The sequence below is a fragment of the Oculina patagonica genome, chromosome 2 (genome assembly GCF_052425735.1).
Source record: "Oculina patagonica isolate OP01 chromosome 2, crgOcupat, whole genome shotgun sequence".
NCBI lineage: Eukaryota > Metazoa > Cnidaria > Anthozoa > Scleractinia > Oculinidae > Oculina > Oculina patagonica.
This window is the reverse complement of record NC_135759.1, coordinates 11150313-11438670: the sequence shown is the minus strand read 5'-3', so window position 1 is coordinate 11438670 and position 288358 is coordinate 11150313. Positions and strand designations below refer to the sequence as shown.

At 38.5% G+C, this 288358-nt stretch overlaps 13 protein-coding genes and 3 pseudogenes across 32 annotated transcripts; 7 read left to right on the top strand and 9 right to left on the bottom strand.

The window, feature by feature from the left end:
• The first annotated feature begins 8180 nt into the window (after positions 1-8180).
• Positions 8181-9150, top strand: LOC144642428 (uncharacterized; annotated as a pseudogene).
• Positions 9151-41276: 32126 nt separating this feature from the next.
• LOC144639205 (uncharacterized) lies at positions 41277-68848 on the bottom strand. 3 transcript variants are annotated; one of them, XM_078498487.1, is made up of 13 exons: positions 68532-68848; positions 66739-66797; positions 65871-66013; positions 65524-65623; positions 65232-65343; positions 64542-64597; positions 48081-48664; positions 47748-47814; positions 47131-47188; positions 45670-45719; positions 43806-43869; positions 43149-43205; positions 41277-42983 (listed from the first exon to the last, which is right to left on the bottom strand). In XM_078498487.1, the coding sequence occupies exons 3-13, from the start codon at positions 65986-65988 to the stop codon at positions 42888-42890; spliced, it is 1362 nt and encodes a 453-aa protein (XP_078354613.1). In that variant the 5' UTR covers positions 65989-66013; positions 66739-66797; positions 68532-68848; the 3' UTR covers positions 41277-42887. The 3 variants fall into 3 exon arrangements, with proteins under 3 accessions (XP_078354613.1, XP_078354611.1, XP_078354618.1); XM_078498485.1 differs by lacking the exon at positions 66739-66797 and having other exon boundaries at positions 68532-68846; XM_078498492.1 differs by lacking the exon at positions 66739-66797 and having other exon boundaries at positions 48111-48664; positions 68532-68845.
• Positions 68849-72069: 3221 nt separating this feature from the next.
• LOC144638707 (uncharacterized) lies at positions 72070-105094 on the bottom strand. Its single transcript, XM_078497931.1, has 24 exons — positions 105032-105094; positions 103155-103328; positions 102778-102877; positions 101293-101404; positions 100972-101027; positions 99944-100503; positions 99526-99592; positions 98921-98978; positions 97426-97475; positions 90627-90690; positions 90385-90441; positions 90115-90225; positions 85958-86093; positions 83633-84559; positions 82353-82583; positions 80459-81799; positions 79607-79756; positions 77942-78035; positions 77582-77648; positions 76839-76888; positions 76262-76301; positions 74360-74423; positions 73788-73844; positions 72070-72181 (listed from the first exon to the last, which is right to left on the bottom strand). The coding sequence occupies exons 2-23, from the start codon at positions 103276-103278 to the stop codon at positions 73819-73821; spliced, it is 4485 nt and encodes a 1494-aa protein (XP_078354057.1). The 5' UTR covers positions 103279-103328; positions 105032-105094; the 3' UTR covers positions 72070-72181; positions 73788-73818.
• Positions 105095-106502: 1408 nt separating this feature from the next.
• LOC144639341 (uncharacterized) lies at positions 106503-118200 on the bottom strand. Its single transcript, XM_078498670.1, has 12 exons — positions 117765-118200; positions 115733-115883; positions 114691-114790; positions 113360-113471; positions 112877-112932; positions 112126-112499; positions 111742-111814; positions 110615-110675; positions 109860-109918; positions 109665-109728; positions 108600-108656; positions 106503-108057 (listed from the first exon to the last, which is right to left on the bottom strand). The coding sequence occupies exons 2-12, from the start codon at positions 115860-115862 to the stop codon at positions 107935-107937; spliced, it is 1209 nt and encodes a 402-aa protein (XP_078354796.1). The 5' UTR covers positions 115863-115883; positions 117765-118200; the 3' UTR covers positions 106503-107934.
• A 3185-nt stretch (positions 118201-121385) lies between these two features.
• LOC144639778 (uncharacterized) lies at positions 121386-125890 on the top strand. Its single transcript, XM_078499075.1, has 5 exons — positions 121386-121502; positions 122383-122487; positions 124036-124211; positions 125095-125193; positions 125726-125890. Exons 1-5 carry the CDS (start codon positions 121454-121456, stop codon positions 125828-125830), a joined length of 534 nt encoding a protein of 177 aa, XP_078355201.1. The 5' UTR covers positions 121386-121453; the 3' UTR covers positions 125831-125890.
• A 2424-nt stretch (positions 125891-128314) lies between these two features.
• LOC144639324 (uncharacterized) lies at positions 128315-131367 on the bottom strand. Its single transcript, XM_078498645.1, has 3 exons — positions 130782-131367; positions 129367-130144; positions 128315-129109 (listed from the first exon to the last, which is right to left on the bottom strand). The coding sequence occupies exons 2-3, from the start codon at positions 130103-130105 to the stop codon at positions 128616-128618; spliced, it is 1233 nt and encodes a 410-aa protein (XP_078354771.1). The 5' UTR covers positions 130106-130144; positions 130782-131367; the 3' UTR covers positions 128315-128615.
• Positions 131368-132430: 1063 nt separating this feature from the next.
• Positions 132431-143132, bottom strand: LOC144643040 (uncharacterized). Of its 2 annotated transcripts, none has more exons than XM_078502161.1 (12): positions 142318-143132; positions 140948-141221; positions 140437-140536; positions 139930-140044; positions 139233-139294; positions 138128-138633; positions 137116-137221; positions 136336-136378; positions 135687-135742; positions 134317-134380; positions 133953-134009; positions 132431-133656 (listed from the first exon to the last, which is right to left on the bottom strand). In XM_078502161.1, exons 2-12 carry the CDS (start codon positions 141156-141158, stop codon positions 133534-133536), a joined length of 1443 nt encoding a protein of 480 aa, XP_078358287.1. In that variant the 5' UTR covers positions 141159-141221; positions 142318-143132; the 3' UTR covers positions 132431-133533. The 2 variants fall into 2 exon arrangements, with proteins under 2 accessions (XP_078358287.1, XP_078358288.1); XM_078502162.1 differs by having other exon boundaries at positions 137125-137221; positions 142318-143129.
• A 6389-nt stretch (positions 143133-149521) lies between these two features.
• LOC144638654 (uncharacterized) lies at positions 149522-188654 on the top strand. 4 transcript variants are annotated; one of them, XM_078497881.1, is made up of 22 exons: positions 149522-149779; positions 152951-153084; positions 153347-153424; positions 153720-153807; positions 154491-154588; positions 155265-155367; positions 155717-155840; positions 157056-157114; positions 157599-157714; positions 157954-158027; positions 161146-161244; positions 162176-162290; positions 162924-163028; positions 166932-166983; positions 173867-173964; positions 174477-174722; positions 175157-175280; positions 177857-178018; positions 180260-180331; positions 180993-181157; positions 181662-184836; positions 185456-188654. In XM_078497881.1, the coding sequence occupies exons 1-22, from the start codon at positions 149752-149754 to the stop codon at positions 186006-186008; spliced, it is 5868 nt and encodes a 1955-aa protein (XP_078354007.1). In that variant the 5' UTR covers positions 149522-149751; the 3' UTR covers positions 186009-188654. The 4 variants fall into 4 exon arrangements, with proteins under 4 accessions (XP_078354007.1, XP_078354000.1, XP_078354015.1 ...); XM_078497874.1 differs by having other exon boundaries at positions 181581-184836; XM_078497889.1 differs by lacking the exons at positions 149522-149779; positions 152951-153084; positions 153347-153424; ... (2 more) ...; positions 155265-155367; positions 157056-157114 and having other exon boundaries at positions 155442-155840; positions 181581-184836.
• Positions 188655-188774: 120 nt separating this feature from the next.
• LOC144639072 (uncharacterized) lies at positions 188775-197926 on the bottom strand. 3 transcript variants are annotated; one of them, XR_013568060.1, is made up of 7 exons: positions 196512-196847; positions 195571-195709; positions 194558-194942; positions 192953-193158; positions 192107-192511; positions 189455-189893; positions 188775-189424 (listed from the first exon to the last, which is right to left on the bottom strand). XR_013568060.1 is itself a non-coding variant. In XM_078498342.1 (7 exons), exons 2-7 carry the CDS (start codon positions 196545-196547, stop codon positions 189613-189615), a joined length of 1452 nt encoding a protein of 483 aa, XP_078354468.1. In that variant the 5' UTR covers positions 196548-196586; positions 197847-197926; the 3' UTR covers positions 188775-189612. The 3 variants fall into 3 exon arrangements, 2 of the variants coding, with proteins under 2 accessions (XP_078354468.1, XP_078354459.1); XM_078498342.1 differs by adding an exon at positions 197847-197926 and having other exon boundaries at positions 188775-189893; positions 196512-196586; XM_078498333.1 differs by having other exon boundaries at positions 188775-189893.
• Positions 197927-199213: 1287 nt separating this feature from the next.
• Positions 199214-201254, top strand: LOC144641789 (uncharacterized; annotated as a pseudogene).
• A 640-nt stretch (positions 201255-201894) lies between these two features.
• On the bottom strand, positions 201895-203301 carry LOC144641788 (uncharacterized; annotated as a pseudogene).
• A 1509-nt stretch (positions 203302-204810) lies between these two features.
• On the top strand, positions 204811-221169 carry LOC144639114 (gamma-aminobutyric acid receptor subunit beta-2-like). The gene is made up of 10 exons (XM_078498367.1): positions 204811-204983; positions 205091-205195; positions 211750-211868; positions 212308-212375; positions 213841-214058; positions 214935-215017; positions 217287-217433; positions 218009-218376; positions 218982-219029; positions 219508-221169. Exons 2-10 carry the CDS (start codon positions 205104-205106, stop codon positions 219862-219864), a joined length of 1500 nt encoding a protein of 499 aa, XP_078354493.1. The 5' UTR covers positions 204811-204983; positions 205091-205103; the 3' UTR covers positions 219865-221169.
• On the bottom strand, positions 220943-241832 carry LOC144639255 (gamma-aminobutyric acid receptor subunit beta-3-like). Of its 5 annotated transcripts, XM_078498581.1 has the most exons (12): positions 241808-241832; positions 241188-241299; positions 241034-241091; positions 232213-232322; positions 230685-230791; positions 230057-230124; positions 229769-229986; positions 228859-228941; positions 226667-226804; positions 225900-226114; positions 225430-225588; positions 220943-223492 (listed from the first exon to the last, which is right to left on the bottom strand). In XM_078498581.1, exons 4-12 carry the CDS (start codon positions 232290-232292, stop codon positions 223223-223225), a joined length of 1338 nt encoding a protein of 445 aa, XP_078354707.1. In that variant the 5' UTR covers positions 232293-232322; positions 241034-241091; positions 241188-241299; positions 241808-241832; the 3' UTR covers positions 220943-223222. The 5 variants fall into 5 exon arrangements, with proteins under 5 accessions (XP_078354707.1, XP_078354710.1, XP_078354697.1 ...); XM_078498584.1 differs by lacking the exons at positions 241188-241299; positions 241808-241832 and having other exon boundaries at positions 241034-241100; XM_078498571.1 differs by lacking the exons at positions 241034-241091; positions 241188-241299; positions 241808-241832 and adding an exon at positions 238785-239463.
• Positions 237425-253718, top strand: LOC144639221 (gamma-aminobutyric acid receptor subunit beta-2-like). 6 transcript variants are annotated; one of them, XM_078498528.1, is made up of 9 exons: positions 237463-237491; positions 242543-242606; positions 247506-247595; positions 248376-248550; positions 249343-249560; positions 249874-249956; positions 250453-250590; positions 250702-251090; positions 251838-253718. In XM_078498528.1, exons 3-9 carry the CDS (start codon positions 247522-247524, stop codon positions 252114-252116), a joined length of 1356 nt encoding a protein of 451 aa, XP_078354654.1. In that variant the 5' UTR covers positions 237463-237491; positions 242543-242606; positions 247506-247521; the 3' UTR covers positions 252117-253718. The 6 variants fall into 6 exon arrangements, with proteins under 6 accessions (XP_078354662.1, XP_078354654.1, XP_078354647.1 ...); XM_078498536.1 differs by lacking the exon at positions 242543-242606 and having other exon boundaries at positions 237425-237491; XM_078498521.1 differs by lacking the exons at positions 237463-237491; positions 242543-242606 and adding an exon at positions 244082-244464.
• Positions 253380-264625, bottom strand: LOC144639288 (gamma-aminobutyric acid receptor subunit alpha-2-like). 3 transcript variants are annotated; one of them, XM_078498595.1, is made up of 11 exons: positions 264504-264625; positions 263071-263083; positions 262867-262953; positions 261110-261210; positions 259821-259888; positions 258671-258888; positions 257908-257990; positions 257075-257206; positions 256530-256744; positions 255626-255787; positions 253380-255447 (listed from the first exon to the last, which is right to left on the bottom strand). In XM_078498595.1, exons 3-11 carry the CDS (start codon positions 262941-262943, stop codon positions 255250-255252), a joined length of 1254 nt encoding a protein of 417 aa, XP_078354721.1. In that variant the 5' UTR covers positions 262944-262953; positions 263071-263083; positions 264504-264625; the 3' UTR covers positions 253380-255249. The 3 variants fall into 3 exon arrangements, with proteins under 3 accessions (XP_078354721.1, XP_078354714.1, XP_078354729.1); XM_078498588.1 differs by lacking the exon at positions 263071-263083; XM_078498603.1 differs by lacking the exons at positions 261110-261210; positions 262867-262953; positions 263071-263083; positions 264504-264625 and adding an exon at positions 260908-260935.
• A 17681-nt stretch (positions 264626-282306) lies between these two features.
• LOC144642151 (uncharacterized) lies at positions 282307-282930 on the top strand. The gene has a single exon (XM_078501142.1). It carries the CDS (start codon positions 282307-282309, stop codon positions 282928-282930), a length of 624 nt encoding a protein of 207 aa, XP_078357268.1.
• The last annotated feature ends 5428 nt before the right edge of the window (positions 282931-288358 follow it).

The following is a 288358-nucleotide window of genomic DNA, read 5'->3' as shown; positions in this document are numbered from 1 at the left end:
CTCTTTGCGTTCTGAGGTTGATCAGCAGATTAAGAACATAGAACAGTAGGGTATCATTAAGCCTTCTAATTCTCCCTATTCTGCACCTATTTTGTTTGTGCCGAAAGCAGATGGCTCATACCGTTTCTGTGCCAACTTTCATGCTCTGAATGATGCTACCATCACAGAAATCTTTCCTCTGCCTTCTGTTCGTGAATGCTTGGATTTCTTCATGGCTTCAATTTTTTCACTACTCTTGACCTGTACAGTGGTTATTGGCAGATCCCGATTGCTAAGGGACATCGCCACTAGACTGCATTCTTGACTGAATCTAGCCATTGGCAGTATTGTGTTAAGCCCTTCAGTGTTAAACGCCCCAGCTGTTTTTGCATGCCTCATGGCAGATATTATGAATGGCTTGCAGTGAAACGGAATTGCTGTCTACCTAAATGATATCGTCATCGGTGGCAACAAATTTTTAAAAGAAGTTTTAAAATGACTATATGGAGCTGGTTTGACTGTTAAGTCAAACAAGGTATCCTTCTGCCAAAGAAAGCTCCTATTCCTACCATCAAATCTAACCCAACGGGATCGAGCCTGACCATGCCAAATTGAGTGTTTTTCGTAATTGGCCATGCCCCCAAAATGCCAAAGAACTACAAGCATTCGTTGGACTCTGCAACTACTATGCTGATTTCATACGTAACAGGTTGTTGGAACATGTTTTGTCTGAGGATAAGCTTTGAAACATGTTTTTCAGCAATGAGGGCTTCCCAAACCTCTTAAAATCCTGGTCTGCTCATCATGATTAGGTCGTTAACTCCTATATCCTCAAATCTCTAACTCTTTAAAGCAGAATCAGGGTCACTGATCCATACATGAAGAGATCAAATAAGTACAGACCAGCTTGCTCATACCTTTAACTCTTTTGAATAAACTGGATCGATAACCATTCCATATGAAAAGATCAAAGTACATACCAGCTTGTCCATTGAAAATTAAGTTAGAGTGAGGGTCAGTGCACGCGAGGGTTGGCTCAATTGATCAATTAAGTTTGACAATTGTAATTTGGGTCATCCCAAGAAATCAGTTCAACATGGCCAGTCAGTCGGATTGACTATGCAGCAACTCTAGATATTCAAATGTGGAAATTTTCATGTGTGAGACCAAATGTTCTACCAATAATTCTGCTCGCCATGCATGCGCAAATTGCCCATTATCAAGATGGGGAGCAAAAGAAGAAAGTTCTGGCTCTGACAGCTTCTAGAAAGACCAAACCATTTGCTAAGGCCAATGATGACTATTTAAATAATTGGCTTCTTGATCTCATATAAAGAGCTGCTTGTCAGGAGCCAGTAGAGAGTGATGGTGAAAAAGATGACAAAAGCGATGAGAAAGTAGATAAAAAGAACTTTCTTATTATGGACAACGAATTAAGTCTTCAACTGTGTATGCATCTCTGAAGGGGTAGGTACATTTCGCTGACCCCCAGTCCATGGACCACCACGATGAACTATCAATGCTAAATGGACCACCTTCATGGACTGTCAAATGGACTACCCATACTGACTACGTGATAAACTACCCTGAAAAAATATAAGGAAATATTTCCCATTGGTTGTTTGTTTTGATCAACTCAATGTGATTCGCCATCTTGTTTGCAGGCGCAATTGTTCGTCATGATGGCTGGCAGGTTGGATGGTGATAAATATATTTGAATTTTTAACAGTTTCCATCTGTCTTTTGAATAAACTTTGGAAGCCAAGAACATGCAAATTCAAAACCGTATTTTTCCTTTTAAGGTTTTATTTCCTTTTACTGAGGTTTTTGTGTACTGACATTATTCTGTCTCTTATTTACTTATATTTTGGATTCCAAGGATACAACAAAACTCTGATACTGGCTGGAAAGCCATACCAGAATTTTTGCTGAGCCAAGTTTGTGGCCTTTCCTTTTTATCACAATGCCGGTATGACTTAAAGTTACTCCAGTTACACAACCTACCTCCTTTTTATTGCTCGGTACTGAAGTACTGGCAAGTCTACAGATCAGATCTTATTGATGACAGTACACAGATCCATAATGAAATTATTTGGAACAATAGTAATATAGTAATAGACAAAAGAACAATCTTCTTCAAACACTGGTTTCAAAACGGAATCTTACACCGGCACGACCTTCTTGATGTTGACTCTACTTTTTTATCCATTGACAAATTTCAGCAAAAACTTTTGATGGATGTTCCCTTTGCGCCGCCGCTAGTTGGTGGCGCAAACTTAAATTGACAGATCCCCCCAACCATAATCCAGTTGACATGCTTGAACCCCCCACCCAAAATATCACTACTCACTCTGCTTACGCAGCCATCCTAGACCATTTCTTCCAACCACCTACAGCTGAGACTAAAATTTTACGTTATGGCTTTACTAAAGAAAGCCTGAAAAATGTCTATATGATGCCGTTCTTAACAACGTGAGAAGTTAAATTACAAATGTTCCAGTATGAAATTATACAAAACATCCTTCCAACGAGAATATTCCTGTTTCATGCGAGTTTGTCTGAGTCCAATCTCTGCCGCGCTTGCCAGGCTGTGCCAGAAACGCTTCCGCACATGCTCTTCCTGTGTAATGTAGTCTCCGCCTTCTGGAATGCTTTCAAAATTTGGTGGTGTGAAAAAACTAATCAGACTTTTGAACTCAATAAACGTAATATACTATACAACACTAAGTACAAAGATCTCCTAAATTACGCTACACTTGTCGCTAAATACTTTATATTCTGCTGCTTTCAAGACGAATCTAATATAAATTTTGACAGCTTTCCCCCTTTCTTAGGTATCAGGATTGATACCCTTAGGCAAATTGCCATTAAAAATAAACAACTCGAAGAATTTAATAAGCAGTGGAAGAATTTCCTTTAACTTTCAAGTATTTACGTTTAGATATCCTTAAATCTCGGTTTTTTTGTGTGTTTTTCTTTGTTGTTTTTTTTTTCTTTTCCTTTTAGCCGATACATTAATGTATATTTAAAATTACCGCTTTTTAATCGTTTCCTATGTTGTATCATTTTTTCCTTGTTATATGTGTATGCAAGTTTATTTTTGCTAACATTGATGTTATTTAAAACCGTTATATACTTTGTTTGTATTATTTTGAGTGTCAATAAAGTATTAATTAACAAAATATATTCTTCATACATATTTAACGTCACCACGAAAGTACAATGTATGGAGGACAAAACGTGAGTCTTTTGAAGGTCACGAAGGGTGCAAGATGGTAACACTGGAAAGTCTTGAAAGGCTGTTTATTATACTCCTCCTCGTGAACTGTAGGAAGGATAACCCTGAGTTGATTTCTTCACGGATGCCTTACTCTATTTCAAGAGACTGGAAATTTTTTTATTGACCTGGATTCGATCCTTAGGCAACAGGGAAGATGTCTTCTGTGATGATAATGGAACATGGATGATGAAAGGAAATAGGAAGAAGTTGTACTGTGTTACAAAGAACTTAGAAGGTCAAGTTTCTTTATTGTGTAAATCAGGTTTTTATCAGAAGCAGATATATCAGCGAGAAGACGCCTGTATAATTGCAACTCCTGCCCTCCTGCCCACTGTTACAATTGAATAAGGAAAATCAATCGAGAGATGGTTTTCTTTGGCATTAGTTCATATTACTGGGAATGGAAGGCAAGAAACTTTAAAGTTGCTCCTCATGACAATCACAAACCTAAATCTTCAGCACCACCATATGTGAAGACAAAAGAAAGCACAAAACAGTGCCTTGTACAAAACCTATCAGAGAAGATAGTGAATCCTAAACGTGCACGTTTCAAGACCATAAAGGATAGCAGTGGGGTTTGTGGTGCAGAAAGTGTGAGTTCTCTGACAAGAAATGTTTGGCAACTTAAAAGCAGCATCAAAAGGTAACAATGATCCATTAATGGCAGTGCTCCTGAAGAATTCTTTTTCAGGATTCATTTGTGAAGTGGCTTGCAATGATCTGCCAACAGTGATCCTTTTTCAAAGACTAGCAGGTAGATGACATTGTGCGTTTCTGCTGCCACAAGAAACCCAATAGGGTTCAGAGCTTGGAATGGACATCACTTTCCAATTAGGGACATTTTATCTGCTTGTAACCACTTTCAAAACCCCATGCTTACTGCGAAAGGTACCGGTCACCCCTCCCCCTCTTTTCTTGGGCCAGTTATGGTCTGCATGAATCTACATATCTATCATTCCTCCACTGTTTATTAGGGACTTTAAGATACCTGGACGGCTGACCTCGAGGACGGTGCGAGGAAGGAAGAATTTTGCGAGGAGGACTGGGCGGATGTCGACGTTCTTGGCGGGAACTTCCAATGTTAAGAGCTGGCGTGTGTGAACGGAGGACGGCTTCGTTAGTGGATCAATAATTCCTTAGCCCAAAACATGCCAAGAAAAACATTTGGCGCTTCTAGCCCAAAGTCGGGGACCAGAAAGCACTATTTTCATTCACAGGGTACAAATTCCAAGTGAAATTTTTGTAGAAACACAGGCAAGAAAGTTCATAATTTCACGCACGTGGCTTCGCCATCAGCGTTTATGCAAAGTACAGCAAATATATTCGCAATCGCAAATGAAACTTGACTTCTTAACTTTTTATCAGTACCAAACCAAGAATACCATAAAGGACCACCTAACACAGTAACAGAATTAAAAAAAATAATAAGATTTTTAAAGGAAATCATACAAAAAGCACTCCCGTTCACTGGAGGACGGCAAAACTCTACTTCTCACGTCCTCAACAACAGCTGGACGGAGCATGGACGGCAATGTGCGTGGAGCGGGCATGCGCAATATAGTCTACACGCGAAAAATTACTTCCGGTCAGCCGTCCTCGAGGTCAGCCGTCCAGGTATCTTAAAGTCCCTATTGAGAGCTGTACTGTACCTGGGCTTGGTTACTTTCTTCGCACAACTGGAACAAACAACAAGTCTGCTATGCGTAATGCCATTGCAGCAGGTTTTCCTCAGTCTCACCTGCTACTATGTTACTTGCATAGCAAGAAAAACTTCAAAGAGAAGCTAAGGCGTCTGGGGCTTTCTCAAGCCCTAGGTGGTGAGATTATTGACGATATTTGTGTCAAAGGAACTGAACTTGTGTGGTCCAACTCCAAGAAGGAATTTGACATGAGGGTGCAAGTTTTAATGCAAGACTGGGACACGCTGGAGTCATCAGAGCGCAAAGAGCCAGAGTTTGTTGAGTACTTCAGTAAGTTTAAATTGGAGGAAATGAGAGAAAGAAAAGGGACTTTAAGATAACTGGAAGGCTGACCTTGAGGACAGTGCAAGGACGGTAGAATTTCAGCAGGGGGACTGGGCTGATGTCAACGTTCTTGGTGGGAACTTTCAAAGTTAAGACTTAAATGCGTTTGTGGATCAACAGTCCTAAATATGCGAAGTAAAACATTTGGCGCTTCTAGCCCAAAGTCCAGGACCAGAAAGCACTATTTTCATTCACAAGGTATAAATTCCATGTGAAATTTTTGTAGAAACACAACCAAGAAAGTTGTTTCACCATCAGCGTTTATGTGAAGCACAGCAAATATATTTGCAACCGCAAAAAAAACTAACTTCGTAACTTTTTATCAGTACGAAACCAAGAATACCATAAAAGGACCACCTTACAAAGTAACAGAATTTAAAAATGAGATTTTTAAATGAAGTCATACAAAAAGCATTCACGTTCACTGGTGGACAGCAAAACTCTACTTCTCACGTACTCGAAAACAGCTGGACGGCAATGTGTGTGGAGTGGGCATGCACAATATAGGCTACATGAGAAAAATTACTTCCAAGTCGCTAATGGCCATATATGTTGTACACAAGCTGGAGCTAGGGGAAGAGCCATACTTGCAGACTTTTTTAGAAGTCATGAATTCCACGTTAAAGAGTTGGATCGATTTCAAAGCGTCACAGGAAATGGAAGATGGAAGGTTCAGACTTTCCGATAAGTGGGAAGTATCTGATGAGTGTAAACAGCACAAGCCCAGAGGACAAGCAGATTTCAAAGCTATGCCCAGACCCACATACCTACAAGCAATGCAAAAGCTTTAGGTTAACACCATCCTCGTTAAGTTCTTCCTCCACTGTAGGGTCAGTTGCCAGGCCAAGCAGTGTTGTTGACCTAGGAAGACCTAGGAAAACTAGAGGGTTAGTTTTCCCAGGAAGAACTTAACAGCATTTCAGAAAAGGCGAGGGCCGTTATTATGTAAAAGAATTTACTGATCAAATTTGTAGCCTTGCTAGGAAAGCCTGATGCAAATTTGTTATTTCACATGTAATAATTATGTATAATATTTGTTTACTTCGTTTTAATTTTTGATTCAGAGAATGATGTGCAAAAAGGAACTTGAGAATGTCAACACTTACTTTGGAAAAGAATATGGTAAAGAATGCGAGGTGACACCAAAGTCAGGTTTAAGAGCTGTGGTACCATTCAATTCAACATGGCCATTGTACAAATCCCTAAAGTGCCTTATGGACCACATCGCTCACAAAGAAACCACTTCAAACCTGGTAGCTGATGTGGATACCATCAATTATTCTGATGACAGTAGTTTGTCTCTTCGTATTCCACACAAAAAAGTCCAGGCAGCTGAGACCATTGCAGAGCAATTTCCAACATTTGTTAGTGGAGCTGCAGGCTTCTTTAAGAAGGGGAGGATAACTGACAAAGAACTGCATGACCAAATAATAGGCTAGTTTCGAATTACGCTCGACTGATCCTAAACAAAAAAGTGATGTCGAGGTTGAGGGGAATAAAACAAAACAAAATTCAAATTATTCTCCTGAACCTCTACTTTATTCCTTTGTTTGTAATCAGTGGAGCGTAATTGGAAACTAGCCTATTGCGCAGAAATTAAGAAAGTTGCCAGAAGGAGAATACAATTAATCCCTTAAACTTGAGACTCGCGTAATAATCAGAAGTTAGATACAACAAGAACGAGTGCTTACTTTAAATACTCACAGTCTGAGTGGCACCCAGCAATTCAACCAAACATGAGCTGAAAAGAGTTAAGATACCGTAAAACTCCGGTTATAAGCCCCCCCGGTTATAGGCCCATTTACCTGGAAACAAAAAAGTATAACCGATTATAAGCCCCCCTCTGTCGGATGACAGTACTGAACAGGGCTAAATGTTGATTTATTACGCGTTTTAGCTTAAAAACGTATTTTGATCAACACTCCCATGACTCGTTTCGAAACGGTTTTTTTATCCCGCTTATAAGCCCTCCCGGATATAAGCCCCTCCGCTTATAAGACCACACAAAACCCCTTACGAAGTTGTATAAGCCCAGGGCTTATAACCGGAATTTTACGGTATGTTGTTTAACTACTCCATTCACAATGTTCAATGTTAATATTAAGCTGCTGTATAGTGGTTAAATTTCTTTTCAAATGTGGCAAGTGGCTACACTTTAAACACTAGGGAGCTTGAAATGATGCCTTTTGCAAGGTGCCGCTGGTGGGTAATGTTATAGTCCTGTGTTGCTGTCTTGCAGAAATTTGAATTAATGATTCCAAATGAAACACAACGGCATTTTCCTGCTGTTTCTGATTAGTTTGTTTTCTTCTTTTCGCGATTAAGTAAAAGCTGGATTGTTCAAACCAAATTGTTATATACCTAGACTTTCACTCAACAAAACGAGCACTGTGATTTGTTGATTCTAGGTCACATGCCCCTGATCAAAATCAACTGTATCCTGACCGGGATACAATTGCGCAGTTGGTGCCCGCGCACCGAATACAACAGCACGTGATCAGTGCATGACTAACTTAAAAATGGCATGATCTTTAGCACGTGCTCACGTCAGCTTGATTGATGGGGGCGGCCCTAAGAACACTGCCAGTTTTCAGTTTCAACCAGCGATGATCGGAACCCAGTGAGGCTAAAAGAAAACACTTTCTTGATTATCAGAGGAAGAAATACAGAACTTTGTTGCAGGTAAAGATTCTGAAAATATGAGAAAAGCACCTAAATATAAGAACACTGTTGTTACATTCCTAACATACTGGAACGAAGTTGAACCAGAAGATAAGCAGGTAAAAATTACAGAACCGCAAGAAAAAATTCCAAAGAAACAACTGAATGAGCTTCTGGCGAATTTCTGGCCGAATGCAAAGAAACAGAACGGAGACAGCTACAAAAAGTGTGCTACAATGGGAATATGATTTGGTCTTCGAAGACACTTCCTCCCAAAAAGAGAATTTGACATAATAAGTGATGGCAAATTCTCTAAGTCAAATCAAATTTTTGAGGCGGCAATGGCTGAGTTGAAGCAGCAAGTATTTGGCAAAGTTGATCACCACATTTGAGGGCCACTGGTTTTTCAGTTTTTTACACCTTCTATAAATAAAGTTGATTATTATTTATTATTATCCCAATATCAAAGGAAGATCTAGAAAAGATACAGACCTCCTACAATCCATCTTCTTCAGGTCATAAATCCCTCCAACAAGTGGTGTGGTTTAATATTATGTTCCACCTCCGCGGCAGAGAAAATCTCTGACTCCTCACAAAAGAATCGTTTGCTGTGCAGGTTGTCAGCGCAGCTGGGAAGACGTTTGTTTATCAAGTTGTTGATTTACTGAACAAAAACCACAGGGCAAACGATCAACCAGATGATTCTCCAGGGGAAGGACGTATGTGTGAAAGACCTGAGAGCCCCTACCCTCCAGTTAAAACTTTTGAACTGTATCTATCTAAGCTAAATCCAGTACTGTCATGCTTGTGGCAAAGGCCACGAGCGACGCAACATTTTAGCCATTCTGATGAAGTCTGGTATTGCTACGTGCCCCTCAGAAAAATATGCTAGGAACTTTCATGAGTTTAATTTCTAAAGAGCTGAAACTCTCACAAAAGTATACTAATCAATGTATTAGGGCAACGGCCGTGTCACTCTTGGATGAGTGCAATTTTGAGGCTCGCCACATAATGCCTGTTTTGGGACACAAGTCTGAGAGCAGCATTCGCTCTTATTCCAGACGTCTTTGGGAAGTTTAGCAGAAAGAAATCTCCCATGCTCCCAGTAGTGCCTGTTCTGTTGAAAATGTTGAATCATGTAGCGCTGCAATTGTGCTGCAAGTGAAAATTCTCTTGGCAGAAACACAGTGCCAAACTCCTCTGTGACTATGCAGAATTTTGCATCTCAGAGCCAGGAGACTGTAAACTTTAACGCAGGCCTGAGTATTTTCAGGAGCAAATGTTACCATCAATTTTTACAATTCCAAATGATTTTGTATTTGTTATCGAGGTTATGTATGTATGTTATGTTATGCATGTATCTTAAACCCTTTTGCCTATCCTTGCTGATGTGGAGACTGTTTGTCATTTTGCATAACCGTTTAATGAGCTTTCCATCATAACAAACCACAGGATGGACTTAATTTATGGCCAGTGGCATCATCTTCTTTCAAGATATAATCACGATTTGCTTCCCCCCCCCCCCAAGCTTCTTCAGTTCGCTTGTCTTACAACAGGCAGGAATTGCACGAGAAAACTAGTGGGAATTCGTAGATGGAACTGTATGTCCAGTTTGTAGGTCTATCAGAAACCATTTATACAACAACCATAAACGAGTTCACTCCATCAAGTTTCAGGCTGTCACTTTACCTAGACCCTACCTAATGGATTGGTGGCGAACCAATTTGGCCCAGTTGAGGCAAGACGTCGTGACAGTTGTATGCTAGCTGCCTCAGGATTTTTGCAAGGCCTGCAAAGGTTTTCCAACTGCCCTGTAACAGGACTCTATTTTAGTGTGTATGGAGACCCCTGACCATTCCGATACGAGCACACCACCAAAGGCCCTACAAGGGCTTAGTCTTGACCCCAGCTCAACAAGATTTTAACACTTTGATGAGCACAGTATGCTCTTTTGTGGAGTGCATATTTGAGGACATTGTGAAATTATCTTAAATTCTTTAAAAAGAACCTTTAAATCGGTTTAAATGCTGTAGGAAAAATGTACATGTAACGTGTGCATTAACACAGAATGCAGGAAGCATTTTATACATGTATGGCTCTGTCGCATCAGAGTATTTTTTTCTTAATCCCCCTTCGGAAGAGGAATTCTTTATTTGATGCAATGTTCTTAAGATGCACTTGCAATTCTCTATTCTAAGTATGTGTAGTATGTCAGGTCTGATGTCAGGTTTTTTGTTTTGGCGGGGAAAACTTGTCCAAACATTGAGTCGGCTATGGCTTTCAAATTCCCATCCTTTGGTAATCTCTGTCCTCAAAAAACCTCTTATTTTTAGACTTTTCTAAATAAGTTTTCCTAGCAAACTTGGAGGAGATTGGAAGAGGTAGTTTTGATCCTGCTGTTGTTAAGTAGAGAAATTTCAGTATTCTTAAAGAAATCTGTAAAGTGCCAGGCACTCACGCGAAAAAGGACTGGACGCTATATGACGTCTCGTGACGTAAGCAGAAAACCATGTGCTCATGTTATGTGCTCTAGCGAGCGAGCGAACGAGTAGAAAATGTAGTTAAAGAGCTGAGTTTATGCTGATAAATACACGGGAAAAACTTATACAGTGTGTGGATTTCCTGTGTAACATTCTGGGGGCCTGTCCAGGAGGATTTTTCCGAAGGAAGTTCGTGGATTTACCCGTATTTATGGACGATTTGTGACTTTGTGCGAAGACTTTGTGTGGACCGCCGCCATTACAATTTCAAGCAAATATTGGACTGTTTTGGAAGGCTTTCGGCGAACAGGATGCGACGGATTGTATTTAAAGGACATTGGGTGTGAGTAGCTCGTTGCAAGATAGTGGAGCTTAGCTTTGAGGCGGGTGATAAGGTAGGAACGCTGTTTTATTGGATTTTGTGGGTTTGTTGTCGTGTTGTGTACAAGTTAAGCCAAAATGGCGGAGGAAAAACTGATTCTCTTGGATCGAAAAATTTTGTCATTGGACTTGAGTGTGTTATGTGAATTTGCTGTTCATTTACAATTGGAGAAGTCGGCAATAGAGGGCAAGGGGAAATTAAGTGTTATTCGGGCTATTAGACGCAAAATTGAGGATTCAGTCGAGCCTTTGAGTAGTGATGACCAAATTGAGTATGTGGATGGGTTAATGGCTCACTTGGGGCCTCCGCCACTTGAGGGATTGGAGAGTCAGTATGGGAAAGAAGAAGTAGAAGCAAAAGGTAGTCTAAAGCAACTCAAAAAAGAACTGGATGACTTAGAATCGAAGCAAAAGTTAGTTGAAGAGAAACTGACCATGATGCAGAAAGAAAAGCGTACTGACCCAGTTAAGAGTGAAGATACAATCAAGGTTCCCTTGAAGGGTGTCGAACAAAGCATATTCCGTCGAGACTTCAAAATCCAAGGAGTGGTGGGTGACCCCGGTCACAAAGACAAGTTAGGTTATCAAGCATTTATCTCAAAAATAGATGCAGGGCTTTCTAAGGGATATGAAGATAAAGACGTTGTTAGTGCCGTGATTCGTGCTGTACAGCCAGGCTTGCAGTTAAGAAGTTACTTAGAAAACATGACTGAGCTCACCTTGCCAAAGCTGCGTAAAATTCTTCGGTTCCATTTTCATGAAAAAATGCAACAGAACTTTATCAGCTTCTAACAAACATTGCCCAGCAGCCCAATGAAGATCCTCAATCATTTTTGATGAGAGCACTCACTATAAGGCAAAAGATTATCAGTGCTTCAAAAGAATCGGACAGTGGTATCAAGTATGATGCCTCCTCAGTGCAGAGTCTGTTTCTTCATGCCTTGGAGACGGGTTTGGCTGACGAAACTATTCATGCAAAAATAAGGCCACTCACACAAGACCCCAAAGTTGCAGACGAGGATCTCATAGGAGCCATGAGCCTAGCCATTTCTGCGGAGACAGAACGAAGTAACAAGTTCAATCCTAAGGGAAAATCTGCCAAGGTGTTTGCAGTGGAAGGTGCAGCTGAAGCAAATGGAAAGAAAGAGCAACAGAAGGACCAGATTTTAGAAACCTTGAAAGCTGTACAAGCAGACCTAGCCGCAGTGCAGTCTGAGGTTAAAACACTCCGCGAAACAGCAAACAATCAGAAAGCAGACACAACCAGACCAAGTCATGCCGGAAATGGAACGTCTGTCGGGGCCAGCACACGTGGTTGCCAAGGATGTAGGAGGAAGAGAGAAGGTGACCGATGCCCACATTGCTATCTTTGTGGTGGCTCGTATCATATCGCACGGTACTGTCACACCCGTTACAGAAGTCATCCGGGAAATGGACAGAGGCTACCCCCGCGGGACAGGGAGTAGCCACGCCAGAGAGAGAGAAGTCCCACCAGTGTAGTGGTTGCCTGAGATTTGATTGCAACAATGAGTTACTGCAGTGTTCAGCTTGCCAATCTGTTCGTTATTGTTCTGTGCATTGCCAGAAGGCTCATTGGCCAAAACATAAGGTGTTATGTAAAGCAATCAAGGAACTTTCTGCGAAAGAAGCTTGCAAAGAAAAGGGGTTGGGAGACACCCAAGATGAGAATGTGTATGCAAGTCACCTCACTCCCAGACAACAGGAGCGCATAGCCAAGCTGGCGGGGAGAAAATGTTCAGTGCAGTGCTACATGAATGACAAACCTGTAGATGTTTTATGGGACACAGGAGCCCAAGTGTCTATTGTGTCAGAAGATTTTCTTAAGAGTCAGTTATCGGTAGTCCAAATAATGGATATTGAACAGTTACTTGGTGCAGATGGTTCTATAAGCTTGCAAGCAGCAAATGGGACTGACATCCCATACTGTGGATGGGTAGAGATTGTTGTAAGGTTAACAAACGAGAACGAGGCAGAGATAACAGTTCCATTCTTAGTAACAAAGGAGAACATTGAGCAGCCCATCATTGGTTTTAATGTTATAGAGTTAATGGTCAAGAATACTGGAGCGAATGATGGTGACAAGTTGCTAGGAAGGATGACGGAAAGCTTTAGACTGAGTAAAGGTGGTGACATGCAAGCATTGATAAGCCTGATTCGTACTACTAACTCTGATGACTTTTGTGTGGTTAAATCAACTAAGAAGGCACATGTTCTCCCTGCAGGACAGACCGTTCACCTACCTTGTCGTGCCAATACTGGACCAATACACAGCAAGACACCTGTCATTTTTGAACCAGACGAGTTAGCTACCTGGCCAATAGGATTGGCATATATGAATCCCTGACCACTGTAAAGAAAGGGAATGCTACCATCCTACCAATCACTGTGACCAACAGCACAAACCATGACATCACCCTACCTGGAAGAGTGGTCCTGGGACGCCTTCAGCTTGTTCGTTCAGTGACTCCTGTTGAAGTCAGATTTAAGGATCCAGAGACACTGACCCCAAGTGAAGAACCGCCCGGTGAACAGTACACACAGACTGAGCAAAGTGAGAGTGATTTGTCTTGGTTACCAGAGGTTGATTTGAGTGGACTGACAGCAGAGGAAAAGAAGCAAGCCAAGCGGTTGTTGTTTGAGGAAGCAGAAGCATTTTCGAGGAGTGATGATGACGTTGGCTGTATCTCTGAATTAGAAATGGATATTAAACTTACTAGTGACCAGCCAGTTCAGAAGAATTACCTTTCTATACCTCGTCCACTCTACTCTGAAGTTAAAGGCTACATCGAGGACTTGCTTAACCGTGGTTTCATTCGGAAGTCTACATCGCCATTCTCAAGCAGTGTTGTCTGTGTCCGAAAAAAAGATGGTGGAATGAGACTATGCGTAAATTACAGGGAAATGAAAAAGAAGACAGTGCCAGATCGTCATCCGATTCCCTGCATCCAGGAAGCTTTAGACAGCTTGGGGGGAAAGTCCTGGTTTAGTGTTTTGGATCAAGGGAAAGCCTATCATCAGGGGTTCATTGGGAAGCAAAGTCAACCACTGACAGCCTTCGTGACACCCTGGGGGCTATACGAATGGGTGCGGATACCCTTCGGACTCATGAACGCACCAGCAAATTTTCAAAGATTTATGGAGAATTGCCTTGGAGAGCTTCGCGGTGACATGTGTATCCCTTACTTGGATGATGTGATAGTATTCTCAGAGACATTTTCTGAACATATTGAACATCTTCGCAAAGTTCTCCGTCGTTTGAGAAGCTATGGAGTGAAGTTAAAACCTAGAAAGTGCGAACTGTTTAAACGGGAAGTATCGTTCCTTGGAAGAGTTATCTCGCAAGATGGGTACCGAATCGATCTCAAAGCCACGAGCGCAGTGACTGCTATGAAGAATTTAAGACCAAGAACTGTTGGAGAGGTCAGAAGACTCCTAGGTCTAGTTGGTGTGTATCGTCGTCATATCAAAAACTTTGCACAAACAGCAAAACCTATTTATGATCTCCTTAATCAGGACGTATTGAAGAAAAAGAGTACTGCCTCGACTAGACAGAGTCACAAGCAGTGTAGTGGACAGTTACCATCTTCGTCGCCAGTTGAGTGGGAAACCAGGCAACAGTCAGCATTGGAGGTCCTGCTTGATAATATAACGTCACCCCCTCTAATGGCATACCCAGATTATGATGCACCATTCATCGTACACACCGATGCATCCCAGGATGGCTTAGGCGCTGTTTTGTACCAGAAACAGAATGGTTCCACACGAGTCATCGCCTACGCATCAAGGACGCTTACGCCATCTGAACGTAACTATCACATGCATTCGGGCAAGTTGGAGTTCTTAGCCTTAAAATGGGCAGTAACAGAACAGTTCGGGGACTACCTCTATTATGCTCCTGAATTTGTGGTATACACGGACAACAATCCCTTAACTAACGTACTAACATCTGCCAAGTTGAATGCTACAGGATTGAGGTGGGTCGAAGAGCTGGCGGACTTCAACTTTGAAATACGATATAATAGACCAGGCAGGTTGAACACTGATGCTGACAGTCTTTCCAGGATACCCGCTGACTTCAAGACCTACATGGACAGTTGTACCGAGAGAGTAGCTCCTGAAAACTTGCAAGCCTCGATTTCTGCGATCCAGACATTGTCAAATGGGGACTCAATTTGGTTGACAGCTCTGACTGATAAAGAAGGGGAACTCCATCAGGTTGACAATCTATCAAGGACAGCTTGTAATCAAGTAAGAGTGGTGGATGTGGTGAAAGCGCAGAAAGAAGATCCCCACATTGGGCGTGTCTTTAAATTCATCAAAGCAAACCAGCGACTAACGGTTGCAGAGAAATACAAAGAACCCCCTTTGGTTCGTAAGCTCCTGAATGAGTGGCAGAAACTTCATCTAAACAAGAAGAGCGGTATCCTCTATCGCAACCAGCAAATAGTTCTTCCACAGAAATTTCGGCAGACAGTTTACCGTGAACTTCACGAGGAAATGGGCCATCTTGGTGTTGAGAGGGTGCTAGCTTTAGCCCGTGAGAGATTTTATTGGCCACACATGAGGAGAGACATAGAAAACTTCATCCATCACACATGTCACTGTTTAAAACAAAGACGCCCAAATCTACCAACAAGAGAACCATTGCAGCCAATCATCACAACGGCTCCTCTTCAAATGCTTTCCATTGACTTTGTACATCTAGAGCGGAGCTCAGGAACACACATGTACAATAGGAGTTATGGCACAAACCGTGACAACTCGCTCGGCTCGCCCAGGCTCGCCTCGCTCCTTGTCACAATTTGTGTCCATAACTCCTATTGTACATGTGTGCGCGGAACGCAAGACGCCTTTCTTACCCCTCTTGCGCCACGAGTTGCAAAAAAGGCGTTGGCGGCACCTCTAACGGCCCGCAGCAACAGAGAGCGCCACCTGTGTGCTAGATTTATTTTTCAATTAAACAAATATTTTCTTTGGTATATACAACAGATGGCTGCCGCAAGATATTCGTCAGAGGTTTTGCAAGCTATGATGGAGGAAAACCTCCGTGAATTTCAAAGAAACCCCCAAAGAAATTTAACTTTTTCTTTCAAATGGCAATGCCTTTTCCCTAGTTCATTGCATGCATTTACCTTTTAACTCCATTCCCTGCCATGGACGTATAAATACATCTTGGAACAAAACATTGCTATCATTGTTTGGTCTTTGCAAAAACAGACAAAAACTTTGTGTGGTCCTCAAGAAGCACTTAAGTGTCATAATCTGCAAGATTCGAACTTTGGCCGGCCACCGTACCTCACCGATTTCGCTGAAATTTGGCATGCAGTCTTGTTTTAGGGTCCTAACTACCGAATGGATATTAAAAAGTTTCAATTCTTTTTATTTTGGAAAATATCGAGAAGGCCGATTTGAAGCGTCCGTGACGGCCCGCCAACATGGCGGATCGAAGGTGTTCTTGTTACTTCGACACTGAACCTGCCGTCACAGTTTCTCGATCATACTTGGTACAGTTATAAAGAACTATCTTTCTTCTTTCAATTCATCAAAATAGATTCGGCAAATGTTGAGTTTGAATGATCAACGACCAAGAAGTTCGAAGGTATGTTAACGATGTTTTGAACAGCCTCAAATTTACTGCAAAATGAAAGGCTTATAACTCCACTGTTATCTCGATTTAGAACTAGCCATTTACCATGAACAAAGCTTGTTCATTGGTGAATTGATGCCATTAATAAAAAAATTGGGGAAATGTAACAGTCTAGAATAAAAAATTATAGAACCTCTAGTAAATTAGCCATTTCAGCGCCATTTCAGCGGATCAGCTCATTTAACAGCAAATAATCGGGAGAAGCATGAAAGGGTTGCAGTCGTTTATAATAGGCAGTTTTCATGTATTCTTTGCTTATCTTAAACAAATACATGATCTTTGCCAAAGATATGGCGATTTTTGAGCGTACGATCGTTTTTCCAAATTTTTATATCGGCAACTTTGTTGTCGAGATTATACGCTGTTGTTATTCAATATTCATTTCACAAGAACTTCTGTTGCTCGCATTTTCCAAATCACTGTTTAAGAAATTGCCCATTCCGTAACAGAGTCATTCTTATTTTTTCTTTAAAAATTACTAGGAATGCAAGAATGTCATAGAACGGTTTTATACTAGTGAAAATACCTGTCAGACATAACTTCAACTGTTCGTGTTATCTGGCTGTTTTCACAAATATGCAAATTAAGGAATTCTTTAAGTGCCTATCTTTAACTATTTCACGCTTAAAGATTCCTCTAAATCTTTTCGCCTACCTTTTGGCCAAACGAAGTTTTGTGTCTCCAGGCAGAATGCGCGTTATCAGCAATGAAAGTCGAAGAGATACAGAAGCTCGAGTAAAATTCAAACTGCTGTGAAATGAACATCGTTTGAGCTTGACGTGTATTTATAGATTGCGCTCCGTTAATTAAGTTTATTCATTTGGCGATCAGATAAAAAGCAATGAATGATCAGAGTTAAAAAAGTCAATTTCTAAGCACGAGAGACACGGATATTTGTTTCAGAAGCATTTATGCATAGAAATACCGGTTTATTATTGACTGACGCGGTTAAAAAATACTCGGCTTCCAGCGGTAAATCTGCATTTATAATAGCTGGGAGTTTGGGGTGTCTTTTTTGGTGTTGTTGTTGTAGGGGGGGGGGGAGGGGGTGGAAGTGGTGCCTCCGTATCCTCTTTAGATCTCTGACACAGTGGTATGAATGTTGAACTAAAGAGCTCATCTGGTAATAAGCATAATGTGAGCTGATTTTGAAATAAACATGACTTTACGTTTGTGTCATCAGTAACTATAGCGTTCGAAAAAGGCGTGGCTTACTCGCGGCAAGAACAACGTAATAACAGTGAAGCTAACACATTTTCCTCATTGAATTGAAATGAATGTCGAATCAATTCTTTTTAAGGCAAGTTAAAAGATACAAATGTTTTTCGTCCAGATTTTTACAAAACGAGAGCAGGTGAGTACTTGGCTGTTTTTGTTATCTCGGACTTTTTAATCGGGCGTGGCCGATTTATAGTTTACCCTTTGGTCGTCCTAGACGATAGTCTCCTGTCGGCTAGAAATGACGGGGAGAGCCTGGGCCAATCGGTTTCATTTCAGTTTTGACAGTAAATCGTTGTAGGAACACTGGGTCGACTTTTGGGCTAATCTGCAATCTGGTTCTCTTCTTTGCTTCGGCGGGAGGACAGAGAAAAAAGCTTAAGGGGTAAAGTACTAATAATCACCATTGTGAAACTGTAGTTGCTTTGACAAGTTGAAGCTATTTTTGTAAATAAAAGGGGTAACGTCATTCATGTCACGCAATGTTTTTGTGGGAAACTTTGAAACTAGCGCTTTGCTGGTTTCTACAAATAGCAGTGTGATCTGGCGGTACATTTTTTTGAGGCGGACTCCACTTTAAAACTATTTTTTATATATTTAGCAAGAAGTACCGTCGCTTGCATCTAAGCGTGAACACGAGCCGCCGAAACATGATCTAATTGGGTATCAAACATGGCATGTTTCGTCATGAAACATTGAAGTTTAGCAGACCGTAACGGCAAGTTTCACGCTCAAAATGCTCACCATAAACACTGAGAACAGGCGAAACTTTGCACCAGAAGTGATTCAAGTGAACCTGCAAATGCATATCGACAAAGATCAGGATCAATTTGTCGAAGGAAGTCTTGATATCCAATCTTTCCGCCATTTCGACTGTTTCGAAACCGGAATGTGTTGAAGTTTCGGCGCGAAAGTTGCCGTTACGGTCTGCTAAACTTCAATCGTTTGATGACCAATCATGCCACGTTTGATACCCAATTAGATCATGTTTCGGCGGCACGTGTTCACGCTTAGATGCAAGCGACGGTATGTCGATTTTCATTTCCGCACAGTTGGGCGTCAAAGTCGCCTGTCACAAAGAGTAGAATGTTTGCAGAACATGGTTTGGATATATTTTAGATTTGACTAGTGACGTTAGTAAGACACTTCTCAAGACGTCAGCAAAACATTGGCAATGTACAGTATTGGTGTGAACTTGAATGGAATTTTTTACGAGATCAGTAAAGCTATCGAATGAAAAGATGACTTGAAAATGAAAACTTCGAATAATTATAATTAAATACCAATTGAATTTTAGATGAAAAATTCCGGAAGTGACATCTGTGTTCAAAATAGGAATTTTTGTACAACTTAAAGTTCCGAAAAAAAAGACCACATGTTTTGTAAAAATCACAGACAAACATGATCAGGAAAACAAAACAGGCCAATGGGTTTTATTCACGAAAATACAACTTTCTTAAGAAAGAGTTTGTAAACAAGACAATGGAATCGAATTACATTTCAGACGAAATTTGCATACATTTGAACTTGCAAAAAAAAAGTATCTCTGCCGAGACATAATAGCGAGACCTTACATTAATAACTATTGTATTCTGATCTGATTGTTATTTTTTATGCATTTAAAACTATTTGAAAGTGGTTCTCATCGATGAAAACAAAACGGTTTTTCATTCACTACTTGAAGTATTTATCGACGTGAAAACATTCGCTTAATCAAATTACATTCTGCACGAAATATTTTGTATCCATTTGTCCCGAAACTTTGAGGAAATTGAAATCTTTGTGGACAGTACTGCATAAAAGCAGTTCATAGAATTGAATAAAAAGATAAGAACCATATTGATAAAGGAAATTTTAAAACTTTATTTTGGCTCATTTTGACGAAATTCAGGATTTTCAAAGACTGCCAGTAAACGGCTGTATCGTGTCTGTCTCTAACGATTTTGCTACGGTTTCGAACGAGCTAATTTTTCAACATGATATCATGGTAGCGGGCAGAAGTCGGTTCGTTCTGAATTTTTCAATACGGTATACAAGTTATAGGTCAATATACAGACCCTCTGTACAGTAAAAAACGTTTTGGGAACAAACCATTGTGAACTTATTTTCTATGTTGATCAGTAAAAATCCTTAGTACGACATGGGGTTTGTTATCAAGTTCGTTAGTACGTTAATACTGCAAGGTGTATAACCTCAGAGAATTATTATCAAGTGTGTTTTGTTTTATTAGCGGTTTAGACTCTAAGGTCTTGGTATGGGAGATCAAAATTAAGGCAAATTTCTGTTATTATCTGATTGCTTGGCACAGATTAGTACGATACTGAATTGGTTAGGAAATCTAAACAAACATTAAATTGAATGAGAGTAGAAAGGGAGGGACAGGTGGGGGTGAAAGGCTAAGGAGATGGAAAGGGAGGGAGAATTAAAATCCATGCTTGGTTATATCACGCAACCTTTGACTTCTGTTGTTTTCTCACAAGAACAAAACATAAGGTGGGGTTCTACCTGAATTTGAATGGAACTTTAAGAGATTTAAAGAAGGGATTGAAGAAAAGAATGGAAACACCTCCAAACAGTTGACCCCCTCGCAAGAGCACTCCGGGTTGTCAGGAGACTGTTTGGTGTCCGTCCACCAATTTTTAACTTCAAATTCAAATTTTAAAATCACATTAAATCTCCAATATTTCTTATTTGTCTAAATTTTACTAATCCTTTGAGAAAAACTATCGCCTCCCAGACATCCCCCAAAATCGTCCAAAAATTAACAAATTACTGCAAAACAAATATAAATGGGATAAGTAAAGCTTTTTTGGATTCCTTGAAACGCGCCTAAAATGGTTTTCAGTGTTTTCCAGCCCTTATACTTTGGGTTAGTACTACTATTCTTCACCAGTTGCTATTACAGTAATGGTATGAAACAAATACCTAATCATTGGTCAATAAGTTGTGATCATTTTCTTGACAAAAGTAGTTACCTGATTAGGAGTTGTATACTGTTCCATTAAAGTGTAAGGGCTGGAAAATACTGAAATGCGTCAGCCACCTAAAGCGTTGGAAAAATTGGTCTTCAGGTAAAAACCCCGCCTTTATTAAGTATTGCGAAAAGGCTGCACTTTGCTAAGTGTTACAAATTTATATTTTCTAGACGTCTAGTTCAATCGTTTATTTGTATTGTGCGAAATATATTTTTGTAAATTGAGACCATTATGTCATTAAGTAGTAATGCAATCTTGAAAACATTCCAGATTTTCATTATTAAATAGAAACACGAAAAATTCAAATTTGGGAAAACAAGCCTGTCAAAATGACGTTGCCATGGTGATTTCAAGTTACTGGCACAATAACTAATCCTACCAAATTATTGCGAGATAAATTTTAGATAAACGCGCAAAGTGTAGCAGCGTTTGGTTGAATCTTGAAAAAGTTATAAGCATCCAAAGTCAGCGCGGGCCTCAAAAGCCCCCCCCCCCCGGCCTGAATAGGTTTAAGTGACTGTTTTTCCAGTGAATTTTACTGTACTGTACCCTGCCTTTCAAGTCAAAACAGATAGCTAATTATTAAGCGCCCGATTTTAAGCTTGTCAAGCTTCTTGTTTTTATTACAGTCGAACCTCTCCATAAGGACACCTCTCTAATACGGCCGTCTCTATTACGGACAACCTCCGATGCCCCGACAAAATTCTCATTTATTTTCTTTAAAAAAATCTCCATTCGTTCGAAGAAGGCGTGGCTGAATCGGGGCAAGGACAGCGCAATAACAGTGGAGCTAACGCATTTTCCTCGTTGAGCTGAAATGAGTGTCAAATCAATTCTTTTTAGGGCAAGTTAAAAGAAACAAATGTTATGTTTTTCGTCCGGATTTTTATAAAAACAGAGAGGGTGAGCAGTGTTTTTGTTATCTCGGAGTTTTTAATTATTTCCAATTGAATGCTTTCTTTACAATTTATCACCCTCCCCGAGGGATAAGTTGGAGTTCTTCAGTCAAATATAAATTAATGAAAATTTGATTATTTGATACAATGTTTTGAAACAACGTGATGCGTCATGACTTACATGTCCTTATCCCCGACCTAGGTGAAGAAAGGGACTATGAGAGTACAGAGGCTTTCCGAAGAACTTAACGCAATATCCCCCCAAAGCTCGAACCGGGATTTAAAAATCTCAAAAAGGTGTTAATATGAATTGTAAATCCACTCATAGCGGTCTGGCCTTACTAAAAACCCGGAGAGAGAAAAAGACAGTGGCCAGATAAATGAAAGCTGCTCGAGATGGCGCTGTTGAGCAGATTCTGTAAAATTCCCCTTATAATCCTTTTCTCTCATAAGCTCTCCCAATTAAAGGCCCATATATTTCTTCCGCACCCCCCGCACCCCACCCACGGATATAGGACCTACCACATTTAAAAGCCCACACTTCTTACCAAACTGTACAACTCCAGGGCTTATACAAGCGGATTTTTGCACTTTCTTACACGGTTGGGAAGCGTGATGGCCTAATAATGGCCACTGCGCTGGACTCTGGACCAAACAGTCCTGGATAGAGCTTTTGGGGGACAATGCGTTAAGTTCTTTGGAAAGCCTCTCGACTCCCATAGACCCTTTCTTCACCCAGATGTAAAAATGATTACCAGCCAATCTTTAGCTCTTCGGGAAGGGAGGTAACCCTGCGATGGACTAGCATCCCATCCGGGTGGAGTAAAAAATACTCGTAGTCGCTTCACGTTGCGGAAACCGGAATAAGCTCTGGCCTGATGGGCGAGTAGGCTCGTAACCTACCTATTGAGAGACCTGGCGGAGAACTACATAAATGGACCGGGCGGCCATAAGTTTTTTATCGTGAATTGAGGCGGGGCGCTCCCACATTGAGGGGTGGCATGGCATGACGAATGGTAATCGATAACCCATTTCCCGAACTGGGTGAAAGGGTTATTGTTTTATCAACAACTGACGTTTCATTAATTTATATTTGACCGATGAACTTCAACTTATTCCTAGGGGAGGGTGTTAAATTGCAAAGTAAGCATTCAATTGGAAATATAGTTGAACCTCTCTAACATGCACAGAAAGGACAGAGCAAAGTGTCCGTATTAGAGAGGAGTTCGTATTATAGAGATCACCACTATGACGTCCATTTGACTTTATTGACAGCTGAAAGTATTTAGTTACTCGAAATGTTCTGCAACGTAATGCTGCAGGTAAAAAAATTAACACTTAACAAAAATCGGAAATGGTCTAAGATGAATTAAGCGTTACGTTGTTGATTTTGGAATCATAAACAGGAAATTGCATTACGAAAACAAAATGTCATCACCTGATCACCGAAGTGTCCGTAATAAAGAGGTTAAGTTATATGAATTTGTTCCCTGAGGCCGAGATTTAGTGTCCATTGTCCGAATAAGAGAGGTTCCGTATTATGGAGATTTTTTTAAAGAAAATAAATGAGAATTTTGTCGGGGCATCGGAGGTTGTCCGTAATAGAGACGGCCGTATTAGAGAGGTGTTCTTATGGAGAGTCCGAGATAAAAAGTCCGAGATAACAAAAACAGCCAAGTACTCACCTGCTCTCTTTTTGTAAAAATCTGGACGAAAAACATTTTGTTTCTTTTAACTTGTCCTAAAAAGAATTGATTCGACATTTATTTCAATTCAATGTGGAAAATGTGTTAGCTTCACTGTTATTGCGCTGCTCTTACGGCGACTCAGCCACGCCTTCTTCGAACGCCATAATTACTGATGACACAAACGTAAAGTCATGTTTATTTCAAAATCAGCTCACATTATGCTTATTACCAGATGAGCTCTTTTTTTCCAAACTCAGGCAACTGTGTCAAAGAACAAAAGAGGATACGGAGGCACCACTTTCACCCCCCCCCCCCCCCCCCCCCACCAAAACAACAACACCAAAAAACACCCCAAACTCCCAGCTTTTATAAATGCAGATTTACCGCTGGAAGCCGAGTATTTTTTAACCGCGTCAGTCAATAATAAACCGGTATTTCTATGCATAAATGCTTCTGAAACAAATATCCGTGTCTCTCGTGCTTAGAAATTGACTTTTTTAACTCTGATCATTCATTGCTTTTTATCTGATCGCCAAATGAATAAACTTAATTAACGGAGCGCAATCTATAAATACACGTCAAGCTCAAACGATGTTCATTTCACAGCAGTTTGAATTTTACTCGAGCTTCTGTATCTCTTCGACTTTCATTGCTGATAACGCGCATTCTGCCTGGAGACACAAAACTTCGTTTGGCCAAAAGGTAGGCGAAAAGATTTAGAGGAATCTTTAAGCGTGAAATAGTTAAAGATAGGCACTTAAAGAATTCCTTAATTTGCATATTTGTGAAAACAGCCAGATAACACGAACAGTTGAAGTTATGTCTGACAGGTATTTTCACTAGTATAAAACCGTTCTATGACATTCTTGCATTCCTAGTAATTTTTAAAGAAAAAATAAGAATGACTCTGTTACGGAATGGGCAATTTCTTAAACAGTGATTTGGAAAATGCGAGCAACAGAAGTTCTTGTGAAATGAATATTGAATAACAACAGCGTATAATCTCGACAACAAAGTTGCCGATATAAAAATTTGGAAAAACGATCGTACGCTCAAAAATCGCCATATCTTTGGCAAAGATCATGTATTTGTTTAAGATAAGCAAAGAATACATGAAAACTGCCTATTATAAACGACTGCAACCCTTTCATGCTTCTCCCGATTATTTGCTGTTAAATGAGCTGATCCGCTGAAATGGCGCTGAAATGGCTAATTTACTAGAGGTTCTATAATTTTTTATTCTAGACTGTTACATTTCCCCAATTTTTTTATTAATGGCATCAATTCACCAATGAACAAGCTTTGTTCATGGTAAATGGCTAGTTCTAAATCGAGATAACAGTGGAGTTATAAGCCTTTCATTTTGCAGTAAATTTGAGGCTGTTCAAAACATCGTTAACATACCTTCGAACTTCTTGGTCGTTGATCATTCAAACTCAACATTTGCCGAATCTATTTTGATGAATTGAAAGAAGAAAGATAGTTCTTTATAACTGTACCAAGTATGATCGAGAAACTGTGACGGCAGGTTCAGTGTCGAAGTAACAAGAACACCTTCGATCCGCCATGTTGGCGGGCCGTCACGGACGCTTCAAATCGGCCTTCTCGATATTTTCCAAAATAAAAAGAATTGAAACTTTTTAATATCCATTCGGTAGTTAGGACCCTAAAATAAGACTGCATGCCAAATTTCAGCGAAATCGGTGAGGTACGGTGGCCGCGAACCTTTAAAAAAGCTCGAAAATTATGAAGTATTACACTTAATTGTTACTGCATAGATGAGCGATCTTGGAATCAGGGGAGATATATGGCTGTGGATAAAACACTATCTTACAGATCGAAGACAGTTTGTCAGGATCAACGGATGTGACTCGGACACACAATCTATATCACACGGAGTACCGCAGGGGTCAGTTCTGGGACCCACATTATTCTCACTCTTCACGAACGACCTACAGGAATTCACTGGTACCACACCCAAGCAAATGCAAGGCAATGATAATGCATAGGCAACCATTTATTGGACCCATTCAAGCTTTGAATCTTGGTGACAGCATCATAAACTGGACAACCTCAGAACGACTGTTAGGGGTACAAGTGGACAACAAGATGTCCTGGTCTGATCACGCTGCAAACGTAGCGAAGTCCTTTGCGTCCAAACTAAGTTTACTCCGACGTATGCGTTTTCTTCCCCGGGAGCAACTAGAGGACTTCTATACGAGGGTCATATTGCCATCGGTCACGTACGGTCTAGTGCTCTGGGGATCGTGCAATAAGACACACCTCAGTAACCTGGAAAAACTACACACAAGGGCTGGCCGCATCGTATATGGACTACCATGGGACACCAGCACTGAAGATGTCCCAACACGTACACGATGGGACAGTTTGGAAGAAGTATATAAGAAACGACTGTCGGAGTTCGTTTTCAAATGTATAAAAGGCCACATCGCCACAGAATTCACGGATCTGTTTGTACAGAAGAACTCGAGCCGCGAAAGCAGAAGAAATGGAGACATCATTCTCCCAAGAGCAGAAACGAACATGACTAGGAACTCCATAAAGTACCGGGGAGCAATTGCGTGGAACAGTCTACCCAGCAAGAAATCGACCGACCTTTTAAACAAATTCAAGCAATTATTAACCAAATTTGACTTTACTAAAATGAATTTCGATTCCACCGCAAACATAAAGTTAACAGTTACGAATATTATTAATAAGTTAAACTCTGAAATTCAATGAAGCATGCATATAATGTAAATATATATATATAGATAAACGAAGTTTATAGTTTAGATATTTTAAGGATGTATATAAATTTTATTCTGTAATTAACTAATTTAAGTACACGACCCCACCAGCTCTGCTGATTAATTTATCGTGTTTAAATAAAGTGATTCATTCAAAAAAAAGTGGCCGATGGTTGATCTCTTAGAATGCAAGTTTTCTGCTGCCTATGTTCCTGGAAAGAACATAACTGTGGACGAGGGACTTGTTAAATTCAATGGCAGGTTGTCTTTTAAGCAGTACATGCCTGTGAAACCCGACAAATTCGGAATCAAAGTTTGGCTGCTGGCAGATGCTGAAACTTATTATGTTCCACGGCTTCAAGTTTACTTGGGAAAGGACCAGACAAACATCGACTTGTTCAGATGGAGAGGTTTGGGGCATTATGTAGTTTGGACTCTTGGCGAACCCTTTTTAGATGCCCATAGACATTTCTTCTTTGACAATTTCTTCACTTCTGCTGATCTTATGCTGTCATTGCACACCAGAAACACTTACGCATGCAGTACAGCATGCACAAACAGACGCGACTTCCCGGCTGATCTCAAGCGGACAAAACTTGTTCATGATGAGGTCAGAACTCGCCAGAGTGGAAACCTAGTGACCACAATGTGGAGAGATGAGCGTGTGGTTTCGATAATGTCGACGAATACTGCTCCACAACCCGAAATCACAGCTGTAGAATCAGCATGTAGGAGGAAGAAGAAAGCAAGCTGTCCCGCCCAAAGTGAAGAAGAAGCCGGATGTAGTGGAAGTTTATAACGCTTGCATGAATGGAGTGGAAGTAAACGACCAATACAGGAGCTACTATCCACCTGGAACACTTCACGAAAATGGTGGAGTACCTGCTTTGGTTTTTGGTAAACCTATCCATGGGCAATGCCTATATTCTCGGAAGATAGCGGGCAAGAAGAAGCGAGGCCAACTCGACTTTCGGTGAGAACTTGCGAAAATGCTTATTGCCTGTTACACAGGCTACAAGCGTTCTTCGAAACGTGCTGTCAAAACAATAACAAGAGAGGAAAATTTAGCGGGACATTATCTAGGAAAACTAGAAGGCAGGAAAAAAGCATGTGCAATGTGCACTAAGAGTGGAAGGAAGCGCCCTCAAGGCCACACCTTCAAGACTTCCTACACTTGTGAACAGTGCGGAGTTGCTTTGTGCAAGAAAATGCGTGGAGAACAATCTTGTCTCTCGGAATGGCATAGCGGAAATTTACAGTAAAACAGAAACAATTTTTTACTTCTTTTCAGTGAACTATTTTGTTCTGCTGAGAAAATCTGTTGCAAACTCATTTTTCCTTTGCGCACTGACCATTGTTTGTAGACAACAGAGAAAAACTTTGCTCTTGTTTATTCAATTTATTGTTCATACAGTTGAAGTTAATGAAAGTATCTTGTATATAGTTTTTCTAAGGCATAAAGAAGTTGAAAATTACAGTTCTTATCACTGAGGTACCTTGTATGGCCCGTAAAAACTAAAACAATGTGGGATGCTATGTGACGTATCGTGACATTCGTAATGGCGCACAAATTCAAATTTGACTTGTGCAAAAGAACTCACATATCTCTCTTTACTGGCAAAATATTAGCTATAACTTTGCAGGATTCTGTACTGTCCTTTCAAAAAGGCCTCTCTCATAACCTGAAAGGAATTAACTGCTGCATTAAGTTGTTCACTACTTTTATAGTGAGTGCTGTGTAGTAGCCATATCACAAATTGCTATGTCACTTAAGTGATTGCCATGTTTTAGAATTTTTTTGAAGAAAACTATAACTAAAATTATACACGCTTTGTTACATTAAGCGCAGAAGTTCAATATAGGCCATCAAAAATCTCCTATTTCTGAAAAGTGGCTGCCTGGCTGGGGGGGGGGGGGTTAACTTACTCCCGTGTTTATGCACCTATCAATGTAAATCCCGCGGGGGGGGGGGGGGGAGTGCGTGCAAAGGCACGGGATTTGACAACAAGAACGATCCCCTCTGCCGGGCATTTGACTGCGAGTCGCGTCCCTGGGGTTGGGACATTTGACTTTGACCGGGAAGCGCCTGGATCCAATCTTCAGACGCGGTTACCAAGTTTTTCCTTCTCGTGGCTTTGGAAATCATATGCTTCATTGCAAGGTACGTTTCTGAGTTTTTCATTGGCATTTATCTGCCACTTTTAACGCCATCTAGTCATAAAATAGCGATTTTAAGAATATTTTTACTTTCAAGTACATATTGGAGTAGGAATCCTGAGGGAAATCTAAGACGTCCGTGACCTTTTATTGTTTTCAATATGAATACCGAAACGGGTCACTGATCTTTATATTACAGATGAATGAACACATTTATTTACTTATTTACCATATGAGTCTTCGCTCAATAATGAGCATTTATTAAATATAAATATTCTTTTATACTAGAATAGAACGACACGGGGAACGTTTTGCACGTTTTTAATAATATTGTGATTCAATGGTAAAAACATTGCCTATCGGCTTTTTAAGTGTTCATGTCACAAAATGTACAGTATAAAATGTCTTGATCTGTCTAGCCTCAATTTCATTATTTCAGTGAACCATCAAGAATGCCGTTATTCAAAATAAGAGATGCAAGTGGGGAGAGTAAATTTGTTATTGCAGCGAGTTCTTTGGAGGAATTGAAAATTAAAGGTATTTATGTTGATTCTGTATATAAAATAGTTCAGTTTCAAATGTTTTGTTGCATCAGAACACGCCTATATGTGTGTGTCTTTAATAAATAACTGTTTTCTGTTGGTATGTGAAAAATTGTTTCTTACGTTTAAGAACAATGTTGAAGCACTTGTTTGGTTTTTGTTTTGTAGGACAGGCTAAACTATCTTTAAAGTGTACTGCTGAAAAAGTAATTGTATGCCTTGAAGATGAATCAGTTGTTGAGGATGAAGATGTATTCAAAGAAATGCCAAGTAACACTTCCATGGTCTTGCTCTGTGAGAAAAACACATTCACTTCACAAGGAAGCAGCTCAGATTCTAGAACAAGTTCTTCACAACAACAGAGGATAACATTTGAAGGGGCAACCCTTGGTTTAAGACCACCAACTGAAGAGGTATTTATTAATACAATCTTCTTAGACATTTCATATCAAAATGTTGTGAAAACCTTTTAATAATTTAGTTGATATTTTTCAGAATATTGTTCTTCGACCTGGTCAGTTTCAAATAAGAAAACTGCTATAAAATTATTGGCTGAAATTTCTGGTTTATGATAATAATTATCTTAAATTGATCTCAAATTGGTTGTAATTTTAACATTGTGTTCGTTTTGTACAAGGAGATGACTGACAATCATGCCGAAGATGAGTCAACCATCAAAGAAAAGGCTAAGATCTACCAGCATCCAAAGAAAGAGTATGAGGTGGCAGTCAATGATGCTGCAGCCATCCTAGCATTGCAGGAGCCTGTACTTCTTTTTCAAAGAGGTAAACCTGTTATTCTTTTAATTAGAGTACTGAGAGTGGGTGCTAGTAAAGATGTGTCTGAGACACTGTAGCCTGTGGTTTAACTTGCCCTATCAGGCAACCAAACATTTTGTGACAGTCACTCTACTTGGTCCGTGTGAATGTCACTTCTGGACTAGATCTTTCTACCAGCTGCAGTCTAGAGAGCAAGCAATGTTGTTGTTTTACTTTTTATTGTTCAATGACCATGTAATATTTGTTTTTGAATCAAGACATTTCCATGTAAGTTATGATGATGAAATTAAGTTCCAAACTTATATTTTTGGCTATAGAGAAAGTATTGTGTATTGCATACTTTACATGCCTGCCTAAATGCAAGTATGTATAAAGACATTAATGTTAATCTCAAAGAACAGTAAGGCAAAGGCAACAGGATAATAATTCTTTTTGATTGGCTACCAGCATGCTACACATATAAATTTCAGCTCACTAAAATGGGCGATTTTTTTTGTAGGTCAGCTTTATGAGAGAGCCAGAAAGAAAGTAAGAGAAAGTAGATTCCAATTCAGAAAAGGATATTCAAGGTCTAAAAGTGAAAAGCGTAGTAATGGTAATAATGGCACTGAAAGTAGCAGTGATGAAAGCGTGAAGAGAGTGAAAGTTGATAAAGAAGAACGCGAAAGAGAAATGCTAAATATTAAACAAATGTTTGCCAGTGTTGAAGACCAAATTCGAATCAAACAAAAATACGCATTGATAAAGCAAAAACAGTCAAAGATTTCAAGCTATGTGATCGGCTGTCAGAAAATGTAAGGTCTCTTTTGTGTGAGAAGCATGAGTTTGAAAAGCAGTTGGCAATATTCCAGAAGATGGAAGCCATCTCTCATTGGTATTACAATCGATCATACAAGAAGGCAGGGGCACCTGAAAAGGTAAAGGCTGCTCGATCAGGTCCTGGCTTGATAGAATTGTTCATGAAGAAAAATGAGAGTAAAAGTGATCAAAGCAAGCAAGGAATGAAACCCAGCAATGACCTACAAGACCTAAGCAATCAGCATGAAAGTGAAAAAAGTAGACAAGGCACAGAAACAATTGCTGAGTCCACCGCCTTATCTCAAGACCTTCAGTGCACAGAAGGTGACCTTGAATCAGTTGGTGGTGACACAGACATATTGTCTGAAACATCGAGTCCAGATGGAAATTTTTAGACATTCCCTCTTCCATAGGAAGAGGGGATGATCAGCTAATTAAAATTTACATGGAACAGAGCAAACGTTCTTTATCAACGCATGACGCCCTCAAAAATAACATTTACATTTCAAAATTTGAGGGAATGACTTTAGCTGAATATGTACATACACGGACACTTGTATGTGAACGTTGTCACAAGAAGCCTTGCCATGGTTGTTACAGGATTTTAAAGGTGGCCAAAGAAGTGACGAGTAAAGGTTTTGTTAAGGTCAGAGATGCATTCGAATTGTGTAGTCCAGGTGTAAAATACTCCTCTTTTCAAGCTAGACGAATGTTATTGCAAATGCCACTTGCCGTTATTGGAGTTGGAACACTTAAAGAAGAAACATTTTGTCTATATCTCGTTGAAAAATGCAAACCGCCTAACTTGTTTATTATGCAGACCCTAATTAAGGAAGCAACCCTGCACAAATCAAGTACTCAGAAAATGACACAAGACGAAATGAAGAAACTGCTGGCCTTAGCTGAATCGGAAAGTGAAAGAAAGCGATTGAAATATGCAGTGGTCAAGTCAGCTGGAATGTCAAATACAAAAGCAAAAAGGGTGTATGGTGTTAGTGGTGTGAGTGATACAAAGCAGAAAGTAGAACAAGCTACGGAAGATGCTTGTGCTATCAGGGAAGCCATAGAAAACATTGCCAAGGTTAAAGACAAAGCTGTTTTACAATCCATGGGAGTTCGTGACGATAGCGATAGTGATGAAGCTGAAACAATGAATACTGAGAGTGAGACAGACACTGGAGATGATGTCACAGAAGACCAGCCATTACAAGCTCACTAAAAAGACAAAACTGATGGAGGTTTTCCACACCAGTTCCAATTGAAAGATTTTGTCAATGAAGAGGAGACATACAAGCATACAACGGATACTGGAGCAGTATTTATGAACTCACACCAGCTGCATGATGTCCTTCTAAGATGTGATTTGAACTGGTTTTACTTTGTTAGAGTATTAAAGGATATTTTAAATGTTACTGCTGCTGCCTTAAACCAGCTTCTCCTAGATTTTAGTGGCCAGCTACACTTAGTGGGATTCTCAGATGAAGAAGAACAAATAATTGAACAATCACGACAAGAATTCTTGAGCAATGAACGCTTGTGCTGGAATAGTGAAGGCTCCAGTGCTGTATAAGAAAAATGCAGCACAGCATTTCTGTGACCTCCAAATGATTGAAAAACAGGAGGAAATCAGACCAGCATGTTAAACCAGCTTCTCCTAGATTTTAGTGGCCAGCTACACTTAGTGGGATTCTCAGATGAAGAAGAACAAATAATTGAACAATCACGACAAGAATTCTTGAGCAATGAACGCTTGTGCTGGAATAGTGAAGGCTCCAGTGCTGTATAAGAAAAATGCAGCACAGCATTTCTGTGACCTCCAAATGATTGAAAAACAGGAGGAAATCAGACCAGCATGTTAAACCAGCTTCTCCTAGATTTTAGTGGCCAGCTACACTTAGTGGGATTCTCAGATGAAGAAGAACAAATAATTGAACAATCACGACAAGCATTCTTGAGCAATGAACGCTTGATGGAAAACACTCGAGAAAATAATGCTGATGTCGAAGTAAGATCAGACTCAGAATCCAGTGAAGCGGAAATATGGGCCATGGGAGTTGAAAGCCCAATCGATGAAAGAGGAAAACTTCTTATCAAGAAAAGAAGAGCTGCTATACGACGTTATTCCGTAAGAGAAATAAAGAAAAGATTGGCAGAAAAGCGTCTATTAAAGAGAAGAAGAAGCAAGAAAGTTGGCAAAATTATTTCAGAATGCCCAGGTGTAGGAGAAGCTATTGAGGACTTTGTGAAGCAATGTGGTGCAGGTGCAGATGCTTGGAGAAGGACGGGTGCATTAACGTTCGATGGGAATCGTAAAGTAAAGAAGAAGGCAACATTCAGACGCATTAAATAACATTTAGAAGGAAAGTATGGTCGGAGCATCTCATATGGCAGTGTTGTTCAGTTGTGTTGTGCACGTAACAAGAGGTGAAGGTCAGCTGCTCGATATCATGGACTTGCAAATGTGGTTAGTAAGCGTGCTAGAAAGGGCTTTAACATTCGTTACAACCCTGACCAGCACTGGAGCTCATCACTATATTCTGCCCTTGATAAACTCCAGTACAAGGATGGAATGGATCTAATATCACAAATATTGGGCGAGATGATCAAGCAGGGTTTCGACTCGACACAATGGCCACGCACAAGCTCCATGCTACGCTTTGTGTAAAAGGCAGTGAACATTGTACAACAAGAAGTGATTATGTGAACAAATACCCCTCTACGCTTCAGACTACATCGTATAATTTTCCATCTACTGGGACAACTGGCGAGATTTGTGCTGGAATAGTGAAGGCTCCAGTGCTCTATACGAAAAATGCAGCACAGCATTTCTGTGACCTCCAAATGATTGAAAAACAGGAGGAAATCAGACCAGCATTTATCAATCCGATTACTAATGAAAGAAAGGAAGTTGAGTGTGCCAGAGTAGATGGTAGTTACGATGAAGGACCATCCCACTTGGAAGTCGAATATTGGTGGACCGTTAGGCACTTAAATACAGAGAGCAGGATGGAGTTAGTAACATCAAGGAATAGTGGGGCAAGTTATTAAAACAGAGTTGAACTCCAGAACGGCTGTTTGGCCCTTGCACATGCAAATTTGTTTATTCCCTCAACATTGAATGGCTCATGCCTAAATAGTAGTGGAAAGGTTGACGAGAAGCTACTGTCTGAGAACTTGAATTCTGCTATCGATGTCTACATTTCTAGGGTTGACAAAGCACCTTGTGCTGGAACAGAGATTCATCTCCATCGAGGAGCAGACAGTGCTGACTATCAGGAACAAAATGAGCTACTAAAAGATTTTTTAAAGGGAAGCAAAGCTGTCAAAGAAAAGTTGAAGAAGGATCATCCTGATGACTATGCACACTTTAAACAGATCTGGGATGTGAGGGAAAGTCATTTGCGGAAAGACCTCCCTTTGAAATATATATTTTGTCTTAGTTGCTGTTATCATGAAGGCTGTGTTCACCCAAAGTGCAAGGAAGTTAATCCATCTGAGGAAACATCCTGGTATTCTGGAGGTCCCCCTTTATCCTTCATACCTATTCTAACTGCTGACCCCAAACGGTGTTATGGTCGTCAAAACTGTGACGAGTGCCAAGGACTTTTCTCGGGCCATTACCTTAAAGTTGAAGACCTGTGGCAACATGTTTCCAACGGTGGCAAAGTCCAAGCTGAAACCCCATCTAAAATCATTTTGAGGGAATTTAACAGACACCATGTAATACCAGAAGAGGGCAGGTTGTCAGAAATAGCACAAGAAGTACTGTTATCGTATGAGGAGGTCAAAATGGGGTTTGATCATTTGAGTAACATTCATCAAAACAGGAAAAGAGGAGTGCCAGAACAAGAAAAGCAAAGTCCAAGTCTCAGTCAAAGACTGTGCGTGCAAAACGTAAGGAGCAGCAACCCACAGAGCAATTAGTGACAACTCAGCCACAAGAAGTTTGCAGTTCATGCCTTGCCGAAGAGCCCCCTGGAGAACAAGATATTGATTGGATTGCCTGCGATAGCTGCGCTGACTGGTTCCATGCGATTTGTGTTGGCCTTTGTAATGAGAACGTGCCAGATCAGTGGCAGTGTTCAAGCTGTGTAGAGTCGTGGGAGTGAGTCGTATGGGCTGTGGGGTGCAAAACGTAAGGAGCAGCAACCCACAGAGCAATTAGTGACAACTCAGCCACAAGAAGTTTGCAGTGCATGCCTTGCTGAAGAGCCCCCTGGAGAACAAGATATTGATTGGATTGGCCGCGATAGCTGCGCTGACTGGTTCCATGTGATTTGTGTTGGCCCTTGCAACAAGAAAGTGCCAAATCAGTGGCAGTGTTCAAGCTGTGTGGAGTCGTGGGAGCAGGGTTTTTAATATGAGCCAAACAGAACTACGATGAACTATCGATGCTTAGATTTGTGAAAAGGACAATGAACATTCTACAAGTATGTTTACTCATCCAAGCCATCATGTTAATTTACTCATTCCCAGAACAGTAAAGTAAACATTGTATTTAATAAGGAGCTAGGTCATTCTGAACCTTTTTTCTGCTATTTTGAAGTTTCACATTCAATTTTAACCCATATTGAAGTGAATAGTATGACCTAGCTCCTCTATTAAATGTAGATGTATTAAGTTGTATAATTTTTTGGTTATATTGTTTTTTATATGCAGTCCTGGAGTATTTTTTTATATAAAAACCAAGGATAATTTATTTCATGCAGTTGTCTCCCCACAAAATCCATGTCTAATGTGCTTTATGTAATGGACATTCTACAAGCATTTTTTTATAATAATATCCTGGCCATTTCATTTTCACTTTTTTGGGCTGCTAAAACTGATTTTTTGATGTTACATTGGATTTTAGCCCATGAATTTTTTTAATAGAATGACCTAGTAGCTCACATGTTAAATGTACAGTGTGCTGTAGATATAAGTTGCGTTTTTGGTTATATTGTTTTGTGTAGGTTTTTGAGTTTATAAGTAAACATAATTTGTCATCACTGCACTATTTACTTGAGGAACAGATGACTTAAATTTAAGTTTCAAAGGGTGAAGCCATTCATGTTTAAATCTATAAAAATTATTTTTAAAAAGCACTGGTGCTTTAAGGCTGGTTTTCACTGGAAACATAAGTATAAACACAAGCAACATACATGTATGCTACTTGTATGTTATAATACTGGTGCTTTAATATGCTGATGACATTAGTGGAAACCAGCCTTTATTGACATTGTTTTGTTAAAGATGTAAATTAAATACATTTATAGGATATTATATAGTGGCTTTGTTGGGAAAGCAGCAAGGGAGAATTAAAAATGACATTGACAGTTTACCATCACGTTTTAATACTTTAAATCAAGTTATTTATCTAAAGACTATGAGGAATTTCTTTATCATTTGAAGGTTGGATTGACAGAAAATAAAGGTATGTAGAAAGTACTTGTTAGTTTGATTTAGAATTCTGCCCCTGGGTGGGTCTTCTTAGGTACATTTGAACAAAATATTTTTCCCACCCTCGGGAACTTGACTGCAATTTTTACTTTTCTGTCAAATCCCCACCCCTGGCCCGCACTCCCCCCCCCCCCCCCCCCCCGCGGGATTTACATTGATAGGTGCATTACATCAGCTGCGCGTCTACTGGCAACGTCGCGCCACTTTCCAACGACACAAGCTGACTTTAAACTACCTCAGTTGGAATAAAATACAATAAAAGAACTCACTTACTCGTTCTCGGTGTCAAGGCACATTCAAAAAGTCTGAGAAATTCATTATGCTGCATCGCAGGCATGTATTGTAAACACCTTCAAAAGAACATGGGCTAAACTGCAGAATACCCCGCAACTAAAGCTGTTCCGCGTAGCCACCGAAAATGGCTACGCGAACCGTCCGATCAAACGCTAGTACTGGGAGCGAAAGTAGTAAGAATAATTTTCTCACTCGTCAACGTGTTTTTAATCGCTGACTAAATTTTTGTCGGGTGTATTTCGCGGTGAGTTCCACTCTGGTTTGCTTGCGGTTAGTTCCACTTTAGTTTGCTTGCGGTTAGTTCCACTTTAGTTTGCTTGCGGTTAGTTCCACTTCGGTTTGCTTGCGGTTAGTTCTACTTTAGTTTGCTTGCGGTTAGTTCCACTTCGGTTTGCTTGCGGTTAGTTCTACTGTTGTTCAGTGCTTGCGGTTAGTTCCACTCCGGTTTGCTTGCGGTTAGTTCCACTCTGGTTTGCTTGCGGTTAGCTCTTATTTGTTTGTAAGGGAAGCACACTAAAACTAACTAAAGCCCTTTGTTCGAAGGTCGAAAGCTATTGCCGTTCAACAACATTCATTTTATACGAAACAGGACGAGGTAAGATTTTGACAATTATCGATTCACTGTGTTATTAACTTTGTAGTTTCTCGTTGTTCGTAACAATTTTGAAACACAAACAGTTTTAATTGCTTGATGGCATAGACAAACGTTCGTGAGTGAATTTCGGGTGTTATGAATAAATTTTGACTGCGTAGACGCGTAGACGCGTAGATGCGTAGCCACTTTCCTTGTAAACTTCGAGAGCTATGAATAAATTTCGACTGCGTAGACGCGTAGACGCGTAGCCACTTTCCTAGTAAACTTCGAGAGCTATGAATAAATTTCGACTGCGTAGACGCGTAGACGCGTAGCCACTTTCCTAGCAAACTTCGAGAGCTATGAATAAATTTCGACTGCGTAGACGCGTAGCCACTTTCCTAGTAAACTTTGAGAGCTATGAATAAATTCTGTCGGCGTATACGCGTAGCCGAGTAGCTTGAGATGCGGGGTATTCTGCAGTTGCTCCAGAACATGCAAGCAAAACTTAGTCGAGAAATCGTTACCCGGCTTACAAACAACGGTTTTAATTTGCCCCATTGAAAGAAAGCAGCATATATATTAAATGAAACCGCCTCAAAAGAAAGGCTATTAAGACAAAGGATCCATTTATTTGGAACCAATTTCGAATGGTTAAAAATCAAGTGAATTGGGAAATTAACAGCGCTAAAAAAGCGTATTATGAAAATGCCTTCAACAATTTGTTGTGGGGATCAAAGGAAAACATGGAAAACAATCAATGAACTGACCTCACGAAAATCCAATAAAACTGTTAAATAATTAATGAAATGGAGTATAGTGGGGTAAATTCTGAAGATCAAACAGATATAGCAGAAATGGTAAACTCCTTTTTCACAGAAGTTGGGCCAAGCCTTAGTGGAGACGTAACAGAAGTTGATAAATCCTTCGACGAATTTCTTACCGCAACTGATAAAAATTTTGTTTTTGAAAAAACAACACCTACACGTGTTTTTGCACTACTATCAAAGCTTTGTAGGTCAAAGGCAACAGGATTAGATAATATTTCAGCGAAACTTCTAAGGGAATGTCCTGACTTACTGGCGGAATCTCTCACTCATATATTTAATCAATCCCTAATGACGGGTATCTTTCCCGATGAGTGGAAATCTGCCAGAGTTACTCCATTGTATAAAAATTCTGGGAAGCGTTCTGATCCGACGAATTATCGGCCAATATCAGTAATTCCAGTTGTGGCCAAAGTCTTTGAACGGATAATTTACGATCAACTTTATCATTATTTAACAAAAAACAACTTTCTCTCGTGCCATCAATCTGGTTTTCGGTCTCTGCATTCCACGCTCACCGCACTTATCGAAGCTACAGATAGCTGGGCCTTGGATATAGACCGTGGTCTTGTTAATGCCGTAGTCTTTTTAGATCTCAAAAAGGCATTTGATACAGTAGATCACGATATTTTGTTGCGAAAATTGCAATACTATGGGATTTGTTGGACCAGTCATCAATGGTTTGCTTCTTATTTAGATAATCCAACACAGATTTGTCATATTAATTCTTGTAAGTCAACTCCGAAATGTCTAAGATGTGGTGTTCCCCAGGGAACAATTTTGGGACCTCTTATGTTTTTGATATATATTAATGACTTACCACACTGTCTGACATACAGTATTCGGAACCCAGAATGTACGCAGATAATACTAGCCTAACACTTGCTAGCACTGACATCGAGCATATAAATTATCGCCTTAATCACGACCTGAGAAATGTGTACGAATGGCTGTCTGCTAACAAGCTTACTCTAAATATGACGAAAACTGAGTTTATGCTTATTGCATCAAGGCAGAAGTTATCACAATTTACGGAAAGTCCCTCTCTTACTATAAATGAGAACGCAATAGAACAAGTAACCTCCGCTAAATCCCTCGGAGTTTATGTTGATCAAAATATAAACTGGGAGTGTCATATTGAAAACATTTCTAAGAAGATAGCTTGTGCCATTGGTGCAATTAAACGAATTCGGCATCTCACTCCATTTAATATTTTAATCAAAGTTTATAATAGCCTTATTCAACCACAATTTGATTATTGCAACGTAGTGTGGGGAAGCTGTAACAAGGGCCTTGCTGAAAAACTGCAAAGGCTTCAAAACCGCGCAGCTCGTACCCTAATGTCTGCGAGCTATGATAGTAATTTAGATGATTTGTTCCGGACACTGGGGTGGCGAAGACTCTATTATCAAAGATTGGAACAAAAGTCTATCCTAATATATAAAACATTACATGGTATGACTCCTGATTATCTGAGATCAAGATTCGTATATCGTGACGATGTTAGTGCTTATCGTTTAAGGAATACCGAAAACAAATTAGTTCTTCCACAACCTCGAACTGATTATCTCAAAAAAAGTTTTTCGTACAGCGGAGCTCAGTTGTGGAACAACTTACCTGTAGACCTAAGACAAGCATCTTCACTGGCCGATTTCAAATCTAAATTAAGTCGGCACAGTTTAAAGTAATATCTAAATTTTAAGTAAATTTTAGACACGGCCTCCATGAAAAGCAGACTTTTCTTTTGTTATTTTGAATTTGTTGTTATTAAATTTTTGTAGTTAGTTAGATAGGTAGATAGTCCAGTAACTTAATTGACTGATGGAAAAACCGTGTATAAATAAAGTTATCTTATCTTATCTTATCTTATCTTAACTGACCTGTAGGGTTATATACTGCACCGAAGGAATTTGAGTTGTCATACGACCATGAACACATGTGGCTCGCTCGTCGGTTGTGTTTGGGTCTTGTATTGGCTCAGTTGTTTGTCGTGCATTCGCACGGCTGTTAAAAATTCCATCAACACGATCTCATTAACATGCAATCACTTCTTTTTCTAAGCCCGCAGAGTAAAACGTAGTCTTCGTTGCCTTCTGTGGTCTTAGCTTCTGTGAAACGAAGTTTGCAACCTGACTTCTCTCGTACAGCAAATGATGCACCCAGGCCTCGCACAGCAGTGGGACTCGCAGGACTGGGACAATCGAGCGCCTTTTAGGAACCTCGATCCCAGAGGCCCATGTCAAAACGGACTTTACTCCAAAGAGTCCGCGGTTTTGGTGGGGGGGGGGGGGGGGGGATGGAGGGGCAAGACAGGAACAGAAGCGGTTTTTTCGCGTTTTTCCAAAGCTTCGCCTTTTATGTTACGATCACGAGAGAAGACTCGCCAGCTTCGTGAGGAAATAACATTATTAGCTTATTTTATATGCCCCTCGCTTGCCACCTCTTCAAGTTATTATTGTTCTGTCCAGGGTTATTACATTTGACTTAACAACATTTCCTTTTTGCCTCGCATTGAGTAGGTGAAAACGCTCAACTATTCGAAAAAACAACAACCAAGTTCGACAGTTTACAGCTGAAAACGGATCAACTAATAGTGAAATAGTAGATGTTGATAATCTTTGCCAGACAAACTTTCGAAAGCTAGCATTTTTTTTCTTGCAAGCGCATTCAAACTTGGCAAGGTTACCAATACGTTGTAAAATTTTTCATTTTAATGACTCCTTTTCTTGAGCTAATTAACGAAAGATAACCGTAGATAATTTATCGTACTCGTTACCAGGGATGCATGCCACGTTTCTGCAATGGACTAGTTGTGATTGTGCAGTCTCCCACTCATTGTAGGGCTTGTTTGCATTTTATGTCATCGTGGTGTGTTAAGGGACTTCTGATGTTCATTTTACAACAGAAAGCTTACGTCTTGTTATGACTGTTATGTTCCTACACGTGCCTGAAATTTGAAACGTAAGAAACAAAATTCTTATCGGCTACTAAACGGAATAAGTTTATCTGAATACCTTGCAATTCGAAAATAAGCCCCAAAATCTCACACAAACAAATCCTTTGGAAATCCGATTATAAGCCCCCATTGTATAGTTTTATTTTATACGACCTTTTTAGATAAGGCTCGTTTTGTTTTGAGCGTTTTACGATGTTGTAGTCTTGTTGGAACCTTTAAACATTTCAGATACTAAAAAAAAAAATAATAATAATTTTTGAAAGGCAAATTTCCATGCGAAGTTTAGCCCTCCCGTTTAGCCCCCCCCCCGTATATAAACCCTCCCCTAATAAAGCCCACCTGAACAAATATATAAAGACCAGAACTTAATTTCTGAGTTTTAGGATAAATAGAATTTCACAAGAAGCCCGGGATTTGTTTCTGAATAATACATGTGCTGAAAACTTTGTAATAAATTGTTCTGAACAAGGTCTATTGCGATACTAGTGTGTTATCAGTAGACCTCAGTACCAAGAGAGGATTCGTTCCCTCTTAATGTCAGTATTAGATGCACTAGCCACGATTTTGGTGTTGTCAACCTCGTCCCCGGGGCGCTTCATGTAAGAACTCTCGGTTCCGAAATTTCAGTTATATAAACGAGCTCAGGGGTGTTGACTCTATTGGCCAGATCAAGCTGTAAATCCGTCAGTGTCTAACCTTTTTTCACTTTTACTTTTTTGTAGGTAATACTGTGATACTTATGTTTGTATTTTTCACCATGTTAATTAAAAAAAGGATATGATATATATTTGTGTCCTCCAAGAAGAATGCTAGAGTTGTATATCCTTACCATAAAACCAACGCTCATTGATTATTTTTGTCAAGCTAAGACCTAGGTCTGTTGGTGACGAAGAAGAGTCACTCTGGAAGGTACAGCTGTAGCGTACATTTTATATTTCATCGCTTTGCTTAGAATACACGATAAGTTACAGTTCAAATTCACAGTTGTTATTATTATTATTTGTAAAACACGCGATCTGATGGACGAAATCACGCAATCTATTTAGTTAAAAGAGGAATCCAGAGGCCCGTTTATCGAAAGCCCGGAAACTTTTCGGGCCCACAAAGCCATCTTTAGTTATCTGCATCTTTAAAACAGACTAGTGTATAGTCCTGAAAAATTGTATGATGAGAACCAGTGTTAATATATAAAAAATATGTGAATAATACAGCTCTACATGTATGGTTGAGATTGAAAACTTTTCGGGTCCTTCGAGAAACGAGCCCCAGGGTTTTTATCTGGACCCGTTGAATCGTCACTACAGATCGCCCACGTGCAAGGTTATTTCTATAAGCCTTTTTCTGGCCTTCACTGTGCTTGAAAAGATCTTCTTGACCAAGCTTGTTCAGTCCAGGTGTAGAAATAGTAGTGGACCATATGGTCTTGAAACAGCTTTAAGCTCCTACAGCTTTTTACAATTATCCAATTTATTATTAGCTCGTTGCAGTTGCATGGCAAAAATAAAGGAAGTACTTCCTCTATTTTTTAACAATTATTCACCGAAGAGGAGGTGAATAGTGGTGGATATTTACCGAGGTGCGAAGCGGCGCGGTTAATATCCATCACTATAATTGTTTTAGTATATACCTCACATTTGAATAACTAGTAGACTAAAACAGCACTCACGGTAAACAAAGTGACACTCAAAGGCAGTTTTTCCTCTGTAGCTGCTCGGAGGTGAATAGTACTTTGCTAATCACCTCTGAGTTAACCAATCAGTGCGTGGGTAAAGCACTTTTCGCCTGGATGGTGTACACTACTGTGTAATAATATTGTAGACAAAGCTGTATAGCAATCCTGTATTTGTTACTCTATTGAGAAAACGTACAATGCTAACATCGTTGTCATCGTCATAGCCATCGCCATCGCCATTGTCATCATTATTAATTATTAACATAATTTACCATTCCGGAAAAAAATTATGATTCAGTTTCACGACCAAATTACCCTGTTTCGATCGTTTCAAGGACGATGTATTAAACAATTTATTTATTTAGACCAGAGTGAACAGGTCTTTTGTAGGGCCCTATTACAGCCATTGTTACTGTTAAAATGACATGGGTGTCATAAATGGAAAGAGTGTGATGAAATAACTCATGTCTCCAATTTGAGACCACCGATTTTTAAGTGTGAGATTTTCTGGTGTTTGTTAAAAGAGTTCTGGAGTGGCAAGGTTTTGTTTTAACACGCTCCTTTGCGCTGAATCCGCCTCGTACCACCACTGCTTTATGATTGAGAAGGTCACGTGACAAGGTCTTGCGAATGGCTTTTTACAGCCGAGGGATTTTGCCCACTTTCACAGGTAGCAATGCCATCACGTTAAAGTTGGTTTGTTTATGGTCGAAACATGTTGTATTCGTCAGTTACCTTCGAAAATAGTTGCTCAGGAAAACGATTGGAAACGGGTTATCCTTGGTACCGAGTATAATACTCAGGTATATGTCATTTCTACCCGGCGCAAAAATATATTATTTTCTCACGCTATCTATAAGGCAGATAAGACTCGTAGTAATTCTCCAATAGGTCTACTATCTTACGAAATCTTCTCCCGCCAGAGCTGAGAGCATATCCTTGTTTCTGAAAACAAAACAAGTAGTTCAGAAGATCAGATCAAACTAGTGTGGACGGAGATAAAACAAATAAACAACTGCAGGAACCGTGGAACAAATTAAATAAAGAAATAGGAAAAAACAAGTGAGCAGCAATCCAAGTAACACAAACAAACATCCGTAGCGCTTTTACCTCTTCATAAAATATCTGGTGGTGTATTACTCCATCTTCGGTACACACAGACAAGGCCTGCATGGTAGTAAGAAAAAAAATATAAGAAGTATTGCATAGCGATAATGGAGTAACTACAGAATACTCGGTCACTTCAAAGATGTTCCCTTCTTCTTCCAAAAAAATCAAATAAAAAAAATCAAATTTTATTTACATACACGTGACACTTAAGAGTACATACAGTTCTCGTTAGAATGTCTAGGTGTGTAAATGTAAATAATCTATAAAAAATACATTTAAAAATCTCTGAAACGTTAAAAATTATCATCGATATTTACAATTAATATTTACAAGTAATAATTTAAAATATATAATGATTTAAATGTCGCAAATTGCAGGTACTAAAGATACTAATCTTAAAGCCATATAGGCTTAAGAGATCGCTTGAAAGATACAATGTCATGCGATTCTCTTACTATCAGGGGCAACGCATTCCACAGATTGCAGGCCATAAATGCGAAAGATCTATGCATCCATTCCATATTGAAGAAAGGGAGTTCCAGCCTTGTGCTAAGCCCACGAAAATTATTCGGAACATTCTTAAAATTAAAACCTTGGATTCAAAACACCTTGGATACAGCTTCTAGTTTTGCTTTATAATAATAAGGTAATTCTTACCAGTCCTGACTGGGCCTTCTGACTGTTACGCAAAATGTAAACTCCGTACTTATTCTGCAGCGCCCTACATAAACAAACAAACAAACAAACAGGCGAAGTTAGCACCTTGATTGAATTATTTGGCTTCACATCAGTTAACATATATAGAACAAAGAAAAAAATGAAGTGGGAGAAAAAGCTGAGCAAATAATCCTCTTTCAGACCAAAATATACGACCCTCCCTTAACCTTTTTCAGTTTAGACCTGACATGAAAATAACATAATAGCACAACTCAAGAAAAGCGCGCGCTCTGATTGATTATTTTAGCATCTACTATTTGCCCATGGGTGTACACTGACGTATGCCTTCAACCTGAGCGCGCGCGCTCTACTTCGAGAGTTTTTTTTACATATTTTCTCGATTTTTCTGTTAATTTGAAAAGTTAAACATAAGAAATCCATCCCTCCACGATGCTGAAAGAGGTTTAGGCATAAAGCTTGTCTGAAATAATTCAAAAGTTTTTTGTTTTAGGTTTTCGTCAGCGCTTACACGAGCACTTCACACATTAGTTTAAATGAGCGTCCGCACTTTTACCTTTTAAAAATTTTAATAAATCGCCTAAACGTTGTGCTATAAAACAAATGGTAAACGCAATAGCGTACACTATTGAGTTATGGATGTACTTGGGAGGTTGTAAGCACTCAAGATATAGAGTCGCACTTGGCCTCTTCCTTCGTGCTTAGCAAACTCCCATAACTCAATAGTGTAAGCTATGGCGTTTACCATTTGTTAAACAGTCATAAAATAAGCTTATTCAAAAACAGTATCCTTAACTGCTGACAAGATTGCACAAACCATCCCTATTTCAGAACGAAATCTCTACTTCATTTCAAAACAGAACGGCCGCGGCTAGATATCTTAACCCTTTGACCCAAGCACATGCCTATACGATTTATGTAAGAGAGCACTCCCAGGTAATATGAGAACTACTAACTGATCTTCAAAAACTCATTAATAATTCATAAGCCCATTAACCTATCAACTGGTCAATAATACGTCACGTGGATCGACTTTATACTGATAAAACCTCTTCCTTATTAGTATGCGGTGTTTTATCAGATATAAAGTCACTGCACGTGATTTATGAATATTAATTAACAATACATCAACTAAAACAACAAATGGTGGTGAATATTTAATGTTCTTTACACACGCAGTACATTTACTTTTGTACAAAATTAATAGTACAGTTGTTAAATACAGATCCAGAAAAATTCTGTACCTTTCACCATTCTCTTTGCACACTTCTTCGGCAAATTTAATCTGCCAAAAGTTCAATGACTCAGCCGTCGTACTGGTTATGTCGGTGTCCAAGCATTGCACTTTAGAGTTGTCAGTTCTGAAGGCGCAAGGCTCGATTGCTGGACTTCGGTTTTTCCTACCATTCTGCCATTCTCGAAAAATTTTCAAGGACCACTTTGTCGCTGCCTGTGTTGACTTTGGGGTAGCACTTTCTAATAATTTCCTCTCTTCCTCGGCATTTTTAGGCTTCCGAAAAGCCCTGGAAGTGGACGCCATGTCCTCTTCGTTCAGTTCAAAACACGTGTGAGATTTGATTTTCTTGCATACTTATTTTCTACGTAATATTTTTTTCGTATGCTAATTTCCAACGCCACAGAGGCATCGATGATATGAACTCTATTGGGACACGCTTATTTAGGAATGTCTTTGAAGCCGTTCAATAAACTCGCAGATCGTGCTTCATCAAGTCTAAAACACTCGGCTGCGCCTCGTGTTTTAAACTTGATAAAGCGCTCCTGCTTGTTTATTAAACATTACATAATCATTCTTTTTTGAAAGGAAGAGAAATGCTAATATACATACGATTCAGCTTCCGTTCTATCCATGTCGTGTCTGAAAGTCGAGGAAACCACCTGCGAGATTACGAAGTAGTATGGTAATACTTCACAAATATTCCCTTATTTTAAGAAAATCAGACTTCAATTATTTGAAGTCCTTGTTATTTTCATAACAAATTTCGCATAACTTTCTTCAGTTTAACTATCTTTAAATATTATTTGAGGTGGTTTTCAAACACAATAATTTGTTGCTCCCTTAAACGGTTAACCAGTCATCATTGTTGGGACGATCTTTTACTGAGTGGGAATGGAATCTCATGAAAATTGTTTGAACTCGGGAGTATCAGAATTTCGGATAGTGTGAACGTGGGGTGAGAGTGTTTGGTACAAAAACTTAGAACAAACACCTCTTAACAGTATCCAACAACTATTGGCACTTTACAAACGGCTTATTCACGACGCAAACAAAACTGACAAACGGACCGCAATCAGAACGACCAAATTTGGCTAACAACAGACGGGTGGAAGCTGACTAAATTCTGTTGACATACTTCACGTGATTCTTATAGGCAATAACACCACAGCTGAACTGACCAATCAGCTTAACGGACCAGACATATCACACCATCGACCTACAACAACTTTTCACTTGACTTGAAAGATGATTTCTGATTAGGTTGTCGAAACGTCAGTCACCAACAACAGCTCTTTTTAGAAGTACTCTCACCCGGACGATCAAACTGTGCGATCCAATAGGGTCTCTAGCTTTACGCTATAAACGGAACTATAAAGAAACCTGCAGCACTGCATGCAAGTGTCCTGCGTTTGTTGGAAAATTAATGATTCTTGTTCCCACGCTCGCATAACATACTGTATTTCCCTAGATAAGAATGTGGTAACTGAACAAAGGTGTGGCTTTCATCCGGGTGCAGATGTTGGCAAATCTGATGGTATATTTTATTCCAAACCAAAACCATTGGGTTATGATAATGATAATGTATTTATATAGCGCGTTATTAGACTGCCAGTGTTCGTATTTTCTCCGCCTGCTCTCAACAGAATAGCCTGGTGATAGTACAATCAATGCCTTTTTTGCCGTTGTTTAACTGGAGCCCTGGTACATAGACTCAGGGGCAAATACATAGTTTGAAATACTTCATCTCTATAGTCCTTTTCTTTACACTGTGAAATAAGCAATGAGTGCCATCAAGCTACAATTACAGCCGATATCTTTCAACTTGCTACTCTGGAGAAGCAAGCCGTCAAGATATCCCATAAGGACACCATCGCCAGGTAATAAGAGCAGCACAAAGAAGTAGAAACACAAAGAGACGGCCATTATACCTTCTAAAATAAAAACGACTCAATTTTGAAGTGGTGCTTTATCATGCGTTCTTGAAGGGCGAAAGGTGATCTTTTTCTTTTTTGAGTTGTAAGTTTTTGTGTAAGATTTCGTAAATGGCAGTACATCACAAATCTTCCTTACCGAAGGGGTAGCCATTTCTCTATGTTTTTCTTTAAAACTAAGTCCGTCCGGGGCACCTCTATACGAACAAACAAAACAACATTGTACATAATGAAGATGAAGTATTCAACATGACACGAGCATGGGACAAAGAAAAAAAATCTGAATCCCCGACGGGAATCGAACCCATGGCCTCTCAGATACCGGTTGGGCGATCGAACCAACTGAGCTACGAGAGAGTCGTTGTGAGCTGGGCCATTTACTAGGTTGATATGTGACACGCGTCCTGCATACTGCTAGGATCAGCAATGTCGAAATCATCAAGTTTGTAGTAAATAATAAAGATGGTATATTTTTTAGCTCCGTAATAAATAATGAAGATAAAGTATTTAACATGACACGAGCATGGGACAAAGAAAAAATCTGAGTCCCCGACGGGAATCGAACCCATGGCCTCCCAGATACCGGTTGGGCGATCTAACCAACTGTGCTACGAGAGACTCGTTGTGAGCTGACCCTTTTCCTAGGTTGATATGTTTTTATACTTCTTATAGTTTAAGGAAGTTGTTAATAACATTTTGATTCTACCACATAGATAGTAGCAATAATACAAAATAGAAAACAAAAGTCTTGCTTACCTCCCACGAGGTTTCCGAGGAGTAGAAACACCAGCTGGCGAAGTGGGTCTTGACGAAGTCGGAAGGTCTAAAAAAAATTTAAAAAGTTTGATATCCCGACTATCATATCGTGTTTTTAGTGACTGTTCGATTTATTGTTTTTAATATCAGTTTCTCGTTTACTTGCCAAAGACAGGTATTAGCAGGAAAGCGAAAGTGTTGGTACAAAAAAATCTAGAAAGCGGATAAGCTGTTTGGTTTCTGTAGTAATGCCGTGACAAAGCATATCTCCCCTTTTGATACAGCAATGAAAATAATGATGTTGTCTAAAACCGTGACCTGGTACCGTATTACCTCCTTCTTCAACAAAAGATAAATGCCCGCCTGCAAGTTGCTTCATTACATCATCAAATCCAGGCATTTTTAAACATGTTTCCGAGGAGCTTCTTGGAAGTCTACTCGGTGATGGTGTCGCTATGGGACGTCCATGGGGTGCCTTTGGAACTGGGCAAGGCAATGTTGCTGACTCTTTCGGTTTAGGTTCGTACTGTCGCCCTGGAACTAACGCACGTCGAAGTGACAGTGCTGGCTGTGTTGTTTTATGTTCGTTAAGTGGCCTTGAAGCTGAGGAATGTGGGCGAAGCTGTACTGGCGGCACTTTAGGTCTAGGGTGTATTGGTGGCTTTATGATTTTGGGTTCGTTGTGTGACTCTGAAACTGAGGGACCTGGTCTAGATTTTGGTGCTCGAACTAACGGAAGTGTTGGCGATGTTGGCACTGTTGTTGACGTCGTGGAAGAGTAAGGCGGCGGATTAACATTAACATAAATTGGTTCAGGCTCTGGACGGGGAGCAGGGGGGCGTTGACAGGGATTTCTTTCGGGGGCCCGCGGAGCTGCAAGATCATCGTATTCTTGAGACTCTTGAGTTCTATCTACCCTGTTGATAAATGTGACACACATTTGGTAAATTCGTCATGAGTGTAAATTCGGCATGAGTGCATGAGTTCGCTTAATCTTGTTGATAAGTAAGACGTTTTTGATTAAGCACAGCCTTAGTGATTTTGAAAATAATTGTACTTCCATCTGCAGACACATCTTAATAACTTTTTAAACACGGGATTCGTTTGAAAGCAATGGCTTTTCGTCTTATTTCTTCGTAGTAATGAGAGCGCTAAGTTCAATCAGTTTAGTTAACCCAGTTATGGATTTAGGTGTTATTCTTTACAGCAGTAAATTTATCAAGTAAAGGAGTTTGACTGTAGAGACAAGGTATCGGGATAGGTTGCACTGACTTTGTTGTCTTCTTAGTTTTCAATAAACAAATTAAACGCTTTTTCGGCTCTACGGATGACTACTATACCATTTAATAATTTAAATCATATAGTAAATAATAAAGATGGTAGATTTTAAGCTCGGTGATAAATAAATAAAGATGGTAGATTTTAAGCTCGGTGATAAATAGTTAAGAAATTATTCTACATGACACGAGCGTGGGACAAAGAAAAAAAAACTGAGTCCCCGACGGGAATCGAACCCATGGCCTCCCAGATACCGGTTGGGCGCTCTAACCAACTGAGCTACGTGAGACAGCGTGAGACTCGCTGTGAGCTAGGCCATTTACTAGGTTGATATGTGACACGCGTCCTGCATACTGCTAGGATCAGCAATGTCGAAATCATCAAATTTGTAGTAAATAATAAAGATGGTAGATTTTAAGAAGAAATTTCTACTCAGACCGAGCGGGCAGTGGTACAAAATGTAAAATCAAAATTCTTGATGTGTTGCCCAAAGAAAGCCTATGGTAGGCCTAGAAACGTGGTGGGATTTTTTCTTCAAATATTTCTTGATCCGGTCAAAAACTTACAAAACGGTTATGACACCCCGTGTCTTCTAAAACACACAGAATAAACATGACTCATACCGTGTCGTAAACTTCGCAAGTTGGGTCATTCGCATTAAACGAAACCCCGTTTTGAGCCTAGAAATGTACTATTGAAGTGTTTATAAGTCATTTGAGTCCAAACTTTCTTTTCTAATTTAATTTTCAAGGTCACGACGAGCCGCTGAAAATCACTAAAATTCGGTTGCTCGAAATTCTTAATTTGGCGCTCTTTTTCGAGAGACAATTTCCCTACCCGGTAAAACTCCAAATTACTTGAAACTCAGATATTTTGAAAGGGGAAATGCCGTTCTAAAACCTGGTGTAAAAATTTATTTCGGGCTCTCTATAAGCGCTGAGTGTAAACGCTCTCAAAATACTTATAATTACAAAATTACTTGTCACTGAAATGTAAACAATAGCCAGTACATTCTTCCGACCAGACAGTCCAAAACGTCTTCTTTTTAGTCTTCCCTCTTGTTTCTAATGCTTTTTAGATGTAATCTTCATCAGAAGCTCCCTGTTAAGATCATCTTGAACACTATATCTTCCAAATAACGAATATAAGGCGAATTTCGAATTCTATCGCGATCTTCATCGAATATTCCCAAGCGTGCCGTCGACAACTTCAGCACATCTCCGTGTTGACATTCAACTTTAAAACTGCTCTCAGGTCTGCCATCACATTCCCATCTCCTGTTAAACAGCTGTCGAATAAATATACCCTTCTTGTGTCAACCCTTTGATTTCTCGACCGAAATGCTGGCCCGTTGTCAGTTGTTGTTCATGGTCGGCCGTTAAACATCAACCAGACAACTGTTGTGCTCCGTTCATTACATGTTGACAAAGTTGCTTGTCACGCAATCCCTTCCGCAATAGTCATGAAAAAAATTAATCGAATATACGGTTTGTTTTCAAGCCCATTCTAAAGGTAATTGATTTTGAAACATAATTTTAAGTGAAAGTGCCTTTTCTGTTTTCATTCCTTCTGGTAACATCTTATTTGCCGGTACTTCAACATACCCGGGAACATAGAGAGAAAGGTCCATGAGTAGTCAGGGTGGACCAGTAAGTAGTTTTATCGAAGCAATACTTTTACCAAAACCTTTCAAGCGCCGAACGTTTAAATTTCAAATGCATCAAGTTCCGCTATTAAAGTGAATTTGAAATCCAAATTTTCTCCTCGGGAAGCATGCCCCCATACCTCCACGGAACCCCCCCCCCCCCCCCCTAAGTTTACTCACTTCAGGGTTCGAATTTCAGCCCACCACTCAAATTCTTCCTGCGCGGTCCCTGATATGAGATTTCTATGCGAGAAAGTACGAAGGAAGGAAGTTGTAAATCTTTCTCCGGCCGTGAACGTGAAGACTGCATTAGACGATCGCGTGCGTCATTATAAATACATTGCTCCCGGCCGAAAATATGTGAATTTAAAACTTTAAACTTTCTTGATATAAGCTGCATGCTAAATACTGGTTTAAAGGAAGTAAAACGTACAAGATTGTGGGTGATAAGAATTCAAAACACTGGCAATAATACGCGACTTTTCTCACAGACAAGCGGAAGGCCAGTTTTTGCTTTGTTTGTCTTCATAAAACAAATAGCACAGATGCCAAAGATAATATAATTTTTTTTATTTTTACTTTAAAACTTAAGGTTTATAAGTCCAGTTTACTTTGATAGGATCCCTGAAGTCTTAAAGTGCATTATCTCTCTTTCTGAAGAGATCATCAATATGCTGCAATTTTTGCCGCGAATTGTTTGTTTACTGAGGTACATAAGTTTTTCTCTGAAGTCGAGTCTCGTGTTTCATAGCCGGCGTTTTTACCCGATATAAAATCTATTTCCACGCACGCAATAAAAGTTACTGATGTTATCTAACCATATGATGAGCCTGGACTTTTTTTGAAGTTTTTTTTTTTCGCACAAAAACGAGCTGCATACATCTCTGTGAATGATGTTACAGGAGACTATGAGAAAAGTGAAATGAACCAACACACTTTTCTCAGAGTTATGATTCGTTCCTGTTGTTGTTGTTTTTTTATGTAAGCCCTTTTTCCCCTTTATTTTAACCCTGTAAATCAGTTAATTTTCGTTTTTACAGTGCATAAAACAAATATCGAGTATTTTCAATATTTCTAATCAACGGGTACTACGTTTTGTTGTCCAATTAAAGGAACACACAAAACCGGTCAACAAAACTTCAAACTAAAAGGCTCGGAAACAGTAAGCGCGCGTTCAAAATGTACTAATTGCAACAGTGGCAAACTTGTTGAAACTTTAACACGCAGAAACGTTTAAGAGCATTTTAAGTATCAGCGAGCGAAATAAAAAAACAAAGTTGCTTGTCGGCCTTAAAAAATGCACAAAGGCTATTTCGTTAAGTAACAAAATATTTACAGAGCCGTAATCTAATTAGCCTGCATTTAGTGGCTTCAGTTGAACATTTCCCACGGTTTGATAATCGATAAATCTGCAGTAGTTGTTAATGGAGGTCATTTGCTCCTTTCAGAAACTAGTTGGAGGTGCTTGCGCCTCCGACAAACGATACGAACGAGAAGTCGTTGTTCCGGTATTGTCATGTGAACGAGATATTTCGGGGCACACTCGCAGTGTTGAGATCAGGGATGTGTACTCTGAAGTTGACCTTATTTTAGCACGTGCATCCATATTCTCGCTTCCGTGCGACATTTCATCGTGGACTATTTGTCCAGCTCATCGCTCTTCTTTGGGAATTGGCTGGCGTAGAGGGGCTAATCGATGCCGAGTACCACCAGGCCTTTCTGAGCATGCCTTAAAAGGGAAAACGAGAAAAGCAGACCGTGGAATAGGCAAGGCTGAGTCCAAAGCTATATTACAGCATACCGGTGTATTTGTTCCAGTGGGCTCTGGTAAGTAACCTCTTACAGTGTTTCCTCTGTTTGTTTCAACTAGTTTTAAATTTTGGCACCTCGTTGTTACTTATTTTCGCGGGACTAAATTTTCGCGATTTCCGCGATTTTCAAAAATACGCGAAATTAAAGGCCCGCGAAAATTTAAAATTAATACTTTTTAGCATAACAAATCGCCCAAATTGTTTTTATCGATATGTGACTTATGAGACTGATTTAGTTGACAGTTATCTGGTGTATCTGATTGATCTTTGTATAGGTATATGCTGTGACTGCAGGCCCGTTATTGACGTCACTGAGACGACACCAGTAGAAGTTTCAGGTACTCCGAGCGTGGCGGTAATCAAATTCCCCCTGATATTGGTTTAACATGGGTTTATATCCCTTTAACGTTCAAGGGGGTTTACTTCCCAGTCCTGTCTCAGCTTAATCTGCTGAAAGTTTAGCCTGATCTTCAGAAACTTGCCACATGATTCTTGCTTTAGAATTTCGAATAGTATTTGATAGCACCATCTTTCATTCAGTTTCCATAGATAATTTTTATAATTGCGTGCGATTGCGTTCTTTTTACATGAATATAACTCGTACGGATCTTCAACTCTCCCAAGGAATTATTAACCAAAGTATAAGTTCAATAGCTGTGTGTTTTATTTTTGTTTAAGGTGCATGTGTCTGAAGGCTCTACAGTGGCAGATCACTGTCGAATATTTGCTCTAAGCGATCCAAAGGAGCCGGCCTTCCAAGCCCAGTGCGACCACGACCACCAGGACTCTTGTGATCGCTGCGACCAACTTACATCAGCTCTTTTCGAGATAGAGGCAGCGCTTACCGCCCAGGCAGACAACTTGCCATCCAACGTAAATGAAGAGCTTGCATTCATCATTAAGCGAGCAAAAACAAATATCCTTGCATGGAAGGCTCACATACTGCGTTCAATTCACCAAGACGCTGCGAGGATTGATGCCCTTGGTTCGCTTGACGAGACGTCAGCATTCATTGTCCAGGACTGGGCCATGAAATATTTGCCAAGGAAATACCGCGAAAGCCAAAGTGATTGATTTGGCAAACGCGATATTTCTTGGCATATCAGTGTGGCCTTCAGAAAGATTAGCGACCAGATTGAGATGCTGTCTTTCGTTCACGTCTTTCAGCCTTGTGACCAGGATAACTGTGCTGTCCTCGCAGTAATGGAAGATGTCATCAGGCAGCTGAAAACTACCATGCCAGGCCTGGAGACAGTCAGCTACCGCCAAGATAATGCTGGCTGTTACCACTGTGGACCCGTCATCCTCTGCACAAGCACAGTGGGGGCGGAGCTTGGTGTAAAGATCAAACGGCTTGATTACTCCGATCCCCAGGGTGGTAAAGGATCATTTGACCGCAAGACGGCCACTATCAAATTACATATGCATATTCATCTAAATGAAGGACACGATATCGAAACCCCAGCACAGATGTGTGATGCGATCCAATCGTCCGGTGGGGTACCATCAGTGAGTGTCACCCTCTGTGACTCTGTCACTAACCCCCCAATGGGTACATACAAGATTGATGGTGTGAGCCTCCTTTCGAATATTATAGAGTATTCCAGTGAGGGGATTCGTGTGTGGAGAGCATATGGCGTGGGTCCAGGAAGACTGATATTGCAGAACTCCGAGGCCCCGTTATCCGACGGCCTACCATCCATAGTAGTTAACCAGGCGCACCCCAGCGTATTCTCTTCCACCGCAAAAAGGGAGACAACTACTGGAAATCGAAGTAGCATCCACGCTACTGGCGACAAGGCAGAAACTGACAAAGAGCATTCGACACCAGGCGGAACTCTGTTTACATGTCCAGAGGAGGGATGTACACAGACATTCTTGAGACACTCCACCATGATGCAACACTTGGACTGCGGCACACACAAGCGCGTTCTTGAGAACGAATCGCTCTTTGACAAAGCTGCCCGGGAGTATGCGCAACAACTGGGGGGACAAGCCTTACTGGTGCCAGTAGTCACTACGGTCACAACACGAGCAGATCAGGCAAACAGGCAAGCAATGGGTTGGGCACTCAAGTCAAGTGCGTCACGAAGGACACGGTTCACCCCAGAGTAGAAGTCATATCTAACAACAAAGTTTAAACTTGGAGAGCAGACCGGAAATAAGGCAAACCCTGCAGCTGTTCCACGATCAATGATGTTTGCTAAGGATGAGAACGGAAAAAGATTGTTTTCCAGGGATGACTTCCTGACCGCAAAACAAATCGCAGGCTTCTTCTCACGCCTTGCCTCAAAGAAAGCCTTAGCAGATGATGAGGATCAAGTTGATATCGAGATTGCTGCACATGAGGCCTGTCTAGAAGAGAATGTAAATCAGGCTGTGAGTGAGACTGCCCTAAAACACCCAGTTGTTTACGATGCTTATAATCTGTGTGATATGGCATCTCAAAAGAAGCTAAGTAGCTTTTCTATTGCAGTGTTGAAAGATATTTGCACTTCGTTTGACATCGACACCTCAGATGTGTTAATCAATTGCAAAAAGCCATACATCGACAAGTTAAACTCTCTTTGCTAGGAATGCGCGTGTCAACAGTGAGGAGTAACTGTAACTTGAACAACATTTTCTATGAATAGTATTTGGAACAGCAAGGAGTTGTGCTGACATAAGAAAAAATAGGGCCCCAATGGGTCCATGTGTTTTGCTGCTAGAGCAAAGTCTTAGGGAACATGTTGATGAAAGACAAGTGAGTCGAGATTGAAATCCAACGTCTTTTATTGTCTGTCACTTGTGTGCAGGTTAATAATTGCACTATATTGTAGTCACTTTGTGTTAATTCAATCCTGATAATTTTACTGATCAAAATTCAGAAATTATAAATAATCGCACGCGCACCGGCGTACAACAACAGAAAGACGGCGTTGAACGTAACGCAAAGTTCATTTTGAAAGCGAAAGTTTACAAATAATTATTATCATTCGTCAGTCATCCCTTCACGCATGAACACTCGTCGAATTTCAGTGTCTTCACAACAAGATCGGAAGATCGATAAGGACCAATTGTTGATTCTGCGAAAGTTCGTTTTCTTAAAGTTTTAGAAATTTGTGAAGTTGGAGGATTCACTGAGGACTGCGTAGCCGAAGATGCAGTGGCTCGCTGGACATCAAATTCTATTTTTCACGGCGTTTAATTAATCTTCACAAAATAAACATGTGGCGCCAGCGTGGCAGTCAAAAATTCATTTTTCAAAAAACTTTCCCTTTCCAGCTATTTTAGCGGGGCTTATACTATAGTACCTACCTGTCAGTCGTAGAAAAGCTGAAATTTAAGGATGAACTGTTTATTAAATGAAGACCGTATTATTTTTTAATAACTAGTAAACAAACTGGTCGCCACGCATTTAAACACGAACTGACGAATGTTGCATCTGATGCAGTGAATCTGGTGAATGAGAACTTCCTTTAATATTTCTTTGTTTTCGACGGTGTGAACCACTGAATAAGTTTCTTTCCCATTGTGATGTTACTAGTATTAATTCGTTTCTAGCTGTCTTTTATATAGCTCGAATACAGCTACAATTAGCGGTGCAGCCTACCACCAGCTGTCTTTGCGTGACAAGTTACACGTTCATACATTTTATTTTAAAATATGAAGTTCAGAGTTAATACAGTACTAGTATGCTGTAGACAGTGTAGACAAGGTGAGGGTAAGTTTATTTTCAAAGCGAAAGTTTACAAACTGTGCACTAACCGGTCCTTTGGAGAAAATATTTATGACCTTCGGCGAGGTTCCAAGTCTTCGCTCTTTTCGTAAATGATGAAAACTGCAGAATAATTTTCTCATAAAACTGGAGTGGTCGCGCCACAGTTTGTTTTCTTTCCCAATGCGATATACTTTTAAATCGGTTTTCTGTTTTCCAACGTGTCCAACGTGGTTTGCGTTCGAATACTTTGGCCCGTAACTTCGAATGCGATCAGCGCTACGGTTCATTGGTTTCGATTTTGTTTGTTCATGGATTTGATTGACATCGGTAGTTCAGATTTCTCCTCTGTTACGGCACTTACACCTTACGTACCTTACGGCACAAACTTCAGCTCTCAATGTGTTTTGCTTGCAGCCATTGCGGCTGCAGCAAAACACAAAAATTAGACCAAGTATAAGTAGCACTAGTACGCGTTTAATAACGAGTTTCGATTAAAAAGGTGGTGTCTTCCGTTTGGTTTGCTTAAAAACTGCTCAATTCAGGCCTGAAAATTTTATTTGTTGCAAAGAGGCAGCATAATACTCAGTAATTGATGTTCGGTTAACATCCCCTGGACGTGTGCCGCCCTTTGAGATTTTTTTCGTAAATTTGAAAAGAGGAATTTCTTCATGATACTGGAACTTTCTGTTCATTTACCCATTGCAAAAATTTTCGGATATATCTGTCACCTATGTGTGTCAAGGACTTTTGATCTTGCCATGGAAACGTCATAATTATAGCCAAAATATTCATTTTCGTCATTTTTATTTATTTTTCCAGCTTTTGAGCATAATAACTTGATTAGCTAACCAAACTATGTCAATTTTAGCAGGCTGAGGTAAATATAACAACACTTTCAACGCCCTAAAACAATTAGAGTCGTCTAAAACACCTGGCATGGACGGGCTTACGAAGGAATTTTATCTCGCGTTTTGGGATGTGTTAAATGCCGAACTAATTAAATGCCTCAACAGCGCCTTTGACGATGGAACATTGAGCACCTCCCAACAACAGGTAGTGATTACACTGTTAGAGAAACCAGGCAAAGACAAAAGACTTTTATCTTCTTGGCGCCCAATTAGTCTTATTAATGTAGATACCAAAATTTGCAGCAAGGTGCTAAGTAACCGAATGAGCAAAGTCTTAACAAAACTTGTCGACGCCGACCAGGCGGCGTTTATCAAAGGTAGAAATATCGAGGACTCTATTCGTCTCATCGACGACATTATGGATTTCACAATGAAAAACGATGAATCGGTTATACTTTTCGCAGCCGACTTCGAGAAAGCTTTCGATAGTATTGAACATAATTTTATTCTTGCGTCTCTGACGCATTTCGGTTTCGGCGATGACTTCATAAAATGGATCAGTGCATTACTCCGCGGAAACCGCGCGTGTGTACTGAACAATGGCTTCGCGACAAATCTTTTCAACATTGCAAGAGGAACCAAACAAGGGGACCCAATCTCTCCCTACCTTTTTATTCTTGTGATAGAAGTCCTAGCGTCATTAATTCGCCAGAATAGGCAGATTGAAGGAATTTGGATCGGCGAGAAACAAAATAAGCTCGAGCTATTCGCCGACGATAGCACATTTTTTCTGAAAGACATAGTTTCCCTTAATGTGGTTCTAAAATCAATCCAGGAATTTTATTCATTCTCCTCTCTTAAGATAAACACCACTAAATCCGAAGCTGGCTGGATAGGCAGCAGTAAACTAGATGTGCAGCCTACCGACGATGATGGCATAAAATGGATCGATCTTTACGAGAGAGGCATAAAAATTCTGGGTATTACCTTTTCGTATAACGACACCTTTTTTCGAGAGCAAAATCTAGATCGAATTTTCGAAAGCTTTAAAACAGTTCTAAACATCTGGAAAATGCGTAGTCTGACGCTCTTTGGTAAATCGACAATAATTAAATCGCTTGCTCTGCCTAAATTGTTGTATGTATGTTCCAAGATTTTTGTACCAGACTACTTCATAAGCAAAGTCAAAAACGTAATAACAGACTTTATTTGGAACGGTTAAAAGCCAAAAATCAAATACGACACCTTAATAGGTAATTACGATAACGGAGGAATTAGTTTACCCGACTTTGAGTCACAAATCAAAGCAAACAGAGTCAAATGGGCTCTTAACCTCCTAGACGAAAACTATGTTAAAGCCTGGAAGAGTTTCCCTATGCAGCATTTAGCGTCTATAGGAGGAACGAAGGCGATAGGAACAAACTTCGATAAGGAAAGGATTCCGAAAGGTCTGTCGTATTTCTACAAGAGTGTTTTAGTCAGCTGGGCTGAATACTATGACGAAGAAGTCGTTACCCCGGAACACATCGCAAATCAAGTACTCTGGAATAATAAATATATCAAAGTAAACAAAAAATCGGTCTTTTTTCCCCCAACTGGCTTCAAGAGGTATCTTCAGGGTTAAAGACTTATATAACGAAAGGAACGAAATTAACTGGGAAACTGCTTATGCGATGGGCGTTGAGCCCCGTCACTTCATATTCTGGGCCAGTATCACTAGCGCAATTCCCCAAGGCTGGAAAACGCTAATGAAGGACGCCGACGCTTTTGAGGATCACGATTCCTCAAACCCCGGTAGAAATGACACTGCTTCCAAAATAACATCAAAAGACGTATACCTCTCGTTTGTTCAATCAAAATTTAAAAAACCTACTGCCCAATCTCATTTCCTGAAACGGGTCGATGGCCAAATTGACTGGGAATCCGTCTATCGTAGAATATATAACATGTCTATTGATCCTTACACAAGATGTTTTCAATATAAAATCCTTAACAATTGCCTTTATTTAAACAGGGACCTATTCCGCTTCAAGATCATCGAATCTCCTATTTGTTCCTTCTGTTCTATTTATTCAGAAACAATCGATCACCTTTTTGTCCATTGTGAGCACTCTAAATCCCTGTATAGGGACATAAGAATCTGGACTAAATCTGCCGGAATTGTTTTGCCAGAATTGAATATCTCAAATATTATATTAGGTATAGACTCTGAAAAGAACAGCGCTATAATTAACAATTATTCTTTGAAATCGAGGTGAATAGTGGTAGAATATTCACCGAGCCGCGGAGCGGCGAGGTGAATATTCTGCCGCTATTCACCGAGATTTCAAAGAATAATTGTTTTAGTATATACACACGAAGTGATCTCAACAACAAGCGATCTCAAAGTTTTCAGAAGGAAACCATTTAAAGTCGATTTAATTGACCTCTCAATTCATGCGTGGAAAACGTACATATAAGCGGCACTAACCGACATGCGCGAAACAGTTTACAGAATCTTCAAACATGGCAAATCTAGTTAATCTTCGATAAAATCCTCGTCACAATCTAGCAAAATGGTCCTTTAACACCACTCAAACCTGCAATCTGATCAAAAACCTGCTTGCAAAACATTTTGACCGTTGAATCAAAGCTTTTGAAGTTCACTTGAATTGAAAATTGAAGGAGCAGTTGGCAAAGGATCCACCTGAAAGTTTGGATTATAAGCTTACTGAATGTCTGCAGAACTGTTGTGAAAACTGGATGTTTTCTTGCACAAAGAATCCTGAATATTTGTGGAGGATCTTGGTTGAATAACACTTGATGTTGCTGCCGATAAATCTGCGGTATTCATTTCTGCCGATGCCGGGGTAAGAGCGACTTGACGGTAAGCAATTGTTTATCGTTTTAGTACTCGAGTTGTGTGGACATTGTGCTGCAAATTGCGAAATATGTAGTCTTCTCTTACTTTGAAAACCATCAGGCCATATTTCTTAGCCTTTTTTTGTCTTTTCTGGTTCAGCATCTTCTTGCATTCTTAGTATTTGCGATTCAGAAACGCCGGCAAAACGCGAGTTTACGCCGGCCATTTTGTTTCAGTTTGGATCAAGCATTATTCACTCCGTAGGGAGTGAATAATGCTCATTAGCCCGAGATAGCGAACCAATCAGATTGCTTGAAACACCAAGATCACTGAGTGTGTATATACTAATAAACCTTATTCTTACAGTGTTCAAACTTTTAATATATAAGTCTAGATCTGGCCAAATGCCAAGTGTACAACGTTTCATAAATGAACTCAACTTTTATGAAAAAATAGAAAGAAATATTGCCAGGAAACGAGATAAGCTTGCGTGTCATTTTAAGAAATGGTCTAATCTAGTATCTATTTTGTGAGATATTTAAACCCCTTATCTTTCCTTTATAAAAGCTTCCTGTATAAGTAGCGTAGAGACCACTCTTTGTTGTTTGTTTTGTATGGCACAAACTTGTAATGTAGTTTATGTAGATTAGGTTAATTTGATTTTAGTTATCGTAATTGTAATCGAATGTAATATTATGTAATTCAGTTGAATGTGATTTATTCATTTATTTATCTATTTATTTATTTTTGTATTGTATAACTGATTTTTTTTATGTTGTTTGTAATTTATAATTGTGCAATCAATAAAAAAAAAAAATAAAAAATAAAAAAAAAAAAAAAAACACTTTCGGTAGTCCAGTCCCTGAACTCTCTCTTCCGCGCACCCCCTCTCCTCACCCCCTCCCCCCCCCCCCCCCGTATCACGGTTCGGGTGGAAATTTGCTTCAACGTTCGAGGGATAACAATTATGCAGAATGTAAACTTTTTAACTTCACGTGCCTGTATAGTAAGGTGTAATTAATTATCAAGTGATGTAATAAACTAGCAAGTTTTATCTGTTTAATGAGAGCTATATCAATAAACTTTCTCTGTTTGACCACACATTAAGATGGATCGACGTATCCTGTGACATAACAGACATAATACTCGAAAATACACTGAGATTGTGATATATGTATGTAATATGTTATTCAGGTACGTTAAACAAAATCTTTCTGGGGTGTTGAACAGACGAATACCGAAGAATATTAATTAATATATTTTTTTTCCATTTATGGAAATCAAGCAACGAAAACCTGACGAGTGACCATAACAAAGCCGTTGCGTGACATGCAAATTCAGTTAAGATCGGAGGTCAACGGTTTCTGAATGGACCATGTTGAACAGCAATCGAGTATTTTAGTTCAGAAAGAAAAGCGTTGACACAAGAAGGTTTTATTATGGACTGCCGTTTAACAGGTGATGTGGATGAGACGGCAGATCTGAGAATTCCGAGAGAATCGTACAAAGCTGTAAAGTTGAATGTCAACACGGAGATGTAATTTCGCTGTCTCCACGCTTTCGCACAGGAGTCTAAATATGCCTTTTACTCGATACTTTGGATAATATCGCATTGAAGATGAGTCAAACAGGAACATTTTGCGGTGTTTTACATCCAAAAATCCGAGAAATACAAGCCGGAACATTGGATTCAAGACGTTTTTGATTTGCTGGTCGAAAGCATGTTGCTGTTAATTACAGTAAAGTGACAGGTAATGTTGTGTTTATCCGTATTTTGAGAGCTTTCGGACGCAGCGCTTATAATCAAAGATCTCTTCGAGATATCGACTTTTTTTGCACGGAGTTAGTATGAGTAGAAGGTTTATGCTGGGCATTGTTGTTCGAACATATCATAGAAGAATTCAAACGTCTTTCAGTTCAAGCATTTTTTTTATTTTCGCGGAGAAAATGCTGTATTTGTCAGTCGCGACGGCTGGGTGCTTTGCGACTCATATACTTTGGCTTGGTTAAAAAGGCGGAGGGAAGGCTCATTTTTCCGTTGAGCGAGAAAAATAACGCCTGATCGCAGGTTAGGTTACGCACGACAGAGTTACCTTTTGTCTCGTCACGCAATCTTAACCCCACATTGAGAAGTAAATTTTCGTCTGAATATAACCAAAAGCCGCTTCTCCTCGCGTTATTCTTTACCTTACGGCTACACATGCCATTTCTAACGACTACATTTCCAGTAAAACCGTTGCTGTTTATTTTTCTAATGGCGATGCATTAACTTCTGAACAGAAGAAACGTTTAGCGTTTACTGCTTCCACTGGAAGTAATTTCACAACAGGCTACAAAAACACTTGTAAATATCACTTAACACATTTAATGATGTTGCAATTAGCGAAGCGCACTAATGACGTCACAGAATTTGACCCCCGGTGTGAGTCAGACAAAATTCGGACAAACAAACCGCTCTCTGTAAGAACAATGTATGGTTGGCGGGCACTTCGGAGGCATATTTAGCGATTGTTTCACAAAACCCAGGCACAAAACCATGGCCAGATTGGCTCGGAATTCGAGAGAAAGCCTTACCTGTGCAACGTAGAAAGCTTAAACCGTGGTTTGAAACAAAAGGTTTGTCAAACAGAGCGATTATTCAATAAATGTGTATTGTAAAATGTTTTACTCTCAGTTATTCAATGGATTATAAAGGCCCGATTTGCTGCCGGGATTTGCTGAAAGAAAACATTTATTTTTATGAGAAATGCAAAACGTTTACACTGTTCTTAGTGGCACATTTTGCAACACAACAGAGCTAACCTCAGATTTATGCCACCACAAAATGACACAAAGAAGCGCTCGTCCGATCGGTCTCCTTGCCTGACCCGAATATTTAAAGAGGTCAATTTCGTTACACAATTGTCGCGTATTTAATATAGACTGATCGAGCTCGGCAGCTGTAGCTGCAGTCTGTAATAGTAATGGGGATAAATTTAAATTATTAAAATCAAACCCTGCCGTCAATTCCATTAGAAAGGCGTTTGAATAGCATAATATTTTCGCCCACTATCTATCATGTGTCAAAATGAGATCGGATGGCCGGCGATCAGTGCCGTCAAATTCGGGAAGAATTCTGAATTTCTTGCAACCGACGATCTTTCCGGGGCCTAAATGAAGCGAACATACAAGTGCTATCCTTCGCAATTATATAATTCGATAGTAATTCGCTATCCGCCGCTTAAATTTCTCGGCAGCCTGAATAATTTTGCAGCCGGGGAATCAAGGTGTCATTGCCTGATCTTCGACTAATAAATTCAATTTTGGATACCTTCAATCTGTTTTTCACTTACTAAAGAAAAAATGTTTGGAATCTATCATTTTTCGAGCCTTTCGAGAATCTCGGCCTCAAATTGTGCCTTTCTCGCCCTTTTTTGTCAAGAATGCGTCCCCTCCATACAAATCCTTTGCCGAAACTAAAATTGTTGTCCGACTCACGCGGGGGGTATCATGCGGCGAAATCTATTTTTAGTAATAGTGCGCTTCGCTAGATGATGTTGCAATTCTAAATTGTGCAACTCAGCAGAAATAATCAATTGTCACGAAGTGAGTTCCCTTTGGTTAACTATTAGCATCGTTTTAGTGTGTGAAAGAATTGTACGAGTACAAATTTGCGTTGTTAATCGTTTTAGGTTAAATTAATATTAGCGCCTAAAGACTTGTACCATGACAAATTGCGTTCTTAATCGTTTTAAACTTCGCTGCCTTCGAGCGCTGAACCCCTTACATTCTTAATTGGTTATGTGACGTAAGATTTTTGATTGTTATATAACGTTTGTAAATTTGACAAGTCACGTTTTTTCTACAAGAACGGAAGTGCTGAAGCTGAAGAACGGAAGTGCTGAAGCACAACTATAGAGTGACACTTTATTCTCTTGAGAAATTAAAACAGTCCCTTGAGAGTTAACAAGAATGCGATCCCTTCCGGTTCAGATTTTACCCAATGTAAACGCTATTCTCCTACTTTTTGCTTGTAAACAAGCAAAAAAAGTCGCAAAAAGCCCTAAACAAATTTTTACATCAGGTTTTAGAACAGCATTTCCCCTTTTAAAATATCTGAGTTTCAAGTAATTTGCAGTTTTACCGGGTAGGGAAATTGTCTCTCGAAAAAGAGCGCCAAATTAAGAATTTCGAGCAACCGAATTTTAGTAATTTTCAGCGGCACGCCGTGACCTTGAAAATTAACTTAAAAAAGAAAACTTGGACTCAAATGACTTATAAACGCTTCAAAAGTACATTTCTAGGCTCAAAAACGGGGTTTTATTTAATGCGAATGATCCAGAGCGAAGTTTACGAGACGGTATGAGTCATGTTTACATTTTGTGTTTTTGAAGACTCGTGGGGTCCATACGGTTTTGTAATTTTTTGACCGGCTTAAAGAATATTTGAAGAAAAAAATCCCACCACGATTCTAGGCCTACCATAGGCTTTCTTTGGGCGAAATAGTATGAATTGTGATTTTTAATTTTTGTGCCACTAATTCTCATTTTGGCGCGGTCTGAGTAGAAATTCCTTCTTAAGCTCGGTGATAAATAGTGAAGAAATTATTCTACATGACACGAGCGTGGGACAAAGAAAAAAAAAATCTGAGTCCCCGACGGAAATCGAACCCATAAAGCTGTTTGACTTACTGTGCTAAAACAGGCCAATAGATGTCCTTTTCTTCTGTTATGACCTCTTCCCATTTCTATTGACAGAACAGAAAAATAAGTTCAATGATCGTTTCTCTAAAGCAAAATTCTTATCCCTTTCTTCAGAATGACTTCAAGTTCAGGAGCCATCATTGGGATGGAAATCATGAGTCCAAAGCGGGTTTGGTAATGTTTGTACCTCCTGTCAGAACAAAAACTAAATTGATTTTTCATTAAACTAAGTTTGTAAATTCGTAAGTCCTCTTCCCTATTGTTTTTTTATATATTAATCACCTGCTTTTTTATACTTTTTATAACATTAATTGTATGGGGAGCTAACTTGAAAACCTACCGGTTCATTTAGCTCCCCAGCTTCCATACTTAATTAACTACAAATTCCTGTAATACCTTATTTCTATTTTATTAAGAATATGAACAAAACTGTAAACTTTAATATGAGCTAAATAAATCATTATTATTATTATTATTATTATCACTATTATTATTATTATTATTATTATTATTATTATTATTATTATTATTATTATTATTATTATTATTATTGCTGCCATATTTAGAAAGTGCGACAGGGATAACACTGCTCGAGCCAAACGTGGAAGTAGAGCATACTGGAAACTGTTACAATATAACAGTGCCAATATTGCTAAGCCCAGTACAGCACAGACTTACCTTTAGATCAAGCGCCGAATCTACAGCAAAGTAGAGAGTTTTCCCTCCATAAGACTCGTGTATCAGTTTAAATGCCCACCTATATTTGTTGACTTCCTGGGCATCACAGACTCTGCAGACACGACAGGAAAAATAATAGCTAAAACTCGGAGGAAATATAGACCATAACTTTTAGATGGGCCTGCCTTGGCCGCTCGGGATTGGCCTGATTCTCCCGCAAATTAACGATTTTCTCAGACACTTAAATAAAGTTTATAATTATTGTGATGAATGAAAGAACGTTTACAATTACCTGTATTCTTTGAGTAGAATTTTCTCGCAAAAGTTATTATCTTCAGAATCTTCATATAAGTAAAGGTAACCCGTATATAGGATCATAAAACGCCGGGACCCTACCAAAGAAAAGAAGAATTAATGTATATTTGCAATCCTGTTTGTTTGATTGTACGCGTGTGAGTTGAAGATTCACACATAGAGAATTAATGCTACTACTATTTACTATGATATCAAACATCTCGTCCACAGATTCAAACTCTAACTCAGACTTTAGAATGAAAAACTGTCTGAGAAAACTGAAAAATATACTTGTTCAAAAATATGAAAATTATTTTGTAACCACTGCTATGGGAATATACTTACAGCCTCTCAAGATTTTGTTCAATCCTGTTGTTTTCCTGACCCAGCCGTGACAGCTATAGGCATGTTTAAGCAAATCCTGAGCAGAAATGTTTGCAAACGACTCAACAGCTTCAGCCATTTAACAACTTGATTGGGTCTTCTGCCTAATAATTAAATCATGTTCTTGTCACTATTGCTGACCCTTTTCACGTGTGCGTGTGCCGTTAGATAACACGAGATATCGATCTACTTGATGTGAAAATGCGTAAAATGCATGTTAATTCATTAACTCCTATTGACTAACTAATACCCTGAAAATCCAACGCCGATCTTGTATACGACGTATTCAAAACTATGCTTAGAATAAATCCTGATCACAAAAGATTCCGCACTGTCCATCGCGTAGGAAAGTCCAACACATAACAGCACTGCTCCTTCTCGCCCGCGTTTCATTATTGTAACCATCCTCGTCAGAGAAAACAGAGACACGGTGTTGGCCATTAAAAGACGACTAAAAAGTTCCTGAAAATGCAAAAACGCCCACATTTTTCAAGATTATGCAAAAGCAATCCAAGATGGAATGAAAGGTTTAAGCCAATGTATTCTGTATTTATAAACCGATCCCTTTCAGTAACAACAATGAAATATTGTATTTCAAAAGCTTAGAGCTAGGATCGTCAGATCTACAATAACTTAAACAAGTAAACTGTTATCTGCATTCTGCAACGTAAAGAAAAGGCCGCTTGATGTATCGGAACACAGAACACTCTTTTGAAGAAAATTTCCGATGTGATATTGTTACACTGTGGAAAGGTGCAGAGAACCCGGGAGATAATCACAACAGACACAGCAAAATGAAATGCACTGTCCAACAAGACATGGAACTTACGGTAGAAGTTGTTTCCGGGTACTCCAACTGTACTGTAGGACCAAATATAAATACGATAACTGAAAATCAAAATTTTGAGAAAGAAACTTCGAGTAAGACATAGCACTCCAGGTGAGCGCCCTATGTATGTGAAACATTTCCGGGTTTTCCAGTGGTGGTGTAGGTCGTTTTGCATATGCTTCATTAACTGAGTTGTAAGATATAAATATACTAGTGGTAACCACAGGTTAAAAAGTGCGGGCCTTGACGCACATAGACAAGGTGCTGGTAGGCAGTGCCGATAAATTAATGACTGAAATGATAAAATGGACAAAAGACAATTATTCTGAGTAACGCGTCAAGCAAGGATTTTTGCGGTGCAGTGTGATTTTTCTCAGTCGGTAAACTCGCTATGTTGTAAGTGTTATTACGAATTTCTCGACAATAACCGTTGTTGGAATCATTCGCTTTCCCGTAATTTATCTGTGTCGATAAATAAATGATAAAATGGACAAAAGACAATTATTCCGAGTAACGGGAATGCATGTTTATAATTTTGCTTATTGCCGCGAACCGATCAAAGTTATCTTTTGATTGTCGATTTGGGAATTGTAATCGAGCACACGGTGTGAACTGATCGGGATGTGAATTTTTCTCAGTCGGTAAACTCGCAATGTTGTCAGTGTTATAACGAGTTTCTCGACAATAAGCAACACATAGCGCCTTCCATGTGACAGAAGGTTTAGATCTTATGTGACAAGCTGTTGAGAGATAAAACTTATTTTTCGCATTCGTTCTTGGAGAACAGATTTTTCTCTTCCGGTGTTACGACAAACTGTCGTGATTGACACATTTTCGCATTCCGATCGTGCTTAGTGGAAGAACAAAAATTTTCAACTTCCGCTTCTCTATTCGGTTTATAAACGTGGCGCGCACGCGTAAAACGCAATCCGCTGGTCACTGTCAAGATTAGGGTTGCGGGCCTCTCTTGGGCCCGCAATTACGTCTTCCTTTTTCGACAATTTCTTAAGTTGTATTTGACAACCAGCGAATAGCCTGTGTAGCAACCAACGAAATTTTCTAAACAGAGAAACCATTTAAAAACGAAGCGAAAGTGAAACCGAAAATATTTGTCCTCATTTAACCTTACACTTATTATTAATTCAAAATAAACAAAATTGTGCAATCTTAGCATGTTCACGTCAGACTAACTAATTTCACCTTATGTCTGTGAGCTTTATTCGGCATTTCTTTACTTCTACACAAGTTATTACTATCAAAACTTGGGAACTGTACTAATTTCAAACTGTCATTCGGTTGTTCTCTATCAAAGGCGAACGAACCGAACGTAAAGATAAAAAATTTGTTGGCGTCCGATCTATTCAAAATGGCGCCGGCTTATTTGCAACCAGGAAGTTGCACTGCTGGTTAACCGTTTAAGTGGGCAACACATATCGTTTACTGTCGACGACCAAGGGTATTATATAGAACTCTTGGATATACGTTTTGGTCGGCTATACACAGAAGGTAAAACCAGGATATACAGTGAAATGAAGAAATAAATATTACAATGAATATTACGAGTCTGTAAACTGCAGTCTGGAGTACTAAATAGTCTGATCGTGAAGAAAGTTAAGGCGATGTTTAGCTATGATTGGCCATGTTTCACACCAGTGAAATAAAACAAATATAAAAAGATAAAATCGATAACCGGCATTTGGAAAGGACAATCAGTACAGTCTTGAACATTCCAGCCTGTTAACAATTTGTAACGTACAACAAGTCAACAAGTCCTACAGTTATAATGTCCTTACCGGTTTGGTCATAAGTACCGCTTGCAACCGCGACGCGTAATCAGTTCGGCTTTGAATATTGGCTACAGCGACGTCCACTGGCGGTCGGAGTAAATCATTATCAAATAACAAACACTGTAAACGCATAAAAACCTCTTTCTATTTTTAAATTGGTGGTAATTTGGTTTGATTACAGCATAAATTTTTTAGGTCACTGAACGTAGCCGTCAAAATTGATTGATCTAAAGTTAGCAGTGCAAAACCCCCTCAGTGAACTACAATTGTATCGAAACTGAAATGGCAGCGGGGCACATAAAAATTACTGAAGACAGGAAACAGTAAAGGAATTCAAAGGTTTGCATCATTATGCATAAATCTTTTTGGTTTCGATGCCGTGACAAAGGCTAAAGCAGTTCGTGCTGTTGCCATTCTGCCTTGTTGGATAAACATTCAATAAACCTGACCACCCATTGAGTGATTATCTGAGACATGCATTTTGCTGAGTCATTCAGTCAGTGGTAGCATACCCAAGTAATTACACGTGATTACAATTGAACATTTATAGAAGTTTCAAGAATGCCTTACCTGGTAGACCTAGGACAGAGGCTCTTAGGGTATAAGCTCCCCTTCTTCCTTTATTTTAACATGAAAAGCTACCACTTCACCTCCACACCACCCTATTAAATCGGACAATTCCGTAAAAGCTAATCTTCACTAAGGGTCTGTTTATATGGAGGAGAGTTGTGCCTGGTAAGAGGGCTACCCTCTCCCCGAGCTATCTTTTGCCGAGCATTTATATGAAAAAGTTGTCCCTGTTGACCGAGCCATAACTTGTCTGCCTTTTTTTAAATATGGAACGCTGAAACATCGACCACGACCATTTTTTGGACAAATTTACCGCCGACTTCGATTTCAATGTATCTCCAATTTTGTTTTGGTCGACTGCAGCGTTTGCGCATGCTCCGTATGTGTCAACTTGTCCCTGGTAGGCGAGGCAAAAATAACCAAACTGTTTATATGGAAAAAAAAGTTGGCTCGCTCCCCAGGGTCACCCTCCCTTCAAAGCGAGTGACCCTCCACCCAGGGTCACCCTGCCCCCCGAGCCAACTTTGCAATTTCTCATGTAAACGGTTCGCAGCAGTTTATAAAGAAACGTATGAAAAGCTCTCTCACCCGGGGTGGCTCGGTATGGAGGGTTACCCTCCTACCAGGGACAACTCTCCTCCATATAAACAGGCCCTAAAACAGAAGAAGCCCTGTGGCTTTATAGAGTCTTTATAAACCGTCTCATTAGCGTTATTACCTTTTTGCGTTATATTGAAGCGTGACAACCGATTACGATAGATAGATACTTCGCCGACAATAAGGTCAAACGGCTGCTTTGATCATGATTTGTTTGCACCGCTGTTTTCTTTCTTACGCTAAAACGCATGAAATTATGAAATTACTTGCCTCTATTGTTTATACCTTACCAGTCCTTTCCAACTGTCCGGTTCTATTTTGCTTCGTGGTCTAAGCGAGGATTTCTTATTGAGTTTACACTTAACAATTATGCATGGTAATTAAAATCCCTCTTCCCCATATCATCTAAGCAATTGTAGGTGGCTGATGAGTGATGAGCCGTAATAAACAGAATGAGTGACGTAGAAATCCCTTACTAGAGAAACTAATTATTGTAATCCCTCCGTCCCATGCCCCTTCTCCGATCCTGGAAATTCTAAGTGGCTGATGAAAGATGACCCGTTCTAAGTCAATCAGAATGCGTGACCTTCAATACCCTTCCTACAAAAAACCTCACCAAAAGTACAAGACGGACGTCGACAGCTAGCGATTTGGGCCCGTCTAACAATGAAATCTCTCATAGAAATTTCGTGCGACTGTGTAGCGATAATTTTAAATTGTAAATAATGCACCAGATGAAAAAGAATTGATTCCATACGTTTCGGTGTTACTGCCCCTTTTTCAGTGGTAAATTAGAAACGCCAGCTGAAAAACTAAAAGACAAAATACCCCGAGGCAGGTTTTATTTCTATTTCTAGCAATGGGAAATTGCTTTTCGGATTTGAAATAAATTTAAAAGATTTGAGCTTGGAGTATTTATTTCTTTAGCCCGTGAGTACATGTACAAATAAACAACAAGGCATAAGTAGAAAATATTGAACAGATACAGTACAGCGCAAGAAGAAGGTGAGATTAGATACCGATGTGAAGTAAGTTTGAACACCGGTATTTTTATAACAGAGCTTCAAATCAACAGAGACCATCAACTAATCATGAAACCCTCTGTCATTAACGTAATTGTACAAAATTGACAAGCAAAAACGACAACAACAAGTCAATTTAAACTATAGATTTATTTCAGGACTAAATATTTATAGTTAATTTCTAGCGTATAAGGGAATAAAAATCTTGCTTTGATTTTATCAAATTATTTCATAAAAAAAACTGCAAGGTGGTTTTACGAACTTGCTGGATTCCGAAACTTGGTTCGTTATGTCCGATATTCTTTATTTACATAACGCGAATATAATGAACATAGAACTCCCTATCAACATGTTTAAAACTTTTTTAGTTAAATTAGTTAAATTAGTCATGTACTATCCATAACAATTAAAAAACAGTTTTTTGTTATCAAATGACTATCTTTATATACTTGGACGTTGTGACCAAAAACTGTTTTTTTAATAGGCAGAAACGTATTAATATTCAAGTGTAAAGGGCTCTCTCAGTCTTATAATCTTAAGGAGCATCTGGAGATCCAGGGAAATAACGACAGCCACAAAAATGAGAATATCGTATTCTTATGTAAAGTCTGTATTGCTCTATGCTTTCGAAACATGGAGAATGTCTGAGAAGACCGTGTCAAAACAACAAACTCCCTATTTACCGACCTGCTACTATCAGTAAGTTTAACATGTGGGAGATAACAGGGCAAGCACCCGTGAAACGACCGATCACGAACAAGAAATAGACATGGACCGGCCATACACTAACGCCACTTGGAAGACCAACTGACTGCATTACCCGGCAAGCCCTTCCTGGTGGAACCCGCAGGGAAGCAGACGAAGAGGAAGACCACGTAACAGCTGGGGGAGGGATACTAATAAATCACTGAGATCGCAAAGGCTGTTTGTTTTATCCCGTATTTTTTTTTATATATATCCGAGTTCTGGAGTTGCACAAGTTACAGCACAGTGACATAGCATTATGTTCTCGCCATGGATTTACATCATGGATTGATACACATCAAAGCTGTCGTTAAGCGCACGAACTATCAGGTTGTCGCTCTGAGCTCAGCTGGTAATTTGTCGTAGATAAATAAGGCAGAACACGACCGTCATCACTTTGTCTGAACTAGGCAACAGCTTTGTCCGAAAACAGCTTAATAAAACTATTTCGATTTCTAGCTTCATTTTATCCATGAAAACAAACAATTTGCGTTAGAGGTTCTAAGTCCAGTGCATCTGCAAGAAACATTCTATATGCAGTTATTCTGCCTCCAGTTATCAATTAGGGAGTACTCCACTGTCACTTTAGCACTGTCACTATTATTCATATGGCCTTGAAAACTTCGCGTCGCAGTTAGGCAGATTGAAATCGTAATAATGCTTTATCATGTCTTCCATTTTATCAAATGTTGGTCCTTTAGGGTCAAGAGCATAACGTGTACCCTGTAAAAAAAAACACACAGACATATATGAGGTTAATACTCTTTATAAATTCTGACGCTGACTTATTTGAGCGTAAACAACGCTCATAATGTGCTCAAGACGTTTCGACCGAGAATCTTCGGTCTTCTTCGGTTGTTATCATGGCATAAAACGGCTTTTTAACGGTTTCACATTGTACGCGCGCGCGAGTGACTAATACAAATACACGCGAACGCTGCGCGAGACTATGAACATTATGTAAGTGACTTATATACATCAGGGATGTCTATGTGTTCATTTCCCGCATTCTGGTCCCTCTGCGAATGCCACGCTTCTAGGAAAAGCCTCTTGTGGTAATCGCCTGACTTGTCCACCACCGCTGCATGATTGAAATCCATATCATGGCCAAACGTGTTCGCGTGTTGCGCGATCTTAGAGTTTTTGTCGCAAACACGGACTGCTCTTTGATGTTCTTTAATTCGAGTAGCTAATGCTCTGTCCGTTTGTCCATAATAGGTAAAATTGCAGTCAAAGCAGTTAACTCTGTAAACTACACATCTAGACTGGAATGCTGTGAGTTTGTCCTTCGGTCTGGGGAAGCGTGTGCGTAACGTGTTAAGTGGTTTAAAGCCAACTTTGACTCCGTTGTTGCGTAGAACTTTTGAGATTCTTTTAGTTACGCCTTTCACGTAGGGTAGAACAACAAACGATTTTGCGGCATCATTTGGAGTGTCGCTGCTGTCTGAGACACGACGATTAGCTTTGCGATGAGAATCACAACTCTTGATAAACCGCAATGGATAGTTATTGTTCATCAAAACTTTAACCACATGCTCCTTTTCTTTGCGTTTCCCTGCGCTTGTTGATGGGATATTTTTCGCTCTCTCAAGGAGTGTATTCACCACTGATCTCTTGTGTTGAGTTGGGTGATGCGAGTTGAAATCTAGATATTTGTCAGTGTGCGTTGGCTTTCGGTAGACGTTAACCTGTATGCGCCCGTTCACTCTAGTTGTTGCGGTGTTTAAAAATGAAAGGCCGTCGTCACCTTCGACCTCACTAGTGAATTGTATGTGCGGGTTAATAGAGTTGAGGTGGTCATGAAACTCTTGCACATACTCCTTTTTTAGGCATATATGAGGTTTACGTAACATTATTTGAGGAGACGGTTTAACAAAACATAGTCACAGACGCTGTCGTTTAACCAACCAATCAACCAATCCCAAGGGATGGGGTTTACACCAGGAGCCTCGGCCCCGAGGTTCAAACCTGTACCTATTATTTTCTTCAGAAAAAGCAACCATTTCTTATACCTTCGATATAAAATGGTACCCCTTTTACCTATTCATAAAAGATACATTTTATCCCATTTTGTTATTTTTTCACTTGAATAACCCCTTAAAACACGCAGATGAGACGACCGTCCGATGGGTCTGTTCGATATATTTTGAAAGGCCTTTAATGACAGTTTTTCCTAACTTTCTATGCTATACTACAGCTAGTGAAATGCATACATCCTGAAACCCTTTTTCTGGCAAGTTTCTTTGTGCAGTTTACTCTAGGGAGTACCACCCCCCCCCCCCCCCCGGCAACGAACCAACCAACAAAAAATAGCAACGCTCCCCAATACCTCTTGAAGGAAAATTACGTAGTGTCGTACTTTATCTCCAGTCCACACTGACACAGCCTGAAGGTGGAAACAAACTTATGTGAGGTGTACTATGTATCAGCAATCAACAGGGATCATAGGGAGTTACACGTTTCAACCCTTATGGGAGCAGGGATGGCGCAGTGGTGAGAGCGCTCGCCTCCCACCAATATGGCCCGGGTTCGATTCCCGGACTCGGCGTCATATGTGGGTTGAGTTTGTTGTTGGTTCTCGTCCTTGCTCCGAGGGTTTTCCTGCGGGTCTCCGGTTTTCCTCCCTGAGCAAAAACCAACACATCCAAATTCCAGTTCGTTAATTCATTTTATTTATTTAGTGATTTCTTCAGTTTACCAGCATCGTTAATCACGATAATAAATAATAACGTGCAGCTTTATATCACGCATTTAAGGCACTATTTTTATGATTTTCCAAATGTTAAATTTTTCCTGATGTAAAGGGGGTTTACAAGCCAAAACTGTAGCCTACAGGCGTACAGGTTCTTAATCTCTAGGTCCTTATTCGTGGGTGTTTACTGTAATGACAACATTACCTACCATCTCTGACTGCGCGGACTGACTTTTCCGTACAACGTAAACTCCTTGCTTGTTTTGCAACATGCTACAATGAAGCAAACAAGTGATATGAGTGACACAGTCATAACAGTTAATAAATAGAACTACGAAAACGTAATCAGGGAAAATAAGCTATTGTCTTTGTTTTACAGTAAACTTTACTTACGAATTTATTTCAACCAAATGGGAACCCCAACCTAGCTGCCCAATGCCTTCAGTTACATGGAGCACGTCAATGGAACTAGAAGACGGACAAATCCTCTAGTATAGACGGACAAGTCGTCTGACGATTTGTTCGTCTAGTGTGTAGTTAAGACGGACTTTTCGACGATTTGTACGTCTAGACGATCAAGTCGTCTTTGTCCGCCAAATCGGCGGACAAATTCAGACGACTTGTACGTTCAAAATCGTTTCCGTCCCGCTTTCACCCTAAGAAGACTTGTCCGTCTAAGACGATTTGTCTGTCTAGATGATTTGTTCGTCTCTAGTGTGAAAACGGCCAATGTCAATGATTGTGCTGTATACGTGTACAGTGAGGTTGGCAAAAATAAAACGTCATGGCGCTAAAAAGTACTTGTCCTCATTACGGCTTCCTTGCCTTTGCACAAGAAAGGATAACTTTGTAGGGGCGAAATAGCTCTTATATCATAGATACTGAGATTTACTCACGAAAAAACGATTACGTACAAGTGATACGTAAAATGCATTAGCCAGTAGGAAACGTGAACGTTGAAAACTCACTAGTGAAAAAACGTCGTTCGTCCAATCACAAACGCGAACGACGAAAACTCATTAGTGAACAACACCGTACCGCCATTTTGATTCTCGTGGAAAACATTGGCGACATGGCGGAGACACGTTCGAGGTTTGTATCTCAGTTTAAACGGCTCCATTGAGTTTTAATATTGCAGAACAGTAAAATCAAAACACTATTAGTATAAAGAAAACTAAAAAAGGCGGCCTTGTAGACAGCGTTCTTTCAAGCAAAAGGAGAAGCACAAAACGAGATAGTCGAAATTTCTCCTGCGGAGTTGAATAAACCTTTAACTAAATTTCGCTCGAGTTTGCGTTGAGTTGTTCAGCGTTTACCGCTGTTTTACTCTGAATTAAAATATTGAATTCGAATTTCAAGTTTTAAACAAGCCTCAGTCAGGCTTTTTTTTTTATCAAAACTTGTTTCTGTCAAAGTTGTAAGAGTATAAACTGACGTCTCATTTCGTGTGTTACTTTAATTAAAGTTTAGATTTTGAAAGACAAACAGATGTGTTAGTTATTTTATTTTATGGCAGATGAATGGATTTCCTAAACAAGCGTGTAACCGATAAAACTTCGATCGATTTTGCTTTTTTAAAGCCTCATTATCTATAAAAATGCTCTGGAAAATGCTTTGTACCATTTTTATTTACGAGCTGAGTTGTATATCTGAAAAAGAACGAGTGAGCGCAGCGAACGAGTCCATTTTCTGATACTACTCAACTTGTGAATAAAAATCGTACGCGCGCATTTTCCATGGAGTAATCTCTATATAACACTTCTTAATGAAACGGAAGGCTGGTATGGTTTGATTCACATACCACTGCTAGAGAATTAATTAAGTAATTTAAAACACTGAATCAACATGCGAGGAAGAGAAAACTTATATAAGTGAATTCGTATTCAAATGGCGAAGGTAGCCTACAGCCTTGTACCTTACAATATTACATTGTAGGCAAATAATGAAATCAGAAGTAGTGTCCTACTCATTCAAGAACTACTTGTAAAGAATTGATAAGCAGAGGCAAGGCAAAAGACATCACAAAAATATCATTTGAATAAACTTAAATTGAATCTCTTACCTTGCACAGGCTTGAGTAAAAGTCAAAGAAAGAAATTAAAAAAACTTACTTCTCTGTCTCCTTTCCCGCCTTGTCCATCTGGGTAAACTCTATCAATAACCAAAAAATATTGCCCAAAATAACATTGTGTTAACAGCTTAAATACGTATTTTTTTGCTTGCTTTTAATAAGTAAGAAATTATCTTGCTAACTTCGCAAATGGAGAACGAGAGCGAAGCTCTTTCGAAGTTTTCTATAGGTGTGGATTTCCTTGCCTTACAAATCATTAGAAGAGACACGAAAACGGAGCAAAGTCGTTGCGTGTGAAAATTTACAGTTGACTGTCGATAACTTGAACCTTTAAGGTAAATAAAGTTGTTCGAGTTATGAGGAGTACGAGAAATGGGGAGATCGAGAAACTAGCGAGCAACACTGTTACATCTTATTTACATCACACAAACAAACAAAACACATATAATACTACAGGCGAAGTCAGCATCTTGATAATTAAAATTATTTGACTTCAATTGCAAAAAGCTTACATACCAGTGAACATCTATTGAACTGACAAAAAGTAATTACAATATAAGCACAACTAACTGATCATAATCATTTTTTGCAAAGGAAAAGTAGTGGAATTTACGTACGATTCAGCTTCCTTTCTATCCATGTCATTTCTCAAAGTCGAGGAAACTCCCTGCAAGATTGCGCCGACTGTAAGTTCTCTGAATGAAGCACGATGTCGAATAAAAATATTTATCAGATATGCCCTAGATAATCAGATTTTAATTTCTTATACGACTTGTCGTTCTTTTTTTTTTCAATCTGTCGTCAAAGCTCGTCAAATTAAACCCACCTTTAAAAATCAGTTCACCAGATTAACTATCTTTATGTATCGATTATGTAAATTTTATCAAAGGATGGTCTCCGAACAGAACACCGGATTGAGTCTTGTTTTAATAGCATAAGAAAATTTTATGGCAAGAGAGGAACTGCCTTCTCCTTATCAAACTACTTGTTTTTTTATATTCTAAGGAAGGCAAGAGATGAATTGCCTATAGCCTGGTCCAGGCGTGCGGTTAGTCGCGGAGCAGCACGAAAAACGACGAACGAACAATAAGGGGAGGTGCCATTCTTCATTCATATCCTGTTTGTTTGTGCTGCTACCCAACTAACCGAAATTATGTACAAACGACGTGTAGTAATTAATAGTAATTATAAATTTAAAATTTGTAACGAAGCATTACAACTTGTGTTGATACATATGAAAAATATAACACGGACGAGAAGAACGCAGTTGACCCCTCTCCAACATGATCAGTAGATGCCAAGAGGTAGGTTTTGCCTTCTTCTCGCCAAACTACTTCTAATAAATGAACATGTTTTATACTTTCTCTGCGCCAGTTCCCGCGGTTATACTCTTGTGCAAAGCAGCACTTGGTCCAGCCTCTATAAAACTAAAATTAAAACATTCAAACCGTTACACTTCCTTAACCATGCTGTTTTCCTTTGTTCACTATTAGTAAGTAGTACGAGTCAATGTCCTTTGTCGAGTTTCCGTTTTGTGATTTCCAAATAAACTGTTTTTAAAGTGGTCACGAAGCAAAGCTTCTCCACAGATAAGGGTTGCCTTACAACCCTCGAGCGAGTGAAAAAGTAACCATATAAGGAAGATTTCTTCGATTTCTGCGTGCCCTAGTCAATCTGATCAATTAGTCGCGAATCGCTTAACACAGGTTTCATTACATACCGCTGTTCAGTTGCCGGTAACTGCATGTTAAGATGAGTGTTCTCTCCCGCTACGCATACGTGACCTTTCAGGATATTCTGATGATAGTGGATCTCTGAAAGAAAAGAGTAAAAAAGTTGATATTTCAAGATATTGAAATAGATAGATAGATAGATAGATAGATAGATAGATAGATAGATAGATAGATAGATAGATAGATAGATAGATAGATAGATAGATAGCTAGCTAGCTAGCTAGCTAGCTAGCTAGCTAGATAGATAGATAGATAGATAGATAGATAGATAGATAGATAGATAGATAGATAGATAGATAGATAGATAGATAGATAGATAGATAGATAGATAGATAGATAGATAGATAGATAGATAGATAGATAGATAGATAGATGTTTATTCCAGCAGGTTGCACGGTTCCCAAACTAAATATCAGTCTTATTTCAACCTGTTTGCGCTTTACGTTGTTGCCGGTACATAAACGCATACCCTGCACCTGGACATCTGCGATACTGTGGCCCATACAGTTTAAAGGGTTTGCTACAGGGAAACCAGGGGATTTGTTGCGTATGCTTCGCAGATGTTCTCCAAATCGACTTCTGAGGTTTCGCCCAGTTTTACCGATGTAAAGTTGGGAACATTTGCGGCAGGATATGCAGTACACGAGATTTTCTAATACGCAGGAGTAATGATCATGGATGGTAAAAGTGCACTTAGGGCCTCATATCTCGGTGTCAAGATTGATGTGCTGACAAGTCTGGCAACGAGAGCGTTGACATGCACGAGACCGAGGCCGCTCGTTGGACGTGTTTTCGGCGGAATCACCAGCATGTTTCTCAAGCTCGAGTCGCGTCAGTACGCCACAAAGGGTTGTTGTTGGAAGATGTTACGCGTTTACTGAGCTCTTTGATGTCACGCATACACTACCAGCTCCAAGATGGCGGCGTTCAGTTGTCCAGTTTTAATCTACTTCGGAAAAGGATTTCTTAGGGTTTTAGTGCTCGTAAGAAGCTAAAATAATGGTGAATAACATATCTTACTATAAACTTTCGTTTGGCGTAAAGAAAATAAATGGCCATTCTGGAGTGAACCTCTCCATTAAAGCTGATTTCCAGTCCGTACTGCGCAGACTCGGGGTTTGTTTTCGTTTTTGTTTTGAATTCGTTGAAACGTTACACTTCGGTGAGAGCATACATGAAGTTTTTTAGTCCGCCATTACAGTTCGTTTCGTTCAAGTATTTCCGATGAGCTGAAACGTCGGTTTGAAATAGCGTCAAGGTTCTTCTACTCGTTATTATTTGTTCTGCAAGGATATCTGGCGTTAATAATGAAGAAAAGGGTAAGTTTGTCGCGGAATTTTTAGTTTTGCTTGTAAACATTCCTTCGTGTGAGGCTCACATAAACATTGCAGCCGAGATTGCGCAGTACGGACTGGAATTCATCTTTAAATTAAGAACTCATGGGAAGAACTATCATAGGCTTTTTGCAACAAACGGACACATAGTACAAAATCGTCCTTGCTGGATGGCAAAGGAATGCGACAGCCTGCAAAACAAAGCCACTTTAACCATCCCAGTTTGACTTTTCTCTATTGATGTCCCAGTGAGTATACACGTAGCTTGCCATTTTGTACCATGTGACCACGGTTTGACACAAAAGACCTTTTTCTTACCAATTCCACCACATTGTCCATGTAAATGTTTCTGTATTAATTCGGCAGAAGGATCCATCACAAAGTTGCTGCTGTAATTGCCAACAGTCGAGTCGCTTGTTATCGGTAGGGCTGCTAATTCATTTCGAATAGCCAATTGACCATCCTTAGCTGAAAGGGCAATATAAAGGGAATGAGTGTTTTATTCTTTTGACGTGCGCCTTTGCCGTGGCGTATTTACGCAATGATCTAATAAACAATATCACTTTGTAAATAATTTCAAAAATAGTTGTCATTCGTATCTTAACAATATGAACAAGTTTTAAGAAGTTTTCCAAGCAGTTTGTTTTGTAAAAGGTATGCGACTTTTCATTACAAAGCTTGCTGGGTTATCGTCCCACTTCGCGCGTTTTTTCCTCCGCTCGAGAGACAATTACAACAGAGGACAAAGAACTATTATTGTGGTTGCTTGGTTTTTACTTACACATGGAAAGCCAGCAAACGATGCCACTCGGATCTCCGTGGAGAGGTTATCAGCATTGAATTTTTGGGGTCCAATCTCAAATTAACGTCTCTTAACCGGAAAAGAATTGATCGCCCAAATAGAGATATTTCTATATTCTAGGATAGGCATGACGTAACTTTTTTTCTGCCTAACACATACAACATCATAGCTGTCATGTATAAAACAAACAAACAAAAAAACAATGCAAGGCAACAGGTTGTCTGAAATCCTCCATTCAAATCTAAACCAACAAAATTTAACTATGAACATCATATTAATAATTACAATAACAAGCAATAAAAGTTAATTCAGTAAATATCACGAAACTAAACCACTTGAAGCATCCTTTATAAAAGTAGTTCACAAACCTGCTATTTCCGGATCCGGTACACAAGCGCCTCCCGCAGTTGAATCGGCAAGGGTCACAAAATCGTTGCTGTCAAGAACAAGTACCCCTGATCCCCAACTGTAAACTAGGCGTAGTCTTACGACTGTTCCAGCTTTAGCGAAGCTGCACACTTTAAGGTGGGATTGAGTTATTTCCGCTCGTTTCAAGCCTACCTCATCTTCACCTAATTCGGTCTCCAGGTATTTTAAAGCCTTTCTGACGTTCTCCTTCTGAGTTGAGTACAGGGTTACGCGAAGATTTCCCGAGTCATCTTGTTCTCTTTTGATCGCTATGGAAAGAGAAGCGATTGGAATTCTGTCGAGGGTTTCGCTGCAGGATGAGGGTAGTGTGATCTGTGATTCAAATGCTCCAATGCTGTGAATGTGTCCGTCAATATGAACATGTGCAACTGCTTCAAGTTGTAACTCATCTTCAGACTCTTTGCTGATCCAGAACAACTGAGAAAATATTTCTCCCTGTGACTTGTCGTACTTTAATCCATCGTTGCCTTGATGAGTGTTAGATAAATTATTTGGCTCATTCAGCTCAAATCTCACAAGTTGTGATGGATCGAACTTGGCAAATTTTAACAGACACACTGAAACGTTGTGGAAATCTCGTAGAAAGTTTCCTTCAAAACCGGTGGGGTTTGACAGAATGTCTCTTATGGAGACAGAGAATACCTCCAATCTTTTGCACAGTCTTCGTGCTTCAGAAGTCTGAAAGAACTTCTCTAGGAAGTTCAGCATTACAAGAACCATGGCGGACCCGCCCCACTTATGTATCTCGTCTTTAGTGGATCGGCTGTGATTGTTGTTGATACATAAATGTTCAAGAATACTGCACACTACACTCAAAAGTCTAAATATGCTTTTGTTCTGTGTAGCCTCTTGAATACGTGAAGAAAAGTTTTCATCAGACACTCCTCTCAGTCCACTTTGGACTTGAGGAATTCTCTCGTATCGAAAAATTTCTTTGATGGCTTGGACAAGTTGAGGAACAATCAGGAGGAAAATCTCTGTAACGGATTCTTCTGTAGACAAACACATATGCTTATATTTCTTGGCAAGGTCTTCAGATATCTGTCCGTGGGTCTCAAGAAGACTTACACAGTTTTCTATTGAAGTGGCTAACTCCAAATCCTCTTTGGAGGTTGCCATTTCAATGCAACAGTCTCTCAAAACTGAGTTGCATAGCTTTTTAATTTCAAAGACCAAGAACTTTATCATGTTATGATCCTTGTGCTGTAATCCCAGGATCGTCACTGCCAGTTCTCTTAAATGCTCAATGTGCATTTGTCCTCTCTCTTTCACTCTGTATTCTGAGAATTGAAAGGATGTCACTTGGAATGGACTCGAAAAAGCAATATAATTGCTTAGAAAGAGATTTCTTTAGACGTTCCTACCCAGAAAGGCTAAACGATAACAATATCTTGTGCCTCATAAGATCGCGCGATGATACTCAACTTGGAAAATGGAGAGTACGTTGGAGGGGATTTCATCCTAGTAATCTATGTTTTCTATTTGATTTTGCATCTGGGAGAATTCTTGGACATTCTTTGAAACAAAATTAGCTGGCAATAGCTGCTCGGAAATCCTTATGTTTGTGGTAAGATAACTTTTTTAAGTTGAAAAGTGGCTGGAATTGACAACAATAGGGGCACAGGGTATATGGCAATACTCGATACTTGATTGGATGCATTGGAAGTTAGCTGGTCATATATAAAATTCCTCAACTCGCCCTGTTTTAGTTTCATTTGTGTCATAGTTTACTGATACTCTAATTTCCAGTCAAAGGTAACACTTTCAAGATAAGAAATCCTCATGAAAAGCATTGTCAATGTTCTTGGCCCCTTTATATAATAGATAGCTTACTTTCAGGCTCTAACCCTTTGAGGGCTTTTCTGAGCACGGCGAGATCGTCTGTATTCCCCTGCTTCTCCTGCCAGCGTTGCAAAATCAACTCCATTTGTTTCGCTTCGCTTTGCCAACTCGCGAGAACTTGATTCAATGTTTCCTCAGGCAACTTAAGTTCTAGGACCACGGGTCTAAGGTTGAAAATGACGTTCTCTGCCCCTAAAAGGCGTCTCACATAGCCACACAGATCTGTAAAACAATCGTTTCATGAAAATTTTCTTAAAGCTTTCTGAATAAAACAGGTGTTTGGTAGATTTTAATTGGTGTATGCGATTTCTATATTCTGATAAACCGTACGCGTGGCTCTCTGAGACGTCGTCTTATACATGGATAAAAACGTCAACGTCAACGTTTCCTCAAGCAACTGAAGCTTTTGGGTCAGGGTTTTAAGGTTGAAAATGACGTTCTCTACCCCTAAAAGGCGTCTCACATAGCCACATGGATCCGAATTAAAAACTGAATGCTCTGTTATAAAATAACCGTTCTTCCATTTTTCTTGTCTAGAAAAAAGAACCATGCAACTTTTGTCTGTAATTGTCAATTTAACAAATAGATTTCATTTTGCCGTGCGTCTGTTCAGTAATAGATCACAGATGACGTCAAAATGTGGTATGAACAGAGAAGTGGCCCACGAGGCGCTAGCCGAGTGGGTCACTGATGTTCATACCACATTTTGACGTCTTCTGTGATCTATTACTGAACAGACGAACGGCAAAATGAAATCTATTTGTTTTATATAATAACACAAGACTTCAGCACACTTCTGTGTGAGCAATGCTGCCGTACCGATGAGCTAAGTTGTTTTGATTTCACTATTAAGTTTTCGTTAACACGAAGCATTGTTAATCCGATTGAATAAACAGAAAAATGGTCAATTGAAAGTCAATGAAAAAACTAACCTTTATTCCGATTTGGAAAGTTGTTTAAATCTGTAAGCATTAACCGAAGCGTTCAACCGCAATTCGTTTGTTTTAATTTTCCGTGGCGTCGTCCAACTGTACAACATCGGTCAAACTTTCATACAGATTTCGGATAATTTCTCGAATAATTCACTGCCTTCTTCAAGCTTGTTTCGCCCAGTTAAATGCTTCGAAAGGTGACAACAACATGATAATAAGCCTCGAGTCTTTGGAGCGTATATGTCATCTCTTAGATCTTTTGTCACTGCTTGATACCTTATAAACTACAATTCTAGTCAGTGTGGTCATTCATAGCCAAGTTTAAAAATCGAAACTCACCCAATTGGCAGAAGTGATCCTCTCGAACATGTCCATGCTGGCCTTGAACAGAAATCCTTCCGCACAGGATTTTAACATCAGCACTAGAACCCTGCAAAGGTAGCTTGATAACATGTCCGGTACTCCACCAAACGGAAGAGTCCACGACAAGTGAAATGCATTCCTGCTGGTTATTTGCCGATTTGTAGTCTTCCCCAAGTTGAATTGAGATCGTTAAACTTTCTTTATTGTAGATGAAGTTTCTTTCCTGTCCAATGTTGGAGCCAAGTTCTTCAAACCCATTTCGTTTGAGTTGCATCAAAGCAGAATCGTCATGTTCTCTGTAAAACTGCTCCTGGTAGATGTCCTGGCTCATGAACACAAGAGCAAGCTCGTCGTAAGGTGAATGCTGGTAGTTGCTTTTGAAAAACACTGACAACGTATATTTGAAGGATATGAAGTTCAACCGCGTTACAATTTCTTTTGTGTGAACCCATGTTAATCTCAACAGCACTGCAATAAGTGAAAAGTGAGCGATTTCCACTTTTAGTTCCTCCTTTTCCAAATCGAACTTGGAGTCGTGAGTGATATCCTCCCAAAAGATTCTTCCTTCTGTGGTTGTTTTGCCATGCAACACAAGCAAAGAATTACTGGACTTTCCTTTCCCGTTGTCTAATGCCATTGTCAAAGTGACTCGTTTCTTGAATACCTGACCATTTGGCTGACAGTTGATAACGGGTGTATCAAATATGACATCGTTTTCAAGTCCGCTATGAAGTAACAGACCACAATATTTGTGAGGTTCTTCTAACTTGAGTTTTATGATCACAGAATCGCCCACAGCTCCAGGAGGGCATGTCAGTTTGACGCCATTCACACTTACTGATCCACCTTCGCTGGACACAACGCCAGAAGATGCAAAATCTTGTACGTCTTCCACGGACGATGCTAAAAATAAAAAATCAAGCAGCGATATTTTTTTCAAGATGTAACTTGTTATAGTTTTCCAATACAAGCAGTATTTTATGTGAAAGATAGCGACTACATGATGGCTTGAAACCAAACGTTAAGGAGTGTTCATTAGAGCCATTCAGTGTTTAGTGTATTCACAGGACTGATTAAATGTTAGCCATGCAGTAACAACAAATTAAACTGCTCCTATGTGCAAAAACATATGCAAATTAACGCCAAGCAGTAATGAACATGATGTCCAAAATTAAAACGTTACTACAAGCTACTACAAAAAACAAATCAGTTTCTGTTACTCATTTATTTCCAAAGACAAACGTTTCTGAAAAAACCTATGCCATCGTAATTTATTGTGTTCGTTAGATTTGAAATTAAATTTTACACCCACAAACGTGTAACATATTTTAAAAAATGAAGTTTACACAGCAGACTTTACTGTTAGCAGCATACGTTACAAAATACAACAATTATTATGATGATAACGAGGAGATAATAAAAAAAATAAGCGAAAAATAGAGTTTTTAATATCCGTGTCTCTTTTTTTGTGACAAAACCAGGCAGACGAAAAACAAACTGTCGATAAATATATACGACACTTATGCAATGGAAATTTGTCAATTGTTATACACTGAGTTTCACAGCTCGAAGTTTTTTTTTCACAGTGCTATTTCTTTAACGTTTTCCTACAAAAGTCTTCCACGCTTAGCATCAAATTCTTGATAAAATCGGGGCGGCTAAAACCGGAAGTGGCGTTCGATTTTTGCGATGGACCGCTGTGAATCAGTAATGAACCTCATAAACGGTATCTTAGAAAACGTTGGAAATCTTAGTAAGGTGGTGATAAATTAACTTGACGCTAGAAGGCCTATATCCACTCAAGCTTAAAGGAAAGTCTAAACTGTATAGGTTGTGTTTTCAATAGCACAATTTTAGCTAGAGAAGGTTGAAAAACACAGACAGGTAAAAACAAACGATATTACTTCCCAACGTTTCGGCGACCTCATGCGAGTTGAGGTGGCTACACAAATACCTTAACACGGATTGAATCCGTTTGCACGTTCAAGCTCGATGTTAATTGCTTGATGTTAAGCATCTCGCTGATGAGACAATCGAATCTGTTCCTGCATTTCTTAAGTACTTTAAAACAACTGGGGAGGTCCTCATGGACAGCACAAGCGTGGTCGTTGTCACAGTGCTTGCGTACAGAAGATGATGTGCTTTTATGGCCATCCAGGCGGGCATGCAAATTCCGCCCGCGCGTGTAGCCAACATAGCTCACTGACCGATACGGGCTGGACTGTGGTTTGGGCATTTATGCTAAGGTCTTTCAACTGTGCCGTACTAATCCGGTTCTCAAGGTAATACTGCTGAACTTACGTAACCAGCTTGCTCCTTGCTCCACTTTGGAGCTTGTGGTAGGATGATTATCACGTTTGTGGTCAGTCCCCTTAGAATGTGAAGCAACCGGCTGGGACTTGGACCTCTCTGATGGAGTTTTACGAGCACCCATATCCTGTTAAGCACACGAAAAGAAAAGTTATCATTAGCACGGCTGTTCACACCAGGATTTTTAAGGTACAATTCCAGCATAAGGCCAAAACACGAAACGCAACCCGTTTATCTGCCAGTGAATGTTATTAAAAAATGCCTCATCAACAATGAACAGTTCAAAAATACGAAAACATTTCTAAATTACCCTTTGTAGTAGAGATCTCTGTAAAGGTTATTACAGTAGCCACAACCTGAGTAGCGGCCCACGAGTTAAAATGTTAGAGTTCAGAATCGCTCTTCCTCCATCAACAGTTTCGTCCCATTTTTGTGGTCTTTTGTAGACCGTTGCAGAATGAAACTTTATTTTGTTGTTTATCTGATAAATATTGTTTGCGTTCGCTAACCTTCATGATCAGATGCTGGTATACCGTAAAATTCCGGTTATAAGCCTTGGGCTTGTACAATTTTGTAAGGGGTTTGGTTGGGCTAATGAACGGAGGGGATTATATCCGGGCGAGGGGGGTGGGGGGGGGGGGGTGGGGCTTATAAGCGGAATAAAAAGTTTTGCAACGAGCCACGGTAGTGTTGATCGAAATACGTTTTTAAGTTAAAATGTCATAATAAAGCAGCATTTAGCCCTATTCAGTACTGTCATCCAGTAGAGGGAGGCTTATATCTGAGGGGCTTATGACGCTGTGTCCAAAAAAATTCACCGGTCGATCTCACTTAAAAAGTAGATTTTGCTTATTTCTTGTTTGTTGTAAGACTTTCATGTAGTCATACTAAAACCACAATTGGCTTGATCGGATCATTCATTTTTTCGAGTTTTTGAGGATTTTCAGTTCACTCGTTCGGGTGAACCGAAAATCCATAAAAAGTCGAAAAAACTAAATGATCCGATGAGGCGAACTTTGGTTTTAGTATAAGTACACGAAGTACAAGAAATAAGCGAAATCTACTTTTCAAGCCAGATCGATCAGTTCGGTTTCAGGGACATAGCCTCTTAACTCTTCTTTCCTCGCCAAAACACAATCGTGCTAGCAGCCATCTTGTTTCTACCAGATTTGCTACTCAAAGTTCCCGGTTATTGCGCCTAGAGACTGGTAAGGAGCTTTTAGCATAAGGCCTCAGTTTCTCTCTATCAGTGGCATTATAAAAGGTGTGATAATTACTCCAAGGTGTGTCATTTTGCGAAGGCATCTAGATACTTGTCGGCCCTCCCTCCCACCCCTCTTGCTGACTCATCCACTTTTGTGCTCCCTGTCATTTCTGCTCGACAGGAGTTTCACAACACCTTTATGCTAATGAGTCAGCGGGTGGGATAAGGAACTAATAATTTTTCCGATTTTTGAGTAAAAGTTTTTTTGAGAAAAAGTTGTGACATCGCACTTTCTTCCAGAACTGGTATCCTCCTGAACTGTAGACCGCCATATCGATTTGATTTTTGTGACTAGAAATCAAGCATTTTACGTAAAGCTTCGTGGCTTTTGTAGTATTCCGATGGTAGATTCCGCAGGTGGCTGGATTCCGGACTCTAAAGTCCTGGATTCCGAATCCAACAGCAAAAAATGTTGGATTCCGGATTTCGGAACAACAAAAAAGTAATAGCAATACAAGCACTACTTACTGATCACAATCACTCGTTTCCAAAGGAAGAGTAATGAAATGTACGTAGGTTTTACCCACGTCATGTCTAACAGTTACAAAGTGTAGTCCATTTTGCTTTGAATTTCGTCAAACTATTATTTTTAACAGCGATTGTGCGTTCATAGAGAATCTTTTGATTGAGTAAGAGAAGGAAGATATCTAGATTCGGATATGCTGAATTCAACCAGGACAGAAAAATGTGATACTTGGCGATGATGAGGAAATGATTCAGGGCATAAAAATTACTTAAATCTGGTTTATAACCGTAAAAAATATCTGTGTCAATTAAGGTGATATTTTCTGAACTTTTTTCATTCCACCATGCAATAACTTTTTTCCAGAATAATTGTACCGTCGGACACAGCAAATGAGGTAAAGTTTCGTATGAAGAGCTACAACGATCACAACTGGGAGAACTTTTCAATTTCATTTTGTAAAGTCTGTTATTAGTGGGTAGAATGTTATGTATGACCTTGTATTGGAAACATCTGAGTTTATTTTCTATTGTAACTTTGAATGGCAATTCATAAATGGCTTTAGCAGGAAGACGTTTTTCTATAAGCTTAGTTTCTATGTTTGGGGCTTTAAACACTTTCATAACAAGCAGTTCGCGAGAAGATTTGGCGGTGACATTCGCAAGAGGAAGCTCATTACTGTCAACATCGGTAAGCATTCGTTTGGAATTTAACATTGATTTTTCCATTCTTCAGGGATCGCGGTGAGAAGGCCGTAATACGTTAAGAAGTTTACCGTCATACCATATCTATGTTGAAACTCAAACCAGGATAAAAATGTTCTGTTTTCATTTAGCAGATGACCGATTTTAACTGATAACTCCTTTTCTATGCCAAGATGGATAGAAGACTGATTTACCGTCTATTTTAATATAGCGGTTATTCCAAATAATTTCGTTTTCATATTCCTTAGCAGAAGAAGGGTCTTTAGAATGTAGCTCCTGCCAGACATTCAATACTTCCTTGTAAAAAGACGGTACATACGAGACGAAATTAAGATCAGATACATTAAAATTACATTCCAAAAGAAACGAACCACCATATTGGGATGTAGCAGATGAGAAGAGGGAGCACCATTTGTTATCACCAGCTTCATATAAACGTTTAACCCATGCTCCCTTTAAAGATTTGTTCATCATGTTGAAATCTACCATGTTAAGGCCACCTTTCTCTATAGGACCAATAAGCGTGTTACGTTTGACCTTATCAGGCTTAAAGTTCCATATGAACTTGAAACAAATATCATTAACTTCACTAGAAAAATTTGGTGGTGTTGTGAGAACGGAGGTATTATAAACAAGCTTGGAGATAGCGAGGGTTTTGATGATACAAATTCTTCCCATTAAAGTTAAGCCTCTGGTCGTCCATTGGTTTAAAATTTTCTTTAGCGCCTGAGTTCCCCCAAGTTACCCCGCCCCCTGCCCAGAGGTTGTGCCGCAATCTATTTATTTATTTATTTATTTACTTATTTATTTATTTATTTATTTATTTATTTATTTTTCGTTTCATAGTAAAATAAAATACATACAGTTAGTATTAGAGTTAGTAGTAAAAAATTGAACTTTGTAAATAGATTGTAACTTTAAAATGTAATAGTAATATAATATAATATTTTTTGTAAGAGCGCTATTTGTTATAGTAGGTATTGTAAGGCGTGTTATTGCGATATTATTATTTAAAAAGAAAATGTATATTAAATAATGCAATAAGTAATGCCTTGTAATTAGCATCGTAAGTAGTGTATGTATTTGTTAAGTAAGTAGTGTTCTTTGTGTGTCAATAAATAAATTAAAAAAAAAAAATGTCTAACAGTTGTGGAAACTCCCTGCAAGACTACTGAAACACTGGGTCGGGTTTTTGTCAAATGTGCCCTTATTTATTAAAAAAAGAGAAATATTCGGGTGGCTGTTATATTAGTTGGTAATGCCTGAGGCTTAAGATTGTCCGAAAAATGTACAGTTGGCCGAGTAGCGAAGCTTTGAGGCTAGCAGTGAAATTTGAGGATAATTTTTCAGCCAAGGGCATTATCGTCCGAGATACCATCAAGCCAAGAGGGGTTTACTTGTTTTATAACCCTCCAATCAGTAAATCCATCTCAATCTTCCGCATTTTAGCCAGTATTGCTTTCCCTTAGTTTTTTTTTTTTTCTGACTTGGTGAACGCGATTATAGGGGTGTCGAATGGTTAATGCGAGACTTTGCGGGACAGCGAGACTGATATCTTTTCTGCGAGCCCGAGACCTTTTTAGCCTTTCAAAAGTAATCGAGACTCCGAGAAGGCGTCAAAGAAAAATACGAGACTACGAGACCCCTGAAATTTGGCTAAAATTTTGCGAGACCCGCAGTTTTTAAAGGACCATTCACCACCCCTGATTATATATACCTTGAAAGAAAACGGACGCCTGTAAGGCAGATAAGACGCGTAGTAATACTCCAATAGGTCTTCTATCTTACGAAATCTTCTCCCGCCAGAGCTAAGAGCATATCCTTGATTCTGAAAACAAAACAAGTAGCTTAGAAGAACAGATCAAACTGGCGCGTGGACGGAGATAAAACAAATAAACAACTGCAGGAACCGTGGGGCAAACAAACAGATAAGAAAAAACAAGTGGGCAGCCATGAAAGGAACACAAAAAATTGGCAGTGCTATCACCTCCTCATAAAATATCTGGTGGTGTATTACTCCATCTTCGGTACATACAGACAAAACCTATATGACATAAAGAAATAAATATAAGAAGTATTGCATGCTGTGAAAGTTAAGTAACTACAGAATACTCGGTCACTTTGAAGCTGTGCCCCTTAAAGAAGAAAACCTTGGATACAGCTCCTACTTTTGATTAATAATAAAAAGGTGATTTCCAACGGTATTTCAGGCACCTGGGTATTTCTTACCATTCCTGACGTTGCCTTCGGACTGGTACGCAAAATGTAAACTCCGTAGTTATTCTGAAGGAGTCTACATAAACAAACAAACAAACAGGCGAAGTCAGCACCTTGATTAAATTTTTTGACTTCGATTGTAAAACTTGCACCAGTAAACATATATAGAACAACGAGAAAGGGTTCCGTTCATACGACCCGAGGGTGGGGGTAGTGGGTTTACTCTCCGAATAGCTGGGTATATAGTCCTTTCAGTCCAAAATTTACGACCTTCCCATAACCCTATTCAGTTCAGACCTGACCACAAAATCGATACCCCATTCCAGGCCAGATCTTACCAAGGAACTGCTCTGGCTAGTGTAAACATTTAAGATGGGATAGAAGTTATCAGAGTTTAAATCGATCTTTTCAAGGGATAAATAGTAACAATCAGAAAATAGTTGCTTACATAAAAAGTATCCTTAACTGCTGACATGATTGTACAAACCAATCATATTTCAGAATAAAATGGCGAAAATCTCCACTTCATTTTAAACAAGACGCCTAAAGCTTAATGCTTAAAACCGGGCGGTTGATGTTTAACTACTTTATTAGACAAGTACAGCAAAAACTTTTAAATATCATTTAATTTATATTGAGTAACACGCAAGTCTGTGGATTGCTTGTCCATGCTTGGACAAATTCCTGCTTAGGCCTTCAAATTTTTATTTTTCTTCCGAATACTAAATAACCTAGGTATTGAAAACGTTTTGTGTGCAATCTTGAACAAATGAACTCAAACCAGTTAAATGGCAGTACAAATGATCTCCGACCGAAACAAACAAACAATTTCGTTAAAAACTAAGTGTTTTTACATGTAAACATTTTTAGAAATGTACCACACCAAAAAAATGGGAATAAGAACAAGATAAGAAAGCTTTTCAGCTTTCAAACATGCAAGCTCTTCACGTCAATTTTGGGAAGCAGTCACGCAAACGCAAGTTCTTGATTGCGTGATTCATTGCAGGTCATTTCTCCATCGCCGTTCGGTTCCGACTGAAACTCAAAACCCTTGAATGAAAAACAAAAAAATATATATTTTATATTCCTCGCTAAAAAGAGCGAAGTAACCAGAAAATTACAGTATTGGCTCCTGCTCGAATAAAACGAGTAACATAAATAATAAAAAATAAAACGAATAAAACGAGTCAAATATCAAGAATAACAGAAAAATTTCTAAACAAAATTACAAAAGAAAATAAAAAGACTAAAAAAGGGCATGCATTAGACCACATGTATTAGATAACAGATGCTGCTTAAAATCTTAACTAAATGTGAAAAAAAAGATTCAAGATGAGGCGAAGAAACATTTGAATTGCATTAAAAATTTTGAATCCTTAAAAGCAGTGAAAATACTGATGCCGTGATTAATGTCTCGTATATAAATGTATGAATGAATAGAGCACACTCGTGTTGGGCCTTTACTGAGCAGTTTAATATATTGTACTGGGACACAATACAACTGCCTGGGGAGGGAGGGTAGGGTACGTGTTTCGACCGTAGCGAACGGTGACCGAGCGAAGATAATGAAAGTACAAACTGGAAACCTGATCCTAGCGTACCGTACCACTCCCCATTAAACTCAATTAATATTTAATTCCACTTAATGTCTCGTATATAAATGTATGAATGAATAGAGCACACTCGTGTTGGGCCTTTACTGAGCAGTTTAATATATTGTACTGGGACACAATACAACTGCCCAAAAATGATGGCCCAGAACTAATAATTAAGGAAGAGGTGAATAAGGATTGGCATATTGATATGTTGTGTGTCGTGTGTCCGCAATTTGTTGTGGGACTTTGAGAAAAAGGCTCAGCGGTGAGCGAATGTAGCGTTTATAACAGTCAGAAGACCAGCGTCCAAGCAACTTGATTTCGTAATCATTAAGGCCAGCAACTGCAGCGGAAGTTGCTCCTCCTATGCGGAAACTGTGGCCACTGTACTGGTGAGGGTCTAATCCAGTAAGCCGGAGCAGAGGCGAAACAAAGTTCATGAGACTTTGGCGTGACAGGGGAGATCCTGAAGGGAGGCGAAATAGAGGGTCACTTTGCTGATAGTCTGGTCGTTTCTTTTGGAGGCACAAATGGGACTTAATTGTACAAACAGCACAGACCATGTGTTTGGCATGACCAGTGTAGAGAACGACCCCACGACGCTGTTGATCAGTCTTGGACTGCTTAACAGTTAGTGATAGATATTCCTCTCCCGCGGGTGTAAATTTTAAGCTGACGTCGCGGACGGATAGCAGTGTATCTGCGCTAGCTGACGGATCAGTAACGGTGAACTCGCTGGCACGAAGTAACAGGAAATGAGCCGTTGTCATCGCTGTCCAATACATGACATCTTCGGTATTAGTGTGGTCGATGAGAAAATATATTTTACACAAAAGATCAAACGTTATTGGTAACTTTTGCTTCGTTGGAACAAAATGCTCCCGTTCGATTCCGCGCAATGTTTGCTGCAGTTTGATAGTGTCAGTGAAAGGATTGGGAAATCCCTGACTGATATGAAGAGCGCGAATTCCAGCTAAGTAGACTTTAATTGATTGCGGCTTAATCCGATCTGCTAAGTAGGAAATGAATAGGGCAAGAGTGTTTTCACTTCCAGGGACGGCTTGCAGATGGTGGGTATCACAGAAGTCAATGTATTGACGTTGAGCGGAGTTGTACGTCCGATGAGTACTCTCAGCTAATCCTTTGTAGAAATAGTGGTCGGCTTTCATTTGAAGTCGTCTAAGGGCAGGCACCGTACCGGGGTCGGTGTATCCTTTGCGTGTGGTACCAGGTCCCGGAACCGCGCGACCTGCAAGCGAGATAAAGCGTCAGATGGGGCATTTTCAATGCCTGGAATGTGAACTGCTTTGAGAACAATGTTAAACTTGCAACAAATATAGAAAAGATAACGTATTAATGACATGATATGTCTACATTTGCTAGTGCCGGAAGTGAGTATGTGTACTACAGCCTTGTTATCACAGTGGAATATGATCTTTTGTGACGTTAAAGCCGTAGCCCACACCGTGATAGCCATGGTAATAGCAAACAGTTCTTTGAAGGTGATGGAGCGGCGATTGGGAATGCCAACATTGTCAAATGTGTCGCAAAGCCACGAATCCCCAAACATGGCGCCGAACGACTTTGTACAGGCATCCGTGTACAGATGTAAACAAGAACTTGTAAGCCATTGTTCGTCATAGAACATGCTCTTGCCATTCCAGTCCCGTAGAAACAGCAGCCACCAGTTTAAGTCTTTCAAAAAACGATTTCCGAGCCGAATGTGGTGACTAGGGTGTTGGACGGTCTGGAGTAAATCTATCATTCGCCGCAGAAACGTTCTGCCGGGGCGACAGACTGAGCAAATAAAGTTAAGTTTGCCGATTAAAGATTGAAGTTGGCGTTTAGTACACGAGGATCGCGAGTGCCATTCATGGAGCATGTCAATAGTTTCACTCAGGCGGGTCTCGGTAATCCGTGCTTCCTGAGCGACGCTGTCCAGTTCTACACCCAGAAGTTCGAGCTGGGTGCAAGGTAGAACAGTTTTTCTAGGATTAGTTGCAAAACCCAATTCATCGCAGATAGTCAACATGCAGGCCAAATTACTGCGACAAAGGGTGCTCGGAGCTGGGGGACCACAAGTCCAAAAATCATCTAAATAATGCCACGTAGGAGAAACTCCGCGTTTATCCATGACATGAGCCAGTGTATCAGCGTATCGCAAAAATAAGTGCGGAGAACTTCTGAGACCGAAGGGTAAGAAAGTGTCAATAAAGTACGCTTGATACACAGTCCCGTTAATGTCAACAGGCCAAGTAGAGCCTAACAACTCCCAGTCGTCGGGGTGGACTAAAATGTGACGAAATGCGTCGGATAAGTCTAGTTTACTCATTAAAGCGCCTTTACCAGCTGATTTAAGTTGGGCGATTGCCTTGTCGATCGTGTCGTAACTGCAAGAGAAGGAATCCTTAGGGATCCCATCGTTAACAGAGAGGCCAGCGGGCCAGGATAAGTCATTTATGATGCGCCATTTAACAGGCATCGAGCGCTTTTTCGGAACAGCGCCCATCGGCGACCCGACAAAATTGTCAAAAGGAGGTGAGAGAAAAGGACCGATCTTACGATTAAGACTGATCTCTCTCTCGAGTTCACGAGCAATAGCTTCAGGATTAGATATCGCGGAAAAATGATTTGGTGAAATCAGTGAAAAACGGTTTCCGGTGAAACCAATACGTACACCATTGTCAATGTCATGTAATAATTCGTCAACAAATGTTTGATCAGGATAATCAGTTAAATTGTTTTTCCAAATAGACGTGGTAAAGGGCGATTTAGGAGCTGTTAACAAGTTTGCAATCGGCCATAGAGTGGTTCCCCCTACAAGCCTTGCATACGTGGGCTCGTTTGCAGTCGGTTCCTTGCTGGCATGCTCGCCGCTGGAATAAATTGCAGCCCTCGACGTCGTTTGCAAACCATTTCGCGTATTTCCATTGTTGGCTTTGGTCGCCTGACGTTCCCGAGCCCGTTTTCTTGCTGCTTTTATTCTCCTCCAGCGACGTTTTCGGGCGAAAGGAACAATCTCGAACGAGATGGTGCTCCGACTTGCATCGTTGGCAAGATATCCCGTCTTTGCGGACCGCGGAAGAATCCAAGATCGTTGTGTACAAAGTCGTGTCCACAATGTCTAGGCGTCCGGCTTTGGCGTTTTCAGACAGGCTCATACGAAATTGCACGTCATAGTCGTAGACGGCGGCCCACTGGAATTTACGGTTGGCTTTCTGAATAATGCTTCTGTAGTGAGCAAGCTCGATATATCGATCCGGGTTAGCCGTCATCAGCTTTTCTTCGTAAGCAGACCACGCTTCCAGCCATTGATCGAACGACTCGATGGTCACTTTTCGTTTGGTATCGCCAGATCCGGTTTCGGAGGACTTTTCAGTCTTGACCCGAGGGAGAAGCGTAGTAAGATCAACATACACACCAGGTTTAATATGCTGAACGTTACCTGTTTCTGTTGAATCTTGCGATGTTGCGGTGCTCGTGTCCTTGTTTGGGGATCCGCCCCTGGAAACCTGATCCTAGCGTACCGTACCACTCCCCATTAAACTCAATTAATATTTAATTCCACTAAAATTTAATTAATTATACGCGCCGAAGGGCAAGTTTTCATTTTTGCCGTCTATTATTTCACACGATGGCTTTACCGATTTACATTCCATTCTAGTTTGAAGAAATTATTATATTATTACTTTGCATTTCCATTTTGTTTTGTGAGTTCTTGAAAAGCGTGCAAGTAAAGTTTTTACATAAAGAACAAAATAAGGTTCTTTTGTTGTGTAAACATTCAATTCGTCTGTGACACACGACTTTGTCGGCCCAACTGTACACGGATGGAAATAGACAAAATGGACACAATTCTTGCTAAATGAAAAGCATCTTCAAAGTAGAGTCTGGAGCCGTTTTTAAATGCAGGAGCTTGCTGCAAAAACATCGACCTCAGCGACCTGTCGAAACAATCACCGGTTTCGGACTCCAGTACTCGCTTGAGTTGAACGCTTGAATAAAAACACAAAAATATATCTTTCACGTTTAACAGAAATCGGGGTATTAGATAAAATTTTAATTGCTCCTGCTGAGTAAATATCAAAAGTGCGGGATCTGAATCCTGGCCAAGAAAGCGGCCGAGTGAACTACTACGACAAATAACGCAAATATGTAAACATCAACATGGTGCCTCAATCTATAAATAGATGCCGTGTTCGTTTCAAAAGCCCAAAAAGGCAACTATTAAATACAAATGTGAAAAAATAAAAAAGAACATGAAAACGTTTTAGATGAATTTTTATTCAAGATGGGGTCAAGAAAGGCAAAAAGATTTAGAAAATTTCAAAAACGTGAAATTTTGCATGCCGTGGTAGAATTTAATTACATGTATTAAATTACCCGCGCCAAGATTTCATTTTCATTTTGCAGACCATTTGTTTTACTTGCTGGCTTTGCGGATACCTTCACACATACCATCATAGTTCGTAGAAATACTATACATTACCATTTTGTTGACTGAAGTCTTGGGAAGTGTGTAAGTAAAGCTTTTACATCAAGAACAAAAATAAGATTATTTCGCTGTGCAAACATTCAATCGTCTCTGATACGCGACTTTGCCGGCTCAACTGTACACGGATGAAAATGGACACAATTTTTTCTATTAAATGAAGAGCATCTTCAAAGTATTCCGGCTCAAAAATTCTCTGGCTACCAGCCCTTTTTTTAAAAGCAGTTATGCGTGAAGCTTGCTGCAAAATCATTGCGTGACTGACGTAGCAGTTTTCAAAAAAAAAAAATAATAATTGCTTGGACGTGTCAAAAAAATCACCGGTTTCGCAAACCAGTACTCAAACGCTTGAATAACACAAAAATATATATTTCACGCTTAAGAGAATTGAGGGTATTAGATAAAATTTAAAATAGGAGAGTGATTTAATAGCTTCTGCCGAGTAAACATCAAGGGTGCGTGATTTGAATCCTGACCAAGAAAGTGGCCGAGCGGGTCTGGAACGATTTACCGACAAGACGACTACTACTACTACTACTACGACGAAAAAATTCCGGGCGATTTATGAACCGGGCCGGCCCAGTCTCCCCGCCCGGTTAAAAAACCGGCTTGAAAGCCAAACCCTTTGGCACTGCACACGCCTAAATGATTTATGTAAGAGAGCATTCCCGGGCACAGTGGGGACTACTAACTTATCATAATCATTCGTTTTCAATATACATACGATTCAGCTTTTATTCTATCCATGTCATGTCTGAAAGTCGAGGAAACCACCTGCAAGATTAATAATCCTCTTATTTCATAATCAGACTTTAATTACTTTTATCCCTGACGAGTCCTCGTTATTTACAGCTCCCTTAGTAAGGAAACGGATACCGTATTTATTCGATTAAACGCTGCCTTCGAATAAACGCCGCATTTTTGAGCAGAAATACTAATAAACGGCGCCCTCTAATAAAGGACGTATCACGATGTGGCGTTTATTCGAATAATAGACTAAAAAAAGCAAATACAGTAATAACAATGATTATTGGGCCGCCCTTTTGGCGGGTATGGAATCGCATCATAAATCGTTTGAAGTCAGTAGCTCGGATAGTGTGATCGTGCGGCTGAGAGTGTTTTAACTTCAGTTCAAAAACTTGTAGCAAATGCGCATCTCAACAGGTTTCAACTGACTACCGGCACTTAACAAACGGCTTATTTACGACGTAAACAAAACTGACAAACGGACCACAAACAGACTGAACGACGACATTTGACAAACAACAGATCAAGACGGATGGAATAAACTATATTTTGTTGACATACCAATAGCCAATAACATCACAGCTGAACTAACCAATCAGCTTAACGGACCAAATATATCACATCACCGACCTGCAAAAACTTTTCACTTGACTTGATTTCCGCTCAGGTTGCCGAAACGTTAGTCACCAGAAACAGCTCTTTCTAGAACTATTCTCACCAGGACGATCACACTATGCGATCCAATAGAGTGTCCAGCTTTACGCTATAAACAGATCCATGAAGAAATCTGCAGCACTGCATGCAAGAGTCCTGCATTTGTTGGGAAATGATATTTTTCCCTTGTTCCCATACTGTATTTCCCGAGATAAGAATGTGGTAACTGAACAAAGGTGTAGCTTTCATCCTGGTGCAGATGTTGGCAAATCTGATGGTATATTTTATTCCAAACCAAAACCATTGGGTAATGATAATGATAATGATAATGCATTTATATAGCGCGTTATTAGACTGCCAGTGTTCGTATTTTCTCCGCCTGCTCTCAACAGAATAGCCTGGTGATCGTGCAATCAATGCCTTTTTGCCGTTGTTTAACTGGAGCCCTGGTACATAGACTCAGGAGCAAATACATAGTTTGAAATACTTCATCTCTATAGTCCTTTTCTTTACACTGTGAAATAAGCAATGAGTGCCATCAAGCTACGATTACAGCCGATATCTTTCAACCTGCTACTCTAGAGAAGCAAGCCGTCAAGATATTCCATAAGGACACCATCGCCAGGTAATAAGAGCAGCACAAAGAAGTAGAAACACAAAGAGACGGCCTCTATACCTTCTAAAATAAAAACGACTCAATTTTGAAGTGGTGCTTTATCATGCGTTCTTGAAGGACAAAAGGTGATCTTTTTCTTTTTGGAGTTGTAAGTTTTTGTGTAAGATTTCGTAAATGGCAGTACATTACAAATCTTTCTTACCGAAGGGGTAGCCATTTCTCTATGTTTTTCTTTAAAACTATGTCCGTCCGGGGCACCTCTGTTCGAACAAACAAAACAACATTGTACACAATGAAGATGAAGTATTCAACATGACATGAGCATGGGACAAAGAAAAAAATGTGAGTCCCCGACGGGAATCGAACCCATGGCCTCTCAGATACCGGTCGGGCGATCTAACCAACTGAGCTACGAGAGACTCGTGAGCTGGGTCATTTACTAGGTTGTATGTGACACGCGTCCTGCATACGGCTAGGATCAGCAATGTCGAAATCATCAACTTTGTAGTAAATAATAAAGATGGTAAATTTTTAAGCTCGGTTATAAATAATGAAGATGAAGTATTCAACATGACAGGAGCATGGGACAAAGAAAAATTCTGAGTCCCCGACGGGAATCGAACCCATGGCCTCCCAGATGCTGATTGGGCGATCTAACCAACTGAGCTACGAGAGACTCGTTGTGAGCTGGGCCATTTACTAGGTTGATATGTTTTTATTCTTCTTAAAGTTTAAGCCAGTTGTTAATAACATTTTGATTCTACCACGTAGAATAATACAAAAAAAGAAAACAAAAGTCATGCTTACCTTCCACGAGGTTTCCGAGGAGTAGAAACACCAGCTGTCGAAGTGGGTCTTGACGAAGTCGGAAGGTCTAAAAAATGTAAAAAAAGTTTGATATCCCGACTATCATATCGTGTTTTTAGTGACTGTTTGATACATTGTTTTTAATATTAGCAGGAAAGCGAAAGTGTCGGTACAAATCGAAAATCTAGAAAGTGGATAAGCTGTTTGGTTTCTGTAGAACTGGCTGTATGATTTATTAAAGGTAAATAGAAGAGTAACAGTTTAATCCTTGCAGATGACGTACAAGACAAGCTTCGCTTTCCTGGTGTTGTGACAAAACATACCTCCCATTTTAATACAGCAATGAAAAATTCAAGTTGTCTAAAACCGTGACCTGGTATCGTATTACCTCCTTCTTCGACAAAAGATAAGTGCCTACCTGCAAGTTGCTTCATTACATCATCAAATCCAGGCATTTTTAAACATGTTTCCGAGGAGCTTCTTGGAAGTCTACTCGGTGATGGTGTCGCTATGGGACGTCCATGGGGTGCCTTTGGAACTGACGAACGTGGGCAAGGCAATGTTGCTGACTCTTTCGGTTTAGGTTCGTATTGTCGCCCTGGAACTAACGCACGTGGAGGTGACGGTGCTGGTGGCTGTGTTGTTTTATGTTCGTTAAGTGGCCTTAAAGCTGAGGAATGTGGGCGAGGTTGTACGGGGGACACTTTAGGTCTAGGGTGTATTGGTGGCTTTAACATTTTGGGTTCGTTGCGTGACTCTGAAACTGAGGGACCTAGTCGAGATTTTGGTGCTCGAGCTAAAGAAAGTGTTGGCGGTGTTGGCACTGTTGTTGACGTCGTGGAAGAGTTAGGCGGTGGATTAACATTACCATAAATTGGTTCAGACTCTGGAAGAGGAGCAGGGGGTCGTTGATTTGTTTCGGGGGCCCGCGAAGCTGCAAGATCATCATACTCTTGAGACTCTTGAGTTCTATCTACCCTGTTGATAAATGTGACACACATTTGGTAAATTTGGCATGAGTGTATGTAAAGTTCGCTTAACATTGTTGACAAATAAGACGTTTTTGATTAAGCACAATCTTAGTGATTTTGAAAATAATTGTACTTCCAACTGCGGACGCATCTCAATAACTTTTTAAATACGGGATTCGTGTTAAAAATTCGGATAACTTCGCGACGTATATCTTCGAAGCGATGAGGGCGCCAAGTTCCTGTATGGATTGCGTGTGCATTTACTCTACAGTTATGGAGATGGGTGTAATTCTTTACACCAGTAAACTGATTTCACAAGTAATGGAGCTTGACCGTAGAGACGACGTATCGAGATAGGTCGTAACACCTTGAAACGCTTTTTTGATCGGCTCTACGGATGACTACTGACTACTATACCATTTAATCATTTAAGTCATGGTACTTTACCATAAAGCTGTTTGACTGTTTAACTTACTCTGCTAAAACAGGCCAATAGATGTCCGTTTCTTCTGCTATAACCTCTTTCCATTTCTATTGAGAGAACAGAAAAATAAGTTCAATAATTGTTTCTTTAAATCAAATTTCTTATCCTTTCCTTCAGAATGATTTCAAGTTCAGGAGCCATCACTTGGGATGGAGATCATGAGTCCAAAGCGGGAGTGGTAATGTTTGTGCCATATTCAGAATGTGCGACAGGGATAACACTGCTCGAGCCAAACGGGGAAGTAGAGCATACTTGATACTGTTACAATATAACAGTGCCAATATTGCTTAACCCAGTACAGCATAGACTTACCTTCAGATCAAGCGCCGAATCTACAGCAAAGTAGAGAGGTTTCCCTCCATAAGACCCGTGTATCAGTTTAAATGCCCACCTATATTTGTTGACTTCCTGGGCATCACACACTCTGCAGACACGTCAGGAAAAATAATTAAACTCGGAGGAAATATAGACCAATAACTTTAAAGATGGGCCTGCCTTGGCCGCTTAGGATTGGCCTTGATTCTCCCGCAAATTTGTTATTGTTGTTTTTGCCGCCGGCTCTCGCACTGAAATTTTGCGCGAGAGAAAAATATTTTCTTGTTTAAAAATATTAAATCAATACATTTTTTCGCCTAATCCACTCGCGAAAAAGAAGTCCGTGCAGGTTACAAAAAAAGAAAGTCATTTCAGTTCGTAATTCATAACTTTATTGCCCATATTATAAATCCTTTATTGATCTAGCTTTTTCAATCAAGATGCCGGGATATTGGCCACGTTCGTTTTATGGGCCTCGACTTCGTCTCGGTCCTGACAAACACGAGAGAAAAAAGAACTTGGCCAATATCCCGCCATCTCGACCTCATGCCTGGTCAATAACCCAAATATCTTTCTATTTAATATTTAATATCCTACTTTTTATTTCATTAAATGTACAAATCTTTTTAATATTTTTTTTTTAAAAAAAATAATGTTTTAGTGTCCCCAGTAAGCTTCCACGAGCTAACCATTTTCTCAGACACTTAAATATCAAGTTTATAATTTTTGTGATGATACCTGTAGTCCAGCGGCTTAGCTCGAAACTTTAGTTGAATTGTGCACTTTTTGATACAAGCATGAAACTTGGCACAGTGGAAGTGGTCATGAACAGAAGTTTTTTCAGATATAGTGCCAAGCCCGAAAAACGCCAGTTTTTTTAATTAAAATCAATGAAATTTCGTGAAATATTTGTTTGTCCTGGTTTATAGACAAATACTATTATGCCAGGTAGTGATACCAAGTCGCACGTACAAAATTTAGAATGAAATGCTGTAAATTAGACTGTTCACAGCCCTCTATATTTTTCTATTTTTCTTCGGTTAGCGAATGGATCGCGAGAGACCTGGACGCTAGCGCAAAACAAAAGACGCGATGTAGCAGAGAGCGGGGAACAAAAAAAAAAATCATTTTCCATGCAATAACTTTCTAGTAAATTATTGGTATTAAAAAGATGGTAAAAAAATAACAATTGTAAGCTTAATGTAAAGCATTTATATCTGTATTTTTGAAATAAAATCTACAATAAAAATTGTATAAAAGCACAAGAAGAAGTACTTCGTGGGGGAGGGCCTCTTGGCTGAAAATTCCATTGCTATTTACTAGCTGAAAATAAGAAATTGGTGTTGGCACTATATAGAGAATTGATTAGTATGTGAATGCTGATAAACCTGCAAAGTTTGGTGCTTGTATCAAAAATCGCACAATTCATGAGCTAAGCCGCCGGACTTCTGCCCGATTTTCACAAAGAACGTTTTTAAATACCTGTATTTCTTGAGTGGAATTTTCTCGCAAAAGTTCTTATCTTCGGAATCTTCATATAAGTAAAGGTAACCCGTATATAGGATCATAAAACGCCGGGACCCTACCAAGGAAAACAAGAATTACGTATGTTTGCATTCCTGTTCGTTTGATTGTCGTTAGCGTTTGAGATTAAAAAGATTTAATTTGAGTTAAAAAAGATTTACACTCAGAAATGCGACGAATTAATGCTACTACTACTACCACTACCGATATCAAACATCTCGTACTCAGTTTTAAACTAAACCTTTAGAACGAAAAACTGACGAATATAACTGGAGAATATCCCCGTTCAAGAATACAAATTTTTTTTGTAACCACCGCTCTAGGAATGTACTTACAGCGATTCAAGAACTTTTTCAATCCTGAAGTGTCCTTTTTCTTGACCCAGCCTTGACAGCTACAGCGTTGTTGAATTATCTCCCGAGCAGAAATGTTGGCAAACGGCGCAACAGCTTCAGCCATTTTACAACTTGATTGGGTTGTCTACCTAATAACGCCACCGTTCCGTGGACCTTAAAGGTTAAAATAATATTTTTGTCACTATTGCTCACCCCTTTCATAAGACGTATTTGACTAATGGCCTTTACCCCGATAGGGAAAATGAGCGGAGAACATTTTTCTCGCGTCCACCATAGCGTTTTGATTGATTGATTGTTCCACACGAAAACGCTTATACCGCTAACGGAGCATGCCCATTTACCAGTGAAATAAGCCCGAAAGAAGGCAAGTGGCGTCATCCCTTTTTCAAAGTTCACTGCTCACACGAAAAACGCAAAAGGAGTTTTCAGAACATTCCTCGCTTTAGAATATTTTCGAAGAGTTGCAGATTCGGTTATCGTTTTCGACGGACACGTGTGGACGGAAAGCCAACCCGGTGTGGCCGGATAGGTGCCGAGGCGTGCTGGTCTAACTATAATATTCATAGTAGAAAAAAGAACAGCAGAATATTGTAAATTCAATAACAAAAGAGGCCCGAGGTGTATGAAATGAAAAAAAGAGATGAAAGAAATATGGGATTTCAATAGCTTAGAACTAGGATCGTCAGATCTACAGTAGGAATCTGTGCTTCTGTACGTCTATGGACATTTTAACTCTTACCAGCAACTTACAGAAAAGGCTGCTTGAAGAAACGGAACACAACACACACTTTTGTAAAAATTCTCGATGTTAGAGTGTAAAGTGGAAAGGGTGTTAAGAATCACAACAGACAGTGCGAAATGAAATGTTCTGTCTAACAAGATCAAACATGGACCTTAACGTGGAAGTTGTTTCTGGGTACTCCGACTGTACTGTTGAAGTACCCAGAATGAAATGAAAATCTAAATTTGGGCTGGTATTAATTATAAAATGGAACATTTCTGTGTTTCATAGTCCTTGTTGGTCGTCGGAATATGCCGTAAGTTCAAGCACAAGAGTCATTTTTTTCATTTCCTCGTGCTTGCGCTTGTGCTTGCGTCGGTCGTGAAAACCAGACTTAAACCCCCCTCATATTAATTCAAAATAAGCAAATCGTGCTATTTTAATAGACCTCATGCATGTTTACATCAGACTAACTAATTTCAGCTTACTTCACCTAGTATCTGTGAGCTTTATTCGCCATTTCCTTACTTCTGCACAAGTTATAGCTAACGGACTTGACAACTCTACTGATTTAAAACTGCCGAGTTTAGATGTGTCATTAGTTGTTCCCTATTCAAGGCGAACAGACCAAACGTAACAATTGAAAAGTTGTGAATGTCCGGGTTATTCAAAATGGCACCGACTTACCCCTGACCAGAAAGTTGCACTGTCCTTCAAGTATTTAAGTGGGCAGCACAAATCGTTTACTATCGACGAATTAGAGTATTATAATTATGTATAACTCTTGGATAAACGTTTTGGCCAACTATAAATAGAAGGCAAAACGAGGGAATACTTTGAAATAAATAAATGAATAAATAAATAAACAATACAAAAAATGTGAAGTTTGTAAACTACAGTCTGGAGTACAAATTAGTCTGATCGAGAAGAAGTTAAAGCGATGTTAGCTATGTTTGGTTTTGTTTCAGACCAGTGAGGTGAAACAAATATACAGAAGGGTATAAAAGATGATCGAAATTTGATAATATCGACAATCTACAATGTTTAACATTCTGGCATTCTTAACAATTTGTAACGTACAGTTAAATGACTGTTTCGGAATGATACTCAAGTCCTACAGTTATAATTTGCTTACCGATTTGGTCCTAAGTACCGCTTGCAACTGCGATGCGTACTCAATTTCTTTGCCGGAATATTGGCTACAGCGACGTCCATTGACGAGCGAAGTGAATCATTATTACCGCTTTCTATTTTTTAAACGGATGGTAATTTCTTGTACTAACAGCATAAATTTTTTAAGTCACTGAACTTAGGTCAGAATTGATTGATCTCAAGTTAGCAGTGCGAAACCCCCTCAGTGAAACAACAATTAAATCGAAATTGAAATGGCAGCGGGAACCATAACAATGACTGAAGACAGGAAACAGTAAAAGAAATCAAACTTGCAGTATTAAGCATAAATCCTTTTGATTTCGATGCCGTGACAATGGCTTAAGCAGTTCGAGCGGTTCCCATTCTGCCCACTTGGATCAATCGCGCATGGCAATTACACCTGACCACCCATTGAGTGGTAATCTAAGACATGCTTTTTGCTGAGGCATTCAGTCAGACGCGGATTTTTTCAGTCGTCCCTTCTCGGAAGCAGGCGACCAGAGAGGAACGCCAGAAATTCCGGATACACAAATATTTGCCTTGTTTCAACAAAAGGTGCCCAGCGGGCTGACAGAAAGGCCTGAAATTCACTAACAGCCACCCTTCCTCCACCTGAGGGCCCTTGGTAAACCAGGGGCTAGTCACCACAGATGACCAAGGCCTAGTCACCACCGATGCCCTCCAAGCTGCCACAGGGCTGCAGCCAGTTGCCAAAAACATGACAATCATGAGTAAAATTGCTCTGACTGGCAAAGTCTGGTGAGATTGACCCAAAACTTTACTATGCCAACCCCCTAGCAAGCCTGCAAATCAATGCCTGATCCTGGGCTCCCTAGAGTGTTAGGTCTACGACTCAGCTACCCGGCACAATCTTCCATGACGGACCCCACCCCCCTCCCCCTTCCCCGCCCCTCAATTTTCGCGCGGGACTGCTCGGCCTTCAAGCGCGGATCCCGGAGTCCACTTTTTGTCAAATCAACGTAGAAATGTTTTTAGCTGATCAAAAAGCTGTTAAACTTCGTGACAACGCTACTCAAAAAAGGAAAGCTTCCACTTCACTCCACACCTCCCTTTCGAGTCGCACAATTCCTTAAAAGTACCGTACCTTCACTAAAATACCGAGATAGTTATTATTTCTTTTTCTTGCCATGGGAAATTGCTTTTTTGGATTTGAAATAAATTTAAAAGATTTTAGCTTGGAGTATTTCTTTCATTTGCTAGTGAATACATGGACAAATAATCAACAAGGCATAAGTAGAAAGACATCGAACGGACACAGTAAACACACGAAGAAGGTGGGATTAGATACCGGTGTGAATTAATTCACAAGTGCGTCCAATCACCGGGATTCTAATAACAGGGCTTCAAATCAACAGAGACCATCAACTAATTATGAAACCCCTGCCCTTAACGTAATTGTACAAAAATGACAAGCAAAAATCGACAACAACAAGTCAATGTAAAATATAGATTTATTTGAGGACTTTATAATTACAGTTTCAGTTATTTCTAAGGGTTAAAGAAATAAAAATCTTGCTTTGGTTTTCCAATTTACTTTATTAATAAATTTAGTGCAAGGTCGGTTTTACGAATTTGCTCGATTCCGAAACTTGATTTGTTATGTTCGATACAAGTTATTTACATATTAGTGAGTCAGGGGCCGATCCAGGTTTTTAATTGGAGGGGGTTCACCAATAAACCACATGCGTACCTCCTGTACCCTTCCCATAGATCCGCCCCTGTAAATCAAATATAACAAACATAGGTGCCGCCAGCAACATGTCCGGAAACCTTTTTACTTAAATGATTAGTCACATACTACCCATACCAAACAGTTTTTGTAATCAAATGACTATCTTTATATACTTGGACGCTGGGACCTAGAAATGTTCCTGTGGTAGGCGACACTAAATATATGCAAGTGCGTTACGTTATTTAGGTGAAAAAGGGTCGCCTTAGTCTAATAATCTCGGGGAGCATCTGGAGATCCAGGGAAATAACGATAGCCACAAAATTGAGAATATTTAATTCTAATGGAAATTCTGTATTGCGATATGGTTTCGAAACATGGAGAATGACAGAGAAGACCGTGTCAAAACAACACACTTTTATAGGCAGATGTCTCCGCAGAATCCTCCGTTTTTACTGGTCTGCTGGTCTGATACCATCATCCACTTACTTAAACTTGCGAGAGATCACAGGGCAAGTATCCGTGAAACACCAGACCGTGAACAGGAAATGGACATGGATTGGCCAATCCATACACTTAAAAGACCAACTGGCTGCATTGCCCGGCATGCCCTCTATTCAGTCGAATGGCTACTAGTGGAAACAGATTGAACGTCTGGCCATAGACTGAGGGGACTAGAGGAGCTCTGTCAGTGGCCTATGTCCGAAATGGAGTAGACAGCCTTAAAATCAGATCAGAATTCAAATAAATCACTGAGATCGCAAAGGCTATTTGTTTTATGCCGTTTTTTATACATAATTATACGAGTTCTGTAGTTGACGAGTTTTAATACAGCTCAGCGACATAGCATTATGGTCTCGCCATTGATGCTTGGTGGTACACATCAAAGCTGTCGAAGAGCACCACAATTGTAGAGTTAAGCGCACGAACTATCAGGTTGTCACTCTGAGCTCTGCTGGTAATTTGTCATAGACAAACTAGACAGATCACGACCGCGTCGTCACTTCGTCTGAACTAGGCAACAGCTTTGTCCCAAAACAACTTAGTAAAACTATTTCGATTTCTAGCTTCATTTAATCCATGAAAATAAACAATTCGCGTCAGTGGTTCTAAGTCCCGTGCATCTGCAAGAAGCATTCTATATGCAGTTATTCTGCCTTAGGGAGTACTCCTCTGTCACTTCAGTATTGTCACTATTATTCATATGGCCTTGAAAACTTCGTGTCGCAGTTAGGCAGATTGAAATCGTAATAATGCTTTATCATGTCTTCCATTTTATCAAATGATGGTCCCTTAGGGTCAAGAGCATAACGTGTACCCTGTAAAAAAAACACACAGACATATAAGAGGTTTGCGTAACATTATTTGAGGAAAAGCGGTTTAACAAACATAGTCAGACGCTGTCAACCAACCAACCAATTCACCGATCGACCAACCAATCAACCAATTCCCGGGGATGGGGTATACACGAGGAGCCTCCGCCCCGAGGTCCAAATCCTTACCCTTTTCATTACCATTTTTGACAGAAAAAGCAACCATTCTTTATACCTTCGTTAAAAATGGTACCCATTTAACCCACTCACAGAAGGGATATTTCATTTCTTTTGTTGATTTTTCACTTAAATAACCTCTTAAAATACTTAGAAGAGACTACCGTTGGTGGGTCTGTTGAGAAATTTTGAAAGGCCCTTAATGACAGTATTACTTATTCTTCTATACTACAGCTAGAGATATATCCACTCTTTAAGATACATACAGCCTGAAAAAGGACCCTTTTCTAGCGGAGCCTCTCTGTGTAGTCCACTCTAGAGAGTACCAACCCCCCCGGCAACTAACAAAAAATAACAACGAACTTCAGTACCTCTATATGAAAAATCACGTAGTGTCGTACTCGATCTCCAGTCCACACTGACACTGCCTGAAAGGTAAATGTGTGGAGTGTATAATGTGTCAACAGCGAGACTAGTGAAATCATACGAAATAAAAATAATTATCGTTAAAGTGATTCAGCTTTAAAAATTGCCGGGAACTACTCGCCAGAAAAGAAAGTATTTGAAGGTATAGTATCAGGTCGTTCCTGATCGTATCTGTCACTACTTTACTGTCAGTTACTGTTTTCGGTTCAAAATACCTTTCAAGGCCATAAAGGATTTCCGAAGCCATGTTCACATTACGAGCATTTGGCTTATATTAGTGCTTTCGTTCATTTATATAGGAATCCCTCTGGAGCAGGTGGATCCTTTCTATAGTGGAAGCTCCGGTAGGTTACATATTGTACATATCGAATACAAGTTTCATTTGCAAGCTTGGAGATTGAGATTTGTAATTGATGACAAGAACAAGTTGTGTAAGTATCGCACATTGTTGATCTCGAGTTTGTATGACGTAAGGTATTAGTCATGTCAAGCCTCAATCAGTTCGGATGTCCTCACCACAGGAAAACCACAACAGTTGAAAAAATGGAATAAATAAATAAAAGAATATTATTCACGTGGTTCCGTACGTGTTTTGTGTTGTTTTTCTTTATGCGTAGTCGATAGACACGACAGCACTGTTGTCGTATGCTGAGCTGTATTGTGCGCGAGCGGATTTCAGATATGCTAATTTTCTCTTTTCTTAATAATAATTGACCAATAATAATAGTAATTAATAATAATTGACCATAAAATTATAATAATTAATAATAATAATTGACCATAAAATGTCCAAAACTTTGCAGTGACACCACTTGCCTAACGGCTCGTGGTTTTACTTGAGTTTTAAACATTTTCTTACGTCATTTCTATGGTAAATTTTTTATGATTTTCCAAATTCTGACCCTGATTAATGAGGGTTTACAAGCAAAAATTGTAGCGTACAGGCATGCAGGTTCTTAATCTCTAGATCTTTATACGGTGCTGTTTACTGTCATGACAGCATTACCTACCATCTTTGACTGCGCCCTCAGACTTTTCCGGACAACGTAAACTCCTTGCTTGTTTTGCACCATGCTACAATGAAGCAAACAAGTCATAGGAGTGACACAATCATAAAAGTAAATACATAGAACTTCTAAAATGTAAAACAAATGTAATCAAGGAAAATAAGCTATTGCCTTGCTTTTACAATTAACTTTACTTACGAATAAATTTCATCCTTGTCGTCCGTGTCAAGTCTCAAAGCCGAGTTAGGAAGAACTCTCTGCAAGAAGCCACTGAATGTAAGTCTTCTTTTCTGTCTTTACTTACAACCAACAGAATCTAACAATATACAGGACATCCACGAATACCACGTCAATGTCAATTATTGTGTATTGTGTACATGTACAGTGAGGTTGGCAAAAAAGTCATGGCACTACAAAGTGTTTGTCCTCATAACGGCTTCCTTGCCTTTGCACAAGAAAAGGTAAGTAAGTAGGGGATGACAGAGCTCACAACACTTCTAAATTAAACGGAGGGCTGGTATGATTTGATATACATATCACTGTGAGAGTATTAATTAAATAATTTAAAAAACTGATTCAACTTGAATTCGGATTCAAGTGGAGGAGGTAGCCTACAACCGTGCAGCTTACAATATTACATTTTAGGCAGTGGCGTATCCAGACCTTCAGGAAAGTGGGGGCCTCGAACATCCAGACTCTAACAATAAGAGGGCACCCTCGTTTGAAAATAATTTTTCTCATCCCTACAGTCCTCGGTTTGACCTAAAATAAGCTGGGGACCCGGGCCCTTCGGGCCCCTCCCCTAGATCCGCCACTGGTAGGTAAATTATGAAATCAGAATCAGCGTCCAACTAATTCAAGAACCACTCTTGAAAGATTGATAAGCAGAGGCAAACAGTATCACTTGATCCAACTCATTTAATTACAAAAGTGAAGTCGATGAAAAAACTAACTTCTTTGTCTTGTTTGTCTTTTCCGCCCTTTTCTTTGAAACTCTCTCCATCTGGATTTCCTCTATTAAACAAAAACAAAAACATAAATTGTCTATAAGAACATTGAAAACAAAAATTGTTACTTGCTCTTAATAAGTAAGAAATATTCTTGCTAATTTTGGAAATGGAGAACGAGAGTGAAGCTCTTTCGAAGTTTTCTAGGGTGAGGATTTTCTCGCCTTACAAATCATTAGAAGAGACACGAAAACGGAGCAAAGTCGTTGTGTGTGCAAATTTTCAGTTATGCTAGCTGTTTAAATATCAAGTTATAGTTGCCTCATCTTCAATTCGATAAAGTAAATTTACACGTTTTGTTTTGCCGGCCCAATTTTTTTGCCTTATATGAATCATGAGGAAAAAAATCGGGCCGATTTTTAACTCCCCCCCCCCCCCCCAACCCATTTTCAGGCTTACTGATTGAGCGTGTAAAGTCTATACGCTTCTTTTTCTTTAAATCCCTGCGTGGATGTGTTCAAATGAAACGTCAACTTAGAATGCTAGGGGAGCGGCTTTAATAAACAACAATGCCCGTGTTTTTACCCTAACAATTTCGTGTTTTTACCCCGATCTTCAGTGTCATTTATGAAGAACACTATCCTTAAAAAACTTCAATCCATCCAGTTTAAACTGTGTTAGCCCAGTGATAAGGGTTCCGAATGCGGGAACGCTTGCTCTGTCGGCTAAAGCTATATTTGATCATTGATGCGGTTTTGCCAAACCTGAAAATTGTCCAGGTGGAGCTTCACGTACCTCAGGCTTCATTTCATTCGTTTGCCATGTATTAAACAATGGTTTTCCCTTTTTAGCAATACCACGCCCCCCCCCCCCAACCCGACCGAGGGAAAAAGCCCGGGGGATACGGCTACACACAGACTAGCGAACTGTCGTTTACTGTCTACCGAAAGTTCGTGTACTTACTAGCTGATAGCGAACTTTTGCCGAGGTACCAAAAAAGCGAAGAAATATAGTTTTCTGTTCCAGCGAAATATCACTCGAACTGCCTCGTAATTCCACTCGAATTCTCGAGCGAAAGATAATTCTCGAGAAAAAGAGCGATTTTGTTAAATTACTTTTGCACAATACTGTACCTTCTAATTTTTTTCCGTTCACCAGGGGTCCCAGAACCAACTCTCGGAGAGGGTGTTGAAGAAGACACAGAACCTGAAAAAATGTCAATGACAACACAACAAGAACAAGTTTTAACGGGTGGCGTTGTAACACTTGGCGCTATATTATCATATTAGACACTTCTTTTTTTATTTTGCGATGTCAGCCAATCCTTGCTTTTTTTTCCGGCAAGAGGCTAAGCAAAAAATATACATTTGTCTTTTTTATGTTGAATGCGCGATTCACAGGCAAAAAGGGTTCATAAATAAAAAGTTTTCTACTGAATTCCCAAGAAAAAGAATCAAACTTGTCTAATACATCAAAAAAACCGGTTGTTTCGACCCATCGATCAGGAAATGTATTACCTTCTTTATTTGGAGAACGTAGGTTTGTGCTTGCAAGTTGATTTACAACGTCTTCATATCCCTTCGATGACTTCGTTGGTTCTGAAATGCCTTTTGGAAATGTTCCCATCGTTAATGGTCTTGCTGGTTTCGTTCTATTATCGGGTGGTCGGGGCAGTGATCTGGACGTTAGATGTTGCGAGAAGTCTGACGACTGACGTCTCGAAGGAACTGGAAGGGTGTTTCTTGGCGGATTACAATCTAAGAAAGGAGCAGGGGAAGAATTGGAGTGTGGTCGTTGTGGCAACGGCGCAGGTGGTCGTTTTGTCACTGATTGAGAACGAGCAGGAGGCGGCTTCTCGTCTATACTGCAGTAACCATCAGCGTCATCCGTCCTGTTAACGTGATAGACATCCCATTACATGATTAAAGGTTCATAAACATACCAGATACCAGCATTGGCTATTTTCGCAAGTTAATTCAGACATTCTCGACACAGCATGACTTACGAAGACAATTCATAGAGAGCCAGTATAACTGACAGAGGCATTTAGCGACATTTTACAACTCATATATGTGTTGTACAATCGCGATTCATTCAATATCTCGTTGCACCTATCTCAAGTTTTCATGTGCGAACAGATGCTATATCTTCTTTTTATCTGTATTATTTCCCCTTTTGGTTGCTGGCGTTACAAATGTAATCTTTGTTTGATGGGGGTACGAGATGAGTTACTGGAAATCCACTTCGCCAACAGCAATATGTACTTACCGTGAGACATCACCGCAATATTTGATTCTTTCATCAGTAATTGCGTCTTGCCATTTCTGCAAAGAGCACACAACAATCACAGTTTAGGTTATGAATGAATGTTTTTGCCGTATGGCGATTTAATCCTTCTCAAATTCTCAGGGAATTTTCGAGTTTTACAGATTTGTCATTTTTTGTGGTGGAAAGATATATATTTAACTACTTGTTCACGTTTTGACTCTGTCGCGTTTCACCTGCATGTAATTCGCTGTAAAATCTCAAATTATGACAAATATCACAGGCGTCAAATTCTTCAAACATGAAAATGACTGATATTGTATCAGGTCGTTGAGATGATGAATATCGACAAGTATCTGAAGCTTTTGAAATAGCAGTTTCGATGAAGTTGTCAATTAAGGTCATATAATGAGAAAAATTACCTATCCTTATGGGCTTGCTTTAAATCAGTTTTAACAGAGCAGAGTTTTCATAAACTGCACTTGCCTTCAAATCAAAATCTGTGTCTACAGCAAAATACAGCGTTTTGACGTCAGTTGACTCGTGTATCATTTTAAATGCCCAAGGATATTTGTTTTTCTCCTGAGCATCACAAACTCTGCAAGCAAGACGGGAAACAAACACACAACTTACTGTAACAAAAATCCCAACAGGGAACATTAGAATAACAACGTACCCAGATGCATCCTTTGAAAGTTGAATATCGTTTCACTTACTTCTGCTGGATCTAATATGGATAGTCGATAAACAGCGACTAAGCCGAACGTCATATGAGCTCTGATATAATGAGCACACCATAACATACCATTTTTGCTACCAGATAAAGATTGTTATGTCGTTCTGTAAATTAACCCGGGTATAAATCGGGAACAAATACATGAAAACATTTTTAAACTTGTTGATAACAAACATCTCTCTGAAAAAGATGTAATCCAGAAAAAGTCACTAAATAAGTATTAAGTAGGCCCGTCCACACTGACCCGGGTAAATTTGAAATCGCTTCTGTTTTTACCCGGACAAGCCAACCGTCTACACTGAAACGGCGTTTTCGCTCACCAAAAACGGTACTTTTCAAAAACGCTCTCCAAAGTGGGTAAATTTGAAAACGCCAGCTAGGTAGTGCAGTGTGGACGGCGAAAACGGGCGAAACCGGGACTTTTTGAAAATGCTGACGTCAAATTGTCATGTGTTCTCTGTCAAAACAAAAGGTTTAAGATGGTTTCCGCACATTTTCGAGCAAACAGGCAAAAAAGTACAAAAACCTCTAGCATGGCACAGTTTTAGTACAGCTAACAAACCTGCCAAAAATCACTCAAGCTGACCCCCAAGAGAAAAATGGATTTGAAGTTGTCTTTATTTCAGTTAAAACGGACGTCTTGCGCCGTTCAAACAAATGGCGCGCGTTTAATACATTTTTTTAAGGTTTGACTTTAATTTTCTCGAGAATGCTTTAGAATTTAATTGCGGGGTCACTAAGACAAATGAATTTCGATGAGATCTTTTAAATAGTATACAAAATGTTGCCGTGCAATGAGTGATTTTGGTACTTAATTTTCGCACTCATTGCTCGAACTTTCAGCGGAATCCGTAAAAATTAATCTGGGCATGCGTGGTTATTGAACGTGCGATGAAGCGTATTCGTTTTCAAATTTACCCGGGTTAATGTAGACGGAAAACATTTTACACGACGTTTTCAAATTTCTCCGTTTTCAAATTTACCCGGGTCAATGTGGAAGGGGCCTTAGATTTATGTAATATAACTGACACACATAGACAATAAACCATAATTGGTATACTCAACAGGTTTTTTAAAATACCTGAATTTCGTGAGGGGAATTGTTTCACTGAAGTTCTGATCATCGGAATTTTTGTACAAGTAAAGGCATCCAGCACTTAGAATCATATAACGCCAGGGCCCTGCAAGAAAAAAAAAAGTTATACGAGAGTTATTCAGTAATAGTCTTCTTCCTTGTGACTAACATTTGTAGCTTCCCCCCTAGTGTAGTCCAAACGATAATCCCTTTCCTTCAAAAGCAATTTAGAATTCGTGAAACGTTAATTTCTCCTTTAATAATACAACTAGTATGAAGTTTGCTGAAACTGTTGGTAATGATTAATAATTAAGCTTTCTTGTTTTCACATTTGGTGTGAAGTTTGCAAATTTTATTTTGCACGTGGCGTTTGTTTGGCGTTTGTATTTCTGCTCGGTATGCAAATTAAGTTCAGTTTTAGGTGTATATAATACGAATATATGTTACAGGAGGAAAAGCTGTTTATGCACCAAATCCCTCAATTACAAGTCATACTTCTGCTGGAGTGGTGAGCCAGGTTACTAATGGCTTTTGCATATGGTGAGTAATGAAGTCGAGACAATCGCGTTCATTGCGTCTTCAATCGTTTTATTTTTTAGAAGTATAGGCTATAAAAGATTCTAAGACAGAGAAACAGTGTTTCCATAAAGAGGCCAAAGTCAATAAGTTAATTGTTGGTTTACATGTTACATGCACAAATGACATTTATAACAGCACCGAACTTCTCAGGCGTGTTAAAGTGAATAAAGTACTACACAAGAAGGGTCTAGTCTGATCGAATGTCGGTCGTTCCGCCTACAAGATGTTTCACCTACAGGTCGATTCGCCTATGGTGAAGTCGATTCGCCTACACGATCTGGGATGTTTCGCCTGCATTTAAGTCGATTCGCCTACACAAACGACCGGATACCGTCTGATTTTCTGTCGAAAATAACCTAGAATTTGCACGTTTTTCGTGAAACCCGCCCCTATTTAAAAAATTATATCCATAACGTTTGGCTTTATAGAGGCATTCCGTGAGCTTATTTAATTGTCTGTTTATACTTACAATCTAGTGCCTTCACCACCGAGCGCAGTACTCCAGTGTCCTCTTTCCTGACCCAACCAAAAAGCTTTGGAGTATTTTTAAGCAACTCCTGAGCAGAAATGTTGGCAAACGGTTCAACAGCTTTGGACATTTTGCAACTTGATTGGGTCGTCTGCGTATGAAAACAGGTTTTCATTGGCATTGAAATGGTCAATCGTGGTGTTCATGTATAACTTCACTTGCTTTGCTTACCTTAATTTGTAATCATGTCTTTAAAATAAAGGTTTTCACCTCAACTAACGATTACAGCACAAAACCATCCCCTAACTCGCACAAGTTCTTTTTGACAAGAGTCGTGAGTTCATGACATTATGAAACTAATAGGTTTATCTCATATGTGGTATATTAATGTTTTGTTATGTTTTCATCGGCCTGCAACATTTCTTTAAGCCGGAAACAATATAAGCAAAATTACTTAAATATCACTTAAACGCCGGCGAAAGTCTTAATGCAACATCGACCAAGCTACTGAAGCACTGAATAAATTTCTCGCTGCTGAAGGGATCATGTTTACAACGATGCTTTTTATGGAAAATTAAAGACCAAACCAGTCATTCAGTGTAAAATTCGAGAAGGACAAAATGTCAGTGGCATATACACAACCGTGATAGGGTAACCAGCGATGACTGAGGACAAAAACTACTGACGAATCAGAAGATCTGTATTACAGTATGCGATATGAACGGCTCTCGCTGGCTTGCATCTATTCTTGACCCTTCAGTTTGAGTCGTCGAAAAAAGTGAGTTCATAGTTGCGTTATTCGTTTTTTATGGTAAAGACAAAAATTAAAACAAAAACTACTTCCCCTTAATTTTAATTGCTGATTTCTTGAGTTTTACGTGATAACCACTTAATGAGTTTACAGAACAAAGCTTTGAGCCTACTGGGAATATGAATAAAACATCCACAAAAGGAAGTCTTATAACTGGACCGTGACATACCCGGAAAGAGATGGCATCTATGAGTTTTTTCTCGTTGTCATTTAAAATAAACAAGCTTAATCATTTAAATTCCCGACACGATCTTCTGGGGCAATACAAAAGTGAGACAAAAATAATTTTCTTCTGCGAACTAGAGCAACTATATAGCCAGGTGGCTTTGGTTACGTTGAGATGGCGTTACCTGCAAAGGTCCATCGGAATTAGTGAAGACCAATGTTGGGTGAGTCATTTTCGGTGATCTCAATTCTTTTTTAACAAAACTGAATACCGGCTAAGGCGTTGTGACACGTTTTGTGTGTGTGTAGAGTCAGAAAATTGTTCAAAATGTCTGCAGAATAAACAACAAAATCGGAAACAAAAGACATTGACTCTGGAGTGACATGACAATTACCACTCCACATTCATAAAAATCAAAAGGACGCACGTATGAATTACAGAAATTCTGTGCTGTGCCCTTACTTCTCTGCAGCTTATAAACCCTCAAACGCGGCAGTAATAGTAATTTAGAGATGTTTTGCTCTGCTGTGCCCTTACATTTTGCATCCAAGGTGACGACAAAACGGTCAACGCGCGTCAGCTTATTCAAAATGGCGCCGGTTCATTTCAAACCAGGAAGTTAGATTGACTGAAACGTTAAAATGACTAAACGGAGCAACTGAGATCATTTGCTAACAGCCAATAGAAAAATTATGTAAGATTTGTGTATATTAGTGTTTGGTAGGCTATCCAGAAGGTTAAACAACCATGATATGCTCGAATTAACAAGCTGTGCAGTGCAGTATCGATTAAGCCTGAGCGCTGTAGCAGTAATTTAATAACTTAAACATGTCGAACGACTTTTCAAATCTAAGCAGCACAACAAATTACTTACTGGTGACGAAAAAGTGATCTGAAAGAAATCTAACGCGTACACCTTATTGTTTTCTAACTTATTCTACTCGCTCTCTCTTCGTGTACGAAGTTCTTCAGTATTCACTGTTGCGTAGGTAAATACAATCTTAGATCTCTGGCAGCTGGAAGGTCTACAAATCTAACAGTTATCATGAACGTACCGTTGTCAAGCTGTTGTCATTTGTGATGGCTAGTCCTTTGGATTGCGTCAACGATTGGCTTCGGCGACATTCATTACAAATCAGCCGTACTAATCATCAAAACGCAAACTACGCTTTAGACTTATTTAAATCTCTTTGCAATCTAATTCAATGGCATTTTCTTTCGCTGTGGGCATAAATTAAGAGGGTCACTGAACGGAGGTCACAATTGATTGATAAGTTAGAACTATGTGGTAATTTAAGCTGGCGCGCGTGACTCTGATGAACAATCACAATGTACATCTGCACTGGACGATATTTGCGATAGTTGAGCATGAGCACAAGACAGGAACATCTAACCAGAATCAACGATTTGTGACATTGTTGATTCGCGATTATGCCTTTGCTAGGATCGGGGTAGGATATAAGCGATATTTTCTCTCTCTTGTCGACCGTCTCGGATGTAGCTCAGATGTAGCTGGCCTCTGGAGCTAACCACACAATCATGGACCTTCCGGTGTTATGTTTCAATGCCTTTTTACAATCGTTTCAAGTCGAGGCTCGGGTGGACAATTTTAATATATTTGTCCTCCCTAGCCTCGACTTGAAACGATTGTATTATTTATATCACGGCGTTGGATACGGGGTAATAAATGTATCAATAAAGAGCAATCCTGCTCTATCAGTTCTAGTCGTGTTGGTGTGTCAGCTGGTGTGTCGCAAAGTCTACTTTTTTCACGAAGTATGATCAGCCTTGCTGTATGGCCCTGTATTGTCAGCTAAATAAACAGTTTTGCACGGATGGAGTCCGCTTGCGTGTTTTGAGTTGGTCCTCTTTCCTTGATCAATAGCACTTCATAATTCAGACATTCCAACTTCCCTCTGCATTAGTATGGAGCACCAAAATTTATAAAGGGGGCCAAAAACCATTATATATACAAGAGTGAGTAATTACAGGAAAAGGGAAGAGACTGCTTTGGGAAGGAAAGGTAAAGAAAAACTATGTTGGGCTTCAGTCAACAGCGGTCAAAAGTAATTGCTGCATTACATTTTTGCCATTAGTTTCCTGGAAACCGATCGAGCGATTACTGCTTAATACCGCATCAATTACATTATGACAAAACTTCTGCTCTGGTTTAAAGCCGACCGATCACAGCTTACATTAATAATGTTAATGCTATCAATGCTCTTACACTTAGAGAAACACTGCTAACTCATTTCAGTACTCTCATAACAAAAAAGTTGCTTTTGTTGTAGTCTCGTTTAATATTAATGTGGCATAGCCAGTGGAAGTGTAGGCACACGAGTATACAATGAGCATCGGACAACACAAAACATCGGAAAAGGCCAATGACAAAATAAAATGTCGTAAAGGGAGAAAAAAGTAGCCTCTTACTAGCCGAGCGCGGGGCGGTACTGGGAATATTGGTCCAATGTCGTTTATGTACGGACCAAGCACAAGACAGTTCTATGAAGTGCCCACTGGATTGGAGTCGCTTAATTCTTCCGCTTCAAAAAGAGCATCTTCGACCGGGATCTTCGACTTCGTCGTCTTCATCAATCGCCTGAGCGGCTGGCACTTCGCAGCTAGTACTCTTCTCGATTTTTCAAACTCAGTGTCGTTGAGTATGTTCAATAGGGAATATTGCCCCTCGGTCGCTTTTGTACGGACCTCGCTATGCTCGGTTTGTACTGCCACGACCTCGGTCCAATATTCCCCAGTACGGCCCTGGCCTCGCGCTCGGTGAGCAAGAGGTTAACATTTTCTAAAGTAATTGTTATTGTGAGGCGTATAATTGACGCATTGCAAGAGTGATTTCACATGACTGATTAAGAAAGGCCTTTGTTTTACCAACTTGCAAAAAAAGCAATCAAAAATAACTGGGAACTAAAACATTTTAAATTACAAGAACTGAATTGATTTGGTTTAGTACGGAGCTATAGAAAAACATTTTAAAAGAAATATAAACACAAGAACACGACGTTTGGGCGTCATTCTGTCGCCATTATCAAAAGCAAAATTAATAATTAAAGTTTTAAGTCAGAATATATGGCAGTTTAAGCGTGATAAACGAAAATGAATTATGTCAGCTAGTAAAACAATTTCAGCTAAATAAACAGTTTTGCACGGATGGAGTCCGCTTGCGTGTTCAGAGTTGGCCCTCTTTCCTTGATCAATAGCATTTCATAAATCAGACATTCCAACTTCCCTCTGCATAAGCACAGAGCACCAAAATTTAATAAAGTGGCCAAAAAAACATTATACATAAAAGAGTGTATAATTACAGGAAAAGGGAAGGGACTGCTTTGTGGAAAGGTAAAACAACTATGTTGGACTTCAGTCAACAGCGGTCAAAAGTAATTGCTGCATTACATTTTTGCCATTACCAAGCCAACCAATCACAGTTTAGATAAATAATGTTAATGTTATCGATGCCCTTACACTTTGAGAAAAACTGTGCAAACTCATTTCAGTACTCTCTTTTGTTAAAGTCTCGTTAAATATTGATGAGGCATAGCCAGTGAAAGTAAAGGCGAATTATTTGTATTCAAACAAGTATAAAATGAGCATCGGACAACAGAAAACATCGGAAAAGGCCAATGGTAAAATAGAATGTCGTAAAGGGAGAAAATAGAAACGAATATTTTCTAACAGGGGCGGATCCAGGGGGTGGATTGGGTGGCTAGCCACCCCCTGATCCATGAGAAAAATAAAAGTAAAAAAAAAAGAAAAAAGACAATGTCATCCACCTTTCATAGTCAGGCGGCCGAAAAAGAAATCACCAAAATAAGGAGATTAGGCTGTTAAAACTTCGGCTTAAAAGAAAAGAAATAAGAAGACTCTGAAAAAACCTCGGGACGGACAAGAAAGTGATAGGGGGGTGGGGATGCGACTCTCTTGTGAGGATTTTCGGGTGCTCTGGTTTTTGGTTTTTTTTCCTGCTTCTGGGGGGGGGGGTTGGGGGGTCGGGGCGTCCCTGATCGGGGGTTCGGGTGGGGTCGCGTTCTCCTTCTAGTGCTTCCGGGCGCTGGATGCGCAGGCTGGAGGGGCTGGGCTCCTCCGCTCCCTTCGTCGCTCGCTGCCCCCTTCCCCCCTCTTTGCTGTTTTTTTTCCCCCCCCCCCCCCCTCCTCTGTCCGTCCCTCTCGGCCTTCCTCGCGGCACGCATTTTCTGTGTCTTCTCTTTTCTCCTCGCTCGGGCTGGGATGTGGTGCTGCTGCTCGGGTCGTCTGGCTTCGACTTTCATTCTGGGGGGCCCCCAAACCCCCTGGGGGATGGACCTTGGCTCCATTAATATGGGCCTCGTCCATCATTGCACTCCCACTTTCACTGCCTAAGCCCGAAACACCCCGAAAACAACTGGGGCTTAATATGTATTGGCCCCCCCTTGTCCTGATCCGCCCCTGTCTAAAGTTATTGTTATAGTGAGGCGTATGATTGACACATCATTTTTAAGAATGATTTCACAGGACTGATTAACAAAAGCTCTTATTGATTTAAAACTGGTTGCTTTTTATAATAGATTAGTTGTTTGTGGCTAAAGACAAAAGCCATTGGACGTGCAGGTGATCAGCTGTGTTAGTACAATAACAACAAAGCGATATAGTTATCGTTGATAACTTCAATGCAATCAGTTTTTTGCCTTTACACAAATTTGGGCGCCAACTGGAACGTTTCTGAGCCGGCACTGAGAACTGAAACAAAGCTAAAATGAAGACGACTTCTTTGATTCTGCTCGTGGCATTTTTATTCATCCAAGGTAGCTATAGGCCTAAGTAACAAGAAATTCCTCCTGCTAGCATTCATGATTTGTAGAACTGATTACTAGCAGGACTCGATCGACACAGTTTGTCTGTGCTTAAGGGTTGTACCTTTTGAAAACTTTAAATATGTTTTTCTAAACAAATTCTCCTTGTGCGATAAGAAATACGTGATACATGTGATGTAAACTTAGCTTGAAATAATCAACGAGAAGCTTGAAAGAATCAACGAAAAAGATCTACGTAGTTCTGCAAAAACTTGAAGAAAGGCTTAAAAGAACCCTCGACCCCAACGGGATTTGCTAAGCTTCTAATCTATGATCTTTACGATTCCGGTGCTAGCCTGTGTAGCTGGCAGTAATTTGAGCGCGAGTGCGGCGGGTCCCGCCAAGCCGCGAAGAGAATGCATATGGGGAGTGGCTACGCCGTCAAAACAAACGAAGTCGCTCGCTAAATCCAGCCTGCTAGGCAGGCTATTAATGCTGGAGCCAACGCTCCTGTGCGACTTTTGGGACAGAAAGTTACTTGTATAGCTTTTGTATACACAAGGCCTCGGCATGCTTACTCTTTTCTTTCATGTAAGAGCAATAACAGCAAACTTTTCTTAACCTCGTATTCTTGAAGTTAGAATAGACAGCATTTCATAATCTTCATAATGTTAATTCCTGCTCCGGCAAACGTTTCCAATAATTGTGGTCAAAATTACTTCTCTACACTACATTACTAATGCATCCGGTTGTGTTGATGTACATCAGTATTGGTCTGAAATTATATTAAGAAAACTAAGTACTTTTTTATACTCAAGATAAATTCATTTCAAGCTAAAAAGTGTAAGGCATTATTATACAAGAGACAGATGGTATTCATTGTTTCTTGCAGAGAGTAACAGCGAGCCTGACTACGTCACCAACTTAAAGAAATACTTTAATGACGGATACTATACAGGAACCTATTACAGAAGGCTCTCCTCGATCTCTCAAGAAGGTAAAACAAAATAGGGTGCCCTCCGGGAAAATCTTTCTACGCGCGTAACTGGTTTTGTTTTGGTAAACAAACGCAAGCCTTAATTTAAACGCAAAACTGACGGTGTTTGTTTCACTGAATTGCCAGTCTTTGTGTAACCGCCGGTATTCAAACAAACTGGACTATATCACACAGGAGACGATGTGCTAACAAAGTGCGTGAGGCTTTTTCGATTTTTCTATTGGTTCCTGAGAAAATCTACTTTGAAGTCGGACAATAGAGAATTTTTCGGTTGTTTAAAATACGTGCCGAGACGTCACCGGGGGGGGGGGGGTACTCCCATAATGGCCTATTCGGGGAGTCTCCGCCCGAAAGGGGTACCTTTTTCAGGCTTCAGGTATATAAAAGGGTAGGGATTTCACAAATGTAGGTATATGAAAGGGTAGCCGGAAATTCTGTCATTTAGATATTTTCAATAAACTGAAGATGGCATGGGTCATGTCCAAACATGTCTTTAAAAAGTTGTTTCGTGTTTTTAAAACTAGTCCTTAAAATTAAATATTTCGAACAGACGCAACTTATGGCGTCAAGAAAACGTCCTGTTTAAAGAATATGTCGTGTCGTGTAGGTATATGAAAGGGGTGCCTTTTTTCAATAAAAGGTACACGCAAGGGATGCCTTTCTGTCAAAATGGTATATAAAAGGGTATACGTAAGGGGTTGGACCTCGGGGCGGAGCCTCCCCGTATAAAACTTTTTGGAGTTTTGAGTAATAGTTATTATTAGGTTTTTAATTTTTAAGTTTTTTTTAGATAGGTGTCCACAATACGTAGAGGGGACTTTCTCCTTTAGCTAAACATTTTAGACACATTAATAAAGTTATTCATTCATTCATTCATTCACTGGGAATGGGAATCTCAGACAGGAAAACAATAGAACTTGGACTGGGATTTTGAAAATTCGGGAAAACAATAGGCTGGGAAATGAGATTTGAACAAAATTTGGCTTGGAAAATGGGATTTATACCCCTCCTCCCTCTTTCACGACCCTCATACTATAGTTATCAAACCTCGGAGTATTATGTGGCTCACGTTCAAATGATAAGGCTGAGTTGATGAAATGTAGAAACGCTCACATCAAGCTTAACGGATCTTGCACGGTGTGAGGTTTAACGCTGTCATTGCAACTAAATGGAGAATTCACTTTTAGGTTGGTTAACACATTTCAGATAAATATCATTATTCATTTCCACGGAATGATCAAAATTAAGAAAGTTTTACATGTATCTAAGCTGATGCTACGCAATTCACGGATAATTTAACACGTTTCATAAATTCGTTACCGGACCATCATGATTTTAAATGTTAGCAATTCGTGCAGTTTCAGCAATTCAGTTTTCAGTTTTGAATTTAGCGTTACTTTACAAGTCATATAGTATAACTTTACAAGTCAAATTTCAAGTAAGGCAACGAACTCCAACACAGTCCACTACTAATCCTTTTTATTTTACGTAGCGAGAAAGTTGTAAAATAAATCTTAAGGCTGTTAAATGGCTTGTATGTTTTCGCAGTACTGCAAAGAGAAGCCAAGGATGTATTCCGTGAATATCTTAGAGCCATGAAGTATCAGGACACTGAACGCTTCTTCAGCGAGTGGAAAATGACATTCCACAGTGATGGACCTTTTAAAACGGAACACGATCTTCGTACCCTGAGCGAGAAAATGACCAAACCTGATGATTTTATGGTAAGAAATATCAAAGCAATGTCGTGTTTGGGTAAAAGTGGATAGCTCGAGGTCCTCAAAATTGACAACTTCAATTTGCAAATGTTTCTGAATTAGGAGAGAATTTGAAGCAATATTCATTATATAGGCAAACTGTTCATGATAAAAACTGAGGAACATTCTGAATAAGTTTTGCCAATTTGCCTTCTCAAAAGATTGTGTCAAAGAAAAAATTGTGATGTGAAGTAAGTTATATGATGATTCATATGTAAACTGTGGATGTAGATATAAGTGAAGAATGATCTTTGCGGTTAATTTTGTAATTTATCGAAATTTAAGCAATTGGGAATAAAGAAGCCTGAAAAAATTCAGGGCTTCAACGAGATTCAAATCCGTGGCCTCCGCGATGCATGTACGATGCTCTACCAAGGTCAATTATGAGTTCATATTTTAAAAAAATGTTTTCTGTAAAATAAAATTTTTATATATAATTTTCGTTCACTTTTCCAGGCTTACAGGGTGTGAATGAGTGAGCGTTTGCAGAGAAAACTGAAATGGTTTATTTATCGGCGAAAATGTAAAAGAGCCAATGAACTAGAAAAGTTTCATAAACTAATATTACGTTGTTCGGTCCGTATTGGTAAACCAATTGCTTTCGTTCTTTTTTGTTAACCTAAAAATAAACTCAATACCGACCGAAAAAACTAATTCGGTAAAACCTATATACTGGAGTGGATGCTATGGTCGACGACTGTGATCTTTGTAGTTCTAAAGAAACCCAAGAAGTCAAAAACAATCTCTCAAAGTTGCAACCAACCCTTTATAACTACATAGCTCGTAGCTTTAATCCAACTATGCGGGTCCAACTCCAACTTTTTATTGTCATTTCTGCTTCTTTTATCAGACAGAGCTACTCATTGCAGATCTACTGACCAATCGCGATGATGCCAATGAAGCAACAAAAGCTTATAAAGAAGCATTTGTGTCAAAAGATGCCAAGAGAGTACGTATACGTTATCGCTTTTGCAGTTCCAGGACCTCAATGTGATCCACTGCGCATGGGCTGCCACATAGCTGCCTGATCCCCTCATCTGTGATAAGCTCGCAATGTGAAAGACTCTGGTAAAGGCAAAAGATGCACAGCCATATGTCAGATACACTGGAATGTGGCGGGTCACCGGCACTTTCTAACTGCCCTTTCAAACTGAGACAAGGAATATTTTTCTTTTCAGTTTTAAAATTCAAAGACTTACCTCGAAATTTACTGTTGCATCAGCACATTAAAAAGTTTCACTTGGAGAGAAAAATGGAAGAAAGAAAAAGTACGCGCTTGCACCAACTTGCTACGCAGGGACAAGAGGCACAAATATCAAACCTTTTTGTCCGAAAGGCATCTAACGTGAAGTCCGCATGCTAGAAGTCCCAAATCTACCTCAACGCGCAGGTTAACGACGATGCAAAAGTTGTAAAAACTATTAAAAAATTAAACAACTAACTGTGTTTCAAATCCTGTTCATGTGCTTACTTGATTGCAGGTGGCGCTGTTTTACCTGGGAGATGATGACGTCATGCATGGAGTATTAGCAGCTGGAGTCAGAAGTAGCATGGATGCCGTTTTTGTGGTTTACCTCATGGATTGATTGACATGATGTATCTTCCGTTACAGAAAATGTTACAGAAATAAAATCCTAAAAAATAACAGTGGTTATCTTCTTTACGCACTATTCCCCTCTTTATCCCCTTGCCTTTGTCTGAGTGTAAATTTTTCGCGCATGGTAGACAAATCAGTGGAAAACTAAAATGTTTAAATCTATATCACATTTTACGGAAATTTAGGTTTGAAATCAGATTTCTATACAAACACTGCAGTCGTACGCTATGCTTTCTTGCACCATTTTTGCAACTTAACAACGCAGAAAAAAAATTACAAAGTGGTCTCCAGGTCGGACCGGATGTTTTTCGTGCGACAAACGGCTGACTGAAGTGAAAATTCAAAACACTTCTGTTCACATACACGAGTTTTTGTTGTGACTGGCTAGATAGCGAGTCAGTGCGAGGAGCGCTTAAGGGACGAATGGAAAAAACACTTTGTGCTATAAAATCATCACAATTATTTGTTTTTAAGATTACTTCTATCTCCTCTTTTCTTTATTAAAACTTCTCTTTATATTCCTCGTCAAATTCTCAATTTGAAAGGAATTCAGAGATCTTAAGGAAAACTATCGAGACAAACATGCCCAGACTTAAAATGTTTGCGTCATTCAATAAAATTCCCACTCTGCTAAAAACACCTCAAGCTTTCTTTTCAAATTTGATTTAATTCTCAGTTCAATACACACCAGGTGTTTTCCTATCATTTCGTTTGTCAGTCGCTACATTTATAATTTTTACAACACCCTATAATACGAAAAGGGAGGCAAAACATTTTGGTATGTTAAAGAGGCTGAAATATAATACTAGAAGAAGAGAAACTGGGAAACATTGTCATTGGGCGAGTTTTCAATTTTAAGCAAATTGGGATATACTTTATAGGTGCCTAGCGTGAAGCCATACATTATGAAATCAATATTTGGGGTTTGTATCTAAAGTGGCATCAATCAAAACCCTCTGCTCACACTTCCCACTTAGGGAAGTGGTCATAACAAGTGTACTCGACGAGGACCCACCTTGTGTAGGGGTAGGGGGGCTATGCAAGATATCACCTGTCTGGTTAGCCAAATGGACAAAATAAACCCTGTCCGGCCCTGTAAATATCAGTCATAGAAGACTGATGACCAAAAAAATTCGCAAAAATTTGCTTTACATCCCCTCCCGGTGAAACTTTCAGGAAAGCGTGACTAGGCTTTTACCCAGTCTCTCCGCAAATTTGAGCTAAAACACTTGAATGTGGCCTACACGACGTACTTCTCAACTTGATACAAAATGGCCGCCGATGCGAAGCTTTGGGCAAACGGCGGTTGTAAGGGCAGAGAGAGCTTTTGAGATTGTTTAAAGAGAAAGAAGGCAGTACTAATGGGATTTCTATTGATTTTGATCGTCAACTGCGAAATACAAGCGAGGAATGAATCTAAATTGAGGTAGGAGTGTGTACTTGGTACGATACGTTACGAACGCATTTGGGCTGAAATGCACTGAAATATTTGCTTTCTGCGTTCGAATCCTCGCCTGGTGCTTGGAATGAATGCCTAAATGTATCTATGAGTATAAGGAGATCGTTATATTTTGAGGAAAAGGGTTTTTGGGATAAAAATATTCGAAATTCCGGGACGCTACTTGGCCGAAAAATATATGCTAATTTATGCAAATTAGGTTATTCATGCAGCTTAGATAAATTGTAATAAATTCTATATTCATTCTTTTTCAGCCAGCATTGCTGGATATGTTGCCAATATAACAAGGAACATTTTTGCTTTCAACTTTTTCTTATAACCTTAAACATTTGAGAAGCTTGTTGCTTTTTGTCCAAAATTTTTGGTCACTTTACGCTGATTTATGCTAATTAGATAAATATATTCAAATATATTATGGGTTGATTTGGCCAAAAGTATTTTTTTCTGAAAGCCTGTTTCATAACCTTTCAAACGAGATATGGCTTTCCTCTCAGTTGTAAATATCTACTGAGAAAATAAATAAAGGGAAAATGTAGTCAATTTTGACTGTTTTTTGACCGGACAAGCTTGAGATATTATTAATTAAATTAATTAAAATTTGAGTTGAGACATTCCTATTAGGTGTGCATTAAGCTTGCCTTGCTGGAGAAATGGCACGAGGAGGTTTGAATCTTTTTCTTAGTTTCTACTCCTGATAGAGTGGGGACTATACAAACAAGACACCATCTTTTAAGGTGGGGAAGGGGGGTACATGAAGAGACTACCTGTCTTTTTGCAGAGTAGTGGGTCCTGTCTGAGTACAATAGTTTTCACCATTTCCCATAATAGTTTCTTTTATTATCCCAAATTAGGGTGGTTACGTGACCAGCGCGGTTTTAAGGTCTAAGAGCTTCTTGTTTACGATTAATTCTAATGCCTTGAAAACCATCTCTTGATAATATTTTCGGTCCAGAAGCCTTGGTAGTTTACTTGCAAAATTTTCAATGTTTTAAACATCCAGGACTTGGAAAAAATACTTTTCAACAAGAAAAATACATTTCGCTTAGAAATCGAACATTTCATACTAAACATGCTAAGTAAAGATGAAAGGATCCGTGAACTTTCCATTAGTAACTGATTTATTAACAATTAACAATTCACCTCTGAAAGTTATACTCAAAAAATTTTGGCTGCATCACGTGACGCGTTTAGACCAATCGCGCACGAAAAAATATTTGATAGATTCTAAGAGCTGATAACCCATGTGTTGAATCAATCAGCCGCAGTATGCTGGAAATGCACCGAATAACCAAGGCTGCAGTTAATAATTAAAATATTAAGCCGCTCTCACCTGACCTGCACCCAAAAAGAACTCTTTGCATTTCTTGTACTCCTCCTCTTTAATTGTGGTTTCCAGTTTCAACTCTTTGAGCCCGAGCTTTTCTAAAACATCTGGTGACACAAGAGTTTGTTCGGCCACCTTATTAAGATGGCCGCTGATGTAATGTTCCCAAAGTCCTTCAAGGATTTCAAGTGAGCTGCATGTCACAGTTATTAACAAACTTCCTACGCTGTAACTTACAACACCAATTCCAAGCTGAACCTTCAAGTACTCTAGAAATTGGTTAAAGTACTCATTAACGGAAAGAATAACTTTCCAGATATAAGGTTCTGTTGGAGCACTCTGGCGATTTTCTTCAAGATGTTCCCCAGTTGTCCCCTCTGCACCTCCAGACTGTAGTTGCCCTTGGTTTATAGGCAACGTGACCGTCGCTTCAGATCCGACTGCTACTCTTTCCACGGCGATTTGAATAACAGTTGTGATATAATCTGAAAGTAAAAAAAAAAAAATTAATATCCTTAGACAAAAAAGGAAACTGCCTTTGAGATATTCGAAAGATTTTTTCTGGGCTAGGCAACGGTAGTAGCTGAAGACTGCCCCAACTTTTAAACTTGGGGCTATCCGTGACGTTGGGGATTGAAAATGAAAATGAACCGTAAACTAAGAGAAAGAACACTGAATAATGTTCCCGTAACCGACGCTTGAGATATTCAAAAAAATCATAATCCATTTTTTTTAAGCTTACCTAGTCTCTGGTTAATCTGTTGGAGTTGATCTTCGACATGTACGTTGTGTTGGAGTTGATCTCTGAGATCTACGTTAACCTGTTGAAGCTGCTCTTTCACTTGCTCCACTGCATCTTTGATATCCATGTCGTTTTTGTGCCATAACTGAAGTTCATCTACATAACTCTGAGCCTCGGTTGTTAGAGGATCACGTAGCAATTTATCAATGGCCTTTTCCCATTCGTCTCTCTTTGCGTTGCTTATAGATGCAGCAATTCGTAAAAGAGCCTCGCTGATTTCTTTCCAAAGATTACAGAACTCTGAGGAGGTAATCTCCATTTTTTGGTTGTGCCCATAAACGGAATTGCGGTAGTATTTTATCCGCGCCAAATCTGCTTCAAGACTGTGGTCTGTAATGTTCGGCAGATTGTCCCATCCGGTGGTTGGCTTTGTAAGTCTGCATATTGTTCTTAACAATCTAAAAGTTAAAGTAATATCGAAATCGGTGGACTTGCCAAAGGTACCCGAGGAAGGGTAGAGGCAATCCCACTCTGGTTTGGAAAGTTTTGCTCCCTTCAGCTGGGAAATAATAGCAGGATCAACTAGCTTCAATGGAAGATCGGCGGGTGAGTGAAAATAATCAAACTTCTCTCTTAAAAGTCTGACACCTCCACACATTAAAAGTCGTGTCAACAAGTGAAAATGGTCTTTCCTATCCGCTGAGCGCAATGCTTCTTCTGCGTCTGTGAGGGACGCCATGTCCACACCCACTGATCAAACACGAGGAGAAAATAAGATCTGCAAACAATATAAAGGAGAAAATTAGATTTTTGGAAAGTTGTATGTAAATGCATGTATACACTTATTTAAAGTATGGAAACGTTCTACATGGATATTAGGGCCGCCAGCACCGGTCTCTGAATCGCGTGACGTCGACATCAATTTATTTCCCATGTTTGTGTGTGACTCACGACCTTAGCGAGCGCTTCAGTGGTTTTCTCATCTCCCGAGTTCGTAAATCACTGCTTGTTTTTTTACTTATTTACTATTTAAAATTCTTAGAATGACCGATTTTCTCTACTGGAGCTTGAGAGCACCTCCGAATCATACTTTAACAGTATTCGTCTCAGTTTGGTAAACTGCTCATTGTTCATCTTGCTTTGATGCAAATTTGACGCTATGGACATACTCCGTCAGTCATAGATCAGAATCTTTTCGATGTGCTACAAAATACTGGCTACCTAGATTTTATATTTGCACCACGAAGAAAGTATACCGAATCAAACAAGAGCCAGACACGACTACAGACATCGTTGCCAAGAAGGGCATGAAGTCCAGATCGATTGATGACATCCGATACAACAACGTACCGTATTTATGTTCTCAACTCCTGCTTTACTTTTACAAAGACGACAGACACATGAATAGTACTTACGATTTTAGGATCGCAGCTCCCCATGCGAACGATGCGTCCCTTTGACGGCTTTTTGTACCCACTGTGTCGATGCTTGGAACTTGTAGTATCACGAAGATCAAATGTTACATGATTTCAAGTATCGCATGATTTGATTCTCACAATGCATGGTCTTCATTTCAACTGCTATTTGCCTCAAGGGAGATTTGAGAAGTGTGAGAAGAGGTTTCATACAGTCCAAACTACCTGAATCGAACCGAGTTGGTTCGCTTAACTTTCCAAGTGAGTATACTTTAGAATGGTTTATACAATTGGCCATAAAAATGTGGTCGTACTTACGGGTCAGGTTCGTTGAAATGATGCCGCAAAACCTTTTAATATTATTAATTCTGACTCATTATCTGACTCCTTCTCATAGTTTCGCCACAGGGGACCCAAACGCTGTATTAGTTTTACATAATCTTGAAATAAATTACCTTATTCTTACTAATTTTCGCAAGTACAAATTTTCGCGATTTTAAAATAATCGCGAAATTTAATACGCGCAAAAAAAAACATTGCGCGAAATTTAAACACGCGAAAATTAATACCATATTTTGTATCAAAACAATAAAAATGTTAAATGTTTGGAACTGCAACTTTACCTTCTTAAAAATATCTTTCCTTCTCGCTTTCGACTATCACCCTTCCGCTGATTACCGTTTTCTTCAGCCAAGACCTCTTTAGTACAGTTACCAAAGTTTCCGTTTGCAGGCTCCTTGTAGCGTTGTAGTAACATCCCCGAACCAGACCTGTTGTTGTTTACCTCATGGATTGATTGACATGATGTATCTTCCGTCCATGCTACAGAAATAAAGTCCTTAAACATCAATAGTGGTTCTCTTCTTACGCACTCTTTATACCCTTGCGTTTGTCTCAGTGTTAATTTTTCGCTCATGGTAGACCAATGTGTGGAAAACTAAATGTTCATCTTTTAAATTGTGACAATAAAACCTTTTGCCAGGTTAAAGTTACGAATTGTGAATATTTTAAAAATCACATTTTACAGAAATTCAGGTTTGAAATTTGGATTCGCAACTAAACAACGCAAAATACAAAGTGGCTACATGTTAGGACCAGTTGTTTTTCTCTTGCGACAAACGGCTGACTGAAGTGAAAATACTTTACATACACGGGGTTTTGTTGCTGCCTCGCCAGACAGAAGTATTCGTCAGTGCGAGGAACGCTTGAGGGATGAATGGAATGGGATGTACTGTAAAATCATCACAATTGCTTGTTCTTAACATTCCTTCTAACTCCTCTTTTCTTTATTAAAACTTCTCGTAGTACGCTTATATTCCTCATCCCATTCTCAATTTTGCAACTGTGTTAAGGAAGTATTTAATAAAACCATGATTCCATTCTCGCTTGTTGGATATGAAGATTATAGCCTCATAGAATAATCACAGTAACCGAATAAAGGTTTACTTACTACGGTGAAATAATTCACTGGGAATTGTTCACTGTAGTGGCAGCCTTCGCTTGACACCATCACTACTACCACTCCCCCCCCCCCCCCCTTCCCCATGCATACACCAGCGTTTTTCAGTACAGTATATCGTTCGAAATCAAACGAGCTGGCAGTGTTTTCGACTGTAAAACAAATGAAAATGACCAAGCCAACATTAATATGTAATTAAAATATAGCTTTATTTGAATAACTAAATGTTCCACGGAAAAAAAATTCAAGATAAAAAAACCGATCGATATAATACATTTTTCTTATTTGTTTATGTAAAATAAGCTAAATATAATACATGTATTCAAAAGAATAAAAATATACGACTGGATACAATTCATTTAAATTATTGACATTCTATGAAATGTAACAATCGTAATACAATGTAAATGCAAAAGGCAAGATTTTTGATATGAATGGAGCATTGTTTTAATTGTTCGTCTTGACGAAATGAGCTTTTGCTATCTTCAATACTAAATATATTTTAATCTTTATATCTTCTTATTAAAGCATTGCAAAGTATTAAAATAATTCACTTTAATTTATCCTCGTCAATAATCGTCGGCACTCTAACTAAACATGGTTTAAACACTCTTTTAGTGATTTGTTTCAAAACACTGGTTGCCTTGTGGCCGCACAGACTTACAAACTTTCCAAATTTATTGTCGAATGGAACCAGCCCACAACGAGAATAATATATTTCTACAGAAAAAAAAAACTTTTTGGTATTTATACATTAACATATACTTTATACTTTACATTATAAATTTCTTAAATTTAAAGTATTCATTCTAAGCTTGCGTTACCTAAATTTTATTTTACATTCCTTTCGCATTCCTTTCGTAACCAATAAAAACGTCGAACCTGCTTTAGAAATCCGATGGCCGTCTATAGTAAAACATAAGAGGCCCCAGAAGGAGCGAGCTTCATACAGCTATAAGCCTGGCATTCGTCATGTCTCGTGGTAACTTACTAACTCACTAAATTTCGACATTTCATCATCAATTATCCCTTCTCCAGGTGGAGAATGGGGCTGTCAAAAAGAAATTTCGACATTTAGCTCATTCTTGTTGTTTAGCAACAAGAAAGCGTCTCCTTGATGGATTATTTATATAGGAACAATGTTCAAAAAAGCTAATTAATTTAGTAATTTTATGTTCATGGAATATCAAATCTGTTATGAACATATTGAAATATTTCTGCTTTAATTCGCAAATTGACAAAATCCTGTAATGCCAAAATCATCATTATTATCAGTCACCACGCAGTTCTAAACTATTTATAAGGCCTGGTGAGTTTCACGTCACATTTGGGAAGATTGGAGTCATAGTAATGTCTTATCAGCTCTTCCATTTTTTGACATCTTGGTCCGTCAGGGTCAAGAGCATAGCCTTGTTTCTGAGAACAAAGAGAACACAAACAGATCAGAAGGACGTAATGGATGAAGGAAGGAAGGAAGGAAGGAAGGAAGGAAGGAAGGAAGGGAGGGCGGTCGGCAAGAAGGAAGGAAGAAAGTGAGGGAGGGGGAAGGAATTGAGGGAGGGAGGGAGGGAGGAGGGAGGAGGGAATGGATGAGGGAAGGAAGGGAGGGAGGACGGTTGGCAAGAAGGAAGGAAGGAAGTGACGGAGGGAGGGAGGAAGGAAGGAAGGGAGGGAGGGAGGAAAGCAAATCAAATGAAGCAGCTCTCTCTTACCTCGTCATAGAATATCATGTAATGTCGTACACGATCTCCCGTCCACACTGACAAAGCCTGCATGACAGAAACAAACCGACGTAAAACGTTTCGCATATCGGCAGTGATAGTACTGAAAAAACTAAATACAACAGCGAAAACAATGTAGACAAATAATAAATATGTGATCGCAGCACACGCTTAGGAATGCTTAGAAAAAGGTGCTGAGGAACGACTGCAACATGGTCACCCGAGAGTTATTTCTTTGGCTAACGATACGTTTAAAAGAAGCTGGTAAAAGAATTGTCTCGTGACGGTAGTCAGTGGAGAGAGCAGCAGCACAAAGCCATACAAGAATAAAAAAAAAGTAGTGATGCTTTCTTACCCGCTTTGACTGTGCGGTTTGACTTCCACGCATAATGTAAACTCCTAGCTTGTTCTCCAGCAGACTGAAATAAAATAAACAAGCCAAGCTAACTCACCTGACTCCTAAATTCTTTGACTATAGCTTTTTTACTTAACAATTATTCCATAAGCCCGCGTTGGATACGAGGTGGTAAATAGCTTAAGAGGCGCGAAGCGCCGAGTTGGCTATAACGACTCGTATCCAACAAGAGCGAATGGAAAAATTGTTTTATTAAATTCTTCTCAAGTTTACATCGACTGGACATTTCATTTTGATGTAAACGAAGTGATAGTATGAGGAGGCGCGAAAATTTCTGGCGCGGTGTTCACTTCTTGAGTTGAATGAAAAATACGAGGAAAGCGAGCGAGAGAGTTTTCTTCCCAAGATTTTCCTCGAACAATCTCCTCTAAAGTCGTCTAAATATCCTGGAAATTGTGACAACAGTTAAGATTTACGAGAAGATCCGAAGTAAAAGCTTTTCTGGAAACTACAAGCTTGTGCAAGTCGAACGAAGCAAGTGTTTACATTGTACTTCTTTACGGCTCCACGGCTGTCATCAAGACTGCTATATTATTTGAAGCGAAATTGAGCTCAAAGTGGAACAGGTTTATTGAAGTATAAAAGGACAAAACCAAGATTGAAAGGTAACAACTTTAGCGGCACTTGCCGCACTCATTTCCCATATACATGTAAGGTCAAACATAGACCTGTATATGAGCTGATAACCGGGATTCAGTAAACCAATCAGAAAGCTAGAAATGCAATATCCGAGGTTGAGAATTTAATAAATCTAAATATTCTACACTATGCAAGGTACTATTGTTGCTGCAAAGGCGTGATGCTAGTTGATGAAATATATAATAAAATGGTTTTTCCTTCAGGAAGATATACATTGGTGAAACTTGCCACACCTCGATGTTTCTGTCGACTGATACGCCCTTCATAAGTCGATACAAAAAATTCCCTGACTTTTCACTGACCTCAAAACAATTTTCACTGACCTGCACTAGGCGAGTTATGAAATAAGTCAGATCAACTTTTACATTTTCTTCAGCTTCTTCTGCAGACCATCGATATTCTTCTTTCATTTTTCAATCTCTTTACTTTCTACGGGATTTTGAACGCCCTGACTTTTCACTGACTTTGACAAGAACTACGATTTCCCCTGACTTTTTGCAAAATTCCCTGACTTTTCCCTGACCTTGTCAGCCACTGGGTGAACACGCGTTATTATCATCATTAAAACGTACAAATCTAAGCAAACCGTGTCACATTGGTAAAGTAATTTTTATACACATTTTACTGCAACGACTTCACCTTGCAACTTAAAGTGTAGTGACTTTACTTACGAAGGGACATCATTCTTATCCACGTCAAGTAGTAAAGCAGAGGAAGGAAGAACATCCTGCAAGAAAGGAATGAATAAAAGTACTGTCACCTAGCAACTAACGCTTAAAAGAGTACACACCATCTTTGTATGAGTCCATACTTGCGTCAGTGAATCCTATGTAGCTATGTATACTACTGTGTCACAAAAAAGGCTCCACAAACTGAATGTTGGTTGGTTGGTATATACAATCATGCATTTAGTCGGTTACTCAGTCGGAAGCCATGGTCAAAATATTATAGAGGTCTGTCATTGTCCTTGCTGACTGAGCAAAAACATTGGCCCTCCCGGTTTCGCACATGCTTTCCATGTCTAGATTTGTCCCTGAGTCCTTATGCGTCCGATAGCGCGAAAAGGACCGATGATGAAGCGAGTCAAAAATGCAAAATACATGGAAAAAAATTGGCTCGCCACCTACATTCAAAGGGAGTGTCCCTCCACTCGGGGTCACCCTGCCTGAGCTGACTTCGCCACCTCTTATGTAAACGGTTCGCGTTTTTTTTTTTATTAAAATGCACGAAAAGTCCTCTCATCCAAGCAGCATCAGCTTTTTCCATATAAACAAGCAATAAAACTCGAGCAGCTATGATATGGTTGTACAGTGTACTCACCTCATTTTGGTGCCGTCGAAAACTCTTCCCATCAGGGAACCCCCTGCAGAAAAGTTATTTTAACAATATCAGCGAAAAACACTTGAGAATGAAAATCCAAATGGCTTGTTGGGATAATGATAGACCTGCTTGACGTGTTTGATTCACCATGCAATGACATTGCGTGTTGCATTAGGTACTCAGGTCAGGTACATGTACTTTGTAAAATTACACTTCCATATTAGGCACAAATTCCAAAACAGAGCGTTCCGCTTCAGTTTCCTAAAGGAGGTTACACCAGCTACAAAAATGTTGAAAACTTCTGATAAGGAGATTGTGGGAGAGAGTTACCAGCTCTACAGATGGCACGTTTGTGGACCTTGTGCCACCTTTGCGATCCAGATTGCTGCGGAGCTGAGAGGCCATCCCTTTAACCTTCCGGCGATTGTAGAACTAACATTTTAATCGTAGTTTCATTAACATTATCTATTATCAAGTAGTTAATTTACAAATTGTATCCTCTTCTTATTCGGACATTCCGGACGCGCGCGGCACTATTTTTGCGGGCCAAAAATCCCTAATTATCATAAAAAATACAATAGTAAGTCCCCGAAAATAAGTAACAATAAGGTACACTGAACTTGCATTAATATTTTGTGACAGAGAATGTTTGTTTCTTTGGAATTTAATAAAGAGCAATTATTACTGATGAGAACAAAACTAACTTAGGATTCCTTAATGTTCCTAACTCTGCTGGTATATTTTTAAGAGCATACAAAGAACAAAAAAAGTATCCCTTACTGGACAGACCTTGACAGAGTGGACGTTTTCCCATCATCTGTCACATCTTCAGGGCTTGTGTCAGGTTCTATTTCCAAATAACCTTCTCCTTCTTCATCATCTTGTTCTGCACCACAAATTATTATGATACCAATCAATATTATATCACATACAAACTAACATCTTCTGTATCTATCATCTGATGAAGCTAACAGGGGATTGCAACCCTCCAAGCTAAACCATTTTGGCGCTGGTGACTACATTGAACCGAACTCCCCGCGCTAAAATCGGAGGATTGAAATCATGAGCTAATAGCAACTAAAATTTCACTGGCGACCAAACTTGAGCGGGGTGGCCAAATGGCCACTAAGGAAAAAAATAAACTTGGAGGGTTGGATTGGTTTTAAAGAAAGCAAAAGAAGTTTAGTTGTTGATGTCACTGAAAACACACTATACAGTAGATGAGTATAAAAAAAGTCGCAGCCTGAGTTATTCCTTAACTGCCAATTCAATTTAATTGCTACCAAATTATTCAGAAAGCCTTTTTAATATAAAATTATGTGCATATGTATTTCAAACAACAATATTCATACATGTACATATACTGTTGTTCAAAGCAAATTGGGAATAACTCAAAGTCGCATCTACCAATGAAACCTAATGTTAAATCCAAGCAGAAATAGAAAATCATCTCTCAGTGTTTGTATTTAACAATTAGACTATAAGCAGGAGTTTTCTACGAGTGAATAGTCAACAAGGCGCATCTGAGTTTACTATTGCTCATAGAAAACAATATGCTCAGTATCTCTACAACTAACAACATGGTAACATTAAATTTCAAAAATTTGGCGATCTGAATTATAATGTACAGTGTACATGTAAGTCACATCAATTCACTAAAAGTATATGTAGCTATCTTTCGAGGAATACCTTCAGAAATTTTATCGTCCAGGTTACTTTTTGTTTATTTTACACCAGAAATGCAAAGTTAACCACAATATATATATATATATAGTTGTGTACTGGAGCATACCTTCAGACGGTTGATATGTCAAAATGGGTTCTGTGACATGTTTTTTAAGAGGTGGTGGTCGTGGCAGTGGCTTGGGTGGAGCCAAAGGCTTTCCGTGTCTTGACGGTACAGCTGGGGGTACATTTGACTTGTGGTTAAAAAGAGGGCTGGATACTGGAGAAGGCTGTCTCATTGGTGTTAGTGATGGAGATTCTCCAAGGGTTCTAGGATTCTTGGGGAATCTACTTGCTCCTGTGTTACCTGTGTAGCAGAACCCCATGTTTGGTTTTCCAGGCCTTGGATGAGGCGCAGGAGGTGTGGGCCTGGGGAGGCGTGGTGATTTTTTTGGCATGTCTATGTCAGGAGGTGGACAGTACAATGGTTCTGAAGTAGGCTGTTGTGAAGCCCCTGCTAAACCGGGGCAAGGTAATGGAGGCTTTCCAAACAGAACAGCCAGTTGATCCAAATCAAATTTTGGCTCCACTTCTGGGTAACAATAGTCTTCTGAAGGATCATTTGACTCAGTTCTGTAAAACATCAAAGAATGGTAAGACTGTATCATCTGTATTGCACCTTGACAGAACATTACATAATTTGCTGAGTCAACTACAACTTTGACAAATCTTTTGCAGCAAGAAATACTGAAATGTCAAAATTTTGCAAGGGTATGACAATTTTAATATATAATCATGATAATTTTATAAGCTTGTTCACGGCTATATTAGCCTAAGCAGCCTTACTGTTTTGTTAATGCCAGACATGTAATTAGACATAACCAACTCTTGAAATGCCAAATGCAGAGAAATCAGCACCGAACACAAAAATACATGTACAGTGTACTCCCTTCCATCACATTCCAAATTAACTTAAAATAAAAGATACTTACAGTGCATGTTTCAGGTCATGATAATGGAAGTGAGTCTAACAAAAAAATGGTAAAACCCGAAAACAAGCCACAACATGTATGGGTACAATAATGTATTCAAAGGAAATAACTGTAAGTTATAAATCAAACAATTTCCATTTGAAATAATATGTTAACTTTGCTTAAAATATTTTTTATTAAGACAAATTATTTTAGCTGTCAATCAATAAACATAACAGTGATTGTATTGGCAGAACTCACATGCTCGGCTTTGCAGTTCCACAGTATTCACTCATATCTGTATTTATACTCTCCATCCATTCCTGGAAAATTAAAAAAAAAAATCTTCATAAATTTGTCAGCATTGACTAATAACAATCTACACCTACAATAACAACACACAAAATAGTCATACATGTATTTCTTTATTAAAGGCAAATAATAAAAAAAATCATCCTGTGAAAGAATCATCCTGTGAAAATTGCCTAATACCTAGCCAACAATGTAGTAGCGCATAAGCAGAGATCACTAAAATCAGACGATTATTTCATAAGATTGGGCAGGATAATTGCTTGCAAAAATTTGACATGATTTACGGTCTAACCATCTCTGGGGGGTTGGTGGTCTGGGGTGGAGGAGGGGTCTTAATAAGAGGGGAACTTATTAAATTTTTTTACTTCCTGACAGGGGTGGGGGGTGGGAGGGGCTTATTAGAGAGAGGGACGGAAGGGACTTAATAAAGCCATAATGATTACAGTACATAATATCACACAGCCCCAATTATTATAGAACATTGCCAAAAACAGTTGATAATTGTTCTACAGGGAATAACCGAATCACTACATAAACAATTTAATACTTTTTGTGGTTAAAAATGGTTGTTCCAAATTGGATGCAACTCCACACAAAAGTGTCATCAAGTACCACCACATGCACAGTTCGTCAGACAGCTACTTACAGTCATTTCTTTTTCAGAATATGCAGCAAAGTAATAAGTCCTCTTTTCTGGCTGCAAATGAACTAGTTTAAATGTCCACTGGTATTTAGAAGCTTTTTCTGGTGCAGGAGACAGCCTAAAAGACGGAGGATCAATAGATTAAATCAGAATGTTGTACAGTCTTAAAATTATCCCAGTGCAAGGTCGTATAATGCAATTTGTCTCCTACAAAAACTTTAACTTGAACTAAAACTTTGGCTTGAACTTAACTTCTCAAAAAAATTAATATAATAGTTCACTTGAATACTTGTTTAAACAGTAACAAATTTCAGAAAAGACAATAATTGCTGTTTTCAAAATTTGTCAAACTTTGACTGAAATATCATTTCACTTGAAATGCTCATTAAATTTCACAAAAAGCTCTGAAAAGTTGCAAAAAGCACCAAAACATTTTTGCACTCTGGTTTTTGCAGTACTCTACATTCCAGCTATGGACTGAAAGAATAACTTAAGTACAAGTACATGTACCTGTATCCACTGAGAGAAAACTTCCCTGCTGTAGTTGTAGATTGTGAATCATTGTAATAGTACAGGCAGCCTTTGTGCAAAATGATATACCTATCACGCCCTATAGAAAATGACATGTAGTAGATGTAATCAGATCAGTGTCCCTATGACAATGTGTATGCCTCTAGCCTGTTAATGCGGTTTTCAGTGATATGTAAACTCTGAAAATCAATCCTCAACCGTCGCTTTTGGCCGCTCGGCTGTAAATCATCTTAGCGGACCGAGCTCGGGAAACAAAAGTTCACTTCAACTGGGTCAAAGGGTCACATCTGTCAGTTGTGATAGGTAGATTTCAATTCCATTTCGTTTGTTTCTGTTTTTTAAGGTTCGTTGGCTCAGTCGCCATAATTAAATTTCCAATGACCAGCTTCTATGGCCTGAGGGCATGGATATTTTCTAGAACCAAATCATTCACCACTAACGAAATATTTAATCATTGAAGAGATGTAATATACATAACAAACCAACTCACATGTCTTAAACGTTCCACCCTCTTTCCTAATCCATCCACATTTTCTACAGTGTATATCCTTGAGTAGTTCCTGTGCAGGCATTGACTGGAAAGGTTCAGGCATAAGCTGCTGTGACTCTGACAACGATCGTCTCCTTCCATCTTCAACAAGACTTGGGTTGCTGCCAGGTGGCAGTGTTGAGCTCACACGGCCAGGTGTATTAGCAGCCATAGCTGGATTCCAACTGTTATAACATCATTATATAAGGACTGTGCTTTGATTATCTGAGGTTGCCTGTGAAAGCAAATTTTTGTAAATAAATACAAACAATGACTGCACACTCTCACTTTGTTTATACTAAATTTTGCTATGGTTTTAAAACTTGGTCATCCAAAACCCAAACAACTTGTTCTTTTTAAATAAGAAGAAATAAAGCAAGAATTTGTCTCTTAAGTGAAACAAAGCAAACAATTTGAACTGTTGTTTTAGTTTCATTTTCCATTTTCAGACCTACAGCACTGCACTGGCTACATACCTGAAGTTGTAAACTGCACTTAATTGTATCAAAAATGGCTTTTTGGTTACTATCCTTTCACTCTTGTTCCTTTTAAGGTGAAAAGCCCAATGGAAAGAGACAAGGACAAGCAATTTTCCTTCAATTTAATTACTGACAGCAACATGAAGAACGATAAAACTGGCAGTGACACAGGACATAATCAAATTTAGACAAGCAACACGGGAACCCCCCCCCTCCCCCCGGCAGGGCTTCACCTAGCCTGTACACCCAATTCAGACCAAAATCATTCCTTATGAGGTACATGTAGCACATACCCCAAGGGGAGTTCCCCATCCCCCCACCCCACTGGGCTATATAAAAAACCTTTACTTTCATTGGGCTTCTTACTATTTGAAATACAGTAACTATCATACTGAGGGTGGAACATTTATCAGCAGCTTTCAGCAGTACTTGCATGGCGTCGCACATGTAATACTAATACCAACAAAGTCTTGCGTAATTAGCATGACTCAAATCGAATCGGTGTTTTCCCTTGTACAACTCATAGTACAAAAGTGACAGTTCGGTCTCAGACAGGGAAGATTGAATACGAATTTCTCCTTGACAAACAATTTTCCTTTAACTGACATCAAGCACAACAGCAGGGTATGTTGTGGTTAAATATTGTGCTGACGAGAACGGGTTTTAGTCAGTTTAGTAAGCTTATGACAATCTTATATGTCGGTATTCGAGCGTATGATTGAGTAATTGAACAAAAATCCGTGTTGTGTAAAGAAACGGCTATCGCAAAAATTAATTACTTAAATAGAAGTAAACCTTTCATTCAACGCATTCTTTTCCGGAAAGGAGTATCCTACAAAAGCTCACACTCACCACGATCAAAATCAAAAGCTTGGATACCGTCCAGCGTCCTTCGCAGTAGCAGAACTTCGACCCCAGCCGTTTGAGCAGGTTATTCAGTGAATACTCTCGTTTTTTGATCCATTTTAAGCTTTACTCTCACCTTTCGTGAGAAAGACACAGTTTAAGCACGCTAAATGGAGTATTTCCGCATAGAATGTAATAAGCAATATCAAGTCGAGCTTCGTACTGTCTCCCACAGAACTCACTTCCTCTAGTTCCAGGAATGGATGAGGAACTGAATCACGTGAACGTTGTGTACATTTCAAGTGTGGAGGGGAGGGGGGAGGGGGAGGGGGGGGAGTGGGGCGGCGGAAAAAGTGCGGGAATAAACATTTCTTTAATTTTTAGTGAAAATACATAATATCGGTGTTGAGGGATGAATTAGCTATTTATTTTGTTTTGTTACCCTGGCCTGAGAATATATGCGGTTCGTGTTATTAAAGCTGATTTCCGCGTACATGAAGACATTACCCGAGATATTGGCACGAGAGGGCAGCCGGGTGCTGTTCATTTCGTCTGTTTTCGAAAACAAACAGGATTCGTAAGCGGAATTGTTCATGCCAAAGTAACAGAAATTTAACTTCGTCATGGTAGCTCTGATTAAATTTGAAGCGTAAATTATTGTTTCAGACTAAAGAATCTAGAGCGAGAAAATGTCGTGACCGAGATATTTAAAGCGACAGCTATTTGCGGCCTGCACATGCATATGCATGCTCATGACATGCAGTGGAAACCCAATATTACCAAAGGAGAATATTTAAATATTAATGACGTGAGTATAAAACTTTGTATGGAAATTTCGAACTGAATATTTTTAGTAGTATTTACGGGCGATCTGAGCTATTTTTATAAGGTAACTAGGTAAATCTATCCTGCCCGATGTGGTACTTTACATGCAGTCATACACAGGAGTACGTCCCAGTCGAGCCTTCCGATCGAACGTACTAAAACGTCGTTTTCCTTGGATTCCCCGAACTTCCCGGTTTTTCGTTTCCCAGGGAGGTTCGAAAAATCGGGATTCCACTGAATTCAAAACCAGGAAGGATAAATTGACTGAAAAGTGTGGCAAACCTGGCCTCGGATCTTACCTTAAGTCACTAAGTCAGTAAAACTATACTTTAAACTTGTCACATCGGGTCCTCGTCGATCCTTGCTCTTCAATTGACCTTCTCACTGCGGTAATTGATTGTTTCTGATCTTTCCCTACACACTCTCTAAAATCTTCGGTGTAGTTTGAGCCTATACTTGAACAATCACATTAAATATGCCCAAATTCGTTCTCTTTTAATTAATAACATCGTCAATGACAATATAGGTTTTGAAGTCAGAATTCAAGTGGTCTCTTCTGTTTGTCTGGAAACATTGCCTCGTGATCTTGACTGTAACAACTGTACTTTAACGTCAAAAGGATATAATCAGGGCACCCGACGAGGAAATTCAGTCAAACGTATTGGATGTTGTTGTACAGATTTCCCGTATCATTTTATAGGGCCTTTTAAACGAAATATTTTTGTAAAACTAACACAGTTAAATGTTTTCGGATTGTCTAATTGAATATTTATTAATAATGGTAGATTCTTTCACGGAACAAAATCTCATTACCCAAAACAACATTTTTACCTCTCCGTTTAAACAACAGGTGTGATATATTTCCTATAATTACTACGAAGGTTCGAGGATAATATTTCACACAAACAAAATCTGAGGGGATAACAGACCTTCCGAACGGATATTAACCGAAATGATCCGTTGGGTGCCCCTAATGAAATAAAGATCAAAACTAAAGACACTGTTACTATCTTCCTAAACCTCTCCAATCCTGCCAGGCCATTTTCAAAAATACCATGATAATCTTTGTTGTCTACCAAAAATTTTGCATAAGCATTGTTTTCTATTTCTCTTGGGACAGCAAAACAATGCTATGCACATTTTGGGTAGACAACGGATATGGTAATAGACCATTGCATTATGACGTAAATGCGCAAAGACTTCTGGTAGTTGTAGTTAGGTTCGCGCGAATTTTGAATCGTCATCAGCCCGCTTGCCCAAGAAAATCGTGATGGAGGTAAAGAAAATTGCTCTCACCGAAGAAGACGTCCCTGTGGCTTCATTAGGGCAAAAAGCAAGCTCTCAGTATAAAACCAAGTCCGTTAAAATGAAAAAAGACGCAAGAAGTATTTGCTGGGTGCGTTTAGTAGTGAGTAGGTGTTCCTCCTCGGTCTCGTCGCGCGGTTATAAAAAAATTTCTGTTTATTCGGGCTTCTAAATGGGGTGCGGTCTTGACGGCTCACCCACAATAACGCCCTCCTCAACCACTCTCTCGCGGACATAAAATGAACTCCATCCGCTTACGAGGAAAATATTTCTTTTTTCTCCTAAAAAACTACGCCCGCCAGTATGCCATTCGTCGTGGGCATTTGGTCAAAAATAAAAAGAAGCTTGCTTTTCATTTCTCTCGTCCACTTTTCCATGCGCGTTTTGAAGCTGTGAGGCTAAAGGGAGAAGTTGTCGGCGCGTGTGATTTTACCAAGTCAACTCCGCACAACTATATAATTACTTGAACACGAAAAACATTTGTCTCGGAAAACGAATATCACATTCCAAGCTATCTCCTTTTCTATTTCAGGTATGAAAAAAAAATGTATAAAAATCGAGCGACAAGAGCGTAAACTTACAGCTCAACTTCAGATCAAAAATAAAAGTCCTAGATGGCCACCTTCACGCTTGGCTGCCCTTACCAATCATAAGCCAGAAATGGTGTTTTCCCGCGAACCTAACTACAACTACCAGAGTCTTCGCGCTTTTACGTCATAATGCAAATGTTCTATTGGATGACTCGTAGATTGCTCTGTTAAAACAACTGATTGGCAGAGTACTCTTCAGTGGATCTTGTTTGGCATCTTTGTTTAAAGTGCTCCTTTATGGACCTGCTAAATAAAATAAGTAAAAAATAAGAGTTGCAGTGGCGTTTCATCTGTTCTCATTTCGGAGAATCATGGTACGAAATTAACCACATCCAGTGTCAAAAGGTTCTTAAGGTTCAACATGTTCAAATACTGTGGGGTTTATCATACCGTTAATTTCGTCAAGGCAAGCAATCTTTCTTTCACCAAAAAAACAAAAAATAAAAATAAATGTGTTTATAGTGGTCATGCACTTAGCTTCATATCTCTACGAGATAGCTAAGTTTACAGACATGCCACTGAAACAGAGGAAACAACAGTTTCAGTAATCTAAGAGACTAAGACAACTGTGGAAACAATACCAAAAGTCCTAAATGGCATTACCTCTGGACCTCTGGGCTTCTGTCCTAAGAAGACGGAATTTTGATCACGACACGACTTGGTCTGTGCACTGACAAAAGAAGTCTCGTCTAGTCTTAAATTCAAAAACCTTGTTGTTGTTATTTTTCTTATTATTCTTATTCTTATTGTTGTTGTTGTTGTTGTTGTTGTTCTTCTTCTTCTTTTTCTTCTAGCTTCGTCTTGTTTTAAAATTTCTTCGATTTAAACGTTCATTTAGGTGCAAACGAAATTTGATTGTGACCTGCAATACGTTCGCTAGGTATTTAACTATATAGTCCTATTATTCCGCCTACCTTTCAAAAGAAACCAGTAAAACAATGGTATAAAAAGATTACTCTTTGTTTGGCAAACAACCTTGCTGCATTAACAAACTGGGCACTTTTACCACATCTTGTAACCTTCCCGAAACAGATTCTCATAGTAATTTTTTTTTCTTGGAAAATTCTATCCAAGGGAGAAAGGCGCAATGAGGTCCCTCTGTGAAGCACCAACCCGTGAAACAAGGCCAGACCACGACACCGGGAACTCCGTGTCCTACTCTTTGCGATAAGTGTGTGGGTTCTTTAACGTCCCCTGCTGAACATATAACACAGAAGATACAGGGGCAGTTTATCGTCCTTATCCGAGAAGACTAGAACATCTAACCATTTGCAGATGTCATATTGCAAAGGCAGCACGTTCTCCTCAGTTATTTTAAGACCCTGAGTGTTGGTCCGGTCTGTGAGTCGAACCCGAGACCTCCCGAACGGCAGTCCGGCCGTCTACCAACTGAGCTAACCTTATCATAATGGATGCACATAAGAAAAATTAAAGTTAAGGTTCTCATCCACAAATGCTGGCCCATACAAAAGATTGCCAATCAGTGATATTTTAGTAAAGGACTCACTTTTTTCAAATTGAGGAGGTCTTCATCCATTTTTTTCGTGATAATCGTTATACCCGCATACATACATGATGCAAAAAGATAGCTATAGCTGCATCTTATCGAAGATCAAGGGGGGAAAGTGTGAGATGTCATCCCCAAACTGTGGAGCTGATTATCATGGACCATTGCATTGACAAATGAGGACTTTCTGCAACTTGTAACTCTTCCTTGTGCCGTGTTACTACTTCCAAGGCTATTGCAAGGTTAATTTCACTTGGAGTTGCGCAATAGTTAGCCTACCAGGATAGTCCCGGATAAGATTGTTGTAGAGAACAAATTGGACAGTCCGGGGAGAACGTGGACAGCTGTACTGAAAGAAAAATGACAAGCTTGGACTTTGAGAATTTAACCACTAACAATATTACTCACTGATTGCCTTGGATTCATAGTAACTCAATGTCTAAGATCCAGTGTATTTAATCAACATCTTGCCGGTCAATCTCTGTTTGTTTTGGCACTGATACTTACAGGTTTAAACGATTTCTGAGTTCCCGCCCTGGAGAAAACAATGAATAAAATCCTGCAGTCGACATTTTTGTTTAGTTACTCCAGCTGAATAAAAAATACTGACTAAAAAAAATTTCAAATATTTTTTGTTTGTTTGTTTCTTTCTTTATATCTTCTGACTTCTTGCATTTCTAGATTTAGGATTCTGATTAAGACGATTAACGCAAGTTCCTGCCACAGCTGCTGCCTGCTCGTAGAACTTTTCCTCATTGTTGAAAGAATGGCCACAAGCTCTAAGGTAAGGTTCGATACTTTCATGCTCTTTTCTTTGACAGTCACTAGTAATACTTCGCAATTATAAACTTCTTACAATATCATTTGTTGTTTTGATTAGCTTCCTGCGAACGTGCTGAGGCATACATGCTCCCGGGACATTTACACTCACCCCGTGCTTGATAGTGAAAATATGCTCTTTGAAACCGGCTAGTTTGGAGACCACGATTCCCTTGACCTGCAAAGGAACGTTTGGTGGTTCCTGTCATTGCATTTTGGTTTTCGGGCCAGAAATACATCGAGAAAACTGTGCTGGGGGAATGTTTCTACTTTTCTAAACCCGCCACGGAAACAATGGAAAGCCCATGAAAGACCTTTCTCGCGCCCAAGCTGTTGGCAACTGGCGATTCTCGATGTTCAGTGAAATTTTACAAAGCATTGGCAAACCACAGGCCCACAGGCCTGAGGACATGAAGATAACCGAAGATCCGAAGACCCGAAGCATAAAAGAAAATCTGACGACAACATCTGGTATTTTCACAGGGCAAAAATCAGTTTGGAAGGTTAATATGTCAGATGCAGTTTCTGCTACTGGCTTCCAGTCAGGTTACAGAAAGCTCAAAAATCAGAGTGTCAGAAAAACCACCATCGGTCGTATGCTCGACGGCAATTTTCATGAAAACTACGTGATTTCTTTGGGCCACCAACGCCAGATGTCAGTCACACTCAGTCGACGAAAAGAGACAGAAAATGCAAGTACCATTGAAATCAATTCCGGATCCAATGACAATTCTGCGAGGTTTCCTCCTGTTTCTTCCATTCAGCCTGAGAACAGTGCAATCTCCGTGTGCTGTTCATCGAGCTCGAACGCCCACGAAGAGTCTTTTCTGGTTCAAACATTTCTTCCAAAACAGGATACATATTTCAAATCATGAAAGGACCGATTTATATAAAGTTTGTGAACGAACCAGCTGCAAAGCGACCAAGGAGAATCGTCATCGAAAGCGTCGACGAGATTAACTATTTTCTAGTGCCAAGAACCAAGGCGTGTTTTGGGTGACGCGTTTTTTGACAAAGCTTCTTAAGCTCTGAGATTTGACAGAATTTTCCGGTAAGTTTCAGGTCTCGAAGTGAATTTGATTACAAAAGCTTATAGGTGTTTATTTTGTGAGATGACTTTTTTCCTCGTTTACCACTTTTCATAGAATCAGAGTTGAATAAAACAATAAGCTGACTTTTTTTGACAGTTTCTACCACCGTTGTCAGCGAAATTTGTAACAGCATTGTTATTCCAGCATTGTGATGGCATACTCTTAAAGACTACACCAGTCGTGAAATCGCTACATCGGAGTTTTTTGTTGCTTCGAAAAAAATGACCTTCTACTCGGAAAACAAAGCAAGTTTCCAGTCGTGTAAAAACTTATTTGCATTCACTGTCTATATTTTTTGCCATTATTAGTTGATGCAATTTATTACTAACGTTTGAACATTTTTCTCCACAAAAACTGCTGGCATAATGGAGCCATAACGCTCGCTGCCACAGACGGCTAAAAGGGTTATTTTGCTGGAAATTATGCCGACTGAATTTTATCCAAGCCTAATTTAGGGGTAAGGATACCAATACTCGGCCTGGACGGAAAATGCTATGGAAACCGACTTTAAGGTCAGACGTCAGAAAAAAGGTTAAAGGCTAATCGAGGAATTATAAACTTAAAGTTTTCCAGACTTGCTCCAGATTTTAAAGGAATGCTGGCACGAAGCTGGTTCAGGGTTCGAAAATATGCAATATTTAGGATAAGACCGTCAAATATTTATCATACAGTGATGCCTCTAGAGTGCTGTAGATATGGAACAGTTGAGATTTATAACACTGGGTCAACCTGGGTCAATCGTCAACCTATCGCTACTGATGGAAAAATAAACTGGCGTTTGAAAAATGTCAACATGACGTAAGCTGCGCATCCAATATATACATTAAATAAATTCTTGACTAAATTCTTTCTGTTTTTATTATGGAGAGAACATTCAAGTTTTTGTTTGCCTCCATGCTCTGAGCTGTGAGTTCCTCGATTGGCTTCTTCGCCAACTAAACGAAATGAAAAAAACTGTTCTTTTGCTTTTACTTCTGAAATAAATTTACGTATCCACTATTACATATCTCTTATTATGGGTCAGTTTTCACATTCGTTCACTGCAATGAAAACCTGACATATCAAGTCATTGATACGGTCTCATGTTTTTCAGCCAATGGGATTTATTACAGTATTTTGTTTCCGCCGTAGCAAATTTCATTTATAATCCTACATCGAAAGACAAGACTATTCACTCATCTCCAGCGTTTTGTAATATCACAAACAGCGTATAAATCTGTAGAAGACGCTAGAGAAATGGTCGAGGTTGTTACATGCTAGTAGATAAACTGGACATAGGCTCAGGACCGTGAATATATAAACGATGAGGCGACAGAGAAACTGGAGTCAAGGTGGGCTGTTTACTTTCTGTTATGTTGTTTTTTGAGATCGCTTCACAGAAATGATTGTTATTTATTCGTGATAATTACACAGTCTACACAATAGCGTTAATGTGGTTTAGCTACCAAATCAAATTAAAGAATAATGGGATTTGAGGGGCGAGAAATGTTCGCTTTATACACTTGGAAACTGCTTTCACTTCAAAACATTTATGGCAGATGTTTTTTGAAACACAGCTTCGAGCTTTGGTTTTCTGTTCCAAGGAGCCGAAGCATTCCTTTCGCAGTGTGAAGTATATCATTGACTAACATGAGAAATATCTATTCGACAAATACGTTAGTTGGCGGATAGCCGTACTGTGCATTTGTTGTCTGAAGTCTTTTTTTAGAAATATTTTCAAATGCTCTGCAGGATAAAAGATGGCAAATATTACACAAACTAGATTTTCCTGACAACTGGAAGGATTTTGGATATTTATCCAAAAACGAAATATATTAAAAACGATATATTAAAGCACTATCAGATTTTTCAAGTTTCTGTTTTTTGGAATTTTCTCTGAAATCTTTAAAAGCTGGTAAATCGATTTTCACGTCACCGGTATAATCAAAGCGTGGATGAACTTCAACATTTGAAACTGAATAAGAACGGCTTTTGCTAATTTTCTAACAACAGAGAAATCTTTTAGTAACTATGATATGCAGCTGGCAGGCTTCGGCAAGTGTGACAAAGGGTTGAGTCGAATAGAAACTGTCCCTCACTCGGTTGTTATGTCTCGGGTTATCTTATCTCCATGAATACCGATTACGATTTCATAAACAACATAAGACAAGTAACATCAAGAACTGACTATTTTAATTTTTTCTCCTGCTGGCTTTAAAGGTTGATTAAAATCGCTCTAAAATTTGCGTTGTTCTTCAACAAACATGTTTATTGAAATAAAAATGTTTATTATCATATTTTCCCCATATGTTGTAATGACAGACCCCAAACATAAGTAATTAACTTCTAATTTTCGAGTTTCCATCTTTCTTCGTCTAAACGTAGTCTGTCAGCACTGGCATTCTTCACATTTTCAGGTCCTTGTTATTTCTTGTGTGTTATCTCATTGGCGGTTTTTCACGAGATCTCGATAACAGGAAACTGCAAAATGATACGGAAAAGAATCTGATAGAAAGGAATGTCAACATTTTTTGTCATTTCCACTCTAAAAGTGTCGACATTATAAAAATTGCCCTGTGATCGGGTGTCTCGTGGTTGAAAATGCGGCGCGTGTACAATTTATGATCAAAAAAAAAAAAAGTGTTAACGGACATGCGCGTATTAAAACATAGCAAGGCTGGCGTCTCAGGAGGAAAGCTTACATCATTTTTCCGCTAGCGATAAAGAAAGAATTTGCAGTGTTTATGGTTAATCGTCTAAATACTGCTTATCTTTCTTAATCCTAATAACTGGAGAAGGAAAAGGGTCCTTCAGTTATATGGGTGGGCAAGATTTCATAGCAGATACCGGTAAAACTTTTTGAAGTAAAATACCGGTACCTCTTAAAATTCTCAACCGGTGTCTGCTATCGAAGATCTAGATAAAAGCAAAAGCTATTTGTACAGAGTGAAATTCTCGTGGCATACTTTTAGGATATTTGGACCAAACGCAGTGTCACACCTTAAAACTTATCGTGAAACTATTAGCTATTAAAGAGAGGGCTATAACAAGTAGTACCACTTGTGTACATTTCCCAAAGCATCTCTTCTAGGGTCTTCTAGCGCTGTTGATAATAATGCTTCAATGATTATTTAAAATCTTTAAAGAATTTCAGATCTAAATAAAAGCCAGCCTTGATTAAGAGTTTTGAAGTCCGAGTTTTTATTGGGTGCCTTATTAAAAGTTTCTTTTTAGAATCGTTTTCCTGACTCTGCAGTTGTGAATAAACTTTAGCGACTTTAAAGAAAGCCTAAATATACCCCGGCATTCAGGCCCCAATGGGATTGAACCGCATGCCGACTGCTGAGCTAGGAAGCAACTGGTTGGGCAGATACTTACTCTCGTGAAATTCAGTTTATACGCCATTGTCATAAATTCTTCTTCCCATAACTCGGTCGAAATATCTCTCATCACGTTTTGTTTTGTAAAACTCGTTTTACATGTTTTAGAGCTAATGCGTGTAAAGGAAATACCTGCGTAGAATACTATTTGCAAAATTTACAAAGTACATGTACTTCTTATCCTTATTCGAATATAGTCCATGCTGAAAAGTTGCCATCTTTGACATCTATGAATCACTTCTAAATTGGTAAGGCTACACATAGGGCAGAAGCGTTTAGGCCAATCTGACTGGTTACTGATGAACAATCTTAATAAAGTGGATAGATTAGCAAAAAGAGGCATGTCAGTTTCGATGTAGTTTAGTAACAATGAAATGCAAAGTCTCCTTTATGAGTCGCTCTTGTTTTATCAAGCGATAGCATTTTAGCATTGTACCCCAAAGATAGGCAAAAAGAATGCCTGGGAGAAAGTTGGCTAACGACAGAGGCGAAGCAAGGTCTTGATATTGGCACAAGTCCTGTACTGTCTGTAGGCCGACTGATCAATAGAATAATAACATGAGAACTGACTGGGGAAAGAGAATCACCAGCTACAAATGTACCATCGATTGGTCATCTTTACCCGATGTTTTAAAAAGACCTATGCCGTGTGACATTTTAACACAGAAAATTAAGAACTTTTTAATAACAAAGTACTTTTAGCTTTTTATTTTTAGAACATTATTCTTAATTTTTAGAACATTATACTTGTAATTTTATATTTTTATCTTTTTAACTTGATTTTTAACCTTGTAATTAGTTTTATTTGAGGACCTCCCTGAAAACCACTTCATGTAACAGGCGCCTCCTCTTTAAAAATTATTTATTATTATTATTATTATAATAACATCTGAAATACATGACAACACGCTCAAAATGTTATTAATTATTTTGCCACATGTTTTAAAAAAATAATAATGAACTGAATCAACGTTTGACCATGCAGGCATTTTAAACATTTTTTGTTATAAGCTTTTCGAGTGACAAGTTGCGGTTTCTCGTATAGTTTTTCCTCGTATTGTCTTTCAGTCCTTTTAGATCCATAATTTCAAATGATCACCAATATAAGTCTCAAAATAATAGCTAATTAACTTTAAATTAAAGGTTCGGAGGTGTTTGAGGACGCTACAACAGGCAGAGTTCAGGCTTACGTCAGAATTCGTCCCCAGGTTGAAGGTGACGTCAGAAGCTTGGATGGAAAGGGTGCTGTCAGTGTTGAAGATGACGACTTTACTCAGGTAACTTTAAATGATGAGCTTAATTAAGTACATTTAGGAAAACGAAACTGATTCTAAAGGCTACTGGTAGGCAGTAAAGTTTAGTAAGGTTACAGTCAAATGATTCCACGTGTCCGTGGAATTGAGGCGACCCCTACTTATTGAGGTGCCATTTAATTATCAAGAAATAGTTTGCAAGGGTCGCTTATACCCACAGGATGTTTTTTTTTTCGAGATTTTGGTCCTGGTTTGCTTTTTAGTAAAGAAAGTTTTTTTTTCCTAGGTTCGTGTTGTAGATGGAAAAAGGGAGAAAATCTTTCAGTTTGACCAAATATTGCCACCCGATGCCTGTAATGAGGAGGTACGTATATGTTGTCGTTTAGGAGTTTTTAGTTTTAAGTTCTGTCATTAGAGTCTATCAGGTCCATAGCTCTTGTGACTTACAAAAGTGTGTCAATTTTATGCGCAGTGCCTCTAAACAATCAAACTTTAGTGCAGCGTACCTGAACCCAACGTTGCATAACTAATATACGTTGATTTGTCCTATTAGAGTCATTTAAATTGGGGGGGGGGGCCCCCCCCCCCCCCCCCCCCAACCCCACACTGAAGGTGTCGACCGCCCACGTAGTGTGCCTGATTGTTGTGTTCCCTACTAGGTGTACCAGGTGGTTGGTAAGCCCCTCGTTGAAGCCTCCATGACAGGCTTTAATAGCATCTTAATGGCCTACGGACAGACTGGGGCAGGTATGCTATTTTTAATGTCCTGTCTGGCTAGTAGCTGCTTTAAAATCATTCTATTCCTTTTGAATCACTATTATTTTTTGAGATGAAGCTTTTTTTATTGTAAATCCTTCTCTCCCAGAATTAAAGCTTGAGTCAACTTTAAAAAAACTGAAATCTAACAAGCAGCATTTTCATTTGTTGTTCTAACATTCAAATAAAACTGAGCAAAGTGTTATATAGGGGGCCCGGGAAAGTAAAAAAAAACGGGCAGAAGCGACGGACGCGGCGAACGAGAAAATACAATTCCAAAACCTATATTCAAACTGCACATGACCATTAAAAAGCGTCGACGTCGTGCTAATGCTTATTTAAGTAATAATAAGTATTTCAATCATTAGGCCTACAGTACAATCTGAACTCAGATTAATAAAAATGTCTCAGGCCAATAGTCGACAATATCCAAACTGTCACTGAATGAAATACTACCAACGTAGCAAAATGATGTCGCGTTAACGCCTATCTTTTAAAACAAAAATTGTCCACGAACCAGATTCAAGGTAACAACTGCGTTAGGTTAATGTCTTCTTTGAATATACCCTTAAAAACGATGCACACGGAAACTACATCAGTTATTTAATAATTTTTTTTTTTATTCTGAAGACGTCCAAACTTCATAATCTTTTGTTGCACTGTATCGTTTACAGGTAAAACGCACACGCTGATGGCTGCGGATGGATTAACAACCAGTGTCGTGTCTCACATCTTTGCTCTCATTGGTAAAGACGCAGCCCATTCGTACGCGGTAAGCCATTAAAACAATAGTGTTCTCGGTCTTTTTCAGTCGTCATTGCGTATGTCCACTTTTATAGCACCTTCTTTTCAGGAGGTGGTACATAGGGTTAAGTTAAACCATTTCAACAGAAGTCCCTTTCACCTGTCTGATAAGTGTTAACGATAATATCGTTATTGGAACGAGCTGAAACCAGCACTACAATCCCGTGAGCTGATGAATAGAAATCTAGTCCTGATTCCCATATTCCCAAAAAAGCTTGACATCATTAAGGTCGTTCTGCGGGAACATGTGAACATGTGCCGTTTCGCAAATTCGTTGGAAGACTTTCGATTTTTGATCCAAAAAATATAACTTCACTAGTACGAAAAAAGTCACCAGGCGCTAGATGGTGATACGTATGAGGATACGCCATGTTGACTGGCATCTTTGTTGACGAAAACTGCCGCTCAGCAAGATCTGGGTTGAGACATGGTGTCACCTGTTTTACAATTCCAGTCATAGTTATTTACACACTACGTTGGTTACAAGTTGTTCACTCCCTACTCCGTTTTGATGACAAACGTTAGAACTGGTACGAAAACATTTTGTCTGTTGCCAACATTGTAAGCCCTGGCTTTGAGTCAGAGTTGTGTATTCTCTTTTATAAAAAATATAATGTTGCTGAGATATTATAATATTCTTGCAGGTGACATGCTCATACCTTCAGATCTACCAGGAAAGAGTCTACGATTTACTAGGTACCGAAAAATCAGGACCAGAAGTCTACTTGAGAGAACATCCCAAGAAAGGTAGAGCTATTGAATTATCCCACTACCATATGCTCATCGTACATGAGGCATACTTGTCTTGACGCATGCAGTGTCACTCTGAGCTCAAAGCATCTTGCTGAATTGTTCAACTCAAATACTTCTTCAGTGTCCATCCTAGGATTTTGGGAAGGCCAAGGTGTTTTCTGATTATGATTTTCATCTGTGTGTAGGAAGCCTGCTGTGTCCTGAATAGAAAATTTAACTTTGCAAAGTTACTTTGCGATATTTACTTTGTAAAAGAAAAAAGCGCTTAAGATCGTATTACAGGTATGACATTGCTGACATTGTTACAACATTATGTAACATTTCCTCCTTTTAACTGTCTTAGGAGTTTACGTGGAAAATTTAACAGAATACTTTGTGAAATGTCCAGAGGAGATTGTTAGGCTACTTAAGTCTGGCAAAAAGAAACTGGCCGTTGCAGAAACTAAAATGAATAGGCAGTCCAGCAGGTTAGTGAAACGCTGAGAAACGTTGTTTAAACGTTTCTAGATTTTAATTCGTTACTTCGTGTTGGTTACATATGATCTTTTTGTTAGTTAGGTTCGGAACAGAGTAATCATACAGGAGGAAGAACAACGGAACCGTTATTCTTTCAACAAAAATGTTCTTAGTAAGCAAAAGTAAAGCTACCTTGGTTTGATTTCCGCCTCACTGTCGTATCCCTTCAGATATTTTTTAACTCTTCGAGCACGGAACCATTTCCCCGGTAGGACTGGGTACCTAGCCTTTAAAAACGGTTTTTCGTGAGCCCCATGACTTAAAATGTATATAAAAAATTTAGAAATCGTTCAAAAAGATGTAATTTTGTTGAATTTGAAAGAATGCACGTTAACTGCTCTCTTTAATTTAAGCCTTTTCAATTTAGCGAGACAAAACGTTGTTGTAGCTTTGCATTCATGTTACCAAGGAAAACAAAACATTTATAACTGCTCATAAAATTGTAGTTCGCGTTGAGCCCCGTCTACGGACACCGAAGGGACCACACAAGGTGCCCATATTAACGGGCTTTCCATGTTAAGCGCCTTTCGGTAACTGAGCAGGAACCAAAACTCTGTCTGTAACAACAAAAAGTCCGTAAATAAAAGGGCTTTCCATGTTAAGTGCCTTTCAGAAAGCAGGAACTAAAACTGTGTCTGTAACAACAAAGAGTCCGTAAGTTCGGGCTTTCCATGTTGCGCCTTTCGAAAGCAGGAACAAAACCTGTCTGTAACAAAAAGCCGTAATAGGGGCTTTCCATGTGTGCCTTCAGAGCGGAACTAACGTGTCGTAACACACCGGTTAACGGGCTTTCCATGTTAGTGCCTTTCGAAGCAGGAACTAAAACTGTGTCTGTAACACAAAGAGTCCGTAAGTTAACGGGCTTTCCATGTTGCGCCTTTAAGAAAGCAGGAACCAAAACCCTGTCTGTAACAACAAAAAGTCCGTAAATAAAAGGGGCTTTCCATGTTAGTGCCTTTCGAAAGCAGGAACTAAAACTGTGTCTGTAACAACAAAAAGTCCGTAAGTTAACGGGCTTTCCATGTTAAGTGCCTTTCAGAAAGCAGGAACCAAAACTGTGTCTGTAACAACAAAAAGTCCGTAAATAGGGTTACTACGCAAATGCATGTACTCGGCAAGCCGCAAGTGATTAATCATCCTTTTGAGCTTTGCCCTTTTCTTTACAGATCCCATGCTGTTTGTCAACTCAAGATCGAAAGGCTCAGTGTTCCGCGTCGTTATGGAGGTTTCTCTTGTTTATTCATTGACCTGATAGACTTGTTTCTTCTTTTACAAGTTTAGGTCTTTGTTGCTATGTTTTAATCGCTCGTTCCAGGCGTATTTCTTTGTAACCTGTAGAATAAGACTTCTCAGTTACCTTACTATCTAAAATCGACGCATTGAATGCAACAGGGTCCGTGTCCTTTGTGTAATTGCCATCTTGGAATCAGTTACCGTCTTGGTAAACGCTTTGAACTTTCTCGCTAATACTACATAACCTTCCCAGCTCACTGCTCAGTTCATTATAGGATGAAAAAACGAAAATAACTTGAATCATTTATGCAATTATTTGTACAAGCATCAGTTGTTTGCCTTTGTTCTATTCTACCATTCTTTTTGCATCCAAGTTTTTTCTTTTCATCAGACCTGTTAGTTCTTCAGTCGTTTGAATCTTTTATCAGCTGGGCCCTGGTATTCCATGTCTCGTTCACAGCTACATTTTATTGCAGGCATAACAGACTCTTTCAGCAGTTATGAGTCTTATTACATGTCCGGAACTTCAGACACCGAGTATTCAAGTGAAAGTGGCTCAGTGGAAGCCATCGGTTCTTATTGCCAGTACGATGTAAGTATCGCATACTGTTTTAGTTATTGTATATTTTCATTTAAAATCGATCCCGGCTACCACCTCCTCTGCCTCCAGTGTATATTATTTTCATTGAAGTCCATCTCCAACACAAAGCTTACTTGATCTCTGTACCCCCTCCTGATCAGAAGCACATAGGGCACCTCCTGTACTCATCATGATATTGGATTATTGGTTTTTCACATAGTTCTTTATCTTGCTGGCTTTTGCTTTTTTAGGAAGACGAAGAAATGCTGTCTAGGATTTCATCGCAAACTCGTGGTTTAGCTGCGGTCAGAGGAAAACTCTATGTGTACGTACTATTCATTTCTTTCTGTTCTCCGGATTTATTATACTGCAGTTTTCTTGCTGTCAATTAGGTTCAGATTTTATTTTATTTTCTCATTTTCAGTGTTTTTAGAGTACGAAATATTCCTTTGTATTTTTTGGTCAGAGTTGTATATTTTGTCTTACCCTGGAATGTTTTTGTCGTTCCCAAAATTCAAACAGTGTTACATAAAAAACCTTCTTCGTTTTACGAGGGTAGCACTTAGTAGTCTTGCGACTAACAAGCCTGTGGCCCTTGGATTCCCGATCGAATAAGAATTTAGAAGTGTTACGGGTTTTTGTGGAGGGAGGAAACCGGAAAACCCGGAGAAAAACCCTCGGAGTAAGGACGAGACCCAACAACAAACTCAACCCACATAAGACGCTGAGTCCGGGAATCGAACTCGGGCCACTTTCACCACTGCGCCATCCATGCTTCCCCATTCCATCCATTCGTGAGTTCATTTAGGACAGGCAGGCAGATAGACAGACAAGCCAGCAGACAGGCAAGCGTACAGACCAATAGAAAAGACAGACGAAGCTGCTGCCGAAAATACTGAGAGGAAATTTCACAATACAAAACACGAAGAATGTCGGGAATGGGCCCGCCGAATACTGAAATTAAGATGCTGGTCGAAACAGCTTGGTGCACACTTGGAGCGCTTTCCATTTTTAATTATGGAAAAACCGGTGACAATTTCCTGCAAATATAGAACGATACATTCTATAAGAACGATAGCCCAGGACGAGTGGATATATTTAACAACTTTCCAGTAGTAAGGACAGACCGCTTTATTTTATTTTCCACTGGAACATAAAGCCGGGAATTTCATCGAGGCGCATGGTAATAGTGCAAAAAAGCGAAATGGTACAGTGGTAGTCCGAGCATTCTGGCAAAAACGAGAAAAGAGAAATACCCTCTGAAGGAATTCTTTTTTTCGAAACATTTCCAGTTGGAAGGACCGTTCCATTCACTTTTTCACCGGACCAACTGGTTTCTCGGTACAGATGGAAAGCCCTCTTGGTATAAAGGCTGGTTCGCAATCAAGGTTTATTTTATACGGCCGAAGGATAATTCCTACTCCGATGGTTTACTTCAGAGGCTCGACTAAACCATCGCTGACTAAAAAATAGGAAGCCCGCTTGAGCCCCGAACGGTAGTTATGATAATATTTAAGTCGTGCACGACAAGACGCCTTTGGTTTGGTCTTAGAGTAACTTTTATGTACTGCTAGACGAATATCGTCACGACTGAGTCATGATGTTAAACCGTAGCCTGGCGAAGCTTGATTTGACGACCAATAAACTGTGTTCACGTTAAACAAGTTCACACGGCCCGACTTTTTAAAACACGCGTCCATGGATAGATTCCTTGCCGCTGCACATTTGCCCATGTCACGGCAAGAATTAATGGCAATCAAACGTATACATACATACCGTGATCATATGACGTCGCCATTTTAAAATCGTATGATTCAAAAACCGGTTATTAATGAGTTAAACAAACATTAGGGAAATTTTAAGAACACGACAAAAGTGCAAGAGACGCACGTGGCTCAAACGAGTGCTTCTCGCATGTCTCGAACGTTTTAAACAATTCCCAAGTCTTTATACAACTCAGCAATGCAACAGGAGAAAGTCTTATTTAGTTTGATATTTTGCGGTTTCCAAAGGATTCAGTTTGATTGAATTCGCCGTCGTGTAAACCACACACACTTTAGGTGATATTGGGATTTCTGGTCGCAAGAGATCACAAGCGACAAAAATCGCTTTGTATGCGATCAGATAAAGTAGGGACAGTAGGCTTTTTACGAACGAATAGACAACTACATACAATAAGGTTGTTTTGCAAACGGTTTTGTAGCCGAAGCTTGTGAAGTCATTTTTTGGGACTGATTAATTACCTTATGAAACATTACAACTGCAGCCGAAACGAATACCCAGAAACGTGTTTTTAGCCACTGTACATCAAACGCTCTATTTTCCGGAAGCGCGGGCCGGGGGAAGGGAGGAAAGAACATGCATCTTGTTTTCCCTCCCCACGCTTTCATCACAGAGGCAATTAATTTTGTTTTCTCTGAAAAGCATTCAACTACAACTTACACAAGCCCTAAGAACAGTATGTTTTATTGGCATCAACTGAGAAACTCTTGTCTGAGCTGAGTGATAAATGCGTCATACATAAATTCCATCTAACAAAAAACGCAATTTACGTCTTCTGTATAGACGAAATGATGTATAAAATTATATGTAAACTCCAGTATAAAGTTGTGGCAGAGATCTTTATCAGACTCTTATCAGTCAGTGACGCAAAGTACCAGGAGAGCTCGTAAACCTTTTTTCCGAGTATAACTTGCGTCAGTCGTAGATGAATATCTTTCTCAAAACGTCCTACTCGACTTAATTGTGCATTGCAATGAATTCTTAATCTCTTGGAAAAAAAATTATCAAGTTTAACATAGTTTATAGAAACCGATCATAATTGAAAGAAGTCATAAAGATTTGAACAACCAACAACGCACTGCAGGTCAAACAGATATGTGAAATATGTGGGTTCGCAAAGGCGGTTTTCGGAACAGATATTCTATAACAAATATCAGTGCATATTTTAGCGCCAAAATAATTAATCTATTTTCTTTACATTGATGTCGTTGTAAGCATGCCATGAACATATTGTTCAACATTTTATCTTTCGTCGATTGTGTTTTATTTGCTTTAGACACGCCCAGGCCTCGTCTAAAAATTTCATCCATGTTTTAGACAAAACATGCAGAGCTGTACATCAACAAGCATAAATTTACTTGCGTTAATAGATCTTAATATATTAGGTGATATTTTGTTTTCCTTCTTTAGATGTGGAGGCTTTGCACTTGACGTTAGTTGAATGCAATATCCATCTCAACATTGAGGTGCAGTCGTAAAGAACTTTAAGACGCCGGCTCTTTCGTAAATTAATCTCGCAACTCCGCCCGCTCCCACGACGAACAAGTTTCGTAAGCGAGTATTAAGGGTTTATCAGGCCTTTATCAGGGCCAGTCAGTAAAAGGTGACAGAGTTCCTGAAGTCTCACCGATTCATGTTACTATTGTTTATTCCACATGTAGCTGTGATCTGGCAGGCAGCGAACGAGTGAAGAAAACAAAGGCTGAAGGCGAAAGACTCCAAGAAGCGCAAAGCATTAATTCTTCTCTTCTGGAGTTGGGGTACGTGTAAATACAGTATTTCAGCTCCAGTGGGCTTCGAGTTTTTTAGAAATGATCCGACTGAACCCGAGAGGCCTGTTGTGGCCGGGACTTGTAATAAACTTTTGTAAGGCTGACAGATCTGTTTCTCCGCACTTATGCGCATTAAGGATCATTTAACGTTCGAGTTAAGCCACCATGCTTTAGAGCAAGAGGCGGCTATTTGCTGGTCATTAGTGTACAGTGTTGACCCTATGTCGACTTACGGCTCCATTAACGACTAATGTCGAAACTTTAGAAAATGTAATACCATCGACGTATTTTGCAATATCTAACTAGTGAAAATTATTTAGTGATGAATCTTCTCCTAAACTTTATTTGTTTCGAGTATACACTCCTTTAAATTTATCACAGGGCATTTCAGGACTATTGAAAAACAAATCAGCCAAGTCAGTAATATTAGGCGTTGAATATTGAATTAATATTTATCGTGTTTATGACTTAATTGGCTGCAAGGTCTTTTGACAAATCAGTAGAAATAGATGATGAATCATTGATGCAGAAATATCTGCCACGTTAAAGCTTCTCATAAGTTTTATGTGACTGCAAACACATAATTTAAACCCACTCCCAGGAATTTGCCCTTTTGGTTGTAACAAAAATAAACGGTTATCGGTAGCCGCCTTATAAATACAAATACGAATTATCTTATTTGTTCAGCAAATCTAAGTGCCTCGGTGCTGACCAATGGAGTATTTCTCTTTATATGTCTTTGTGTGAATCCATACGGATTGTACTGAGAATAGCGAAATTTATCAACACTCAGCGGCATAAGATATTGTTTCCGTTCTCCGCTAAATAGAATGATAACAGGACATGAAGTCGTAAAGTCAAGTAACAACATAGTTTGTTTTTGCTATAAAGTTTCATGTTCAAATATCAATCTTTTCAGGAATGTTATTCAAGCGTTAGCTGAAGGAAGGAAGCGTCATATTCCGTACAGAAACTCAACGCTGACAAGACTGCTACAGGACGGCTTGGACGGCAACTCGAAAACAAGCTTAATTGTAAGTGTATGTACTGAAAGTGATGAGTTAAAGTTGAATCCCGATAACTCGAACCCTCAATAACTCGAACCTCCCGCTAACTCGAACCTTTTTCGATTCATCTCCAGGTCATTTTCTTACTAATTCTACCCTCGATAACTCGAACTCCCGATAACTCGAACTTTTTTCGATTTACTTTGAAGGTTCGAGTTATCGGGATTCAGATGTAGTACATTGATTTCCCCTTTGCTGTGTATCGCTAGACTCACCAGTAATGGTAAACTGAAGCGAACTAAAGTACGCTACATTGAGTTGATTCAATTACCGAAGGACGGAGTCAATCTCGGACATTTTTGCATCTCACTGCAAGTAAACGATTTTATCAATTTTATGACGACGCGAGATACCTATAGCTACGAGGATTCCGAAAAGGGTCGAATGGGTGAAGTTCATTTTTACCTAAGATACACATGAGTACCCGCACGAGCGATGACACATTACTAAGCTGTACTTGTTTTGGATTCCATTAGTTTGTGATACCAGGAGCATGGATGCTTTCTTGAAGATGTATTAAATGTACTTGAAATGAATCCAACTAATCTACTTTTGGCTGCAGACGCCATTATAAAAAAGGAACAATCCTTTCTTCTTCAGGTTTGTGTTTCTCCGTCATTTCGTGATGTCAACGAGACGCTCTGCAGTCTGAAGTTTGGCCTCCGAGCAATGAAAGTTCATAACGTAGCACAAGTCAATGTCGAGGTAAGCTCAAAGTGCATTTAAGCAAGAAAGCTAGAAAGTTTTAACTGAAGTAAGCTCATAAATCAATCATTTGGAATGTGATCAGTTCCACTGTTCCTCTTCTTCGGTTCGTAATTTCTCTTCTCTCCCCAGCCCGCTCTCTCTCCATGACATCGCATTCATGGTTCTCGTCCCCAGAGCCCTCGATCCCGCTTTTAATTAGCGTTGGGTCCTGTCTTTTGTTTTGACAAACATGAACATCCTTTGGTAAAAAGGGAAAACTAAACAACAACGACAACAACAAAGACACCAAAAACTGATTCAGACACCAAAATTTCTAGAGCACCTTCCTCTGACCACTGCCTAAGTGTCGTTAAACACTTGTAATTTCAGCTCATTCAGCTGATTGCCAAGGCCAGGCGATTTCTCCCGTATTTAGTCTGCAATACAGCAGAAAATTTTAATAGTTGAAACGTTACGCTTCTTTAGCTAAATATGACTCATATTTTTATAAGAACTTTTTTTTCACTCACTCTAGTTTGTATTAGCCTTTCTTAGGACTTTAATGGACTATGCATATTTCATCGATTTAGAATACCGAAAAATTTATCATGCCCACGAGGTTTGTCTTATCTGACATTTTGGCGACACTGAAGAATTGTATTTGACAGACAATTTGTCAAATTAATTATATATCATTCTTCTTTCATATTAAAACTCGCTTTCATTTATACAGTCACTGCACTACCATCTAATTACAATGTATTTTTGTCGTTACTCCTTGTTTACATGTATACATAATTTGTATATTGCTATTCACTCTCGAATGAGTACTTTTTATAACAAAAATGGAAAAACTGCAGATAGCTAGCGACTGTTTCGAATTTAACTTTCAAGTCCAAGATTTTGCTAATCGCGTAAATGTTTTATGTATATTTTGGTCCTCTAGCCTCTTATAAACAACGACCCAATGACCACTAGAGCATATATCGGTAGCTTTAATGCAGGCAAATGATAAAAAACGTTCTTGAGGCCAATTCAACACTGATATACAACGTGCACAGCAGCTTACCGAGTTCCATTCAAAATGGCTGTAAGATTTGTTGATAACTTGGAAGTTTACTTTGAAGACTGGTTTCTTGTCGCTTCAGGTGTTTGGTATTCATGTTCATATCAGGCTGGGATCGCTAATGATAACTTTTGACCATTTGTCTTCAATATCGCCTGCGGCGTAGATAGCAACTTTCTCGTTTAGTCTGAAACGGAAACAGTCAATTGTTTAGTCAGATTGCCCACCTTCAGATCATTTTGAAACTTGGTCGCAAAATTTAAGGAACTTCTGCACAATCTCCTGTTACAAGAGGGAGTAAAAAGAAAAAAAGTTGCCCTTAAAAAGAAATGGCACCAGCACCCAACAGATCATGGTTTTAGCCTCTATTTTTTTTCTACAAAATATTGGACAAAACTTACATCGATGTTCTCTTTCAATATTCCTTGTTTTCAAAGAGATTTAACCGATAGCAAAGGAATGTTAGACACCCTGTCATTGTCCCCGCCTTCAAACACACTATAGTGTGAAATGTAAATATGCCCAACATCCTTAACATATGTTTTTCTAATAGTCTGATTGTCCGCGATAAATTGTCGAGTTTTGGCTAAGTAAAAATATTTCCTTTTTAGTTTAACAATATAGTTTTATTTCAGATTTTAGATTTTTGCCACAGATGCCAGATTAAACTGTACATACTGTACGCTTATACAGTGTTGTCTAAAACTTTCCAGTGTTTTTATAAATTTACACAACACTGATATGGGATTTGAGAAAAGTAAATATTGGTACCCCATTTCTCGTTCATTATTTTCTCCTGTTCTGTCTTTTGTTAATTGTTGGACCTAAAATTGACGATACCAGATAAAAATAACGAAAAACGCAATTTTATTATTTCTTTTGACAAAAGTACGTGTCAGAACATAGCTTTATTTAAAGCGAGCTTCTATAAAAAAAGGAGCGCGGGGGCGTAAAAAAAAGAGGGGAGAGATTTTAAAAAAAAAAAAATAAAAAAAAAAAAAAAAAAAAAAAAAAAAAAAAAAAAAAAAAAACCGCGGGCGGCTATTTATATATATTACCTGATTGAAACGAACCGACGCTTAGAACTCGAAACCCTGCTTAACTTTTATTCACACTTGCGAAGACGCAAACCCACGCTTTGAACTCAAACTCTTGTTTAAGATTTTATTCTCACTTGCGAGGAAACCGACGCTTTGGACTCAACTCAAACTCTTTACCCGTTCTCCGCGCCGTCGGAATTTGCAACGAACAAAATCTACCAGTATCACCCTTCCGGGGAGAATTTGCCTTTTCTACAATCTTTCCGAGCGTTTAAATTCCCGCTCGTATGCTAATCGAAAACTTCGTCAAATCCCTCGTGTGTTCTGAAGCTGTTGCGCCATTGTTCAAAAATGGCCATTTAGGGTCCTTTTTCGCTTGTAAAACAAAGCCTATTGTTATCAAAGTTGAAACGCATTTCTTGATACGTGTTATTTGGAACAAAATTCTACCCTGTCTATCAATGCAATGAGCGGAACGAAATAATAAGTAGAAAAAGCTGTGTTTTCCCAGATTTTCTGCGAAAAAGACTCCACAACTTTACATTGAAGCCTGCCGTTAGCAAACCGATTCTTGCGTTACATTATTGACATCACACAATGATGTCACTTGTGCCTTGAGGAAAAAAATAGCAAAATTCATTAAAGCAGGTACGGATTAAACCAAGAAAGAGATTCATAATTTATTGCTGTGAGTTTTATTGAAGCTACGCTTCCTGAAAAATTTATGAATCACAGATAAGAAACGAAATTGAGAATACTAGTAATATAGAAGAATACTAGTGATATGTAAATCTTTTCACCCGTTGATAAAAATCGTGAAAAGTAAGTGTGCGTGGGTTGTTGCAATTTTTTGTAAGATATGTTCAAGAAAATGTTGTGATATTTTTGGGTCACCTTTGCAGCTCGGAATGTTGTTTAGCTCTTTCTGAAATGAAATTAATGTCATGGCCCACTTGTTTCATTGCATGCTATATCACTGACCATTCTGGGACTGCTATTTTTGCCAAAGTCGTTTAAACACTTAAAAATGTATTGTTTACGAAATTAAAGCGGTACATTATATCACATCAGAGGATTAGAAGTTCAAGAGCGCTTGAAATTTGCCTTGGGTCATTTTTTTCAAAGGAAGGAATAAAAATAAATCATAAATCTCGGGAAACGCGGCAGTAGGCACTTGGCTGTTGTTGTTGACACATGAAGAATGGTTTGCCAGACAAGAGAAAAAATGCCGGTTATTCACAAATGCGGTATGCATACGTCCCTGTTGTTAGCAGTTATATTGTTTGATCGTCAGCTAGTTAAAATTTATTCATTCGTTAATTCGATGTTCATTTACTTATTAAGCGCATGCTGTCTGTCTTTCGCCACCTGTGTTTCGTGTGCTCCGTACTTTCAGCACGAGTGGAATGTGTTTTCATCAAGCCAAATCACCGTTCTCTTCATGTCCATAAGCGGAAGAAAGAATAATGCTGGAGCTAACCTGGTGGCGAAAAATATCTTTGCTAGATTTCTGCAAACCTTTCACGAGTAAGATGCTACCTTTGTAGTTAATTTTCTCTTGGAACCTAAATGAGACCACATTCTTTTTCATTTGGAGTCATTAGTTGACCTTCAGTGTTTATCAAACAGGACGATTGAAGACTCGAATTGCAAATATTCTTGACAGCTAGACATCTTGAACAAGTGGCTTGCATTATCCGTAAGAACATATGGTATTGTTTCGTCGCCAGCTCCAAGCTCTCGCTCTTGGCCGCATAAACATGCGCTACACATTATAATGTGTTTATGTAAAAACATTCTTCGTTGCATTTGCAGATTGACTACGAGAAAATGGCCAGGCAACTCAGTGAAACATTAGAGGGAAAAGGTAAGTTGACTGCTTGCATTTGCACTGGGATATTGTCGCTTACATTAACGATACGTTAGATTCTCGAGAAGTTTGTCTAAAATTCCTAGCCGTTGTTTCAAAGCGGCGGTTTTTAGTATTTCAGCGGTCGAGTATTTCGAGTATTCTTCCCTTGAAGGCGTGATTACACATTTGAATAGAGCTTTGTCGTGCTTTATTTGTTAATCATGTTTTTAGTGTATTGCGGTTTTGGCGGGTACGGAGATGAAAGAGTCCAAGAGGTCGCTCGCTCTCGCTTGCTATTTATAAATTCACAATATCTCTAATTACAATTAAAGTCCGCTGCAATGCGGTGACGAGAAACATAGATAAACATAAAGGAAGATGGAGCTAAATGTTATTTTATGCAAACATGTTTTAAAAGCCACGCCGCGGGCTTTTGTGTGTAGTGCAACTTAAAATAAACACAACACACTCGCTTGGGACGCGCGCTCAACTCAGCTCACCCCTTTTATTTTAGTGGTCGCGTGATCTTGTGGTTAACCATCCCAACAGCATGTACTTTTATGCTTGAATGCCTCAGCGCTTTTTTGCTTGACCTTTATTTTACGTACATGTCTGTTAGCAAGTCAAAGCGGACAAGACAAAAATAGCATTCTTGTGTCGTTGTCGGGGGCAAATCGTTTGCCATATTTCTAATTCTAACCCTTGTTTTACTACTGGCTTATAAAGATCGCCTGCTGATGTTTTTGTTTTCTTTTATTCTCGCCAATTAAAAACGTGCTTTATTATGTTAAATAGTATTCTCTAGAAAGTGCTTTTCAATATATCGGTAGACTGTATTAGGATCTAATTTGCCGCGCAGTACTTCAGGTACTTGACTGTTAATTATCGTTAATTTTTATCTCTTATTTCATTTATCAGTGATTTATTAATAATTTTAATTAATTCGTTTCAATAAGTCGTTTGTTGTCTTTTTGGCTTGCTCTTATTTTTCAAAAGTTGCATTTTTTGCCATAACGTTTCTGCACCCTGTTTACATGTATGTTAAATATGCACGAATTATGCCAGCATGGGTTCAAAGCGCAAGACTAGCTACTCGTTAGTTCTGGGAGTTCTCTAGACCAGCAGCTGCTGGAAACCTTAACGATTTTACATGACAGAAATAGTCTTCTCGTTGGTGACCGCAGGCCAAGCTCAGTGCAGGCACCGATAAACTTGTCAGGTTTTCCATTTGTGCTGGAATGGATATGATCCAAAGTTTGGTTAAAACCGTCTTAGACAAAAGTTTAAATTGAAGAAAACTCATAACATTGGCGTATTGAGTAAACTCCACGACTGATAATAACAGGTGCTTAACCCTAAAGATATTGGGCCCGGTTGTTTAAATGGGGGTTAAATCCTAACCTCGGGCTAAATCCAATTTACCTCAAGGTTTAAATTTAACTGCGGGTTAGTTTTGTTGTTTGAAGCTATTAGCCATGTTCAAAACTAGCAGGGGACTGGGTACGAATATTCAATATCGATTAGATTGAAAAATTGGGCCGTCATCTGAAAGAGCATACAAAAATTTGTAACTTAACCAAATTTGAGAGTTATTGGTTTAAACGCAAAGGCATAGTACTTTTTTAAAAATCGTTAAAATAAGAGAGCTTAGTATGGCTGGATGGACAGCTGTCCCTCCAATCCATACTGAGCTCTCTTATTTTAGCAATTTCTAAAAGTGAACCATACCTATGCGTTTAAACCAATAGCTCTCAAATTTGGTTTAGTTACTAATTTTCAGATGCTCTTTCAGATGACATGCCCAATTGTTCAATCCAATCGATATTGAATATTCGTACCCAGTCTCCTGCTCGTTTTGAACATGGCTGCTAACCACCGAACTTGTTGACTATGTACGCTCATTCTTGACCTTGGTGTTAAAATAAACGAACAATATTCTTGTCGCAAGGTCTGAAAAGTTTATAAGCGAAGCTTTCGACTGTATCGCACAGTCTTCATCAACTTCGCTTATAAACTTTTCAGACCTTGCGACAAGAATATTGTTCGTTTTACGAACTTGTTGTTTCTCGGTGAATTCAGAATGTATCCATTGTAGTCACCATTCAAGTTTTACCATTTTATGCGTAAAAATTTAAATGCGGCCTGACAAAGTGTTTCAAGTTACACGCCCAATTCGCTGCAGATCATTGCAAGTTTATACCGATGACCATCGTTGTCGTTAAAATATGTTCAGGAGTCTATTTCACGCATTGCCGTCCAATTAAATGGAATTTGTTGCATAAACTTAAAAAAATGCTAACTCTACTTACGGATAAAGCGAAACTTACTGAGTTTTGAGCATTTTAAAACAAATATAACAGAAAAACAAATGAACAGTTGAAACAAACAAAGAAACGTAACAATTTTGTAAGTGTTCTACATAATATTACCACCAACAAAGCGTATGTTTTTATTGACCTTCTATTAGTTATCTTTTTTCTTCTAATTCTCATAACCCCTTTAGCGATTAAGCCTTTGTCCTTCTCCGGGACAGGATTGCGCTGCTTTGTCTCAACTGAGACACGTTTTTGCCATTTCAAACAAAGTTGGCACATCGCTTTGAAAACATTTTACAGTAGTTCCACTGCCAACTGTTTCCATTCCGTATGCCACGCTCAAAGTTATTAAAGAAAAAACAGCGCTTGATAGAGGATTTGAGGTATTAGAAGTTACGTGAAAACAATTGCCACATTCTTAATTGCGACGTCGTTTGAAAGATTCCAGGTCAAACGTCCTACGACAGTAAGCTAAACATAGATTTCCCAAGTATTCTATCGATCGTCTTTTCAAGCACAGATACCTTACATTCCTTAGTCGATCATTGCTGTCTCTCAGTTATCTGATCACATGACACGAACATCGGAAAGTTTATACTTGACTAAAAATTACTTCTTTCGGTTACAACAATAGCTTAAGGGACCATCACGTTTTTCAGCAGCGTAACATAAATCCACCAAATTAAATTGATGAGAACTGATTTGATAAAATATCTGAAATAATTGGTCGGTTTAGGGTGCGGAAGTGGATTATAGGATAATAACACAAAAACATTCATACCACGGACGCGAATGACAATATATTGAAGATAAGACTAGTTAATTTACTGTAATTGTCTGTTAGGATACTCACTCCCAACAGACAGCTTGTCCGTTCTTTCCACTTAACCTTTTAGGCTGCATTGTAAATATTCTGAAAAATCCGCACAAGTAAGAGGACCTAAGAGGAATTTGTAAGCTGCATGTTTGGCAATGCACTGACATTTTAAAGAGAAATCAGATGTTGTTCAGTTATTCTTGGAGATTATTGGTTAAAAACTTAAGGTACTGCGCATCTTTAACTATACATGTACATATTGTCTAGAGTCAGACGGCTGAAGACGAGATCAAAAATAAAACAATATATGGACAAGCTGTTGTTACCAAGGCTGACTTTAAAAATATCGCATTGTACAGAAAATGAATAGTTTTATAGCCTCGGAAGGAAAACCAAAAATGTATACACAGTAAAAGATTAATTATCGAGTAAAGGTCTTGTAACTATCATATTCATTAACTCATCCCAAAAACACCCACACATTTCCTTGTCACTTCTAGTGCGTTCAATGAAACGATAATCTTAGTTCAATACCTCAATATTTCTTAGACAGAAAAAAAAAACGTTGATAAAATCCACTCGATGCAACATGAGTTCTTATTTTAATCGGAACAGTTTGTGTTTAGATAAGCTTTTAAGGCAAAGCAAGGCTGTCATGTCAGTGGCAAAGCCAACATTCAGGATTTCCTCAAAAGTTAAAACCTCAAAGTGCTTGGTTTCCTTCACCGCAAGGAAACTTGGATTTCCTCTTTTTTGAAGTACACTGGGCTATTTATCACCTTGCGGTTCATTTTAATTACAGCAAAGAAGCCTTTATCCACTCAAATCGACCAAAAGATGCGAAGTTCTCACAAGATATTCAACGCCCATCCGCCCATTTCTCACAAATTTCTTGTTACAATCGTTAGGAGCCATGCTTTCACTGATTTGTTTTGCTGATAACTCTCCCAGGACAAAAACAAGCGTGCGTGATATGTCAGCAGCTACGTTTCTTGCACGCTATGAAAGCAGTGTACAGATAGCCCTCAAAACATGAAATATTCCCTTAGTTGGGGAAGCACTTGTATAATTAGACCACATATGGCAAAAGCAACAACGTTGATATTTGTAGAGTGTGTTTCAAAACACAACATACAACATTGCGTGCTGCGTGCTTCTTGTTTTACTTGAACTCGCACTCGCAGTTGACATGACTGCGTGGCTTACAAAGGAGTCACAGCACCATTACGCCTCTCGAAGTTCGCGATAAAAAAAGAAAACACTAAACAACCCCCTTTACTACACTAAAAAAGCTCTTACCTCGTGTTGCTTCCAACATATGACGCTAGTTCACGCAGTTTCAAAGCTTGAAAGGTGCAGCCACAGAAAAAACACGTCGATTTGGAACTAAAGTGTCTGAATGCACTCGGTAAGCTGTTAAATCCTCTTATCCATTATTATCCTATGACTCACGAAAACTTTGATCCAATTGGGAAATACTGTTTAGAGCATGCCCGATTTAATTCTTCTTCGGAATTAAGATTCTTGGCCGAATGTGTGCACGATATACTGTTACACCCCACAGTCGTTTTCTTTACTTCGAAAACAAAAAACTGAATCCTTCAAAGCAGGAATTCCTGTTGGAAACCTTTGATCTTTCACTGAGACGATCAAATCGGATTTTGTTTAGTAACCTGCGAATTGCTTGACAGAAGACCATTACCGGCTCCAGATAAGCGCAGATGATCTCTGAGTTGTCTCGAGGCTTGGTTTTAGCGTCTTGTTCTGATTTCTAGAGCGCACTACTGTTGTTGTTGCATTTAAGCGGAGACAAAGAAATACACGCATGGAAGCTAAGCAACGGAGAGTATTTCTTTCAGCACCGTTTCGCTTGGCGAGAACCGAGTATGCCGGTCGAAAAAGCTGTCAAGCAACAAGAAAAGAGGCAATGAGAAAACGAACAACTCTTGAGCACGCGGCAAAAGGTATGACATACCAAGAATCTTTGACTTGTAACTATAATGGCGTCAGTATTTCTTGCTTGCTACCTTTGTAAACCGATTCAGCGGTGTGCCGGCGCCATGCCGTAAGACTAAGTTACTACTGGCAGTAAAGCCGCCCTTAGTCGCGAAAGCAAAATCAGCTTGTAGATTTCCTGTATTGCCAGAAAAGGTCACGTCTGTAGCAGAAACTAAATCACTGTCATCTACGTTACTTTTTTAAAGCTCCTATAGTGTTTCTATACAAAGAGTATAGGCTTGGTTACCATCGCGACTTTTGTTATTGAATTCTTAAAGAAGATATTTTTGTCAAGAACTTTGTGATTTTTGCTACACACGCATAGGCGTTGTAAATCTGCCTTACATGCTAGTTGCACATAGCTTTAAGTTTGTTATCGGTTTGCGGTCCAACGATTAGTTATACTTGACCCTGTGCACTGCGTTTGCGAAAGTATTTAACAGCAGGGGCCAGTTGTTGCAGCATCACGCTATAAACTAGTCACACTGTGTTCATGGGATAAAAAAAGAATCTATAGCTATAAATATCATCTTACATTTATCGCCATAAATCAAACATAATAAAATAAATAAAATAAGGAGGGATAAAAAAGAAGGTAAACAAAATCGCAAACCCACAAAATGCATGCCAGACTCCTCCCTTCTTGCAAAAGCCGGTAAAAATGAATGTCTATTTTGTATGCAATTTTATATTTATACTGTTATTTTAACCACCATATAGAGGATGTAATATAGGAAGGCATGGAAACCACGAAACTGCGTGACTTCTTCAAATCTTTTCCCAAGTCCCCCAAGACTCCTTGCCGCCGCCGCTATTTGATATTTTGTGGAAGCGGGGGTGGGGGATAAAGGGAGTGTACCTACCCTTTCTTTTCGATCCGCAGAGCTTGTCAGTAATTTTGTGGAGAAAATAATTGTTTACTTCAATCTTGTATTCGAATTTTGCGGGCCAGTTGACATCAAAACAGTGCTTGTTTTGGGTCAACTCGAAATGAACTGCAACCCTTCATCTCGCTTTCCGCTGTCAGTTTTTTGAGACAAAACCGTTTTACAATACTTACCAGGTAAACAAGAATATTTATTGTCCTTGAGGTATATTGTTCTGTGTAGTATTTGTTATGCGATTGTAGGTTAGAGGTGTACGTGGAATTGCCGGGTTCTTTACCGATGAAAGGATTGGGGGAAGATTTACGTCTGGGAATGTCATACCCTATGTTTCTTTTGCCCCGGCTCAAGTTCGCCCATAAATACAAATATTTTTTGTCCTAATAGAGTATTTTAATTTTAATTCATTTGGTTGCCTTTTACAAGAATTTAAAAAATCACTGTCTAATTTTCTTTTCATGCACTTTCAACCTATTCTATCGAGGACAATCGACTCTAAATACATGTGTTATTTGCCCGTGCTGTCGATTGACGTTTGAGTAACATTTGTCTCATTTGAGTTTGCGCGGATTAGGAGCATATCAAAACTTAATTAAACATGAAGTGGGACCCATTTGGAGGTTAGCTGTTTAGATTGGCAAACGCACAAATCTTCTCTTCTTGTGCCAGATGGAAGCCGGGAAGCAACGTTTAAAAATGTTGCAAGCGCAGATATTAATTTCCAATGCCTAATACCTGTTACCTAGTGACTAATGCTTAACGGTTTCAATGCAGGTTTTGCCTGGGAATTTTTTCTGAACAAACGTTACCTCTTTAAATCATATTTTCTCCAACCGAGTTGTTTATATGCGCATAAATGAGAAATGGATAACTGTTTCTTTCAGAACGAGAATGGCGACAGCTGAAGTCAGAATACGAAAGTTATATCATGGCGCTGGAGGCCGAGAGAGACGCGCGACCACGACATGGACCAAAACACCATGTAAACATGTTGTTTATAATACTAATAGGATATTAATCTTTATGAGTTTGAGATATCACTGTTGGGATTTTGCAATCAGAAACCGTTGTCGAGGGGAGCTCTTACGAGGTTATAAAAACAGGGTCTCAGACATGATATTTGGCAGCATTTTGGATAAATAAATCGGGTAAAACGGTGAGACAAAGTTCTAGAACAGTGTACTTTGTAACGAACGTGACACTGTATGCTTGTGGTCATCGTGCCTTGTAAGAAAATGGCATATAACATCTGAAGAAGAACGCATTCTCGCTGCTCTTCGGGAGGCAAGGATAACCGAACGTTTAATAAGTCTGCTACTAAGATAGCTGTTGTCTTTTGTTTGAGGTGATCAGAAGCTCGACCAAGCGAATGAAGTCACGGGCTAATTCTCGAACAAATTTTCAACTAGCTCACTCGGTATTTGGCAAGTGGAAGTAGGCAGATGTGTTTAATGTTTCTTGTAGTTCATTTTCTTGTTTTTCGCCACTGATTAGATGATCCTGGAATCCCGTGACCCCACAGAGAAAGTACATTTGCCAGCGACTTTGGAGGACGAGGCTCTCAAAAATCAGACCAAGGCGGTGCTGCTTGCAGAGTTGATTTCTATGGAGATGTTTTATGGCCTGGAAGATTTGTTACGACGTGATCCAACTGGAATAGCCCAGGGTGTCACAAGCAGTAAACTGCACAGTCTTACTGACAAAGATTTACTTTTACACAGCGCTGAAACACTTTTAGAGGTACAAATTAAAATTTAATTCCTTTAACGTCTTACTTTCCATTATAGTTTTGGCTGGGATATTTATTGCCTTTTGAAATTAAAATGGTGAGGTGGCAGCTATCTAGACTCGTCACGTTAGTAACCTCATGACAAGCTACCAAGCTAATTTACGCTTTACAATCATTAATCAGTTCTCTTATTAGAAGAAATTCCTTTTTTAAACTCGAACAACCACTGTCGAATCCGGTATATTTACGTTTTACTCATATTCTTTAGTTTTGTTCACTTGTAAAATTAGCCAGCGTAGGCGTAATCGTTTTTAAGCTTAGGAAGTGAGAAGAGGGTGGATCTCCAGGGCTTAAAAGCACTTCCAGCGCCGGCTTGTTTAAAATCTAGTTTTAGCTTTCATGTCGTGCCACATTCTAATGCTGTTGTTGCCCGTTTATTCACCAGTTAACAGAGTATTTCTTCGCAAAGAGTACCCTTGCTAATGAGGATAATGGCAAAAAGATAGCACTGAGAGGCCTTGAATCTCAAGATGGGAATAGCGATTTACCAAGCAGATCTTTGGAACGAGGTGAGTAGTCTCTCTTGTTGAATGTCAGTGCAATTAAAAAAAACACTTCTCGAAAGTCAAAAGTAATAACATTTGTCTTAAGTGTTTATCACGTTGTCGTCATGTTATGTAGGTAAGTTGTTTCCAGCAAATATTATAATATTACCACTGAGAGGCACAGGTTACTCCTATGTTCCGAAGCTCTTGAGCTTGCTTAATTCTACTGCTCATGGATTTTTGGCAGTCTGTGGGCTTCGTCGGTGTACAAATCACTGACGTATTTGGAATCGGTTTAGCGTAGTACTGTTTACTTAACAGATTACTAAAGTTTGGGTTTGATCCCATGTAACTCGGAAACGACTTTGACGTCAGTATTAAAAAGTGTAAAATTAACAAGCTTAACCCGTTTGTTATTACAAGGGCAAGTATTCTCACGTTGGTGTTGTTATTCTAACTTGCTTAAACCGGCATTAATCCGTGTACAAGTTGTAAATGGATAAGAGAGATCAGAAACGAATTGCAGACAGATTCGTCATGCTTTCGATTTGTAATGTGTTTGCACATAAAACAATTTTCCTTCTTACTAACTGGATTATGAACATCACGGAGCTGTACGGTAATAAAAGGTAATACCTCCATTATGATTACGTGACTAGAAAAATTTGCAGAATTCCACATGTTGCGTTTCACGTGTTGCATTTAAGTTTTTGAGTACATCTTTTGCCAAAATGTTGCAAATAGAGCACTTTTTAATTTTTCGCAAACTAGCGCCAGTAGCGTAGTTTGTCTGTTTTACATTTTTGAACACAAACCGTCAAAAGATTGGATTGTTGATTAAATTTCCAGTTCTTGTATTTTCTTACACGAAAATCTACTAGGAAAGGTTTGTTGTGGCTGGGTAATGGGAAGGGAGAACACCAGGAACCATTCTCGTACCCAGGTCCCACTTATAACTTACACTCGCTGCAAGATGGCGTCCAGTAGTTGTCAGCGGAAGTGATATTTAACAATTATTCCCCCAAGGCGAAGTGATTATTGTTGAATAATCATAATCACTGAGCCTGAGGCGAATAATTGTTTTAGTATAATTTTCAGAGGTGAAAATCAAAAATTGCAAAATAACAATTTAAAAAAAAAAACACGAAAACAACAAACACAAGTGCTCGCTTGCATGCGTGTAAACCAGTTTAATTCATCGATTGAAATCGTAATTTACACTCCAGTTTTAGCAATAAAACGTAACAAAACAAACACTTCGAAAAAGATAGATATCTGGTACCTTTGTTTAATCGTTGGTGACTGCTGAGCAATTGTGTGAATCCTCTCGAAATTACCAGCTCCAGTGAGAAGAGAACTAAATAATGTTTTGCCAGTCGATCTGACCAAGTTCATGGCTGTGTGCGATCTCCAAAACCACCATGTTTACGATCAATTTTAATGCCTTGAAAACCATCTCTTGAAAATGTTCGGTCCAAAGGCCTAATGGTAGTCAATTTGCAAAATTCCCAATGTTTTAAATATCCAGGACTTGGAGTGGTTGCTTTTAAATAAGACAAATTTTCATTCAGCAAATGCCGCCATGTTCACTGGCAAACTTGGCATGGCTTAGTAGCCAAACCTCGGGATGCCATATTCACCGCGCTAGGCGGTGAATATTGCGTCATAGTCCGAGCTTCTCGACTAATCAGAATTGAATTCACCTCTGCAAATTATACTAACTGTTGAGATGGTAATAACTGAACACCACTGTATACCTCTTGCAACGACAGTGTTATTCACGCCCTTAAAGCTACTGGCGTAATTTTTTTCTTAAATTGGGAGCTTTGCTATCAAATTTCCAGTGACAGAAAAAGGAAAATGCCGCTTTGACGAGTATAATTGACAGAAGCTTCATCGATAACATTTTCTCCATGAAACGTGCAGGTCGAAACGTTTTAATTAAAGATATACTTGTCGTGTTGTAGTGAACGTGTATAAATACGACACTTCGTCTTTGTTAGTAAAACAGTTGAAATGGCTAATATTATTAACATAAGTCCCGGATGTGGAACACGCGATGCAGGAGGCGAGAGGGCGGCCCCCGCTGTGCGTGCAAATCAACTCCCTTTGAGACTTATGCATTCTTTCTAAATGGGGCACAATTTCTTTTCTTCTTGTATATGCGTTAAGTGTTTGCATGATAAAGAAAAGCATTTGATACGTGAGCATGACAATAAACAGTAATCTAAGCAAAAAAGGGAAGAATGCTTATGCTTACGGTATGTAATACTAGGCATAGTTGTTCGGTTTAAAGTACGCTATAATTCCTTCAAGATGAATGAACAATTCTGTGTCGATGGCTGAACAATTTTGTGTCAAGTTTTGCGGTCCATTGCATGTAAGCTATCCATACACCACATTTTGAAAAAAAGCCTAAGGATAAAGCGAAGACAGTAAGCGGTCCAACCGCTCACTAGCAAACGTAACTCATTCGCGCTACTACTAACATGAAGGAAATTTGTTAATGGCAGGTAGAATTATATCAGTCATTCATTTAACATCTGGTTTAATTTACCGATTATTAGCTCATCTGCTATTATCGCGTGTTTCTATTTCAGACAACGGATCACTGCACAGTACACCGATCGCTGAGTCGTCGTACGAACGCAAATTGCTTCGTGTCAGGGACTCACTCAGTAAATTGAAGCGGACAACCGATTCTGCAGCTCTGGGATTTCTCTCCCGTCTTTTAGACACCAAGCTGGACGAAAACGAGAAAGGTTAGATATACTAACTTATCTATATTTATTACTTTATAGTAACATATGTTTAGCAAGACAATGTTCGAGTTTTCTTCCTTTCAAAATAAAATTTAAAGCACTTTCCTAACAAGAGCCCACAATCAAATTTCTCAATATTCCACACTCTCTATAGAAACTCAGTAACATGTTTACAAATTCTGTTTGCTGCACGAGTGGCTTCCCTTCCACATAATTATTTTAAAATGTGAAGACAATAAAGGTTATGGCTCGGATAATTTCTTTTTACAAAAAAGTGAAAGCACTTCTTCAACTAAGCCCCACAAATATATTTCTCAGGATACAACACTTTGGCTGAACCTCAGCAACAAATGTGGAACGCTGAATAAATGATGGCCAATCCAGCAAAACAGTTGAAAATTTAACCCGCATCATCACCGTCATAGCTCACGAACACACACGTGAAAAGATGGCTGATTTACCTCTCGGTTGTCGACAAACTTTGAACATGTTTCCCTTCATCAGTAAATACCGCAACCACATAAATTCAGCTGTTGAAAGTTTTGAATTAAAAAGTGTCTTTGTTCTGAGATGAATGTTAAAAAAATCTGTAAGAGTTGCGGCAAAAAACCGCAAGTATGAATAGAACCCATCTGTCCCTTGTTACTGTCACGCTAACCTCAGTATCCTCAGCATACAATTTCTCTACAGCAATCTTTATGCTTTCCTTTGTTAAGTGTAAAGGAGAATTTTAAGATTGATCAGAACAACAACTGTTAAGCATTCTGTTACTTTCCTTTCCGTCCTCTGCATAAACATATCCGATGCTTCCTGAAGAATTCAGTCATTTATCGCTCATTGATGAAAAGGTTTAATGTGACCCTGAAAGTTGTATTTAATCTTCCTTAGACCAATTTCTTTATTTATTATTTATTTATTTATGGATTTGTTTTTAAATGAAGTTGAATTTAAAGCCACTGATCTAAAAACCTGTGCTTTTGTCTGCTTCTAATTGTCTACATAGACGAACGTTTGTTGTTCTTATTCATTAGTTAATGTGTATTCAACTTCTGTAGGATGATTTGTGGCAAACAAAGTAAAATGAGATGAACAACTAAAAGCTCGCCGTTCTAAAAAGATTCAATTCAGGGACTTGGGTTTCAGACTAGATTGATGCATCATATACCATTCATTGTAAATGTTTTTCCTAGATCTGTTTCAAAACTTACCCTTATAGTCCGGAAATTCCATATATAACAATGATCTTTTTTCTTTCTTCAAGCATATATTTTATTCATTCTGCAGCGTTTCTCGCTTAATGAAAGATGAACCTTCTTTTCAGATCCTCGTGTTTGATTGCTGAGCCGTCTTGTAAAATAACCAAAATGTGAAAGTTTTGCGCTCTGATAACTTTTGCATTTGGTTAAAATATCGTGCATCCTTCAGCGATAACGTGATTACCATATAGGGCAGTTTTAGTGTTTTCCCCTTAATCTAGTGCCCTGTAGAGAAGTACAGGGCCTCTCAAATCTGGAGCGTATTCGAATAGCTTCCTTGCATCTTTTTCTATTGGCCACCCTGATTGGCTAGAAAACATTTTACTTCCTGTACTGTAAAAGGCCGAGATTCCCCTCCTCGTTCACAAGTACCGTACATATCGGAAGAAACATTCTTCTCAGTACCTGTCGATATCAACTGGCTACTATCTTGTCGCATCATCTTATCCTAGGCCTGTAATTACCCTTTATAGACAATCTAATAAGTACAATCTGACAATTTTCAACCTGCGGCTGTGTGTAATTAGCGAATGCGTATAACTGATAAATGATATTTTTGTTTTTATGAAGTAACTGAACATATCTTTGTATGACCAGAATTTAATTTGCCCAGATTCGAAGGGTAATTATAAGTGAAACACTTGGAATTTTAAAAGTGAAACGTTCGCATTGAACAATAATTGCAGTCAGTATCCAGCCCTTAGACGGAAAAGTAACATAACATGACACCTGCCTGTTACCCTGTGCATGGAGGTTAGATTTTGACAGAAAGTCATTTTTTGTCGTGTCGTGTCGTGTAAATCTTTCCCTCTGTAGTACCCGCCGCCAACTCATCACTCATGATTCGAGTCGGTGACACGTAAGCGCGTATGTTGCCTCCGGGCTATCTCTTCATTTACGTTACAACAAATTCTAAGATAATTCCTAATTGATGTGCTGTTTAAATGACTTACAGAAGTTATTCTCTTATGGTATTTCCTCTTAGGTTTGCAAGAGTACAAAAAGCGACTGTACGAACTTCTGAAACACTTTGTCAAGTCGCCAGATTCTTCCTCAGGTATGGTTAATTTTTTATTGTTTCTGCTCCTGTGATCTCTTTATACAAAAACAATCGGGATTACAGTGCGAATGTCTTTCCTGTACTTTGACGTAACCGGCATGACCCGAACAAATTGAAGGCCTTTTTAGCGCTCAAAGGTGACTTCGGACACCCAAGGGATAATAGAAACGTACGTTTTCAAAACATCGAAGTTAATAATAAACATAACTGGGAACCCCAGAAATCACTTAAGTAGAATTCGCATTTTAAAATCTTGTTATTGTAAAACGCACTTTTAGAAAGGAGCAAGAAATTCTTGGTTTTAGTCGGATCTACTACGTTTTCGATTAAGGTAGTACAATCAGTACAACAGCTGTCGCGTGTGTATAATTGTTATGTTAATAGATCACGTGTTTTGGTAGATAATAAATGTAAACCCAGCCTTTGTACTTTAAATTTCGTTTTCTTTCTTAACGACAAGTTTGAACTGAAAGATAAGATGAGTACTCTTTGAATGTCATATATCTCTTATCTGCTTGTAAAATGCCTCCGGATAATATCACAGCCGTTTTCGAAGGATAAGTCAACCTTTTTTTAAGGTTGACGTTAAAACGTCAAATGAAAAATCCCACTTTATTAATTCTAATGAAATATTTTCTCTCAATTTTTTTTAACTCAGCGCACGGCGATGGAACTCTTGTCGATTCAGTGAAGCTTGAACAGAGCTTATGTCACGTGCTCATGGACAAGGCCATTCTGAACTGTCTCTTGATATTGGACAAAGCCGACATGGAGTCCCGGATTAAAACCTTAGCAGAGCAGCAAACCCGATTTGATTACTCAGGTATGGTTAATTAACCGCCATTAAAATGTGTTAAGATTTTTTTCGGAATGATACAGAAATATCTTGAAACCAGAAATATCTTCAAACCAGAAAAAGATCGGTGCAAATTACCTTCCAACTGACAGTATTTGCCTCTCAGATTCTTTATCAACTTGCAACAGTCTTGACGTCCTTTCTAAACTTTTATCGTATGGTTTTTATTTGACTTATGCATTGTCAAAGTCCTACACCGTTGGGCCAATCCTCGATATAGCCAATCATAAGAGCGCACCCGGCTTTTATAGTTTCTTTTTTGGTTTCTGTTTGAAAGTTTGGTATTTGTAAAGTCTTATCCGTTTTACCAATTACTTGGCAATTACCGCAAAAAAGACAATTCTAGTCCAACACAAATCCTTTACAACTCGATTGCCGATTGTTTTTCAGGGTTTAGCAGTATGACTTCCGGTCAATTTGAATGTTCAAGTCAGTCTAGCGATGATTTTCTCCCCTCTCCACCCCTCTCAGGAAGACGAAGTGGTGAAGGACGCCTGACGTCGGTGGACGAAGGGGTAGTACTGGAGAGTTTGAGTGACAGCGCTAACAGCCGCGAAAAGCTTTCCGTGCACTTGGAGAACACAACGGAGGAATTGGAAGCCGAAAACAAGCGGTTGTATGAAAAGAACGAAGAGTTGAGAAAACGCTACGAACAGGCGGAAGACGAAAAAACCGAACTTACCCTGAAGATTCTTGAGTGCGAAAGAAAGCTTGATAGAAGTGAGAAGAAATTAAACAATTTAATGCAATTAGAAAACACTGAAGAAATCGATTTAAAAAACCAAGTAGAAGAAAATGAGTTTGAAACAAACGAACTGTTTACACGCGTGGAGGAGCTGGAAGATGAACTTCAGTTACGAGATGAAGTGGTGGGAGTGCTCAAAGAAAATGAACGAAAGCTACGAGTACAGCTTGCTGAAGAAAGGAAACGCTCTGACGAGGCGGAGGAACGTAGCGCAAAACTGCAGCTGAAAATCAGACAGCTTGAGGACAAGTTTGAAGAAAGTGAGCTTAAACTTGCATCCTTCACGGGATCAGATTTGCTTGAGAGTAATAAAATAACAAAGCAACTGGAAAACTCAATTGCAGAGAACAAAGCGCTAAACCTAAAAATATTTCAACTGGAAGAAAGAATGATGGCAACAGGTGGCATGTCAACCCCTCCAAGTAGTACTGAAAATGAGAGAGACGACGATCAGAAGAAAACCCTCGACAGGAAAATCATTGAATTGGAAATTAAGCTTAAAGAACAACAAGTAAAAATTCTGAGCGTGAAAGAATACGAGCGAAGGTTGCGTGCTGAACTTTGTAAAGAAATGACAAAGAAGTTGACAAAGGCTCAAACGCGCAGTCGCGAACTTGGCGAGAAAATCTTTGAGCTCGAGGCAAAGCTGCGACAAGCAGAGGAGCAGTACACGACCGTGAAAGGACTGGATATGAATGTGAAGAGTGCCATGCGCGATGACATAAAAACGTTAACAGACAAGTTGGAAGATGCCGAGACTCGCAATAGGGAACTAAGCGCAACTGTTCAGGATATCGAAGAACGCCTCCGACTCTCTCAGCGTGAGGTTCTCGTGGCAAAACAATCTGAAATTGACTTACGTGAAAAAACTCAGATGCTGGAACTGGAAAACTGCAAAATGCAAGAGAAATTGCTTACCCGGAGAGAGGAGAAAACGACCCGGTCTTCCACTGGTAGGACTGCCGATAGACTAGAAAAGCTAAGAAAGGAAAACTCCAACCTTTCTTTGGAACTGAAATCTTTCAGAGAAAACATTTTGAAACTGGAAAGAGAGTTGCTTGAAAAGGATCAAGAAATTTTGGATTTGAGAAATGAGTCGGTGGATCTATCAAGCGAAGTATGCAAGTTAAGATCAGAGCTTGATGACAGTGCGAAAGAGAAAGCCCATCAAGAGAGAAGTCTCTTAAGATCCGCCGAAACAGAAGAAAACCTCATAGCAAAACTTGCCGTATTACAACAGGAAGTGGAAAAACTTCGGACAAGCAAACCACAGAAAACAAATGAAAATGAACAAGCAGCTGAAGTAGATTGTAAAAGCGATTCCACGGCGTCCACCGCATTGATTGGCGAAGAGCAACCCGAAAATGCATTTCAACCTGTAAACGCCGGGACACTGTCAGAAGAAGCAGAAGACGATAAAATTATTGACGCGTTGCAAGGAGAAACAGAACAACTTCTGAGTGATCACAAAGATTTAAAGACCGCTATTGATGAACTTCAACATGAAAACGCTAGGATGGTGACAGAGAATGAGCAGCTCATCCAAGAGATAAAAACCCTCGAAACCAATTTGTCCATTGTGGAGAAAACCTTTCAAGTGTGTCGTTCCGAAAATGAGTGCTTGCTACAGGAAATTAATCTGAAATCAGCTGAAGCGACCACTATGAGAACTTACGCTTCATTTTGCAGCGAAAAGGCGAAGGAAATGCGCTCTGAAATAGCCTCTCATAGAGAAAACGAAGCCACTTTGGAGAAGAGATTAACTGACTTGGAGAGGGAATCGGCGTTCATGCGAAATGAGATGGGCCATGGAATTTTGGAGTTTTCTGAGCTCAAGGAAAAGAAAGAATCCCTGGAGAAAAAGATCGTCGAAGCTAGCCGTGTAGTGGATCAGTTAAAACAGGAAATCCTCGGCCTTATAAATGGCGTGCTAAGCCTGCAAAGAGACTTGAGCGCGCATGTTGATAAGGTAATTGCTTGTCTTGGATTGGATGAGACAACTGTTCAACGCTTTAGACCGAGGCCAACATCTGTTGATTCGAACGATACATCTGCACAAACCGGAGAGGAATCGAGCAGTGAAGTTGGCAGTGAAGTAAGCGAACTCTTTTCGTGGAAATCTTTGTTTGCTGTTCGACTTCTTCCAGATAACGAATGCTTCTTAAATCCTTCAGATGTGAGCATAATAATCGAGAACAAAACGGAAATTCAACGTTTACACGAGGAATTGAAAGCCAAAGTTCTCGCAATCAAGGACGCGTTAAGTCGAGAACGTGACAATGTCCATGGCGAAAAACTTGAGAGCGTGCGCAGTTATGAAATTAAAAGGGAACGTGGTGCCGACACCTTGATGGACGGTTCCAAGACTAGCACTGTATTACCGCGTCTGAGTAAGGCCGAGCGCGTTAAACTGTCCAGTTTATTGTCTCGATTGAAGGAGGAATTAATACGAGAAAGAAAAACAAACAACGACGGTCGAGTCGGTGGTGATGGAAGCGACATTTGTCTCCTTTATGACAATCTGGAAAACAAGCTTTCGCGGCTTTCATGCGAACTTGCCACCAAAGAGGACGAGATAACACAACTTTTGCATGAGAAGACACAGCTTCAAAACGAGCTGGAAGAATGCGAAAGGGGTGTCATCACCTGCCACCACTGCGCCTCAAAAGTCCCTGATGAACTCGAGGAAAGCACAAGTCAGTTGAAAGGAAAACTCCTTTCTCATATGCAGGACACATCCCGACTTGAAAGCGAGATATGCGAGTTCATGGAGTACAGGGAGAGGTTGGAGGGAGAGTTGGATCAAATGAAAGGAAAGATCACTGAACTGGAAGATGAACTGGTTGTCAGGAAAATATTAATCGAGAGATGTGTCAGTTCCAGACCGCCAAGGGATGAAATGTAAGTATAACCCATGCTAGGAGAGTTTTATTTTTCGACCTTGACACTTGAAAGAAGACAAGCCAAGAATGATAAGTTTGTGCTAAAGAGAACATTTAACATATTATACAAAGAAGGTACGTTTTCAATTTAAAATACATCATATAAGACATTGTCCCGTGAAATATTTTTTTCAGGAAAGTCACATACCTTACCTTATGAGCCCCCTCTACTATCGAAATAATTTAATGCTTGTGTAGCGCTATAAATCTTTATTATCTGCCAATATATTTTCTTGCCTCATTGAAAATAGATATTCGCCTGTCTTTGGAAATCTTTCTCTTACCTTTAAATCACGAATTATAAACGATTAATTCGAAATGGAAAAATATCATTTATCCCTGAAATCCTCTCCAGTATTCACCATCCATTTTCTGTTTATAGAGATCAGGCTCTTTTTTCCCTAGATAGCAAAGGGAAAGTAAAAGAAAAAAGTCTCTTAAATAATCCAAATTATTTAACAACTAGAAAAGAGGGCCTGATCGTAGATAAAGTGATGCTCTTTTTTTCTTATCACTAGGTTCAACCACTCATGTGTCCTTGTGTTGTTGTTGTGTTTTTTTTTTTTTTTTTACATTAGGGATGTCGCCAACAGTGAGTCGTCAAGAGATGAAACAGATGATTTCAAATCGAGTCCGCCTGGAAAGAAGAGAAAGTCCCCCAAACGCGTGACATTTGAAAACGTAGACAGCGAATCAGAAGACAAATCGACCAATAAAAGAAGACGACAAAAACCAGACTTGTTGAGCAGTCAAGACATCGAAGACTCAGATGTCAGACAGGATGGCTGGCGAACAGCTGACATGGACTCCAGTGACCTCGACCTTTGCGAACTCTTAGCTTCTATCCCGCGAGACATCCCGAAGAGGACACCCACTAAAGAAGAGCAAGAAATCACCGAGATCGCAAACAGACTTTCAGGCTACGATAACATGTCGTTCGATGATAAGATAGAGTATGCAGCAACTCAAAGAAAGAAAAGTGAAGCAGACTCGGAGATATCTGCCGCCGTTCAAAGCATTCTATTCAATGAATCGGGTTTTAGAGATGTACCTGACGAGGTGGGTGTTGACTATGGAGATGATGGACAGGTCACGTGCCAAATGTGCGGCTTGTTTAAAAAGCGAAACTAAACAAGTACAGTCGAACCACCGTTGGTCCATCCCGTTTGGATATTAGGTGAGCAGTGTTTGTGATGTGCGCCTGGGACCACGATGGAGGACACGGAGTGTTCGCTTAAGACATGCAGGTGTCGACTGTACTCTATCACCTGAGAACCATTGACTCGCTAACCCTTGATTTTTAGAAGTAGAGACTACAAGCAGGGTAACGTGGTAACTTGAGTTATAAAAATGACAGACCTTAGAGACGTAGTTGTGTGTTCCTCACGCCTTATTTGTGTTTTGATAAAAGGAATGATGACACATAATTTAAAATTTGGCGCGTTTTCGTTTCAAATTACAAAATTCTTCCCAAAGACTTCAGGGCTTGAAAATTTAAACAATTTTGTAAACGTCAACCAAGTTTCATAGAGGTTTTGTTCAAAAGCTAGTCTGAGGAATGGGGAAGAATTGGTAGGGACTCAAAAACTTTGAAAAATAAGACTATAAAAGTAGTTCGTTACCAAGGAGCGACTTCCGTTTGTCTTTATGACTCATTTTGAAAGCGAACGAGTATTCGTAAAATTAGAAAATAATTCCATTTATATTTAAACAAGATTAATTTAAAAAAGGCTCGGGGAATTATTCAAATTTACACAAAGCACACGAGGAGTCACTTGGTAATTTCACTTGTCAACATGCCATGATTACCCATAGGAATATCACGACAGTTGCACTGGAAGAAAGATAACGATTATTTAAGTGAGACGAAAAGGACTCTCAGAGAATAGAGGTTTATGGTGTTAATATGAATTTTCTGAACTTCACTTTAAGATAATTACAAGTTTTATATATAAAAAAGACAGTTTCATTAACAGCCATATCATAGTCTTAATTACTTGGTTTGTCAACGTCTACGTGTACTCATCGACAAGTGGCACTTATGTCCAGGATTGAACGCAAGTATTGTTTAATCAGTACTTCATGTTTGACTGTGTTATTTGACATTTCCATATTACTTCATATTTGACAGATTTTGGTGTGTTTTTGTGAACTTTTGTTAATGAGGACACTTTGTGATGCCTGTCATGAGGAACGTGCATCTCATTAGCGTTCAATTCTGGACATATTTGACAAGTGGAGCTTGCCTCATTCAAAAGACTTGTTGTTTTATACGCAGTCGACGATAAACCGAGTGATTCTCATCACCAGTTGTGGTTCATAATAGTTTCATTGGAGACTTCGTATTGCTATATTACAGAGTAAGTTACTCACGGTTATGTACGTTCTATTTTTGAGGATAATAGCCCTTACGCATGTTTACGTCAGAATAGATAGTGTCTCCACCATGGCTCGCTTTTGAAGAGCAAACTTGCAAATTTTATGATGAACGAATTCTCAAAGTAGTAAAGACGAAGAGAATACCCACGTGATAATTGCATGAGGGTGGCGGAAGGTTGAGAGTTTTTCGCATAAACGAAGTTTGGTGGTGAATTTTGAGCGTTATCATGTATAAGGTTTATTATATTACTGATAAATGAGTCAAGTTTTTTTCGTAATTTATAAAGCGAATTCTAAAGTATATTTAATAAGAGAAAGATATCTTTTGATAAATGACTTAACTTAATGTTAGTTGTTGTTTGTCTTGGAATAAGACATTTTGTATTCTCGATTTATTCTGTTAATACGTTTTTTTTCAAATTTTAATTCGACTTTGTTCCGTCGGGTCTTGGTCCCTGGATTTCCCAATCATACTTTGTTAATCGACACTGATAGAACTAAATAGTGCAAAAGTATTACTGTGATAATTAGGAAATCAGCTATAACCCGTCTTATATAATGATACCTACATTGGCAAGTCGAGTATGGAAACTGGATATTATTTATATAGGACACTATTGATATAGGGATTATACAGAGATAGACGATTTAGTTTTATATCATGAAAACTGTCTTGAGAAGACGTAAACTGAAAACAGTCTACTGATCTGGAACTGTTGTATCTAGTTTATTATAAAATGATAATAATGCCAAATTTAGAAAGGTTATATTATAGAGTCACGATATATATTTTTTCCTCGTTTACAAATTAATTATCTAATAAATTAATAATGGTAATCGTACCCGGTGAAGGCTAATTCGTTTGCAATGGGCATTAGAACGATTAACAAAATCGCACGACCTTGAAGAAGTAGTACGATTTGTCAATCGCGAGTCATAACTATAACAAAATTTGAAGAAAAAAATATTCATCGGTTAAATCTTTTGTGAGCAATAGTAAGGTAGCAGTTGGTGAATCGCGTTTGTTTTTTCGAGGTTCAGAAGAAAAAGAACCCATTTAAATGCAACTGTCTTGTTACAGCGCGCATAAATGACGCGTACTGCCAATTACCCCAGCATGATTGTATAATGTCCTACTAGCGTTCAAGTAAGGTCTACTAATAACCAGTCAGATTGAAAATTCTGTTATCGTTTTGATTGATTGATTGTTTAATTAATTTATTAACTAATCACAAATGTTGAGTGCGTTAAAAAGATTGTTATTCGTCCTTTTTACGTATATAAGTTATACAAAATTTAGACAAATAAAATTAATCACTGTTCAGTTCATATACATTGTTTAAAATTAGAACTGTCTTGCGGTGGTATAAATAAAGTAAGTTCTACGATCTCGTAAAATGTTTGTATCGCCTTGTTACTATTATAAGGACACAGGGTATCCTACCGGCCTCGTTTGTTAAAAGGGTTTATTAGCCTGCGTGGCCGGCGTTCAAAGGGGAAGGAGAAGGGGAGAGGCTAAGGGTTTATAGGCACTACTCATCGGATAATTCGCTTTCCAGTGCTGGCATAAGTGTTGGCAAAGAAAGTAACGTCGTTATAGTGATTAAATTGTGCCTGTGCTGCAGAATATGTATCAAGTGTCTATAAACAAACACACAAACAAACAAACAGGGCTTTCGTGTACGGAGAATGTTGTTTTAATGTACCAGTCGCCATTTATTTGGAACGGTGGATTGCGCTTGGATTTTGTTAATTTCGGGAGCTAGATAATACCCCAGGATATAATGCTGTGAAATTTACTTTCCGGTCTAGAAACCCTCGTAGTGTGCATACGATCGATAACAGCTACACCTAGGAGCTCTTAAATGGAAATTAGCCAATTTGTTATCCACCGTACGAGCCCCTGGTATAATCCTTAACAATACCACAAGCTGACGTGTTTAGTACCGGACGAGTTGACTTAAACCTGATAAAGGCGTCCGGCCACAGCATTACGTTCAGTGCGTACGCAATTCATCATCTACCAAGCCGTTTTCAACAAAATCAAGTTCAATAAAGGTGTTATGCTAATAAGCTTATCGACGAAGTTATGTCAGGCTGTACGAAAAAACCCACGCCTGTCTATCATGGTACACGGACCTCGTTCCGGTTGGTCCGTTTGCCATGACCTCGAGCCAGTTTCTTCTGCAGGAAGAGACGGTTTTGCAATTGCTTCACCTGATCTTCGCGCTTCACTACGAAAGTCTTGCAACTCCAAGAAAACGATTGCTAGTGTTAGTTCTGTAAGTTATGAACGTCACAGTCGCATGCATGTAAATAAAAGTTAAAGCATCCATTGCAGTATTTTGAGAACTTTTTAAGAAACTCTCTCACAATACTGAAAACCAATACTGGACAGTAGACTCGCGGGGTGTTTGTGTTGATTTGAGCTGTTCAGCTCGCAAATGTTCTGTCCATTTGATGCCAGGTCGTGGTTGTGTTTATAGTTGTAAGATTGACAACCTGAGCCATAAATCAAACAGTCGATTGCACAAGCCAGTTCATTCTTTACCCATCGGATGGCCAACCGATGACCGATTAGTTGACGATTATGTCTCCTAACTCGACAATGGAATTCGGCGTTTCTAAACATGCCACCTGAAGAAAAAAAGAAAGAGAAAATTTCTTCCATTTCAGTGAACTACTCATTGCAAAGGATCTGTAGGGTGGACTTCTGAAATATGGTATATTCTGTACATGAACTAGAGGATAATACATGGTTGCGCGGAGATATGAAATTTATCTTCGAGTGTTCAAATCGATAGCTCACGAGTGAGCGCATATTCTCTTTATTATATAAACCTTCTAATTACTATGTTTTTGACGATTTTCCGAAGATTTCCGACAATTTCAAAATGTTTTCCTGAAGGTCTTACGAATGCTTCCGAAAATTTTTGAAGATTTCCGAAGATTTCCGAGGATGTTGTTTCGACTTAATATCGATATACTTTGGCTTATCAAGCATTGAAACATGGCAAACTCTGCGAGGTGATTAGTCAAAAATGATATCACACAGGTGTGGATATCATTTTTATCCACCCATGTGTGATACCATTTTTCTCGATTTGCTACCACTCGCTATACCACTGCAGTTTATATAATAAAGTGACATCTCACATGGCCCAACTGGAAAAGATAATTAAAATAGTCTCGATAAGGTCAACCAGTTTACAGCAATTATCATAACAGCATGAAGACTGCATACGAGCCCAGTGGCCCATCATCAGGCCGGAGGTCATCCCGATTTCCGTAGCATTAACTGACTGAGGGTATTTCTACTCTCCCCTGGATGGGATGCTAGTCCATCGCAGGGCTATCCCTAACAGTAAATTTGCCGGTACCCATTTATACACCTGGGTGGGACTGAGGCACTGTGAGAGTTAAGTGTCTTTCCCAAGAACCCAAGCGCAGTGCCCAATGAATTGTACGCCTGCGCCGCAGACGAAACTAAACCCTTGCTAGTCGGAGTTAGATAACGTCTGCGACGCCGGCTAACTATAAAAGTACAAGCAAGAAGAAATGTCCAATCGATTGCGCGGATTCTTGTAGGGTCGCAATTGTTTTTCATTTGTTCATTTGCTGTGAATCCAAAATCCTAAAAAAATTAATTTATTTTGTTTGTGGGGCTCTTACTAACGTTACGGTCAGCTAACGAAGCTAACCTGCCACTGGTAACAAGTTTCAAAATTTTCCAATTGTTTTACTTTCAAAAAAAGGAAAGAAACATAGATTTTCGTCGGAGCTACTCCACGATATGTTCATTTTTCCGTTAAAAAAGTGAACGGACACCAAAGGGACAGAGCAAAGTGTCCGTATTAGAGAGGTCAACACTAGACATGGTCCATATTAGTATTTACCGAGGTTTTTTCGAAAGAAAATATGTGAGAATTTTGTGGGGACATCGGAAAGTGTCCGTACTAAAGAGGTGTCCGTTTGGAGAGGTTCGACTTTAAAGTGGTACTATGATCAAAATTACCTTCCCTTTTCTCTTCGGTTTCTGCTTGCCCTTCGCGCTGCCCGCCCTTCAATCGGGACAAGATCTGAACTAGGGGGCGGCCCCGCACGGCGCCCGCCGGCCCTCCCCCCCCCTTCCCCCTCGCTGTGCCTCCCCCGTGCTCGCTGTGGGAAGGGGGCGTCGCCACGGGGGGGGGGTCCTGCGGCCTCTCCCCGACAATGCTGGCAAGGGTCGCTGATTGTGGGGGCATCTGTTTGTAGCCCTCGTTGAAAAAAGGCTTGCTTTACTTATTCTCTCTTCTGTCTTCGCCCCGGGCTTCCTCGGCTTCGTACGGACTGGGAGGCGCCCCTCTCGGAATGAGTTTTGCATAAAAATCCCTTTACGACGTCAACGGCTTAATCTCATTAAACGAACCGCAATCGTCTTCTGGCTCTCTTGGCGCCGGCAAACTAGACGAAAATTTGTCGAGAAAATCTTTTACCTGTTAATTCTATTTCTCTCGAACATAGCTCGGCGACGTGCGCATACGTGACCAACTCACGTAAATCCGCTTTTCAGTCAGTCGCTGGCCTTAGACGTCCGAGTTGGCGGACGGGTTCCATTTCGGCGCTTTTGAAGACTTATATTGCTCGCAAGTTCTAATTCTCGCGCTAGTTAAATATAGACTTAGTGAAAAATTGAAGAAAAAGACGAAAAGAAAAACAAAAATTTTGGTATAGTAGCACTTTAAATGAACCGACCTCGAGAAAAACAATGATCATATAATAAGCTTTTGCTTGGAAGGAATCCTTAAAAAACATATAATAAACCAGACTTTAAAATTGTGATTACATAAATGCTCATCCTTAGCACCTACCCCTATATTTCTTGCAGATGAAACCACATTTTTTGCTGCAGCTAGTTAAATACCACAATCCATCAACATCTCGGTATGCGCACAAGTCAGTTGTGTTTTCCTGATCGTAAGTCATGTTGAGCTTTTGGAAACTCCACAAGTTTCCATCTATCCAAGACGGTATTGAGCTGGCATCTTTGGTTTGCAAGCCAATATGCAAACAGGTCGATTCTTGTTTCTTATGAAGCACCTCTTCTAGAACGTCATATTCCTCTTGGCTTCCAATACTGACAAGATTTGCCAGTTTTTCATCACAATACTTTTTGGACTCATGCCATGTCTGTTTCCAGCTAGACTGGATGTGATAACAGAATTGTAGACTGGCTATCCAACCACTGGAGCATCCTTTGTTTGAGAAAAATAATCCTACAGAAAAAAAAAATTAGTAAAGACGATTACCGAACAGATTTTGTTTGGTCATGTTGTTCTGTCTGATACCCATCATTCCAATACGTGGCGTGTGGGGATAAGGCAGAAACTTCCTCAGAAGTAGAGAAAGAATGTCAGTGCAACAATGGTTACTTTTTACTTCCTAAACGTGGGACATTTGGTTTCCTTTGAATTGTAAATCGAGTACTATAGCCTTAAAGTATTACGTGGATTTTTTGCGTTGCTTATGACTTACTAATAGCTTCATTGAAGTGCAAATGGAGTCCAACTGCTAAAGATAGTGACCAGAGGTCTGGCCTTTTTAAACACCGCGACCCTTTAAAGTTCAATTTGGGGTTTAAAGTGCTTGGAAGTAAACGGTGACATGAAGAAACCAAATTAAGTTGTTTTGGTGGAAGAAAAGTAAGAATTTCTTACCTTGAACGTCTTTGGATAACCCAAGAATTGTTTCGTTACTAAGAGCATAGTGCCATAGGATCAGCCTAGCAAGTTCTACGGACGAATATGGTTGGACAGGCGAGTGGTACCGGGTCATGGTGCCTACTTTCATCGACCAATCACAGGCGCAGTTTGTATCAGCGCAAGAAACATTTGAAATACCTTCTCTGCTCACATTATTGAACCTATGAGTCAGAGGCAGAGAGACAGATTAGCGGCATTGTTTTCATTGTATATGTTGCAGATTCACCTACATAGTTTTCTACAAGTCTTCCCAGTAAACAACTACATCCAATATATTTGTGATCTTGAAAATAACAAAAATGAGTTCACAAAGTTGTTATTTCAAACAAATGCGTGACAACTTGAACATGCATCAAATGGTACGCTAGCTTGTCTGTATAGTATGATCGATCTTTTTAAGGAGTCTGTCTTTTAGGATTTTTGGAAACGTGGTACAATCAACGTTCCACTCGATGCACATTCACTGCTCTGTTTGTCTGAATTAGTATTGCTGTCTTACTTAGGTGTCACGGTCTACAGAAAGATCTAGAGCATAACAATATTTGGTTTGTGCTATAAAAGCCTAACCTCACTGCTCTACTAGGAGATATAGTAGAGATATAGTGCTGGCAAATTTGAATCATTTCCGCACTCGCAGGAGAAATATAATTATCTTAAGTCAAATTACAAGCAAGGTCCAAGGTCCCAAAAATATTTAGCAAGCAAGCCTGTAGCCAAAAAATTGCATTCACTACACTCACAAATTGTACTGGAAGGGGAAAGGGTGTTGAAGAGGACTGTACTATCTCAATATTGTCTAGACATGACAAATGCATTCTTGGATTTACAATTTTGTTTTAAAAATTGATTGGCATACACCTAATTGCAATAACGTTGTCATAGAAAAAGGCAAATAGAAATTAATAAGCGTAGTTTCACAACTGATAGCATTTACAGAAAACTCACGAGTTTTTATCTGCACACTTTGACTTCACCTTTTATGCTGTAACAAGATAAATTTATTTTATGTATTTGGAGGCATTTTAGCCCATTTGTGCGAATAAATTTCATGCATGCTCTTAATTAATTCCTTTTTTTCTTTTTTTATGACAACCTTATTGTAAGGTGTATATGCTTTTTTATTTCAATCAGAAAATTCCTCTAAGCAACAGAGCGGACATATCTTTCCCAGTCAGCAAGGAAACCCCTGCGAAATACATTTTTCAGAGTACTTGTACTGGGTACCCTTAAAACGAAAAGGAGTATTGCTTCCCACCTGATTTGATCGGCTAGATTTTTAACAGGGGGAGTTTGAAATCTAGCCAATCAGTTATCAATCGTTTTAATCTTTCTTACCATAAGGGAATTTTAAAATGGTTGATTTGATCGGCTAGATTTATATTCTCTTTATTAAAAACCTAGCCAATCAAATCATGCGTCCCCAGGAGCACCATGTTCTTCGAGCCCCAGGCTCTGCAGGCTAAGAGAGACTGGCGGCTCTGGGGACAAGACTGTTAAGCCACCGCGCTTCCCAAGACTGTAATATTTAATAACATTTAAGAAGAAAAGATATTCTTGTACCTTGTACCATTAATAAAGAGATGAAATTCACCAGTGGCGTTCCATGTTAGCGCCAGGTGATGCCACATTCCATGACGAATACTTGCATTCACACTTTGTAAACTCCAAGTGTTTCCTAATTCCATACTTCTAATGGTAGCATTTATTTCATTGTCAGATGTGCGAGCAAGAATAAGCCCGCAATCACCACTTCCAAATTCAATTAAACCTTGTGTCGTGTTAGCTTCACGAAAAGATACCCAAAATGCAACGGTAATACCACTTTGATTGCAGTATTTCACGTCCACATAACAAGAGTTATATCTCGATCCTAGATCTACCCATGAATCTTGACCGTAGAGATCAAAGGCGACTTGAGGAGGGGACCACGTGATCTCAGCATTTCCTGTTAAAAAAATTATATCCAATAAGCTTTTAAAAAAGCTACGTCACGAACAGAGCATCTTAACAAATACACCAAATTTTTCCTTGGTCTATTAGACCATGGAAGTATAGACCGTAGAAAAGAGGTCAAAAAGTGTTCAAAAACGTCATTTCTATGAGCTACAAGAGATTAGAGAAAGGCCAATTTTTACAACAACACAGGAAATGTACCAGCCAATTAGTTTGAAAATCGTTTAAAACTCACGCGCGCTTTTGACAGTTCGTGGCAGATGGCATTTTTTTTTTTTCTTATTAATGTGTAGGAAAATTCATCCCTACTGACTTTTCACTACTCGCTTTTTTTGGACAAGTCGCGACCATTTGTCAAGTTTTCTGAACTTTGCCTTACGTCGGGTTGCAGATAACGTCATTTTCATAGTCTATACTCTCATCGACCATAACTTGAACTTTTGAAACTATTAGGACATCAGAAAAATGACCTAAAAATAATATGACATACTCCTAAAGGAATAATTGTTAAGAAGGATAACAAAAGATATGTTATAAAGAGCGTTCAAGAAACATGAGGAAAATTGATCAGGAGACATTAAACATGACTGGTCTCAAAAAGTCAGTATCTTGTTTATTACCTTTAATATTCCCATGCCACCTTTCGTGGTAAGGCCGATATGATATATCATACACTCGTCCGTATGCTATCTCATTTAAAGGCCAGTAATGATCAGCTCCAGAACGCCATGCATGCGTAGCTGTCGCCAACAGCAGTACCTGGATAAAGGAACTTACACTTTGAATCACATTAAAAATGGTTTGTTTTGTAATGGATTTTGGCTTTTGTAACAGTCGAACCTGATTTATTGTTATCTAAAGAAACTCTCATGGTAACATGGTAAAGACAGTGTGTTTTTGTTGTGTACCGTGATTCTGTAAATGCGCAAAACACGTCTGCTGTAAGGCCTTGATGCAAGCTGCGTGTTTATAGTTGTCAGTCAAATAGTTTACACTTGTATAGAAACCTACCTTACTTATTACACTTTTGTTGATACTATATATTCCTTCTTGATGTGAATTGGTCATATTTGTTCATTGAACAAACATTTTTCAGGCGTTAATTGAAGCTTAAGGAAACAGTTTTGCAGAATCAATCAGTCAATCAATTTCCCTGAAATCGACGGCAACGCATTGAGGTATTGTAAGTAAGTGTTTCCGATGGTAAAATACAAGCTAAAACGGCTGAACTTAATTATCACTGCAACTGAGGAAGAGAAAATAAAAAATGTGTTTGATTCTGCGTGAAGCTGTTTTTTATCCACGTAAAACAGTGTAGTACGCTTTGTTGCGTGTGACTTAAAGAGTAACTATACGTCTTGACTGATGTGACGAGACGTCCGGCTGATATCAATAATTTTACATGACTTAAGGGATTATTTAATATCCGATATTGGCTTTTGATAATTAAATAATTCATTTTATGCTTGGAGTTACCGAAAACATTAATTTATTTCCTGCTGTGGGAGGAAAGTTTGTTTCTCTGAAGGAAGCAAAGAATCGATATCTGCAGAACACTAACCTGCAAAATACCGAGTTTCCACGACGACTTGTCCATTAATAGATAGTGTGTGAGTCGATAGTACCCAGATGCACCCTTGAAAAACAACAAAAACATATATTTGGTAAGTAATGCATTCATTTCTGTAAAATTTAGCAATACATTACTCAGTGCCTAATGCTAGTAAACCTTAACCTTTTGGAGTATATAATTCATTGTGCCCAAGCCAGCGGGAATTAAAAACTCGAACTTGTAGGAAAAATATACTTTTCTTAATTTCTTTGTAATTCCAACATTCGGATCTGTCCTATAACCTGAGGCCTGCAGATTGTACTAGTCTTGCGGGAAGTTCTTTCCGTTTTTCTGTCGGCAATCCATACACGTCAAAATAAAACAGAAAGAGACAAACTGACAATTTAAAAATCTCTTAAGTCAGACCGCCATTGACGCCAAATACGAAAGTGACAAAACAAGCGTGTAAAGTGACGTCAGATTAATTAAAGAGACAATGCCGCTTTTAATACATTTGTTGGCAAGTGCAATGACTTGTAAACAGAAGGTTTGTAAATTTGCCTAATACACATATGGACACTTACTTAGGAGGAAATGTTTTTCTTCTTCTTAAAATTCTTTAAAAGAGGAAGCTGATTTGGTCAACTAACAATTGTTTCAGTATATTTCTTGCCAACCAAAAATATATTTTTGATTTTCGAGAAAAGTAGCCTATACCAAACCACTCAGATTGTGGAGAAAACATTCTATAAATAGCTGAAGAAACCTGAGGAAAAAAACTAGAAGAATCTGTAAGCAAGAAGTCGTTGTCTAATCGCCGCATTTCTTTCTCTAATTTCCCGCATTACTTCAGCACTTGTTATTCTTTAAATTCTTTATTATTCATTGAATAATGGTACGATAAACCTGATTTTTGTAATGTCATAACAAAATTAACATTTAATTTTTTCTTCCTTTCCGAATTAAAGATGAAATATAGATATGTTAAAAAAGACAATCAACTTGGCGACGTTCAAAAAGGTTTTAACACAGTTTGACACGTCGTTGAAATTATTCGTAATCATTTTTAACCGCAGCAGTATATTGACAGCGATCAATGATTTGAGAAGTTGTGTACATGTATTGGGTGATATCTCATCAATTTGCCTGTTAATCTTAAAACTGTATCTAATTTTAAAACCAAAAAATAAGATTGAAACGCTGCCTTGTCACGGGCATTGCTTAATTACTTTCTTCTGTTCAATTCATTTGATGTAATAAAAATGGTGTTCGACTGAATGTTTGTTTCCTAACATTTCAAAGTACGTTTAAAACTATTTGTTCTATCTGATTGTTAACACGTACCTAAAACTGAGTACTTCAAAAAGTTGTTGGTCTTCTTGACAAAAAATAATCTTGTTCGGCTTTGACCAGCAATATCGTTTAAAAGGCGGACACAAATACAGAGGTAGATATTTGCGTAATCATATTACAATTTTGTTTTTACAGCATCATTTAAAGGAAATGCAGCGGCCCACATAACAAAAACAATCCTGGCAGGGCTCCTTACAGATGTGCCATTACAAAAGATACATAGGTTTGTGTTCTTTGCGGGAGATAACTGATTACTTTCCTGTTCAATACTTACTGGTTTAATTAACAACTGAATTAATAACTTTTACTGCATGGAGCATTTTGCTACAGGAAAAGAAGACATGCAAATATTCTAAAAGCGATAAATTGAAATAGATGTTTTCGTTTTCCGTTGTTTTTGATGAAACAATCTACATGCAACTTCAGCGGTTTAATAAAATCGTGTATTCTAGAGGACAATTTACTGCTTCTCCTGAAAATATTTTTTCTCCTTACCACACGAGTGAATTCTTTATGTGAGAGATCTTATAAAGATATAGTGGACATAACATGCTAATTAAAATTGTATTCAATATCCAATGGAAAGGGAACAAATTAAACAGAGCCCAAAACACTGTTGTCCATTCTCTAATAAAATCAAACAACCGGTTTCTATGAATGTGCTGTATTCAAACGTAATGATCTTCCCTCTATTAAGGAAAAATAGTGAATAAAAGCGCGCCAAAAATTATTATAATAATACAGTATTATAATAATATTAAAAAAATATTTCCATGCATTGATATCCCGATGTCACACGAAAACAGAACTGGCTTTGTTTATTTCCTAAAATCCAGCTGATCGTTTTAAGGTGGCTCTCAAACCGCTCCCAGGATTTTTTTAAACTTTGCAAAAAGTTGGGGGTCACCGAGCTCGTCTTTGACTTATAAGCACTAGAATGTTGCTATGGTAACTAGTAATGTCAAGAAAATAACCCCAACTTGTTAATCAACGATTGGACAATTATTTGATACCATTATTGAAGAAGAAACTGATAAAGATTTGTAGTACTGACCCATCAAAGTATAAGAGCTGGAAATTGCCGGAAACCGTTGTCAACCACCTTAACCATACATTAGAGTGGTAAAGTGTGACGTCACGGTTCCATGGTAACTAATTTTGTGGTTCTAAACATTGTAAGAGCGAACCATAACAAAGAGAACTCGAACCGGTCTTAGTCGCGCTCAGTGCTACTATTTACCTCAAAACATTCGTCTATAATTTGAAAACGTTACCTTCTTTGATTTGACAACTTGACGAAGAACTGGATTGTATTTAAACGTTGTTTTTCGGTGACGTTCGTCGCCCGATATCATCAACTATGGTGCAGTGTTTTGTCCCCGACTGCAATCATCAGTCGGAAAGCCATACCTGTCAGTTTTTTCGTTTTCCCAAGGATGAGAAACAATATAAACGCTGGAAGGACCGCATCAGGTACGTTTAACACGGCATCTTGTAGGCGATTTTGTTTAAATTAGATGCATCAACAGAAATTACGCGTGTGATTGTTGCCATATAGCATTCCATTAATCACCGAACTTGCCTTTCAATCCTAATTCCAACTCAAGAGTACGTAGTTGTCATTTCCGCGATGGAGACAAGAATCGTGGACCAGAATTGTTTGCCTGGAACGTAAACAAGATATTTGCATCGACTTCTCCAAGAAAGAAAAGAAAGCGCACAGTGACGAGTACTAGTAAAACAGAATCAGAACTCCAACTTGAAGAGTCAACGGACTCGAGAACTGACGAAGAAAAAGTTGCTTCTGCCAGCCAGACAATTCTAGAAGCCGAATTAGACTGTTTAAAGAAGGAACTAAGAGAACTTAAGGAGCAACAAGTCTACCAAAGAACAAGATATTCTGTTGCCGCCATGGATAGTGAAGTCTTAAGAATGGAAACTGGACTCCCAACTAAGGACGTCTTCCAAATTGTTGTCAATTACATTTCTAGATTTAAAGACAATATTAACTATTATTATGGTTGGAGAGTCGATTCTATAAAGTTGGAAGATCAGGTATTTATCACACTTATGAAATTAAGACAGAACTATACCAACCTTCACTTGGCACAATTATGCACCTATCAATGTAAATCCCGCGGGGGGGGGAGTGCGGGCCAGGGGTGGGGATTTGACAAAAAAGTAAAAATTGCAGTCAAATTCCCGAGGGTGGGAAAAATATTTTTGTTCAAATGTACCTAAGAAGACCCACCCAGGGGCAGAATTCTAAAACAAACTAACAAGTACTTTCTACATACCTTTACTGATTTTCTGTCAATCCAACCGTTTCGGTATTCATATTGAAAACAATAAAAGGTCACGGACGTCTTAGATTTCCCTTAGGATTCCTACTCCAAATGTACTTGAAAGTAAAATATTCTTAAAATCGCTATTTTATGACTAAATGGCGTTAAAAGTGGCAGATAAATGCCGATGAAAAACTCAGAATCGTACCTTGCAATGAAGCATATGATTTCCAAAGCCACGAGAAGGAAGAACTTGGTAATTGCGTCTGAAGATTGGATCCAGGCGCTTCCCGGTCAAAGTCAAATGTCCCAACCCCCGGGACGCGACTCGCAGTCAAATGCCCGACAGAGGGGATCGTTCTTGTTGTCAAATCCTGTGCCTTTGCCCGCACTCCCCCCCCGCGGGATTTACATTGATAGGTGCATTATTTGGTTGTTGTGTTACAACTGTAACAAACATTGTTTTGACTTTTGTTCATGTTTTGCACAGTTTGTTTTTTGAGGATTTAATGAGCAGTATACCTTCCAGGGACAAGAATAAGTCTTGTGCTCCGTCTTCATTTTCTTTATTTGGTAACTGTAGGGTTGTCATTGATTGCACAGATGTTGAAATTGCCACACCAGGGTTAATGAGCCTTCAGAATGCCACCTATTCCACATACAGGGGCATGAATTCTTTTAAGGCCATAGTGGGTGTAGCTCCTAATGGAGTGATAACTTATGTAAGTAAATTGTTCCCAAGGTCAGTGTCAGACAAATTAATTGTAGAACATTCTGGAATTTTAAAGCAGTTTGTAACTGGGGGTTTAGTTATAGCAGACAAGGGTTTTCTAATTTAAGATATTGTACCAGATGGTGTAGCAGTGAACATTCCACCATTCCTGAATAATGGGAAATTTACCTCAAGTGAAGTAAAAGCTACCAAGTCTATTGCCAAATGCAGAATCCATGTAGAAAGAGCAAATGCCAGGATCAAAGACTTTAAAATTCTTACTTTTATTCCATCCTGGCTATAAGGGGTCATGCAGACAAACTGTTTCAGGTTATTACTTCATTGGTGAACTTACAATTTCCACTGATAAAAGAGGGTTGTGAGGGTACAGAATTCGATTAGATATCTACCTGTAAGTGTATGGGGGCTGTTTAAATTTTATAAAGTTGTGGGGGGATTGCCATGGTTTCATTGAATGAAATGAGTGATTTACTATTTGTTGGAAAAAATTATCTGGGAATTTAGTGTCACATAAATATTTATACAGCTTTCCTCTCTCAGTGGAGATACAAATAAAACTGCCACATATGTGCATGTTTACTAACAAGTAAGGAAAGATTTGTTTGTTTGTTTTTTTTTTGTTTCCAGGGAATCTTACCTCATTTTTCTAGTGTGGGAGTATCTCTTCCTTAAGGCCTTTGATATTATTTTAGCATGTATGAAAACTTTGATGTAAAGTTGTATATCGAGTATAATAAATGTCATTTTAAACCTCAGAGCAAAAGCCTCAGTCTTTAACTCGTACAGATTATTTACTGATTATGCCATTACTTGTATCTCTGTCGTTCTTTAGAAATTTTGAACATATAAGCTATAAAGAATATCTGTTACTCAGACATTAAAATAGGGAAATTATTGTAGAAATATTTTTTATTTTACAAATTGAAATGGAACATATGAAGAAAACGTGAACAGGTAATGCAATCAAACTTCTAATAATTTAAGATCCACTGGATAATTTTCATGATCTTATCCAGACAAATTAGAATCATTACAGCTCACCCTCAATTATCTTGGGGAAAATATGAGCAAAGTAAAATCGTTTTAAAATGTTTAGATTCTCTCCCCATGAATTGTCTTTAGTAATCTTAATTACTACAGTATCTTTAGTGGTCCATACTACAAAGTAACACAGATCTCTCTTAGAGAAATACATCTCTCCCTGTGCTTGATGCCAGTAGGCATGGTCTTTTTTGAGGACAATATTTCCATCTTCATCTTTCTTCAGGTAGAAATTTGGCGAATTAATGGCCTCTTCGATGGTCATGTTTCTTTGAGTGTAGGGGCATTTTGATTCAAGCACTGCATTAGCTTCAACTAAGCCATCTGGTGAAGCTCCAAGAATCCCAGATACATCCAGCCAGATTCCCGTCTCCTTCACTTTTAGTCCTGTTTTTTTTCTCGAATTCTTTGATAGCTTCTGCTTCGTTGTTGACTCCCCACTGTATGGCTTTCACTCCACTAAGATCGTACTCCCCAAGCAGTTTTTTTTAATAACGAAGGAGTTACTCTTTTTGCGGCAAGAACAGCCCCAAAATTACTTGCAGTAAGCCTTCCTTTTCGGGCAAGGTGCCACGCTGGGTTGCTCCTCTGTCCAATCGTAATGTAACTCACGCTAAGAATTTGCTCATTAGAAAGTTTGACATTGTTCATAAAATAAGTTAGCTGATCGTCTCCAAGTTGTAAAAGAAATTGTTCAGATAAAATGATGTCTTCTACTGTTCTAACTGGTAAGGTAACAGGAGGTTTTTCCGGACTCATTAACCAACACAATCCGGTAAACTTCCCATAGTCACGAAGCTCTTTGTATAAAGAGGCTCGATCTTCCGCAATTGGATTTCGTGATAAGGCAGCGTATTTCTTCGAAGGAGGAAACATTTCGTTTACAGCCTCTGTCCTCTGTACAGTATTTCTTTTCCTCCAGCTACACTCGACGTCTGTTCGACTTAGATTGTGTATTCCGTAGATAAACAACGCTGCTGCGTGACTGCACTTGCATTCGCCCCGAGGGCATTCGCACTCGGTCGAGCGGATCTTCAATTCTTCGTCTAAAAATACCTAAAAGAACGTAAGGATTGCAATGACTGTGTTACATGGGCATTTAGTATCAACGTGATCAAAAACTGCATCATTAAGAAACTTGAACGAACAAATGCAAAGAATATGGTCAACTCAAACTTATAAAAATATGGCGTCATAGTTCGGCTTGACATACCGTGACCTTGTAGATTGTTTTCTTCATGCTCGCATGAACTTCTCCTTTCAAAACACCAGGAAGATACGCAAAGCTCTCTACATGACTGGATCTGAAATGGTTTTCACCTCTATCTATAGATTTCTGCTCTCCAGCGAAAAAAGAAACAAGGCAAGCTATCGAAAGTAACGCCATCTTACACTGTAATCGAACCGAGGAAGGTTTGTTTAGAACCAAGAAATTGGTTACCATGGAACCGTGACGTCAGCACTTTACCACTCTAGACTTTCCATTTTTAGAATAGTCCAGTAATAGTAGTTTGTTGTCATTTTGAAATAAAAGAAAAAACTTTAACAACTGGTTACGAATGAGAAAGAAAGATAAATGTCCCCCGCCTTTCCTAACGTGTGGTCAGATCGGTGTACAAGTACGAAATCGAGTACGAATTTCAAATTTCAATCAGAGAAGAGTTCCCAGAGTTTTCACTGCTCCCTGGTGCTAACAGTTGAAAAGGAAACTATCGGTACGACATTGGTGTGAAACTGAAAATGATAATCGAAAGCAGGAGCACTAGAATTGAAAATTGGAGTTCGTACTTATATAAACTGCAGCGGCATAGCGAGTGGTAGCAAATCGATAAAAAATGACAAAAATGGTATGACATATGTGTGGATAAAAATGATATCCATTTTGGACCAATCAGCTCGCAGAGTTTGCCATGTTTCAATGCTCAATAAGGCAATGTTAATATGTATTAAGTCGAAACATTTTCGGACGTCTTCCTCGGCAATCTTCGGCAATCTTCGGAGAAGTTCGAAAAAACTTCGGAAACGTTCTTTGAAAATCTTCGTAAAATCGTCAAAAACCTTGTAATTATTAGTAGCGGGTTTGGAGATATTAAATTTATCTTCTTGTGTTCATATCGATTTGAACACTCAAAGGTAAATTTCATATCGCCGCACGACCATGTATCCCCTATTTAACATTGTACTACTATTTCTGACTGGAATATTCAACATGCAGTTATGATATTTAAGAAAAAATCTTCCAAAAGAAAAATTAAGTTGGTTTTACAGAGTTTTTGTAAATAATTTGTTGTTATTGAGAACTATTGAAATTGAGCTCGCGATCACTGAATATTTTGATCGAAAAGCTATGTCTTGTTATACTTTTGCTTGAAGCTTTAGCGCGTTAATATAAACACTTATTAAAACAGAACGAATCAGTGACATTGGGATTTTACTATTTACCTATCTTTGCTTGGCAGGAATTGCTTCGTATCACAGCAAGGCGTTTGGCTCTAACTTTTAAAACAAAAGGATTGCTTTTGATTATGTTTTACGGCGACATCCAGCTGGTGCCGTAAATAACAAACCTGCCGAGTTGACTGCTGAGCTTCGCATCAGTCTGGCAAAGCTGTGGGTTCGAACGCTGTAGAAATTACAATATCAAACTCTGCATCTTTTGTTATTGTTCCAGAAAGTAATCATCCAAATTTATAGATAAACGTACATAGACTGCACTCTAACACAAAAAGCACATTGTATTAGAATAACGTATTCCGGGGCGTGTTTATATAACTAGAAAAGCCTTCAAGTATGAAAAGAGTTTTTTTTGTAAATGTTGGATATTCTTGCAATCATTTATTATTAATAAGTCGACAATTTGGCTAGGTACAATATCGTTAATTGATTGTTTTGCAAATTTCTTGGTTACATCGTGTTATTGACGATGTCTCACGAAAAAATATCATAACATATCATGACTCACCAAAAGTTATCAAAAGTGTTGAGTTCCAAGCTTCGTTGAAAAAAAAAAATACTGTAAGTTATTATTCACCGTTTTGTTAATCTTACAAATCATTGTGAAGCGTATGTGTAAGATGTGTTTATTGTTTTTGTTTCTTTGAAAATGCTAGCATCACTTCCAGATTCCTTTTCTATATGTCATTTCACAGTTCGGTTCATTTAATCTTGTTATATAGGTCTGGACCTAGAATGAATCATTCGCCATATTTTCTGGTGACTTTTTTTTTGATGCTGGCTCCGCACTGCAGTGGGTTTTCGATAACAGGCGAGCGACACGAAAGGTGAGTGAATAAACACGCACGCTCCCGAATAATCCTTCAATTAAGTTACAAGGCAGTAATTATGGCGACAATTCCATCTACACAGTCCTATAAGTAGAACGGAAATTTCCTCATATGAATCGTATCGGAAAATAACTTAACTGGTAGCATGTGTGAAATTCGCACGATTTACATGTACCCCATTAAATAACACTTCAGTCACTGCTGACTTTTTGTTTGCACTCCAGTTCAAGAATGACTGCTTGACGGAATATGTTGGTTCGCATGGCTTTCAAGGCTCTATTTCTCAGTAATAGCCAAGCCTGCCAGAGAACATCTATGCTTATAAAATTTTACAACAAACCTTATAAGTGTTTGCGAAATATAATAAAATAATCAATAAATAAAAAGAATACGCTTGCAAATTACAACGTAACGGAAAAATCGTAAAATATCGCATATAATATTAATTTAAAACAGGATTTTCGGTGTTAAGATGCAGTTTTACATGATTGAATATGTTGGAGGCGTAGAAATAGGAAATATATTGATCACAGGTTACCAAAGACATTGACATTTCTGGAAGAGAAATATTGGAATAGCAAAAATAACTAAAGGCATAAAATATATAAGTATACGTGGGAAATCGTAAGTACTTTCAATTGCATTGAGTTGATGCTGTCACATCTCCGTAAAGTTTAATGCCTAACGGCGACGAGTCTTTTTGTTGTAGTTATAATGCTTATCACATAGGAAAGCCGTAGCTTTTGTTTTGTTCCTGCCACAGATAATGTTAAATTATCATGGCACCGAGAACAGGTTATTTCTCGAATACCTGTACCCTAACATATGCTACGAAAACGAAATAAGGTCCTGCTCCCATTAAAATAATAGTATAACTTATAATTTAAAGCTGAAATTCTTGAAATAAGCACATTTTTGACTAGGACTTTAATGGGGCAGACTAAACAGAACGCCTAAAAACAAGTTGTGTTGGCAGTATTTTTAAAGGTAGTTTAATCTGGTCGTTGAAACCATAATGTAGCATACATTCGAACGGATATCGTGTCACTACGAACTTTAGAAGCATATCAATAGCCAGGTGATATACTAGCATTTATCTGATATTCAGTTATCTCCTGGTTGGTGGTATACTAGTTTCAAACCACCTGGTTGCACTCAGTGGGGTGTAAAGTCATGATTCATTAGCATTACCGTAACAAAATAAACGATATTCATTTGCAGAAGACATTAACCGCCATCACCTACAGCTCAACGTTGACAGTTTTTTCAAATGTCAAGTTTTAATAGAAACTAATTGAAATTTCTTGGAGCCAAAGAAGTTCTGTGGGTAGAACTACGTCCAGTATTTTGTTAGATCAGAAACCGACACGCGTAGTCCCATGCGGGCCGCGCTTGTTCGTATCTGTTACGAGTTGTTGTTTTTTATGTTCTAAGAAATTGGCCAACTTAAAATTTGACATGTATTTCTGCCGCTTTTCAACTTTATTGAACTTTTAGCAAAAAGTCTGGAACTTTTCGCCCAGAAAACCACTCGGGACCGTATCGATGCAATTCATCAGTGATAGGGTAGGAAACTCCGTATACTTCGATTTGCATTGAGAGTAAACACTTTTTCTGTCCAACAGATCATCCTCTTAAACTCTTCATATCGCTAAATTTAGAAAATAAGAGCTGGGCTAATATTTGCTCAATGTCCCTTTCAGGGTCTTTTAGGTGGGCTTATTTTCGAGGAGGGATATACACATGGGTTTTTTTCGGATGGAAATTTTCGTTTCAAATCTCTTCGGGTTTCTATTTGGACCGCGGGATACAGTAACTGAAATGTTTTGGTGCGAACATCAATATCACATAGTAAAATTAATATAACGACAGGAAACCCAAAACACGTTCTACAATCTCTCTGAGCATTCTCTAACAGCGTAAAATTTAAAACAAGTCCTACAATAAGGGGTTACAGTTGGAAAAGTTATACCTTTCTGTAAAAGCCATAACTAAATAAAAGCCCATGGACTTATTATTTAGTCTTTAGTCTGGGAGCAATGGTATTCCCGTGGGAATTTCGTGAAGATTTTTGTCGACTAGCTTAGAAGTGTTAAAGGAGACCTAAGGAACACGATTACTGTTGTCGGCAATCTTGTAACCCGTACAACGGCCTTCAGCAGAGAACTGAAAAACATCGCCTGTTTGGCTTAGCATGAAAACGAGGCTGAATGATGAACTTTACAAAAATGTGGTATTTATTGGTATTTTAGAATAACTATTAGCAGTTTCGATAGTCTGAGATGTCCAAAAGGATATCTAAACTGATATGGATAATCTCGATCATGTGACCATGAAATCGAGGCTGCATTTTCTTGTGGTTCATTGAACCTAGAACGGACCTGGAACCATAGCGCCTCCCGTCCCCTCGCCATAGAGTTTCCTAGTTATGTCAGTAGGAATCAATGAATATCTCGGCGTTGGCAATTTAACGAAATTAAAAGGCTTTGCATGGTCTAGTGACGTTAGTAAAAACCGTCTTTTCTATATATGCAACATGTCTACAGACCCTCCCATTCCCCCTCTCAGATTGTAGCAAGTTTTGTGGGTGAACTTTCTACGAATCGCTACAGTCGTCCATTCCTTTTCCCTCTTTTTCCATCCGTAACCATCTGGCTGTGGCAACCTAAGACTGCATGCTCTGTCGTTGTTAAAAGCAATCATCTGGTATTGGGCACGGAGAATTGCTTCATAAAGTGCACTCTGCGTAGGTGGTAGCCTGTTTGATTGAGCCTGATTCTTTTTGAACATCTACCACATGAGGTCTTTATCATTCGAGATGCTTGTTCTGAGCTAAATGTCTGGCAAACATACTGCTCTATCAGAGCCACTGTCTTCTATTCTGGATACAGCGTCGTTCCAAGACATCCCAAAGCATTAATTACGTCCTTATCTGTGTCTCTGAAGGCTTTTCAGCACGCAGGATTATCAGAAAAAAAAATTCCAGTTATATGAGCTCTACTGAGCACATAGTGCTGCAATTTTAGCACTGCCAAGAGCGCTAGCAAGCCAAGTTCAATGATACTGTGGTTCTGGCCAGTGCCAGTGACTATGAACAGTCTTTGATACCGTCTGACCTATCAAGGTACTGCAGTTCTGCCATAGCGTCAACAGCAGGGACTCGAAGTTGCAGTTAAGGCTCCGCGTCCACATGTACATTTATTATGTCATCTACGTTATTCTGGGTAGCCGTGTTCGTTCTCTGCTGCGATTCACCTCTGTGCTTGTAAAGAATTCTCATTATTATCAATACACGCGGCCAAATTGAAAACCGTCCTATTGAAAACACGCGCTTTGCGGGCCGCAAATGACTCCTAGCGGGCTGTTAATGCATTAACGGCCCTTCAGCTGATTGGTTCTCAGTTCATCATCCGATTAACTTTAACCAATCAGCGTCGCTGACGCGGGAAAACCATTCAGGTGCGTACGCGTACAGCAAGAGTCTCGAACAGTTTTTCGACAAGCGAATTGTGTTCGGTCAGGAAAAATCAAAGTCTATTTGTTGTATTAAGCCAAAAAATCAGATTTAGAAGCAAATTCACAAGGCGAAGAGACAAAGAGAGCAACTCCTTGTTGTCTTGCAAGAAACGAAACATCGTTCACTTGAATTGTGTATCTCCGGTCGAGCTAATTTAGCTAAAGCAGTTGCAGGAATTTTACGCCGAAGTTCAATCGGAAAATGTAAGTTTGTAAAGTATTATTATCCAGAATCAACCTATTGCTCATTATTTTCAGAGACACTGCAGCTAGCTCTTTTATACTACAACTACACAATAAGAGCCTCAGTAGCATCGTGTATAATTTTCATTGCGACGAAGTACTTGTGTTATCTGAATTGAAAATCATGATGCTAACTTCATTAAACTGAATGTGTTACCTATCTGGATGTCATTTGGCCTTGTTTATTGATAATAATGATAATAAAATGACTTTTTTCGGGAATATTGTTTATTTGCGCCCTTGTAGTGTCATTTGTGGCCCTTGCGCTTCGCGCTCGGGCCACAAATGACACTATGCGGGCGCAAATAAACAATATTCCCTTAAAAAGTCATTTTATTCCCTTATTAACGAGCTGTTTGCGGAACAATGGAGCATCATACCTTCGGGTGCAAACATAGACCTCGGTACCACAAAAAACTCAGATTGCCCTATCGCTGCCTTGACAACAAACTTAGGTCTGGCTCTTGCATACTACCATTAGTCTTGAAACTCGACCACTTTATCATTGCAAGATACTTTGAGTACCTTTCCGCTGTCTTTCCAAGAAAGAAGTTTGCGTTTATTTGTTCTGGGACCAGCGGTGCCCTTTCTCTCTCACTTTTATGGCAAAGATCACTCTTCATCACTTCAGGTATGATCATGACCACTTTGGTTACTACAATTGTAAAGTTCTTTACCCTTTCGGGTTAGCAAAGTTCCGATCGATAACTCTGTCTTCGCGTTGTGAAATAAAAGCTACATCAGTGAAGACATCCCAGCCATTTGCTTTGCCTTAGGAAAAACTTTGCTCTAGCACTTAGGTTTAGAGTGATCCCAATAAGTCCTCCTGCAGCCTTCATGCAACGGTTGATATGATCGAGAGTGGAATCCGATCCTATCGCGGGTTCTTGTTCACTTCCCTGTTACCATGGAAAATTTTCTTTAGACCTCAAGGCTTCTTTAAGTAATAACAACGTTTTTTTTTCTACCATTTATTTTCAACCGGTTTTCACTAGTTATGAAACACTAAAAGAGACAAAAGTTTAATAAATGATTGATTTTCCTCTCTGTCCACATTCAGAGCCGAAAGACTCGCACTTCATTCTACATTCAGACATTTTGCAAAATAATGGGCATCTTTGACCTCTTATGGCTCACATCCAATAGGTTTCTGTTGCTGCAGGTTTTGTTAATTTTTAAATTAACATGTCGAGGTTTTAACAGTTTTAAAACAATATACGATAGTAATTAATATCTAAGAATCTTAATGTGATATTGAAAATAAATTGTAGTACCGTGTAATCAGTTGTTTGAAAGCTTAGCCAGTCAGGGGAGCTTTTTTAAAAAAAGAGCCATGGATCCTCAGCAGAACCAAGTTATGGATCAAGCCTCGATTTTATATTTTAACCCTACCGTAATGATTCGATTTAGCGCCCGGGGCGCTTATTTACTTTTGGCACCTTAAGGGAGGGCGCTTATTCGAGACAGGGCGCTTATTCGGGACAGGGCGCTTATTTATTTAATTTTTTGCGAAACAACCAAATGTTCAAAACAATACTTTTATAAATATTAAAATAACTAACAATAACATAAACTGTTACAGTAGCAAATTGTTGAAAGTTCAGTTACCTTTACAAGAATTGTTCATTTTAGGTCAATGTTCATGAGTTTATCTCTTCGACGTCGACGACTTCAGTAGGGTCAGTTAGCCACAATAGGAGCGCTTTTAAGAATAGGGGCGCGTATAAGAATGGGGGCGCTTATAAGAATGGGGGCGCTTATTGGAATAGGGACGCTTATTGACAAAAACACATTCGAAAGGGGGCGCTTATTGGAAGGAGGGCACTTAATCGAATCATTACGGTATTCAGACCGGGCTTTTTTAAACCTTCTGGGACCGGGGGCGAGGACTTTGCCCCCCCCCCCCCCCCCCCCCACCATGTAACTTCCAGAATATTTAAGCAAACACAATGAAACTAACAGGATGTATAGTATGTCCGAACATTTATCTTTTGGTGTATTTCACGTGAGATGGTTACGTCACATCACGTGACAATTACATCACAATGTCAAAACAGCCGCCATCTTGGATCCGCCATCTTGGATTTCAAAATTTTTCCAAAACGCCAGAAAACCACCCAAAATTACTGCAAAGTACTCATAATCAATAAATTTGTGCTAAACAGCCGTGAAAAGATAAAAATAATTGCATTAAAGTTAATTCCCATTACTAGAAACACGAAAATTACAAATTTGGGAAAACATGCCTGTCAAAATGCCGTTGCCATGGTGATTTCAAGTTCCTGACACAACAATCTATCATACTTATTTATTCCCAGGTAAATTTTAGATAAACTCGCAAAGCTTGGCAGCGTTTGGTTAAATCCTGAAAAAGTTATAAGCGTTCAAAGTCAGCGCTAGCGTCAAAAGTCCCCCCCCCCCCCCCAATTTAGATCTCGCGCGAAGCAATTTAGAACTTCAGCCTCGTTTTCATGCTGAGCCACACAGGGCACATTTCAACGCCCCAAAGAAACCGTCTGCACGGGTTACAAAAGTGCCGACAACATTTATCGGGTCCCTTAGGCCCTCCACAACACTTTTACACTGGTCGGCAAAAATCTTCACGAAATTCCCACGGAGTTTTTTTCAGCGACATTTGCTCCTGGACAACTTGATACAATGCGGCATTTTCCTTTGGTTTAGATTCATTATCAGTTTTAACCATACACCAGAACAAAGGAAAATACCAAATTGTACCAAGGGAGAAATTGAGCCACAACATCTATACATTTTACATTTCCAACGGTTTACAGGTCTGTGGTGGAAGATGATGAAGACTGGGCACGTAGCCAGCAGGAAGCTGCCAATTTATCTGCCTCCATTAATGAAATACTGGGCTCATATGACCGGAAATTACGCCCTAATGCTGGCGGTAAGTCAGTATAATCCCGAAATGGAAACAACTGATGTACAATGTATGCACTCCACTGCACAACTGTGGAATGCAGTCAGTGTACTCACTGCACTTCACTTTCCTCTCCTCTGCTCCACTCTACTGAGCTCGACCCAACCCAACACCACTCCACTCTACTTTACTCTTCCCTTCCCTGCCATACCCAACTCAATCGTACTCCATTCCACTCCACTCCACTCCAATCCATTCCACTCACCTAACCTCCCCTCCCTCACCTCCCCTCCTCTCCCCTCCTTTCCTCTTCCCTCCACTATACGCCACTCCACTCAATCGTAAGAAATATGGTTTTATTTGTAGCGCAGTCAATAAAACGAAATAAATTAAACTAGAGCTTTTTAGAGGCAATTCTTCTTTAAGATATCTCTCACCTAACCTTTTTTTGTTTTGTTGCTTTAAGGTGAGCCTGTTGAAGTGACTGTTGAGATCAAGGTTGTTTCCTTCGGAGAACTAAACGAAGCAAATATGGTATGGTAATGTTATAACTGGTTTCTAACGTGGGACTATTTTTCACCTTTTCGTTGTTTAGGGCACTCCTTATGTCTTCTTTAGTATGTCGACAAAAGCTGGACCAATAAGTGATTCACTGCATTGCTATTTACAAACATATTTTCAGTTCAACAATTCATTGTTTTTATTGGCTTGAGTACTGCTGTCAATTATCATACATTATAACATAGCTAGCAGAGCCGCGCAATCAAATTCAGTATACGTAAGCGTGCTTAAAATCCCGATGGTGCACGCTGATGACGTAATCGACGAGTGAAAATCTCAAAGAGTAAAGCTCACACGCTGTGTTTTAGGAAAGCGATCTTATCTTTGGTTTATGGAAAGCAAAACTTTTCAATATTTTTTCAAGGATACGAGCTTCAAGATAAGCTGTTTCTTATTATAAAACGGAGAGCGAAAGGGAAAATATATTCGATTTCGCCGTCAATCTTGTGAGTTCTGTGTGCGCTTTTCTTCATTCAAACTGACAAACAACAAAAACTAACGCGCGAGTCTCGAAGGACGAAAAACATTTTTTCACGGCCCTAACGTGGAAGAATCGGCCAACCATGAATTACAACAGTTCGATGGAATTAAAACTAGCAACCAAACGAAAGTTTTTTGCGTTTTAAGCCGTACACTAAAGCGTCAACGGCTCTGTTGTGATTTCGACCGCTCGGGGAGAATATAATTCAGCGAACGACATCCAACCACCGTTTTTAAAAGAAAAAAGTTTATTTTCATTACGGCCCTTCTACAAGGCAACCACGAATGAAATCGGTCCAGAAAAAATTAAAAACTAAGCGTGAAACCGAACTTTTTGACTCTTTTAACCCTAAACGAATCTGCTCTCTGCATGTTTTGCTCGCTATGTTTGTTTTCTCACACGGTCATGAATCCAGTAAGTTTATTTTTTTCGCGTCGGTTTTGATGCACAATTCAACCGACAATGTTATAAAACAATTGGTTCATGCTTTTAGCTGTGCACTATCGAGTTATAGAGCACTTGGGAAGTTTGGAGAGCACTCAAGAAGCTAGAGTAGCCCGAGGCGACTCTTACGTTTCTTTCGTGCTTTCCAAACTTCCCGCTTGCTCCATAACTCGATGGTGCACGCTAAAGCATGAACCAATTGTTAATTTGTAGCTTCATACCCATCCAAAGCAAATAACCCTAATCGACGCACTGGACAGATATTGCAGCAGTCAACATTGCTAAAAGGCTTATAGCTCGTAATTTCCGTTGCTATGGAGACAAACCACCTGGTCATCAACCCATCTTCTCCCCAGTTTATGAAAACAGATAACAAATAGACCTGACACATGTGAATTCAGTCTAAACATTTGATAATAAATGCATTTTGACCAGTAACGTGCGAGTAAACCATGTCTCATTGAAATGTATAATAATATAACAAATCGTCGTTGACATTATTCTAATCAACAGGAATATTCATTGGACATTTTCTTTCGCCAATGGTGGTACGATCCAAGATTCAGGCACAACTCAAGCACACCATTTAACATAGCGGCAGATCCCTCACTGCTTTTCTGGACTCCCGATACGTACTTCTTCAATGTGAAAAGAATCAAATACCATTACGTCACTCGTGAAAACATGCGCGTCATGATTCATTCGACAGGAAAAATATACTATAGTGCAAGGTAAGCATTTCATTAGTTGCCAAAATAGATAGAAACAGCGCAAAATGTTAGGTAATATGTTACTATACGAGTTAACAAAGGTGAAACCATTCAAGTTTAAGTCTACTGGTACCTGTATGACATGCTTTACTAAATTTCAGGTACTTTCATTATAAGGGCTTGTTTGGACTCCCGAAAATTTTGTTATGAAACCCAAAACCCGGGGAAGCGAAGTCAATGTATTCCCGTTATGGGAATATTTCTAAAAATGAAGGGGGAGGGATTTATTTGTGGTTGGATAACAACAGAAGAGGTATCTGTCTCCCTATGGGAAGTGTCTCAAAGTGGAGGTTCCACTGTTTTAATGAGAACAAACTGGAAATGAGAAAATTGTACATCTTTCACTCAATTATTGATGTGCACACGATAGCAAATGATGATGATAATCTGAGTTGCATCAAACAATGATTTTATTGCTTAGTGAACATACCATTGAAATTGCATCAAATGGAATTGCTGCACTCAGTTCACCAAACCATTGTACACCAAGTTTTATGGATCATTTTCAGTCATTCGTAGCCTGTGTACAGCCGTCCCGCTCCGCTCAATCGCAAATCGGGAGCAGAGGAAGAAGTTTAGATAATCTTCATAAATGTGGAAAAATCGAGGTTGGACTTTCGAGACTACATTTCCAACAAGATGAATATGTGATAAATGGAGTTACCCATTGACTGTTGAATTTGATCACTTTGCAGTAATGTTATAAAAATGTTGAAAAATCTTTAATATATGACAATACATGTATGTTCGATTGCAAGCATCTGAATATAGAAAAAGCTCACGCTGTGAAATTGTGACTGGTAATACGTAAACAAAATTTGTTACCTCACTTCACAGGATAACATTAACGGCTCAGTGTGACATGGACTTTCGTATGTACCCAATGGACACCCAGCACTGCCCATTGATAATTGAGAGCTGTAAGTACCTTTGAGTTCTGCATTACCGCTGTCGATAGCAGCCGATAGCGCTGTAAAGCACAAGGCAATTCAAACATGGTTTGTTCTAATCTTCATTTTAAACACCGACGGGTAAACTATCATTCCTATCTTGTGATGTTCAACTCTTTTAGCATTCTTAAAGTATGCTGTGATGATTTCAGTAGCACTGAAACTACAAGAGAACAATAAGTGATGCTTGAAAAGCATTTTCCCGCAATATTATAGTATTATACACAACATGCATGATAGGAATACACTGTCATGGCCAAATTCCATTAGCTAGACAATAGCGTTTTTGTTCTTGGTCGCGCTGAGGGACTTTGGCCGAAGCTAACCGGAACAGCTCGTGACTAATCGGAAAATTGTCGGTCGTGACAAATTAACTGCACTGGGGGAGTGGGTAGCGTAAATTTGTCTTGTCTTACTGTTTAGTCATAGTTGCGAAAAAGCGAACCCACGATTTGAATTCGAAACCTTGCTAAAATTTTAATTCATACTTATAAAGACACGAACCGACCCTTTGAACATGAAATCCCGCTTAACTTTTTATTAGTTGCGAAGACGCGAACTAAAGCATTGAACACGAAATACCGCTTAACTTTTTATTCGTTGTGAAGACGCGAACTAAAGCTTTGAACATGAAATACCGCTTAACTTAACTTTTTATTTGTTGTGAAGACGCGAACTAAAGCTTTGAACATGAAATACCGCTTAACTTTTTATTCGTTGCGAACTAAAGCATTGACTGAATACGAAATACCGCTTAACATTTTATTCGTTGTGAAGACGCGAACTAAAGCTTTGAACATGAAATACCGCTTAATTTTATATTCGTTGTGAAGACGCGAACTAAAGCATTGAGCATGAAATGCCGCTTAACTCTTTTTGTTGTTGCGAAGACGCGAACTAAAGCTTTGAACATGAATTACCGCTTAACTTTTTATTCGTTGTGAAGACGCGAACTAAAGCTTTGAACATGAAATACCGCTTACCTAACTTTTTATTCGTTGTGAAGACGCGAACTAAAGCTTTGAACATGAAATGACGCTTGTTGCGAAGACGCGAACAGAAGCTTTGAACATGAAATCCCGCTTATCTTTTTATTCGTTGCAAAGACGCGAACAGAAGCTTTAAAAATAAAATCCCACTTAACTTTTTATTCGTTGCGAAGACGCGAACTAAAGCATTGAGCATGAAATGCCGCTTAACTCTTTATTCTTTGTGAAGACGCGAACTAAAGCTTTGAGCATAAAATACCGCTAAACTTTTTATTCGTTGTGAAGACGCAAACTAAAGCTTTGAACATGAAATAACGCTTAACTTTTTATTTGTTGCGAAGACGCTAACTTAAGCTTTGAACATGAAATACCGCTTAACTTTTTATTCGTTGTGAAGACGCGAACTAAAGCATTGAGCCTGAAATGCCGCTTAGCTCTTAATTCGTTGTGAAGACGCGAACTAAAGCTTTAAACATGAAAAACCGCTTAACTTTATATTTGTTGTGAAAACGCAAACTAAAGCTTTGAACATGCATGAAATACCGCTTAACTTTTTATTCGTTGCGAAGACGCCAACTAAAGCTTTGAACGTGAAATACCGCTTAACTTTATTAATATTTGTGAAGATGCGAACCAAAGCTGTGAACAGCCACAAGGTAGCTTTTACTTTTGATTACAATATTTGCCCTACCAGCCACCCGAGAGTAACTATTCGCACCGAACAAAATATACCGGTACCACCTCCCCTGGGTAAAATTTGTTTACCCTTCGGTCTTCCCGATCGTTCAAATCTCCCGCTCGTATGGTAATTGAAACTTTCAAAAATTCCCGCGTGTATAAGATAAGATAAAAACTTCATTTCTGTGTCTGTGTGTTTAGCCCTTATGGACTAATTGGGGACACAATTAAAATACCTTAAATACTATTAATAATGAGGCTGTTACCGCCATTGTTCAAAAATGGCCATATAGGGTCATTTTCAGGTCGTAAAACAAAGCCTATTGTTATCGAAGTTGAGCCACTTTTCTTGATACGAACTTCTTTGTTTAAAATTTTTTAGTTTTTTTTCACAAAATGTTAACTTGTAGTTTTCTGTAACTTAACTATGCGGGATAGATTCCGTCATCTTATGTTTGAAAGGTAGCAATCGTTATATAACTGATGGAAATTTATATACCACTCTCAGATGTAGCATTTTTGAAAAATATTTTTTGTACATGCGCCTGCTGTATCTGTTTTTGTAATTACAGATGCGCATACTACGGATGATATGTATTACAAGTGGAGAAGGACTAAGGAAAATGAGAGGAAAGGAATCGAGACTGTTTCCAAAGAAATGGCACAATTCGAACTTGTCGGAATAGAAACTAAGACCAAGGATACAAAAAACAGCAAAGGTATATGTTCGTGTCATAACGCGGATCACTAACAAATATACTTCCTGCTAGTTTTTATTTTTTAAGAATTCTCTTCCTTTCTTCTTTAAATTTGAATTTTTATTACTTTGCTATTAAAAAGTTCTTAATTTTGTGTTTAAAAATGTCCCAGGGCATTGGTCTTTTTAAAGCATCTGGTAATGATGACCAATGGTACATTTGTAGTTGGTGATTCTCTTTCCCCAGTCAGTTCTTATTTTTGGGAGTCTAGGCAGATAGCTGTTTCTTGTGCTGTAGCCGTGTGATTTTTTCATGGTGGTTTTTGAAGGTGTTAAAATGATCTGGAATGTCCCCTTAAATAGAGTTTTGTACAGCACAGCAGCGGTGTCCAAAGCGTCGACCAGCTAGCGGAATCCATTTGAGATGTTCGTGAGCTTCAGTTGATGACATCTTGTCTCCCATAATTATTTTAGCAAACCTGTTCTGAAAGGCTTGTAAGCGATCCATATCGGATTTTAAGCCAGGTTGATCACCCCAGACAATGTCACCATAGTCGAAATGAGGCATTGCTAAACTGTAAGTTTGTTTATCTGCAGGTTCATTTGCCAGTCTGACGGTCGTGTTCTCGTTCAAACGTCGGATGGAATACTTCGTCTCCACTGTATTCTCTCCAGCTGTTACACTGGTCGTTCTTTCGTGGTGCTGTTTTTGGATTTCCCGTCATGCTGTTCCTGCTCGCGTGTCCCTGGGCATCACTACAATTCTCACAGCCATCGTTCTTTTCGGTTCTGTGAATGAAACAATGCCGCCGGTCAGTTATAGCAAGGCTCAAGACTATTTCCTTTTGGTCAGTTTCGGATTTATCTTTGTTTCATTTCTGGAGTTTGTGATTGTGTTGCACACGGATCCTGATCCAGGATGGCTTCGATGGCTTAGAAGTTGCTGCCAAGCAAATTCTAATAAGGTATTTATTATCACACCTAGCTACAAGTTACAACATATCCAAGCTAACCGGCCTATTTACAAAATGTTGCGAGAATGTAAATGGGTTTTCTTCATGCCGCTGACCCTTCTCTATCTCATTGTACTACTTAAGTACGTGGACCATAGGTCCTCAACTAGCGCCCGCCACATAACCCTATTTTGTGCCTCATTCCACGTAAGGTGTTCCTCCCCTCCAACTCTGCCATTCTCATGCGTCTCCGGGTGTGCTGTAGTCCCTCTCTCTTTCGCTTCCCTTGTGGGTTCCACTCTAGTGCCCTCTTGACTTCATGTCCTCTGGCCTCCCCAGCGTGTGGCCAATCCAACCCGGAGCTCTTTGTCTTATCTCTTCCTCCATCGGTCGCTGCCCTGTTTGTCTTCAAAGCTCCTTATGAAGTACAGTCCATGTTAAATTTTCGTTATGTTTCGAATGAGTATATAACGCTACTTCGTATTGCTTAAATTTTTACGTTTAACGAAAAGGGCAATGACATTATTGACAACGTTGAAAAAAAATTATCTCTCCACGCCTCATTACATGGTTCAAAACATTTTGATGTTGTTGTTGTACTGATTTTTTTCAAAAAGGAAGAGAAAAAGCCACTAAAATTTGAAGAAGCAGTGCTCGAGAAAGAGGTAAAGAAAGTTAAGAGATATTTCATAGTTTCTAGATTGCCGACGTGACAAATGACTTTACTTTGCAGCAACAGGCAATTTACGTTTATTATCATCTTAATACTATTAATTTTACATACAATATTTGTAATTGAAGAAGTGTGCTTTTTTTACATGAAATTTATAAAATGTCACTTTGTGATATCAGTATCTTATGTCAAACCAGGAGTGTCAAACTGAAATTTCAATTGGTCTTCCTTGATATTAGAAAAAAAAACCGACCGCCTAAAAAAGACAAGTCGTGTCTGGATTTTATGAATATGTGGCGAACAATGTTTTATAGCATACATGTACTACATGTACAATACAATATTCAGAGATGGCTAGATCTCAAAATGCAAGATGCTTAGCAAAACAGTGGCTGCAAATGTATAATATGCCAAATTACTTTCTAGTTTTACATAAGAGTTAATTGCATCATTTAAATTTAAATTTATAGAGCTCGAGTTACACTAGTACTGAGCCAGACACGGAACTCGAAGCAGAAATCATCCTTCCCTCTGAAACTGTCTTTACTGCGGTTAACAGTCACGTGCGACCTTGTAGCCACACCCTACCCCGGAGAGTGGTAGTGTCCAACGGGGAACAAGGAGCTACCGTTATGCTGTTAGATAAGTCTGGTGAAATGCGACATCGAAACATTCAAGTGAAAGCCACCAATCAGGAGTCACGTAAGAAAAGGAAATCATACAGTCCCCACTGGGTCGACATGATATCCCGGATCATATTCCCAGGCAGCTATGTTGCATTTCTTGTATTGTTCTGGCGTCAGTTCGTACAACAGGTACCGCTTTAAGATCACGAGAGTGCAAAGCCTACTTGTTTTGGAAAAACAAATTGTATAGGCACGTCTATGATACTCACTTGGTTATGTCAGGGTAAAATTCTTGTTTCATTTTCTTTTTTGGTAGTGCGTTTGTCGTTGAACCTTTATTAACTAATCACACCATTTTCTATCGAACTCTGAAGTTCGACAGAACTGAAGATAACCCTCTGTAATATAACAATACTGCACCCACTATCTGCGACTCCTTTGATTAGAATTCACTCGTGCTAACGACAAGGCACGAAAACGCAAGTAAAATTCTACTTGACAGCAAGAATCTTTGTAATTTGTAATGTTATAATTTGTAATACTCTCTAAATAAAATTTCAGTTATATAAAAATGTGTAAAACTATGTGATTGACGATGTTGGTGCAACATATTTATACTATGGGAAAAGAAAAATTTGGACAAATAATGCAGCCCAGTAGGCGGACTGAAGTTTGTTATGAGGAATTAGACAGCCTCTCGTTTATTCAGTTTAAGACCAGCAGCTTTTACTACTTGTGGTATTCATCGAGCACTAGCTGGCAGTTCTATGGGAGTTGCAGCTTAATAAAGAATTTTTTTGTTTCGCACTTGTAGCCAAACAACGTTATCAGCTACCATCATTCTTAAAATAAAACTAATGATAAATGATTTTTTTTGACTGGTCACGCGAGTCGGTTATAAAAAAGAGATTTTTTCGCACCAGTATTTTGACCATTTTTCGAGCTGCAAAGTTTGATTCAAAGACTTCTTAGGCTTTCAAAGACTGATTACATTTTCTGCTCTGCCAGGCGTGAACTCAAATTTTTATTTAAATTTTCCAAAATAAGGAAATTTCAGGGGCAAGCAACAGTATGCATCAGGAAACATACATGTGAAGTTTAATTTTACCCTTGATACAATTCCGTGTTTTTCCTTCGTTTTATATTCATTATCATATACTGCCGTAAACTTAAACAAAGGACAATACCAAATTGTACCAAGGGTAAAATTGAGCCACAACCTACATGTTTTAATGTCAGAGCAACCTTGTTTTTAACAATCAGCTATTAAAACCACAAATTGTTTTAATGCTTTTATTGGCTGGCATTTGAAGGACATTATGTGTACAAATTATTGACTTGCATTTACGATTTCGGACGAGCTAAAGACCTTATCAGTGTAATCTAATCATGACTCAAGAGAGTGAAATACTGCTCTTTTTATATCGCTACATGCAAGTTATAGCAATATAATTGCTGAATACTCTTTTCCTTTCCTGGATATAAAATTATCTTAAGAAAGCCATCGCAAATTGGTATCATTTTTGTACAATTGCTAATAATATCTATAATATTTATTATAGAACCTTAAAGCATGCGGTGATTTAAGTTTTTTCACGTCGCGAATTAATATTGTATTAAATTAAGTCGGTTAGTTCCGACAGAGTAAACGCACTTTCAATTTAACCATATTTGTACATTATATTGTAAATATTCTGTCCTTTGTAATAATAAGGTAACCATTAAATTTTAATTGTTACACATTTTTAAACAATTATAATGCATGTGGCAGTTTAATATATTATAATTGTGAATATTAAATACTTTGATGAAAAGCCACCACGTGGATACGATGTTAATAAACCTTTAAAAAAATTATCAGCTCAAGAAATCTTTCATTTGTGTAGGATATTATAAATACAGCGGAGCTTATTTATAACAGACGATGCAGTTCAATTTATGGAACTTCGGATATGTACATATAATGTACATTTATGTACATTATATGATAATTTCTATTTATGAATACAAACTTTATCCCGAAACACATTGCGATACCTCTTATTAATATTATAATCAAATTAGCGCTTATAATTTCTGTACAAATTTGATACCTATCGGCATTTGTCATTTAATCAACTCGCTCTGTGGAACCTCAAGTTCATTCGTTTTAAAGGGCTTGAAGCATAGTTGCGACCAGTTGTATATTGTTTTGATAACAAATGCCGCGCTTCGTTCCTGGACATACTGGGCGATTCCTTTTTCATTCTTCTAGACATTTGAAGAAAGTTTCACCAACATTTTTCATTTCTGTGCATCGACTTTGCACGGTTTACAGGCTTAAATTAAATTCTAAGTTCTATACTTGCGACTCATTGCACTACAGATTTGTATGTATTAGCTAACATAACCTTTTTAGCAAACAAAAGGGCCTTGTATCTGTTGCTCGGTTAGTTTTTATCATCGGGAAATTTCAGCAAAAATGATGCAAACAGCATTCTGAACAGTAAGAGCAAAACGTGTGCAATTTTTCTAAACATATAAAGTGCAGCAGTGCACAACTATTCAGCACAGATAAAGACAATAATCCGGTGTAGTCGGGTTAGCAACAAGCAGTATAGGCATTTTATAAAAAGAGAAAAGAGCATCCGCCTGTAAAAGCAGTAAGGATAAATAAACCTTAATTCAATATTTAAAACCTACGTGAAAAAAAAACCGATTTTCGTAGTTGGGTCCGTTCAACTTTTTTGTCTTTGACAAGTTGATTTATTTCTTACAACGTTCTGTTTTAAAACTTTATACACGCGATTTGCTTTGCTTGTATTAAAAGAAACTAATTGTCGAACTTCACAAACTCATAACCCACGTTATCCAAGTACTAAACGCATAAAGCGCTCGTCCTAGTCTCCCAGACCGCGCGCAAAACAAAACTCAGTTCAAAAACTAGTCTTCTGGCAAAGAAAATCATTAAATAATAACTCTTTTTTTAGAGTGTTCAATGGCTGGTATTGCTGAACATTTTAAGTCGTATTTTGTAGCTCACAAATAATGCACCGGAAGGGTCGGGAAACTAAACGAAGCATTTCACCAAATAGGACTTGTCAGGAGCCGATTATTTGTTTGGCTCTTGAAACTGTATAATTAGATATATTTTCACCTAAAATTTTCAGTGTGGTACACTCTGAATAAGCTATCAGTTTTTGTTTTAATTTTTTGTTTGTTTGGGGCCGGTATCCATTTTGTTTTTGGAATAGCTGTAGGAAATATCCAGTGTTGTACTATTGACTACGACTACTGTTGACTACTGTTTCACTGTAAAAGAAAACTTGAACTAAAATTTTCAACAGAAAGGAAAACGTGCTGGTCTCGCTTTTAAAGAAGTATTGGTGCCGAATATTTAGGCTAAATAGTTATTCATATTGTCATAATTTTCTTAAAATTAATTACCAGTTATAACCTCGCATACTTGAAATTGCTTTTTGCACGTCAATAAACAGTGTCCTTATTAGAAGAAGGGTCTTCTACAAAAAAGAACTTTTTCTTTGAATCAACTGAGTTACCTTCCTTAAGGGAGTTAGTCTCATTCAGTAACCGCACCGAGAGCGGACTCGGGGTGGTTAATGTAGTAAACCCAGTAGAATGCTATAAATGAAAAGTAACATAAGGGGAATACAATTCGAGCGACAATATCGATCCAGTGAGCCTTGACCGGTGCTGGTGCTTTCGGCGCTTCCTTCTTGGTCTCTTTGTTGGGTCCATTTAGAGGGGTCATCTCCGTGGTCTCCTTGGGAAGGTCATTTAGCTTTTTCTTGTCGTCCATTAACGAGACAACAGCGTCGGCCGGAACCTCCTGTGCAGTAAAAGAAAAAGGCAGACAATTTAAAACTAGTGGTAACCACAGGTTAGAATGTGCGGGCCTTGACGCACTTAGACAAGGTACTGGTAGGCAGTGCCGATAATTATAAATAAACGACTGAACAAGGATGACTGAAATGATCAAATGGACAATAGACAATTATTCTGAGTAACGCGTCACGCAAGGATTTTTCGCACGCGATGCAGTGTGAATTTAGATGTGATTTTTCTCAGTCGGTAAACTCGCTATGTTGTCAGTGTTTTAACGAATTTCTCGACAATAACCGTTGTTGGAATCATTCGCTTTACCGTGGTTTATCTGTGATACAATCACATCAAATGTTCTCAAAAGCAACACATAACGCCTTCACGGAAGGTTTATCTGATGTGACAAGCTGTTTTTAAAATATCGCTCTTGGAGAACAGATTTTTCTCTTCCGGTTTTACGACAAACTGTCGGTATTAACACATTTTCGCATTCCGATCGTGCTTAGTGGAAGAACAAAAATTTTCAACTTCCGGTTCGGTCCTGGTTTATAAACGTGGCGCGCACGCGTAAAACGCAATCCGCTGGTCACTGTCAAGATTAGGGTTGCGGGCCTCTCTTGGGCCCGCAATAATTATAACATCTTCTATGGTATGTGTCTATGTGTATAAATAAAAACACGTAAATTATGGTTGTAATTACGGTCAAATTTCTCAAGCGCCCATTAGCTTTTGAACTTGCCTGGATGGTGATAGTATGTGAAGCAGGGTAGAATTTCGCTAAACTCTCTTTCTTGTCGGTTCTCGATGTAAAGACAAAAATCAACATCTTTCAAGAAATCACATAAACAAGCTTACGTTATTAACGTGCGAACCCAACAAAAAGGAAAAGGAAAGCATACTACGCCGTGCCTCAAAAGTGCTGAAAAATGACTAAGAGTAGCTACTGAAGCGAGTTTTTTTTTCAGCGGGTAATTTTGCAGAAGTTTCTAAATAATACAGTATTTGAATAATAATAATAATAATAATAATAATAATAATAATAATAACTTTATTATCGTGTCAAACTGTAGTAGCTGAGGGGAAAAGTCCCCTCTACTAATTGTGGACACCTAACCTGCCTAACTAAAAACGTAATTAATATATATAAAATAGAAAATATTTATATACATTTAAAAAACCTAATTACAACTATTAACCAAGCTAAAAAAAAGCACTGTACAAATATATTAAAATTCTGTTTCTTTAACTATATTAAAATATAAAAATTAAAATTATGTTAAAAATAAAAATTATGTCATGTAATGTTGGCGGCCAGTCATTCTTGGCATAGGTTGCAGCCCCGACAGTCACTGACATTAGCAGCCAGCGCAGTGAGGTCCCGACAACGTATAAGCATTTAAATTGCTTCAAAGAGGGTAAATTTCTTAGTCTAAGAGTGAGAGCATTCCAAAGTTTGGGCCCTAGGTAACGAAGAGAGTGTTTGCCATATGTTACCGAAGAGAATCGGGGTTGAACAAATTCTCGTTTTCTAAAATTATATAAGCCACTGTCTAATTGGAAAAGATTACAGAGTCTCTCGGGCAGCAATTTATGCTTAATTTTATACATAAAGATGGCAATGTCCTGTAATCGCCTGTTGTACAACGATGGTATGTCTGCTTTTGTCAGTAGTTTCTCATAGCAAGATTGTTTATCCTTTAGTTACTTACTGCCCTAAGTCCTCTTTCTTGTACGCGAATTTAAAGAGTTTTGTTCAGCATTTTTTTAATGATGTAGTTACTTTGAAGTTTGTGAACCTCAAATTTTAGACTGAATTTTGCTATATGAACATGTTGTCTTTAGCTGTCTAGTGCATGTAAAATATTTGGAATAAAGCAGATTTTTGTACATTTTCCACTTTCAATTACTATGTCAAAAATCAAAGGAGTAAAGTATATCGCCGACCTTGTATAGTAACTTCAACTTTTGGGCTTTTGCATCCCTCCGTCTTTGAAACCAGCAACGCGGATTCGTGTTAAGAACAAGAATGTATTCCAGTAGTGACATGAAGATAAAGCCCAGTGACGTCATAAGGAAGTAATCTATAGCTTTACTGTAGCTGACCTGGTTAAGGAAAATACATTATTAAAGATGATCACTGATTTTCTAGTTTGCAGGATTGTTTCATGTATGGTGTTGTTTAAGTACAATCTTCTTTAAGAACTTAACCGTTAAATACTTTAAAGATAAGAACGTTGACTTTTCAGCCAGACTGTTTTCCAAATAATTAAATATGCAGTAAACTAACATATTGGGTTGTTTTCAAGTCATCTCCTACTCAATTAAAACTTTTCCTAAGAACTCCAGTGTAAGTAAAAGCTAATGATGTTTCCTTTTTGGTGATGACCATGCATTTCCCTCATTGCAAGAATTACCTTAGGCATGTTGGAGTTGACAGATCCATACAATAGAATAGTAGTTAGAATGGTTGTTATCGAGAGAGTGACTCGGGCAGGCACAGCAGAGCCGGTGATCCAGAAGCAGCACCAGCTCAAGATGACGAGGACCACAGCAGGCATGTAGGTCGCGGTAATAAAGTACGACACACGGCGCTTGAACGTAAAGAATGCACGAAGACTGGCAAAAGACCCTAGAGATCAGAGTGCAATATGCTCAACAACATTATCAAGATTTCTCTTAGTTGAGTTCGCTCTAAAGGGTGGCAAATGGACAGTTTAAAGACCTGGCCAGAGGAAGACGCAAGTTTTCGACTTGCATCCACTTGCGTTGACTTGCGATGACCGTTCGTTGACTTTGGTCGAGATCAAATTTGCACGCAAATCAACGCAAGTTTTTCACCGCTTGGCCACCCAACGCAAGTCAAAGCATCTTTTGCTGTTTACTTCAAGTAATGGGTGCAGCGCGGGCAGTAGCATTGAAATGGCTTTTTTGACAACTTGCGTGCACTTGCAAGTAGAGTAAACTTGCGAGTCTGTTTGGCCAGCCAACGCAAGTCTGTACGCAAGTTCAACTTGCGGTTACTTGTGTTACCGTTTAGCCGCAGGGCTTAAGCATCGCATTTAATTTGTGGTGTAATTGGTGATGTGGAGTTTGCTGTTTTAAATTTGGCAAAGGAAAATAATTATTGTTAACAAAGTAATCTTTACAACCTGCTAGGCTCAATGAATTAAGAAGGGCCTACCTTTACTGTTTGTTTGTGCCTTGGTTGTGGTTTTTGCGCCAACAAATTCGAACTGGGCCATTTCTTTGGAAACAATCTCGACTCCTTGTGACTTTCCTCCTTTCCATCGATAATCAACATCAGCTGTGGTATGAGCGTCTGGTAAAGACGAATAAAACGGTAGAAAGCAACGAAAATTAGGATAAGAACAAGACTTGTAAAAAACACGCGCTATCTGATGGTTGGTCCGGCAGCAGCCGCTATGTTAACAAATTTCCGCAGGTTTTAAGAGTGACTTTTACGAACGGCCGAGCAAGAATTTGATTTCCTGGCAGAAATTGGAAAATCGATTTTTCTTCGTTTTTTGCTCATTATTAGCTTTAAGGTAGATAAGAAACCTGATGTTGTTTGTTTCCCCTAGAGGTCTTCTAATTTTAAGAAAACAAAGAAAATCGATTTCGGTGGTCGAAGTCACAAATTTCCTAACTTTTAAACCCGAAATTAGCTATTATGAACACTCCTCGCGTTCGCTTACAAAACCGCGCAGAGAAATTTGGTCACTTCCTATCAACATAAAAACTCTTTTTCTTTCGCTAGAATATAATTTCAGGGCTTTAGCGCAACTCTTCCAACTGAAAAAAATTACCTGACGAGGAATGCTTTTTACGATAACAAAAATTTGAATGAAATAATAATTTTCAACGGCAGTATTTAGCATGTGGTATAACATTAAATTTTTTCAATTCTCACTCAAACATGCATACAGATATTCTTATTAAACATACCTGAGAATTGGCTTGGGTTATTGGAAAGATTCTCACTTAGAGGGCATCAAACTTCGGCAAATTTTCACAGCATGACCGTAAACTGTGTAAATACTTCTAATTGCCAAACGCCACGATAATGAATGTTTTAACCCCAAATGCTCGTCTTTCCTTCTTCTTGCCGAATGTTCCATTGCAAAATTCCCTTTTCAACGAAAGAGTGAGATAAAAAAGCCAACCTGGGTCAATTAAGGTCCATTTTGATCGCAAAACCTCTTCGCCATTTTGCCACAAGATTAGATTTGTGACTTACGTGACATAATACACGTGACATGAAACACGAGATTGTGACGTAAGTGAGTCTGCGCAGTAAGAGCTCTGGGGTCGAGAATGTCACGGAGTTAAAATAACGCAAAACAATTCTCCAGCACCGCCAACGCAGTTTGAGGAAGCAAATTGATCGTTCTGGAGTTCTGTACACACTTTCGTCAAGAGAAAAGAACCACGATAAAGGAAAATTGCTAAAGATGAAGATGCAAAAGGAATTTCGCGCTTAACAGTTGCTTTGTTGTATTTTGGAGCCAAGAAATGTTTAGCTGTAAGTTAGGCTATTTTGATCGATATCACAACATTTTGTGGGACTACGATGCATTGGCGTAAATATGCTGCCTTCAACAACCCAAGCCAATTCTCAGGTATGTCTTAGATAAACATTTACATGTGTGTTTAAACGACAATTGAGAAAATTTGGAGTTATACCACATATTAAATAATTTCGTTGAAAACTGCCGTTTAATTCGACTTTCTAGTATCGTGAAAAGTATTCCCCACCTTTTTAATTATTTCAGTTCGAAGAGTTTTGCTTAAGCCCTGAAATTATATTTTAGCGAATGGAAAAGAGTTTCTCTGGTGAGAGAAAGCATCCAAAGTTTTCAATGTGGCTTTGTTTGTGAACGCGACGAGAGTTGAAAATTGTGTCACTTTGAGGCTCCGATCACGAAAACTGACTTTGGTTTTTTTCTCGAAATAAGAAGACTTCTGGGGGGAACAAAATACATCAGGTTTCTTATCTACCTAAAAGCTATAAATGAGCGAAAAAATGAAGGAATTTGATTTTTCAATTTTCTGCCAGTGCAAGCGCGGCTTTTATTTAAAGTCCTTCTTAAGACGTTATTCCACGTGATCGATATTTACAACATTACAAGCAGAAATGACAACGAAAACACTGGACCGAAAATACTATCAAGAGAATCTTTACAAATATGAGCTTAATCTCGGCCTTCATGACTGCTTTGTGGTGGACGACATTTTGTAACTGCGCATGCCAAGAAAACATATATTTTTTTAAGATACGGCACTCGTGCAACGTCCGCTCTAAAAACAAGATCAGTAAAAAGATAAGTAAATAAGCAATTTCAACAGTCGTATTTGTATAAACATTGTACTCACAGCTCTCGATGATTAAAGGACATTCTTGAATGTCCATTGGGTACATACGAAGGTCCATGTCACACTGGGCAGTAAATGTAATCCTACGTTTAATACAAGGAAACATAAACGTTAGCACTGAACTCTTATTTCATCTTGCAGTACACCATAGGATGCAACTTAAAAGGAAATGCTACTGTCGTGTCAGAAACAATTCACTCAAACAACGCGAGAAATTAAATTCACTTTGGCCCAGCCAAACGTCGAGCTTTACATTAGACGAGCTAAATCGCAGATTTGGTCCAACTTCGACCATTGGGTCCAACTTGGAACATAATTCGTCGAAACGACCGTCGAGCCAAATTCAGAGCAGCAAGAACGAATAAAAATACATTAATGAAGAGTTCGCAGCTGACCTCCAGTTCCAAGAGGTGTTACCGCTGACCATATCACGTGTCGGCCATGTTATACGAACAGTGAAGTTCCTTTGCATCGTTGCTCGTTATTTTATGTAAGTTTATTCATCCATCATGATTTGTGTGTATTAGAATAAGGAACTTATTGTATTGTTTACTATCTTATTGTATTAGGACTTGTTGAGTTCATTATTGAGATTAAACAAACTGATCATCATCGAGGAGTCCTGTTTATTCGATTAAAATACAATTTTATGATTTATTTATTTAGTTCGTGTCATGGGAAGATCGGTGTTTGTCCCACAGTCGATCTTCACACGTTCTATCCGTCTGAAGCAGACGGATGGAATGTGTTAGTCGATCTTAATTCAGTCGGACGATCTCAACTGAGTCAAACGTCGAACTTATCATGAACTTCAAGTTTATTCGCTCAGTTTAGTTCGTTTCATGTGAAGTTCGACGTTTGGTCCGGGCCTTAGCTTACTTCATCAGTGCAAACACATCTTGATATTTACCTTGTGCTGAAGTAGACCTTGCCATCGCCATGTATTTTTATTCTCATGTTTTCTCGCGTCACTCTGTGATATTTTGCTGCTTTTACATTCCAGAAAAATGTGTCTGGCGTCCATATCATCTTAGTCGCGTCTCCTGCCATGTTAAAATCCGTGCTGGAATTATGTGCCAGCCGTGGATCAGTCCACCATTGGCGGAAGAAAATATCCATCGTGTATTCCTGTGAAGTAAAAACCAAAGTTTTGTTTGTTTTGAAAAAAGAAGGTCCTCGGCATCGATTTGTCCCTTACCATGCTAGCCTCTTTAATTTCTCCAATTGAAATGATCTTGAACTCCACGTCAACCATAACAGGTGGACCTATCAAGAGGATGATAGAGCCATGAGCCAAGCATCACTGAATCAGTCACTTAAGTCTTCAATAAACAAACTATCTTAGTCAGCATTGGAGTCGTTTCCTTTCCCAGAGCGCAAGGAGCGCGTAAAGGCTTGGATCGTGACATAAAGTAGAAATGTTTGTTTCCCCCACTCCCACCCCAAGCTCTCGAAAAGAAAACAACTACCTCGTATGTTAAACTAACCCAAGCCTCAGTCAAATCTCATATCGTGTATAAGGTAAAGTATATTTGTCACATAAAAGTTGACCAATTTTTCTCATCTACACGAGCAAATAAAAGTTGTCACATAAAAATTGCTCGTGTAAACCCGGCTTTATTAAAACCTCCAATGTTTCCATTTTTGGCGTCAATTTTTATTTATTTCTCTTGTCATAATAATAAACATATTGCCTTTTCTTGTCTTGTCTAAAATCAGTTGTTTAACTTTAGCAATCGTGTATAGCAGTGATAATAGAACATTGCAAGAAGTAAAAGCTGTTAATTTTAAGTTATGCTAACTACTGGCAATATTCTTCGTCTCACCTCCAGCGTTCGGTCGCACCTTCTTGTCATGTTTATCTAAAGCTTCATTTATCTTCCGAGCGAGATTTAAAGCTTCTTCCATCGATTCCTTGTAGTCTGTCAGTGATCTGTGGTAAAAAAGAAGCATAATCTATATATTGTGCAAAAAGTAATTTCACAAAGTTAGCTCCCAATAAAAAGTTAGTGGTTTAGGAGCAATCTGTGTTACTCCCAACCGCGAGCTTATGAAACACGGTAATTCAATGGTGTTTTTCAGCCTTGGCTCTTGAGCTTCGTAGAAATTTGCAGCATGTTGTGTTGCGCTGGCTAAATAGTCTGAAAAAAAATCATAATTGCTGCAGGCAAACTTCATTGTATGGCCATCAATGTTTACATTTCGTCTGTCATATAACGTTGTGTGCAGATGTGACAATTTTCCATTATTTTAAGAGAAAACAAAAGTACAGTACAGATAAATAATCTTAATTTACTTTGCTTTGACAAAGTGGTATATAAAACTAGCTATTCACGAAGATTTTTCACTTTTTTTTTTCAAGAATGATAAGCTCTTTGTTCAAAACATTCACCAATTCTGAAAACTCCGTTATAATATTTTGGAAGAAACAGATCAAAAGTCAGCCAATATTACGTCATGATAATATCATTTAGACTAAACGTCTGCCGTGATTTAAATCAGATTCAAACAGATTCTCATTATTTTGAAGTTGGTAAACGGCGACTTACAATTTGCTCCAAAACGTTAAGACAAGGACTGAGACATAATTTGGAATTTTCCTTTGTGTTCTTAATACCATTTCTTGTCATTTTACCGCTACTAGCTTATACCCGACGGACGTTTTATAAGCATAGCTTTTTACAACGGCGGTACAGGATAGAATTTAAATACATCTCATTTATCCAAGCTAGGTGATCGCCTTATATGCTTCGCCGCTCTTTGCTAACGTGAAGGTAATTTCTTGTAAGTCGTCTATCTCCCCTGTTGTGAGATGAGCATGATAGCAAATAAAATTTTTTCTTTTTTTCCTGCATGCGACCGGTGCTTCAGGTCTGGAATTTCGTACTGCCGAAACCTCTCTATTTTCTGATAAATGTCATGGAATTTTATTTTACTATTTCCGTTTTATTTTTGTGTTATCAGTGATGTTTTAATCTTCAATATCACGCATTTTTTGAAACATAACAGCGTGAAAAAGATCAATACAGCATGTCATTAGAATATTATTATTTACCCAAGACAGGGGCGATCTCGCTTTGTATAGAGAAAAACATATGTCAGAAATAAAAAGGAATCTGTTATTCTTTTCGCTTATACTGATAAATATACCCTCACATAATTTTCTTCCAAAGGTAGGAGATGATATTATATAGTTTGGCTATCTTATTCCCTGTTGCGCTTGAGTTGAGGAAGATAGCAATAAGCCGATTCTTTCCTTACCGCATGCCTGCGGCGCTACTACATGTACTTGAACAGACCAAGTAACTTGGCTTAAATTATGTCGAGAAATGTCACGAAATGTACAGTACTTACTTTTCTTCTTCTGCTTCGTCCGATCTTCTTATAATGTTTACTAGAATCATCGACACCAATATTCCTGAACTAATCCTCATGTTTATTGATGCAATCTTGGCTTCAAGAACCTGTTAAAAGAAAAATCACGCGTGTTAAAAGAAAGATTATGCGCAGGACTTACTGAAAAGCTTTTCTAAACAAATCTATTCACTTTCAGCTTAGTTTCGATTATTGCGGACAGTGGTTCATTCACAGTTGGGCAAAATTAATGATTGCACTGAAATGCAAATTACTCCTTTATAAAAACATAAACGTTAAATAAATTGTTATCACACACAGTGCGTGATGTTGCCGTACATCATGCTAGTGAAGGGACTGTACGACTAGTGTTAAAAAAACATCAGACTACCTTAGTTTAAAGTGGTTGTTTGTGAACGTATTTTGTTTCCATATTTTATGTGAAGAGATCGATTTGCAAATTATTTTCCCCTTAAAAAGGCAAAATTAATACCTAACTGGGAATTAGTATTCCGACATTGCTTTAAAATCTACCAGAAATAAGAATGGTATAAGAATGGTTTCCTTGTACTGTTTACGGTATTATGCAAATATTTTTCTCCCCGCATATTCTTGGATTCAATCAAATTATAATTAGAAGCATCCACTAATCAGGAAACGAAGTCAGTGATTTGCAAGACGTTACGTTGTTACCAGCTCATCAGTTTTCGTCCTCAGTGGTCATATCTTTGAAGTCTAAATAAGGGGTCATTTCTTTTTAACATGAGGAATTTTGAAAAAAAAATACTGCTTTTACAACCACCGCTATTGTTTTGAACAACTAAGGCGCCAAGAAAGCCTGCGCGGTACACCATGAATATTAAATGAAATAAGCGGTAAAAATTCGCAATTTACCATGAAACTATATCTCCTTTTTCAAGGTTCCTTTTTAAATTCAAGGGCAATTTTTAAAGTGGACTTTTGGCTTGCTCAAGAAAACTGTCCTAAATATTTTTGACATTCTTATGTTTTATTTCAATTAACTGTGTATTTACGCGGCCAGGATTACAAAATCAACAAAAGGCTGCAAGACAATGCAAGGTTGACAGGTTTAGTTGTTGTGGTAACATATTGGGAGATTTAGACAGCTCCACTCGATAAACTGTTATGCTTGGAGTGATTTTAAGCCTTATTTTACTACAAACTTTCAAACTTGTTAGCCAAGGACCCATACACACTTTTGGACAAATTTGGAAACATTTGGTAGATTTCATCATAAGTGTGCCAGTTGTTGCAAAACACAAGTGCGAACTTCGTTTTTGATGAAAACAATTTGTCCAACAAATATAAAACAAAGAGGAAGCAGTTGTCATACGATTGGTTCGCGTCACACGTGCGACACATTTTGTCATTTCAAATGAAAACAATTGTAAAAAAAGACAAACAACTTGTTTAGATTGGAACAAATTTTATTCAAAACGAACAAAACTTCAAAGGGATAGTCGTCCCATCCAAAGGCAGGACAAACCGCATTCCCATGCCCGTTGTGACTCCAAATAAAACAAATGCGTTGTGGATCGGCCATTGTGTTTTTCTATGCGGGCTTAAGAACCGAGAACAAATGCAACGAGGTTTTCACCACCAACATTTTATTGTCCCTTTGTCGAAAAATGTAACGAGAAAAAATGAGTTGTTTTATGGTTTTCGGTTGTTTTCGTGAATCTGCTGTGGTAATTGTTGCAAGTTATGTCTGCATGCTCTACATCATGCTCTTTAAAGACAAACTTGTTCATCCGAAAACCCAGAATTTGGCGATTTAACGTTTTTGCTATGCATAAGAAATGAGGAGAAATTTACTAGGATGCCAGCAGCCTTTGCAAAGCTGTTCTACTTATAGTTTCATCTTTTGTTCTCTTCAAGATGTCTCTGACAACCTGTAGCGACAATTTTACTCAAAAATGTCGGCACATTTCAAAACTTGCCCACAAGTGCGAATCGGCCTCTATGAGGTATTAGGTAACATATCAAAACTTCTGCGGTTACCGTAACGATTCCACCAGGTAACGTCTGGAGAAATTACAGTGGAGCACTATTTTATTCATTAATACACGTTCTCTTACAAACGCAACGCTCGCTTAACTTGACCGACGCGAATTGAATTGAATTAAATTAGTTTTTTGGAAATTAACAATAGTTACTTCAATTCTCGAAGCTTGGAATATGTTTCACTAAGCCACTTCACAGTTTTGTTTACACCTCCTTTTTTGAAGTCTGGGTAACCACTCAAAGAAAATTGGTACAATAATACTACTATTGAGTAAACTAAAACTGCTTACATCAATGTGATTTTTTAGTTAACAAGTCTTTGGATTTGGAGCTTGTGCCGTACTTAGACTGAATGACTAATCGAATACCAAGGTTAAAACCTCCGCGAATTACAAAACACATTGATGGCAATTTTCCCATAGAAAGATCTCGTCTTTCTTATCTTGGTTTAACTAAAGGAAATCTGACTGGGAGCATATTCACTGATGAGGCATCCGTAATTGGCCATGTGCATTGCAGTGTCATAACTCACTCGCTTCTTCCGTTTTTCAAGAGGGAATCAGAGATTTCTTGATAAAAAACAATGAGTTATCTTCCCATGCCTGATATTTTATATGAAAGAAGGTGCGCCATGTCCAGAAAACTGACCAATATAAACAAACAAACAAACTATACCACGCTGTACATTTAACGTCACTTGTTAAGTTTCAGGAGAAAACAAGCACATGAACATGCTGCAATTATCATTCGTCTATTTCTCTCTTTTCGGTATTTGATAATTTGAGCGAAATAGACTCCAAGTGGAGGCGTAATAGCGTAATAGCTGATTAATCATCAAAATATCTAGTAGCTAAAACCATTAAATATATTGTGGAGAGTCGTTTTACCTGGTTTAGAAGATGGCATAGACCAGTCCACAAGTTTAGTTCCTTAATTAGCTACTGTTGAAAATTTTCTTTGCGTTTTGCGCTTGGAGGTTTCTGTCCACGTGTATTTAATTCAGAGCTACCCCCTGAAGAGTAACAAACAATGCGACAGTCTACCACAAGAATGAATTATCAGTGAACGGTAACGTCTATGGTTTCAACCACAGTCTTAGTGGAATGGTCTAGTACAGCAAAACAAACGTAACCACGTAAACGTACACTTTTGTAAACGATTAATTCATTAGCAGCACTCGCATTTTAATAAGCCCTTTGAGAAGCATCGTTTTCTGCTGTTACCATTTCAAATGTCATTTAAATCCCTACAAAAACAACAATCCACTCTCTGTCTAGAAACTCCATGCAAGATAATTTTCGACAAATATTTTAGCGAGTTTTTTCATTACTAAACAATTGAATTCTTAGCAATTTCTACTGTGGCATTTTTAACGTAGCATCATCGATATGTCAATATTTCATTTCGTGGCAACAATTGCCATAAACGAAAAATGAAATAAACCGAGATCTGGTTACTCTTAAAGCTTCGAATTGCTAAGAGTAGAACAGGCTTCGTTTGGGAATTATTAAGTAACTTTTAAAGAATTTGAATACAGACAAGATACCAACAGCGAATAAGATTAAACCAGTATTCTTAAAAGTTGTTTTGACGCACGCACTGTTGTGTACTTTGTGTTACCTGTGTCATTAAATTCACCCATTCTTCAAATAAATGTCACTGGTTATTCGAAGAAAATTCTGGTATTGAAAACTATTCCACAATGTGGCAGCTAGACCAAACACAGTGACTCTTACATTCACATTTCCTTCAGACTATGATTAAAGTGAACTAATTATATTACTTCACGTTGTTTGTTACAGAAAAACCGAGCACTTCTCTTCGCTGGTGAAACCGGAAACCCTGTGGAATTCTTCTCAAAACTCAATGACAGACCGGGAGATATTTGGCAAAATGAAACCATTGAGAATGGTTTGTAAAAATTGATTTTTTTCTGTCGTTTGATTCCTCTTGTTAACTGGTTTGCAATGCAACTGAGCCAAATCCGTGCCAAAACGTGAATTATTAATAACGAGCTAAATTAGTACAAACACAAATCATTTCAAAGAAATTGCGTCTGAAAAGCTTCAGCTTAGAATTTGATTTTTGTGAGTACTTGATCGCTGCAACGTGCTAACTAAACTATAAACTGCATATTTGTAAAGGCGGCCTCTAGGCTGTAATAGCAGATCTATCAAATGCCAAAAGAAAGAGCTGCACTAAGATCTGCATAGAGATATACCTACTGTTATTTAAGCACCTGTAACATCACTGCATGAGTGGCTTCCTTTTTAAGCCTCTTGAATTGTTGTAAAATATTAATCATGCGAATGTATTTTCGATACAGCGGTACTAACTAGATATTACTACAAGGATATTCGTCACTGTCGTCCTGTTTGGATCAGCAATTATTGAAATAAACTAAGCGTTGGTTATTCTTATTCCTTTCATTTTTAAGAGTGAATTAATCCGCCAAAAATAAAAGATATATGTTATCTTGTTTACTTTAGTCGATTGTGAAGCTGATTAGAGCCATCTCATAAAACTTTATACGTTCCACAGATTATAATCTTCATTATTTCACACAACTTTGCGACTGACCTATATCTAACTCTTTTTGGCACAAAATGTTATCCTCTTAAAACAGATAGCAGCATAAACCTTTTAAAAATTACACAAAAAATATCGCAACCACTTACCAATGCAGTGGAGTTTTATATGCGGCTGCTGATTTCTTTGTTTAAAGCTCTTTTTAGAAACATGTAGCGTCGGCTAACACCTTTAAGGATTTGAAATCATTACCCTGTAAACTCATTGTATCGTTCAACCACGCATACCACTCTAAGCGTTAGGTTCACATAAACTTTAAGTATTCGAATAGTCCGTTAATTATACAAATTGGACAGCGGCGGAACTTTCGCGGTGGAGAATTTGCATAAATTAAGGGCTCTACGTTGTTGTGGAAGATTCTTAGAGGGAACCGACTTATCAATATTAGAGGTATTTACGCCTTGACAAGGCTTATTTTCATTAATGTTGGTACTAAAAAAGTTTATTCTTACTTGGTAAAAAAATAATTTTCTTTACTTACATAAATGACAAACAAAACATTAATTCTACAGTTTAAGTGTTAAAACTCTCCATGAAGTGATTGTTATGTAACAGGGAAACAGAATTTGCAACTACATCTTTTCTTTTCTAAAATTATAGGAGTCCAATCAGGATAAACGCCCAAACAACGAGTCATAACATTTCGACATGCATCGCACCTAAAGGTAATGAATTTATACTCTATCATGATACAGGTTTAGTTTTAAGGGATTATATAAGAAAAGATTCTGACCTACTCTTTTCGAACATGTCGTTTTCACTAGGTAACTCATTTAAGTGTAAAATAAGCGTAAAAGTCGCTTTTCACAAGAATATTTCCAGATTAAATAAATCATTGTTTTAGGGTGGATTGCGAAGACGTGTGCATTAAAATTAACTAAACCACCAAACAAGACGGCATGCGGAGTATCTTAACTGGAGAATGCCAACAAGGCGATTTCCTGCTGGCACAAAGAAAACACAGCAAGAATATTAAAATGTATACGTCATGATACAAGTGGGTTGAATGGGGGAAATGTAAGCCCTACAACTGTCACAGTTGGTGTGATAGGTGTTAACAATGCAAGCATGATTTTGACTCTATGCAACCATCAAGTTATGACGCATAGCGATGAAGCCACATAACAACACAAATTAAAAACAACACAAAATCTCCCCTTCTTGAATGAATTTCAGAGGGGCAAGATGCAGTTATTTCTTTGACCATTTCACAAGCATGACGCTTTTCTTCTGAATATTTATTCGCTATTTCTTACAGTCCTTTGTAAGAGGCAGCGTAAACTCTGATTGGTCAATATGTTGTATGTCAAAATACACTTTTTCCACTAATTGAAGTTGCGGTCTTGTGGTCCCAGTTTGGAATCTATGGCCACAGTAATCAAAATAACAAACTTTTAGCTGGCTACAGCCTTAAGAAAATATTTAGAATTACATGTAACATGACATCTTAGAAACCTTCATTCGGCAAGGTTTTGGCTTTGCAAACATTTCAGTTTACATTTCAGCATTTGGGATAAGTAACACCTGTTTCACTTATACCACTGAGTAAGTAATATCTTTGTTAGCATGTTGCAAATTTATCTCTCCTTTCTTCATCGACCTTTTTTTGTTTTCAACAACATCCGTCGAAAATCTCGCCTATTTCCCTCATTTCAATTCATTGTGAGCGGTGAATAAACGTTTTTGAGAACTATAAGAAATTGGAAATACAGTTTGAAATTTTGTCGACAATTGAACGAAAATTATTCAGAAATGTTCATATTTCCACATTCCCATGCGTTTTATTCTACCTTCGTAAAAACCGTATTCAGGAAGCGTCGTCGTTTCGTCACTTTTAAGCATGGAGCAAATATTGTGTTATAACACTTACACTGTCGTTATTCTTATTTAGTTGACCCTATTAATGTTATCGTTTTCAATACATTTGGCTGAGTTGGTAAGAAACTAAAACATCTTACCTAGTGCGATTTGTTATTACAAACGCCCACAGTTATTTCAAGCACAGAGCAAGTTTCCATAAGATCGATGATAAAATCTCTTTGTAATTCTCGTTTTCATAGGTTCACATTGTTAAGAATCCAATGCTAGCTGGAAACAACATGGCCAATCATTAATGTCTATCTAGATAACGCGAAGATAAAAATGCAATAGCTAAAGGTGAAGAGCGATAAACAGGCCACATTTGCCACAGAAAAATAACAGACTGTCTGCGGTCGAAAAAGTGCAAAATAGGCTTGCACTGCGATTTTTTTTTTATTTCAAAATTATAATGTCACACTGACAGTTTAATAAAAAAAAGACAATGTAAAACACGCATCCGTCAGGAAATTAAAACATCATAAAGATATATTGTTACAAGTTTATTACGTGATTAAAATCCTCACTACCTGCCTATAAAACTTTTATTAGTTCTTATTGTAATATTTTGGAACTAATTTTATCTTTGATACATTACAATTACATGTAACGCTGATTAAAAGCCAATGCAAACCTTTTAAGTAAGGCTCTAAGTTTGGTTTAGGAAATCAGCACGAGTTCCTTCTTGGTACTTGCAGCGCCGTGTCCCCAAAACCAATCAACATTCCGCTCACCGAGAATATTTGCATTTTCGTTCAACTCCATCACCTATACTTATTTCGTTTGGATAAATCACCATAAATCTAAAAAGTGTTTTTTTTTAATATAAAATATAAGAAAATAATATTTCAGTTATGTTATTTCGTGTTCATTGATTTAGCAAACGGTACTTGTGGGAAGAAACAGTTGATTCTCCACAGGCATTTAAAAAAAATAGACTCTCTTCAGTAGTACTGGTAAAGAGCACTCTGCAGGACGGACTGGAATGTTTTATTTATGATACGTATGTAGTGTACATATTTGACAGATACTATTTGGAACATAAAATCTTGTTTCTGTAATAATATTCTTCTGGTTACGTTACGTAAAATCAAAAACCTGTTTTAGTAATCTTTTTTCGCCCGTTTCTACTTGCATCTAACTTTTTTTAGGTAAAGGTTATTTAAAAGCTCAGGAATGTAACGTGAATAACTTGAAGAAAATCCCATATTTAAATTATAAGATTAAGAACCTCACAAATTTCTGAAGTAATATTAAGAAATGAATATTTCAATTTTATATTTTTTGTGTGGTTAGATCATGTCAAATTTCTGCCTAACAGTGAACTGAGCTACTCGACCGCCGTTTTGAACGAAACTCGGCAACGCCTCATTCATTATTCTTTTCTATAAAATAAAGCAAATTATTGCGAGTGGGCGTGGATGATGTTCACTGATTTCGTGTTCTTGAGAAAAAGTAGTTTTGGGGTAACCGTGATTCATAATAAGAACATTGTATATACTGTTCATATTATTACACAATTTTTATTATTGTGTTTGTGGGTTTTACTGGTGGTTTAAAATCCGCTGTGTTGTGTAAGAAAAAGGGAATCCACCTTAATCCACCTTAATCGAGCAAGATTACCTTTGAAAGGTCACAAGTTGCAACTCGCTTTATGTGTGTATGTTTTGTTCTAAAATTCGATCAGTCATCATTCAAAATGGTGTTGCTAAACATTCATTTTGCCAATTTCTGTGTGAAATAATCACACATAAAACTTCATTGTCTCATAATAGATATAAACGAACATTTTATTGACTGTTAAAGAGATTTACCCAAGTTAGAGATTCACGATGTTTTCTATGGTAATTTTCAAAGTTTGTGTGTAAAACTTCAAACTTTAATCGTTTTACATTGATCTAGAAAAAGTTTATTGTGCTCAAGAACGGTCGGCTAAATATTTATTATTTCCAAAAATGTCTCCTGGCAAATACACCTTGAGACTTGAACCTTTAAACTAAAACATAAAGCACTCATTTCCACTAAATAAATGATTTCATTTAGTTTTACCAAAACTAGGTTCACTTCGGACGCCAAAGAAATTCATGTTAAGTAATTATTATGATCGTGTTATTTTGCCATGTCGTAACAGCGACATAATTTTTTTTTTCCATTTTTACTTCAGCGCAAATATCTGCCAACATTTTCTCAAGGTTAAAGCAAAATAGCTTCTTGATAAAATGGAAAATAACGATCTACATGTAAAGTAGCTGTTAAATACCATGTTATTAAACACCATGCTCGGTGTGACTTCCGTGAATTCAAAAATTTAATTACTAGAACAAATATTAAACGAAAAAATAGGTAATACCTTAATTCCGCACGCTTTATGTTTGGTCTGTGTATCAGATTCAACAGGATTGAAGTGACTGAAGAAAAAATATACCAACGAGGGTCAAAGAAGACCATGAAGAGATAGGCTAGTTTTTGAGCTTTTGTCCCCTTTACAACCAAAGGACACATACCTTGGGTAACGTTTTCTCTCCTGATACAAAGGGTGTTTTAAAACAATAGTGTAGAAAGAAAAAACAAGAACTCGGCTTGTTCAAGGCTTTAGAGCACTGACTCACGCTGACACTAGAACACAACAAATCATGTTGATTATTACAGAATGTTTTGTATCTATATTCATTATTATTCCTCAAATTATCCGCTTTGAGATCTTGCAGTTTAAAAACAGAACGATTGAAACAAAAACTTTGAGATCAGGCCACCTGTCTTTTTATATCAATTCAGAAAGTACCGATCGATGTAAATACATTGTTTGGAAAAATTCGCCGCTTTTATTAGTTAATGAAGGATTTTCTGGAACAGATTATGTCACGAATTTCATACCTTCCTAAAGAGTATTTATTTCTTTTGTTTGATATCAGCGCTTCAGGTCAATTTTATGCACCTACACAATTTATGAAAACCTTTGTAAATTATAAAATGTAAGTATAGAGATAAATTGCGTGTGTTGTTAGACCCCCGACGATTAAGAAATGCCAACGCCACTTAGAGGTCTTAATTTGTTTTTGTTTCATTGCTAGATTTGCCTAACGAATATTTACGGGAAAGGAATATTTCATCAAATCATACTTACGTTATGACGGTCTGAACGTTATATCCTCAAAAACTTAGAGCGTGTTCAGTTCTCTTTAATATTGCATAGGGTGTTGTACCTTAATTTGACACACAGCAAGAGACCTAAATTTAGAGGCTTTTAATCGGCCAAAGGACGCGAGCATCTTGCTGCGGATCTAAAGGCATTCTATTATAACAAAAACAAATACAAAAACGATAATTGGAGATTCAGCAGCTTTATATCTGAACAAAGAAATCCGTTAATGCTGTGATATATAACAAAAATCGAACGTATTACTTTGATTGGTTTAGGTTAGTTCGGTCTTGCCAGTAGTTTAAGGAGTTCTCTTCAGGGTCAAAGTCAATGAAAAGAGTTATTAAATTATACACCTTTGGAGATAAAATGTTTGAACTTGATCGACAAATTATGCCCACACAGTTATCAGATAATGCTTTCGATGTAACCCTCAATCAGATACGCTGAAAACAAACGAGACCGTGGTTACACGTTTATACAAATCGACATCACAGAAATTCTTTTTTCAGGCATTTTTGGTAATCTCCTTCCCTTCATAAACAGAATACTTCATCAAATCATTACTTAGGTACTATATTTTTTAAAACAAAAGAAATTCTTTCAATACCGTGACAAGGGCGTCAATTTAATAAAGGTTTCTAATCGTCAAAACACATAACATGGGGTAATTGAATAATTATTCTGACTAAGCTTGTATTCTTTGTCTTTCTTTAATAAAATGTAACTCGTGTTGGTCGACACACGGTCATCAATATTGAGTGGCTGGATATTCTCAGATCAGGTAATGAACTAAAATCATGAATTTGAAGCCGTTACATAAGGAACTGAGAGCTTTTTAAACTTAATTATCAAATTTTAACGATACAAAGTTATTTGCAGATAACTCAGATTCAACTTTTTCTAAAAATAGAGTTGAAATTGACATTTCTGGAAAGCGCTATTTCTTAGGTAAGATAATAATATCCTTATCTGTGACAGGCTTTATAATTCAGACGATAACTAAAGTAGCACATAAAATTTATTTTCTAGTGGCTTTTCATCTATCTATGGTGCCGAGGTTAAAGTTGCTGATTTGACTTAAGGAATCCTGCCTTACTTGTAGTTTGTTAATTGTCTTCAGTGCATGAACTAGCTCTATAATAAAAATTAATTAAAGTAAAATTGGAAGTTTGGTTTCCACCAATGGGTCGAAAAATCTAGAACACCAATATTAAGAATTGTATAAAAACCAAGTTACCCTTACAAGCATGCCAACACGCCATGTTGAAGTGGTTTTTAAGCGACATAGCGTTTTCGAAGTTAGCGAGTGTGGATGTTAATAGAGAATAGGACTGGAAAAATACTCTTTTGTTTAGAAAATTAAAATCCCACATCACTACTGGTTATTCTTCAATCTTACCAAACTGGAACCATAAATATATTATGTCATTCGTGTGCTTCATTTATTTGTCATAATAAAGATTCTGCTGTCAAACCCAGATATGCCTCAAACGAAGATCCACGCCTTAAATGCTAATTATCTCTGAAGAATAAGAAATACAGGGAGTTGTTGACATAATTATTACTTTTATGATTGTGTAGTGACTATTATTCATCATCATTCGTTTATTGTTTTAGTGTATTTTCATTCACCCATCATCAACCGCAACGATGAAAAACATTGCAAAAAACAATTCGCTTCAACTTCAGTTTAATTATTATTCTTCGGTCCTGCAAAATTACGTTTTTGCTCAAAAAAGAAAGGAGTTCATTTTTAATTTCCAAAAGGGGGCCTTTTGGATGCATTTTGTGGTTTAATATTATTCAGCTTTGTTAACTATGAAGTAGTCACCGCACCTGTGCTCTGAGACAAAATTTCGAGTTCAGTACATTTTATTGAAAAGTAGAGGCTACAAAGAAGGTGTGAACAAAAACGTCATTGACAAACTAATGCCTCTAGGTTGGATTTAAACTTAAGAGAAAGAGAAAATGGCAAGAACATTTCATTCTTCCCGGCATTCCCTTTGAGTACATGATAAAAGTATTTTGGCAATTTTCAAGAATGCCAGCTCAATTCACTATCCTGATAACTCCAATCATTAAAGACTATTACGGAGCAACGCAACTTATTTGTTTTCCTTTGGCTGTAGCACATTTTGTTCTTATTTTTGGCAAATTAAGACATGGAGAAACATGGGAAACCCATGACACCCGAAATGTGCTCTAACAATGGGGCATCCACCAATTAAATTTTTGCTTTCAAAATTATATGGTGTTCCCAAAAAGAACCCATGCAAAAATATTTCTTGAATGTTAGTAATATTGGAATTTAGAATTATTCAGGTGCGGAGAAAACCTTAGGCTAGTAGATCGTTAATACGCAGCGCTCGCATCTCCGATACGGAGACATTTGCATGTAATTGTGAGACATTTTCGTGCCGGGTACAATGGGAGACTTAGCCTTGCGCCATGGGGTACTGAGTCGTTTGTAGTTTATCTTAAAATTAAAAACCAAATTGCTCCTCTTCAACGCCTAGAATTTTAGGAAGAATAACCGATGATTGCCTGCAAGCAACCAGAAGAAAAAAACTTTCGTTAGCAGTATCAAACGTGAAACGCCAAGGTCGGTTTACTGACATGTAATTTACTTTACACTATCGGTAAGTTTTTTTAATACATAATGCTCAGTTATTTTTAAATTACTGCGAAAATCATCTCAATAGATAATAGTGACATCTTTCTTCAAGTTAGCAGTTTTAATTCTCGTTTCATTAAATCTGTTGTGTTCTAACGCAGCTGAAAGGGTGTTTGTAATATGTCGCTGGAGTCTGTGATTGTTTTCACATAAATTATTTATAAATTTCCCGAGAAGGCGCTATCGATGCTTCCAGTTCGCTATTAGTGTTCTGTATGATATATCAACAAACAGAATTTGCAGAATGTAACTCGGGTAAAAATGAAATAATTCAGTCACATCGAGGTGGATTGGAAAGATCTTGAAAACACACAGACACAAGTGGGATAAGATCAAACAGTTTGTTGACATAAATCTGTAGAAGGATAAAAGCGAGGTAAACGTTTAAGTAATATAATTCTTATTTGGTTCGTTACATTTTCCAGGCTTTGATATGTCTTGTGTACATAACGTCTAAACTATGACACATTCTATGTAATGTAACGGTGAATTTTATATCAGTTACTTTCTGACTAAAATCCGTTTTCTAAGAGATGTCTTCCAGTGAACCGATATAGAATTCTAAAAGAAGATGAAATATTTTGTTATTCATGACAAGCTGGCGGTGTTGGGTTCTTCGCAATCAATACAATAAATAACACTTTCTTTGCGTCGAAATAGACGATATATTTTTCCATTAATCCGTGGCGTAAATTAGCGTCATCATTGTCTTGTGAGTCTTCCTTGTAAAATGAAACAACGAGGCGTCATTAACTTTAAACGTAAAGCAGCCATTTATTCCAGCTTTTAATCATGAATCACAGCCATGAAATCGGCGATAAACTAGAAACTTCAACAAGGGATAAAATTTAAATATCTGCCACTGACCTAGCTATTTTCTGGTGTTTATGAAACTAATGTAAGTTGGCACACACACGCAACAGCCTTCACAGTTTGAAAACAGAAGGCACACATTATATGCACTATGGCTCATGCTTAATCCAAAACCGCATTTCATAGGAAGATGGTGTTTACGTTCTTATTTATTGCCCGATCAAGAAAATACGAAGGCACCTTTTTCAACCTTCGGTTCAGCAGTGCAAGTATATGAGAAAATGTTTCATTTGCAGTGGTCTGGAATGTCTTTATCGCGTTTATCTTGTTTTCGGCTTACAAGATGAATTCTCGTGCATTCATATCAAAAATTGAACCGAACGTTTAACGCTGTTGGGATTGAGGATGGGGAAAATACTTATCCACAAGATCGGTGTATTTATATTTTGATGAATAACAATTCTTCTATCATATCGAACAAAATGAAATTATCCTTTACGGTGATAATATTGAAGAGAAGTATATGTTTAGTTTTTAATTTTGTGTTGGCCGTATGTAGAGACTCGCTAGCAGTTGTGATTTGCATAAATGAGAACACTCATAAATATATTCTTTTACTGAATTTATGTCGTCTAATTATTTTCGTATTGAGTTTAATGTAACATAGAGACAGCCCTATCTAATTTATGGCAGTCAATGGAAGTTCAAACTTCAATGTTTTTAAACTAGAAAATATGAAAAGATAATCAATGCAGCAAAGCGCTTTAGAATACCAAGCGGGACGTTTCTTCGCGTCAACCCCACATATCTTTCGAATTAAATTGATTCAGAAGCATTTTGAATTCGAAAGTAAACATTTCTGCTACATTTTTAGATCAAAATCGATGTCAGCTATCTGAAGTTCAATTTTGCGATACCTTTAGCACGAATAAATGAATGTCCAACAGGCTTGTTTTCGTTTTGAAAATAATCAAAACACTTGTAGAAACGATGCGTTGTACAAAAGCAGTACACAGTATTGGTATTCTAGATTTCATTGCGAACATCCCCTAAAATAGTCGCTCTGGCATTTGTACCAGTAGCTTTTAATGTAATTGCGCCAAGGAACGTCTACAATGCAAGCTGCATCTACGTTGAACACTAAAAAACTAGTTGCTGGATAAAATTGCGAATAACCATACCAGAAAGTATTGTTTAGTGTTCGCGTTGGAGTAGATTTAAAACGAAAAGAGCATATAGGACTGTAAACGCACTGTGCTGTACTATACTTCGTACGAATATGTTGAAAAGGTTGTTTTTTTATGCAACGCACACTTGGGCTCGTTGCCACAGTTGATATCCCGCTTTACCACTCATAAAATAACTGCGGTGTTTCATCAACTCAGCAAATATTGCGGTGAGCAAAGCAAAGATAACAAAATCAAAATAAATCGTGTTACGAGCCCATCCTCCAAACGCAGATAAGAGCACTATCTTTGCAAACACATAGAAAAATTGCCAATAGAGGTGTTAATGAAAATAAAAGATTCTTTTGTGAATGCCTCAGAGAAACCCCAACAGCACTGCAGGTTAATAGCAGGTGATTGTATCAGGATAAATACCGATATTTGTAAACTTATCTGCGGGGCATATATCCCCCCTTCGTAATTGGCAACTGCGGTTAATACGGTAAAATCTTTGAAAAATTTGTTTGTGCTAATATACATTCAAAACTTGGCAACTGGAACATGGAAAAGAATACCTGTTTTTATTCAATTCCGATTTTTGACTAATTTCTTCGTCGCAATCAACTGTGTAAGTACTTACAACTAATTATTCAATTAATTATCCACATAAAGAATATTTGGAGTATTCTATGTAAACCAAAAAAGCTGCAGCTTAAGTAGAATATTACTTTTTTATAAAACGCGGTTGAAATGACTTTGGGACAATACAATTGCTCGGATTCTGCACCTTCATAAAATGGAGTCTTACTTCGTCCATAAGGAAGCTTAGAACGCAAGAAGAATACTGTAATCTGCTCCAGTTGCTGAGAAATTCTGGAAGCTGTTTCATCTTACTTGGCATTCTATTTTTCAAAAACACTTCAACCACTCAATATCCGAATGCGATTTTTTTAGCATATCAAACCTAATGATACGTTTCTTTGAGCAGAATAAGCTTTCCTTTGCTAATTGGTTCTTTTGTTAGCAGAACCATTGTTGGGATTATGAAGTTTCACCGTCGGATAGCAGCAGCCTTCGTGGCATTCTTCAGTCTTTTCGCTTGTGGGCTTGGTGAAGAGTAAGTAAAACAAATAATAATTTTAACATTACTAACATTGTAATATCCCTTAAGCATTTAAAGGAGATTGTCACGGTTTTCTTATGTTTTCTGTTAAAAATTCGCGAGTTGTCATCTCAACATCCGAGCATAATTATTGTAAAGCCACAGAATTTCCTTTGCTTGGCGGAATTTTCTTACGACGAGCAAACTATATTTAAAAAATATATTATTCAACTTCTGGAATGGTTCTAATTTACTTTTAATATTTCATTGGTATAATTCACTTCTTTAAAAAATTTTCACGAAATAGCATCGCAAAATACTGGTATGCCGCCTTTTTAACCAGAAATCGAGCAAAACCTCAAATTTAAATAGTGGATTCTGGTGGGTTATAAAAACAATTTTAATTGCTTAAATTTAGTCTGAAACTAAAGGGCTGAGAACGCTCACCTCCCACCAATGTGGCCCGGGTGCATATGTCGTATGTGGGTTGAGTTTGTTCTCGTCTTTGTTCTGAGGATTTTTCTCCGGGTTCTCTGGTTTGCACCCTTCATAAAACTTCCATTCGATCAGGAAATCACGGCCCCACAAACTTTTAGAGTTAAATACTTCCACGTATGAATAAATGTAATTTATTTATTTTAGTAATTATTACAATCGATTCCTTGCCATTAAAATTTCGAGTCTTTGATTCATGTGGCTAACAACTGCAAGTTAAGTACGTCAGTTTGAACACATATATATCCCCTACCAAAAATTCCCATGTTACAACCTGATACTTTTGCACTTTGATTTTAGCCTTTCCGACGAAATGAGAAAAAGCATGACTCAAGCTTACAACCTATCACGCGTAATAAACCGGAGTCTAACAGGTTATGACAGGAAAGTCAGGCCAAACGCCGGTGGTCCGCCAGTCATCGTCAAAATAGAGTTTAAAGTCATCTCCTTTGGAGAAATCAAGGAAGCTAATATGGTACGTCCATTAAATAACACGAGTAGATACTCAGTCTTGTTCTATAGAAAATCTCTGAATCTGATTGGTTCGCTAATTGTTTTCTATTTAACAATTTGACTACGAGCCAGAGTTTAGTACGTACAAATAGACTACATTTCAAAGAAAATTGGGACGAGTAGTCTAATTATTTCTTAAAATACGTTTACCTTCTTAATCAAAGGTTGAATAAAGGAAACAACTGTTCTAGATATTTTAAGCATTATATTTGTACCCGGCTTAAGTCATTAAGTGCCTTTCTAAGCGTTGAAATTTCAAAAGGGACATGTAGCGGCATTTATTTTCCAAGCAATGTTTGAATTGTACAATGTTCAAGTGAAATTTGATGAATGTTCCACAATACGTCAGCCCTATATTACTTTTCGCTATGTTCTAACACCTTGAGCAACACTAGAGTATCGAAAAATGATTATTCACCACATTAATATCAGTCATTTAAGTTCTCGTATCAAAACAACGCAGCTTAAAAATGTCTTTTTTGAAACTAAATTCTTCCAAAGATTTTGTACGTCCTGGCTTCAGGAATGCTGATGCTTTTTAGTCAAATAATGCCAAGGCAGTGGTACCAAATGTAAATAATATTTTCTTATTTCTGCCTTTTGATTTACGTAAAAACATCAAACTCCTTTAGTTTTAGGAATAACTCTAAGAATCTGAAATTGAAAACACAGTCATGTAATAAAATTTAAGTCATCTTGTAGTTGGGTTTTGAGTGTGGGTTTAGAGGTGAAGTATACTTTTGTTCTCTTAAAGGAATACTCGATGGATATTTTTATGCGACAGTGGTGGCACGATCCAAGGTTTAAGAACAACTACAGTACACCCTTCAATATGGCCGCCGATCCGACTAAACTGTTTTGGACTCCAGATACATATTTTTGGAATGTGAAGGATGCTAAATATCATCATGTGACCCGGGAAAACATGAGAGTAAAAATATCGCCTGACGGAGAGATCTATTACAGCACTAGGTAATACATAATATAACCTTTCGATTTATTCAGATTCATTAATTTATCAACTTGCAACTTAATGCCTTTTCTACTATTCTCAACCTAGTACCTTGTGTTATCTTGCAACTGGAACCCAACAGTACACAAAATTTAGGAAACCTGATATAATAGGAACAAATAATAACACCAAAATGCTGATAGCAAAAGGGGAATGAAAACTGATGTCGTACCAATGTTCCATCCGTTGTTCACTGACACAATGTATGTCACTTACTTTATCAGACATTTTATTTACACACTTATAGTCATATTTATACTTTTTGTTTTACAGAATCACTTTAACAGCCCAGTGTGACATGGATTTGCGTCTTTACCCAATGGACACGCAGTACTGTCCCCTTATCATAGAAAGCTGTATGTATTCAAAACAGAAGAGTTTACTAGTATTTCAAATTCGAATATGGCCATAATTAGAAACATGATGATAACCGTGAAGAGATGAATACCATCATGACATAAAATAGCAAGCCTTTTATCTATTCTCTGATTGCCTTTTCTTCAAGTAGCTGACGTTACACAATTCAACATCCACTAAGCAACAAGCTCTTGACCTGTTCGAAAAAATAACGAAGCTCTAAACAATCTTTGTTTTGTTTCTTTGACTATCCCAGTTATGTACCCCGTCCTATTGCTAACAGGGGAAAGACAACAGAGTGTTTAATGTCTCAAGTCTGTTGGCTGATAGTTGCCATTGGATATAATATGTTAAAAAAACTAGCACAAAAGAACATAAAATAACTGAAGTAATCAGCCCATACGACCTCGACGAAAACACACTGTTGTTTTTAAAGTTCCTCTAGTCGGGAAAGTTATTGTTATAATAATTTTACGTGTTTCTTTTAAATGGCAGATGCGTACACAACAGCAGATGTAGATTACCGTTGGAAGGGAGGAGATGATCAGGGAATAGAAATAGTGTCCGCTGAAATGGCTCAGTTTGATCTGACCGGAGTTAAAACCCGCACCAAGTCGCAGACGAATAGTAAAGGTGAGAAAATAGAAGCCTCGAATGTGCGTTAAACGAACGAATGTACATTAATTTTGGGGCTCCCTGAGTAATCTTATTAAATGAAATAACTTTTCCTCTTATTGCCAACAGGTTCTTTTGCAAGTCTCACAGCGGAGTTTTCATTTCGGAGACGCACAGAAAGCTTCGTGTCCTCCATCTTTGTTCCCGCCATAGTTCTGGTTGTCCTCTCTTGGTGCTGCTTTTTCATATCACCTGCAGCTGTCCCGGCCAGAGTTGCTCTCAGTATTACCACCATCTTAACATCAATTTTGCTCAAGGGGAACGTGAACAGGGACATGCCAAAGGTCAGCTACATGAAGGCAGTTGACTATTTCTTGCTGACGTCGTTTGGTTTCATTTTCGCCGCGTTAATCGAGTTTATCATCGTGCTCAACACTAATCCAGTATTTAATCCGCCTTCGTGGTGCAAACGGGGAAAGAAGACGGATAATAAAAAGGATATTGCGATGGAATGTGAAGTATGTGCATAACGTATACAATAGATAGTAGTTTGCTTAAGGGAATTTAAAATCACATCGTTAGAGTGAAATTACCACACCCGGAAAATAGTTATTACACTTTTAGATACTACTAGACACTAATTTCATTGCTTTTGTTTAGTTGTGACTATTACGCTCTAACTGTTAGATAATGTTTCACGTGTTAAATAAAATCACTCTGGTAGTTAAAAGAAAATATATAATAATTACTTTATAATAATACCTTTACTAACGTATTTAGAAACAATTTAGCCGAAGGGAGATCCTCTAAAATAGTAGATAGCCATCTAAAAATAGAGCTACAATAGTAAAAAAATGAAAATAACAAAAATTTGCCCATTTTTTAAATTCCTTAAAATACTTAATTGTTTCATCATCAATGATTATTGTTGCACAACTAATTATTAACAATTCTAAACGTTTATGAAGAAAAAGGTAATAAAAGCGCTACCAGTAATAAATGAAAATAATCCGAGCTGCGTAGTACAGCTGTATTAATTTCTCCCTGAAATATTAATAGGTTATGCATTTTTATGTCAAATTGCCTTTGGTCTTTCCTTTCTTTGTGGTCATGTCAATGTATTCCTGTCAGTAACAAACTTCAAATATCAATTTTGCACTCACTGTGATATATTTATTTTAATGCCAGATATCGGAACACTTTATGAACACAATGTCTTGTTGGCCACGTTAAAAATACTTTGATAATAGTTTCATTCTTTTCAGGCTCATAGCGGGGGAAGTGTTGATCTTATTGTGCAAGTAATGGATGAAGGAGTGTGTAGAATCAGGAACAACAAAGGAAATATCAAACTGAAGCCCCAATCCAAACAACAACTGCCTACAGAGCCACAACAAGGACCCCCAAAACCAAAGGCACACTGGATCGACCGACTGTCAAGATTTGTCTTCCCTACATTGTATGTCACTTTCCTGGTTGCTTACACCATACATTACGGAGTGCTCAGGGAGGAAGATGACGGAAAGAAGGAAGTGGTCGAATAAACAGTTTACCTGAAGGAAGACGAGAAAGTTTGAATGAAAATGATTGATTTTTTTACTTTTTTAGTAGCTATAAACGAAAACTTAGAGTATTCTTGGATGCATCTCACTGACCATTTACACATATATCGGACAAAGACGTAGAAACGGTTAGAACAGTAGACAATTCAATACCTCACGACCATGCCTAACCACATGCGAATAAAATAGAACTTCCCGAGAGGTGGTGGAAATGTAATAAACGCATCGACTTCGGAGTTGGAAGTTATTCTATCTAGAAGAAACACAGCAATGAGAACGACAAGTGGGAAAGAGGAAGAATTGTCTGTTGATTATAATTTTGAAATAATTATAAGTTTTCTTTTTAAAACTGTATCAGTTTCTTGCATGAACCACTCAGCAAGCTTTACCTTGAAGCCAGTACAATGACTAGAGGTAAGGAAAATGTAACACTACAAAGGATATTTGTGGGCAAAGACAAAATAACTGCATTTTCTTTCAAGAATTAGACGGCTGTATTCAGATCACAGCAACAGAAGGGTATTTTTGCGCAATACAGCGTTTTGGTTTGCTGTTGAGGCTATTCGACCTCAGATCATATTACTCTATAAGAATAATAAGTTAACAAAGAAACGCACAATTTCCAAGGTATTACAACAAACATTTTCGTAGCAGCGTAACACCGCTGTATATAGGCGGGTTTAAGTAAATTTATTAATTTAGGGCACTTTTACTGGTTTTCAGTTGACTGATTTCAGTTGAATATTAATTTTTTAATTAGTCTTAAATTTCCCGGGAATTATGACAGTCGAATAATAAATCCATTTTGCAATGGTTAAGCAAATTACAACCATGTCTTTTAAAATCTTTTAAGCCATTGAAAATAGTAAGCATCCGTGTCTTTACACACGACGGAATAAGATGGACGTATTTAATCAATTTGTGTTACGCGTTAGAGCGGTTTTCACTTGAGTATCGAAAGTAAGTTGCGTGTGCTTTGGTTTGCATTACTATGCTTAGTGATTGGTTTAAAAATCTCTCGCGCGCCATTTTCTCAACCAACCCGAAGTAAAACAGAAACTATTCGTGACTCGCTCACACACGTTTTCCCGCGTTTTGCGCTGGCTACATGTTTTTGCTTCGAGTTTTGATTGGTTCACAGGATTGTCACCAGAGTGGCTACTTTGGTTCTGGTTTTACGACATTCAATTGAAAACTGCTCTAAGCTAAAAGATTTCGTGAATTAATCACTGAAAATCAAACCAGTGAAAAGCACAAATAGCGTTATAATTTCAAATTTATAATTCTCATTTTTACCTTTAAATTAACTCGCCCAGCAGTTTGGAAGATTTTAAAAAGTCAAGAACTTATTACATTTATTCTTATTACAGGATTATTGTTACTCTGAGTATACAATACCGTCAAGTGGATAATTCTATTAGAAATAAGTCATTCCTCAATTAAATGTTTCACCTCTATTTATCTTAGTATTGGACACGTTTATTTCGTCCTGCTGAAAACTCGGTTATGGCTTATAACTAAGCTATTTATTGTAAATACAATAAGGTTTTGAGGAGGACTGCTAAATTAAATTTCTTCTCACTATTGTCGTTTATTCATTTGTTATCAGTAATACCTTGTTGTTACGGTTATGCAACTGGGGCGAGTCTGCGGCTGTACAAACGCCGACACAATGCATTGAAACCCTATCCAGACCAGGCGGGGGGAGTGCCCGCGCTGACTTAGAACGCTTATGACTTTATCAAGATTCAACAAAACGCTACCAAACTTTGCGAGTTTATCTAACATTTATCTGGAATAAATTTGGTAGGATACAGTAGGTTGTTGAGTTAGGAACTTGACGTTTCCATGACAACGGCATTTTGACAGACATGTTTCCCCGAATTTGTAATTGTTGTGTTCCTATAAATGAAAACACCCTTTTAGGTTTTTTTGCGCCTTTTTATTGTTTTTGAATACTTTTCAGTAATTTTGGGTGGTTTTCTGACATTTTGGTGAAATTTTGAAATCCCCCCGGTCTTAAAAGATCTAAAAAAAAGCCCGGTCTGAATAGGGTATAAACGATCCAAACAATGGCTCTTTCCTTCATTATCGAAACCAACATAAATACAAGCCTGTATGAGGTGTGGGACTGCTATGGAAATAAACTATGAAACCTTTTCCCGTTAAAAGCGAGTATGGTGGTCTAGTGCTAGTGGCACCAAAATTGCACCACTATGGCGGATGGGTCCAAATCTCCTCTGGGTTTTCTTATAATAGGGCCCAGGTGATTCTTATCTTCAAAGTTTGTTATACCCGCAAGTTTCTCAAAGTTGGAAAACTGGTCTGCAAAGGGCGACTGTCAATTGGATTCACAATTTCAAGATTGTTGTTACATCGTCATGAGATTACGTCACGATACTTAGCAATTTAACAACATGATTTAGTGGACACCAGTCCGTGTCGGCCTTCCAAAACTGGACAAGAAATTTATTAAAAAATAGGAAAAGAGCAAAGAAACAGTGGGGAAACTTCCCCTTAAAGTTGATAAAATAGACGGCAATGAATAGCGAAGGAAAAAGGGCAGACTTACCTTCACGTGAAAAGTTAAAGTTATTTACGGAACATTGAGTAGCGCACGATTTTCTAGATTTATCACCCAATCATATCACAATTGAATTACATGATAGCATTATAGTGAATGCTATGTAATTATTATATTATGTAAATTATATTGTATTTACAACTGCACTCGCAAGTCTTGCAGCTTTTTGCCATGTCATACTATTTCAGAACAATTAAGCTTTTCTAGAGTATTTAATTAAGTACTATTATTATTATCATATCTTTGACCCCCGTGGTCAGAAGAAGCCATACATATTTGATTATAAGCAACTGCAAAAGACAATGGCACGTCCTGCTTATATTCATATATATATATTTAAGAATTTGCTGCATAGCAATAGCAATTTGAAGCACCTCAATTTTTCAAGAAACATACGGAAGCTAAATATTTTTAATCCAACTAAATTGCGAAGATAAACGACTTTGCCAAAATACGGACTTGGACACAATTGACGACACAGACAATAGACAAAGGAAATCATTTTGTGCCATCAAACAGAAGCACTGCCTCTTAATCCATACTCTTGTAATACGCGACGTAAGCCATCAGGAAGAGGGCATATAGGGCGGGAAAGAGCACGCGGGAAAGTTTGTCAACCCAGTGGTCCTTATTATTAGTTGGTTTCTTCTCGGCTGGTTTGATGGGTTTCGGCAGGTTCAATTTCCTTGGGGAAGCACTGATTTTCAGAATTAGCTCCTCTGTGCCATCCTACAGAAAAATAAGAAAAGAAAACAATAAAACTTTTCGAGCCAATCAATTGCAACACCCACGAAAATTCATTTTTTATTGTCCTCCATTGCCAGATACCTGCGATTACGATTATTCTGAAAAACAACCCCATTGTATTTCGCATTAAAAAGTGTCAGTGGCTATTTTTTGCATTTACCTGGCCTTGAACCGGCTCATCCTTCCTTTTTTTCTTTCCACAGTTACAACAATCCACAAGTTCATTGGGAGTATTAAGCACAATAATGTATTCAATCAGAGCCGCGAATATGAAGCCAAATGACGTAAGCATAAAATAGTCTACAGCTTTCATGTAACTGACCTAAAATGAAAAATATATTAATAGCAATTAATTTTTCAAACGTGTAATATCTTTAAACTCAGGAAACTACTCCCCGTTGATCCGAAGTTCAGAAGGGCACCGAGACCACTCAAATAAAAAAATTCGCAACAGATTTAAGTTTTTAATCAATTGACCAATATCTTAATTTATTTTACAATTAGTTAAAACATGTCTCACAGGACCTCGCGGAGGTTTGGATAAGGTGCATCTTTCGGGGGAGAGGCAGAGAGTTTTTTTGTTTTGCTAACAGCCTGCGTGTATGTTTCTTTGGCTGGTGAATATTCCTTTCAAAGTATGGTGTAACAGAGCAACATGGACCACTGACATAACAATTTGGCTAATATCAGTCGCAGTCCATTACGAATGTAGCTATCTTTTTGTCATTATTTCTCATGTATATGGTGTGCTAAATAAATAAATATTTAGAAGTCAGGGAAAATCGTAAAGCTAGTCATCTCTTGGCTGCACGTTTAGCTTGGATCAAGTGGCCGTTCATTTGCAGTTTCTGTTTACATATATTTTCAGTGCTATGAAAAAAGGAATCGTAACCTATACACGAAACTCGATCGCGCACGACCTATTTACAGACAAAATCTCAACTCAGGTCTCGCTTCACTAGGAATGAGAAAAAGTAATTGTTACACTCAGATACATTAATGGTAGATGACACTTTCAACGATCATTTCCAGGTTCATGTGCTGTTATTAATTTGTTCATGTACCTTAGGAATATCAGAGTTTACAGAGCTGGAGAGCAGAATGGTAGTAAGAATAGTAGTGATACTGAGTGATACTCGTGCTGGGACAGCTGTGGGAGTGATAAAAAATGTGCACCACGACAACACCACCAGGATCACTTCCGGTACATACACCGCAGATATATGGTAATCTAACCGACGTCTGAATGAGAACACCGCCTTCAGTTTGGCAAATGAACCTAAGAGGTGATGGTATAGGATGAAGACAATTAATTAACTGAATATAAATTTATTCTTAAAATAGCTTTGAATATATTATTAAAGTGGAAGAATAATATTCAAACATTGTTAAACATCAAACTTGACGGAGTTATGTCAATATTTTGAAGCCATTTTTCTAATGTACAAAATTACTTATCGCAGGTAGAAAGACACGAAGGAAGTAATAATATCCCGAAAATGCTTTGATCGAGGAAGATTCAGTCAGGCTAGGAACGAAAAACTTGAAAGCGATTGGCTTTTTTGATGTGCTGTTCAAGATAAAGCTCCTTCAAGAAAGAGAGTCCAACCTTTACTGTTAGTCGATGCTTCATTTTCAGTGACGACTCGAAGAAGATCAAACTGTGCCATTTCTGAAGAAACAATTTCAACACCTTTGCCGCCTTTCCATTTATAATCCACGTCAGCCACTGTGTGGGCATCTGTACATAAAAAAATTTTACTGTGTTAAAAGCAACTTCCATCTGGTTGGTAATGCTATTAAAATAAAAAGCTGAGTTCCACGGTCGTTGCATTAACCAGTCTCTCAAATAGCTGGAAGGCTCAGCTGTCGAACAGAAGGACGCAGTGTAATTAATTTAAGTATATACTAAAACAGTGGACGGTATTTTTTAAGCGGGCTGATTGGCTATTTCGCGCTCGTAAATTGAAATCTTTGACAGGAATAAACTAGTCAAAATCATTCTTTGGGGCTGCGAGGTAAATATCCACCACTAACTACCTCCACTTCGGTGAAAAGCTGTTAACTTCTCGATATTACCATAGAATATACACAGTACGAATGTAAACAGAAGGAAAAAGTACACATTTGAGACACTAACGAAGAAGGGTTGGTGGGTTACCCAATATAATAATCATCAATATATTATAGATTTGATAAAGTTGAAAAATGGCTTTCGCACAACCGAAACCTGGAGCATAGTTGTATATAACACGCGTCTTCGTTGGTATTATTTTGTTTTTTGCTAATGACTTATCCCTCTGGAAAACAAGTTAGTCTTTTTTACCTCTGAATTAGTTTAAGTCTAAGGAAACAAAACTATTTTTTCTAGTCCTAAACAACAGCAGAAACAAAAACAACAACAACTGACCATTGACGTTACCTGTCCAAATCAATACTTACAACTCTCGATTCTCAGAGAACAGTGTTGAGTATCCATTGGATACAGACGCAGATTCATGTCACATTGAGCCACAACTGTTATCCTGACAGAAAGTAACAAGACGATAACGGTGTAAGAAGTGAAGTGTCTGTTTTATCTGCTAAGCCATTAGAAGTGGGATATATTTCCTAAATGCAACTTCAAATGTTCACATTCTTTAGAAAAAAATAATTACGTTAAAACGAGCTACATAAGTTACTGTACTGTATGATTTAAAAGATGCACCTTTATCAAATTTCCTTCTAATATATTAATTATTTATCATGTTAAATATATTCTAAGTTATATCTAAGTGGTCATCCAAAAACTTGGTCGATGTCAAAGCAATCCTCATCAAAGATGAAGCAAATGTTAACCTATTTTAGAGTATGACCGCCATGTTTGAGCGACGTTGTTCGTCGTAGAGCGCACGCGCCCGCGATCCTTACCGCTAGCCTTGATGACCATGAAAAATCAAGTGCATGGTTTTCCTTTTTCTATGTATGCTTTATTGTCGTTTCTCCATGGTAATGGGGCTTCGCTCTGCAAGCCGCTGGGGGGAACTCCGCTATGATAAACATCTCATACCTACAATGTGGGGACTATTGTCTATAGGTCTCGCGCAATAGACCATGGACGAAGAACTAATTTATGGTACCGATTATAACAAAATTTGCAAGCTTCTGAATGATTCTAAAATAAAAAGGTTTGATTGGAGATGTTAAATACTTAGAATGGGTTTACCTTGTACTAAAGTAAATCTCACCATCCGATGATATTCTTAGCCGCATGTTTTCTCGGGTCACGTAATGGTACTTTGCATTTTTAACATTCCAGAAATAAGTATCCGGTGTCCATATAAGGTTCCTCGGGTCAACAGCCACGTTGAATGGAGTAGAGGAGTTGTGCCTCATTCTGGGATCTTTCCACCACTGACGGAAGAATATGTCCATACTATACTCCTGCAAACCAGCGTAATATTCATTATACTCAGTACAACATGGTGTGCGTCTTTGGGTGCGTTTTTTTATTCCCAATTCTGGAATGAGAATGACCAGAATGTGAAATGCGCGCGTTTTTCAATTACGCATTCCTAGGGGGCAGAATGAACAGAATGTTGCAAATGCAAATCCAAGATGGCGGACGGCTTAGCCCGTGATTCGTCGGAGGAATGTGTCTCCTCTCCTTTGTGAATAGCACTGCCACTGTTTGTTCAAGTGGCCCTTGCATGGGCCAGGGCAGAGGAAAGAAAGTCGGCACTTTTCTTTGACGACATAGTGGTGCCGGGAAATAGTGCAAGTCTGTGTCAATCAAACCGTTGCCATGAAAGACGTCACCCAAAGTTTTGTTTTTCTCAGAAAGATTTAAATATCAATGACTGCATGTGTGTGAATAGTGGCGATGAGATGTTTTTTTGCATTTTCAGCCAGATCTTTCACCTAATGTTTCACGTCACTGAGAATGTTTTGGCGGTGTGGAATAACAAGCGAAACATTTGTAACAGATGACATTTAACAACCAAAAAATGGTAATTCATTTCAGAATTTTTGGAGCTATTTAAATTAGTATAATTTGCAAGCCTTACTTTGGCCAGACTGGTAACTGTTTGTTGTTTTGATGTCCGGCAAACTTCAAAGGAGCAAACAAAATGCAAATAGCTATTGTGTTTTGTGCACCGTGAAGACCAAAGCATGTGAACTATGCCTTAGCAACCGTACGATAGCTACTGCGCACACTTGGTTGCCCGGCACCGCTATGCCGCATTTTTGAGTCGTGTAACAAAGGAAGTTTCTTCCCTTTCCCTCCTTGGTCGGGCTGATCCGATACCTTTGTATTATTCGATGGTCCTAGAAGAAATTTGAAGTTTTCGTAACTGGCAAACTGAGCAACTTACCATATTAACTTCTCTTATTTCGCCAAATGAAATAACTTTAAACTCAACTTGCACCATGACTGGCTCTCCTGGATAACAAATTGGATAAATAATCCTCTTATTATATGGAAGCAAGAGAAAATAATTATTATCTCCTGATGGAAGAGTAAATTACTGGGGAAAACCACTTGAAAATTTCATACGCCACTCCATCTGGGACCCGAGTGGCGTATTTTCCGTATGTCACCCTTGCGAGTGTCGTATCGTTCATTGACGTCACGATTCCCACCTTGACCTTAAAATTACTCGCGTGTATCGTATGTCGTTTATCGAATGTCACGCTACAAAATAACACAACCTTTATCTTAAAAAATTAAAACATCACTGTTGTTTAATCGTACAAATCTATGAAGAAATGTGCCATTTGCATCTTTGTGACTCCATAAATACTGTATTACATTAATTTGAACTTCAAAAGATCCTCACAGAGTCAATGGTGATCGCCGTATGTCAAAAAATGAAAGCTACAGCTGAATAACAGTCAATTCACGCACAAATTGTCAGCTTTTTTACGTTATTTTCTTGACGATTTGTTTATAAAATGAGCAAAGAAAAAGAATTAGTTTTTCGAAAAACTTAAGAACGAGAACACGATACAGGAAACCTTATACGATTTCAAGCTTTATAGAGGGAATGTTTCATAGTTAACGACAAAGAATTTCACAGACGTCAAAAACAAAAGTAGTTGAAATCCACCGGCTGTCAAGACAATGCTGCATCGGATTCAGTTCCAAGACAGTGCTGTTTTTGGTACTTAATACGTGTAATTTAGTTGACAACTATTTTGTTCGATTGGGTTTCAATAAGTGTTTCTATATCCTAGTCATTGGATGCTTTTTATTTTTTATGAAGGCCACCGGTATGTGTAAACTGGGTCAATAATTCGGAATTCGTGCGACTGATCGCAGCGACAAAATAAGCGAAAGCAACGTTGTCGCAGCGTTTGCACACTTCTGCGACAAGTCGCTGGAACAAAATATAAATTAACCATGAGAGAGCGTCATGTATTTCCGCCATATTGAATTGGAAAACTAGTTCATAATCTCACCCTTCCAAATTCGCTGCGTGTACACCTAACAAGTGCCTTGTCGCCGCAACTTGTTTCCAAGCAGTACACACGGAGACCTGTCGCTGCGACTTCTAGCCTAGTATGTCCCAACCTTTATTATCGCCGCGATGTGAATGGTACCGTAGTAGACAGAGTTGCAAGCTGTCACTCAAACCAAGGTGATGGAAGCTACAGAACTCACCTCCAGCGTTTGGTCTCAGCTTTGTATCATAATTCTTCAAATTGTTGTTGATCTCCACTGATAAGTTATATGCCTCCTCCATTGATTTCTTGTACTTATTCCTGATTAAGTAAATAACATTAAGTTACAAATTCGATGTCCGAATCTCATTGCCTTACAATCTTTTATGTTATTCATTGATACCTAACATCATCTTGTAGGCTGTAACTAGCTGTAGTGAAGGTTTTATATAAAGCATTTAAATCGAACAAGCCATTTAGATCGAACAACGCTTTCAGATAATCATCTGCAATTTATACTGTGCATAAAACTAGAGGTCATTATAATCATTTTTAAAAACAAGTTGTTTCAGGTTGGAGACTCTTGGCAGGCCGAATTGAACAGCTTGTCCTCAGCTAGGCCGTTTCTCTTCTGACCTCCGGTGTCTTACTTAGTCTAGCGCCAGTCTCTTAGCTTCATGACTGCTTTTTCTGTGGTCGAGCATTACAGCTCGTACTCTCATAATGGTAACGACTTACTGTACATGTTTACACTATTAAATCAAGATAAGCTGAGTTTATTTTTGGCTTAAACAAAAACTCTCGTTGGAATGCAACTCGCTAACACAACCTCGCGAGGAATATAACTTTGGTCTCCTAACCTTCACTCAGAAATTTCCAGTTTTCAATAGGTATAGGTACATATACGTTGTTGTTTAGCTTGTCTAGCGTACGTCATTACAACAGTAGAACACACTTTCAGTGGACGTGAGGCTTTAGCAACAATGCTCCAATTAATTAAGTAAAGCAAGAAAGGGGATAGAGGATAAAAGCAAGGAAGTGGTGCAAAATATTTTTTAGAGTATGAAATAGGAGAGTTTTTGAAGGCGCCATTTTTGATGGAATCGTGTTCTATGAAATACGTTTTGTTCGATTTCTTACATAAGCATTGTTCAAGATACTCGACTAGAGATGTTGAGGTTTTTTATGATGAGGGTGAATTAATGTTTGGGTATTTTTCAGGGTGTAAAATCATTGCATTACTGGCATATTCCCGAATACTTCCTAGCACCTTAATGCACACTTCTTATCTGGGGCATAAAATTGTCATTCTGGTCTGTACCTTTGGAGAACCTTTTTGCTTGGATTATTATTTGTTAAAGGCCTGTATGACTGATTTATCTAAATAATGCTCTTTTATTTAATTATCTTAGTTGTGATAACAAATTTTTAGCAGCACACCCAAAGAAGAAACCGCAAAATTCAGGCCGACCGTTACTGATAAATGCCAAAGATATATGATGAATTACGAGTTAGAGGCAAATGCGCTTCAATGATGTACAATATTCTGGAGTTTAAGCGAAGACATTAATTTATCCTCAAATCCTAGTAGCCCACTATGACACACTGTAAAGTGACCTTAGAAAGACAGTTTTGTGGTCTAACGTGTATTTTTCATTTGTAGTGCATTGGTTAGTATTTTCAACAAAGATTTGCGAGAATTTATTTCAAAGTTCTATTTTAGGGGACGTGTGGGATTTGAATTTAAAGGTTAATATTTTTCGTTCCGAGTGTTGGTTCCTTTGACATATCAACACTGTGTTTTCTGACATTATTTTTTATTTTGTATTTTTTGTGATATTTCGCAGCAGGAAAAAAATTTGAATGTTTATTTAATATGCAGCGATATAAATTTAAAGTTTTTATACCAAATAGCAAAACCTTTTTTAGGTAGTGTATATTAAAAAAACGTCTTAACTGAAAAATGACGATACTTACACTTGATCGTTGACTTCTTCGTTAGCCAGTGACAGAGTGACAGTATATAGCACTACCAACGCTGTTCTGATATCCATTTTTACAAACCTGAAATACGGAGGCAGACACGAAATATACTTTACTGGACGTAGACGGACGCTTTAAATTCAACTGAGCACATTGGTGATTAAATCTGTGAAGTTGAAGGAACGGATTGAGAGTTACCCGCCCTCTTTGTCTGCAAGCATAATAAAAGTGATTCTTTATTTTAGTGTTGTCATCTGGTTTTACCGCTAATGTTCCGCTAAATCACTTAAAGTTGCCCCTCGCTGCTATATCAATATTCAACAATGGTCAGATGGCTTAATAAGATTCCACTCAACTTTTAAGGCGATATGAAACTATGAAAAATATAACTTCGTAAATACTATCCTACCTCGAACACTTTGATTAGCTAATACTTGGGGCATAAACAATACTTATTTAGTCCAAGCTTACTAAGCCAGCATACCTTAATCTCGGTTGAACAAATGATCAGACAAAATGCAACTGCTTTTGTTTTTAGTCAATCAAAAATCTTCCTGCAGATTTTAACTGTCAGACGTCATTTAGATAATAAGAAAAATTAAATCTGGTTATCCACAAATTTGAAAAATTCAAAAACTCAACTGTGTGTTAATATGAAGTAATTGCAGTTCGAGCACAATTAACCGCAAACAGAGGAATTCAAGGAATTAAAACTGATTGCAATAATCAAAATGAACTGATTTTTTTACAAGCGGTGATTTCTAAAGGAAAATAAGAATTTACTAGGCCTAGTTCCAACTCACTGCTGACATGGCACCTGTTTTCTTGCTTTTATGTCTACAATGTCTGCAATCCTACAAAATGGCTTTGGAAACTCTAGATCAAAACATGCGTACCGATTCGGGTAACTTCTTAACAAGTGTCAATAAAGCTAAGAGCTTGTGAGTTAATACAAGTTTTGGAGGGAAATAAATATAACGAAAATAAATATAACAATATTTTCTAGAATATACCCTAATTAATTGACGGATGGTGTATACAGAGACCTAATAAATTTGCGTGTCTGAACATTGTTAATAACTGGCGTTTGTTTTCGAAAAGGTGATTTGGACTCTTTCTCTTCATCTGCTCATCATTACCAATTGCCTTTAAAAATATTATCTTTAAATCTAGATAGAGATGTGTTTTCTTAACACCAATAATGTGTAACTCAGACAATAAGCTTATTGAGCCAATTATATTCCAGCTTTTGACTTTATCATTTTGGCCATGTTTACTAACAATACGTTTTTCCCGTCAAGGGCTTCCAGTTCTCCAGTTTATATCGTTATGACTACGTATAACGTATTTCGTATGTTTTAGCGAATTAAGACTGTTTTAGGACTCTTTTATCGCAGTTTTTCGCCTTCCAAAAGAAATCCTGGCAGCACCTTCCACGAATAATATTCACCTTACATTAAACGAATGAACATGGATAAGAAACCGAATCATATTGCTTTATTATAAAGGAAAGACAACATATAAGCAATATTAAATGAGAATCCCAGTTTATGTTTTTGCGCTGATTTTTTCTTATTGCGTGTTAGTGGAAATGCATTCTAAAACAGTACACAAACAGCGATTTTACTTACAATCAGGTGTAGTTGCGACTTCCCGCTAAACTTTACACTAGACTCCACAATTCTAAAGCCCTTGCAGACGAAAGCGATTGCATACAACGGAATTCTTTTGTTACATCCCACTGAAGTCTCAGCTAAACAGGGAAACATAACAATCATATTGTTGGATCGAAAAACCAAAACAACTGCAAATGTCCAATCACGAAACAATGCTTAAAAGATAACAGACCTCTTCAGGAGCGACAACACTCCAGTTGTTAATAATTTATTATCACATAACGGCCCTTTGAAAACTTCTCTTCTAAAATTTTTGTCGTATCATGTTCATCGAAATTTCTTGTTTTATCTTGTTTTAAGAACTGATTATTTGCCAAGAAATAACTAGCAGCTGAACAAACACGTCTGTGGAAAAAAAAAAGATGTATTTGGCTGTTCGAACTTTTCCCTTGTCCAATAAGCATACAAGCCTAGAAACTATTTTTCATCTTTGTTCTCAATTGATCACAATGAACACAAAACAAACATAGTTGGTAATAATTTCTTAGAATAAAGAATGTTAATAGCATGTTTATGATTCTGCCTCTTTAAAAGAAAGTAGATTATAAGCGGTAAGCTAAATATTAAATACAGTGTCTTACCCTCTCGTAGCTTCCACCTGTCCGCGGTAATTTTTTTGATATTTTAAATGATGTTTTCCCCTTTTTTAAGTACTGTTCCAATGGCGAAATTATTTTATGATAACAATATGAAAACTCATTTTATTTTCACCAGACGTTCTGATAATAGTTACTGATAACAGGTTTGTGTATTTTAAAGTCTTGATAAAAAAGTAAGCTAATACAATTACTTCATTTTGGTAAACATTTTCGTCTAAACAAACACTTAGAAACATGCGAATAAATTTTACAACCAGAAAAAAACGTTTTAGACAGCAAAGTTTCTATCTTTATTGATTGGAAAAAAGTTGGTTTCTTGATTGTGTCGAACACTAGGGTATAAATCTCGCTCAGTGAAAAACTGGTTCATTAACACGCTTTTATGCGGAAATGCTCAGCCTCTTGTTGTGCGTGGAATGCATTTCAAAGGAATGCAGTGGAGATGATTGGTTATTCCATTGAATTTAACTGAGTTAGTTTCAAAGGACTAATCAATCATTTCCTCTGCATTCCTTTGCAATCCACTTTCACTCAGTCCCTGCGCTGAACCCAGTGACCGAGCAAAAACAATAGACCGCTCCTCCTCGCTCACGGCATTTTATTTGGATTTTTCTGCTTTCTTTTTGCCTTCGAGTAAAATTGAATTAAAAGCGCTGCATACGTTGATATTTCTAGTAACACTGACTTATATGTGGTGTGTTTGAACAAGATTCTGTCACAGAAATAAATTGAAATTTTGCTGTTAAATTCTCTATAAGCATCCCCTCGTGTTCTGAATTCCCCCCCCCCCTCCCCCCACCCTCTATATAGCAGCCAGTTCAATTGTGTCACGTAAATAGAGAACAGTTTTTGCACTGTCAATCATTTTTCCACAATTAGTACCAAGCTGGGAAAGAAACTGAAGTCTTCTTTCACTCATCTTCTTTCCTGTGAGTTTAGCTTTACCCAAAAATTTGTTGTTTTTTTCAAACAAAACAGCCTAAAACCAAAGACTCTGTTGCTTCTGATAATTGAAAATTGATCGATGAAGTTGCGTGTGAGAGCAAAAATTATCAAGGCCGAGGTTTTTGTTATCTGTCGAGGCCGAAGACTGAAGCAGATAACAGAAACCGAGGGCCTTTCGTCATCATGCAAATACAGTTCCAATGATTTATCACTTCGAGCTTATGTTTGCAGCGATTTGTACCTTTTTCTTCAACGGATCGTAGAATTTTTGTTTTATTTTTAAATCTTTTAATGAAGCAAAAAAAAAAAAAAAAAAAAAAAAAAAACGACGCTTGCCACGCATGCATGAGGTGATCTGAGGTTACTTCTGTATGCAAAAATCTCAAGTGTTCGTATCATAATTCGATGCCAGCGTAAATAAGCTGTAATGAATAATTAGCTGAAATGTACTATTTGAAACCCTCCTGCAACAAATTGCGGTCCATTGTCTCTGACCAATTTGTGAGGCAAACCACATCGAGCAAGCAATGTACTCGAGGTATCTAATGTAGCATTTACGGTAGTGCTGTTCATAGGAAAGACTTCTAGCCATTTAAAATGACTGTCAACCACAAGTATGAATCCTGGACCCTTCATTTACTGGTAACCAACATGAATTCGTTGCCGAGGTGACGGTCGACCAAGGCCACAGCAGTAAGGGAACTACTTCAGGGGCATGGTGTTCATTGTTACAAACATGGCAAAATCTAACATTGTCCTCAAAACCACCACGATCAAATCTGGGCCACCATAGACATGATCTGGTAAATGCTTTCATGCGACATAAAAAATAGCAGGGTGGCACATAAAAAAATATATATATAAAAGACACCCACGTTCTAACTAGAGCTCTCCCATTCATGCATTTCCAATGAGATTTGAGCTTTGAAATTTGGGTATCAAGATCCTCATCAATCTACAACTGCGCTGGAAAACAATTGAAGATATCTGCATTTGCATTGCCAGCAGACCTTCTGATTATGCCAAGATCATTTTCAGAAAAAAACTTTTTGCAATGAAGGTAGAGCCGAAGTCTTTTAACACCAAAACCTATGGCCAGTCACCTCTTTTACGGTTTGGAATTCTTCTTTTTAGCACTGCTGAGTATGCGAGAGGCATAGTCAATCTTCCAATCAGTGTCATCTTCCATTCCATGACTAAACACAGCTCAGTTCCATATGGGGTGGTATCCGCACTCAGTATGCGGAGCTTTTGGGAGGTTTTTATAATGAGTCAAAACCTGTTTACTTGAAAGAGCCTGTTAAGCCCACAAAAAAGTAATTTCATAGTCTTTGGTCCACAACCGCTTAGTTTTACTACATTGGATGCAATTTGAAAAAAAATCTCTTAATAAGTAATTCAAGGAAGCCAGTTGTATTGCATCCAGTTTACTCTTGACAACACTCATTCCCTGTTCACTCAAAATTTGTCCAATGTACTTTACTTGGGTTTGGAAGAGCTGGCACTTTGGATTGGGCCTTTTAATTTTTTTTTGACATTGTGCTTTGTTAACCTGCAAAAGACCTACTTGATAACTTCCATGGGAGCAGTGACTCCACCTGATTACTTCTTCTTTGAAAAGACCCTCTAAAAACTACGCACACCAAAATTCAAACGATTTGATTTTAACAAACCCGTTTTAATTCTTGAGGGAATAAACTCAAAGGTTAATTCTGTAAATACAAATTTGGAGCGCTACAAAATTTGCGTTGTATATAGGTGCCGGTGGGATCCTTTCAGTGAAGAAGGCTTAAAGACCTTTAATCGCAAACCGAAATTGATAAATGTTTTGCGAACGAACTACGTTTCGTTATAACTTTGCTTTTGTTTTTTGCTACATTTGAGTTATATTTATTATTTCAACTGCTTCTAACAAATCTGTTATGTCTAATCTACGGTACGGCTCATTTTAGCGAAACTATCCTATTAATTTATGTACATTTATGTTTTATTCTTCGCATTTGCCGCATTTTTTTTGCGATGAACTCAACATTGAATGTGTGCGAAACACTCTTCCTAGCTTTCTTTGCCAAACAATTTGGAGTAGGAAAAAATGATAACGTCATTTGGCAGCCTGGGTCGGTCCGTATAGGGAGAAAATGCGGCCTTGGTCTTGAGTACGGCCCGAGGCCGTGACTTCCCTGCCGGCAAATAACATATTTATCACTGAATACGCAGGTTTGGTAGTTGGCTCGCCCAGTTTCCAGTTTATATAACTTGTACTTTTTTCAGTTCAATGATAAAAAATGAAATTACTTTGTTTTCATCAACAAGGTAAAGATTCCATGAATTATAATAAAATAACTGAAATGAACTGAATATCAAAGTAACGACGAAAAGTTGACTAGTAGATGACTCGGTAACATACGAACAGCGCACGAAACTTCGGCTTGTCTTCATTGTGCTGGGTTTTCCTTCACTGAGAAATTTCGTTCCCCGATACAGAATATTTAATTATGTTAGGGGCAATGCAAAAAACAAACAGCAACCTTCAATTATTGTTGCATTTTAAACGTGAACTCCTTGATATTAAATGACAACTTAAAGCAATTGTTTCCATTAATGAAATGTTGACTAGAGATAAGGAAAAGACTAGAGATAAGGAAAAATGCAAATGAATCGCTGGTAAACTGGAAGTAATAAACTAAGTCACCAAAATAATCGAACAGAACATTTACTGTTTACTGAATGAAGACAGGTAAATCAGCGTCGAAGATCAACTATATAATCGATTAAACTAACCGCAAATATGTGTCTGTTTACCGTATGTAAAATGTAAAGCAATTTCAAGCTTAAAACCTGAGGGAGAAATTTTACGTTGTTAATACATTTTTGTAATTGCATAAACTGACACCACATAGCAAAACGAAAAAACAAAGACAGAGAAACCAGCCCAATTGACCTGTCCGCAAAAATTCTAAACCATTCGTTTTATCCGGAAAACTGTAACTTTAAATGCCAAAATTTCCATCTTTCTATCTCGTACGGTGAGATTGACATTTTGTTCACCCCGATCGTTTCTATCGCCTTTGTCACTTCAAAAAGTTTTCTTGCTATCGGGGCGATTATATGAGAACATTACACAGGCAATCGCTAACGTCTGCTGCGATTGGGGCGATCACGATCGCTTGGATCGCCCGTGTTCTATCTTTCTAGCTTCTCCTTCCCTTCTTCGCCGTAAAACTGTAATAACTGAGTACACTCTTTTATTGAAAGCTGCCATTGTGTTGAATCAAAGGCTAAAATGACGGATTTTGGTAGGTCTTCGCTCGTACCAGGCGATCGGGACAATCATATAAGAACACCCGTCGCGCTTCCAATCGCTTCGATCGCGTACGGTCGTCTTAGTATTTGCAAACGATCGGGGCGATTATATGAGAACCAGGCTTAACAGAGCCGTTTGCTTTTCATGCAGTTCTCAATGTTCTTAATTAAAAATGTATGGAATTACAAAGTAGGACACGGTACATTCATAAGCTACGATATTTTTACTATTGACCAAATCCTTGTATTATTTTCATCTTTTGTAAATTATTGTTGATTATGAGTTTTTGATTACCAAAAACAGCGCAAAAATAATTACACTAGAAGTAACAATTTAATCTTTATTTCAAGTCTCGTTACATTTACATTACGTTTACATGAAGTGACATGCTCTGAATTGTGGCGCTGTTAAGAAACGATATCAAAGTTTTATTAAGATTAAAAAGTGACATCAATGACCAATATTTCTGAATAACCCGATTGTATTTTCTCTCGGGGTATTCAGGACTTGTCAGTTTAAAAGACTTATTGTATCTTGACGTCCGTCTTTGAGGGATTATTGGACAAATTGGTTGAAATAAAATCAGGTGTGTAGTTCTCACCGCACAAGCATGAAATAGCTCAAGCCGAAGGTATTACTTTGTGTAAATGTTTGTCATATTAAATTCCAGGCAATTACGAGAACTACTTTAGTGGGCATTTTTTCCACGCAGAAAAAAGCGCATGACCTGATTCTTAAGTTAATAATACCGCTCGTTTATATCATGAGAAGGAAGACTTCATCGAATAATTTTTTGTTTCCCTCTTCTTGCATGCAATATTCAGAATTGCGTTTTCTGTTTCAATGTTTGTTTATAAACCCTAAGGACTTTCAATTCTTGAATGTTACATTCCATTTTTCGATCGGCTTCAAAGTAGACGGATGGTTTTTTATTATCTCACTTTACCTCAATCGTTCGTCTTTCTCTTCTGACCTCCAGTAATTGAACTAAATGATAGTCAAAGTAACGAATTTCAGCTTTTCGTTCTTCGCTATCAGGGAATTGAATTTTAATAAACTTCAAGAGAGCTTGAGTTTTCCTCGGGAGAGTTTATTTAAATCACGGATTTATTATTGCCAATACATTTTATGTGAAAGCAATAATTCTGAAAAGATTAGCCGCCTCATCTGATCATTTGTGAAAACAATGCTTGTGATAATGGCGCAAAATGATGTTTTAAGGGCTGCAAAAAGAATAATCACAGTTAATGACTTTCATAAATCATGATAATATACAGTACTGTGTAAAAATAATGCAAACGGTACGGTTATCTCAACAATCGCGATCTGATTCTTTCTTTTCGTTACCATTTTAGAAGAAAAATCTGCAAAAAGAGCAAGACGCTATTAACTAAAACAACAAACAAAATAATTAAAAGGGGCATTTGAAATTTATTGGTGAGAGTTTGATCGAAATTTCAACCGAAAGTTCGCTTGAAATTGTGCCGACGACTCCCTGGAATAAAGAACGAAATTCGACGAATTTCGTTTGCATTATTTTTACGCAGTACCCAGTAACTGTGTAAAACAAAATTTTCAGTTAAGTAACGGCGAGAACTCGACTCGATAATGACTGTTTAAAAACTATCATTAATTAAATACGTACAAGTCAATAAACGAAAACTTTTTGTCTCTCTTGTGCTATACTTTTCCTCAGAAATTTCATGCACTGAAACAGCGTGAATAATTACGGTTTTACCTGGAAGGTATTTATTTTATCTTAAGTTCCCAGATTTCAAAAAAATTAAAGAATTTAATATAAACGCCGGAAATGGCACATTCAAAAACTGTAAGAGTTTTGGTACTAACCAAATCATTTAATTTTTCTCTCCTTTTTAATTCTTGGAAATTGAGTTTACATAGCGTTGTATATAATTGCTGATTATGTAATGTTTAATAAATGAGCAGCAGTGTTTTATCAAGTTTAAAACACGAGGCGCAGCCGAGTGTTTTAGACTTGATAAAACACGAACTGCGAATTTATTGAACGGCTTAAAAATCTTCTGATGTAGATCAACTCATTCTTGCACTAATATTTAGATTTGGGGTTATTTTGGCCAAGAAAATTGGACGTAAAGTTTAGCCGTGTCTTTATCAGATATAAAGACACTCATTAAACATTAATTTCTTTTGTATTTTCTTTATGAATTATTAATGAGTTTTTTAAGAGAAATTTAATTTTAAATTTCTCAAAAACAGCGAAATATAATTAAATTTGAGGTTTTAATCCTTAGAAACCACGCAATTCATGAAATCATAATCTTTACATAATCTTTGGCCGTCATTTTATGTTTTATGAGTTAGCGATTTAAATTTGAATTTCTCTTCGCCCCTTGGTATCTTTTTTTTAACAATAAAATGAAAATATTGTTCAACTTGTAAGGTACAGATCCAATAATGCCTAGAATTGGGTATAAGTAAGCTTTCTTTTAGGGAACTTTAATAGGAACAGCGTACTTGTTTTTTAGTTATAAGGTCTTGTCCTTTGTATAAAGGTTCCACGAAATATAATACTTTGAATTCTTTCGGAAATATAAAACAAATTTTACTTTTTCCAGCTCTAAAGTTCAGTAAAGATGGTCATAAAATATTTAAAAATTTCGGGAAAATGTCAGGAGATGGTGAGCATTTCTTAATATGAACCCAATTGCAAAACTCAGAACTGGATTTTACTCAGGCCGCCAAAGTTTTGTGGCTCTTCTGAACTTTGCGCTCGTTAATTAAAACGAGTGTACAATTGTTCCTGTCTTTTCGTCGGTGTTTTAGTCTCAGAATTCTTTCAGAGATTAACTAAAGAAAAGTCAGGTGAGTAGTTCTCACGGAACAAGCATAAAAAACCCAAGCCGTGGGTAATATATTTTTTTTATCTTGTTTTCATTATTTTTTATTAATTTAGCGTTATAGAGCATAGTTATGAGATGTTTATTTTGCGATTAAAAAGCGCATAGATAACTAAACGTGATGTTGATAAGGAAACTTATACAATAGTTATCTTTAGATAATCTTTGACGAATTATGTTTTTGGCCGATAATTAGTTGTAGCGGCAACACCTATTATCTGCATATAATTCATTCAAAGTTCATTTGTGTAAAGTTTTCATGCACAGAAAATAAAACGCTCTGAATTCTTGTGGAAGTATAAGGAAAATGATATTATTCCATCCTCTTAAGTTAAATGGAAATAGTACACTTGAATTCATTAAGCATTTAAAGATGTCAAATATATGCATGCCATTGATGACCAATATATTTCTGAATATAGACCCGACGGCAAAACTTCCAATTTGATTTCTCTCGGGCTGTAAAAGCTGCGGTTCTCCTTTAAACTTATTTCTTATTAATTAAAAAGGATATTCCTGACTTATCATCGGTCGTTTAAGGAATTATTACACAAAACAGTTAAATTGAAGTCAGATGGATAGTTCTCACCAAAATAGCATAAAATAACACGATGCGATGGAGTTGCATAGCATTGATGTTTGTTTGTCAGATATATTCCAGGCAAGAGAACTAATTTAACGAAAATTTAACCTCGCAGGTCCGGTATTGCCAGTCCGTTCATCTCTGCTCGACAGAAATCGAAAACTTCGTTTCACTCTGAAGAAAGCATAAAAATGAATGCCACCAACCAATCTTTCAATTCCTCAAAAGAACTTTGCTCCTTCTGGCATTCAATAATTCATGATGATTACGTTGTTGTGGACTATGTCTCCATAGTGCTGGCCATCATCATAAACTTGTTAACATGTCCTTTTATTATCCTTCTGAACGCGCTCTTCATAACAGCGGTGAAGACCAAACGAAGGCTTCAAACCACGTATAACATTCTGTTGGCCTGTTTAGCAGTAACAGATCTGCTGGTTGGCATAGGTGCACAGCCTGCGTTCATTACACTAGAGATCGTCATCCTGAATGGTGGAGGATCTTCGCACCTGGCTTGCAGATTGTTTAACATGGTACAATTGATAGTGCTTTGCCTTTGCCTTTTGTCAGTTCTACATTTGGCGGTTATCAGCGTCGAACGCTTTGTGGTGATGAAATATCCTTTGCGATATGAGAGCATCATGACAAAATTTCGTTTGTTTATAGCAGTTGGATGTTGCTGGTTCATTGTAGCTTTTTATTTCTTTTTGAGGACAGTGAACTTAAGGGTATTTCCTTCTTTTTCAATTGTATTGGTAAGTTTCCTAGCCATTTTTACATGCCATACTTATGCTTATTTTGTTACTCATCGTCACATGATTCAAATCAAATCTGAGCAAGTTTCGCAAGAGGCTACTACAAAGTTTTTAAAGGAAAAGAAAGCTTGGAAAACAACCAGCATTATACTAGGTGGAGTTTTAATGTGTTATCTTCCTGGAGTCATGATTGCCATAGTTCCAGAAATTTTCTCAGTTGTTTTGATCCAGAGATTAAGGATAAGTTTACGACCTTTATTTTTATCTTTTTCGTTGTTAAACTCACTGTGTAATCCTGTGATTTATTGGTGGAGAAGTAAAGAAGTTCGTGAAGCATCGATGCAGCTACTAAAAAAGCCAGCTAACATAGGTCCCAGCTAAAATGTAACCTGAATAGTTGTTCATGTTAATTGTAAGCTGTATGGTATTTATGCATTAAATAAAATTTGTCGAACGTAGTCGTTGACTGGTTACTTATGGGTGATTTAATTGAGTTTAAAAAGGCAGGCTTTAAAACATTTGTTCCTTAAATCGGAACCCTCGTTATTTCGGTGAGATCGATAGCAGTTTTACAAACCCCTATTACTACATCTTCTGTGCACTATCAGAAAAATAGCATTAAATGAGCATACGTTTAGGATTTAGTTTTGCAATACGGTTCTTTCCTCTTCGACGTGTCGTGTCACATCACGCGACAATAACATCTTGATGTCAAAACAGCCGCCATCTTGGATCCGCCATCTTGGATTTCAAAATTTTTCCAAAACGTCAGAAAATCGCCCAAAATAACTGATGCGTCCTCAACATCAATAAAACGGGGCAAAATAGACCTAAAAAGGTAAAAATAATAGCATTTAAAGTTACCTTTTATTAAAAGAAACAGGAAAATTACAAATTTGGGGAGACATGTCTGTCAAAATGCCGTTGGCATGATAACATCAAGTTTCCGACACAACAACCTATCCTACCAGATTAACCCCAGTTGAATTTTAGAAAAAACTGCAAAGTTTGGCAGCGTTTGGTTGAATCTTGGAAGAATATGTAATTGCACTGATGGGCCCCAGGGTAATTAAGGATTAATTCCACGTGCATTTTCAAAGTTTTCACAAAATTTTGAAAATGCAACTAAAATTAAACCTTAATTGCACGAGGCCGCACATTGTGATTACTTGTTTATCACATAGAGCAAAATTTTATACAATGAAAAACTTTTGAAGGCCTCGCCGTCGAGTGATATTCGCATAAACCACATAGACCACATAAACAAGAGAGGGAAAAGCCTGCAGAAATAGTAAACATAACATAGCATGTGCAACTCACAGATAATAGTTCCTTCACAGATAAAAATGAAAAAAATTTAATTGTATTAATCTTTGTTTGCGAGGATTGCTACTGCGTGGAAATTCGAAATACTGCATCGGTGAAAGTCGTATCGACTTGTCTGAACGAACTTTAATATCCCTTCTTGAAGTACCAACAAAATTTATCCCATTTCGGGCGGATAAGGTGGCCTTTGTTTCTAATAAGGCGACGCGAAGCAAAGTAAAACGAAGAAATTATCTTTTTGCCTCAGCCGCCATGGATTTCTATTCTTAGTGCAACGCCAGAATACATACTAAAAGAGTTTTCGGCCTGTGAAAAACGAATTTGGATTGAAAAGTCCTCTTTCTATTCCACCAAGGCACCGCTGGACTGAGCATGACCATGGAGGAGTGAGGACGCCACTTGTAACGCTCCGCAGAAATATTGACAAATGTAGCCTAAAATACTGCGTAAGGAATTTATCAGATCAGCCATAAATAAAAAAAAATCGAGAGGCTCATCTTCCGGGGAATCTGTGTGCTCCCCTGACGAGAAAAAGCAGAAAGAAAGTCAAGAAAGTTCCGGAGATATTATCCTCGAAGCCTTCAATATGGCGGAAGGAATGGCGGAAGGTTTGGCCGAGAAAGTTCACACTGTCAAAGCTTGATAAACTTGATTAGATTGAACTTCGTCTTAACAATCTCACCACCTCTGTCTCCAGCATTGAGATGTCGGTGAGCAGGCTTGAGAAAGAAGTGTCGGCTCTCGACTCGAACACCAAAACCATCGAAAAGTCGGTCAATGAGCTGAAAGAAAGCGTAAGTTTCTGTGAAGATGAAATTGAAGAAATGAAGAAGAATGCCTACGATATCAAAGAAGACTGCTCTTCAGACATCGATGACCTACGTAAGCAGATTTTGTATTTCGAACATTACAGCAGAAGGGAAAACTTAAAATTTGTGGGCATTCCTGAGAAGATCATTTCTGCTGACGAAGATGATGCCAGGTCGAGCGAAGACACGAAGCAACTTGTTTACAAGTTTAAGGAGGATGAGCTGGCGATAGAAAACCCACAGCAGAAAATTGAATTTTAACGCATTCACCGTTTGGGAAAATCAGCCAAGAATGGGCCACGTCCAATCCTAGCCCAATTTCTCCGCTATTCAAACCGCGAGGAAGTTTTGCAGCTGGCTCGAAGTAAGTTGAAAGATTCTGATTTTGCAGTTTACGAAGACATTCCCAAAGGACTGTATGACATTCGAAAAGCTCAAATGTTAAAGCAGCAAAGAAAAAGGGTTTAAAGGCTGTTTTCAGTAAGGCCCAGCCCGACCGCCTCTTTATTAACCCTTTAACGCCCAATGGCCACATATGTGGCCATAGAAATGGCCCGCAGTTATTTTCAACAGCAGTTTCCTCTAAGTTAGTTCCCAGTCCTCCCCTGCATTGAAACGCCTGGCAGTATAATTCTCCGGCATTTTTGAGCTGTTTTCAGCGAGTATCTGCGAGTTTTTGCTAAAATTTTCGATTTCCACGAAGAGAACAAGTTTTGCTTCAGTAGCCCAACATGTCTGGAGGTAGGAGAAATTTTTCTGTGAACGAAATATTGGATTATCGCGATTGAAATTTCGATATACCCGACGATGGGATGAATTCTGATGTGGAAGGATTAGAAGATGACAGCGAGGATGAAAGTAATGAAGTTTATCCCACCCACGAAAGCAATCTTGACGAAGAACAACACCATGCTTTCGTCTCTACCATCAGAAATAACAATTGTTTACATAAAAAACTGCAACTTTATTGTTCAAAGACACTATTTCATGAATTAAACACTGGGGAGGAAAGGTAACAATAGCATACAGCAGCAAAGCACTTTTAGACAAAAAAGTTGTTTCTTGTCATTTCTCGTGACACTCACCGCTCTGTCATTTAGGGACCGAATGTTAGCTTTGAAACAATCAAAGGTAGACAAATGTGGTATCAAAATGATATTCAGTAAATTGCCTATCAATCTAGACACCTGCAGTAATTTTCATGATGAAATTAAGAGTACAGTACACTGAAAAACATTCAAGTCGAGATATTGCGTGACATTTACTTAATGTTCTACCACCTATTAAACATTATTAATTAGTAACTTATTAATAAATATGTTAATTGACAGATAGCCCAATGTCTTGTCTACAACATATCCAAATTTGGTACTCATACCTTGAATATAACTGAAGTTAGAGCAAATTTAATAACACCATTCCAAAATCTTAGAATTTCACCAAAATTAATTTGGGCTTTAAAGGGTTAATGGAAAATTTATCCCTGTAAACCGACCATTTTTCTAGGTTTATTGTTTTTCTTTCATAAGTCAAAGAACTTTGAGACGCTACTCTTGTTATTTACAAAATTTATACAAGAATGCAGGATTTTGGTTTAAATGGTCTATTTCAATGATTCAAGAAGATGACGCCCACACAACTTGCTTTGATGCAATGGGTTTGCATCAGAAAGAAAGAGAACTGGGATTAATCGAGAGGAACCTAAAGTACGATAACGAAGAGAAGGTGTGAATTGCAGAATATCCGTGGATAAAGGACCCCTTGGAAATTCTCGACAATCGGCGCGCCGCATTCGGAATGCTCGTCTCAACAGAGAAACGACTTTGGAAAAACAAGAAACATTCGGAAGTTTATCAGCTACAAATACAAGACATGATAAACAGAAGTGTTGCAAGAAGGTTAACGCAAGAGGATTTAAACAACTACAAGAGTCCAGTCCATTACCTTTCCCACCATGAAGTGCTGAAACCCGACTCCAAATCAACACCAGTGCAGATCGTATTTAACAGTAGAGCAAGTTACATGGGACAAGTTTTGAACGAGTTCTGGGCAAAGGGACCGGATCTGTTAAACAGCCTATTGGGAATCCTTATTCGGTTTCGAGAAAACGAGATAGCGCTCATCGGTGATGTGAAAAAGATGTATCACACGGTTAAAACAGGGATAACGGAACAGCACACCCACCAATTTCTCTGGCGGGATATGATTACCACCCGACCACCAGATACGTACGTCATACAAAGAGTCTCATTTGGTGATCGACCATCAGGAACCATAGCGACAGTAGCATTGCGAAACACCGCTGAAATGGCTAAGGATCGATATCCTAAAGCATCCGAGACAGTAATAAAGAACTCTTACATGGATGACATCATTGAAAGCGTGCATAGCTTTTTTTTTTTTTTTTTACAAACACGATTTTTTTTTTATTCATTTAGCAAATAACACAAAAAAATACTTAAAATATTACAACGCTATTTACAAAATACTATTTACAATTCACAATACAGTGGCAACGGATCAGAAAAATTACAAATTAATATAAAAAGCGGTGGAAATCTTTCCCTAAACAAGATAAAGAAACTATATAATACACATAGGAGAAAGCGAAGAAGTTGTTAGATAGCTGTATATATACTTAGAAAATAGCACAAATTAAATACGTGCGCTGATTGGTTAAAAATTGTGTTTCTATAACTCGATGGAGACACAGACAGTTGTCGTAGACACGGCAGTCATTAGTCACGGCGCTGAAATAGGCAATGCAAATAAACAACTAAGAATTGTGCCAAATTTTAATGTCACAGCTGACAAAAACCAGGTTAAGACTAAACAAATATTTGCACACTTGAAAACAAGCGAGTAAGATGTTCACAGAGCCCGCTACACATTCAAAAATAGTCTGTGAAAGAAATTATCGAAGCGGCTGACCTTTCAAAGAAGTATATGAATTGGCGCAACTTCACTCCATTCTAGGCTTTGCAGCACTTCAGAACTATTCACAGCTCCTCAACAGGACAAAATATTCGTCCAGAATGCCGAGTCAAACTTCTTTTCACAGAAAAATAATGCACTTTCACCTACAAGGTTCGAGTCGCTCGATCGGCAGCGTCGGTCGTCAAACCATTCGGTTAGGTCGATGAAGCGAAATAAAACCACAATTCTTGACTCCTTCCAGTGCTTGACTTCAGTTAAACCATCGGCTTAGTTATTTCTCATAATTACGTTAACTTTGGGGCCTGTTTTCTTTGTTTGTTTGGCCAAAAAACGGTGAATTTTAGCCTTAAAGCAAATGTTGAACAGTTGATTTATTTCTGTTCATCGACTCCCTTACTATGATTGGTTAATTATGTTCATGAAATAAAACTGCGAGGTGAAGAGAATCTACGTTTTGATGTTAAATAAAGCGCTAAATATTACTTTGATGTGCGTTATTTTCTTTGTGCTGTTTTCTAAAAGAAATAGAAAACATGTTTTCCGTGTTTCTATCGAGTTATAGAAACACTCGTGAAAGTTTGGGAGAACTCGAAAAAGCTGTGGAAACACGAGTCGATCAGCATTTCTCGTTCTCCCAAACTTCCACTCGTGTTTCTATAACTCGATAGAAACACGGAACATGTTTTCTATTTCTTAATTAAAGAAGTTGTTCTATTCTATATTTATAAATGATTTTACTTATAAAGTCCGAGATTGATAATGAATCGTTCTGGAGTTTCATTTTAAAAATATAATAACACATGTATAAAAGAGTGTAGTTTAGCCTTCTCTTTAATTCATAATTCGGTGTATTGGGAAGGCCAAATAAAATCTCTTCAGTTTTGAGTGAAAAGGACGAGTTGTTGGTTGAATTGAACCACTGCAACACCTGCTGAATGAAAGACTTTGTGAAATGACAGTCAATAAGCGTATGGTCTCTAGAATCCGTTTCTCCGCAGTATGTACAATCTCCATCCTCCTTAATATTAAATATGAGAAAGACCACAAGACCACACATACGAGCAAGTATTTAGACTTCCATTCACACAGCCCAGCGCAAAGCAAGAGAGCTGTCGTTAAGACTCTAATGGACCGAGCTAAGTGCATTCCATCAACAACCGCGCAAAGACAAAACGAGAAACAACGCGTTATTAATGACTTAAAAGCTAACGGTTATCCCGAGAGCTTCATCAAGTCAGCTGGCGAATCAAACAAAACAAACACGCAACCAAGAACCCAGGAGAATCCGAAGGCATACACGTCCATCCCGTATGTGAAAGGAGTGTCGGAGCGCGTTCGACGGATTTTGAGCCGCAAAAAAAACATCAAGACAGCGTTTAAACCAGTACGAACGTTAGGAAATATCTTCAAAAAGCCCAAGGACCGACCGAATAAAGAGCGGTTGAAAGGAATTGTATACAAAGTGACTTGCAGGACATGCTCATTTGCATACGTTGGGGAAAGCAAAAGAAGCTGGAAATCGCGAGGAGCCGAACACAAGCCCGGAACAAACGGAAATATCAACTACGCGATTAAACATCATGCAGAAATCGGCCACGACATACATCCAAGTTACGCCGAAATTCTTGAAACAGGTGTAAGCAGCAAGAACAAAAGACTGTTTCTGGAGTCTTTACATTCTTTCCTCGACAAAAACACTATAAACGAAAGAGCGCCCTTCCCAAGGGTTTATGCATCGCTAGTTGCTCCCCAGGGGGGCAACGAACAATAACGTCAATGCAACTTATTAGAATTCTGCGAACCTTGCAAAATTCATCATTCTCTGAGGAAGACCGCAGAAGGCGATCGAAAATTTAGTATCCTTTTTATATTTTTAGATCTGTTTAAACCATCTTTATATTTTAAGCTATGACCACAGATCGCTCCAGCAGTTTTATTTAGCTCCCTTTTAGTTACAAAAAACCTATGAATGACCTTGAAATGAAATTCTCGCAACTTGTTTTCTTTAGCAGGTTTTTGGACCGATTGGAATGTTTTGCGTGCATAGCATGGAATGCGCAAAGAAACTTACAACCGAATTGGAATGCCTTCTTAAGAAAGGAGGCTTCAGAATGAAAGAGTGGACTTTCTCATTTGACAAAGTTGAAGCGAACCAAACTTTGATGTCTACAGCAATCAACGGAGCCACGGGAAAGGTGCTCGGCGCTGCATGGAATCCTATGCGGGATGAGCTTCTTTTCAAGGTAAAACTGGACTTTACTGTGAAGAAAGGAAAGCAGAGCAAGCAAATTGCACCACCAATATCTAATACGCTGATAAAGAGGATCATCTTATCGCAAACCAACAGCATCTATGATCTGTCACACGGGTCCTGTCACAGTCAGAGCGAAAATCTTGATGAGACGATTATGGATAGATGATCGGAAACTCGGCTGGGACGATCCCATACCAGAAGCAAACAACAGAGATTGGACTACATTATTTCAAGACCTAAGGGAGATGGACAAAATTAACATCCAAAGATGCCAAAAACCTAAAGACACGACAGGAAACTGGATACTCATAATTTTTAGCGATGGATCCAATGACGCATACGGAGCCTGCGCCTACGTGAGATGGCCCTCTCGACCGGAGGATTTGAGAGCAGACTCATGATGTCGAAAAATCGCCTTGCACCAACCAAGAAGATATCCATCGATCGAGTAGAGCTCTGCGGCGCTGTGTTAAACAAAAGATTAAAAACCGTGATAACAGAACAATGCCGATATAGGTTTGAGAAACTCTATCACGTCACTGATTCTCAAATCGTGCAAGCAATGGTTCAAAAGGAATCATATGGATTTAACACATTCGCAGCAGTACGCGTTGGAGAGATCCAAGAAGGGACAGACCCGAAATATTGATATTGGACTGATGGAGAGTTCAACATAGCCGACTGGCTAACGAGAGGCAAAAACCCAGAGACATCCACACGGACAGTATGTGGCAAAGGGGGCCAGACTTCTTGAAATTACCGGAGTCTGAATGGCCAATAACAAGAGTATATTCGGACCAGCCTCCTGCTAAGAACATTAAAGCGTCAACCGCATTGACTGTTGCAACGAACACACCAAAAGACACACTTGCCTTCAGGATCAACATCAACAAGTATTCAGGGTATCAAAGACTTATATGGGTAACAGCCCGAATACTGGCCATGTATAATAGAACACCAAAGGCCACATTAAAGAACGCGACAAAAACTTTGACGCCTGACGACATTGCCAAAGCCGAACAATTTTGGATCCTAAATGCACAAGAATCGATCCAAGACGACATCAAACAGGGCAAGTACAAACGCCTATGCCCGCGGAGACGCAAAGACGGTATATACATCGTGGGAAATCGAACAGAGAGATGGACAGAAATGAGCTCTGACAAGGCTGGAGTTATACTCCTACCCTACAAACATCGATTTTCTCGTTTGTACGCTGAGCTACTACATAGACGGGGGCACTCTGGAGTCAATACGCACAAATACGCACAATATTCTGGATAATAAAGCTGCTAAAACTGGTGAAGTCCATAAAGTTCAACTGCGTAATATGCAAAAGGCTAGAAAAGAGATTGAGCAAACAAATAATGGGGCAACTTCCTCTTGAAAGACTTAAGCCGGCACCGCTATGGTCTTACACAGCCCTTGACCTGTTTGGGCCATTTAAGATACGCGACGAGGTGAAGAAAAGAACATTCTCAAATGGGGTGATATTTAATTGTCTTATGACGCGCGCAGTTAACATCGATCTCTCTGCGGACTACAGCACAGACAAATTTCTCATGGTCTTGCGCAGATTCGTATCGCTAAGAGGATATCCAAGGAAGTTGTATTCTGACAACGGCACACAACTTGTCACCGCAAGCGAAGAACTGAAGAAGATGATCCAGGGACTGAAGCCAAAAGATCTTGCAGAATTCGGCGTGACAGAAGTCCTGCAATGGGTATTTTCACCAGCCGACGCTCCATGGCAAAATGGAGTATCGGAGGCTCTTATCAAATCTGTTAAAAAGGCAATAACGGCTGCGATCGGAGAAATCGTCTTGACCTTCTCTGAACTACTAACCGTATGCTACGAAGCGGCAAATATTGTGACCGAGAGACCGATTGGAAGACACCCTAACTCGCCAGACGGTGGAGATTATTTATTCCCTAACGACCTATTACTCGGGAGATCGACTCCTCGAGTACCAAGCGGACCCTTCGAGTAAACAATGAGCAATCGCAGTCGATTTCGGTTTGTGTAGCACATCGCTGACAACTTTTGGACGAAATGGACGAGGGATTATTTCCCCGATCTAATAATACAACAGAAATGGCACACCGAAAGGAGAAATTTAATAGAAGGTGACATAGTGCTCATACAAGACTCCAACCAAATACGAGGAAAGTGGAAACTTGGGAAAGTTTGTAAAGTATTCCTAGGAAAAGACTGTAAAGTCAGAAGGGTACATGTGCAGTACAAAAATCCAAAGCCTGGAGAGCCAACAACAAAGTACGAAGGCAGAGGGTATGCCACAATCGAAAGAGCAGTCAACAGACTGGTGGTGATACTACCTATAGGAGACGACCCCATGATGGACTGAAACGCCATTGAAAAAATTAAACCGGAATTGACATTTCAAACTTATAACGATATTTGGTGGGGGGAGTGTTTCGCTAATCAACTAATATGTAATTAAGCGCGCGAAAGTATAATCAACAATCAGTAATTAACTTAATTAAGAACACGAGTCCGAAAAAGACCGTCGGATTTCGAGCGCTCACGCCTTTGCACCAGCCAATAAGTGTTATGATTTTGAAACCTTTGGTCCGTTCGTTTCCTTGGTTCGTCTAATCGGTGTAGACCGATACAGTTTGTTTGCTCTTTCATGCGCTCTTATTGGTGAACATTTTCTTGCTGTGACAAAATATAGCTAGAATATTACATAACAATTAAACACGGAAGGAGCTCTCTTTACATTTTTCGCCAATACATCAATTTAATCGAACTTGAAAGCATTGCGGTCGTCAGATATTTCTATTTGCAATAAATCTCAAAACCGTTCTGACTTCTTAACGATTATCTTTTCGACATTTGATGAACATGTTGTTGTCAGGCTATTTGCCTTTTTGAAAACATGTTGACTTTGTGGTTACGAGCGTTCTTCTGATTGGATTAGCAATCCCCACTGTGTAAATAGTTCACATCGTACTGTAAACAATACCGAAACAAATAACAGCTGCAAATCAAAATTATGTTATGGAGTTGTGCCAGTTTGCGTCTCCTCTTCTCCCTTGTTAACACACTAAGACGGCCTTGCTCGTTCTTAGTGACTGTAATCGGAACATTTCAACACATCTTCAAACCTATGGGCTGAGCAAATCTCGCGAAAATATTACCGATAAAGTTGACTTGCTACTTTGCCCTGCAGGTGAGTCGTCTAGTTTTGTTTCATTTTGTTCCCTCCCTCCCTCCCCCACGCGAGGTCTTAAAATAGATTGCATATTTTTGGATCCCCCGCTACACTCAGACAGCGTGTTCCAAAAAGGAATTGTAGGCGACGTTTTCATTTCTGTCAAGTGTTTATGCCACCTCATTTCGATCAATATAACTAAAGCTTAAATTTTTTCTACCGTTCAGGTTTGTTTGTCTGAGCATTATCTAAGTCTTTACACAGCTAGTGTGCTTCGTCATTTCTATAGCCTCGCGCCGTAGAATATTTGTCCACACATATTCGCAACACTCACTTTGAAAAATTCGTAACTTGTTGATTTCTGCAAACACGGGAATCTGGATTGCTGGAATGAACTATATGGGAAAAATCCAGGTCGTTAAGTCCTTCGTCATACCTAAATTTATGTTTCGAGCTTCTCTCATCTGCCTCTCTAAGGATATCATAAAACAGGCTAACTCCATTATTTAAAAATTTATTTGGAAAGGAACGGATAAAGTCAAACGTCTCGCTATTATCAGCGATTTCAAAAACGGTGGTTTAAGAATGCCTCACATTGAAACATTAATCGATACACAGCGCATTATGTGTCTTAAAAAATATTCTCAGGACTATATTTCCCCTTGGAAGCACACCCTGTCCTTTTTTCTGAAGGATTACGGGGGCAAATTTCCTTTGCATTGTAATTTTAGCGTTGCTGATTTGCCTTCACAGTCTGGTGCAAACTATCAACCTTTTCTGTTTCAACTCGCGAACAGGTCCTAGCACAAATATTATGGAACAACCAATTCCTTCGCATTGATAGAAAGCCCGTATTCTGCAAGAAAATATCTGCTAACGGTCTAATATGCCTTGGAAACATATTGACAAGAAATGGAAATCTAAAACCCTGGAATTCTTTTAAAGTAAATGGACTAAATCCCAACGACTACCTTCTACTAATAGGTCTTAAAAAATCGCTCCCTTCTGCATGGAAGAAACTCATTAAAACCAATGATGAAGCTCATGATCCATCTATCTCTCAAAACACTGTCCTTAATTTTACTCTTAATTTGAAGGACGGTGCTCTGAGCCTTGACTCAATTACATCCTCAAAATTGTACTGGAAACAGATAGAGACTATTCAGGTCTATCCTTCTGCTCGAGTCAAATATACTACTCTATTTTCTACTTACAATCTTGATTGGGATTCGATCTATCTGATTCCGCACATTGTCACCCTCGACACCAAAACAAGAACTTTTCAATATAAAGTACTTAATCGAATAAATTTTACCAACAAAACACAGATGAAACCCTCGAGCATCTATTATGTAATTGTGAACTTACTATAGCTTTCTGGAAGTCTGTAGTTCTTTGGGTTAAATTTTTACAGATTAACATTGACCTTCTAAACGATTGCGACATCATTTTTGGTTTTGTACAAAAGAGGCCTAACTGGCTGCTTTTAAATCATATAATCATTGCTGGAAAACAGATAATCTACCAAAATCGTTTAAAAAACAATGTACTAAATTACGGTATACAGAATCTATTGAACGAGGAATAGCCAAAAAGAACAACAGACTAAACATACATGAAGGGAAGTGGAAGCCGTTGCTTAATGTTTAATGAATCCAAAAATTGCAACTGTACCGCTGGAAAAATTTAATTTAAGTTATTATAATTATTTATTTTATTTTATTATATCGTATTTATCTATTTTTTTTTTCTTTCTCGTTTTAGTGTGTATAAGTCGTATATCCTTATCTTTCTATAAGAGTGATGTAATGTAATGTAGTAAAACGTATGTGATGTAGTAAGTAATGTTGATCAATGTATGTAAGATGCAAAATGATAATAAAGATATTAAAAAAACCAAGGCACCACTCATTTCTGCATGCCGATTTTGTTTCACGTTTGATGAAATAACCGCATTTATATTAAACTCAGAAGCATTGCGTTTCTTAACTTTTTTCAAAACTCGTTTCAGGCGGGAAACCAGCTCATTGCAGACGCCGCGCGCTCAGCCAATCAGGATCAAGTAATCATGCCCTCTTGATTACCAAAAGTGCCATCGTTATTAATAGAAAATGCCCTCTGACTCAGCCAATCAGCATTCAGAAAATTTTGCCCCGTATGTGATAAAAGGTACAAGCGTTCAAAGTCAGCGCGGGCACTTTGGGGCCGTTCATTTGCCCGCGGGCAAGATCGAAATGTCCGCCCGCTCCCGGAACCAATCAAATCGCAAGATTCGTTTTTTCTCGCTCGCTCGCGCGCTGAGAGAAAAATATACGAAATTGTTACGGTTAAACAAGGTGCTGTTGCTCCTTAGCAAGAATGGGGACTTACATCAAAATTTAAGTTTCTACAAGATAAACAACCAGTAGGCAAAGTTTGACAAAAATTTCAATGCAGGTTATGTTTCAGTGGAATGACCTTAGCTTAAGTTATTCACTCATTCATATACATCCATTCATTAATCGTTTATTATGGTTGCAGTTAGGGCTCTCAAATTATTCTTTGGCTTGGTTAACTCTCACCTCCATTATTATTATTTAAACAAGATATTTTCTCGACATGTTTTATAATTAAGAGTATGACCTGCTCATCGAGAGAGCATATAAATTTTGAAAAACGCTTTGATTGGGCGATAAAAGACAGACCAGATTGAAACAGATTTACATAATAACAATGATGATGATGATGATGATGATTAATTTGTAGTATATCCACAAGTGGCTCTTCATGCACCTACAAATACATAAAACTATACTTTTTATATTTGAAAGTCAACACCAGCAAAACAAATTTAGAAACCAACACCCAACAAGTATGGAGCGTGGGTAAACAGAATTTCACTTGGACAAAGGCGATGTTTAGTAAATGTTTGCAGGAGGTAAACTTAATAGATATCCATTTCAACCTTGTAATATCGCTTTGGCAAGTCGCGTTGTAATAAATATTTATTATTCACCGTGTATGAGTTGACTAATCATAACAGTAGCTCTGAAGATTTGTCATTTCTATAAAAGCGAATAATGTTTTATTTAAGTGCCGGTAGCTACTTTACAAGTTTGCCAAGGTGCTTGGAAGAAGGGTCAACAAGGGAAGCTGGTAAATGAGAGAAAGATAAATTATCTTCGAAATTTATTTAAAACGATTACATTTTTACCCTTTGCTTTTTAAAGAATAGGAAATTTGGTCAAATAAAAATTAACAGTATATCCTAGGCAATGTTTTTTTTATTTCTATTTAACAATAAGACTACGATGAGCGAATAGGATGAGGGCGAGTAGTCTAATTGTTTTTTAGTAGAAACTCTTAAGGATCTCAGTCCAAAACTTACAATTTTGTGTAAAAAAACGAAAAAATTAAGAAAAATTGTCCCTTTAAAGAGCAACCCGCGAGCAATCCTGTTCAATCAGTGAATAGAAAACAATGGGAGAACCAATCAGATTCGCAGATTTCCAATAGAACACAGATGAGTTTCTACTAAAGAGTTATAAAAACATGGAACTCTGATATATCATAAAATGCTGTGGAAATACGAGCAGTCTGCAAGCTTTTTACAACTTTTAATATTTGTGTCTCTATATTTTTGCGAGTGTTAAATAATTATATAGAAGCAAGAAAGTCATTTTAGCCATATTTATATAGCTTTTATTTAATATTCTTTGTTAATCGTTTAAGTTCAACAGCCTGACTAAAGTAAACAGGTATTATTTTGATACGTCATTAAATACTCAGGACTAAAATGAAATAATATAGGTGTATCTTATAGCCCAAGTACGGGGACCTTACTGGAAGATAATCGACTGTAGCTGTCGACATCGCGAATTGAACGCAACGCAGATAGTTCAGAGAATTTGGGGGCCAATTTTCTCCCAGTACTTATAGCAATAAAGCTCGGTGAATGAAACATTTATTACAAGCATTTATAATTAAGTAAAAGCTTTAGAAACGTGACTCGGTCCAATGCTTGGACCGGTAACAGAGCTTTCTGAGTGGGTGATGCTCGATACTGGACCTTCCAGCTGTCTTAGTCATGTAGTAAATGGCTACAATTCGGAATTTTCCTACGTAAGTAAAGAAATTGGTTACAGGATCTTATGCAACCAAATCATTTTTTGTGGGAAATATTTAATGTGCCACTTTCAGCAGTCAAAATATTTTGCCAAATATACAAAATATGTAATAATTAAAATATGTAATAATGAAAATT

What these genes read in the sequence shown, in the direction of transcription:
- LOC144639205 (XM_078498487.1), bottom strand. Translation starts at nt 65,988, where the DNA reads ATGGCTGAAGCTGTTGAGTCGTTTGCAAACATTTCTGCTCAGGATTTG. An exon ending in GAACAAAATCTTGAGAGGCT is followed by an intron (nt 65,624 to 65,870) that starts GTAAGTATATTC and finishes TTTCTTTGGTAG; the next exon opens with GGTCCCGGCGTTTTATGATC. An exon ending in ATCTTTTGTTGAAGAAGGAG is followed by an intron (nt 47,815 to 48,080) that starts GTAATACGGTAC and finishes AATTTTTTTTAG; the next exon opens with ACCTTCCGACTTCGTCAAGA.
- LOC144638707 (XM_078497931.1), bottom strand. Translation starts at nt 103,278, where the DNA reads ATGGCTGAAGCTGTTGCGCCGTTTGCCAACATTTCTGCTCGGGAGATA. An exon ending in ATTCGGCGCTTGATCTGAAG is followed by an intron (nt 101,028 to 101,292) that starts GTAAGTCTATGC and finishes TTCTCTCAATAG; the next exon opens with AAATGGAAAGAGGTTATAGC. An exon ending in ACCGGATCCGGAAATAGCAG is followed by an intron (nt 79,757 to 80,458) that starts GTTTGTGAACTA and finishes TTGCCCTTTCAG; the next exon opens with CTAAGGATGGTCAATTGGCT.
- LOC144639341 (XM_078498670.1), bottom strand. Translation starts at nt 115,862, where the DNA reads ATGTCCAAAGCTGTTGAACCGTTTGCCAACATTTCTGCTCAGGAGTTG. An exon ending in AAGACAAACAAGACAAAGAA is followed by an intron (nt 109,919 to 110,614) that starts GTTAGTTTTTTC and finishes GGCTTCTTGCAG; the next exon opens with AGAGTTCTTCCTAACTCGGC. An exon ending in ACGTGATTTTTCATATAGAG is followed by an intron (nt 108,058 to 108,599) that starts GTACTGAAGTTC and finishes TTTTTTTTACAG; the next exon opens with GGTACACGTTATGCTCTTGA.
- LOC144639778 (XM_078499075.1), top strand. Translation starts at nt 121,454, where the DNA reads ATGAAGACGACTTCTTTGATTCTGCTCGTGGCATTTTTATTCATCCAA. An exon ending in GGCATTTTTATTCATCCAAG is followed by an intron (nt 121,503 to 122,382) that starts GTAGCTATAGGC and finishes TGTTTCTTGCAG; the next exon opens with AGAGTAACAGCGAGCCTGAC. An exon ending in CCAAACCTGATGATTTTATG is followed by an intron (nt 124,212 to 125,094) that starts GTAAGAAATATC and finishes TTCTTTTATCAG; the next exon opens with ACAGAGCTACTCATTGCAGA.
- LOC144639324 (XM_078498645.1), bottom strand. Translation starts at nt 130,105, where the DNA reads ATGGCGTCCCTCACAGACGCAGAAGAAGCATTGCGCTCAGCGGATAGG. An exon ending in ACAGATTAACCAGAGACTAG is followed by an intron (nt 129,110 to 129,366) that starts GTAAGCTTAAAA and finishes TTTTACTTTCAG; the next exon opens with ATTATATCACAACTGTTATT.
- LOC144643040 (XM_078502161.1), bottom strand. Translation starts at nt 141,158, where the DNA reads ATGGCTGCTAATACACCTGGCCGTGTGAGCTCAACACTGCCACCTGGC. An exon ending in GGGTGGAACGTTTAAGACAT is followed by an intron (nt 140,537 to 140,947) that starts GTGAGTTGGTTT and finishes CATTTTCTATAG; the next exon opens with GGCGTGATAGGTATATCATT. An exon ending in TTTTCTCTCAGTGGATACAG is followed by an intron (nt 140,045 to 140,436) that starts GTACATGTACTT and finishes TCCGTCTTTTAG; the next exon opens with GCTGTCTCCTGCACCAGAAA.
- LOC144638654 (XM_078497874.1), top strand. Translation starts at nt 149,752, where the DNA reads ATGAGGCGACAGAGAAACTGGAGTCAAG. An exon ending in CTACGGACAGACTGGGGCAG is followed by an intron (nt 153,808 to 154,490) that starts GTATGCTATTTT and finishes TATCGTTTACAG; the next exon opens with GTAAAACGCACACGCTGATG. An exon ending in TAGCACAAGTCAATGTCGAG is followed by an intron (nt 163,029 to 166,931) that starts GTAAGCTCAAAG and finishes TTGCATTTGCAG; the next exon opens with ATTGACTACGAGAAAATGGC.
- LOC144639072 (XM_078498333.1), bottom strand. Translation starts at nt 196,631, where the DNA reads ATGAATGCATTACTTACCAAATATATGTTTTTGTTGTTTTTCAAGGGT. An exon ending in GGAAACTCGGTATTTTGCAG is followed by an intron (nt 195,710 to 196,511) that starts GTTAGTGTTCTG and finishes TCCTTTATCCAG; the next exon opens with GTACTGCTGTTGGCGACAGC. An exon ending in GTTATCCAAAGACGTTCAAG is followed by an intron (nt 192,512 to 192,952) that starts GTAAGAAATTCT and finishes TTTTTTCTGTAG; the next exon opens with GATTATTTTTCTCAAACAAA.
- LOC144639114 (XM_078498367.1), top strand. Translation starts at nt 205,104, where the DNA reads ATGAATCATTCGCCATATTTTCTGGTGACTTTTTTTTTGATGCTGGCT. An exon ending in ATTACGCCCTAATGCTGGCG is followed by an intron (nt 211,869 to 212,307) that starts GTAAGTCAGTAT and finishes TGTTGCTTTAAG; the next exon opens with GTGAGCCTGTTGAAGTGACT. An exon ending in GCCAAGCAAATTCTAATAAG is followed by an intron (nt 218,377 to 218,981) that starts GTATTTATTATC and finishes TTTTTCAAAAAG; the next exon opens with GAAGAGAAAAAGCCACTAAA.
- LOC144639255 (XM_078498581.1), bottom strand. Translation starts at nt 232,292, where the DNA reads ATGAGGATTAGTTCAGGAATATTGGTGTCGATGATTCTAGTAAACATT. An exon ending in GGTGCGACCGAACGCTGGAG is followed by an intron (nt 230,125 to 230,684) that starts GTGAGACGAAGA and finishes TCCTCTTGATAG; the next exon opens with GTCCACCTGTTATGGTTGAC. An exon ending in AAGGTCTACTTCAGCACAAG is followed by an intron (nt 228,942 to 229,768) that starts GTAAATATCAAG and finishes TATTAAACGTAG; the next exon opens with GATTACATTTACTGCCCAGT.
- LOC144639221 (XM_078498536.1), top strand. Translation starts at nt 247,522, where the DNA reads ATGAAGTTTCACCGTCGGATAGCAGCAGCCTTCGTGGCATTCTTCAGT. An exon ending in AAATCAAGGAAGCTAATATG is followed by an intron (nt 248,551 to 249,342) that starts GTACGTCCATTA and finishes GTTCTCTTAAAG; the next exon opens with GAATACTCGATGGATATTTT. An exon ending in GTCGCAGACGAATAGTAAAG is followed by an intron (nt 250,591 to 250,701) that starts GTGAGAAAATAG and finishes TATTGCCAACAG; the next exon opens with GTTCTTTTGCAAGTCTCACA.
- LOC144639288 (XM_078498595.1), bottom strand. Translation starts at nt 262,943, where the DNA reads ATGGATATCAGAACAGCGTTGGTAGTGCTATATACTGTCACTCTGTCA. An exon ending in TTCTCTGAGAATCGAGAGTT is followed by an intron (nt 257,207 to 257,907) that starts GTAAGTATTGAT and finishes TTTTATGTACAG; the next exon opens with ATGCCCACACAGTGGCTGAC. An exon ending in AGCATCGACTAACAGTAAAG is followed by an intron (nt 256,745 to 257,074) that starts GTTGGACTCTCT and finishes ATCACCTCTTAG; the next exon opens with GTTCATTTGCCAAACTGAAG.
- LOC144642151 (XM_078501142.1), top strand. Translation starts at nt 282,307, where the DNA reads ATGGGGCAACTTCCTCTTGAAAGACTTAAGCCGGCACCGCTATGGTCT.